Genomic DNA, 288,358 nt, shown 5'->3' with positions numbered 1-288,358 from the left:
GGTTGAGTTACAGAGAACATAGAAAGAAAGAAAACATAAATGAAAAAGTATGAAAGGGTCAGGTTGTGAAGAGCTCTAAATGCCAAAACTAAGGACTTTATATTGATTGTCAAGGTAATGGAGTACCCTTGGTTTATTGATTATGGGTATTTTCTTATATCTATATATTGCTCTGTTTTTTAAAAATTTAAAACAAATAATAATTGATAACAATTACTTAGTCATTTAAGGTTTATAATGAAATTTATAGGCATTATTTCCTTTAATCCTCACAATGACCCTGGGATAGAGACACTATAATTTTTTGCTTTTTATAGATGAGAACATAGAGGCAGACATACGTTAAGTGACTCTCCCAAGGTCACATATCTAGTAAGTGTCTGAATTTAGATTTGAAATTAGATCTTTCTTAATTCAAGTCTCTTTTTTCTATGAACCCTTTGAAGACATTGACAATTAAAAGTTTACTTTGGTGTTAAGAAAATACTCAGATTGTCAAGAACATAGAATCCTGAGATTTAAAGTTTGAAGAGACTTTAGTGATCTTTTAGCATAATACCCTATTTTTAGAGATAAGGAAATTAACTGAGGATATAGTTTTGCTTTTCTCTGGAGTGTGTCAGAGCAATGTATATATACATACATATATATATAAATATATATATTCACACATAAGAGCTAGGACTGGAATCTGAAACTTCTGACTATATTCAGTCATCCACTGAATATACCATGATGTCTCCATAATCAGGTGTTTTAAAAAAATATTTGCAGAACAACATTTCTATCTTCTTTTCTTCTCCCAGAAGCAAGAACTAGCAATGTTCTGCCTGTAGCAATAAGATTAGAAAAGTCTTGCATTATCTAAAAAGCAGGATACTTTTATATAGGTCCATAAGTCTCAAGAACATTCCGTAATAAGATATTCCACTTTTTCAAGACTATGGTTTATGGATAGTGTGATGTTAGAAAATGTTGAGGTTCTTTGTCTAATATATTTCCTATTATTTCCCTAACAATTATCTCTATTCCTTCAAAAACTATATCAACTCCTACTGACTTATGAGAGGTAATTGTTTGCTTTTTCAATGTGAGCCTCAGAAATCAGCAAATGCTTCAAAACTGGGCTTGATTTGTTACCTTGTTAATTATCTAGATTTTATAAAGTGATAGAGATGTTAATAATGCGGTTTAAATTTTAAAGTGTGTGGTGGGACATACACAAATACACATAGATGTATAAATATAGATAAAAACACACACCAGTGTACACATATATGCACATACATGTATGCATATAAGTACATAATATATCATTTTGTGTATATTATGTATATGTATATATACTTACATGCACATATTTTTTCTCAAAAATCAATTTTTATGCATCATAGGATCATACACATAGAGATAGTAGGAACCTAAGAAGCAATATTGTCCAAAATTCTCATTTTATAAATGAGGAAACTGAGACTCATGAAGGTGAAGTTATATGTCCACATTCATCAAAGATAGTGATCAACAGAAACAGGATTTGAACCTGGGTCCTTTAACTACTCATTCAGTGTGTTTTCCACCATGGAAGCCATCTAGGGCAGCTTCCATGCCAAAAAAAATTTTTTGTAGTCCATTTGTCCATATAATGGGCTATAGCATAGCGATTAAGGAGCCTCCATTTCACCAACTGAATACAGGGAACAACTTGTCTCCTGACTTTATTGGGTGTCATGAATAAGCTTTGTCTCCTGTCTTACAGAGGGAAGAGAGACTAATGAATCCTTATCATCTTTTTGCAGGATCTATAAAGGAGAAGGAAAAAAGTCATAACTGTCTGTAACAGATTTTCGGCTAGAGGACAACAAATCTATTCTATAGGATAAACATAGCAAGTTTGGTTTTAGAGGGGACAAATAAAATAAATGTGAATGTTCTAAATCATCTATTAGGTGCTCTGAGAAATATTTCTGGTGCACATCAGGAATATTTATGGATACTACCTAAGAATAATTTCTTTGTAACATCCATGTCTTTTACTCCTTTGCCAATCCAGTTTCTAGCTTTCTCTAAGGAGGCCTTCTCCCATCTCAAATTAATGAGAGCATGTGTATCCTTAAACATTACCTAATATTTGGAAATTATGATCTTAAAGTTATCATCTTTGGGATAAAAAGTCTGATTCTAAAATTCTAGATCCAAACATCCTCCCAAGTCTCCTTAGTAGTTTACTCTGAAAAGTTAAGAAATGATTAGGGAGAATCTTTAATAATAGAGTATTATTTACTCAGCATTTAAATGCAATTTTCTCCAGAGACATGGTGCTTAGGAGCAGGAAATTAATATTTTACCAGAGTACTAAAGAGAAGAAAATAATACACTATAGCTTGAACCTGAGTGACCTATGTTAATGATGGCAGTGGGGACGTACTCTGATTCCTCTGATTAAAGCTACTAGAGCTCCTAAAATCATTAGAAAATGATCAGTGGCAAAATAGATTTCCCCATATGAATGAGGAAATTAGCCTGTAAATTGTCACAAATGTCAAGTTTTAAAAATTTCTTTTTTATAAGTTAGGAAGTCTAATAATAAAAAAATATTTTCAGCACTTTTACTTGTAATAAATTTTCATAGGTCCTATTATGCACTTTTACTTTTTTAAGCATTTTAATTTCTCAAAATTATATCATTATAGACAACCTATGAGTCATGTGTTTAATAAATGCATTAAATAAGTGGAGAAGAAAAAAGAATCAGTAAAAGTAATTGATACATCAACAAAATTTCATAATCTTGATACTGCTCCCCAACTATAATCTTCTACTTCTACAAATCAAGAGAGAAGGGAATGCATTTTCTTATCTCTGCTTTAGAATCCAAATTAGCTATTGAAACTATGCAATATTCAGTTTAGTTGTGTGTGTGTGTGTGTGTGTGCAATATTTAAACTATTGCCACTATTCTGTATATGTATATGTTTTTTCCTGGTTCTGTTTGTCTCTTTTTGAATGAGGTCATGTAAATCTTTTCATGTTTCCCTGAATTCTTCATATTTATTACATATTATGGTACAGTAATAAAGGGATAATAACAGCACCAAACTCCCAACGTGGTTGTGAGTATAAATTGAGATAATATTTTTCAATTTTCAAACCTTAAAACACTCTGTAAATGAGGGCTATTGGTAATAGTGGTGGTGAAGTAGCAGCTAGAAGTAGCAGCAACAGAAATAGCAATAGCAATAATAATATGTCACTAAATTCATGTATCCCGATGCTTAATCATTCCTTTATCAATGGGTATCTACCTTGTTTCTAATTTTGTACTACCACAGAAAGGATATGAATATTTTTATTTATTTGGGATCTGTGTTTGACTTCTTTCACAAGTAGGGAAAATGTCTGTGGGAGAGAGATTATGGACATTTTTTACTGTCTTAATATAATTCCAAATTACATTACAGAATGTTTGGAACAATTCACAATTCCATCTAAAATACTAATGTCATTCTCTTTTTATATCCACTAAATCATTGATTATTTCCGTCTTTTTTATATTTGTCTATTTAATGGACCTACAGTGAAATTAAAATTGTTTTTATTTGTTTCTCTTAGTTACATTTTAAAGTATTCTTTTATTTTGATAGCTTAAAATTTCTTAATAGCTTAAAATATAAAACTGTTCATAGTTTCTGATTTCTCGACTATTGGAGCATGTCTGGTTCTTAGTCTTATGCATTTGTCATAAGTTCCTCTGACTCTTGGAAATCATAATATTATAGGAGTTATTTGAAGCAAATATTTTCTCCTCAATTGGCAAGATCCCTTCTTCTAATTTCATTGCTTTAGTTTATGAAGAAATTTTTAAATTTCATTTATTAATCTTATGTGATTAAGAGGCAGTATTACATACACAGTGGAGAGAACAGGTGGCCTCAGACTCTAGAAGATTTTGGTTCAACTGGCAGCTATGACTTCTCAGTGACCTTGGAAAATTTCTAAGGATATTAACTGCAGAGATGATACTGATCTGTACTTGTAAGAAGAATATCATATGAAAATATCTTTAAATATTCTATTCCTGAAGGGTCTTTCCTAAAAATAATAAACAGTATCTATCTAAAACCATCAGCCAACATCATCTGCAATGGGGATACTAGATGCATTCTCAATAAGATAAAACTAGGAGTGAAACAAGGATGCCCATTATCACCTTTATTATTTAACATTGTACTAGAAACCCTAGCAGTAGCAATTAGAGAAGAAAAAGAAATTGAAGGTATTAAAATAGGCAATGAGGAGACCAACCTATCACTCTTTGCAGATGGATATGATGGTCTACTTAAAGAATCCTAGATAATCAACTAAAAAGCTAGTGGAAATAATCAACAACGTTAGCAAACTTGCAGGATACAAAAAAACCCCACATAAATCATCATCATTTCTATATATCTCCAACACATCTCATCAGCAGGAATTAGAAAGAGAAATTCCATTCAAAATCACCGTAGACAGTATAAATCTATCTGCCGAGACAAACACAGGAACTATACGAACAGAACTACAAAACACTTTCCACACAACTAAAACTAGATCTGAGGAATTGGAAAAACATTAACTACTCATGGGTAGGATGAGCTAACATAATAAAAATGACCATCCTATCCAAACTTATGTATTTATTTAGTGCCATACCCATCAAACTTCCAAAAAACTTTTTCACTGAATTAGGAAAAAAAAACATAACAAAGTTCATTTGGAAGAACAAAAGATCAAGTATATCCAGGGAAATAATGAAAAAAAAAATGCAAAGGAAGGAGGATTTGCAGTCCCAGATCTCAAACTATACTCAAAATAATTTGGTACTGGCTAAGAGATAGAAAGGAGGATCAGTGCAATAGAGTTGGGGTAAGTGAACTCAGCAAGACAGTCTATGACAAGCCCAAAGATTCCAGCTTTGGGGACAAAAATCCACTATTTGATAAAAACTGCTGGAAGTTTGGAAGACAGTGTGGGAGAGATTAGGCTTGGATCAACACCTCACACCCTACACCAAGATAAACTCAGAATGGGTGAATGACTTGAACATAAAGAAGGGAACTATAAATAAATGATGTGAACACAGAATAGTATACATGTCAGACCATTGGGAAGGGAAAAATTTTTAAACCAAGTAAAATTTAGAAAGAGTCATGAAATGTAAAATCAATAATTTTGATCATATCAAATTAAAAAGTTTTTGTATGAACAAAACTAATGTAACCAAAATTAGAAGGGAAATAACAAACTGGGAAACAATATTCAGAACAAAAATCTCTGACAAAGGTCTAGTTACTTAAATTTACAAAGAGCTAAATTAATTGTACAAAAAAATCAAGCCATTCTCCAATTGATAAATGGGCAAGGGACATGAATAGGCAATTCTCAGTCAAAGAAAACAAAATCATTAATAAGCACGTGAAAAAAGTGTTCTAAATCTCTTATAATTAGAGAGATATGATTCAAAACAACTCTGAGGTATCATCTCACACCTAGCAAATTGGCTAACATGACAGAAAAGGAAAGTAATGAATGCTGGAGGGGATGTGGCAAAGTTGGGACATCAATTCATTGCTGTTAGAGTTGTGAATTGATTCAACCATTCTGGAGGGCAATTTGGAACAATGCCCAAAGACACTAAAAGACTGTCTGCCCTTTAATCCAGCCATAGCACTGCAGCGTTTGTACCCCAAAGATATAATAAGGAAAAAGACCTGTATTAGATTATTCATAGCTTTGCTCTTTGTGGTGGCAAAAAGTTGGAAAATGAGGGGATGCCCTTTGATTGGGGAATGGCCAAATGAATTGTGTTATATGTTGGTGATAGAATACTATTGTGCTCAAATGAAGTGGAGAAATTCCATGGGAATTGGAACGACCTCCAGAGCCAAAGGAGCAGAACCAGTAGAACGATGTACACAGAGATGGATACACTGTGGTACAATTGAATGTAATGGTCTTTTCCATTAGTGGCAATGCAGTGTTCCTGAACAACCCAGAGGGATCTACGAGAAAGAACACTATCCATATTCAGAGGGAAAAAATATGGGAGTAGAAACACAGAAGAAAAACAACTGCTTGACTACATGGGTCGAAGGGGATATAATTGGGGATGTAGACTCTAAATAATTATCCTAGTGCAAACACCAACAACATGGAAATGGGTTCTGATCAAGGGCACATGTAATGCCCAGTGGAATTGCTCATTGGCTATGGGAGGGTTGGGGGGGAGGGGAGGGAGGAATAGAAAATGATTTTTGTAACCAAGGAATAATGTTTGGAATTGACCAAATTAAAAAATAATGTTAAATATTCTATTCCATTTCTATCACACCCTATCTCTTATGGCTCTCTATTGCTTATGTGATTAATGACTTTCCTACTTTATATATATATGAAAGATACCTACTGTTATCTTTTTTAATTATTCAATCTTTAATGTTCAGGACATAGATGTATTTTCAACTTATTGTCATATATGGTTTAAGACACTAGTTTAAATCTAATTCCTTCAAAATTGTTCCTCTTTTCCCCAATAGTTTTGTTCAAAGTAAAGTTCTTCCCCAAATAATGTAATCTAGCAGGTTTATTCTTTCTTGCTATAGTGAATTCCTGCATATGCAAAATGCTTCCATAGATGCAAATTTCATGTTCTCTATAATTTAATGCTTCAGAGAATTGCCTAGATGTTGACTGACTCACTTAGAACCACAAAGAAAGTTTTGGTCCACAGAAGTCCTGAAGTCTATCCACTATGGTATTTTTTATCGCAATTTTTTTCTTTCTTCCAAACAGCATAGATTATTATTACTTTATAATACAATATGACATATTGAAGTGCTCTTCTACCTTTGTTTATACTTTTCAAAATATTTCCCTTGAGATTATATGCTTTTCTAATATACCACAGATTTGTGTCAAAATTGTCTTATTTTTTTTTATCAGTTTCCTCATACAGTTCTATGCATGAAGTTAGATCTCTATATTAATAATGGTAGCATAAATTTATTATATTTGTATAGCACAAACATTACCAATAATTTATTGAAGTTTTTTTAAATTTTTGATTATAAAAATTGAATTTGATAAAAGTATAAAATTATTTAAATTATAGCTTTTTGAAAGAATGCTTTTAAATAATCTGTACTTTTTTCACAGATATTTTAGTCATATCAGTATAGAAGTAAAGGAGTATATGATTGAGAGATAAAGAGATCAAAGAAAAAGAAAGGAAATGAGAGAGGAAACAGAGAGAGAGAGAGAGAGAGAGAGAGAGAGAGAGAGAGAGAGAGAGAGAGAGAGAGAGAGAGAATTAAGATTGATTTTTCCTGGAAAAATGTCTTCAACATAATAAAAACTGTTAATATGCCATGATGTTTAAAACATATCATATTTCATCAAGCAAATCTGCATATTACTTATCATTTTTGAGAGAGAAAATCAAATTAGTGCTTAGTAGATTCAATCCATACTTATTTGTAGAATGTAATTATTTGCCTTTATCCATTCACACTTGACTTTTAAATTGAAAAAGATTTTCTGTTTATTTACATTATAAAATTACAAATTAGCTTATATTTTACTGTTGCCAAAACAAAGTACTATTGGAAGGAATATCACGTAAGATAGAAATTGGATTTTGAGCTCATTTTTATTTGAGTTCAAGTCACAGAACTAAGATCCTTACTACCCATATGGCAATGGGGAAATACCCTCTCTGTTTTGGTTCCTTCATCTGGAAGATGGAAATAACAATAATATTCACCTTATACAATTATTGTGAAAAGGCAGTAAGATGATAAATATAGAGCACACTGAAAAGCTTAACTAATATAAACATGTAAATTATCATTAATGATTGAGAAAATTTTCTATCTAAAGATCACTTTGTTCACTCCATTCTAAAAGGAGACAACTGAGGGATTGTAACTTGGATGAGGTCTTTTAGCTGGTTAGTAGCAGTGCTAGGCTAGACTTACAGATGTCTAGATTTTTGTTCCAGAGGTCCTTCAACTTTACAATGCTATCTCCTCTGGGGAGACATGCCCAAGTAAAAAAGAGACTTAATGGCAGAGCCAGGAACTAAAATAATGTCCTCTGATTCCTATTCCAGTGCTCATTTAAATAAATTACACTCTCCCCACCCCCCACCCCATGAAGTGATATAGTTAATTGTGAACTCAATTGTGCTTGAAATGCTGGTTTTTATTGCCAAGATAAAACTTCTGAATTCCCTGTTAAGTCAACTTCCTAGTGAACTACCAGTCTCCCTACCTTTGGGGGTTAAGTAGGATCTTAAAAAAAATTAAAAAAAAAAGAAATGTCTTCCATTAAATTCGTTTTATTAGGTCTTATGAAAATTAATTATCTCTTGAACAGACCTGATGCTGAAGAGTTACACATTGTTTTCTATTTCCTTCAAAGCATCTTTTCAAAAAATTAATTACATCCAATAGTCTGAATTCAAAAGGGAATAACTAAAAGCAATGTGGGGGAATGAAGAGATAATGATGTCATTTTAAAATTAATTGAAGCATTTACAAATTTACTAGCCTATCTTTGACTCTAATTTGTATCAAAAATAAATATTTTGTGCACATACATGGTATGTAATGTTTAAATTAAAATAAAAAAACTTAAGAAACCATGAGCAATAATCCTATTAGCCTATTAATTTATGTGAAAGATTCTCAATTTTATATGGTAAATATGTACTTTTTGCATCTGGATAGGGCTTTAAACTAAAAAGCCTAGCACACATTTAACTATCTCTTGATTTTTCCTATTATGTCACATTTCTAAGACAAAGATATTGCTGTGAGGGAGCCAACTCAAACCTGTTTGGAGATCCAGTTGTTGAATTTTTAATGTATTTACACCTCAGAAATCAGCAAAGACCAAATTGCCAATACTTCCTAGATTATGAAAAAGGCAAAGGACATGGAGGAAAAGATCTGCTTCTGTTTTATTGACTGCACTAATGGCCTTGATTGTGTGGATCACAACAAAATGTGACAAGCCATCTGAGAGGTCTTACTTGTTTCCTTAGGAACCTGTTTGCGGGTCAAAAAGCAACATTTAAAACAAATCATGGAATAACTCTTTTAAGATTGGGAAAGAAGTATGACAATGCTGTATACTGTCATCTTACTTATTTAACTTATATACAGATTACATCTTATAAAATGCCAAGCTGGTTGAATCAAAACCTACAATTAAGGTTGTTTTGAGATATATCAACAACCTTAGATGTGTAGAAAATACCACTCTGATGACAGAAAGTGAAATAGAATTAAGAAGCCTTTTGATGAAGGTAAAAGATGATAGTGAAAAATCAGTTTGAAGTCTAACAACAATAAAAAGAGCAAAATAAAGGAAACAACTAAATCCTGGCAACTGGCACCATTATTTTCTGGAAAATAGAGGGAGACAAAATGGAAGTAGTGTCAGTTTTTATATTCTTTGTCTCAAAGATATCTGCAGATGGTGACTATAGCAATTGAATTGAGATCTTTTCTCTTTGCAAATAACTAAATAAACACAGCAAATCAGAATGGCTGAAGAAAATATTTTATGCCATTGGATGAAAAGGAAAAAAGAGAGGAGGCAGTCATGATGGTATCATAGAGGCAACAAAAGTTCAGAATTCTGAAAAACCCTTCCTCACTGATTAAAAACCAAATACTCCTAGGGGACTGAAAACCAAATCTAACAACAGGCTGCTCTGAGTGCCTTACTAAGCTCCAAGGATGAAGACTAGCAGAAAAGCCCAAACCCACAAGTCCAGAACACAATGAGAGGAGCAAGAGTGCAGGCAACTACAGGGGGAGAGGGGAAAAAATGAACAAACAACAGGAAACGAAAAAAGAAATTATACTCGACAGCTTCTATTCAGGCAATGAACAAAGAACAAATGTAACAGAGGAAGATCAAGGAACACCAAGCAAAAACACAGAAACTCCAGCGGACTGGACACAGGCTTTGGAAGAACTCAAAATACAATTCAGAACACAACTAAGAGAGGCTGAAGACAACTGGGGAAACAACTTAAAAAAGCAAGATAAGTCATCTGGAAACAGAGGCACTTGAACTAAAATGAGAAAATAGTGTCATGAAATACAAAATTAATCAGCTTGAAAATGAGTCAAAAGAGATGAAGGATAAGGCAAAGTAAATGAAAGATGAACCAAAAGAGATGAACAATGAGGCAGAGAAGATGAAAGATGATGTCCAAAGAAAATCAAACCAGATGCAGAAGGATGACCAAAAAGGTAGGGATGAAATTCAGTCTTTAAAAATGAGAATACTACAATTAGACACAAGTGACTTCACAAGGCAGCAGGAAATTATAAAACAAAACCAAATGAATGAAAAAAATTGAGGAAAATATGAAACACCTCATTCACAAAATATAAGATTTAGAAAATTGATCTAGGAGAGACAACTTAAGAATCATTGGTCTACTGGAAGACCATGAGAAAAGAAAAAGCCTAGACATCATCCTACAGGAAATAATCCAAAAAAACTGCCCCAACATTCTAGAACAAGAAGGAAAGGTGGAGATTGAAAAAATCCCAAAATCACCTCCTATACTTAATCCCTAACTGAGGACACCCAGGAATGTTATAGCCAAACTCAAGAACTACAAGACCAAGGGAAAAATATTACAAGTTGCTAAGGAGAAGTCATTCAGATACCATGGAACTACAGTTAGGATAACACAGGATCTGGATGCATCAACACTGAAGGATCAAAAGACATGGAATATGATATTCCAGAAAGCAAGGGAACTAAGTCTACAACCAAGAATCAAGTACCCAGAAAACCTGACTATATTCTTAGAAGGGAAAGTGTGGCCATTTAATAAAATAGAAGAATTCCAAGCATTTGTAAAGAAAAAACCAGACCTGAACAAAACATTTGATGCCCAAACACAGAACTCAAGAGAATCATCAAAAGGTAATTAAGAAAGGGAGGAAAACAAAACAAAAGAAAAAAAACTTTTCTTAAGGGACCCAATAAGTTAAAATGATATGTATCCTTACAAGAAAAGAGGATATTGGCAACTCTTAAAAATTGTTATTATCACCAAGGTAGCTAGAAGAATAATAATTAGAGGGAACAGTGACAAACTGTATAGGATGAAATGCCAAGACATAAATATGTATATAGATATATGTATGCATAAATATATGTGTGTGTGTGTATTTGTACATATATATGAGAGATAAAAAAGGTTAATATTAAGAGAAATGGGAAAAGAAACAAAATGGGAAAAATTTATATATCATAAAGATGTGTATGGTGGGAGGAGGGGAGAAATCAATACACTGTAATGGTAAAGAGGTTGAAGATAAGAAATAATCAATTCTTATGTGCATTAAAATGGACTCAAAGAATGAAGAACAATCAAATACATTGGGGTAGAGAATTGATTTGAGCCCCATAGGGAAATAGAAGGGTAAGGAAAGAACTGTTGGGGAGAGAAGCAATGGAAGGGAGAGAGAGGCTGGGGGGCAGTTTAAAAAGACTGCAAAGACAATAAGAGGGAAATAAGAAGGGAGGGGGTAAAAAGAATGGGAATTAGGAGGATCAATTAAAAAAGAGAACAATGGTGTGGAAGGAAATAGTGAAAGAAGAAAGGACAGGACTACGAGGGGAAATCAAAATGCTGGGAAATACACAAGTGGCAATCATAACTTTATATTTGAATGGAATGAACTCACCCATAAAACACAAGCAAGTAGCATAGAGGATTAGAAACCAAAACCCTACCATATGATGTCTATAAGAAACACACATGAGGAAGGTAGACACACATAGGGTAAAAGTAAGAGGATAGAACTAAATCTATCAGGAATCAACTGATAAAAAGAAGGCAGGAATCACAATCATGATATCTGATAAAGTTAAAGTAAAAATAGATCTAGTCAAAAGCAATAAGGAAGGTAATTACATCCTGATAAAAGCCAGTATAGAAAATGAGGAAATATCAGTACTAAACATGTATGCACCAAATGGCATAGCATCCAAATTTCTAAAGGAGAAACTAGTGGAATTCAAGGATGAAATAGATATAAATATAATACTAGTGGGAGATTTTAACCTTCCACTATCTGAACTAGATAAATCAAACCATAGAATAAATAAGAAAGAGGTAAGAGAAGTGAATGAAATCTTTGAAAAAATAGAGTAAGTAGATATGTGGAGAAAAATAAATAGGAACAAAAAAGGAATACACCTTCTTTTCAGCAGCACATGGTACATTCACAAAGAATGACCATGTACTAGGGCATAAAAACATAGTAAACAAGTGCAAAAGAGCAGAAATAATGAATGCAATCTTCTCAGACCACAATGCAATGAAAATAATACTTAGTAAGTGCACATGAAGAGGCAAATAAAAAATTAATTGGAAATTAAACAATATAATTCTCCAAAATCATTTAAAAAACAAATCATAGAAATAACTAATAATTTCATTAAATAAAATAACAATGATGAGATATCCCTTCAAAATCTATGGGATGCAGCCAAAGCAGTAATCAGGGGGAAATTTATATCCTTGAGTTCATATATTAACAAATTAGGGAGGGCAGAGGTCAATGAAATGGGCATGCAAATTAAAAAAAAAACTAGAAAGTGAACAAATTAAAAATCCCCAGAAGGAAACTTGAGGTCCTAGAAATTAAGGTAGAAATTAATAAATTGAAAGTGAAAGAACTATTGAACTAATAAATAAGACTGGAAGCTGGTATTTTTAAAAAAACAAACAAAATGGACAAAGTACTGGTCAATCTAATTAAAAAAAGGAATGCAGAAAACCAAATTGATAGTGTCCAAGAAGAAATGGGAGACCTCACCTCTAAAGAAGAAGAAATTAAAGCAATCATTAAAAACTATTATGCCTAACTATATGGCAATAAATATGGTAATCTAGGTGATATGGATGAATATTCACAAAAATATAAATTGCCTAGACTAACAGAGGAAGAAATGGAATAGCCAAACAACCTCATATCAGAAAAAGAAATTGAACAAGTCATCATAGAACTCCCTAAGAAAAAATCCCTAGGACCTGACGGATTCTCAAATAGATTTTTTTTCAAGCATTGAAAGAACAGCTAATCCCAATATTATACAAACTATCTGACATAATAAGCAAAAAGAGAGCTCTACCAAATTCATTTTACAACACAAATATGCTACTGATTCCAAAGCCTCCAAAGGTCAAAAACAGAGAAACAAAACTACAGACCATCTCCTTAATGAACATAGATACAAAAAACATAAATAGGATATTAGCAAAAAGACTCCAGCAAGTGATCACAAGGTTTATTCATTATGACCAAGTAGGATTTATACCAGGAATTCAAGGATGGTTCTATATTAGGAAAACCATCCACATAATTGACCACATTAACAAGCAAACTGACAAAAATCACATGATTATCTCAATAGATGCAGAAAAAGTCTTTGACAAAATACAATACTCATTCCTATTGAAAACATTAGAAAGCATAGGAATAGAAGGGCCTTTCCTAAAAATAATAAACAGGATATAAATATATATATATATGTATACATATATATATAAAACGATCAGCAAACATCATCTGCAATGGGAATAAAATAGATGGCTTCCCAATAAGATCAGGAGTGAAACAAGAATACCTATTATCACCTCTATTATTTGACATTGTATTAGAAACACTACCTGTAGTGATTAGAGAAGAAAAAGAAATTGAATGTATTAAAATAGGCAAGGAGGAGCCCAAGGTATCCCTCTTAGGAGATGATATGATGGCCTATTTAAAGAATGCTAGAGAATCCCCTAAAAAGCTAATGGAAAAAATCAACAACTATAGGATAGTTGCAGGATACAAAATAAACCCCATAAGTATTCAGCTTTTCTATATATTTCCAACACACCTCAGCAGCAATAATTAGACGGACAAATTCTATTTAAAATCACCCTAGACAATATGAAATACTTAGGAATCTATCTGCCAAGACAAACACAGGAACTATATGAACACATCTACAAAATACTATCCACACAATTAAAACTAGATCTAAACAATTGGAAAAACATCTATTGCACATAGGTAGGATAAGCTAACATAATAAAAATGACAATCCTAACCAAATTGATTTACTTATTTAGTGCCATACCGATCGAATTACCAAAAAAAAATGTTTTTACTGAATTAGAAAAAAAAATTACAATTAATTTGGAAGTAGAAATGATCAAGGATAACTAGGGAAATAATGAAAAAAATGCGAAAGAGGGTGGCCTTGCAATCCCAGAACTCAAACAATACTATAAAGCAGTGGTCATCAAAACAACTTTGTACTAGCTAAGAGACACAAAGGAAGATCACTGGAATAGACTTGGATTAAGTGATCTCATTAAAACAGTCTATGATAAGCCCAAAGATTGCAGCTCTGGAGACCAAAAATCCACTATTTGATTAAAAAATGCTGGGAATATTGAAAGACAGTATGTGAGAGATTAGGTTTGGATCAACATCTCATAAACTTACACCAAGATAAACTCAGAATGGGTGAATGACTTGAATATAAAGAAGGAAATTATAAGTAAATTGAGTGAACACAGAATAGTATACATGTCAGATCTTTGTGAAAGGAAAGATTTTAAGATTAAGCAAAAGTTAGAATAAATCACAAAATGTAAAATAAATAATTTTGATTACATCAGGTTAAAAAGTTTTTGTACAGATAAAGCCAATGCAACCAAAATTAGAAGGGATGCAACAAACTGGGAAACAATCTTCATAACAAAAACTATAAGCTTTATATATTTATATATATATATATATATATATTATATCCCTTTAGGATAGCTTATAAGCTAAAAATAAAGAATGAAAGAAAAAGAACAGTAGTACACATATTCCCCATAAAAATGTATCCAGAAGATAAGGATGCAATTGTACTTTAAAAATAAACTATTAGATAGAAGAAAATGATTGTCTATTTAGATCATGTCTCTATACGTTAAATGAGGGTTGTACCTAACCAAGACAATAAAGATTACTTTGCTGAAGATTAGGTTTATCAAGCCAATTGTGTTTTGTTAGATTTCATCTTAGAAAGTCAATCCAATCTTTGCATTTGCAAAACCCTGGTCTCTTGCTCCTCTCCACATACTCCATTTTTGATCAGTGAGTTTATAACTTTGAAGTCTCACAAACAAAATGACAATAACTTATTCTTTGATCTAAAGTTAGAAGGTACTTACTAATCTTATTACTCTCCTTTGTCCCTCCTTCCCACAACCATGTCTAACTGTCATAACCTCTTGTGGACTATCAGATCCATCATATAAGATTCTGAGAACACTAATCATTGTTTCTCACTTCCTTTGACAGATAACCCAGTCCTCCTCTGTAGTAGTCAGGATTCAGTGTGGGAGGATAATTAAAGAGGGTGAGGTGAACACCAACTCTTGTTACTCATCATCAACATTTTAGCTAAAAGCTTTTGGATGTCTTCCTCCATTGTAACTTTTAAAAACCATGTGTCCTAAATTTGGAGCTCATTAGGTAAAGAGAGGAGAAGAAAATTCTTATCTTACTATCACTCCTAATCCTTGTTACGTCTCATGAACTTAATAAAGAATTTGTGCCCAACTTTCAGTCTCCTAAACTGATTAGCATATGGCAAAATATATATTTGTTCCTGAAGGCAGGCTAGAGGAGCATTGGGATTTAATTTTACTATTATATCTTAATCCTCAAAAAATGTGGTGGCAAATATTAGTTGAAACATTGAAGTTCCCTGTTATTTGAACATCTTCATAGACAAGTTAAATGACTATCTTACAGTTGAAGAGAAACATATTTAGGTCTTATTTTCATTTTTTGCATCTCTGGCACCTATATGAAATATTTAATAAATGTAGTTTGACTAATCCCATTATTTAGGCACAGGCTGAATTAAATAACCTCACAGATTATAAGCATGAAATTCTGTACTAATTTGTCATTAGATGGTGCCTTTCAGTGCTTCTAACAATTTAACTTAAACTGTGATATACTCCAAGTCCTACCAAATTGTTTTTATGACACAAATATGGTACTGATACCTAAGCCAGGAAGATCAAAAACAGAGAAAGAAAAATAAATACCAATTTTGTTAATGAACATTAGTGCAAAAATCTTCAATAAAATAATAGCAAAGAAACTATAGCAATATATCACAAGAATTATTCATGACCAGCTGGGATTTATACCATGAATGAAAGGCTGGTTTAATATTAGGAAAACCATCAGAATTATTAATCATATCAACAACCAAACCAACAGAAATCACATGATTATCTCAATAGATACAGAAAAAGCCTTTGATAAAATACAATATCCATTCCTATTAAAAACACTAGAAAGAATAGAAATAAAAGGGTTTTTCCTTCAAATAATTAGTAGTATTCATTTAAAATCAATAGCAAGTATCATTTGCAAAGGGGATAATTTAGAAGTCTTCACAATAAGATCCGGAGTGAAGCCAGGATGCCCATTGTCACAACTATTATTTAATATTATACTAGAAATGCTAGCTTTAGCAATTGGTGAAGAAAAAGAAATCAAAGAAATTAAAGTAGTCAATAAGGAAACTAAACCATTTGTGGATGACATGATGGTATACTTAGAGAATCCTAAAAAAATCACTAAAACTAGTTGAAATAATTAACAATTTTTGTAAAGTTTCAGGATACAAAACAAAGCCAAATAAATCATCAGCATTTCTATATATTTTCAACAAAATTTAGCAGCAAGCGTTAGACATAGAAACTATATTTAAAATCACTCCAGACAATGTAAAATATTTGGGGATCTATTTGCCAAGACAAAAACAGGAATTAAATGAACACAATTACAAAACACTTTTCACATGAATAAAATAAGATCTAAACAATTAGAAAAAAACATTTATTGTTCATGAGTAGGCTGAGCTAATTTAATAAAAATTACAATCCCAATTACAATCAGTTCACTTATTGAGAGCCATACCAAACTACCAAAAAACATTTCATAGAACTAGAAAAAGTAATAAAATTCATTTGGAAGAAGAAAAGATCGAGAACTTCAAGGGAATTAATTAAAAGAATGTAAAGTTGATGGCCTAGCAGTACTAGATCTTAAATTTTACTACAAAGCAGTAAGCATCAAAACAATCTGGTAATGGCTAAGAAATAGAAGGGTAGAGCAATTCAATAAACTATGGCTAAATGATCTCAGCAATTTAGTGTCTGATAAATCTGAAGATCCTAGCTTTTGGGATAATCCCTCACTATTTCATAAAAACTACTGAGAAAATTGGAAAACAGTGTGACAAAAAATAGTTTTAGATCTTACACCCATCTCAAGATAAGGTCAAAAAAGGGGGTATATCATTTAAACATAAAAAGTGTTAATTATAAGTTAATTAGGGCCATATAGAATAGTTGACATGCCAGGTCTATGTAAAAGGAAAGCATTTATGAACAAACAAGGGATAAAGAATATTATAAGACTTAAAATGAATAATTTTGATTATACTAAATTAAAAGGTTTATGTACAAACAAAGCCAGTGGAACCAAGATGAGAATGGAAGCAGCATACTGGGAAAACTGTTTGATAATTTTTTTCTGATAAAAGTCTCATTTTTTAAGTATATAAAGAGTTAAGTCAAACTTAAAAGAACTCAAATCATTCCCCAATTAATAAATGGTCAAAGGATAAAAATAGACATTTTAAATGAAAAATCTAAACTATCAATAATCATATGGAAAAAATACGCTGAATCACTCTTGATTAGGGAAAGGCTAATTAAAACAACTCTGAGGTACCACCTCAGCCCTATCAGTTTGGCCAATATGACAGAAAAGGAAAATGATAAATATTGCATGGGATGTGGCAAATTTGGGAAACTAATGCATTGCTAGTGGAGTTAGTTGTAAATCATTCTGGAGGGCAATTTGGAATTAGGCCCCAAAGGCTATAAAAGAATGCATACCTTTTAATCCAGTAATACCAATACTGGGTCTTCATCCAAAAGATCTAAAAAATGAGAAAAGATCTGTGCATGTGTGTGTGTGTGTGTGTGTGTGTATCTGCTCTTTTGTGATATATGATGGTGTTGGAATATTATTGTATTATAGGGTACGATGAACAGGATGATTTCAGAAAGAGCTGGAGAGACCTTTGTGAACCAACACAAAGTGAAATAACCAGAACCAGGAGAACTTGATAGACAGTACCTGTGATATTATGTAATGATCAAAAGTGACAGACTTTGCTACTAAGATCAATATAATGATCCAATGAAATTCTGAGGACTAATGAAAAAGAAGACTATATACCTACAGAGAAAAATTGTTAGAATAGAAATGAAGGTAAAAACATAAGAGTTATGACTTGTTTATCTGCGTATACGATTTGGGGTTTTGGTTCTACTATATTATTCACTTGCAAAAATGAATATGGAAATATGTTTTGGACAATACATGTATAAAGCATATTGAATTGCTTGTCAGCTCTGGGAGGAGGGAAGGAAAGAAAGGAGGAAGACAATATGAATCACATGATTTTGAAAAACTTACATGGAAATTTGTTATTAAAATAAAAAATAAAATAATAAATGGTAAAATATGTGTTGATGTATCTTACTTGACATTCAGGTAATGTCTAAAAATATTATTATTCTCACTAGGCAAATAATTAGAAAATGCCTTTTATGCCAGTACAATTTGGTTGCACAGTTTTCCCTTTTGGAGAAAATTTTTATTTGGCTCTCATGATATTTTACTGCTAGACAAAGAGGCAGCCCAATTTGGAACCCAGAACCCAGAGAATGAGTTCTGAAAAATGTAATAGGAAGAGGATGCTTGCAAAAGGACTGGGCAATGCAAACTTTCAAGTGATTGACAGGAGCATGTGACAGTGTCACATTGAAGCTTAAGGATCAAGAGCTGGGTAAAGATTCTAGGGTCCCAACAGAAACTTCACTTCTCTCCTGAAGGACCTAGGATTGGAGGTTTTACATCAGGTTTCTGCCTTTTGGTGACACCAGCTGAAGAAAGAGGAATCCTACTTGGACTGGCTGCTGGCAAGCTGGAACAGAGGACTAAAGACTCATTTCTCCACTGGACCTGATTTGGACAGTTTTCATCTGAAGATACTGGCCCATTGACTGGAATCCTTTTGTGAGATTTTTGTGTTGGGGAAATTTAATGTTTTTAGCTTAGAAAAATTAGGGTAAAATAGGTTTATAGAAATTAGGGTTTAAGATTAATTGTAATGTTTTTCTTACACTTTTCCCTTTCCCTTTCACAAAAATAAAACTGATTTTCATATGTTTCCTTCTTGTTCTTTTTTTCCTTAACAAAATCCCAATATTATAAAACTCAGAATCTTTTGAAGGTTCCCCAAGGATTTGTCTTGTGGTCTTTTATGACTCATTAAAATACTGTTAATGTTTCTCATCTCACTATGTCTCAGAATGAATTTACCTCTAGTCTCAACATTTTAAAGTATCTTTAAAGATTAAATTATATAAACTCTTAAACTATCTTAGACTACTTCATATTATTTTGTATAACCAGTTATGGATGACTTAATTCTTTTATGAACAGAATTCCTGCCCTCTACTGTCCTGATTCTTGGTTGAGTTGTCTACTTCATCTAGACTTTGGTTAACAACACAATTAATTCCTAAGACTTCTTACTACTGATCAGGCCACAATGCATACACTTCTTGCCATGTTGAGCATTTTCAAGGAATAGATCTATAATCAAATAATCATTATTAATTCTTCTGTCTGGGATATGTCAATTTTCTTTCCTATTCCTCATTAGTTTGCCATCACTGTATGGAATCAGTTTTCACAACCAAGAATATCGAATCAAAGTCCTGGGAAATTAACAAAATAGCAAAAAGTCCATTGACTTTGTTTGTTTTTCCCAAATAAATGAAAAACTTGTCTTTATAACCAATTAATCCCACTAATGAGTATGAGTTTTTGGTAGTTATGACTTATTTTGCAAGTGACATACATTATTCCATATTTTAAATTTTTCTGAAATCACATCTCAGTAAGAGAAAAAATATTATCATCTCCTCTGTGTAAGGACTCCACAAGAAGAATACTAAGTCTTCAACAATCTGAGAGGATATAAATCAGGCAATAAGCAAAACTAGACAGAGAATCTGAGGTCTAATGCTAATAGGGTTGACTTGGGCCATCTCAATTGCAGGGGAGGGAGACATTCCCTAAGCTTACTGCATAGGGAGATAGGAAAACCCAACCAACCAACAACCAAACAAACAAAACATTAGCAACTTTCAGAGGTGCTTCTAAGACAACTGACATCTGAAGTTAGAGAAGCTTTCATTAAAATTGCAGCATCAGAAAACAGCTTTACAATGTTCAGGCAGTCCAAACTACAGCCATAGCAGGATAAAGAACCAGAATAACATGAAAGCTGCATAATCACCCAAAGCTTTTCAAGATACCTATTATCAGTAATCATTACCTCAAATGAGTGAGAACACTAAAAATTTGCATGACTGAAAAGCATAAGCAGGTGAATGACATCAGTCTTTTAAGCATTTTTCAATAAGGAAATCATAAGAAAAAAATACACATTCATATTGTATATGTGTACATATACAAACAAGGACTGATAGCAACTATTTATTTGAAGGAGTCTGAATTATTAGGAGAAAGAAAAAATAATAATAGCTGAAATTCTCAATGTTCTTTCAGAACTAGAGAAATCTAAGCAAAAATAAGAACTTAATTTTAGAAAGTAAACTATAACAGATCTCTGGAAATCAATGAAGGGAAAGGTAAGGACATATACATAATTCTCAGCTTTGTATCACATCTTTATAGCAATTGACTAGAAGCTAGGGAAGAAAAAATTCTTACAAATAAATTAGACAAGCAGAAATATTAAAATATTATTTACTGACTATAACATAAAACATAAATGAAAAACTTTTTGAAAAATTAAAAGCTAAGTGTGACAATGGACAAGTTGCATTGTCATAGTACTTCATTCGACCAAGATTTTTACATTAATGACAAGTCAAAGATCTGCAGAAATGGATGAACATCCATAAATATATAGCAGAGATTTCTTGCACTAGTAAAATCATTCATTGGGACCAAAAAAGAAAAAAAAAAGAAGTGTTAAATATTTTTTGATTTTATAAATCAGCTGAATTATCTGTTGAGATATTTTACACATCTGTATTTCTTAACTTTCTTTCATTTATCATTGTAGAACAGTTACATAGTTTCTGGTGATTAGGAAGAAAATTCATTGTTTTGTTGACTTTTTTGCCATTTAACATAACTCTGAATCACATGATATCATCATCTCAAAAGAAATGAGGATTGTAAAAAGGACCATGAAAGGAACATGGAAGTTTTGACCAATCCAAAGCATTTTATAAATTTTATAAATTAAGCAGGGGAACCAATATAAAGAAAGTTTTCAAAGAAATGTTTAACAAAAACATGGTTACATTAAAGGATATAGTAGTAGTCTCTCGGTAACTGAGGATGATGATTGTCTTTGTGTGATTTCATCTAGAGTGTATAGATAAGTGTGCACAAAGACACTTGTGTGTGCAGATTTAAGTGGAAAAGTCAATGCCCTGAGACAGTCCCACTCTCTTGGCGTTGGAAGACTGGGTCAAGTGGAATGAAAAACGTTACACCTGGAGACTTCCTCAGCTGCATTGGATAGCCGTGATGTCTTTTGTGCACCATAAGCACTCCACAGTGCTTTGCTGCATTGCCATCTCAGCCGTTGAACCTTCTTTTTGGTTTCTTTCGTCTGTTCGACCAAAGCAGTCTTCACATGCTGGGTGAGCAAAGCCTTAGTTCACCAGGGGTCTATGACCTGATGGCTACCCTCACAAGGTAGAGAAACTATAGAAGGACTTCAGCCTGTTGAGTGAACATTTTATGTTAAATTTAGGAGGGAAATGTTACATATTGGCATAAAATGGGCAGTCATACATAGTTTATGTACTGTATGATAGGAGGAAATATGCAATTGAGAAGATAAGACATACATTGAAGAATTAGATTATTAAGTTTCCAATTAATTTTATTTGCCTCTCCATGAACCCTTCTTGTTTATGATTTTTATTGCGTAATGATCCAAAAAACTTGCATTTATCACTTCTGATTTTCTATAATTGGTTGTGAAGTCTTTATGCCCTAGGACATGGTCAGTCTATGTGTATGTACCAATTGCTGCTGAAAAGAAAGTATATTCCTTTTTATCCCTCTTCAATTTTCTCTAGATATCTATTAAATCTAACTTTTCTAAAATTTCATTAATTTCCCTTCATTCTTATTTATTTTTTTGGTTACATTTATCTTCTTCTGATAGGGTAAGATTAAGTAAGGTCAACTATTAGTATAGTTTTCATATCTATTTCCACCATGACCTCCTTTAATTTATCCTTTAAAAATCAGAAGGTTTATACAATTTCATGCATCATATATTAAGTACTGATATTTCTTCATTGGCTATACTTCCTTTCTTCTTTGTCTTTTTTAATCAGATCTATTTTTGCTTTAGCTTTGTCTGAGATCATGATTGCTATTGTTTTTATTTTTTCTTGGTCCCAATTGTAGCCCAACAGATTCTACCCCAGACTCTCACCTGTACTCTATGTGTGTCTACCTGCCTCAAATCTGTTTCTGGTAAACAACATATGGTAGATTTCTGGTTTTTTAATTCACTCTGCTATCTGCTTCTATTTTATGAGTGAGTTCATCCCATTTATATTGTTATGATTACTATCTGCATATCCCCCTCCATTTTGACTTCCTCTTTTAATACTGCCCTTTGTCCTTTCACTCTTTCCCTTCACACAAGTGTTTTGCTTTTAGTCACTCCCCAATTTCCCTCTCCTTTATATTACTCCCTTACCCACCACCACTTTTCTTATTTCTCTATAGGATAAGAATTTTATACTCTAATTAATCTGGCTGTTCTTCCCTCCCTGAAAGACAATTCCAACGAGAGTAAAGTTTTTAAGTATTATATATTACTACCCTCATCTTCTCCTCCAATGTAATAGAATTTTCACCCCTGTGACTCTTTTATGTGATATAATTTACCCCATTTTACTTCTCTCTTTTCATTCTCTTAGTGTAATCCTCTATTTCATTCCTAGTTTATTTGTTTGTTTGTTTTTACCTATCATCCTAAACCATTTACTCTCATACCCTCTGTTTATGTATACTTCTCCTAACTACTATGATGATGATGGTAATTTTAGGACTTATGGATTGTAAAAAGGGAAAGGTTTTTTTTGGGATATGTATGGATGGATTATGTTGGACCCGTATCAGAAGATTATCTGTGGTTTAGTAAGGCCAACAAAACCCATCCAGGCAAAGTCTGGTCTAAGACTACATACACAGATCACTCAGTGAAATGGGAAAGTAAGTTTAATAAAAGAATAGGGTAGAAAGGTTTGGGATAATCCAAAGCTAAAATTTCTAACTAATACCCCAAAATCCTAATATCTCTTCACAGAGATTTCTTCAGAGTGATTTTTCCCTACTCCAATCCTCTCCTCATTGCCAAAATTCCCAGTTCATGATCTTGGCTAAGCTAAAACTAAACCTCTTTTAGCTTATTTTAAGGAAAGGATCTGTGTAACCCTGATAGGGCCCAGAGAAGGTCCTAGATCCAAAAGGACCCAGGACTGGTCTCACAATCAGATGCCAGATGGTTCAGTATCACTAGGAACTGCAGTAGATAACAACAGATCAGCAAGATAGCAGGACAATAGGATAGCAGAGCAGCAGGGAAGCTGGACAGCAAGACAGGATAGGGAATTCAGAGTAGTATAGGGTAGTATCAGCCATTAAGGAAAAGAAAACTATCTCTCCAGGTCAAAACCAGAGAAAGACACCTAATCCTCAGTTAACTCTTTCTCCATTACTTTCCAAGAGAAGGTTAGAGCAAGTACGCAGAGGCATGAGACTAGTCTCATGCTAAGCTAAAACTAAACCTCCCTAAGCTTATTTTAAGGAAAGGATCAGTGTAACCCTGATAGGGCCCAGAGAAGGTCCTAGATGCAAAAGGACATGCCTCTGCATACTTGCTCTAACCTTCTCTTCCTTATAACAAGATATCTTTCCTTATAGGCATATAAACAAATTGATCTTATTGGAGACCTTAAATTTTTTCTCTATTTTATTTAGCTTCTTGTGAATGAATTGTATTTTGTACTTGGATAACACATTTTCTGTTTAAGGCTGGTCTTTTCTTCAAGAATGCCCAGGAATCTTCTATTTTATTAAATGACAAAATTTTCTCCTGAAAGAATATAGTCAGTTTAGATGGATAGATGATTCTTGGTTTTGAACCAAGTTCCCTTACCTTTTGGAAAATCATATTCCATGATTTCTAATCTTTCAATGTGGAAGTGGCTAGATCCTATGTAATTTAGACTGAGGTTCCATGATATTGGAATTGTTTCCTTTTAGATGTCAGCAGTATTTTTTCTTTGGCCTAGGAAGTCTTAGAACTTATCTATAACATTCCTGGAAATTGTCATTTGGAGATTTATGGTAGAAGGTGATCTGTGGATGCTTTCAGTGTCTATTTTATCATCTTTTTCAAGAATATAAGGGCAGTTTTCTTGGAAAATTTCATTTAATATGATGTCTAGACTTTTTTCTTGGTCATGACTTTCAGATAGTCCAATAATTATTAAATTGACTCTCCTAGAACTATTTTCCAAATCAATTGTTTTTTCAAGAAGCTATTTTACATTTTTGGCAGTGGTCAATGAATTGGACATGCAAATAAAAAAATTGTAAGTAAACAAATCAAAAATCCCAGATGAAAACTAAATTAGAGATCCTAAAGATTAAAGGAGAAATTCAAGAAATCGAAAGTGAAAGAACTATTGAACTAATAAATGAGACTAGAGGCTGGTATTTTGAAAAAAACAAACAAAATAGACAAAGTACTGATCAATCTAAGTAAAAAAAAAAGAAGAAAACCAAATTAACAGTATCATAGATGAAAAGGGAGACGTCACCTCTGATGAAGATGAAATTAAGGCAATCATTATGAATGATTTTGCCCAATTATATGTCAACAAATATAGCAATCTAGGTGATATGGATGAATATTTACAAAAATATAAATTGCCTAGACTAACAGAGGAAGAAATAGAAATCTTAAATATTTCCATATCAGAAAAATAAATTGAATAAGGCATCAAAGAACTCCCTAAGAAAAATTCTCCAGGAACTGATATATTCACAAGTGAATTTGATCAAAAATTCAAAGAAAAACAAATCCCAGTACTATACAAAATATTTTAAATAATAAGCAAAGAAGGAATTCTACCAAATTTTTTTATGACAAATATGGTACTGATACCAAAGCCAAGTAGGTCAAAAACAGAGAAAGAAAACTATAACAATCTCCTTAAAGAACACAGTTGCAAAAATCTTAAATAAGATACTAGCAATAAGACTCCAGCCAGTGATCATGAGAGTTATTCATTGTGATTAGGTAGGATTTATTCCAGGAATGCAGGGTGGTTCAATATTAGGAAAACCATCCACATAATTGACTATATCAACAAGCAAAGCAACAAAAATCACATAATTATCTCAATAGACACTGAAAAAGCCTTTGACAAAACACAACACTCATTTTTACTGAAAACAATAGAAAGTATAGGAACAGAATGTCCTGTACTAAAAATATACATATAGTATATATATAAAACCATCATCCAACATCATCTGCAATGGGGATAAAATAGATGCATTCCCAATAAGATCAATATTGAAACAAGGATGCCCATTATCACCTATATTATTTAACATTGTACTAGAAACACTAGAAGTAGCAATTAGAGAAGAAAAAGAAATTTTTTTATGACAAATATGGTACTGATACCAAAGCCAAGTAGGTCAAAAACAGAGAAAGAAAACTATAACAATCTCCTTAAAGAACACAGTTGCAAAAATCTTAAATAAGATACTAGCAATAAGACTCCAGCCAGTGATCATGAGAGTTATTCATTGTGATTAGGTAGGATTTATTCCAGGAATGCAGGGTGGTTCAATATTAGGAAAACCATCCACATAATTGACTATATCAACAAGCAAAGCAACAAAAATCACATAATTATCTCAATAGACACTGAAAAAGCCTTTGACAAAACACAACACTCATTTTTACTGAAAACAATAGAAAGTATAGGAACAGAATGTCCTGTACTAAAAATATACATATAGTATATATATAAAACCATCATCCAACATCATCTGCAATGGGGATAAAATAGATGCATTCCCAATAAGATCAATATTGAAACAAGGATGCCCATTATCACCTATATTATTTAACATTGTACTAGAAACACTAGAAGTAGCAATTAGAGAAGAAAAAGAAATTGAAGGTATTAAAACAGGCAATGAGGAGACCAAGCTATCACTCTTTGTGGATGATATGATTGTCTACTTAAAGAATCCTAGAGAATCCACTACAAATCTAGTGGAAATAAAAATTTTAGCAATATTGCAGGATACAAAATAAGCCCACATAAGTCATCAGCATTTATATATATATCCAACACATCTCAGCAGTAAGAATTAGAGAAATCCCATTTAAAATCACCCTAGACAATATAAAATATTTAGGAATTAATCTGCTGAGACAAAAACAGGAATTGTATGAACACAACTACAAAACACTTTCCACACAATTAAAACTAGATCTAAAGAATTGGAAAAAACATTAACTGCTTATGGGTAGGATGAGCTAACATCATAAAAAGGACTATCCTACCCAAACTTATTTATTTATTTAGTGCCATACCCATTGAAGTTCCAAAAAACTTTTTTACTGAATTAGAAAAAAATAACAAAGTGCATTTGGAAGATCAAAAGATCAAGAATATCAAGGGAAATAATGAAAAAAAATGTGAAGGAAGGTGGCCTTGCAGTACCAGATCTCAAACTATACTATAGACCTGTGGTCATCAAAACAATATAGTACTGGCTAAGAGATAGAAAGGAGGATCAGTGGAAAAGAATGGGGTAAGTGACCTCAGAATGAAAGTCTAAGATAAGTTCAAATATCCCAGCTTTGTGGACAAAAATCCACTATTTGATAAAAACTGCTGGGAAAATTGGAAGATAGTGTGGGAGAGATTAGGCTTGGATCAACACCTCCCACCCTATGGGTGAATGACTTGAACATAAAGAAGGAAACTATAAGTAAACTATGTGAACACAAGATAGTATATCTATATCAGACCTTTGGGAAAGGAAAGATTTTAAAACCAAGCAAGGCTTAGAAAGACTCACAAAATGTATAATCAATAATTTTGATTACATTAAATTAAAAAGTTTATGTACAAACAAAACCAATGTAAACAAAATTAGAAGGGAAATAACAAACTGGGAAATAATATTCATTACAAAAACCTCTGACAAAGGTCTAATTACTCAAATTTACAAAGAGCTAAATCAATCGTACAAAAAAATCAAGCCATTCTCCAACTGATAAATGGGCAAGGGACATGAATAGGCAATTTTCTGTCAAAGAAATCAAAACTATTAATAAACATATGAAAAAGTGTTCTAAATCTCTTAAAATCAGATAGATGCAAATTAAAGAAACACTGCTCATTCTGGAGGGCAATTTTGATCTATGCCCAAAGGGTGCTAAAAGACTGTCTGCCTTTTGACCCAGCCATAGCACTGCTGGGTTTGTACCCCAAGGAAATAATAAGGAAAAAGACTTATACAAAAATATTCATAGCTGCACTCTTTGTGGTGGCAAAAAAAATTGGAAATTTAGGGGATTCCCTTCAATTGGAGAATGGCTGAACAAATTGTGGTATATGTTGGTAATGGAATACTATTGTGCTCAAAGGAATAATAAAGTGGAGGAAATCCACATGCACTGGAACAACCTTCAGGAAGTGATGCAGAGCAAAAGAAGGAGAACCAGGAGAACAACTTACAGAGACTGATACACTGTGGTACTACTGAATGTAATGATCTTCTCTATTAGTGGTAATGCAGTGTTCCTGAACAACCTAGAGGGACCTATGATAAAGAGAACAATCTACATTCAGAGGGAAAATGAGGGTGTGAAACACTAAAGAAAAACAACTGCTTGATTACATGAGTCGAGGGGGATATGATTGGGGATGTAGACTCTAAATGAACATCCTAGTGCAAACACCAACAATATGGAAACGGGTTTTGAAGAAGGAAACATGTAATACCCAGAGGCTTTGTGTGTTGGCTATGGGAGGGGCAGGAGGAGAGGAAGGAGGAATAGAAAATGATTTTTGTAACAAAGGAATAATTTTTGAAATTGACCAAATAAAAAAATAATGGTAAAAAAACAATATGTCAAAGAAAAATTGAGAAACCAAATGAAAGGAATGCAAAAAGAAAATAACAGCTTAAAAATCAAAATTAGCCAACTGAAAAAAGCGGCACAAGCATCCGAAGAAGAAAAGAGTTTCCAAACATAACAATTGACGTAATGGGAAAAAAGCAAAAATACCCAATGAAGAAGAGTGCCATGAAAAGGGGGATAGACCAAATGGAAAAGGAGAATCAAAATGTCATGGAAGAAAATTGGTATTTAAAAACTAGAATCAGGCAAATAGGAGCTAATATTTCACAAGATGTGTTTTTTGTTGGTTTGCTTGCTAATATGGTTAATTATGTGGATAATTTTCCTAATATTGCACTCTCCTTGCATTGCTGGTATGAATTCTAACTGGTCATAGTGAATAACCCTCATGATAACTTGCTGGAGTCTTTTTGCTAGTATTCTATTCAAGATTTTTGCATCTATATTCATTAAGGAAATTGGTCTATAGTTTTCTTTCTTTGTTTTTGGTCTGCCTGGCTTTGGAATCAGTACCATATGTGTGTTGTAAAAGGAATTTGGTAGAACTCCCTCATTGCTTATTCTGTCAAATAGAAATTATAATATTGGGATTAGTTGTTCTTTGAATGTTTGAGAGAGTTCACTTTTGAATCCATCAGGTGCTGGGGAATTTTTCTTAGGGAGTTCTTTTATGGCTTGTTCAATTTCTTTTTCTGATATGGGATTATTTAAGAATTCTATTTCTTCCTCTGTTAGTCTAAGCAATTTATATTTTTGTAAATATTCATCCATATCACCTAGGTTGCCATATTTATTGACATATAATTGGGCAAAATCATTTTTAATGATTGCCTTAATTTCCTCTTCATTGGAAGTGAGCTCTCCCTTTTCAACTATACCTTTTCAACTATGATAATATTAATATGTTTTTCTTCTGTTTATTATTAGATTGACCAGTACTTTTTCTATTTTGTTAGTTTTTTTCAAAATACCAGCTTCTAGTCTTAGTTATTAGTTCAATAGTTATTTCACTTCCACTTTTACTAATTTTTCCTTTAATATTTAGGATCTCTAATTTAGTTTTCATCTGGGGATTTTGATTTGTTCTCTTTCAAGTTTTTTTTTTATTTGCATGTCCAATTCATTGACCTCTGCCCTCCCTGATTCATTAATATATGAACTCAAGAATATAAATTTTCCCCTAAGTACTGCTTTGGCTGCATCCCATAGATTTTGAAAGGATGTCTCATCATTGTCATTTTTTTAATGAAATTATTTTCTAAGATTTTTTTCTCCAACTAACTAATTTTGGAGCATCATATTATTTAATTTCCAATTAATTTTTGATTTTCCTCTCCATCTACCCTTACTGATTATTATTTTTTGTATTATGATCTGAATAGGTTGCATTTATTATTTCTGCTTTTATGCATTTGTTTGCCATGTTTTTATACCCTAGTACATGGTCAATCTTTATGAATGTACCATCTGCTGCTGAAAAGGTGTATTCCTTTTTGTCTCTATTTTTTTCTCTATATATCTATTAACTCTAATTTTTCTAAGATTTCATTTGCATTTTTTATTTCTTTCTTAGTTATTTTTTTATTTTATTCATCTAAATTTGAAAATGCTAACTTCAGGTCTCCCACTAGTATAGTTTTACTATCTATTTCTTCCTTCAACTCTACAAGTTTCTCCTTTAGAAATTTGGATGCTATGCCACTTGGTGCATACATGTTGATTACTGATATTTCCTCATTGTATATACTGCCTTTTATCAGGATGTAGTTATCTTCCCCCTCCATTTTAATCAGATCTATTTTTACTTTGGCTTTGTCAGATATCATGATTGCAACTCCTGCCTTCTTTCTATCAGTTGAGACCCAATAGATTTTGCTCCAACCTTTAATTCTAACCTTGTGAGTGTCTACCTGCCTCAAGTGTGTTTCTTGCAGACAACATATGATAGGATTCAGATTTCTAATCCACTCTCCTATTTGTTTTCCTTTTATGGGTGAGTTCATCCCATTCATGTTCAAAGTTATGATCAGTAATGAACTTCATTAAAGAATAAGTCCTAAGTAGAAATTGGGATTTTAGTATAAAGTTTTGAAATTTACCTTGGCTTCTTTAACCAGCAAGAGTTGTTCAGGAGGTCAGGGTTAAGGAATTTCCAGAGAACCCATAGTATAAATAGTTGGGAATACTGATCTCACTCTCTGGGAAACTGACTCTCAGAGAGAGGTGTGTTGTTTTCCCTGTGATCCTTCTGGGAAGAGTAGAGGGACTTGACCTTGGAAACATTGAAAATTAACATCTTTGATTAGGAGAAAGTATTGATTCCTGTGAAGTTTTTCTCTGTTAGAGGGATAGAAATGGTCATCAGGTGGCACTGGTTCTTCAGACAGAAGGATTCCTCAGTTTCACCGAACCCTGTGGAGAGCCACAGACCCCCTGCTATTATCAGGAATGGAGACAAAATATCTTTATTTGGAAATCAGTTTGAGGAAGTTTATTTATTAGGATAAGGTAGACAGATAAATTTGGGTTGGGTAGATATCTGTAGAGAAATTTTAAGGAGGATCACCCTTGGTTATCATGAAGAATTCCCTTCCAGGAAAGGGAGGATGCAAGTTATGCATTCAGACATCTTAGATTTAGGGTAAATATCATTCCTCCTGATCTCTATTTTCTTTTCCTGACCCTGCTCCTTGAACAAGTTAAGTAAATTAGTTTTTTTGTAGTTTGTTTCTGGCCAAATCTATCATCTGCTATTTATAAGAGAAAGTTACCTTTAGGCAATATCAATATCAACTGAAAAGCAACTGCCAAGTAAGATCAAGATCAAAAATTTCCCATAACAATAGGCATTTAAAAATAAAATCTGCCTTCCCAAAGGTATGTAATGCCTACATAGAATGTTACAGTCTTCAAAGTATAACCTGATTGCATAAGACTCACCCTAGTTTTACTTTCAATCTTTCTCATTTCAGTTTAATGTATTCTCTCAAATGTCACATGAATTCTTTTCTTTAGATTTCTTGACCTTATCCTGGTGTTGAATACATATTCCTTTTTGTACTTTATAATTTTTTTTCCAAATACATGTAAACTCAATTTTTAAAATTAATTTTTTTAATTTTGAGTTCCATATTCTCTCCCTCCTTCCCACCCTTCTTTCTATGACAACAAAACAAGCAATCTGATATAGATTATACATGTGCAGTCACGAAAAACATATTTCCAAATTAATCATGTTGTGAAAGAAAACACAGAACAAAAAAGTATGAACAAAGTAAGTTTAAAAATAATACACTTTGATTTGCATTCACATCTCATCAGTTGTTTCTCTGGAGATTAATAGGACTTATCATAAGTAATTTGGAATTGTATCAGATATTTGTATTGCTGAGAATAGCTAAATACTTTGGATACTTTGGAGTTGCTCAACATATTATATTATTTTTACTATGTGCAGCACTCTCCTAGTTCAATTCTCTTCCCTTTCCTCAATTATGCAAGTCTTCTCAGTTTTTTCTGAAAACATTCTGTTCATCATTTCTCATGGTATAATAGCATTCTTCAACAATCATATACCACAACTTGTTTAACCTTTCTCCAATTGATGAGTATCCCTATAATTTCCAATTTTTTGCCTGTTCAAAAAGAACTGCTAGAAATGTTTTTTTTACTTACAGATTTTTTTCATTAAAAAAAATCTCAATGATATATAGACCTAGTAGTGCCATTGCTGTATCAAAGGATAAGGGAATTGCAAACCACTCTAGTATCTGCCAAGGAAACCTCAAATTGGGTCCAAAAGAATAAAACATGACTGGAAAAAGATAGAACAATTACAAATTAAGAAAAGATGTATAAAGAGATGAGCTGTTGAGTCATTTCAGTCAGGTCCAATTCTTCATAATTCCATTTGGGATTTTCTTGGCAAAGATTCTGGAGTGGACTAGAGGAACTGAATCAAACCAGGTTAAGTGACATGACCAGGGTTACATAATTAGTAAGTATCTGCGGAGAGAACTGAATTCAGGAAAATGCATTTTCCTTACTTTAGTCCTATCACTCTATTTACTGTAGCATCTAGCTGCCTCATAATAGAGGTAAACTCTATTGAACTAGTCAGTAATGAATATTATACAAGAGATAACTACTAGAAATATCATTTATATTAAGACAAGCTGCTTTAAATCAATGAATTTGTATGTTGAAGAAATTCCTCAGGTTTTTACATTCAAAACTTTATTGACAATGCTTCTAATCAAAGGCATGTAGAAAATCAATTTAGATATATGAAAATATTAAATATTTGCTGGCATCACAAAAATCTTAACTACTAACACTTACATACTTTACCTGCTATTCCTTGGCACAATGAATTATGTAGACTTACATATTAGAGATAATAAAAAAAATCCTGGGTAAACTTATTTTGAAAAGTTCAGTGATTATTAAATTGCATAAAGGACTTTAGGTTATATTTGCCTGGGTTATTAACATAAACATTAGATAGTATTCCTTTAAAACCATAGCCACCAATGAAGTTTTGAAATGATATTAAAATATAAAACCAGCCACACTCTTGATTGGCACAGAAGATTCTAAAATCTTTCCTTTCTTTTAGAGATTGATAAATCATGGACCTTTAGTGAGTATTCTGCCTTATCTCTGCATATTTTCTAAGGTGACTTGAATAGCTGTTTGATTGCCATGGGCAGAGCCTATTTGAAAACCAGCAAGGAAATGAATAGAATGCAGAAAATTGCAAACTACAACAGGGCAAAAAGAGGGGGGATCTCCTCTCTTTTCCTCTCTCTATACTGAAAGACCGAACTCCTCAGTTACAAATTAACCTCCCCTTAAATATAATATTTAACTCTAGAAAAAAATTTAAAAATGGAAAATTAACAATAAATCTGAAAAATTAAATGGTTTCTAACTTTTGAATTGCCTGCCAAATGAGTACAATATGTGGCATGTTGAAGACTACCAGCACAGTAAATGGCTCATTTGAGAAAAAGATATTTATTGTTGATTGTCCTTCATTTTCTTCTTTATAAAACCCTTCCTTACCTTCTGTCTAATAATTTATACTAAGTATCAATTCCAAAGCAGAAGAGTAAGGGCTAGGCAATTGGGGCTAAGTGACTTGCCCAGTGTTACATAGCTACAAAGTATCTGAATATTTCAACCAAGAACTTCCTGTGTCAAGGTGCAACTCTATCCACTGAGCCACTCAAGTGCTTGAATCTGTTGTCCTTCATTTTCAGAGGATCAATGACTTTACAAGATGATGTCTTGACTTGTGCATGAATTGGATTTAAATGAGACAGAGACAGAGTTTCACAAATAGTAAACCTCACCCTCTCTTCCAGTAATTGAAGTAGGGTGGAAAGATAAAATTCAGGATAGATGGTGATGGTCCAAGATGCAGTGGATAATGCTGGTGTTTTTGATGTATGACCTAGCTCTAAGAAATTCACAGCACCTACTTTAGCCACCTTAATGGATTTTGGAACAAACTGTTCTCATTCTCTCATTATACTGGAGGAAGTATATGTCTGGGATAGTTAGCACTGTGACTTACTAATAGGTTTGTGACCCATTAGTTACCCTCAACTATCCTCGGTTAGTCACTGCACATGGTACAACTTCTTGAAGCCATAGGTAAGAGTTGGATGCTAGGTGGACATCAATTGTGAGTAAACAGCCCTAAAAAGGGCTCAGCAAGCCATCATACCAGAGGTCTTCCATGAACACCCATACATTCCAGGAGACAGAAAACATACAATATACTTATTTCTGGGGTTTTATGTTGGTAATGTCTTATTGTGTTTATTAAACTTCATTATGCATATATATGTACAAGAAAATAATATTTTATATCGGGTCAGCAGATGTTTGCTTATATTTGTGTATTTAATCATCCATGGTAGGTCTTAGAATGTATCCCCCACAAATATGGGGGCTCTACTATATGTGTATACATATACACATATACATAGATTCAAATACACACACAGTGCCAGATTCAAATCTGGTCTCAGGCATTTACTAGACATTTAACCCTGAGAAAGTCACTTAAACTTGTTGACTCAGTTTCCTAATCTGTAAAATGAGCTGGAGAAGAAAATGACAAATCATCGTATTATCCTTGATGAAAAATATAGTATCACAAAAAGTTAGACACAACTGAAAATGATTAAATGACAACAAATATATACTGATGTATGTACATACACACATATACTGACAAAGTGTCTAGGGCCATCATCCATTTTAAAAGGAAGGTACATGAATAAGTCATTTTAATCCTGATGGTACTCCTCTGTGTTCCAGGAAAATCTCTGACCCAGTTTATTTTTCCTTTGTAAAACATGTTTTATTGATATTTTTGATGTTTTTGTTTACCTGTGTCATTACCATCACCATGCCTAATATATAACTCTCCCTTGCAACAAGGAGAAACAGTTAATCAAAACACACCAAAACATCAACCATATCTGATATAATCATCAGTCTTTTATACTTACAGTTTATCCAGAGCAGGAAAATACATTCTATCATCTGTTCTCTTAAATTTAAACTGCTCATGACCCTCATTTGATTTTTAATGTGTCCTACTGTACCTTACCTACACATGATTGTGATCATTCTGTAAAATATTTGCTAAGTTCTGTTTTCTGATTTGGGTTAATTCTTGTGGCTTTGATGTCCTGGTTATCAAGCAGGTAAATTTGTGCTTTGATACCAGAAATTGGCTATATTTTTTTCTTATTAACACTTCTGTTCACTTCTGATTATTTACATTTTCTTGCCCTCACATTACTGCTAACACAGGGTATATAGTTCCTAGTGTATCATCCTGGGTCCATATCTTGCTGCATTTCTTTAATAATCATTCAGCTGCAGTAGATTTTTCAGAACACATAACAGGAGAATGTAATGATGAATGTGAAAAATATAAAATAATAAATACATAAAAATAATAAAAACATTTAAAATAATAAAAATTAAAAATGGTTATTAAGAATCAAGAAAGAGATTTTCTTTGATCTTGATCAAAGTACAAACTGAATAACTCTTTTGTTATGAAAGGTCTTTAATTTGTAGATTAGGCTTATCTTTTTACTCTTCCTTTCACATTGTGTCTTAAGTTTCTAGTGGAACCTCATGGATGTTTCTCCTACATAACATTTAGATACTTAACTCTAGAGAGACTGCCCCAGCCAGTCCTGACTTGAAACATATATTTGCCTCTTTGTGTCAATATACACTGTGCTTTGCTTTAAAGCTCTTAATCCTCCTTCTGCAATCTTTCCTAGTTGGTTTCTCTGAACTCTATCAGAGGACAGTCAGTTTCCTATAGTAACAACTGACATTTGAATAGCAGTTTAAATTTTAGAAAGTAATTTTAAAATATTATCACATTTTACACTCACAAACCCTGGAAAATAGGAACAATTATTATCCTCATTTTATAGATAAAAAAAACTGTGGCACAGAGAGGTTATTTTACTTTTCAAGGTTCATACAGCTAATATTTGAGGCTAGATTTAAATTCAGGTCTTCCTGCATCCTAATAATGATTTCATTCCATGTTACTTTATGCTCATCTTATCATCACCTTATTTACTCTTTTCCTAAAAGTTTATATGGACCATGACCTATTGTCATTGTTCAATTGTTTTACCTGTGTCTAATTCTCCAGGACTCTATTTGGAGTTTTCATGGCAAAGATACTGGAGTGGTTTACCATTTAATACCCCAACTCATTTTACAGGAGGGGCAAGTAGGACAAATAGAGTTAAGTGACATGTCCAGGTTCACACAGCTATGAACTATCTATGTTCTGATTCATAATTTAGGAACATGAGTCCTAACTCCATACTTGGTGCTCTATCAATTGGCCTAAGGAAAAATATCCAACCCATTACTGAAAATCTTTCTGGTTGCTGAAGTATAGGCCATGAATTTTACTTGGTAAATTGCCATTCTCCTCCTAGGTCAGTTTGTTTTAGAATATTTACAAATCTATTAAACTTGAACTATTCTTATGTTAAAGTTTTTATGGATGATAAGATCATTTGTAGCTTATATGAATGTCAGATGCAATATTTGTTTTAAAATCCTTATTTGAAAACCAAACCAGACCCTGATTTTCCAGATTGTTACTTGACTTGTTTTCTTATTAATGTTATTTTTGAGTTTCTAACAAACTCAAGGAAATATATTAGGGATATTTTTCACATATTATTAAACCTGGAACATATCTTTCATTACTTAATCCAATATCTCTATATCTTCACTGCAATTAATATGCAGGTTATTAATTAACACAGAAATGTCTTTTCACATAAGTTTGCAGGCATTAATATATAGTAACTGAACTATTATTTAGGCTTAAATAAATTAGATTTCAGTCTATAAATCTTTTTTTTTTTACTTTTTAAAACATTATTTTATTTGGTTATTTACAAACATTATTAATTGGAAACAATGATCATTATCATTTCCTCCCCCCACCCCCTCCCACCACTTCTCCCATACCCGGCACACAATTCCACTGGGTTTCACATGTGTTCTTGGTTCGAACCCATTTCCCTGTTGTTGGTATTTGCACTAGAGTGTTCATTTAGAGTCTCTCCTCAGTCATTTCCTCTCAGCCCCTGTAGTCAAGCAGTTGCTTTTCATTGGTGTTTTTACTCCCACAGTTTATCCTCTGCTTGTGGATAGTGTTTTTTAGATCCCTGCAGATTGTTCAGAGACATTGCATTGTCCCTAGTGGAGGAGTCCATCACCTTCAATTGTACCACAGTGTATCAGTCTCTGTGTACAATGTTTTCTTACTTCTGCTCCTTTCTCTCTGCATCACTTCCTGGAGGTTGTTCCAGTCTCCATGGAATTCCTCCACTTTATTATTCCTTTTAGCACAATAGTATTCCATCACCAACATATACCACAATTTGTTCAGCCATTCCCCAATTGAAGGGCATCCCCTCATTTTCCAATTTTTGGCCACCACAAAGAGTGCAGCTATGAATATTCTTGTACAAGTCTTTTTCCTTATTATCTCTTTGGGGTACAAGCCCAGCAGTGCTATGGCTGGATCAAAGGGCAGACAGTCTTTTATTGCCCTTTGGGCATAGTTCCAAATTGCCCTCCAGAATGGTTGGATCAGTTCACAACTCCACCAGCAATGAATTAATGTCCCTACTTTATCGCATCCCCTCCAGCATTCATTACTTTCCATAGCTGTCATGTTAGCCAATCTCCTAGGTGTGAGGTGATACCTCAGAGTTGTTTTGATTTGCATCTCTCTGATTATAAGAGATGTAGAACACTTTTTCATTTGCTTATTAATAGTTTTGATTTATTTGGCTGAGAACTGCCTATTCATGTCCCTTGCCCATTTATCAATTGAGAATGACTTGATTTTTTGTACAATTGATTTAGCTCTTTGTAAATTTGAGTAATTAAAACATTGGCAGAGGTTTTTATGAAGATTGCTTCCCAATTTGTTGCTTTTCTTCTGATTTTAGTTATATTGGTTTTGTTTGTACAAAAGCTTTTTTAATTTGATGTAGTCGAAATTATTTTACATTTTGTGACTCTTTCTATGTCTTCCTTGGTTTTAAAGTCTTTCCCTTCCCAAAGGTCTGATATGTATACTATTCTGTGTCTACTTAATTTACTTATAGTTTCCCACTTTATGTTCATGTCAGTCACCCATTTTGAATTTATCTTGGTGTAGGGTGTGAGGTGTTGATCTAATCCTAATCTCTCCCACACTGTCTTCCAGTTTTCCTAGCAGTTTTTATCGAATACTGGATTTTTGACCCAAAAGCTGGGATCTTTGGGTTTATCATATATTGTCTTGCTGAGGTCACTTGCCCCATGTCTATTCCACTGAACCTCCTTTCTGTCTCTTAGCCAGTACCAAATTGTTTTGATGACTGCTGCTTTCTAATATAGTTTGAGATCTGGGACTGCAAGGCCCCCTTCCTTTGTATTTTTTTTTCATTATTTCCCTGCATATCCTTGATCCTTTGTTATTCCAAATGAACTTTGTTATGTTTTTTTCTAAATCAGTAAAGAAATTTTTTGGAAGTTCCAAGGGTATGGCAATAAATAGATAGATAAGTTTGGGTATGATAGTCATTTTTACTATATTGGCTCATCCTACCCATGAGCAGTTAATGTTTTTCCAATTGCTCAAGTCTAGTTTTAGTTGTGTGGAGAGTGTTTTGTAGTTGTGTTCATATAGTTCCTGTGTTTGTCTCAGGAGATAGATTCCTAGGTATTTTATTTTGTCTAAGGTGATTTTGAATGGGATTCTATTTCTAATTCTTGCTGCTAAGCTGTGTTGGAAATATATAGAAATGCTGATGACTTATGCGGGTTTATTTTGTATCCTGCAACTTTGCTAAAGTTGTTGATTATTTCAATTAGCTTTTTGGTTGAATCTCTAGGATTCTTTAAGTAGACCATAATGTCATCTGCAAAGAACGATAGCTTAGTCTCCTCCTTGGTTAGTTTGATGCCTTCAATTTCTTTTTCTTCTCTAATTGCTACTGCTAGTGTTTCTAGTACAATGTCAAATAGTAGATGTGATAATGAGCATCCTTGTTTCACTCCTGATCTTATTGGGAATGCATTTAGTTTATCCCCATTGCAGATGATATTAGCTGATGGTTATAGATATATATTGTTTATTATTTTTAGGAACGACCCTCCTATTCCTATGCTTTCTAGTGTTTTCAATATGAATGGATGTTGTATTTTATTAAAGGCTTTTTCTGCATCTATTGAAATAATCATGTGATTTTTGTTGGTTTGCTTTTTGATATGGTCTATTATGTGGATGGTTTTCCTAATATTGAACCAGCCCTGCATCCCTGGTATAAATCCTACTTAATCATGGTGGATGACCCTTCTGATCACTTGCTGGAATCTTTTTGCTAGTATCCTATTTAAGATTTTTGCATCTATATTCATTAGGGAGATTGGTCTATAATCTTCTTTCTCTGTTTTTGATCTGCCTGGTTTTGGAATCAGTACCATGTTTGTGTCCTAAAAGGAGTTTGGTAGAATTCCCTCTTTGCTTATTATGTCAAATAGTTTGTATAGTATTGGGATTAACTGTTCACTGAATGTTTGATAGAATTCACTTGTGAATCCATCGGGTCCTGGAGATTTTTTCTTAGGGAGTTCTTTGATGGCATATTGGATTTCATTTTCTTATATGGGATTATTTCAGAATTCTATTTCTTCTTCTGTTAGTCTAGGCAGATTTTATTTTTGTATATATTCATCCATATCGCCTAGATTGCTGCATTTATTGCCATATAATTGGGTAAAGTAATTTTTAATGATTGCCTTGATTTCCTCTTCATTGGAGGTGATGTCCCCTTTTTCATCTTTGATGCTGTTAATTTACTTTTATTATTTCCTTTTTTTAATTTGATTGACCAGTACTTTGTTTATTGTCTGTTTTTTCAAAGTACCAGCTTCTTGTCTTATTTATTAAATCAATAGTTCTATCACTTTTGAGTTTATTAATTTCTCCCTTAATTTTTAGGGTTTCTAGTTTGGTTTTCTGCTGGGAGCTTTTACTTTGATCGCTTTTGAGGTTTTTAATTTGCATTTCCAATTGATTGATTTCTGCTCTCCCTAGTTTGTTAATATATGCACTCTGGGATATGAATTTACCTCTGGTTACTGCTTTGGCTGCATCCCAAAAGGTTTGAAAGGATGTCTCGCCGTTGTCATTTTCCTCGATGAAATTGTTAGTTGTTTCTGTGATTTTTACTCTAACTAAATGATTTTGGAGTATCATATTGTTTAATTTCCAATTAATTTTTGATTTAGTTTTCCACATACCGTTATTGATCATTATTTTATTGCCTTGTGATCTGAAAAGGCTGCATTTATTATTTCTGCTTTTCTGCATTTGTATGCCATGTTTCTGTGACCTAGTATTGTAAACCTCAAAATTTCTTAGACTTGTGAATGTTGGAAATTTCACCATTGGAATGTGAACCCCACTGGCAAGGGAGGTTCCTCCTCCTCCCTTCTTAAGATTACTTTAGGACAGAAACCTTTTGCTGAACAATGGAAAGGGCTGCAGCATAGATCAAAATTTAATTATTCCAATCTCCACCCTACTCAAGGTAATAGGATTTAGGAAGGGCTGTAGCAAAGGATCAAGATTTAATTATTTGAGAATATGACCTTCAACAGACATGTGCAAAGCCACAGACCTCTGGGCGATCCTGGGTTAAGCCAGAGCCACCATTGGCACAGGGAATACATGGACAGTGATTGGTAGATCTGAGAACTGAGGGGAGGGAACTTGGATGGTTTCCTTAAAGATAGCCGGGTCTGAGGACTAGAGGTGGTTGGTTGGAGAGGTTTGGCTCTGAAAGGTGGTGCTCTGAGAAGCTTTCTCTGAAGGAAGCTAGAGGTGGAGGCCCCTGAGACTGTTTCTCCATTTTGGTCACGTGAGTGATAGGGACTGATCTCTTTTCTTTGTCTCAGCTATCTAAGGGCTTGGGCCTTTAGGCCCAGCTAAAACAGAGGGGGTATTTAAGCCCTATTCCCTTCTCTCTCTCTCTCTCTCTCTCTCTCTCTCTCTCTCTCTCTCTCTCTCTCTCTCTCTCTCTCTCTCTCTCTCTCTCTCTCTCCCCTCCCCTTCTTGTTCTAGAATCTCTGGGCAATTTTCTTTGATTATATCTTGTATTACGATGCTGAGTTTGCTGTTTGTTTCTGGATTTTCTGGTAGTCCAATTATTCTGAAATTATTTCTTCTTCCTCTATTTTCCAAGTCTGTCACCTTGTCAGTAAGATATTTTATGTTCTCTTCTAATTTCTTGATCTTTTGGCTTTGCTTTATTGATTCTTGCTCTTTTATTTGCTCATTGTCTTCCAGTTGCCTAATTCTGACCTTTAAAGCCTGGTTTTCCTTTTCAGTTTGGTCAAACCAGTTTTGTAGTTGCGTGAAATTCTTTTCCATTAATTCCCATTTTTTTCCTGCCAGAAGGCTTCCATCTTTTTGATCATTTTTGATTCAAATTCTTCAAAAGTTTGTGGAGAGTTTCCATTTCCTTTGGAAGGTTTTGGCGCATTTGCTTGTGTTTCCTCTTCTATCTCCTCTGTATTTTGTATTTTTGCTCAATAAAATGTGTTAAAAATTGCCCCCTTCTTGTTTTTCTTGTTATTTTGAGGCTTTTTTGCTTCTGTGCTGTTTGCCATCTCTATCTGAGTGAGGGGGGCTGGCTCTTCTGTTATCTGTCTGGTGTTCAGTGGCTTTAGCCCCAGGCAAATTGTTTGTCTTCCCCAGGAAGCCTGGAATTGCTGGTGTTTTGGTGTTTTGGTGTTACTACCCTCCTCAATTCCCTCCCGATGCTTCTCTGATGACATACTTCTATGCTCTGCACCTGGCTTGACACTCTCAGATGTATTTCAATGCCTGTCCTGGCCAGAGGAGCCTGCACTCTGAGGGGGAGTGGCCGTGGCTTCCTGGAGCTCTGAGAGCTGGTGATAGGATTAACCTCAGACTGAGTATGCCCTGAGGCAGGGACCTTCGGTGAGACTCAGATGGAATGATCTGGTCAGGGGGCTACAGGCTCCCCCCATCTCTCTGTGTTTCCCTGCTGTCTGGCTGCCCCCGAGACTGGCTCAGGTTGTTTTCAGGGTGCGGCCTTCAGAATAGCTGGCTCCTGAGGCCCTTTTGCCTGCCCTGAGGTTCCTGCTGCTGCCTCAGATTCAGCGCTCTGAGTTGGGGGGGATGGGTCCTGTGACCTTCCTTTTGCCTACCCCTTAGATCCGAGTGATATCAGGTTCTGACTTTTGGGGGGCCATACCTTTTTTTTCCAGGTCCAGGAGGAATGTTCCAGGGATCTATTCTGTTGTTTGTTTTGAATTTCGGTGCCCTAGGAGCATTTGGTTTGAGATCAGTAAGAAAGGGTTTCTGGAGCTCTGAACTTTAGGTTTCTCTAAGCTGCCATCTTGACCAGAACTCTCTAGGTCTATAAATCTTTGATAATGTGACAAAAATACATAAATAACTATTTGTAATATATTAGTTATGAGAATGATGGCTGCCATCACCTCTAAAATCACAGTCCCTCTATTCAGTTATTTACAGAAGGGAGTTAGATTCTTCTTTCAGAAATCCTCTTCATAATATTTCTTCAAAAGAAAGGAATTAAACTAATTTCTTTAGAAAAATTTATTTTTCAGATTTACAAAAACTGATGCAAAAAAAATAAACAGAACTAAGAGAACACTGTATGTATGTAATAATGGAAATATTGTATGATGATCAATTGTGAAAGACTTAGTCACTTTCAGCAACACAATGATCCAGAACAATCTGGAAGGATTTATGACATAGAATGCTCTCTACTGTAATGAGGAAAGGAAAGAAATGGTTTGCAAACAGGTAGCAGAGAAGAGAATTTCCAAAGAGGGAACTTACCACATGTCATGGAACAATATAGGCTCTATTCTGGAATGCAGGGAAATTAGAAAAGTGGACATGGAGAGAACTCTGGGCTTTTGGTTTCCTGTATCTATCTGGAAGAGCTTGGAGCTTCAACTTCCTGCTGCTTGCCATCTATGTGAGTCAAGTGGGAGTTTTGGTTTCTTATTCCCATGGAGCCTAAGCTACCGATCCTGGTGCCCTGTTTGAACAAATCTGTCTACTGTTTCATCTATTCAAGATTCCAGCATCTGAGAGAGTGTTTCCAGCTGCTCTAAGCTCTGTGGCTGGCCAACCAGTGAAAGAAGATCAGAAGCCTACAGCCATCTTGGGTATAAGGGGTCAGGGTTGATCCCTGAGATAAAGGGTGAGTCTAGCTAATCTAAAGAACTACATACTTTTCCAAAACGTATCTGGGAGGATTTTAGTCAGGTAGCAAGATAGCTGGGGAAAATCTTAGACAGAGTAGTGAATTAGGCAGGTGGAAGAGCAGAAGATACCCCATTGCCGGGGTTTTAGAAGGGGGTTTGGCTTAGCTAGAAAATTTAGATTTAGGGCATCCTATTCCTTAATCCTCCCATCCAGTTTACTGAGATTCAAATAAAACTGGGGCTTTGTTTTTAACTGATCTAAAAGTCAGATAAGTGCACTGGGCCTATGGGGGTTGGGCCTGCAAGGTCAATCCTCACTGTGGATTATCCTCGATATCTCACATCTACCAAACTACCATAGAGACTATTTACCATATTTCAATACCTCCAGAGAAAGAACTGTCAGAGTCAGATCCAGATTAAAGAATATAATTTTTCAAGTTGATTTATTTATGATTTTATTTCCTGAATAATGTTTACTCCTATTCTCTGAATTTCTTATTGATTATATACTCCAACCATAGTTATGAACCACAATCTACCTCTTTATTATTCTTTGTATGATATTTATTTTTAATTCATTAGAGAATGTTTATATTTCATAGATCAGTGTCATAGACTAAAAGTTCTGAATGTTTGTATAAAGAATATGGGTCATTAAAGGGGGTTGTTAAAATTCCTAGGTGCAATGAAACCTGTTCTGAACTAAATCCATTATCTATCTATATTGATTGTCCCATATTACTCACAGATGTGCAAGTTGCTTTTTTGTTAAAATTTGAGCAATAAATATTGTTCATCCATTGAGTATTCCTAGGTGCATCATCAGATGAAATTCCTTCAAGTGAAAACAGATTATTGGGGAGGCGCAATACAGTTATAGAAATTGATGGAATTGGTATGATCAAATATAAAATAGGAACAACTAGGGTCACAGAGAGTACCTTTTCAGCCCATAATCTGCACTGTATATTCTCAATTGTGTTGAATATCAATGGTGAAGATATATCTCCCTGTTTTATATCTCACCTTATGTTAATAATAAGAGGGTAGTTGTAATGGTTAATTGTTATAGTTATATCTTTTAAGAATTTTTGAATTATTCTCATATATGAAAGGAAGACACATTGTTAGGCAGCCTTTTTACTATACACAATCAAATGCTTTTGTGTGATTGACAAACAATAAGTATAATGTAATTTTCTCTTCTCATTTAATTAGTGAGCATCAAATGACAACATAAAATGCAGCATATTATGCTTTGAAAGAATGGAAAATAACTGTTGTTGATTTCAGATATATCCTTGACTTAATGGTCTTTATATAGTCAAATCATCAACTTCTGCAAGATAAAACACAGATTAGGGAACAACCAGGAAGTGAGATAGCAATAAATGAGATGTTTAAAATATCTGATATATAACAATCTATAGCTTAACCCTGAAAAAGGAGTGAATATTGAATTTTCTAGAGAAGTAATTGAAAAATTAAAAAAAATTGTAAATACAAAATAAATGCAATGATGCCAACGGTGACTGTAATAATGTCATCCAATTTAACTGATGTAAATTAATTGCTACAATAGAGACAAAACGAACCTTTAAAGTATATTAATCAGCAAGTATCTTACTCACATTAAAAATAATGAGATGTGACTGACAAAAGTAACACCCAATTGGAGCACAATGCCTTTGTTAAATCTTTTGGATGATGATGGACAATTATGAGCAGCAGCAACTCAAAAGCAGAGAGAAGTAGAAGGTAAAATCAGCTTAATTAAAATTTGACAAGATAACCAGCTAAGAAAAAGCAATCTTAGAGACATTTAAAGACAAGAATAAAAGGAGTACAATAATAAGAAAACTACAAATACTATAACTTTTTAAAATTCCCATTAAGAATGGTGAATCTAACACACTGAGATCCTAAGGCCAAAGATGCAGCCATACTTATATGTTTTCTTGTCTTTTTGAGTACTATATTTTCTTTAATCTTCTAATAACCAGTAATTTCTGGCTAAGTATCAAATCCATAGTCATTAAACTAGAAATTTTAAAAAAAAGTGTTGTTGTTTTTTTATTCAGAGAAAGATACCAATAAGATCAGACATAATATAACAAAAAGTAAGAGTCAGTATGTTATATTACACCAAAAATCATATGCAATTTGGAGTAAAATGATATGGACTTAAAACCTGATTCACCACTATTATTTTTGGAGTCTTAGTTAGGTTGCTTCATTTCTCAATCTTAGTTTCCTCGTATTTAAATGGAAGGACTTCTAAGGCCTCTTTGGGAGCTAAATCTATGATCTTAACATGATTTGTTTCCAAAGAATGATAGGATCATAGAGAAAATATTTCCTTATAAGTAGCATTATAATCATTGGGTAATCTGAAATGATTTATAGCATTTTAGGAACTAAGTAATAGAGCCCAGTATATTTTAAATATAGCTTTGGAAGTTTCTCTGATAAAATCCTGAATTGGTATCTGTTGAACCCATGTAATGTACTTCCTCAAATAGACTTGCTCTATTTAAATTTTTAATATATTTATTTTTTCTAATTCTCTCTTCCTATAGTTAACTGAATTATATTTTTAACACATAATTACAGAGATTTAATTTACTCCTTTAATTATTATTTGGGGAACACCCAGTAAAAGTGCAATCTCTCTCAAGGAAACAAAATTAGGACACTGATTACAGTGGAGCTCAGTTACACTACTTAACTATACCCACATGAAAATGAAAGACTGAAATTCTACTAAATGCTAATTAGTACATAGCTAATATTTTCACAAGTTGAGTAATTCTACTGAAGTATTTCCAAGAATGAGCATTCAACTAAATTGGGACATGCTTTATTCATTAGATACTACTAAATTAAATTCTTTCTTACCTCTATGATTCTGAACTAATCACACATGTCAGGAAGAGTCTATACCACTTCTCTAATAACAACTTCTATCTTTGTTATTTTGCTTTTTTGTTTGTTTTTAACTCGGGCAGGAACCCACATTTTCTAATGTGGAGTCTGGGCTCTTAGTAAGCATGGAAGCTCCTGAAATCTTAGAAATCAAAAAGGTAAAAGGGCATCACTTAGCTTACTTCCCTCATTTTATAGATGAAGAAAGTGGAGAACAAAGAGAGGCTTTAACATTTCCAAACATTTCTAAAGGCTTTAACATTCCAATGAATTGCAAGGAAATAGCAGATACCTTACCACTTGTGAGTGTCATTTGTTACAATAGCAATCATATTGTCATACATGATTAAAACTAGAAATCATGTGGTACAATGCTCTCACTTTGTTGTTTTTCCTTATTTTCCGAGTTCAGCAAATACCAAATAAAATGAATATTCCCATATGTATCTTAGAAAAAAAAAAAGATCATACTTAAAGCTTGGAATTGCTATTGTGTGAAGCTTACTTTTGTTTTTAAGTATATCATATTTTAAACATTTAATACTCAAAGCTATTCTGCTTGTTTATGATTCTTTTGGTTTTCCTTCTGTTTTCTTTTTTAAGGGAAGGAATCCCATTATTTATTCCTAGGTGTCCTAACTCTATGCTTAGTTAATAAAGTAATTTTAATAAACATACACAGTCAAGAAAAATAAATTCCCACATTGGCCATGACTAAAAGTACATCTATCAGCTCTCTATCTATAGGTAGGTTTGTATTTTTTTTTCATTAGTACTATATAGTCATTCCTTTCTATATCTCAATTCACTTATTGTGGCTTCAGCATATGATAAGTTTAAATATATATATATATATATAGAAATATATATAATTCTGTATCATAGAGTTTTCACTCTATCATGGGATTTGGCAAATGAATACCATACTGTACACATTAGAAGTGCAGTATGCCACTATCATTTGCAGAAGTTTCCCAGTGTGAGATTGTACACTCACACTATTGGCTGATGGAATGAAAGGTAAGCAACCACAGTCTTGTGTTCTGTATCCTGGATGCTAATTATCTTAGTGACTGTAGCATCAGTATATTTACTCTCACCCACTATGCCCATATGATCAGCATCTCTTCTTGTCCACTTCACATAAATGTCTGATCCCTACACATAGTCTTTATCTGTGGTGTTTTATTTTTGAAGTTTTTGTAACAGTCTGAATATATTTCAAGCCCTATGACACCCAAACATTCTGTACCTTCTAAGGCTTCTGGCAATGAATGCCACTACATTGTGAATTTTCACCTACCTTGGGGATCTCTGGAATGTATCTCCCATGAGAGGTGAGGGATCACTTTATTGTTTTGACTTGATATTTCATCAGAGCTTTTGTCTTTCAAAATTCTCTTTTTTTTTTTATATATATTTTATTTGATCATTTCCAAGCATTATTCGTTAAAGACATAGATCATTTTCTTTTCCTCCCCCCCACCCCCCATAGCCGACGCGTAAGTCCACTGGGCATTAGATGTTTTCTTGATTTGAACCCATTGCTTTGTTGATAGTATTTGCATTAGAGTGTTCATTTAAAGTCTATCCTCTGTCATGTCCCCTCAACCTCTGTATTCAGGCAGTTGCTTTTTCTCGGTGTTTCCACTCCCATAGTTTATCCTTTGCTTATGAATGGTGTTTTTTTTCTCCTGGATCCCTGAAGGTTGTTCAGGGACATTACACCGCCACTAATGGAGAAGTCCATTACGTTCGATTATACCACAGTGTATTAGTCTCTGTGTACAATGTTCTCCTGGTTCTGCTCCTCTCGCTCTGCATCACTTCCTGGAGGTTGTTCCAGTCTCCATGGAACTTCTCCACTTTATTATTCCTTTGAGCACAATAGTATTCCATCACCAACATATACCACAGTTTGTTCAGCCATTCCCCAATTGATGGGCATCCCCTCGTTTTCCAGTTTTGGGCCACCACAAAGAGCGCAGCTATGAATATTTTTGTACAAGTCTTTGTGTCCATTATCTCTTTGGGGTACAGACCCAGCAGTGCTATGGCTGGGTCAAGGGGTAGATATTCTTTTGTCGCCCTTTGGGCATAGTTCCAAATTGCCCTCCAAAATGGTTGGATCAGTTCACAACTCCACCAGCAATGAATTAATGTCCCTACTTTGCCACATCCCCTCCAGCATTCATTACTTTCCTTTGCTGTTATGTTAGCCAATCTGCTAGGTGTGAGGTGATACCTCAGAGTTGTTTTGATTTGCATCTCTCTGATTATAAGAGATGTAGAACACTTCTTCATGTGCTTGTTAATAGTTTTGATTTCTTTATCTGAGAACTGCCTATCCATTTCCCTTGCCCATTTATCAATTGGAGAATGGCTTGATTTTTTGTACAATTGATTTAGCTCATTATAAATATGAGTAATTAAACCTTTGTCAGAGGTTTCTATGAAGATTTTTTCCCAATTTGTTGTTTCCCTTCTGATTTTAGTTATATTGGTTTTGTTTGTACAAAAGCTTTTTAGTTTGATGTAGTCAAAATTATTTATTTTACATTTTGTGATTCTTTCTATATCTTGCTTGGTTTTAAAGCCTTTCCCCTCCCAAAGGTCTGACATGTATACTATTCTGTGTTTACCCAATTTACTTATGGTTTCCTTCTTTATGTTTAAGTCACTCACCCATTTTGAATTTATCTTGGTGTAGGGTGTGAGGTGTTGATCTATTCCTAGTCTCTCCCACACTGTCTTCCAATTTTCCCAGCAGTTTTTATCGAATAGTGGATTTTTGTCCCAAAAGCTGGGATCTTTGGGTTTATCGTATACTGTCTTGCTGAGGTCGTTTTCCCCCAGTCTATTCCACTGATCTTCCTTTCTGTTTCTTAGCCAGTACCAAATTGTTTTGATGACTGCTGCTTTGTAATATAGTTTTAGGTCAGGGACTGCAAGGCCCCCATCATATGTGTTTTTTTTCATTAATTCCCTGGATATCCTTGATCTTTTGTTCTTCCAAATGAACTTTGTTATGGTTTTTTCTAAATCAGTGAAGAAGTATTTTGGTAGTTCAATGGGTATGGCACTAAATAGATAAATAAGTTTGGGTAGGATGGTCATTTTTATTATATTGGCTCGTCCTATCCATGAGCAGTTAATGTTTTTCCAATTGTTCAAGTCTAGTTTTAGTTGTGTGGCGAGTGTTTTGTAGTTGTGTTCATATAGTTCCTGTGTTTGTCTTGGGAGATAGATTCCTAGGTATTTTATTTTGTCTAAGGTGATTTTGAATGGGATTTCTCTTTCTAGTTCTTGCTGCTGAGCTGTGTTGGAGATATATAGAAAAGCTGATGATTTATGTGGGTTTATTTTGTATCCTGCAACTTTGCTAAAGTTGTTGATTATTTCAATTAGCTTTTTGGTTGAATCTCTAGGATTCTTTAAGTAGACCATCATGTCATCCGCAAAGAGTGATAACTTGGTCTCCTCCTTGCCTATTCTGATACCTTCAATTTCTTTATCTTCTCTAATTGCTACTGCTAGTGTTTCTAGTACAATGTCAAATAGTAGAGGTGATAATGGGCATCCTTGTTTCACTCCTGATCTTATTGGGAATGCATCTAGTTTATCCCCATTGCAGATGATATTAGCTGTTGGTTTTAGATATATACTGTTTATTATTTTTAGGAATGACCCTTCTATTCCTATGCTTTCTAGTGTTTTTAATAGGAATGGGTGTTGTATTTTATCAAAGGCTTTTTCTGCATCTATTGAGATAATCATGTGGTTCTTGCTAGTTTGCTTGTTGATGTGGTCAATTATGTGGATGGTTTTCCTAATGTTGAACCAGCCCTGCATCCCTGGTATGAATCCTACTTGATCATGGTGAATGATCCTTCTGATCACTTGCTGGAGTCTTTTTGCTAGTATCCTATTTAAAATTTTTGCATCTATATTCATTAGGGAGATTGGTCTATAGTTTTCTTTCTCTGTTTTTGACCTGCCTGGTTTTGGAATCAGTACCATGTTTGTGTCGTAAAAGGAGTTTGGTAGAACTCCCTCTTTGCTTATTATGTCAAATAGTTTGTATAGTATTGGGGTCAACTGTTCTCTGCAAAATTCTCTTTTTTACAATATTATTACAATGCCAACTTTTCTCTTGATTCTGCTCATTCCACTGTACATATTCACATAAATTTCACCAGCATCCCCTAAACTGACCCCTTTTATAATTTCTTATGAAATAGTAATATTCCATTAAAAATATATGATAATTTTTCAACTACTCCCCATCTGATGTTTACCTATTTAGTTTCTAATTCTTTCATTACAAAAAATGTACATAATTTATTTTTTAACATATAGATTTTTCTTCTTGTTCTTTAATCTCTTAAGTATATAGTCTCAGTAATAATGTTCTTGGGAAAATGTATGATTTTGAGGAGACGGTTCCAAACTGTTTTACAAAATTACTGCAACAATTCCTATCAGCAATTTTAATAGTTTTTAAAAATTAGATCCCAAAGTTTTCATTTTTTGTTATCATTTTTGAGAATTTAATACATGTATAATATTTTACTAATAAATATTAGATATATTTTTCCTTTTAAAACTACCTACTTTTAACTTTTGACCATTTCATATATATTAGGGAATGGTTCTTATGATTTTATTTTAAACTGAATAAATTCCTTATATTTCCTAGATAAGAGATCTTGTTGCAAAGATTCCACCTACCCCTGGTAACTGTTTCCCTTCCTTAAACACATAGTTGTTTTGGTAGCACAAAAAATGTTTAATTTTATGCAATCAAAATAAGTCATTTTATCTTTTGTGATTCTCTTTGTCCCTTGCTAAATTATGAATTCCTCTCCTATTCATAGTGCTAAAAGGTATATCATTCTCTCCTTTGAACTATTTATGATATCACCTTCAATATCTCAGCTATGTAGTTCATTTGGAGATATTTGTATGTGGTTTTGTTGGAGAACTTTTGACACAAGTGCCATAGAGTTCTGGAGGGTCCTGCTCCCTTACCCCTCTCCAAGATCACCTAAGGACATTTCTCACATCACCCACCCCTCTGTCCAGCAGCCAATGTGAGCATTTTCTCCCTCCACTCTCAGGGGTCAGGAGTGGGACTCACAGGACGCTTGAAGGTGCAGTTTCAGAACATGATCTCTAAAAAGTTTGCTGAAGCTGGCCTACATTGACTTCCTTTAGTTTTCATTTTTGCAATTTTCCAATTATTGTAGTCATTGAGTACATACATGGGTTGTTGGCATCTATGCAACCTCTTTATTTCATGGTGAAGGCTATTGAAGAAGAAAAAACTCTGTAGTCCAAAGACAGAAAAAACAAGTTATTATCTGAGAGAGTACAAGGGTCCAAATCTCTTGTCTTCTTAAGCCCTATTCCTATGGAAATATATCAACTCACTAAATTAAACTCAGGAAATTATCACTGCCAATAGCTATGGAAAAAAAAATCTAAAACAACAGCTGGCAGTCTTTTAATTCTCAAAAACAAAAATATATGAACACAATTATCTAAATGAACATGAAAATTGAGTTTAAGTTAGAAAGAGTAGCACTAATGTATACTGACCCATCTCAAATTTGAAAACTCTAGTATCAATAAATGTCTGACTTAAGATTACTATCACTTTTTGCCTTAGTTTATAGAGCTAATGCAGAATTGCCCCCCCAAAATAAACAACCTTAAATTAAATTAGCAGAAATGTACAAACCTCAAGAGAGAATGAATAGTATTATAAAACCAAGATATCTAAAGATATAAATATTCACAGGATGAAAATATTGAGAAAAATTCCATAGCAAAACTCAACTATGAAATAAAATGTAATCTCATATATGCTATGTTATATGTTTCTCCTAAGACTTTGTTAATAGAATTTATTATGACTCTTAGTAGCAAGAGTATATAAGAAATCACAGAAAATTTAGTAAATTAAAACAAAAATTCTCAGTTACTGAAAATCTCTTTTTGAGAGAAAAAATTTATAGTCACCTTCTATTACTATGTACATAATACTCAACAGAGCACTGATACTTATTAAGTGTAATCAATTTAAAGAAAGTTAATGAATTTCTTCAAAGAAAATGAAAAAAAATTAAATGGCCAAAGAAAAGAAATAAAATTAGGTTATTTGATTTTAGGTATATTTTAATGTATATGGAAATGTAACTTTATAAGCAATTCAAAATATTTCTAATAAAGGAAATATATGTATATAAATATACATATATTTGCATATATAAACTCCGGCATTAAATTTGGAGATTTGAAAATTTTTTGATTCACCAAAGTAATGAGTTAAATTTGAAAATAAATGTGCATTTTGACATATATGGAAATGGGATGTTTATTTGCATGTAATGTTTAAATAAAGATTATCCAATCATATGCATTTCCAATTTAAAAAATAAATTAATAAAACATTCCAGAAACTATAGTTTTATTAGGTTAGTGACTCTAGTTAAAATTTTGTTATGGTAATTAAAAAATTACCATAGGCATGGAAAGATATTAAGGATAACAAATATTATTTCATTATAAACATCTAGGAGTATCTATCATTAAATTATTGTAGTTCATAGATTAATAAATAGTTTATTGTATTGATATATTTGAATAAGAAACACAAATTTGTAGGCAAATCACTCAACTCAGAGAAGATATAGGTTCTCTTCCTACATTTGACAATGTTACTAATCTAATCATTTGAGGATTAAATCAATTTATTCTGTCAAATCTTAGTCATCAAAGTGAATCTCTGAAACCTAAGAATCTGTGTAGATAATTCAATATTTCATATGACTAATATCTTTAAGATTTTGGCAAAAGTTATATACAAATTTATAAAGAAACATGCTTTCTGCTCTTTACATATTTTGATATATAAATTAGAAATTACATATTCTTTTACTTAAGATTAAAAAAAAATCAAAATGGGAAGGAACCTAAGAATCACAATGAGCAAATGAGTAATAATATGACCCAAAAAGTTGAGTAACTTGTTCGAGGTCATAGATGTAATAGGTTGGTAAAATTAAGTCTATCCTTGTCACATCATCAAAATGTTGCTTACATAGGATTTTAGAGGGGGTAAAAAGAGGCCATACATGAAAGATACAATAAGGGGAAAATATTCAGGTATGACTAGAGAAAATTTAGATTTTAACAATAGCACTTAATAATAGCATCATTTAATAAAATCAATTTCTAATGCTTAGACTGATTAAAAACAAGATTTTTTCCACGTTGCTATTTCTAGTCCATATCTTTCTTGATTTGAAGGTATTGAATCCTTGCTGAAGGACAATTCTTATAAATAGCTGGTTCACCAGTTTCTAACAGCCTGGCTGTTAAACTACATAAGGAAGAAATACCTTTCTTTGCTAAATGACATTGTATATTTATAGAATCAGGAAAAAGAGTTTCAATGAATACTCAGACACTTATTACCCTTATGACCCTGGGAAAGTCACTTAACTTCTCCTTGTCTCATTTTCCTCATCTATAAAAAGGAGATAGCATGTACAATTTTTGTGAAGACCATATGATTTAATATATAAAGTGCTTGTAAGTTTTAAATTATTATATAAATGCAAGGTGCTATTATCACTATTTCAATATATCATAACTGTAGCTGTGCAATGGTAAAATAAGATATTTATGAAATGACAATTTACAAAAATTGTATCAATTCTTTTTAGTTTTGTAAGATAACTTTTGTGGAAAAACATTACATAACAAGGAAATTTTACAAACTGCTTTCCAGTGAAAATAATGAGATAAAATTAGTAATAATATAATTGTAGAATTTTAAAGTAAGAACTAGAAGTTTTATCAAATCCCAAAACTCACTTTAAAACTCTCTTGGAATATTTCTCTAAATTTTGAGATAGCTTTAATAGTAATGAAAAATTTGGCCTAATATGATGTCATAATCTACTTCCCTAAAATGTCTTAGTTTAGTTTTAGTTGCCAGAACTAATTTTTTATTAGGAATATTTAAATGGCTATCATGACCTTCAATTGTTTCTTGTCTCTGAAAAATATGTACATAGTCCCTTCACCAAATCCTCCAATTTTAAAATTTCAATTCTTATGACCTTGATATCTTTCCATATATGCTTTCTTTTCCTGGCTACTAAAAGATCATTGCTTCATTTTTGATCCATTTCTTTTAATCAATTTCAATAGTTACTGATAAAGATAGATAATTACTTCTCTTTGTTTTGATTGTTTTAAAAACGTGGCTTGACACCCTCTTCCACCAACCTTCTTAACTGCTATAACTGGTCACTTTCAAGATATTTTCTGGTAAAAATATTTATGTTGACATAATATCTTGAAAGCATCATATCTCTGTGAGACAAGAGTAATATACTATCCCGTCATCATTAGGGTTAAGCTCAATTTTTCTTATACTATATTGAGAAATTCTTTGAGATAATGTTGTCTGCAGTGAACTAAGAAGCGGACTCCTGGAATCACTTCCTTCTGGCTGCTCTCTCCTCAAGTAATGAGGAATTAAAATTAACAATTTAAACTCTTAGTACCTTTGGAAAATAAAATCACAAGGGAGATTTCAACATATTGTAAGGGGATAATAGTTTAACATGAATAGGGAAGGGTTAGGATATCATTCTTACCACAAGGGACTTGTATTTAGCTCCGAGGCACTAATTTTTTCCTCTCATGACACTGTACCTCACAGTAGTAACCAGTTATTTCTTATTCTTGAAAATATAGTAATTTATTCTCTAACTTTTTTTGTTGGTATTTGGTGCTTACCGTATCAAATATTTTGCTTTCAGACAACCCTAATTATAAGAATCTTGGATCTAAGCTATGATATTTCTTTACAAAGAGAAGATAATAAGAATTCAAAAGTAATATACAAAGTTAAGGATTTGTCAAAAGTGAACTAGATGCACCTCAATCTGAATGTTTCCTATCTTGCTGGTCTTTTTTAAAGCTAGAAATTCATGGCTTTGGTTCCATGATTCCTATGAACCTGGAAGGTAAGTTCATTTTTTTAATGAATTTCAAAAGGAGAATGATATCTTTAGTATCTGTATACCCAGAAGCCTTCCACAGCACAGATATTTCTCCATAGCTAACAACAGCCAACAGGAACAACAGTATATACTTTCTCAGGTTTGTTTGAATAGGCTAAATTGAACTACCATCTTCTCTTCAGTTTCTTAATTATTAAAATTAAATTGCTAATAAGTAAACATTTGCATGAACAAATAACAAAAATGCATTGTACTTTTTTATACAGTGTGGTTATTGATGGCAATTACATTGACTTTTTGGATACCTGTTGGTCATTTTTATGACCTAAATAAGTTTTGATTGCATAAATGGAAAATATTACCTTTTATTTGTGAGATCTACTGAGTAATGAGTAAAGATGACTCAGTTTTCTTTTCAAATATAACACATAAATATTTGAGAAATTATATGGTATAGTACTCAGGGGCTATTCTCAAAGTAAGATACTACTTCATATAATACTGGCTGTAATACTGATCAAATTATTTAATCCCTAAGGAAACTCTTTAAGATTATAAATTGCAGAATGTTAGGATTTCATTGGTAGATGGAATTTCCTCACTAAGAGACACAAGAATGCTAGTTTGAATATAAATAACAGATGTATATATGAGGGTATATATATATATATATATGTGTGTGTGTGTGTATGTAGTTATATGAAATATACCTACATATTCTATAAATGCATTGCTATAATTTCATCTGTATATACATTTATCCCTCAGTTAGAAAGCGTCTGACAATGCAACTGATATGCAACTTAGAATCTTAAAAAAATGTCAAGGGAAATTAGAGATTAGATGACAAATTACAAAATTCATGTGTGTCAGAGGTAGGACTCAAACTTGGGTCTTCTAGATCCTACTTTGTATGTATGAAGTAATGGTGCCAACAGTCTGAATTCTTAATCATTTTAGAAAACAAAGTCTCAAGGAATCTCTCAATATAGCTTAAGGAAGAATTAACATCCTTGGAGAAGAGTTAAGATATCACTTCTAATTCCACCCCAAACTGACTCTCATGCTATGCTTTGTTATTTGATATTATATTTTGATACATGTTATATAATATTATATGAATAATGATATTAAATGAGTTAGAGGAAATTTGCTCAGCATTATTTCATACTTAAGTGGATCCATGATCTCATGAATGTGTACACTTTTTTAAATATCATAGATGAAAATACATCCATTGTTTTTAAACTTGTGCTATAATTCATTGTCCATGTCATTTTTGAAATTCTTCTTCCCAAAATCAGTGGCAGAGAATAGATGGCAGAATAGAAGCATGGTAAGTTTGAAATTCCCTGAGATTCCTATCCAACCAACCTTTGAATAAACACTAAAGTGACATAACCAACAAGGGGATGGAATGAAGTAATCTTCATGAAGAAAACAATTTGAAAGGCAGGCAGATAGGATATGCTTCACTGGGGTGAGAGGAGAACATGGCCTGGAGTAAGTCCATGCAACTGGCTACAAGGGTGCACCAAGGAACATTGGAACAAGCCAACAGACCTCACCCCCCCCCCCAGAATGACACACATCTACTGCTCAGAAACACATCTACTGCTCAAGGTTTAGAACTGGGCCCAAGTCAACTTCAAGACTGAGAGACCCTATCTAAGCCAACATCAGGGCACTCCCTCCCCCACCCCTTGAAGTTCTGAGCCCTAATGCAACCCTGTAGTGAGACCTCAAGCTCCAATGCAAGACAGTCAACAGCACACCTAGCTAGTAAAGCCCAATGGGATGGTCAGATCCCCTGCCCATTACTGCATTATTAGTGTAAGGCAGTCCTCAATGTCCCTTGTTTGTGTAAGGCCACAGTGAAGCATGAAGATGCTATGAAACCCTGAAGGGAGCTCCAGCACAAGGTATTCCCAGATCTTAAGCTCACAGTACTCTGAGCTCTACAAGTCACTAGCAGTCCCCAGGGGAGACTGAATAAACAGTGGGATGTGGCTTTTAGAGATCCCAGCCTACACACCATCCTACCACATTAGAAGAACAGAATTCTGCAGAGGCACAAAAGTAGAGCTGAGAGTAACAGCAAGGAAAAACTGACATTTAAAGATAGTGCCTCACCTACCCTGAGAATAAAGCCTAACTTTAAAATGAAAATAAACATTAAAAAAGGGCTAGAAAAAGATATAAACACTGAAAATCACGGAACCATCAAAAATCATTTTGGAGAAAAAAAAGAAACAAAGCACAGACTTAGAAGGGAATAGTGAGATCAAAGCAACTACATATAAAACTTCAAGAAAAAAAGGGAATGACACCTGGAAGAGTTCAAAAAGAATTTAAAAACCAAATAAGAGATGAAATAGGAAAATGGGGAAGAGAAATGAAAGCAATGCAAAGAATTGGCCAAATTGAAAAAAAAATGTATATACAAATCGGGTACCTCAGTGCATTGAGAGCCAGGCCTAGAGACAAGAAGTCCTAGGTTCAGATGTGACCTCAACCACTTCCTAGATGTGTGATGCTGGACAAGTGACCATTGCCAAGCCCTTACCACTCTTCTGCCTTGAACCAAAACAGAGTATTGATTCTAAGGTGGAAGGTAAGGGATAAAAAAAAAGAGTTGCTTAAAAGTAAAATTAATGAAATAGAACAAGAGATTCAAAAGCTTATGTAACAAAATAATTCCTAAAAATTACAACTGGGGAAATAGAAATTAATGACCTTATGAAACATCAAGAAACAATAAAATAAAAAATGAAAAAATAGAAGAAAACATGACATATGTTATTTTTTAAATAACTGACCTGGAAAAATAAATCTAGGAGAGACAATTTAAAAATTACTGGAATGCCTAAAAGTCATGATCAAAAAAAAAGTATATGCATTATATTATAAGAACTTATCAAAAGAAAACTGCCCAGATATACTTGAACAAGAGAATAAAATAGAAAATGAAAGAATTCACCAACCACCACCTCAAATAAAATCCAAAATTACAAATTCCAGAAATATTGTAGCCAAATTCAAGAGCCCCCAAGCAAAGGAGAAAATACTATAATCAGCCAGAAAGAAAAAAAATAAAATATCATGAAACCACAGTCAGAATTGTACAGGATTTAATAGTTTTCAGATTAAAGGATCAGAAGTTTTAAACTATGATATTCCAGGAGGCAGAGGATCTAGGCTTACAAATAATCATCACCTACACCGCATAATTGAGCTCATTCATTCTGGGGAAAATGGTCATTTTAACCATTTTAATTTAATGTAATTTAATTTAAATTTAATGTAATTTTACATTACATAAAATATAATATTTCCAACCATTACTGATTAAAAGATCAGACCTAAACAGAATAATGTGATATTCCAATGTAAAAATCAAGAGAAGTATAATAAGGTAAACAAAAAAAAATAAAATTTAAGTGATTAAAGTGATTAGGATGATTTCAGAAAAATCTGGAAAGACCTATATGAACTGATGCAGAGTGAAATAAGCAGACCCAGGAGGACATTGTACACAGTAACAGCAATAATATACAATAATCAACTGGGAAAGACATAGCTACTCTCAGCAATACAATGATTCAGGACAATTTAGAATGACTTATGACAAAGAATACTACCAATCTCCAGAGGAAGAATTGTTGGTTAAGGAATGTAGTTCAAAGCATACTGTTTTCACATTAGTTTACTTAAGTGTTTTGTTTTTTTTTTATTGTGTGGTTTTGGTTTTATGTGAATATTCTCTTACAACAATGACAAAAATGTAAGTATACTTTCTCCAATAATTCATGTATAACGCAGATAAAATTGCTTCCAATTTCTGCAACGGGGGAGTAAAGGGGGAAAGACAGTTTAAATCTTATAATTTCAGAAAACATATGTTGAAAATTGTTATTACATGTAATTGGGGAAATAAAGTGTCTCTTAAAAATTCTCCATTAATGACGAGGTTTACTGCACTAGTTTTCTTCAGTAAATATTTAAATAAATTATGATAACCAGTAACACATTCTAGCTATCTTTTTGTCATTCTATAGAACTTGTCATTATCATTTTGTAATTATGCATTTTCTAAAAATGCTTTTATATTACCACTACTTTCATATCAATTATCAGAGCTTATATTCTATAGTGTACTTATGCTTACAATATATTTTATATATTTGTGCTAATTATTGTTTCAATCACAATTATTATTCTTAGTGCAAGTGAGACTTTGCTTCATATAAACTGAACTCCTAAAATGAAGGCACTTTGTTTCTGGGAGAATACATTAAATGTTCCCCTCCCATATGGGTTGAAGTAGTCCCTTTCCATTTGCTTCATAGCAGGAGCAGGTGATCTTTATAATGACCAGTGTTTTAAAGTCTGTCTCTTTAGCCAATTCTGGAGAATCGTATTGTTTAATTTCCAATTAATTTTTGATTTGGTTCTCCATGTACCCTTACTAATTACTATATTCATTGCATTGTGATCTGAGAAGGTTGCATTTATTATTTCTGATTTTTTGCACTTGTTTGGCATGTTTTAATGCCCTAGTCCATGGTCACTCTTTGTGAATGTACCATGTGCTGCTGAAAAGAAGGTGTATTCCTTTTTGACCCTATTTTTTCCCTCAACATAGCTACTAACTCTAATTTTTCTAAGATTTCATTCACTTCTCTTACCTCTTACTTATTTATTTTTTTTGATTGATTTACCTAGTTCTGATACAGGAAGGTTCAGGTCTCCCACAAGTATAGTTTAGCTATCTGTTTCATCCTTGAACTCCACTATTTTTTCAGCAAGACAGTCAATGATAAGCCCAAAGTTCTCAGCTTTTGGGACCCAAATCCACTATTTGATAAAAACTGCTGGGAAAATTGGAAGATAATATGGGAGAGATTAGGTTTGGATCAGCATCTCACACCCTACACCAAGATAAACTCAGAATGTGTGAAAGACTTGAACATAAAGAAGGAAACTATAAGTAAATTATGTGAACACAGAATGATACACATCAGACCTTTGGGAAGTGAAAGATTTTAAAACCAAGCAAGACTTAGAAAGAGTCACAAAAAGTAAAATAAATAATTTTGATTACATGAAATTAAAAAGGTTTTGTACAAACAAAACTAATGTAACTAAAATTAGAAGGGAAGCAACCAAATGGGAAAACATCTTCATAACAAAATCCTCTGACAAAGGTCTAATTACTCAAATTTATGAAGAGCTAAATCAATTGTACAAAAAATCAAGCCATTCTCCAATTCATAAATGGGCAAGGGGCATGAACAGGCAGTTCTCAGCCAAAGAAATCAAAACTATTAATAAGCACATAAAAAAGTGCTCTACATCTCTTATAATCAGAGAGATGCAAATCAAAACAACTCTGAGGTATCACCTCACACCTAGCAGATTGGCTAACAAGACAGCTATGGAAAGTAATGAATGCTGGAGGGGATGCGGCAAAGTAGGGGCACTAATTCATTGCTGGTGGAGTTGTGAATTGATCCAACCATTCTGGAGGGCAATTTGGAACTAGGCCCAAAGGGCACTGAATGACTGCCTGCCCGCTCTTTGATCCAGCCATAGCTTTGCAGGGTTTGTACCCCAAATGGGATAATAAAGAAAAAGACTTGTACAAGAATATTCATAGCTGCACTCTTTGTGGTGGCAAAAAATTGGAAAATGAGAGGATGCCCTTCAATTGGGGAATGGCTGAACAAATTGTGATATATGTTGGTGATGGAATACTATTATGCTCAAAGGAATAATAAACTGGAGGAATTCCATGTGAACTGGAAAGACCTCCAGGAATTGATGCAGAGTGAAAGGAGCAGAACCAGGAGAACATTATACACAGAGACTGATACACTGTGGTATAATCAAATGTAACTTCTCCATTAGTGGCAATGCAGTGATCCTGAACAACTTGGAAGGATCTATGAGAAAGAACACTATCCATATTCAGAGGAAAAATTGTGAGAGTAGAAACACAGAAGAAAAACAACTGCCTGATTACATAGGTGGAGGGGACATGACTGGGGATATAGTCTAAATGAACCTCCTAATACAAATGCCAACAACATGGAAATAGGTTTTGATCAAGGACACATGTAATACCCAGTAAAATTGTGCATCAGCTGTGGGAAGGATGGGGGTAGGGGAGGGAGGGAAATAATATGATTCTTGTAACTAAGGAGTAATGTTCTAAATTGACTTAATAAATAAATAAATAATGAAGTCTGTCTCTCTCTTTCCTAATTTTTCCCACTTCAAAGAGGATGAGGGTACAGTTGACCTATATCTTGGGAACAATGGTCTGAACTAGGCGAGGTAAACAATACTTTCTTTTCTCTTTCTCTGTGTCCACAAGAAATTGAGTTGGGATTTTATTTTATTCTGTTTTACTTGTCACTTTTCAGTTCTAGGAACAGTAAGTAAAATATCTGGACCTTCAATCAAATACTGTATTGTTAGAGAGAGGACTCCCTCTACCACGATTTTTTTGTCAAACCAGCAAAAGATCCTTGAAAAGCCAAAACACTGGAGCCAAAATGTTTGAGTAATCCTCAGAATCTCTGTGCCACCATGAGAATCCTCCCCAACCAAGATTAAAATATCTCCACACAACAAATACAGGAATGAAAGAAGCAACAAAGAGACAGGGTGCAACAACTTTCAAGAAAAGAAAAACTCAGAAGGTATTAATGAACATCTGGGGCACAGGGGTGAGAAGAGAGCAGATCCAGGAAGAAGATATAGTATAAGGATGATATTAGAAATCAATTCTTGTTATATTCATTTAAAGATAAGAAGTAGAGAAGCTTGCTTGAGAAAGAATTAGAGTTGAAGCTGATCTGAGACAGAGTGTCAGTTTCAAATGTTGACAGTCTAATGTTTTTTCTGTGGCAGTTGGTCTCTGGGAGTGGCAGTTACTCTGAGAGAGTATGAGTTACACTCTCTCAGAGTGGTAGGAGCAGGGGACATCTTCTTTTCTGTCTCTCTTCACTGTCTGAGGTAGAAGAAAGGAGGGAAAAACCTGAAGTAGCTAAGCAATTTTCCTTTTGCAACTTGAGAAACACTACTGAATGTCTATTCCTGTTACATAAATTGTTTTTATATCTGAAAAGACCAAAGAAAGACCTGGTCTTTGGTTTGGACTCTGAGTCTTAGCAGAGTTCTAACTTAGTTCTTGCTGAGACTCAGCTAGCTAGCTTAGAAGTATAAGGATAATAGTATTTAATTTATTGTAGAATAGTTAAACATTTTGGTTAGTCAAATCATGAAGGATTAGTGTAGCCTGTGGGCACAGGAGAAGCAATTCTTTCAGGAACTAGGGAATTTTATTTGGGTGGAGTTAGAAATGCTTAGAGTTAGAAATCCTCTTTTATCCTTATATTTTCAATAAATAGTTTTTTTTTTGTATAACAAGAATCTCCTTAGAGTCCTTGTACATGGGCCTGAAGATAAGTTCTCTTATGAGCTTCACTTTACTGATATAAACTGAAGATACATTTTAAGCCCAGCAAGCAGAGTATCTAAATCAATGTATAATTAATAATCAATTCATTCATTATTAATTTTACATTCATTGTTCATTATTTTTATGGTATCAAGGAGGGAAGAGTAAGCCAGGAGTGAGCCACCCAATCATCCTTACCCTATATATGCTGTCCAAGATTCAGGAACCTATGTCCAAGTCAACATCCACATCCTGAGACCATGCCTGAGCAAATAGAGGTACAAGCCAACCCATGCTGCTTAAAATTAAAATCCTTTGGAGAAGTCCAAAGCCCCAGGCTAGGGAATTCTAGTTTGGAGAAGAACTTAATTCACACTTTGGGGTGGATGATAATACTAAGTCCTAAGTACTGATCTTTTTTGCCTAAAGCTCAGGATTGAGCTCCAATACAGGACAATCAAGGGTGTTCCTGATTGGATCAAGACCCCAGTGAGACCAAAAACTTAAGATTAAGCCTGAGGATAGAATCTGATCAGTCCCTGAATAATCAAGATCAGAGTAAGATCAAACACTTACATCTAAGCCCGAAGCAAGTCTTTAAGCTATCAGAATCATAAAGTCTAAAAGAATAAGCAGGTGTGTGGGGGGAGACTCTCAGAGCTCTCATTCCTCAGACCAGCACTTCATCCCTCAAAGCCTACCTACAATTAGAGAGGAAAAATGTACAAACAACAAAAAAGCACCTAACCCTGAGGAATTTTTTATACAGACAAAGATCAAGATACCGACCCAGAAGAGGACAGTGAAAGCAAAGAAAACACATACAAAGTCCAAATAAAACATGGTCTGGACTCTGGAAGAACTCAAATTCTGGATTCTGGAAGAACTCAAAAAAGGACTTAAAAACCAATTGAAGCCCTTGAACTTGGCAATTACCTTCCTGGGGGTTGTCTTTTTAGGAGTAGGTGGAGAGGGTGTTCTATGAACTCTTTCAATATCTATTTTGCCTTCTTTTTCAAGAATATCAGGGAAATTTTCTTGGATAATTTCTGGTAGTATGATGTCAAGATTTCTGGTTATTTCTGGATTTACAGGTAGACCAATGCTTCTCAAAATGTCTCTTCTAGACCAGTTTTCATGATCAGTTATCTTCTCAGTGAGATATTTCATGTTTCCTTCTATTTTGTCAGTCTTTTGACTTTGCTTTATTAATTCTTGCTGTTTTGCAAGAACATTGGTTTCCAATTGCTCAATTCTTGTCTTTAAAGACTGGTTTTCCAATATAATATTTTGGTTTTCCACTATAATCTTTTGATTTTCCTTTTTGACTTCGTCTATCCTACTTTTCATGGCTTCCAGCTGTTTAATTGTGTTCTCCAGTTTATTTATCATTTCATTTGATTTTTGGGCTTCTTTCTACAATTAGGAGTTCCTGTACTTTAGACTGTTTTGAATTATTTTTCAACTTTTCTTGCCAAAACTCCTCCATTTTTCTCAAAATCTCAGTTTTAAATTCTTCAAGAGTTTGTGGCCAATTTTTTTAAAATTTGTTTTGTTTTGTTTTTAAGGTTTGGATGCATTTAATTGTTCATTGTCCTTTTGCTATTTCTTCTGTAGTCTGGATATTTTTCTCCATAAAATTTATCCAGGGTCAAAGTTTTCTTATTGATCATCTTGGTGATTGGAAGTTGTATTTTCTGGGCATTGTTTGCCATTGCTAAGTTGTTTTTTTTTTCTTCTCTTTCTAATCAGGAGTCTGAGTGAAGAGGGCAGACTTTCTGTATATGGAGCTAAGGAGCTCGGTTTTGCCTGAGGCCATCTCTCCAGTCTCCACAGCTTCTACTCTTTGCAAAACTTTTCTGAGCTATCTCCTCACCCAAGGACTGCTCTCTTCTGCCTGTTGGCATCTCAAGTCTAGTGACTCTCAGGGGGTAGGTCTTTGGTGGCCTTAGTCAGCTGCCAAGAACATAGAAGTTCCCCTCTCTCACTCACTGATTCTATCATGTACTGGTTCTGAGTCTAGCACACTGGCTCCATTGGTGGGGTAGGGGAGGGTAGATCAGTTTGCATTTTGGTGGAAGCTATTTTACCCCCTTCTAGTGTGGAAGTATCCAAATCCCATATACCTTCAATGCTGGGCCCTACTGTGGCATCCCTTCATTTATATGAATTCAGGGGTTTTTTTTTGGCCTTTTGAAGTAATCTATATTGGTAGACAAAGAGGAGAGGTAGATTCCTGTGCCTAAACTGCAGCCATGTTTATCTGGAATTCTCTTCAAAAACCAGTTGAAAGGGGCAGAGGAAAAGTAGGAAAGAGAAAATGAAAGTGATGCAAGGAGAAAGGAAAAGGATACAAGAAGAAATGGACCAATTTAAAAAGAGGAACCAAAAACTAAGGAAAATCAGGACTTAAAAATCAGAATTAGCCATCTAGAAACTAATGATTTCATGAGAAATTGAGAAATAATAAAGCAGGGGGCAGCTGGGTGGCTCAGTGGATTGAGAGTCAGGTCTAGAGATGGGAAGTCCAGGGTTCAAATGTGGTCTCAGACATTCTTATCTGTGGGAGGTCCAGGCAAGTCATGTGATCCCCATTGCCTAGCCATGACTCTACTCTTCTACCTTAGAACCAATACACAGTACTGATTCTAAGACAGAAGGTAAGGATATATATATATAATAGAGCAGAATCAAAGGAATGAAATAATAGAGGAAAACATGAAACATGTTATTGAAGAAATCAACTGACCTAGAAAATAGATGTAGGAGAGACAATTTGAGAATTAATGGACTACCATAAAGCCATGATCAAGATAAAAACCCCTAGGTATTATCATAAAAATTATCAATGATAACTGCACAAAGATCCTCAAAGAAGAAGAAAAATGAAATTGAAAGAAATTACAGATCACCTCCATAAAGAAATTCTCAAATGACAACTTCCTTAATTTAATAGCTAAATTCAAGAGCCAACAAGCCAAGGAAAAAATATTTCATGCAGCCAGAATGAAATCATTCAAATGCCATGGACCTACAATCAGGATCACTAAGGACCTATCTGCTTCTACATTAAAAGACTGAAAAGCATTGAATACAATATTAAGGAAGACAAAATATTTTCTTTTACAACCCTGAGTTACCTTTCCAGTAAAACTGAGTATATTCTTTCCAAGGGAAAAAATGGTCATACAATAAGATAGAAGATTTCCATGTATTCCTAAGGAATAAGTCAGACCTAAACAAAAAAAAATTGATGTCCAAACCCAAGAAAACAAAAAAAGCTCAAAAAGGTAAATAAGAAAGAGAAAAATTAAGGGACTCATTGAGGTCAAAATGTTTATATGTCTACATGGAAAGAGGATTTCTATAATTCTCAGAAATTACTATTATTATCAGTGAAGATAGAAGGAATATATTCAGAAAGAGGGTAAAGAAGTAAGCTGATTATGATGATATTATGTATAAAATGATATATTGTATATATGTAAATGTGATGATATGGAACTATATGTATAATATATGATATGCATATGTGTGATTGATATGGAAAAATCAATCAAGGATTGAAAGAGTGGGTTTCACTGAGAGAAAAGGGAAAGGAAAGATTGAAAGGGGTAAATTATGTAACATAATGAGGCATGAAAATTCATTACAGAAAAGGGAGTTATAAGGGGGGTGGTTGGCAATACTTAAACTTTGCTCTTATTTTTAAAGGGCTCAGAAAGGGGAAAACAAGTATACTCAGTGGTATATAATTCTATCTTACCCCACAGAGAAGTAGAAGGGGAATAAGACAAGTGAAGATGGAAGCAATTGGAGGGAAGGGGAACTGGCAGGGGACAACAAGCAAAACACTGGTGAGGAGGAACAGACAGAAAGGAAATAGAGCAGGATTAAAAGGGGATAATATGATGGAGGGCAATACAAAGTTAGGAATCTTAATGCTGAATGTCAATGGGATGAACTAATCCATTAAATGGAAGGGGATAACAGAATGGATTAAAAATGAGAATCGTAATATATGTCATTTACAAAAAACTCATTTGAGGCAGGGTGACACACAAAGATTCAAGGTAAAAAAGCTGTAGCCAAATTTATTATGTGTCATCTAAAGTAAAAAAAGCAGGAGTAGCAATCATGATATTAAACAGAGCTAAAGTAGAAATTGATCTGATTAAAAGAGATAATGAAGGGAATAACATTCTCTTAAAGGGTATTATAAACAATGAAGTAATATAATTACTAAATATTTATGCATCTAATCGCATAGCATCTAGATTTCTAATGGAAATAATTAAAGAAAATCAAGGAGGAAACAGATAGTAACACCACATTAGTGAGGGATCTCAACCTCTCCCTTTCAGAACTAGATGAATCAAATAAATATAAATAAGAAAGAAGTAATGGAAGTGAATGAAATGCTAGAAAAATTAAAGTTTATATATATATATATATATATGGAGAAAACTGAATAAGACTTATAAGGAATATAATTTCTCTTCAGCAGTACATAGTATATATACAAGGATTGGCAATGTTCTAGAGCATAGAAATATAGAACAAAAATGCAGAAAAGCAAAAATAATAAATACAATTTTTTGTATCAAATATGATAAAAATTATACTTAACAAGGGACCATGGAAGACCATATTTAAAATTAACTTGGGACTAAATAATTTAATCCTTCACAACTCTTAGGTCACCAAAGAAATTATAGAAACAATTATGGACTTCATTAAAATAAATGCCAATGAAGAGACATCATATCAAAACCTATGAGACATAGCCAAAGCACTACTCAGGGGAAATTTTATATCTCTATATCGCTGAGTGCCTAGATCAACAAAATCTAGAGGGAGGAGATCAATGAAATGAGTTTGCAACTTAAAACATTATAAAAGAATAAATTAAAAGTCCCCAGATAAAAACTAAAATTGGAAATCCTAAAAATTAAAGGAGAAATTAATCAAATTGAAAGTAAAAGAACCTTTGAAATAATAAATACCAGCATCTGGTACTTTGAAAAAATAAGTAAAAATAGAAAAAAAAACTGGTTAATCTAAAAAAAAAGAAATTCACATTAACAGTATGAAAAATGAAAAAGATGATAAAGAGGAAATAAAGATAATTATTAATAATCATTTTGCCCAATTATATGGCAATAAATATGACAACCTTTGTGAAATGCGTGAATGTTTCAAAAAATATAAATTGCCTGGATTTATAAAAGAGGATAGAGAATACTTAAATAATCCCATGTGAGGAAAACAAATTAAGCCATCAAAGAACTCCCTAAGAAAAAATCTCTAGGGTCTGGTGGATTCATAAGTGAATTCTATCAGGCATTTAAAGAACAACTAATCCCATTACTATACAAATTATTTGACAAAATAAGCAAAGAAGGGGTCTTACCAAATTCTTTTTTATGATACAAATATGGTATTGATTCTAAAGCCAGGCATATGAAAAACAGAGAAAGAAAACTACTGAACAATCACTTTAATGAACATAAATGCAAAAATCTTAAGTAGAATACTAGCAAAAAAAACAAACAAAAACAAAACAAACCTACAGCATGTGGTTACAACTATTATCCACTATGACTGGGTGGGATTTATACCAGGAATGGTAGGATGGTTTAATATTAGGGAAACCATCCAAATAATTGAAAATATCAATAATTGAACCAACAGAGATCACTTTATTATCTCAATATCTATAGATGCAGAACAAGTCCTTGACAAAATACAGCACCCTTTTATATTGAAAACACTAAAAAGTGCCAGGGGCCATCATATCCTGACCTTTTGACAAGGTCACATTCCAAGGAAGGAAGGTCAACAAAGCAGACCCCAGAATTAAGGCCCCCTGCTGATCCCTCTTTGTGACTTTTTCCCCAAATTTTCCCCACTAGTGGACTTGTTAGGATTATTATTCTCTCCCCAACACAGGAGAAATAATGTGAGAGCAAATACTTACAGGATCAATTACTGTATACCCGACTTCATGTCCCTAGGTTATTACCCCCAAAAGATTGCAATTACAGAATAAAAGCCCAAATATTCCTGCCCATGACCCCTCCTTTTTCAAGCACAAGATATGCTCCAAGGCCCTACAATAAATATTATAATGAATCTTGTCCTACAGTTACCACACTCGAATGAGTTTGTTGGAACAGAAGCCAAGCAACATCGCTAGGCATTTCAAAATAACAGAAGAAAAACAGAACTTGTAAATTGAGGAAAACCCCAAAATCAGTCTGCCTCAAATTCTCACAACTAGATAAAAATATGTTTTGTTGTTCATCTCCCAAGCAATTATGATGGATAGTGAAAGCTGACCAAAAACACAATGATCCTCTCAGCAGGTCAAGGGGTACTAACCTACAAATGGGTTTAATTATTAATTAATTAATCATAGCTATCACCAAGTGTTGTAGAAACCTAGTAAATGATCACAGAATTCTTTGTTGTAATAACATCACAAGAGTGTTGTTTAGGTGATTTGATAATATCTAATCAAACTGTAGAATGTCAAATACATAAAGAATTGATTATGTGTGTGTACCAAAAACCTATATAATAAACGTACCATGGTACCATGGCAGAGCACTGTGTGTGATGCTTGTGTATGTGGGATGAATGCATGGTGTGTCTCATCTCATTTATCCAACTGTGATGGGCAGACAGACCCTGGTCCTCAGAGAGGGCACTGGAAGGACCTCTGGAAGAAAGTATAGGAATAGTAGGACCATTCCTCAAAATAATAAACAATATATATTTAAAACCATCAACAAGTATCATCTGCAATGGGGAAAAGTTAGAAGCCTTCCCAGTAAAACCAGGAGTGAAGCTAAGATGCCCATTATCATCTCTATTAAATATTGTACTGGAAATGCTAGCAGTAGCAATTAAAGAAGAAAAAAAATCAAAGGGATTAATGTAGAAAATGAGGAAATTTAACTATCACTTTTCTGATGATATGATGGTATATTTAAAGAATCCTAGAAAATCAACTAAAGGGCTAGTGGAAATAATTAACAACTTTAGCAAAGTTGCAGGGTACAAGATAAACCCACATAAATCATCAGTATTTCTATATATTTACAACAAAATTCAGCAATAGGAATTAAAAAGAGAAACTCCACATAAAATCACCCTAAACAATTTAAAATATTTAAGAATTTATCTACCAAGACAAATATTGTAATTATATGAACACAATGGCAAAAGACTTTCCACACAATTAAAACTAGATCTAAATAACTGGAAAAACATTAATTGCTCATGAATAGGATAATATAATATAATAAAAATGACAATACTACATAAATTAATCTACTTATTCAGTGCCATACCTATCAAACTACTAAAAACCTTCTTTTTATAGAATTAGAAAAAAAAACTATTATAAAGTTCATTTGGAAGAACAAAAGATCAAGAATATCAAGGGAAATAATGAAAAAATGTGAAGTATGGGGGCCTAGCAATACCATATCTTAAATTGTACTTTAAAGCAGTTGTCATCAAAACAATATGGTACTGGTTAAGTGACAGAAGGGTAGATCAGTGGAATAGACTAGGAGTAAATTATCTCAGTAAGCTAGTCTTTGATAAACCCAAAGATTCTAGCTTTTTGGACAAGAACTCACTATGTGACAAAAACTGCTAAGAAAATTGGAAAACAGTATGGGAAATACTAGGTTTAGATCAACATCTTACACCCTATACCAAGATAAATAGAAATGTGTAAATGACTTAAACAAAACATAATGAGTGAAATCATGAATGAATTAGGTGTACATAGAATAGTATACCTGTCAGATTTGTGGGAAAGGAAGGAATTTAAGACGTAGCAAGCAATAGAGAACATTACAAAATGTAAAATCAATAACTTTGATTACATCAAATTAAAAAAGTTTTATACAAACAAAACCAATGCAACCAAAATTAGAAGGAAAGCAACAAACTGGGAGAACATTTTTACAACAAAACTCTCATAAAGGTTTAATTCCCAAAATATAAAAGGAACTAAGTTTACAAAAGAACAAAAACAAACAAACAAAAAAAAAACACAAGCTATTCCCCAATCAACAAATGGACAAAACTGTCAGTACGTACATATAAGGGCTGGTTGCAAAAGGGAAAAAAAATGGAATATTGAAAGAAGAGATGATTTACAGAAAGACTAATGGGAGCAGAGGGTGCTGGGAGAGAAGAGGGGACTTAGCAAAGATCCTTGAAGAATTCTTGGGCTTTTGAATGGAGACTTTAGATAGGCAGAAATCATTTCCTTGCTGGGGATTTTGCCAAGAGGATTCACATGTGTAGAGTCCTGAGATTTTTCCTACAAAGTTACTACAACAATATAGTATCTCAAGGAACATCTCAACAGTGCCAAAACTCTTCAGACCTCGGAAGGTCGAGGCCTTTCTGCCAGAGAGCCTGGCTCTCTCCCTTTGCCCTTTGCACCTGCTTTGACTTTTCCTTAGCTCAATACAATACATTATGAATAGGTTTGAGAGAATTAGTAGGTATAGTTCTATTTGGCTAGATGACTGCCTGAGTGAAGGATCAATTAGAGACCCTGACTTCCTCATTCCAATTCCCAAATTTCCTTATAATTATTCCTCATAGAATCTTACATCCATTCAAATATTTTTCTTGTGGCTTATTCCTGGGAGCTAGAGGAAGGGTATCTGTTGTGGCTGTTAGTCATAGCAGAGTGCTATCCAAGACCCCTGCCCTGCTGAGTCAGAGTCTTGGGGAAGCTTGTCTGTGTAACATCCTCATGCCAGGGAAATTTGGGGTACCTCATATCATCTGATAGGGTAGACCTTCCTTCATCTTCCCATCACCCTCATACAATAGGGGAACCATAATTTCTGAAGCAGCACTCCTTGACAGCATTACCCAAAAGTGAGTGGGAGAGAGAGTAGGAGTCAACCTGCAAAAGCTCCTACCTTTCAACACCTTTTCTCCTTCACATCTAGCTCCCTTTGATGATCTTTAATCAACCTTTAAGCAACACCAAAGCCAAGTTCACATATAATCCTTACACACATGAAAAAGTGTTCTAAATCCCTCATGATTAGAGAAATACAAATTAAGACAACTCTGAGGTACCACTCAACATGTAGGAGATTGGTGAATATGGCAGCAAAGGAAAATGATAAATGTTGGAGATTATGTGGCAAAATTGGGACACTAATACACTTCTGGTGGAGTTGTAAATTGGACCAACCATTCTGAAGGGCAATGTGGAACTACGCCCCAAAGGGCTTTAAAAGAATGTCTATTTTTTGACCCAGACATACTGCTGCTGGGTTTGTATCTCAAAGAAATAATGAGGGTAAAATACATGTACAAAAATATTTAAAGCCATGTTCTTTGTGGTAGTAAAAAATTGGAAAATTAGTGGGTGTCCATCAATTGGGGAATGGTTGAACAAACTCTGGTATTTGTTGGTGATGTGAAATACTATTGAGCTGAAAGAAACAATGAACTGGAGGAATTCCATGTGAACTGGAAAGACCTCCAGGAATTGATGCAGAGTGAAGGGAGCAGAACCAGGAGAACATTGTACACAGAGACTGGTATATTATGGTAGAATTGGATATAATGGACTTCTCTATTATTAGCAATGCAATGACCAGGACTATCCAGAGGAACTTATGAGAAAGAACACTATCCACATCCAGAGAAAGAACTGTGGGAGTAGAAATGCAGAGAAGAAAAACATATGATTGATCACATGGTTGGGTGGGGATATGATTAGGATTTTGGAATTAAAAGGTAATTCTACTTCAAATATGAGTATCAAGGAAATAGGTTTTGAACAATGATACAAGTATAAGCCAGGGAAATTGCTTGTCAACTCTGCGAGTTAGGAAGGAAGGGGCTGGGGGGAAATCATGAATCATGTAAACATGGAAAAATATCTAAATAAAATTAAAAAAAAAGAAAAGAAAAGCCAAAATACCTGGGACTCATATCCAAGGATCGAGGATTAAGACTTGAAATTTAATGACCAGAGTAACTGAACTAAATTTTGAATATAATCTGTGTCTGCCTAGAGACTGAGATAGTATGTAATGGTATATTAGGACCCCCAATGTTGGCATTGACTCATATAATTCTTTGTTATTTCATATTATATTATAGTATGTAATGTACTATGCAATATTAAGTGATTATACATTAATATTAAATAAGCGAGAAAAAGAAGCAAAACATTAATATTTCATGGGTGGATGGAGATATTTGTATGCTTTTTCTTGCTATAACTCAGAAAAGGAAGTTAAAATATTGCCTCACACACTTCTTGAAAGACCCTGAGAAAGTCAATTAACTCAGACTACTTTAGTCTTCTCATATAAAAATTAGTGATAATAATAGCACCTAGGCACTTAATAAATATTAGCTTCCTCCCCATTACATCCTCTTAGCCACTACCCTAATTTATATTTGCATCTTCTCTCCTTTGGACTATTACATTAGTCTTTTTACTTAGTTTCTTTTCTTCTAGGCTTCTCCTTCACAAATCTGTGTTCTCCATAGGTATCAAATTGATATTACTAAAGCTTAATTCTAGCCATGTCATCATGTCATTGTAATGGTCATGAAGTCAAAGTAGCCCCTAATTGCTTTTTGAATAAAATACAAACTTCTATATTTGTAAAACCCCTCATAACTTAAGTGACTACAGTTTCCCTTTACTATATTATTAAAGATTAGCCTACTTCATATTTTCTACATTCAAACTAGATTTCCTAATTTCCATTCCATCTTGTAAATCTGTTTTTCTGTACTAACTGGGTTCCTCTCCCACTCTATGACCACAAATGTTGAATGCACTTCCCTTTTCATCTGAACCTCATAGAAAGTTTAGGTTCCCTTAAGACTCAGTTCAAATAACAGTGTCTTGATTAGGCCACTTTTTACTCTCATTACTATTATTCACATTCTAATGCCCAGAAATGACTTTTTTCAATTTTCTATTTATGTGCCAGTTCTCATATTCTCCCAATATCAAATAAGCTCTTTGAAGACAGATTATTTCATTCTTTGTTCTCAGAAAGACCTATGTTCAACTCTTTCTTCTTACCTATATTGTATGATCCTAGATCAGGCCCTTAAACTAAGATGGTCCCAGGAAACTTTCTAAGACTATAAAGTTCCTTACCAAGAGAGAGCTCTAACAATGAAATCATGCATTTGGTTAAAAAAAAACAACAAAGAATTAACTAATATAGTGGCAGATAAGTGGCAATTCATGAATGGACTTGAATAGCCAATGGGAATTTTTCATTCATTTTTTGTTTCTGCATTAAGCCAAACTCTTTTCAATAGTTGCTATTCAAATTGAGGCATTAATGTTGCATTTATCATTTTAAATAATTGTTATAATAATTTCCTCAATGAGCAAAATCTAGAAAACCATGATGTTTCAAGTGAATCCTAGGAAAATACAATATAAAATGTATGGCTAGAAGAATTTAGAGGTGAAGAATGTGAGGTCCAGAGAAATCAAATGAGTAATCCTTATGCTACTTGTACTCTGTAAAGAGCACTTTTTTGTATAGTGGAGAATTACTTCAATAAGCATAAGTCTGGATATATTACATTCTAATTGATGTTGATAATTAATACAATTAGATAGTTAACTTTCTGATTGAATCATGCAACTAATCTTGACATGTTAATGATACTCCTATTGTTAGAGGAGAGATTTTGAGGTTGAATTTAATTTACTTGGCCATTTTTATTTTAGAAAAATAAAATAGAGGAATCATGTTCTTTATACCCTTCAGCCAGCATTGTGACTATAATTATTTGGTTTGTTGTGTAATATTATTTAAAATCTATCTTTTCATCCTTTCTTGGAAGTAGCATACACACAAGTAAGTACACTTTAAATGTATAAAAAATATTGAAAAGCAATTACAAGAGGGAGAAGTTACTTTGCATTATCTTATATTTGATTCAAGTTTATTTATTTCTGAACAAATCGTTATCATATAAATAAAAGGAAAGCTCCATGAAGGCAGGAATAGTTCCTCTTTTTTGCATAGTTGTTGTCTAGTAGAGTAGCATCCACATAATAGCCATTTGATACATTTTATTGAATTTATTTATATTGGGGACATTTTTATACTTTACATGCTTTTGGCTTCTATCATTTCTAAATATTAACTATATTTAAATATGATTTAAGATAATTGGAATGTAAAAAGATATTATATTTAGATAGTATTATTTAATCAAATTTAGTAAGGGAAGTCTTAAGCAAGTAAAATATATTACTGAATTACTAATTTCTGTTTTTCTTAGTTACAAAATTTCTACAAAGATACTGGGGAAAAGGGGTAAAAACCCGAAGCTTTTCTTCATAATTAACAAAGACAGAACAGACTATAATTCTCAATTGCCTGTGCCCTGTTCTTAGGTTATTTGACCTAACGTAAGTCAAATGATATATCTATATAGAAAATGTCTGCATTTTCAAGTAAAGAGCTAAAAATCTATGCTAATTAAAATTTAATTCAATTCAAAGAACAAATAATAATCATCAACTATGTGCAAGATAATATGGTAGATGATGGGGATAAAAAATTAATGGCATAGTTCTGTAAAGTAGTTTGCAATCTAAAAGGGAAGGAGGGAGCATATGTAAATAAATAAAATATAATGTAGTAAATGAAAGGGGCATCAAAATGATCCAAAAAATTCTAGGAAATATTGAATGAAAATGGGGAGTTACATCCTAAAGAGAATAGTACTCACAAGATGGTATTAAATAAAGGTAGCCTAATAATTAGAATAAGAATAAAAAAAAGTAACCCCCATAAAAGTGAACCAAATATAATTGTAAAGAGATTTTTTTAAATTAAGGTTGATTTAATACATATTTTGAGCATTTTGTTTTGAAGGTGGCTTTATCCATCACCTATTTCATTTATGCCTAAAGCTAGCCACATTCAAATTAAAAACAAATTCATTTTTCCCATCCCTACTTGCCTTTCCACTGAATTTCTTAGTTATATTTATCACATCAAAATACTCCCCAACATCTATAGCTCAAAATATCAGTAAAGGACCTTACACTTTCTTTCATCCATACACTCAATTAGTTACCAAGACTGATTAATTCCATTACCACATCAAGCAGGAAGAATGAAAGGAATGGATGCTGTTTTTATTACTGTTTACTTTATTCTGCCACTTGTTTCTAGAACACATTGAATGTCAGTCGTGTACATATATTCAAATTTTTTTATACCATTCTGTTTGAAAGTTTTATTTACACTTAATATGTTTATTGGTATAGACACTATGTCCATTTGCAACTTCTCCTATATCATAAGCATAGGAGATATTTTATTCCATCTTTGTATTATCAGCAAAAGTACAAGAGGGTCTTTAACATTATACATATTTCATAGTGATTATTCAATATTAGTAACTGAATTGATATAAAAATGAGAGGAATGTACTTTAATAATGTTAGATGCAATTCTTGGCACTGAAGACTTTTGTGGGGGGGTGGAGAACACTACAGCATGAAGAACAAGGAACTAAGGATAAAAGATACAGTAGAAAGGATAATCTGAGACAAAAGAAGGTATATTTAAAATCTATAAAGAATAATAGAATGAATCCTGATGGCCACATACCTTAATCCATACCTGGCCAAATATCATAGTTTCCAAAACATTGCTGACAGGTGGTCAGTCAGCTTCTCTTTAGTCACTCGGCCTCATGAAGAGGGATTTTTTTTTTCTATTTGAAAAATTGTATTTAATTAATTTAGAATATTTTCCCATGGTTACATGATTCCTTCCCCTCCTCCCACACTCCCCTCCCTTTGAGGAGAGATTTTTTAAAATTTCTGAGCCAAGTGATGCACTTTTGGACAATTCAAATACGGGCAGATTTTCCCCCCTCAATCCAGTCTAAATCTGTATCTCTTCACATTCTATCTACTGATACTAGTTCTGCCCTTTTCTGTCCAAAACAAAACAAGTCTTTTCCATCCTCTTTATAGCATTCATTCAATTTCCAGGACAACATGATTAAGTTCTCTCTTTTTTTCAAGATTTCTCTACTATATGATAAATATATATAATATATATATATATATATTACTTAAAAGTTACTTTAAATACCCCTAGTTGCTTCACCTTATTCTCTCATGACCTAGGTAATAACAGAATATAATATTAACAAACTTAGACAGTAGTATTATCGCTTCTCTCAGATTTCTCTTCTTTTCTGCCAGCATTATGTCTATCCTGAAGAAATCTCCCTCTAAGGCTCTATTTTCCTGATGGGTGATTTTCTCCATAGGACCATTATTCCAAAAAGGACCTCAGAGTTTCTTTATCTCACTTATGCTAGCATCCAATCTCTGGACTTGTCCTCTTTGTCACATCATCTCAGTTTTGCATAGACATCCTACTTCATGTCAGTTTCCTGTCAAACTTTTATGTTGTCTTATTTTATTAGAATGTGAAGGTAGGAATTGTATTGCTTATTTACATTTATATTAGCAGGGAATAGCACAGTTTCTGGTACATATAACGTGCTTAACTCATTCTGTCTCTGTGTGCATCCACTGACTGTCTCACTATCCAAATATTCTTCCCTTCATAAAAAAGCACATAATTACCTTAACACAACAGAAGACTTACAGTCTATATATAATAGGTATTTTAGAATAAGGTACCTTAGGGATCATCTCGTCCAAGAAACTAATTTCACAGATAAGGAAACTAGAGCTTAGAGAAATGAAATGACTTGTCCAAAATTCCATAGTTATCATGCTTTATTAATTATTATTTATTTATTAATTATTAATTATGGAGTTTATTGAGATGATGATGGTGATGATGATATTATAGATGAAGGAATATGACATATTTGGGATAAATTTATATTGCCATTGGGTACATCAAATAATAAAAATAAATCACCAATGTCAAATTATTTTCTTTTAATTTCTATTATTTTAAAAATAGCAGGAAAAAAGAAAAGATAAATTGAGATACTTAAAGGTTTTGGTTAAATGAGTTCTAGTTAATCAAGTTTTTACTACATTAAAAAGCACTTTGTAGCTTCTTATAGACTGCTTATGCTAGTGAAAATTCATGATTAAATATCCATTCATTCCCCAACATTTAAACTTCTCAGTTCAAATGGACAAGAAATTGAAAATAAAAAGAATTAGAGGAAAAGATATAACAAATGCTACAGTTCAGACCATTGCACCAGCTTTATTTTAAATAAGTACTGTTGACAAAGCAAAATAAAGCAAAGACAGACTGGCAATGGAGACCACATTTAGAGGATTAAATATGCACTAATATGAAACTCCCTGCCAGAGGATTTGAATGTGTAGGAGGTAAAGTTCTAAAGGAAGCTTGTATACTTTTCTGGTGAAGAGGGCTAAAATAATTTGTGTAAAATAAGGCAAAATTATAAATAGAATAGGAAATGAAAAGACGATGGGGAGTAAATGCAGTCCTCCTCCTTCTGACTTCTTTACATATCTTCCTTTTACCTCAAAATTTGAAAATAAACTTCCAAGTAGTAAAACAAAAATACTGACTACTGATGTGGAAAAAATAGTAAACTATTCCTAACAAAATAGCTAAAAAAAGAATTTTGCTCACCTGTCCATAGAATGATTGGAGGAAAGATAACTTTCATTCATATTACATGTGATATTAAGTCACTGTACTAGATGAATAGTGTAACTTTTCTCAACACAACTTAATATAAATATCAATTTGCGTCCTTCATTTAAAAACCTGTCACTGATTAGTTTAAGTTCTTGGATCTTGAAAGAGTTGCCCCAAAGAACTCCAAACCCATAAACCAGAGCATAATTTGTTGAAGTTATTTATATCAATTAAGATTTCTCCTTCCAGGAGACATGAAATAAATTCAAGTACAAAAGAATCATTAAAAAGATGGCGTCAAGTTCTCAGGATGTTTGAGGAGAAAGAAGAAAGCAGTGTCTTTAATAATAATAATAACTATCATTCTTATAGTACTTTCATCTATACAATATGCATTACAGATATGATCTCATTTGGTGGTGATAGTCACCTAATGAGGTTGGACTATTAAAATATCTTTGTGGTCCCACAGCTAGTATCTACCAGAGCCAAGTTTTGAAGATAAATCTTTCTAGCATTCTTTTTACTTCACCATAAACCATCAATGGTTACAATATTTATTTGGTAAGTGGCTGAGATATGCCTTTGTACTGTTAACTAAAGTAAAAAAAAATAACATTTCTACTGACCTTTCTTGGCAATATTTAATTAACTTGGAATGGATAATTACATTTATTTGAAATTAACAAATTCATATCTTTAAATTTCTTTCTATAATTTATACTCTTCAACAACTCAAAGATTTATATGTCACAGGGTTCTTAGAGTATGGGGTAAAATAGACCCTCTCATTTTTCAAATAAAGAAAATGAGTTACAAAGTGGCTAGTCTACTTTTGAATTCATTTGAATAAATAATATTAAGCTTATGAGATTTTACTTCATAACTAAAGAAATCCTGTTAGCATTCTATGGTGTTTAGATCATAAATAGAAAATGACAATTACTCTTTTTAAAATTTTTATTTTTTTCCCAAGTTATATGGTAATATATTTTTTAATATTTGTTTTCTGATATTCTGAAATCCAGGTTCTCTTCTTCCCTCCCACCCATTCCCCACTCCAAGAAGACAATATGATACAGATTGTATATATACATATATATATATTATCATATAATACATAGTTCCATGTTTGTCATGTTGTGAAACAATAGATATTTACTCTTGAACATTAGTTGCCCTACATTATATTGAGTACAGCTTTTATTTAATGAAGCAGTTCTTTTGACAAGAAGTAGTTATACCTGCAGATTTCTGGAAGAGTAGACACACTAATTGCTTTTCAATAACAAAAAAGAACTATTATATAACTAGGAATTCCTCAGTTTCCTGGGTAAAGAAGAATTTTCCCGGCTAGGTTGATGGATATGAGACAGTACTCCTCCTAGATTTCACACATGTGTAAAGAGTTATTTTTAATATATTTTTTAAAGAACAGAGCACAATATTTCCCTGATAATGGAAGCAGAAAAAGGAAAAAAAATTAAAAAGATTTGTTAATTCATATTGAAACGATTTTGTGATTTTTCAGGCTTCATTATTTTCTTTCTTTTTTTAAAAGAAAACCCTTACCTTCCATCATCAGGTCAATACTGTGTATTGGCTCCAAGGCAGAAGAGTGGTAAAGGGCTAAGCAATGGGGGCTAAATGACTTGCCCAGGGTCACACATCTGGGAAGTGTCTAAGGCCAGATTTGAACCTAGGACCTCCCACCTCTAGGCCTGACTCTCAATCCACTGAGTCACCCAGTTGCCCCCTCATTATTTTCTTAATGAAAGTTAAAATTGAGGTGGGCAATATGAGAACACAATTTGTTTTCCAAGACCTTTTCCTATAATGTAAATTTAATCTTTGTGCATTGATTCTATGAGTTTGAATGTGAAAGTATGTATGTATATATATATATATATATATATATATATATATATATTTATGCATTTAAAAAAGTAATATCAAAAAGTGACTATTGTTTATCAAGAAAACACTTTCCCAATCCTTAGTTCCATTGTGGGAAGAGAGGGGAGGAGTCACAAAATAAGTAATTTTAAATTAATCTCAAGTTTAGAGAAAATAACTACATCAAATGGCAGCAGAGATGAGTTACTATCCACATTATTGGATGAAGAATACAAAGTGATATGATCCCATTTTAGTATTTGCAGCTTTTAAAGATTATATTATAAATAATTCTATATTCTATTTATGTAGTTTGTTATCTAATATTTGTGTGGAAGGAACTAAGAAGACAGAGTAACGGGAAAAATACAGTTGGGCTTATCCTCAGCTCATTCTCAAATATCTTGAAAATACACCATACCAAATCCTGATCAGGAAATATGAGAAAAAAGACATAGTGAATTATCTTTCTAGCCTGTAAAGGCATAAGGACATAGCCAGAGAAGTATGAAAACACTTTGGGACTATCCAGAAATAGCAGCACAGGGCATTCTAATCTTAGGGTTGAAGGAGGACTGAGGATGTGGCCCATAAACAAAAGAACATCTATCTAATACCAACAAATGAGTCTGACCTTACTTACTATGCAAGGAAAGGTGGCAAATGACAACTCTGTACCTTATTATACAGTTCTGACCCATTGATTCAGAATGGAAAGAGAAGATCTGTGCATAGAAGTACCAGTTCAACACAAAGAATGATCATGGACCATAAGTTATGAAATGAATGAGAAGTGAGTTCAGAAGTGAACAATAACTATTTGACTCAGAACCTGGTTATTTCCAGTTCCATTTTATTCAGTGCAACAGTACACTCAGTTCCTTCCATGAAGTCTACAGTAAAATAAGCATGGCAGTAATATCAGATAAAAGAAGACCTTGTAATGTAGTCACTCTGAATCTATAGAGCTTTCCAAATAAATAACTAATAGTAGCTGAGGACGGCATGTTTTCTGAAACTCCAATCAAAGGAATTCTACAAGAATGCAGCTCAAATCTTAACATATGTCAGAAACTTGAAGAACTGAGGCCAAAACTAGATGAGAAAACTGAATTAGCATCTTGACATAAAGTATCATGTCTTATCCAAGTAATGTGTGCCCTGGAGATTAAATGATATGAAATAGATGTTAATGACTCCTGAGAGAACAAGAAATATTCAATCAGAAAAATGGAAAAAAAAAAAGAAGAAATTATAATTTACCTCATCACCAAAACAATTGAGCTAGAAAAGAGACTGGAGAGAGATAATGTAAGGAATACTGGTTTATCTATAAGGCATGACAAAAAGTGCTTAGATATCATATGCCAAGAAATTATAAAACATAATTGCCCGAGATCTCATAACACCAAGGGAAAACTGAAAATAGGGAAAAATCCACTTGTCATCATCTAAAAGAGACCTCCAAATTAATTCTCCCAGGAACATTATAGGCTGTTTATAGTTTTGTAAATATTCATCCATATCACCTAGATTGCTGCATTTATTGCCATATAATTGGGAAAAATAGTTCTTAAAGTTACCTTAATATCCTCTTCATTAGGAGTGATGTTGCCCTTTTCATCTTTGATACTGCCAATTTGGTTTGGTTTTTTTCTTCTTCCATTTTTTATTAGAATAAACTGTATTTTATCTATTTTATTTGTTTTTTCAAAGAACCAGCTTCTAGTCTTATTTATTAATTCAATAGTTCTTTCTCTTTCAATTTTATTAAGTTCTCCTTTAATTTTTAGGATTTATAATTTAGTTTTTATATGGGGATTTTTAATTTGTTCTCCTAGTTTTTTTTTTATTTGCATGTCCAATTCATTGACCTCTTCCTTCTCTGATTTGTTAATATATGAACTCAAGGATATAAATTTTACCCTGAGTACTGCTTTGACTGCATCCCATAGATTTTGACATGATGTCTCCTTGTCATTCTCCTCAATGAAATTATTGTTTCTATGATTTATTCTTTAGTCAATCAATTTGGGGAGTCATATTATTTAATTTCAAATTAATTTTTATTTATCTTTCCATGTGCCTCTACTAATTATTGTTTTTATTGCATTATTATCTGAACAGGTCGCATTTATTATTTCTGCCTTTTTGCATTTGTTTGAAATGTTTTTGCTCTAGTATGTGGTCAATCTTTGTGAATATACCATGTGCTGCTGAAAAGAAGTTTTATTCCTTTTAATCACTATTTATTTTTCTCCACATGTCTACTAACTCTAATTTTACTAAGATTTCATTCACATCTCTTACCTCTTTCTTATTTATTTTTTTATTTGATTTATGTAGATCTGACAGAGGAAGGTTCAGGTCACCCACTAGTATAGTTTTACTATCTATTTCCTCCTTAAGCTATGATAGTTTCTCCTTTAAATTTCTGAATGTTATAGAATTTGTTGCATACATGTTGAGTACTGATATTTCCTCATTTTCTATACTGCTTTTTCTCAGGATGTAATTACCTTCCCTGTCTCCTTTAATCAGATCTATTTTCATTTTGGCTTTGTCAGATATCATGATTGCAACTCCTGCCTTCTTTTTCTCAATTGATGCCCAATAGATTTTGGTCCATCCTCTTAACTTCATCCTATGTGTGCCTATCTGTCTCATCTGTGTTTCTTGTAGACAACATATGGTAGGATTTTCATTTCTAATCCACTCTGCTATTTGCTTCCATTTTATGAGTGAGTTCATCCTACTCACATTCAGAGTTATAATTACCACCTGTGTATACTCTATCATTTTGATTTCCTCTCCTCATCCTGTCCTTTCTTCTTTCACTATGCCCTTCTAGACTTGGGTTTTGCTCTTAATCACTCCCCCTAATCTCCACCCTTATTTTACTTTAGTTCCCACTGCTCCCTCCCTTCTTATTCCAATTATCATTTTCTATAAGGTCCTTTGAATTTCCTTCCCCCTATCTTTCCCTCACATTTGGTACTCCCTGCCCCACTCTTCTTCTCTTTCCTTCTCGACTTCCCTGTAGGCTAAAATAGAATTTGATACCCCAATGGATCTAGATGCTCTTCCCTCTCAGAATTGATTACACTGAGAATAAGGTTTAATTATTACCTAAAAGTATTTTCTTGCTCTCTTTTTTATAATAGTATTCTTCCCCTCCCCCTCCAATATGCCTCTTTATGTGGTTTAAATTATCCTATTTTTCTTTTTCCTTTAAGTTTCTCTTGGTGCCATCTTCTATTTCCCAAACTCCTTTTGATTTTTTACATATCATATTAAATGTAAATTTAGTACACCAAACTCAACATATGAATAATTCTTGTAACTACTGATAGTGAATGCGGTTTTTGAAAGTTACAAATACCATTTTTCTGTAGAGGAATATAAAAAATTTGACCTTACTGAAGCCCTCAAATTTTTTTCCTCTTCTTTCTTGTTCACCTTTTCATGTTTTTCTTGAATTATATATTTGGGCATAAAATTTTCCATTTGGTTCTGGTCATTTTTTTACAAATACTTGGAAATCTTCTATTTTTTTAAATGCCCATACTTTCTCCTGGATATATATATATATATATATATATATAATATATATATATATTCATTTTTATGGGTAATTGATCAGAGGTTGTAGACCCAATTCTCTTATATTTCTTATTATCATATTCTAAGCCTTGTGGTCCTTTAGTATGGAAGCTGCCAGTTCCTGTGAAATACTTATTGAGGCTCCTTGATATCTGAATTGTCTCATTCTGGCTTTTTGAAATATTTTCTCCTTATCTTAGAAGCTCTTGAATTTATCAATTACATTCTTAGGAGTAATGTTTTGGGGGTTTAATGTAGAGGGTGATCTATGGACTCTTTCAATGTCTATTTTGCCCTCTTGTTCAAGAATATCAAGGAAGTTTTCTTGGATAATTTCTTGTAATATAATGTCAAGGTTTCTGTTTATTTCTAGGTTTTAAGGTTGACATATGATTCTCAAGTTGTCTCTCCTGGACCCATTTTCCAGGTGGTAGTCTTCTCAATTAGATATTTCATACTTACTTGTATTTTGTCATTCTTTTGACATTGATTTATTAATTCTTGCTGTCATATGAGATTATAAGCTTCTACTTGCCCAATACTAGTCTTTAAAGACTGGTTTTCAGCTATGTTCTTTTGATTTTCCTTTTTGGTTTAGTCTATCCTGCTTTTCATGGCTTCTATCAGGTCAGTTCTGGTCTTCAGTTTGCTTATCATTTCATGTGATTTCTGGACTTCTTTATCCAAGTGGGAGATTCTGTATTTTAAATTGTTATTTTCTTTTTGAACTATTCCCCACTTTTTTGCCAAGTTTCTTCTACCTTTTTACTTGGTTCTTGAACAAATTTTAATTCCTCAAGACCTTGTGACTATTTTCCATTTTTAAAAAAGTTTGTATGTGTTTCCTTGTTCATCACCATCTGCTATCTCCTCTGTAGTCTGCTTTTCTCCATAGAAGTTATCCAGGGTCAAATGCTTTCTTCCTTTCTTTCTTCCTTTCTTCCTTCCTTCCTTCCTTTCTTTCTCTTTCTTTCTTTCTTTCTTTCTTTCTTTCTTTCTTTCTTTCTTTCTTTCTTTCTTTCTTTCTTTCTTTCTTTCTTTCTTTCTTTCTTTCTTTCTTTCTTTCTTTCTTTCTTTCTTTCTTTCTTTCTTTCTTTCTTTCTTTCTTTCTTTCTTTCTTTCTTTCTTTCTTTCTTTCTTTCTTGTTGTAGATGGTAGTTCTTGGGTTTTGGTGGCCTTTGCTATGTTAGATTTTTCTTCATTTCCCAGCTAGAAATCTGAGTGAGGAGGGTAGACAGTTCTCTCTGTATCAAGCTACAGAATTGTTTTTGCCCTGAGGTTATTTTTCAGTCTCTTCTATGTCTGCTGTGGGTAGCTCTATCTCTGCCCTATCTCTGTGCCTAAGTTCCATGTTCCTCAGCCTCTTGGGGTCTCAAATCTCCATGCGCTCAAGCGAAAGTCTCTGGTATTCTCAGTCAGCCTCCTAAGAACCTAGAGGTTGCCCTGCACCTGTTCTGACTCTAGTGCTGTGGGGGGATTGGGGGAAAGGGTAATCCAACCAAGCTTTGTTAGGAGTAAATTTACTTCCCTATAGTGTGGAAATGACCAACCCCTGCCTACATTCAAGACTATGCTCTATAATAGAACCCCTTCACTCATCTGAATTTGATTTTTATCCTTTTGAGGTGCATTTTATCAGTCAGTGATGAAGAGAAGAAGACCCTTACTCTATGGCCATCTTAGCCCAGAAGTCAAGAGATTACTTGTCATTCTGGGGAATTATTGAAGAAATAATAAAGTATTTCTCATAGACCTTTAAATATGCCTAAGAATTGAACAGATGGGGATGGGGATGGTTTGGGATGGGTAATTGAAGAAGTCGAGAGTTCTGAACAGAGGGGACAACATAAAATATAAAATTTTGAGTTGTATTTAATTCAGGGTTTTTTACCTTTTTGTAAGTTTTATATTAATTTACCAATCTAGAAACGACTATGGATTCTTTATTATAATAATATGTTTAATTGCCTGCAATAAAATTCATGGGATTAGAAAATAAATCAATCACATTTAGGTAGCACAATATATAGAATACCATTTCTGGAGTCAGGAAGACCTTGACTCAAATCAGGCCTCAGATATTTCCTACCTGTATGACTTTGGGCAAGTCAATTAACCTCAGTTGCCTAATCATTACTACTCTTCTTCCTTAGAATCAATAGTATTTTTTAAAATGGGTTTGAAAAAAGAAAGGAAGCCAATTATATTGAAATGCAGTTTGCAAAACATAAGAAAAAAGTGTAAAATGTTAGAGAAAATCAAGGTAATAGCCTATGTTTAAGTTTTATTAAGCAGGGAATAGTCATTAAGGTTTATTTTTGGTTTGTTTTGTCTTTTAGATATGGAGTTATGCTTCCAGAATTGTCTATAAGATGACTAATTTAAAAATTCCTCTTGGTGGAACATTTGATGGGGTCCAGCAAGATGTGGTTTAGAGGAAGCTATACAGAACTTGTGAGAAGCAAGAAAAGGAGTCACTAGTTCTTGGGAGAAGATAATTCTACCTCTGAGTGTTGTGACTAAAGTAGTGAGCAGTAGCACAACACTCATTGCTAATGGCAATTTAGAGGGGAGAGGTGTTGAGAGATTATAAAATGGAATTGCTTCTTTAATTATCTAAGGTTGTTGTTCAGGAGAGGACAGAATGAAAGGTAATGCTCAGGAAAAGCAATACGGGGAATCACATCAGGTAGTTACCATGGAGAGTTAGATTGTGTAAGCAGGTCAAAGTTGAGAGAAAGTGATATATTGGGACTTAGTTGATACAAATCAACACAAGAAGATCAAAGTCAAATTTTGACTTTGCTTCATCTAGTTAATTGCATCCATCATGTAACTGATCCTACTTTTGTCATTAAGGTACTACAACTAATTTCATACATTTTGTGTTTACTTCAACATTTATAATGATTGTAAAAACAATGAAGTGATAGAATTTAGATCACTGTAGGAATGAGATTGTGTATTTCTCACTCCATTATCACTAGTTGAAGAATTCTTTTAATCGTTTTTTAGTTGCTGATATTTTTGTAAGCAAAATCACTATTCTACCATCATAACCAAAGCAGTTAAAATAAATATTTATTCACCTATAACACAGTCTAATTTTTAAGGAATTCAGACACAAAGAGAAAACAATAATAAAAGAAAACTAAAAAGTTCACAGACAAACAGCACACATTTATAGGCCTTTAGTCATGAAGAAAGAGGTAGCTTGGTGGCAGGATGTGTAGAGGGATGAATTGGGAGTCAGAAGGCTTTAATTCTATTTCTGCCTTAGTCACTACTTCCTATCTTTGTGATCTTGGAAAAACTCTATCAGGTTGTTTCCTCATCTATAAAATGGGGATAATTATAAATTTCACAGAGGATTTGTGAGCATCAAATAAGTTAATACATGTAAAGTATTTATAAACTTTAAAGAAATATGTCATATTATGATAGCTTTGTTGGGCTAAGGTTTTCCCTGGTAAATAAAATAAATTAAGGATCACTTTACCTCATATGGCCTTTATAAAATTCCCTTCAGAAATGAGAGAACTTTATCACAGTTCTAAAGCATTAGCTCTCTTCCAGAAAAAAAAAAAGAGTGAAAGGCCTTGAAAAATCAATTAAGATTCAATGGGAATTTTTGAGCTGATGAGGCTTAACAGAAGAGTATAAAATCCATAGATTTGAGGACAATTATTAATTCAACTATGATTAGATTCTTACCTTACAGGAAAAGGTATGGATACAAAGTCTCATATAATTTTCTTGCATCAAATATTCCCCTTTGTTTCCCACTTTTAAAAGGAAACAATTTACCATTTTTTCTTCATGCATAATTTGTTAATCTTTAATAAAACTTAGTTCCTGGAAGTAGAATAGAAAATATAATATTTGATCATTTGTCATTACCAAATTAATAGCAGCTGTAAACTCCCTCTCTTTTCAGTGAATTTTCTCCTTTGTTCTATCAAGCCTAACATGGCTATATGAAAACATTCTAGGAATTTCCCATTTCCATCTTTCAGATGTTTCTATTTCCCCTCATACCTTCTACAAATGGTGTACATATTATCTGACCTAGACATCAGGATACATTGCCTAGCTAAATATATTGCTTTTTGGAAAGTCTCATTAGAAGAACATTTCAGTTTTCTGAAGTTACACCTATAACTTAAATCCAGAACAACATGGCTGTCATACTGATAACAACTTTCATCTTCTTTGTATAAAACAATCAACGATCATTTTAATACTTTCAAAATCTTAGTAAAATTTTTCCTCCATCTTTCCCTCATGTTAAAAATTAAACATCTGCCTAAGGAAGTATATGCAAGGAAATTTCCTGTGGGGATTATATTTTGGGGAAAAAAAGAAAGAAAATGATAATGGGTACAATTCCAGCATCATATTATAATCTATTCAGTGGAACTTAGTGCTTTAAAGAAAATGAGTTTGCAAATGAAGGGAAAGTATGTAATAATGTAGTTGGGGCCATTAAAAAGTTACATTCAAATAAGGAAAACAATAAGTTTTGAATAATATACTCATAAAATTCTAGAGTGGAAAGGATATTAGGGATAATCTAGTCCAGGAAATGAATTAGAAATTGTTGGCCTAAAGAAAAGGGGAAAATATGCTTAATGATTTCTTTAAACTGAACAGCTATTTGAGATGTTATCAAGGCAGCAATAAAACTGAAATTCGCCTTGGCATTTCAATGACAGATCATTTAAATCAATGTCTTCACTTAAAAGTAAATTCAAATCCTTTGTAAAAGAATTAGGGAATAGAGGAATAGATGATCAAATTGTGGTAGATGAATGGAATGGGACACTACAATAAGAAATGAACATGAGAAATTCACAGAAATATAGGGCAATTCATATGAACTAGTGAAGAATGAAATTGCCCACAGGAGGAAAAATATATACCATATTTATAGCAATATGAATAAAATAATATTAAAATAAAGCCAAACCCTCTATAACTATAAAGACCAGTGTTGACCATAGAGAAGAAATAAGAAAATATACCTTCCATCTTGCCTTAAGGAGTTGGAGCATTATGAGGGCAGAATGTTGCATATGCTCTGAATCATGATCATTGTATCAATAAGTTTTACATAGATATTTTTCTTTGTGCAAGGTGAAGTTTAATAAATATTTTTAGAAGGAGAAACCATCTGAAATTATTATAATATATAAAAAGGGAATTAAGAAACTTTTAATTGAAAATAAAATAGGTGACCTGCTATTTTCTTTCTGCAATTTTGAAAAAAAAGTTACAACCATTCTTGCTTTTAGATTCATCACTGAAAAAAAAAATGAGTGATATATTGGAAGCTAAGACGGTAAAGTAAAAGATGCTCAGCTACTCCAAACTCCCCATACATGCAAAAATAGGAAATAAAGCACATTAAGATTTCTACATGAACTGGAAAGACCACCAGGAACTGATTCAGAGCAAAAGGAGCAGAAACAGGCTAATATTGTACATAGAGTTAGTTAATAAATTGTGGCAAAATTGATTGTAATAGACTTTTCTACTAGTAGCAATGCAATGATCCATGACAATCCAGAGGAACTTATGAGAAAGAACATGATCTACATCCAGTGAAAGAACTGTGGGAACAGGAATTCAGAAGAAAAACATATGATCAATCATGTGGTTCGATGAAGATATGATTAGCATTTTGATGTTAAAAGATCACTCTACTGCAAATATGAATAACATGGAAATAGATTTTGAACAATGATACATGTATAACCCAGTGGAATTGCTTATCAGCACCAGGGGTGGGAAGAAAGAGGGGTAGGAAAAATCATGAATCATGTAACCATGAAAAAATATTCCAAATTAAAAAAAATTTTAAAGAAATAAAGCACCTCAAAACAAAGGAAAGCAGAAGGCACATATTTCACAGGGGATAGATGAGGTAGTATCTCAGGGGATACTATACATACTGCATTGAGGGGAAAGGAGGAGTTTGCAGAACGCACACCAGCACAGGGCACTTCCATGTGCCCTGATATGACAAGATGACAAGACAGCTGGTAGAGGAGCAGTCCTACTTGATGCAAAGTGGCCTGAGGCAATGAAATAGCAGGGAGAAGTCTAAGACCAACTATACAGAGCCCTGAAGTAAAGAAACTTCAGAGCAGAGCTGAGAGCAGCCCTGTGTACATGGTATTAGGCAATGGGAGTGGGGTAGCAGCTCAATGCAAGGTCTACCCACTACCAGGTGGCATGAGGTAATAAAAAGATAGAATAGGGAATAGCCCTAGGAGCTTCCAACAAGCCTGAGGCAATGAAATAACAGATATTATGGAAGCAACACTATAACTACAAAACTGCCTGAGGCAATGAGACTGCAGAGCAGAGAAGTAGCCCAAACCTAGTACTAGTCACTTTCATGTAGCCTGAAGTAACAAAAGGGAAGAACCAGCAATAGTATAGCACAGGTGACAACAGGGAAATTGAAGGGGACGTTGGGGAGGGGGGCATAGTGAAATCCAGCTGGAAAAAACTGCTTGTAAGCCTCCCTAAGAGAAACCAGCTGGACTAATGGTCCCAAAGACAGCTAGGATAAGGAAGTGAATGGCATCTTGATAAAAGGCCTCATACACAATGAAATAATATCAATATTAAATATATATGTAGCAAATGGATAGCATCTGAATTACTAAAGGAGATGTTACATGAATTAAAGGCAGAAATAGACAATAAAACTCTACTTCTGGGGGAATCAAACTTCTTCTCTCATAAGTAGATAAATCCAAACAAAAATTAAATAAGAAAGATTTTAAGGAGATAAACAAAACATTATAAAAGTTTCATAGGCTGGATGTCAAAAGAAAACTAGAAAAATAGATAAAATATAACTTTTTCTCAGCAGTACATGTCACCTTTACAAAAAATGACCATATAATAGGGCACAGAAACCTCACAACCAAATGTAGAGAAGCAGAAATATTAAATGCAACTTTTTCAGACCATAATGCAATAAAAATTACATTAAACACAAGGCAGCTGTAAGGTTATAATCTTTATAAAGTTTATAATCTTACCCTAAAGAATTAATGGGTCAAAGAACTAGAAATAATCAACAATTTCATTAAATGACAATGAGGAAATAATATATCAACATTTTTTTTTAATACAACCCAAGCTGTACCTAGAGGGAAATTTATATCTCTAAATGCTTGGGCATGAAACTTAAAAAAAAAAAAACTAGAAAAAATAACAAATTAAAACTTCCCAAAGAAATACCAAATTGGGAATCCTAAAAATCCAAGGACAGATTAATAATATTGAAATTAAGAATTCCATCAAACTACTAAATAAGACAAGGAGGTGTTTTAAAGAAAAAATAAAATATATAGACCATTAGTTAATTTGATTTTTAAAAAGAAAAGAAGAAAATCGAATTATCAGTATTAAAAATGAAAAAGGTGAAATCTGTATTCGGAGTAATTTTTTCTAAACCATATATCAACAAATCAGACAATATAAGTGAAATTGATGAATATTTATGAATGTATAAACTCCCCAGATTAACAAAAGAGGAAATAGAATATATCACAGAAAAAGAAATTGGACAAACCATTAAATAATTCTCCAAGAAAAGGTTCCCAGGTCTAGATGGATTCCCAAGTGAATTCTTTCAAACAGTCAAAGAACAATTAACTCCAGTGTTACAAAAACTATTTGTATGATTGAAAATCTGTTACCCTAAAAAAGAATTACTTATCCCAGAAGTCCACTGACTTCCTGTCCTTAAATACTTCCTGTAGACAGAGGATAAAGGACATGGGCTTTGGAGGCTCCTCCTCTCTGATGTAGAATCAACAGTGATGGTGGTGAGTGGGGATGGCTAAAAATGGCTAACCAGCCATGTGCACATGGTCTTTATTTTGTATTTTCTTTATTCCTTGATTTCTAATGATCATTAATAAATCTTTTAAAATATAATATTATTATTGAGGTTTAATTTTAACTTTTACATATTTGAAAAAAATATGGGAAAAATTTTTCCCAATTCCTTTTATGACACAAATAAAAGGGAAACAACACATTGGAGGGGGGCAGGTAATGATAGTAAATGTCTGATATTTTTCAAATATATAGAGAATTGAGCCATATTTGTGAGAATACAAAGCCTGCCTCTATTAATAAATGGTCAAAGGATACAAACATGCAGTTCTCAGATAAATAAATTAAAACTACCTATAATAGTCATAAGAAAAATGCTCCAAATCAATATTGGTTGCAGAAATGCAAGTTAAAATAACTGAGATACCACATCTTACCCATCAGAGTGCTTTATATGACCAAAAAGAAAAAAAATATATATATATATAAATGTTGGATGGGATGTGGGAAAAGTGGGACATTAATGTACTGTTGGTGGCACTTTGAACTAATATAACTATTCTAGAGAGCAATATAGAACCACACATAAATGGTCACAAAACTATCCATACCCTTTGACCAGGCAATACTCCATTGGGTCTGCATTTCAAGAGTTAAATTAATGTCCAATACTTCAAGTATTAGTTTTTATAAAGTTTATTACCTGACAAAACAAAACCATGTGACTAAGTTTTCTATCTGCTTGAAAATCCCCACTCCACCAAAGCCAGGACAGGAAGGAAATAAAATTTTCAATTTATATCCGATCTACATTAACACATGACAGGAAGTGAGTAGGGTGCTGGGAATCATAGCTTTTGCTGGGGATTTTACTTTTGCTGGGAATTGTAATTTTTAGGGTAACAGATTCTAATTACACAGTATCCCAGTGAGATCAGAGATTATGAAAAGGATGTTTCTCCAAAATATTTTAGCAGATCTCTTGGTAGTAAGAATGAATTGGAAACTAAAGGGATATCCATCAACTGGGGAATGACTAAACAATCTGTGGCATATGCTTGTAATGTAAAACTATTGTATCATAAGAAATGATGAACAGAATTAGTTCAGAAAAATCTGGAAAGATTCATATGGACTGATGCAAAGTGAAGTGATCAGAACCATGAGAACACTGTATACAGTAACAGAAATATTGTACAATGATCAAATGTGAAGAACTATACTATTATCAGCAAAACAACAGTCCAACATAATCTAAAGTATTTCTTACTTAAAAAAATAGCTATCCATAGGCAAAGAAGGAACTATTGAAATCCAATTACAAATCAAAGCACTTGATCCTTTTCACTTTGTTTTCTACATGAGTTTTTTTATTGGCTATGCAATATTTGTCTTCAGTCACAATATGGAGAATTTTTACATGCGAAAATATGTACTGCATGAAAGCACTAATAAAATCTATATTAGACTATTTTTTCCCTCAGGGAGGTGGGAAGAAAAGAATCTGAATTTCAAAATGTTAGAAAACAATTATCAACTTTTCTATATTATTGAAAACAATATAAGTGGGGGGAAAATCCCAGAGAATAGAGTGTATCTAAGAGAAAAGAGCAAGTAGTCAACAGTGTCAAATACTGTAGCCTAAACATGACTACTTCTTCATAAACAACATTCTGTCTCTCACTTATGTTCCCATAAAAACACTTAACTGCTAGTTACCTTCCCATTCCTAAACTGTGTTCCCTTATCATCTTTTCTTAGAATCTATAGCTACCTTCAAGGCTCAAGACCTGTGCCTCTTACTAGAAAAATCTTTTCTGATTCCATTGAATTTATTTCATATGTATTTTTGTACTTGACTATTTATGTAATTATTATAAATTTCTTGGGCCACATAGAATGTAAACTCTTAGAATTTATAGGTTGTCTCATCATTAATATGTCAGATTTGGCATCAATTATTATTCATTTACTTTCACCAGAATATATTATATTTGTATCTCATACATGCTATTAAATTGCCATGTACTTTAGGAAAGGAATATAGGAAAGGAGTAAATATAATCTGAACAGTCAGAAAGTTTAATATTTCTCTTAATGAGATACATATATGTACAAAAAATTTACTAACTAAATATAGGAGGCAGCATGGTGCAGTGGAGAGAGCAGAAGAAGTCAAGAAGATCTGAGTTTGCGTATTGCTTTTTAAGTATAGGGTATGTCACTTACCTCATTTTAGCCTCAGTTTCTTCAATTACAAAATGAGAGTTTTGGATTCAGTGTCCACAACAAAATTCTTTCCAGTTCTCAAACTTTGATTCTATGACAATCACAATAAATGACTTCCTTTTCTTGATTTGTGCCTAAACTTCCTTGTCTTTATTCCTGGAAGGGGAAAGTCACTCTCAATTCATTATGACTGCACACTAGGCAAAGGAATATTCTGGAAATCTAATAGCTGATAGTGTTTATGAGGCATGTTGCTCAACATTCCATCTTTCTGCTTCTTTCTCAAAAATGTTTTCAAAAAGAGTTCTGTAGTTTATTGGCCCAAAACCTATTGAATTAGATCCAGGAGGAAGAATTCCTATAGAAATCATAATTAGACATACTGCAAATTATAAACTAGATATGAGTACTATTATAATTTTATAATGTGTCAAAATGGAGCACAAGGGAGGTTAAGATGCTTACAAGGTTGCATTGCTAAGTAGTGTTAGAGATGGGATTGAAACCCACTTATTTCCTTTAGACCATATTGACTTTCATTTAACTTTTTTAATTGAAAATTTTTATTCAATTAATTCAGAACATTTTTCCCTGCTTACATAATTCATGTTCTTTCCCTCTTTTCCCACCCCACTCCATAGCCAATGAGCAATTCCACTGGGTTTTACTTGAGTCACTGATCAAGACCTATTTCCATATTATTAATGTTTGCATTAGAGTGATTGTTTTGAGTCTACATTCCCAATCATATCCCCATCAACCTTTGTGATCAAGCAGTTGTTTCTCTTCTGTGTTTTTTTCCACAGTTCTTTCTCTGGATATGAATAGCCTTCTTTCTCATATTGACTTTCAATTAAAATAAAGAAATAGGGCAGAATATTCGAAGAAACACAGAGATCTGTGAAATTCTTGTATCTGACTTACATATATCATAAATCCCAGGGAAAGAATCCCAATTCAAATATAAAGAACATTTTGTGTACTTACATGAATTATTAAAAAAAAGATAGTCCATTAAATATGGTCTTTCGAAAAAAATTAATAAAATAAAAATAAAGGGATGTGAGCAATCCAAAAAAATCATCCCAAATGAAATGTTAGAAAGAGATTAGAAATGGAACCAGGCTTTTATATGATTAAAGGGTTAAATTAATACTCCAAAACTCCAAAATTTCAATGAGGAACAATTCAAATAATGGTATTCATAATTTCATTCTTTCTACATTTATGCATTTGAAAAAGATGATTCTCCAAAATCTGCAAATCTTTTTACATAACAAGTTTAATATTAATTTCCCAAATTGTGTATGTTATGCATCTAAATAGTGTTATTTAAACTTATTTTCATGAATTTTCTATGAAATTGGCAAATATATTCTCAATATTTAATCTTGAAAATATATAGATAGCTGTGGAATAAAATTCATAGGTGATTGATGGAGAGAGCTTTTTATGTTATTGCTCTGATGATGGATCATAGAGAGGAATGACAAGAATGACAAGAAATGACACTGTTTTAAGTATTATCTTCCTTTGAAGGCATCCAAGAATATTGGGTGTTGTTGTCTTTGTATTCATAAAAAGAAGATAGTGAAACAGTGACAGCCACCAACAAGCCTTGTTGTTCTTTGCAAAGTAATGAAATTAGCAGGAAAATTTGTGGGTGTTCCCGGGAACTCACCAGTCTCCCGTTCATTTTCAATAGGAGACTCACAAGTTCCTGCAAATGCACACAAACTTGTTTAAAGCTGGTACCCATGTTTGGCAGGCAGGAACAGTTATTTTCTTCCATCTCAGTTCTGACAGCATGCCTCAGACTTGTTTTGTAACCCCAAGAAGAGTCTGAAGAATGAGCTTCTTTTTTCCAGACATTATCCTTGACAAATGGTGCAGCAAACATTCTAGTCACTTGTGACTATCAGTCAGTTCACTAAAACTTCAGAACAGGTCACTTTACCCATATTTGATTTAAATTATCAGTCTTGATCACAGAAAATGATATTAAGGATGAAGGCAATAAAGTGGTTTAGTGGAGGAAGCATAGGAATTAGATTCAGGAAGAATTGAGTTCAAATTATGACTCAAACTTATTTGTTGTGTAACTCTGGGACAATCACTTCACCATTGTGAGCACAGTTTTCTTTTCCTTTAGATAGGGATCATAATAGAATTTACATTGTTTTGTTGCAAGGATAAAAAATGAGATTTAAATGTAAATACAGCACCATATAAATGTTACCTATTATTATTGTTGTTTATCTAGTCCACCTTTAATCATTATTTTAAAATTCTTAAGTGTAGATTTCTGTTTTTTTCTTTGGGATGATGGGTGGGTAAAAGTAGTACAATGCATAGAACACTGCATAGGAAGCCTGGAGACTTGCTTCTTGTTTCGGTTCTGTCACTGACTGTCAATAATAGCTTGATATATTATTTACCCCCTTTGGGGCTCATGGTATCTATAGTTTATTCAAGGGTTAAAATTATTTGATTCTGTAAGATAAGAACTGGAAGCATCTGATGAAAATTCCCATGCACAAAATTAAATTGACCTTGAGATTAAACTTATATTAGGTTTTCTATAGAAAATTCTAGAAAATCAGGAATCAATCAAATTTTATATTTTGGGGGTTTTTAGTTATTTTTTTATTGTATACCAATACACTATTTTGGAATCCAATTGCTTTTTTTTAAAGTACTGGTCTTTTAAAACTGCCATTATATCTGAGCATTTGTTTTTTCACATTTGAAATAAGTAGTTTGTATATGAATACTTCTAAAGGCCCTTCATGTTCTAATATTCTATTCCCTTATAGAATTTTTATAGCAATATAAAATGGTTACATCCTTCTCCCCCAGCAATGTCCAAAGTTGGACCATTTGCTCCTCTTTATTTCTATGGGATAAAACATCCTTTCCAAGAGTAGGATTAAAAATATAGAGAATAATTATGGAAGGAAAGAAGAAAGAAAGAAAGAAAGAAGAAAGAAAGAAAGAAAGAAAGAAAGAAAGAAAGAAAGAAAGAAAGAAAGAAAGAAAGAAAGAAAGAAAGAAAGAAAGAAAGAAAGAAAGAAAGAAAGAAAGAAAGAAAGAAAGAGAGAGAGAGAGAGAGAGAGAGAGAGAGAAAGAAAGAAAGAAAGAAAGAAAGAAAGAAAGAAAGAAAGAAAGAAAGAAAGAAAGAAAGAAAGAAAGAAAGAAAGAAAGAAAGAAAGAAAGAAAGAAAGAGAGAAAGAGAGAAAGAGAAAGAAAGAAAGAGAGAAAGAAAGAGAGAGAGAAAGAAAGAGAGAAAGAGAGAGAAAGAGAGAAAGAAAGAGAAAGAGAGAGAAAGAGAGAAAGAGAGAGAAAGAAAGAGAAAGAAAGAGAGAGAGAAAGAAAGAGAGAAAGAAAGAAAGAAAGAAAGAAAGAAGAAGAAAGAAAGAAAGAAAGAAAGAAAGAAGAAAGAAAGAAAGAAAGAAAGAAAGAAAGAAAGAAAGAAAGAAAGAAAGAAAGAGAGAGAGAGAAAAGGAGTAGGGAGGAATGGAAAGAAAGCATTTATTAAGCATCTTCTATATTCTAGGTATTAGGATAAATACTTTTAAAATAGCATTTTACTTTATCCTTACTACAATCCAGGGAGATAAGCACTATTATTTTCTTAAATTTATAGAAGAAGAAATAGGCAAATCCCCAGGTTGTTGTATTTAATTAGGAAATATATATATATATATATATATATATATAAAGTACTCTGCAGAATATAAATGTTAGGTGTGATGATGATGATGATAATAATAATAATTAATTTCAGGTTTTCTGACTCCAGAGTCAGTGCTCATTCCACTATATCATGTTTCACTTCCTTGTAGTTACATTTGATAATTGTCTTTTATTCAGTGAGTTTGGTGGAAACATTGCCATTTGAAGCTTGACATATGTACCTCAAGAAATGATCCAATCCATTTCTTTATGTCATCTTAGGCAGTTTTAAACTGTGTTTTCAACCATTTTTTGTAGCAATGATATATCCATGAAATTATCTCCTGTTTGTGTGGTCACATGATTATGTCCACCTTTGTAGAATGGTGGTCACTGGGAGCTCCACTGTAGCAAAACTTGCACCTTGTCTGGAAGTGTTCTACAACTCCATCTTTTATGATCTTGTTTTTCCATTCAATGTTATATCTGCTGATAGAATTATTTGAAAAGTCCAATAAGTTCACTTCATTTCACTTGAGTCTCATATTACCCAGAAGGAAAGATAAAACAATCACACAAGATATCACCATACAGACTATGTCTTGATGTCATATTGGTACCCTTCTTTGTTTATCAGTTTTTCATAGAATATTCTAATTTCCTTGATTTAGCATTCAGGTTTTTTTAATCTATCTTTGAACAATGAGAATGAGCACACTGTAGCCTATGTTGAACTAAACACTTCTAAAATCCACTTAAGTATCCCTGAAAGTCGGATCTAGAGTGTAACACAGAGTAAGACACTGGACAGACTAGAAGAAACAGACATGAGGAAATTTATATAGAATTAAGAACAGTTTGGCCCATAAACTATGGGAATATATATTCTAAGACTTACCATACACAACTGAAACCTTGGATGTAAACAAATACCTACTGATCCTATATATAATGTGATTTTCTTATACATACATATATATAATAAAGTTTAATCAATAAATTAAATATACAATAAGACATTACCAATATTAAATTTAATAATTATAAAATGCAATATAAATTATTGTATAGTAATAGCCCCCCCTCTTGTCCATAGGTGATACATTTCAAAACTCCCATTGGATGCTTGAAATAATGGCATGTACAATTAACTTTAATTTTAAATATCTATTTTAACTCTACATTATAGTACTATACTCTTTTTTTTCTTACTCCTGTCCTTTGACTCTGTACTCCACAGCCTTCTACTCCCCCACACAATAAAACAAAACAATACAAAATAAAAAACAACCTCCAATTTAAATCAGAAGAACTGATATAGAGAGATCATCTTAGCAGGTAGACCTCCAAAACAGAGAAAAGAGAAATTTGCCTCACTTAGACTTGCTTCCTGGAGACCTCACATCTGCATGTTAGTCTTCCTTCTGTCTTTGCTTGAGTCCCATCCACTACCATGTCCTTGAACAATGTGCTGCCCTCCCCCCCAACCCCCATCCAAAGGCAGCTCTCTTCCCATCACCCTCTCTCCCCTGGAATTCACAGCTGACCATAAATAACTGAAACATTGGAATGTGAAACTGCAGATAAGGGGGGACTACTATAACAAATCCATGTTGGCCTCTATTTCCTTTATGTTCTTAGAAAATTAGATATATTCTATGTAGGCAGTGAGGTGATATGGTGAATAGAATGATATGTATGGAGTCAGGAAAATGTGAATGTGCATCTTTCCTCAAATAAAATTCATGTGAACTTGTATAAGTTATTTAAATTCATTTACCTTCAGTTTTCTTATCTGTAAAATGGGGATAATGGTAAGACCTAGCTCAGAATTGTTGGGAAGACTGAATGAGAAAACACTTGTAAAATTCTTTTGCAAATGTAAATATACAATAACAATAATAAATAATAGCTATTATTAACTACTATTATCCAAGTTCTATGCAAAAGCAAAACATAAGTTTGGCAAAGAAAATGGTACACTAGTGATCTGAAACGGAATTAAACTGTTCACCAACATTCTAAATACTTATCAGTTTTTTTTTTCCTTCAACCTTGAGGGAAGAAATTGCCTAGGAGACAACTAAGTTGATTTGTGAGGTCGGATAAACTGTTGAAAATGATAACGATTTTGAAATATAACATCCTTTTAGTGTAATTCAACCTCATCTTTTGGCAGAGTTTTCCCGTTTGCTTTTTCCTCTATTGTGTCTCCTAAATAAATGATATGTGGTGCCCTGAGGCTTTGACGCCAAGACCCTGCTCTTTAGGTGTGTTTTCTATTATTCATACTATGTTGTCAAAGGGGTCTTTTCTTCGGCCATTATTTTTTTGAATCAGTTTTCATCCTAATTGGATATTCTCTATACCACTTTGTCTCTATGAAAATAAATTTCAAGTACTATCAAAAAAAAGAGCTCAAAATATTAATTTGTAAAGGAATTCTAAGGCTCCTACTTAAATCAGGAAAATGTATCAAGACAATTTTGAATTGAAATCATCATATTCTATATAGCACAATGAAATTTTTAAAAATGAAAAAAAATTTACTTCATCTGGAAAGTCCTTGCTTCTAGTCCTGGCTCTGACACTTTTTGGTTCTGTGACTTTCTGGAAATGGCTTAAATTGTGAGAGTCTGAGTCTCTTCCTTCACACAAAGGAAATCACAACATTAGTACTATTCAGCTTAGCTTGTATATATAAGCTGGCCTAATGCCTACAAATCACTTTTTAAAATATAACATAAGTAAATATTTTCATCTAAACTACTGGACAAGACTGATAGTGGCATATTTTTATTAAATTTCATTATTAAATTAATACTTATATATGTTCATTTACGTGCCCATTAATATCATATCATATTACAGTAATAGTAGTAGTAGTAGTCTCTCGGTAACTGAGGATGACGATTGTCTTTGTGCGTTTTTGTGCACAAAAACAATATCATCATATTTAAAAGCAATGTAACATCTGTCACTGGAATAGAATGGCAGAAATAAATTTACCATTTCCCCTCCCCCTCCACCCAACCTGTGGAAGATTCCCAAGATTTTGATATGAGAGGATGTAATCTGTATTAAAAACAAAAACAGAAACAAAACTGTGAAAACCATAGATTACAGACACATATGGGAATACATATGAACCTGAAGAGAAGACTACACAGAAAGATGCTGTCCAGCTGGCATCAAATGGTGATGTAAACTCTCAGTGGAACCACAGACTATTTCAGGGTAATAAAAAGCAGCCTCTCAAAGAATCATATGAATGAGTGACATGGGCACTGTACCCCAGAAACCCAGGCCAACTATTATCAGGGAAACTCCTTTGCCTTGCATCCTGGTGACTCTTAACCTAGAAACACCCAATGACCCCACCCAGGGTCCTGAGATGTTTACCCTCTTTTGTCCTCTAGATTTAAGATGGACAAAGAGATGAATCTTTATGCCTCCAGACAGACCCCAGTCAGATGACCACCTCACCCCACCAAATGCCTGAGGGACTAAAACTCACTCTGGTCTCCTCCACACCAGGACATAGCACCTAAAAAGTATAAAATCCCCAGAACTGATGTCTTGGGGGGGAGGGGAAACAGCCTTTCCATCCATGCTGTCCCCATGGAGGAACAGCCTTTCCTTTCATGTTATCTTACCAAGGAACTGCTCCCCATCTTGCTGTTCCACCTTGCTATCCTCCTGGCCACTCTCAACATTACTTTCTAAATTAATAAATCTCTTTTTGTTTTTAAGCTAAGTTTTGGAGTCTTGCATGCTTGCAAAAGGTATCCTTCCAGAACCCCAAAGGTATCCTTCCTACCCATAATATGAGGACCAGAGGATGACCTGGAACCAATAATTCAACAACAAAACCAGAACTTTTATTTTGCTGATTTTCTAGATTTTGTCGACATTAATTATATTTCTATGTTGAGGCAAGTGAGAAGTTCAGTTCTCTACCAAGTCTAAGAAACAGAGTAAGTACTCAAAGCAGGAATGACTTTGTTCCTAGAGTAAATACAAAAGTTTTATTTTTCTTTGACTTTCTATTTGACTTGGAATGAGTCATTTACATATTCTTTTCAGTAAAGAAATTCTCTGTGATATTGAATGTCCATGTTAAGTGGAGAGCTTAAAAAGAGCTGAATTGAGGTGATTAATTACAAATATTTGGATAATGAAGTAGAATAAGAATGACTATACTTTTATATGTGGGAGTTAAAAAAATCCTTCCAGTTATTTGTAATAAATTCTTCTAGAAGACATGATCATAAACACATTTTTGCAAGAAAACCATTGAGAGTCAAAACAAAATAGATAGCTACCCTGTGTTGGATTCTCCTTTTATTAAATAATAAAGCTTTGGTTCTGGGGTTTTGTTCCTATGAACTTGTTTCTGGAAGGCATTGAGGTTCACTTATTAAAATATGAATGATTAGTAATATTGTTCTTATATATGATTCACTAACATAGTAAATTACAAGACTAAGTACTTCCCATATGGCATCTCTGTGGCAACATTGATTTTCTGGATGCTTTCCAGGTACTCTAATAAAGAATGTTTCTTGAAGACCTGTTATGAATATTATCACATGTATCATTATTTCTGAGCCAAGACATATGTCATTGTTTATGAGCAAAATGTCAGCTAGAATGTGAGCAAGTAATATCATAATGAGAATATTTACACACAGCTAAGTAACAAGATGCTTACAAATCTGCATTCTATTTGTGATCATGGTTAACTAGGGTCTCTACATATTAAGCCCTTAAGGAATAAAAAATAATGAAATGTGCAAAGAAAAAAACTATTTGCTAATATCTAATATTTATAGAAATTGGACTTGCAATCAGAAGAAATTTGGGTTCACATCTGGCTTATGGTACTTTATATCAGTTACTAACTTCTCTCATACTCATTTCCCTCACTAGTAAAATTGGGATAGTAATGCTTGTAGTACTCAGTTTGCAGGGCTGATATGAGGTTCAGATAAAATTAAACATTTATTAAGTAGTTACTATGTCAATGGACCTATTGAGGCACTTTGGAAAAAAACAAACTAACAAACAAAAACAGAAACATCCCTTCCCTCTGGGAGCTTTCATTCTGCTAGGGGAACACAATAAGCAAACACACAATAGATTACTTGAAAAGGAAGAAAGCCCTAACAAGTGGGAGAATCAGGAAAGGACTCTTCCCTAATAACATCTGAGCAAAGTGTGGAAAGATAGTAAAGATTCAGATAATGCATTTCAAGTGCTTTGTATACTTCCAATACATATCAGCCATTATTATTTTTCATTAAACCACTTTGGGTGACCATTTACTTTTTAAATGCATGCTGCTATCCTGCAACATCAGATATCTCACTTAAATTACTGAAACTGATATTGATTTGGTCATTCATTCAGGAAACATCATAAACTAAAATAAATATAAGGGCATAGAATTTGAGAATTAAAAAAGATATTAATGATCACCTGGTTCAACCTATAGGCAAAATGTTTATTTAAAACAAATCAAACAAGTAATTGTCCATCCTCTGCTTGAAGAACTCCAAGAAGGAAGAACTCATCACTTTTGAGGAAGCCCATTCACTTTATGGACAGCTTTAAAGGTTTGGGGAGAGGGGTGGTTTAGGAGTAGCTAGATGCCTCAGTGGATAGAACAGTAGGTGTAGAGTCAGGAAGATCTGAATTCAAATCTGCCTTCAAACTATACTAGCTGTGTGACCTCAGGCAAGTCATTTAAATTCTTTTGGCCTAGGAGGCAGTTAAATGGCTTAGCAGATAGGGCTTGGAGTCAGAAAGACCTTAGTTTAAAATCTGACTTAATATTCTTACTTGCTGTGTGACTCTGAGCAAGCCACTTAACTCTGTTTGCCTCATTTCCCTCATCTATAGAATGAGCTGGAGAAGGAAAAGGCAAACCCAGTATCTTTGCCAAGAAAATCCCATAGATGATATGGTACACAGGGTCATAAATAACAACTATAACAATGATTACTGAATCTTTTCCTGACATCAAGCCTAAAGTTACTTCTTTTAAACTTCCATGCATGGCTCCTGGATCTGATCTCTGGCACCAAAAAGAACAAACCCAAACCCTCCTTCATAAGACAACTTCAAATATTCAGAAACAACTGTCGTATTCCTCCACAATCTTCTCTCTAGGCTAAAGATGCCTACTTCATATAACTTTTCCTCATATGACATAACCCAAGGTCCTTCAAAATCATGTTTCCCTTCTTATGCATCTTCTCTAGTTCATCATTGTCTTTAAACTGCAGCACCTAAAAATTATACTCTGGAATGATAAACTCTGACTAGGGCAGAATGTAGTGATATTATTACCTTTCTATTCTTGGAAGTTTTGACCCTTTTAATGAAGTTCAAGATAGAAACAAGTGTGTGCGTGTGTGTATGTGTGTGTGTGTGTGTATGTGTGACTATTGAATTATATTGATGGCTCCTATTGAATTTGCAATTCATTAAAAACACTGATGCTTTTTAGAAAACTGCTTTCTGACTCCATCATGTGAAGTTGATTTTTGTGCCTAAGTATACTGTACACTTACTTACCTTATCTATCCATTTTGCATTTATCCACATTTCATTCAAATTATAATTCTGTATGAATTATTTGAAACAAGCAATAATTTTTAGATGTTTTCAATTTGTCAGAAATGGTTGCATTTTTACTAATACAACGACTCTTTGAACATTTTACTTTTTCTAGGTAAAATCAGATTGAGCTGATTTCCCTTCCTTAAATTAATTTTCTGTTAGTTAAAAGCTACATGGTTAGAAATAAAATATTTCCTTTCTCTCTTTTTATATTTTAAGTTCTATCATTTAAAAATATTACTTCAAGGAATTGGATAACAGTTGTAGAAAGAGTAAAATTCATTGACTGTTAGAGATATAGAAGCTGTTAGTTTGGGGAAGTAAAGCATTTCAAATCTCATTCAAGCTTACAGTGAAACAGTTTCAATCCCATCAAAGCACAAAGGAAACTTACTGAACTTTATAAAAAGTGCTAACTGATGGTTTTAACTGATAAATCACCCAATCTACCTTCAGTAAAATAAACAAATAAAAATAAGTAGACCTTCAGAAGGATTAAGAACCTGGAGCAATTGTTACTGATTCCTCCACTTTGAAACTTGAATGTCTTGAATAAGTCTGAAGGAACAGTGAGAAAAAGAGAAAAACAAATACACAAATAAAAAAAAAAACCCAAGACCCAAGAACCCTGGCTATTTGCCAGGACAGAAAGAGACTTGTCATGAATAAGACAATACACATTCTTTTTTACTTATTCAAGTATATATCAAAGCCATTGTTAGAATATACTTCAGGTGAGACTATAAATTCTAATCTTTATCACATTGTTCAAATGTGATAATTTTTCTTTCAAGGACAAATATATTTTTCCCATTTAGAGAATGATGAACTTAGATAAATACATTGTTTTGAATAAGTGAATTTGTTCTAAAATTATAGAAATCTAAAATGGAAATTCACTAAAGAAATTATGACTTTGCATTATAGTACTGATCATAAAAGGTTAACAAGTTTATCAAAAAATGGAGATAAACATGCTTAAATATCTTGGGAACTTTTAAATACAATTAGGACTAATTACATGGGATTATATAGTCTATTATCAAGAATAGAAATGGAAAATTGAACTGTTTACCAAAAATGCATTTAGTAATTTTTTGATATGACATTATAATGAAGAATTTAAGAAAGTGATAAAATATTAACACAATGCTAATACCTGTAAAATAAACTATTATTTCAAAAATGTAATATATCAAAATTTTAAAACATTTAAACACCAAAAAGGTATAAGATCTTTATAACAATTTAATTAATTTATGTTATCCCACATAATGTAAACTCCATTATTATATATTCAGTCAAATGTTGTCCTGATCCTTTTAGATCCTTATTGTATCATCTCTTATGTTAGTCATCCCTCTCAGGCTTGTGCCACCTGCAAATGTTATAAGTATATTATACCAAGTCATTGGGAGATATTCTTTTATGCATAGAATGACTAGATTACTGGTATAATATCCCAATGTTTCCCATTGATTATTGTTCAAGCATTGAACTTTGCAGCAAACTGACCTACTTGTATTTCCCCAAATTGGGCACCACCTTCATCTCCATTCCTCTTCAAAGAAGATTTCCTATGCCTGGAATGATATCATCTCAATTTTTTGAAGCCCTGATTGATTTGAAAACTCAGCTCAAAGGTTTATGCCTTATAAGAGAATGTCCTTGAGAATCCCAATTGTTAGATTCCTACTCAAAATTAATTTGTATTTATTTTGTACTTTTACAGTGCTGGGCAAATTAACTAGGACAAAATTAATTAAATTAGTTGATTTATACAATAACACTTACAATTTTAAAAATTAAAATTTTTAATATGCCATGTCTACTTTCCCTGAGATAACATGTTTTATACAATTTGACACTGAATTCACCAGATTTTAAGATATTCTTTAGTTATTCATCTTGAAACTATGATTATAGCATATTTAATATTAAACATACCTTTGATGATATATTTTCTAAGTCTGATTTTAGCCAATAGATAATCAAAGTTTAAATAAGATGAATTTCCAGAACATAAAAACATATTTAGCTACATAATTTGGACAAATTTCTTTATTCCTAAATTTTAAGTAACAAAGGATAGTCATTGGGCAATATTTCCTCTCCATCTAGAAATTTCAATCATTCTCTAGAACAAGGGGCAGAAAACTATAATCTGTAAGGCAAATATGCCCCACTATCTAATGTATAAATGGAAATTTTAAAACTTAGACTTCATTCCCCAGAAGTCCTTGGTATTTCCCATAATTCCCTATAATCTTTCCTGCATCTCCATATTAGCAGGATCATGTTATTGGTATTTAACTGGCAGTTACAAGCCCATGTCCTCTCTTCCTTTGCAATGATGCATCAAGTATGGCAGTAAGCTAAGTGCAGGGATTTTAAATGGGCTAATCAGTCATGACTGTGTGGTTGGGTTTTTATTTTGTATCCTCTTTTTCCCTTGATTTCTAATGATCCTTAATACATCTCATAAAATATAATATTTTAGTTATTGAGATTTAATTTTTATTATTGAGATTTAATTTTAATTTTTACAATATTTCCAAGTAACCTGTGACCTTAAAATGGATTTTACATTCTTAAATAAAATCATTTAAATGAGGCAAAACAACACACTTTAAAATATAATTATATAAAAAGGTTAAAAAAAATCTTAGATTGCAAACTGAATTTTTTTTTAAATATAGATTCAAAATTTTTGTATACAGATTACTTACTGGCTAGAAGAGAAGTCCAGATCTTAAAGAGTTACCTGAAATTCTTTGAGAAAATCTTGTAAATATTGGTTTTAATGAAAAAATATTTTATGAGTAAAAATTATCTTTTTTGATATTTGATAGTCTCTAAATTGTGTCACTCATAGCAAGTACTTTTCTTCATTCCAAAGGTTTGTAGATATTTTAATGCTCTTTTTGCTGTACTCCTAATGTCAAGAAACCTATGATATACAACAGATAAACTACTAACAAATTCTTCAGGTACATTTGAGAAAAATTGCTGAGAAACCTGGGAAACAATATGGCAGAAAGTAGGCATAAATTAACACCCTACATCATATAGTAAAATAAAGTCAAAATGGATACATGATTTAGAAATAAAGAGAGATACAATTAATAAATTATGGAAGCACAAAAGTCTCCCTGTCACAGCTTTGGATAAAGGAAAGATTTATGACCAAATGAACATGTTAAGATAGAAAATGGAGAACTTTGACAAGATTATATTTTTAAAAGATTTTGCACAAACAAAACCAATGCAACCACGATTTAAAGGGAAACAACAAAATGGGGGAAATTTTTATATCAAGTGTATCTAACAAAGGTCTCCTTTTTCAATATATAGAGAACTGAGTCAAATTTGTAAGAATAGAAGACATTCCTAGTTGACAACTGTTGAAAGGATATGAACAGGCAATTCTCAGACAAAATATTAAAATATATTTAGTCACATGAAAAAGAAACAGAAGAGGCAAAATATAAAAGTACAAAAATTGACTTAAAGAACTCCTTTAGAAGCAAAATTGGCTAAATGGAAAAAGAGGTACTTCACTTATGAAGAAAATTCTCACTGAAGAAAATAATTCCTTTAAAATGGGAATTGGGCAAGTTGAAGCTATGAAACATCAAGAAACCAAAACAAGTTTAAATAAGGAAAAGTAGATGAAAATGTGAAACATTTCATTGGGAAAACAATCAGAAAAAGGGAAAAAGCGAGGGAGAGATAATTTAAGAATTGTTCAACTAACTGAACATCATAATAAAAAAGCATAGATGTCATATTTCAAGAAATTATCAAGGAAAAATTGAACTGATATCTTCTATCCAGAGAGTAAAAAGAAAAGGAAAGAATACAGCAATCACTGTCTGAAAGACACCACAAAATGAAATCTCCTAAAAAGAATATAGCCAAATTCTAGAGCTTCAGGGTCAAGGAACAAACACTGTGGGCCTGCAGAAAGAAGCAATTCAATACTGTGGGGTCAAAGACAGGCTCATACAAGACTTAGTAGATACCCAAATTAAAAACAAAACAAAACATGAAAGGCCTAGAGTATACCATTCTAGAAGGCAAAGGAGTTATTATTGCAACAAATAATAAACTACCCAGCAAAACTAAAGATAATCTGTAAAAATGGAGATTTGAACCCCAGTTTTCAATCCCCAGAAGTCCTTACTAGCTCCCAGAATCTCTCTAATCTCCCTGAGTGCGAGATCACAAATTATTATTTAAAGGAGCTCTCCACCTACTGGAGTTCTCTCCCTGCTTCCACTTCAAGGACATGCGTCTCCCAAGATGTAGTGAGTAAAATTTAATGGGCCTTTTGGCCCTCCTAGCCACGTGCTTTCTATATTTGTATTTTCTTTATTTCTTAATCTTTAATAAACCTCTACAAAAATAATAATTTTATTACTAGAAACTAATTTTAATTTTAACAGTTGGCGACCTAATGGGACAAAAGACTCTCAATTAAAAAAAAAAAAGATAGACTAGATAGTGATTTTTTTTTAAGCCAAGTTCCTCCAAGAATTTTCAGAAAAGTCTCTTGATCTTGTTTGATTCAAATCACTCCTGCTCTGGCTCCCGGCTCCCCGTCCTGTTTGCCTGTGTTCCTGTCCCAGTCCTGCCCACCCAGGTGGTCTCTCTCTCACTCATCTGGTGCCAGGCCCACCCGCCCACCCGGCTGCTGCCTGCAATCCTGCCTGGCCCAGCAATTCTGACTCATCGTCCCAGGCCCAGGACTCACTTCCACCAGTTGGTAAAAACGGGGTGATTCCTTAGGCTACAATTAGCCTCCATGTGGACTGGGGGCAGGGGAATCACAGGGAGGGAAAAAAGAAAGAAAAGAAGGAAGAGGCTTTTCCAAACAGGAACTTAAAACATGGCTACTTTAAGAGGATATCTTTTGACTATATTGATTCTTTTATTTATATCACCTGTGTGCCAGAAAAAAACCTATGAAATATAAGTGAATATCAGAAATCACAAGAAACTGGAATATAAAAATATGTTGTTTGAGAGACACACTTAAAACAGAAAAATATAAAGAGTTAAAATAAAGGGCTTTAATCTATTATGCTTCATCATAAGTTAAAATACAGGACTAGCAACTATGATTTTAGACAAAACAAAAGCAATAATAGACCTATTTAGAGATAATGAAAGAAACAACATTATACTAAGAGGTATCGTAGATAAATAAATAATAACAAAACTTTTACAGCAAGTTTCTCTGATAAAGGCCTAATTTCTCAAATATATAGGGAACTGAGTCAACTTTATAAAAATAAGAGCCATTCCCTAAATGATAGTCAAAGAATACAAACAGGCAGCTTTCAAAATAAGAAATCAAAGCTATCTATATATGAAAAAAATCTTCTAAATCACCATTGATTAAATCGATGCAAATTAAAACCATTTCACACTTATAAGAAATGACAAATACTGGAGAGGCCAAGGGAAAATAGGAATACCTGTCAACTGTTGGTGGAATTTTAAACTGGTACAACCATTCTAGAAAACTATTTAGGACTATGACCAAAGGATTATAAAACTTTGTATAGCCTTTGAAACAGCAAAACAACTACTAGGACTATACCCCAATGAGATCAAAGACAAAGAAAGAGGACTGATATTTCAATATATAGTAGTTCTTTTTGTGAAGGTAGTTACTTGGAAATTAAGTGGATGCTCTTTAATTGGCTAAATAAGTTGTAATATTTTATTGCGCTAGAGTAATATAGTGCAATAAGAAATGATGAGAAGATTGGTTTCATTTTAAAAAATGGGAAGACGTATTTAAATTGATGCAAAATGAAGGAAGATGAATCTAAAAAAATCCTGCACAGTGATAACAAATTTTTAATGATGATCATCTCTGAAAGATGTAGCTTTTCTTATCAATACAGTGATATGAACTAATTCCAATGGACTCAAGATTTTAAAGAATACTATTGACTTCTAGAAAGGGAACTAAAGAGCCCTGAGTACTAATTGAAGTATAATTTTCTAATTTTTTGTGCTATAGCTAATATGGAAATGTATTACATGTTTCCTCATTTATAAATATTATTTTCCTTTCTTCTTAGTGGGTAAGTGGAGATAATAAGTAAAAGAGAATTTGAAACTAAATTGAAAATAAAAGAACATTTAAAATAAATAATACATTTGAAAAGTTTATTCATGCTTTTTATTTAAAAACAACTACTCTTAGAAACACAGAAGAAAAACAACTGCTTGATCACATGGTTTGATGGGTAAATGACTGGGAATGCAGACTCTAAATGATTACTCTATTACAAATAATAATAATATGGAAATAGGTTTTGATTAATGATACATTTAAAACCCAGTGGAATTTTGTTGAATATTGGAGAAGGTTGGGAGAAGAAGGATAGAACATGAGTCATGTAGCCATGGAAAAATATTCAAAATTAATTAATTAATTAATTAAACAATAAAAAAGTAAAAAAAAAATAAAAATAAAATAACTACTCGTATTAATCCTTCATTTCCACTGAAAACACATCACTTAACACATAAGCTTATCCTTTTTATATCTCTCCTCAGACTTTATCACTTCATCATCCCCTATACTCCCTAATGCTTTCTTTAAGTTTTTGGAACACTGCTCTTCTGGTTCTCATCTATTTGACTATTTCTTGACTTGTCTGTAGTATCTTCATCCACATCAAAATAGTGATGAGCCTCCAAGGCTACTTCTTGAGCTCTCTTCTCTTCTCTCTATATATTATTTCACTTGTTGATATTAATTTTCACAGTTTTAATTATGAACTATTTTTCTGCTTGTTTTTTTTTTTGCTGTCATGGAACTCAAAGTGTAGAGGCAAAGGCAACATAGAACCAATTATGTGAAACAGGATAAATTAGGAATAATATGAAAATGCTATTAATATTAAGAATGATGAGCAAAGTTTCTTGTAGAAGGTAGGATTTTCGCTCCTGCTTGAAGAAAGTCAGGGAAGCTAGGAGGCAAAGTTGAAGAGCAAGAGCATTTTCTCATAGAGGATGGCCAGTGTTGATGCTCAGTCAGTAATATATAGAAAAAAATAACATCTAAGAACAGTAGAAATATAGGAAGGGGTCAAGACTTTCAAAGCCAAACAGGATAATATATTTGATTCTGGAAGTAGCTAGGAGCCCATGAATTCATTGACCTAGGGGGTATATGCTTAGAACTGCTTATTAGGAAACTAAGTTCGACAACTGAATGGCAGATGAATTGGATTGGGGAAAGAATTGAAGTAGAGAGACCAAAAAGTGCCCTATTGCAATAGAATACACACACACACACACACACACACACACACACACACACACACACACTCCTATCCTGCTATGTATCAGGCATTGTGATAAGAATTGAACATTCAAAGAAAGAATATCTATCTATCTATCTGTAGCAGTCCACCCATAGCTATGGGCAAGGGGAACAGTATGTACAGAGTGGCTTAGAAGAGAGCATGCTCAGTCTTGCGCATGGCTGGGAAAGCCTCTGACCCTTGACCCCAGCTTTCCCCAGGTTAGGCGGGAAAACAGGTTTCTTTGTGCTCACCTGGCTAAGAGAAAACACACCTATACCTTGTCATTGACCAATGATAATCATCCCTATGTATTGTGTATATTTGCATATCAAAGAGATTAAATACCGGGCCACAGCAAGCTCTGCCCCTCTTCTCTCTCTTCCTCACTTGGATCTCAGCTCTCACTGATGCCTGTCCTTGCTGGAGCTTGGCCTCTGGCCAAGCTCCATCTTTGATTCCTTTCCTGATCTACCTCTCCCACCTGGGACCTGGCTTTTGGCCAGGCACTTTCTTTTCTCTATCATGTTTCCAACCTGTGTGGTATTAAAATTTGGATCACTGGATGGGCATAAGCCTTCTGAGTAGTCCACTGATCGGACTTTCTGCTGTGGCTCATTGATAATTAATAAGGCCTGGATTTCTGACTCATTCCTGCCACCTCATATCTCTAACTTGACTCTGCCACCCCCCTCGTGGCATCCAGAACTTCTATCCTTCGTCTATCTTCCTATCTTGAGGCTTCTCGCTGGATCGGGAAGCTTCACTATCTATCTATCTATCTATCTATCTATCTATCTATCTATCTATCTATCTATCTATCTATCTATCTATTTCCTCTGCCTCCTAGGCTCTCTAGCTTTCTTCAAGTCTTAGCTAAAGTCTCACATTCTTTCCAAGAAACTTTGTAGAGGGAAAGGTGTGCAGACCCAAGATGGTGGAGAAGGAATGAAGATCCACCTGCTCTCTACAAAATTATCCACTATTATGACATAATACCACAAAGAAAATTATGAAATAGCATATCTCTTTCCCAAATATGTAGTGAAATATTTCTTCAATTTAAAACAACTGAGAAGTCGCCCAAGATCTATTTCACCAGGGTGGAAGCAAAGTGCAAAGCATAACACCAAGGCAGGACTCACAACGGAAATCAGCTGTGTGTGTGTGTGTGGGGGGGTGAACCTGAGACCACAAAGGCTTCTGGATCTCTCAACCACAAATGATAAGGGTATCATATAATTGCTCAAAAGAAGATTACAGGGGTTTATTTGGTGGCCCTGGGTGCAGGGCTCTTGTTGCACTGCCCATATTCAGAGTTAGGTTACAATCCTGAGTCATGGCCCCAGTGTGAGGAACAACACTAGTACCCACAAAGGCTTCCAGCTTCAGGAAAACAAGACACTGATCACAGTTTCAAGGTGGGAAAGAGTGCTTGGCATTACTCACAAACTGTAAAGATTAAAATTTAGGGGAGATGGGGAGACTGAGGCAGGTAGAAATTAGTTTCTCTCTGCAAGGAGTATTATATTTTTTAGAGGTTTATTAAAGGTTAAAGATTAAAGAATATACAAGTAAGAAACATGTACCTAGGCCAGAGGCCTAAACAAAATAACCTCACATCATGCAAGAGACGCGCCTGCTCCAAAATGGAAGTCCAAAAAGAGCCAAGAGAGAGAGAGAGAGCCTCAAAAGCCTTTGAATCAGCTTAAATACCTTCTCGATCTCGGCCCAGGTGAGATTACAAGGCATTCTGGGGAAGTGGAGCAAAGGCTCATGGGGATTGTAGTCCTGTATTCGAGTCTATTTTTTACACCCCCATTTGATCATTTTTGGAAAAACTAATTTTTCCCCAAAAGGATCATAAAAACATAATAAACTTAAAAGATTACAATAGTGTGAGGATAAGAGAAAAAAGAATAAAACCAATAATTGCTGAACACATTGACAAAAAGCCGTTAGGGGGCAGTCCCCTTTGGCATAAAAGTATACATACAAATAAATGTTCAATCAACCACACCCAAAGTTCAATTTTGTGCAACTTGTGGTCTGGAGGCTTCTTCATGGTGGCTTCTCCAACAGTTCAGTTCTGGATTCATAGAGGTAGCATCTTCTTTACCTAAAATTCTTCTCAAAAGGAATTTAAACTTTGCAATTTAAATAATGATTTATTAAAGAAAGAGGAATGCATTGGGAGAAGGGAGAAACAGAATAAGGTAAGTTATGAGACATAAAAGAAGCATTAAAATGTTTTTATAGTGAAAGGAAAAAAGATGAAGTATGTTGTGTAAAAATAGACTTGAATCCAGGATTCCAATCCCCAGAATCCTTTGCTTCACTTCCCCAGAATGCTTTATAATCACACTGAATTCTCGCCTGGGCGAGAACACAAATGATTAAAGGAGTTCTCCGCCTACTGAGGGATCTTTTGGAATTCCGTTTTGGAGCAGAGGTGGCTCTTTTCATAATGTAGGTGAGGTTGTGTCTAGGCCTCTCTGTGGCCTAGACACGTGTTTTCTTATCCTGTATTTTCTTTAATCCTTAATCTTTAATAAACCTCATAAAATATACTACTCCTTGCAGAGATAGACTAATTTCTACCTGCCTCAGTCTCCCCTAAATTTTAAATTTAACTATTACAGTTGGGAGGGGAGCATATGAACCTTATTCTCTTGGAAATTGTTTCAAATAGAGAAGAACATACCCAATTAACTGAGTATAGAAATCTATTTTGCTCTACAGAAAAGTAGGAGAGGAAAGGTATAAAAGAAGGAGGTGGGGCTGATAGAAAAGAGGGAAAATTGAGGAATGTGATGATCAGAAACTAAACAATGGGAAATAGGATAGAGAGTAATCGTAATAATGATGGTGAAAAAAAACTTTATAAGTTTCTCTAATAAAAGTCTTAAATGCAGAGAAATGAGTCCAATATATAAGAAAACAAGATATTTGCCACTTGATAAATGGTCAAGGGATACGAACAGGCAAGTTCTCTGATAAAGTAATTAAAGCTCTCTCTAGTCATGCAAAATATGCTCTAAATCACTATTAATTAGAGAAATGTAAGTTAATACAACTCTGGGGTATCATCCCATATCTATCAGATTGGCTATTATGACAGATAAAAAAAGACAAAATTTGGAGAGGCTGTGGGGAAATTGAGACACTAATGCACTGTTAGGTGAGGTGTGAATTGAGTCCATCATTCTGAAGAGACATTTGGACTTAAACTCATAGGACGATAAAACAGTACATATGCTTTTACCCAGTAATATCATCACTAGATTTATATTCCAAAGAGATCAAGAACAAAAAGGATAAAGAGCTATATGTGCCAAAAATTTAAAGCAGCACATTTTGTGGGAGCAAAGAATTGGAAAGTGAGGAGATACCCACCAATGTTAACGGCTGAGTAAATTATAACATGAATATAATGGAATCCTACTGTGCTATATAAGAAATGATGAACAGGAGGAGCTCAGAAAACCCCAAAAGAATTTATATGAATTAAAGTGGACTGAAATAAGCAAAATCAGGAGAACACTACACAGTGACAGGAATACTTTAGGATGAAAACAGCTATTCTCCACTATACATTGACCAATCCCAAAACATTCATGCTAAAAATTGTCACAAATTTCCAGAGAAATAATTGATAAGTATGAATCCTGACCAAAGTAAACTTTTTTCCTTTCCTATTTTTTTCTTTGAGATTCCTTCCACATATCAATTAATATGGAAAATGTTTTAAATGATTACACACATAAAATCTATGTCAGATTTCTTATCATCTCAGTGAGGGGTCAGGAGACAGAGATAATATAAAACTCAATGTTTTTTTAATGTTGGAAATTGTTTTTGCAGGTAATTCAGGAAAATAATAAAAACCATTTACACACACACACACACACATATATAGAGAGAGAATATATCTATATACAGACATTAACTGTATGACTTTTTCAAATAGTAACACTTTTTTAATCTCTTATTCTAGTGGGACATTAATGCCAGAGACACCGTCTCTATATTATTCTTCTGTCTTAGGTAGTCTATGCACTTTCCAGATTGACTTGTTGCTATTCTAACTCACTGAAAGACACTACCATATGCAGAGTCAGGATTCTGTCTTATGCCTGTCTTAGCAATTCTATGAAATACATTTTAAAGCCCCTTTTTAAAACTGCTAATGGTCTGATAATTGTTTTATGGCTTCTCAATGAAGTGTAAATTGCACTTATAACTGTCAACAAAATGTCAAGATAGTGGCTTGACAGCGCTTTTTCCCTCGGTGCTCTTCATTTGAACTCATACTAACTACTAGCATGTATAGATTTGAATAAAATCTACCCTCTACAGTGCCTTGAACATAGAAGATACTCAGAAAGTATTTATTAAAATGAAATGAAAACCTGAGGTGGACAACTCAGAAAGGAGTAATTCAGAGGTTCCCACCCTCCCCCGCTTTAATTTATAAAAAATATTTACAAGGAAGGAGTTCTGTACACTTTCTTCTTGGTTATTTTAAATGAAAGACTTTATAAGCCTAAAGTATTATATAAATGTGATTTATTATTCAGTGTTAGCAATCAGCTAACACCCATTGAGCATTTACCTAAGTACTATTCAATAGAGCCATCATGAATCCTTTTATTTATCAAATCTCAATATACCTATGCTCTATTTTTTTCTGTGCAGAACTTTCTTATTCAACACAAACCATAGCCCCTTCATGACTTAGTGGACAATTTTCAAGAGTTTCTTTGTGAGTGACTAGAGACTGTACCCTTTATTCCTTTTGAAAACCAATTTTGTTTGGTATCAGGCCCGCCCTTGGACACCTCTGCTAGGGGATAGTCCTCATGGTTCCCTGGGGTCCCAGAAGAGATTGGTGCTTTGGCTCTCATGATTCCAGGTGTCCCAAAGACAATGGTCTTTTCTGGACTGAGGTCAAGCCTGTCTACCCAGAGAGACTCAAGGGCAGTGATTTCACTGGGGGGTATAAAGAGAGGTTTGGAGGAAGCAGCTTTCTCTCTTGGGTTGGAAACACTTCTTGGCATGGACGCTTTTAGCTAGCAAACAGAGAAGAATGGCAACTCAGATTAGTTGGGCTAGCTAGGTGATTATGTGAATATCTTTCTCTTGTTCTACCTTTTATTAATAAATAATTATGAATTAATACATAGTTTCCAGAGAATTTTAATCATATCATTTGGCAATAAAATTCTTTACCCTCTAGTCAATCTAGTCATAAACCATCTAAAGTTTAACTTGATTGTTCTTCAGAGAACTGAAAGTCATCTATCTTTAATTCCATGTGCACTTTTCAATTTGTTAGAATTTATCATTTTTGTATAGGAACTTTTAAAAAAAGACTTTAGCTTCAACTTAGCTAATAAGTAGGGAACTGAAGACTAGCCAAGTCATATACCCAGAGACTTTACTGAGGCATTTTAAGGAGACAGGCAGTATTTTTGCCCTCATAGCATGTTATGAGCCAGGAGGCCTGAAGGCAAAAGTGATAGAAAATGTAACAAGTGACTATTTTTCAAGATAAAGCTCTTCTTAACTTATAATCCACAACCTTTGAATCTCTATGTTGGCAAGAATTCATAAACTTGTAAATCTTAGAGTTGGAAGGAACCTGAAAGATCATTTTTATAAGCTCCTGTCTGTCCAATGAATTTTTCCTACAATTATATCATACCGAGTACATTTTAGAGTCAGTTTCATTTATTGGAAAATCTTTCTCATATTTCTTTTACTTCTCTGCAACTTATATCCAATGGTCATAATGCTATCTTAAGTACCTATGCAGAAAAATCTAATTTTTTTACATATTAATAATTTAATAATTTTAAATCTTAAAAAATTACATAAAATATTTGAAGACAGTTATTGTGTCATCACTTACCCACTAAATCTTCACCAATCTCAAAATCTTGAGTTATTATAATCACTTCTCAATTTTATCTGGACATAATAAGTTTGTTCAATATTCTACCTAATGCATCCCAGGCAGAAGGGAACACTGACTTGACAATGATAGAGAGAAGTGTGACAATTTTACATAAAAGCCATCATTGACTTCCTTACCCTGGGTATATTCATCTGAATGATATCAATGAGTAATCAAGAGACCACAGTGATTTTTAAATATGAAAAGCAATAATTTGTATAATATTGAAGGAGGGTTTGGAGTCACAAAATTCCTAATGTCAGAATTAGGACACTGATTTAATGAATTTAAGTATGTTAAGTAAACATTCTCTTCTCTACCATATCCCTGACAACTTGTCATCAATCTTTAATTTAACAACTTGAGAACCCACAATTTCTCCTGACAACCCATTCTGGTCAGTCTGTCAACGAGCTTTTATATTACTATGCATCAAGAACTGTGCTAATCACTAGGGACTCATATTCAGAATATTTTAATTTTTAAGATATTTTCCTTTATATTAACCCAAATATGCCCCTTTGTAAAATATTATAATGACTTCTATAGATCTATTAGCTGTGCTGAGGCAAAATTTGCTGAAAACTCCACATAAATACTAATTGAACCTTCCCCTACATTAAGCAAAGATAGATCTTGGTTCCATGAAACTAAGAGCCAAACTAATAGTAGGGTGGCTTATTGTATAGTCCCATAAAATATCAGTATTTGTATTTTTTCCACTTTTGAACAGAGTAAGATATATGGAATGTGGGGGATAGGTCAATATGTTAGAAAAGATCAAAGGTAGAAAATGATATCAACAAAGAAACAGAGAAAATATCAGTGTAATTCCAGGCCCAGTCCTCTTCACATCCTACCTTCCACTGCTTCAGGCTTTCTTAAAACTACTTAATTTTTGTGGTAGGTTATAGGAGGGTTGAATTCAAGAGGATAATTTTATATTTTGAGTCATTTTCTCACTTGTAGAGATTCTAGAATAATTCTCTAATGTACTACTGGTAGAACAAATGTTATATTATTTGCCACTATAGCAGCAAATGCAAATCAAACTCTTTTCACCTTATAGAAAATACAAAAGAATTCATGATTCAACTAGCCATGAGGCAAATATATAAAACAAAAGCAAAAGCAGAAGTCACCAAACTTCAGGTATATAATACATATTAAGAAAAAACAATACTATGGTAATGTTCTTGCCTAGAGTCTTTGTTCTCACTTGAATATAATACATAATTTACCCTCAAACAGAAAAAAAAAATTAAAGGAAAGATCTTGACTCACTGAAAGAGTTTAATTTTTGGTCACAAAATTTAATATGAAATTGCTTTTTCATTTAATCCAGTTAAGAGAGGGATATTTGTTCACTTTTGAACAGATTAAAATCCTTAGAGGCTTTAGATAAGAGAAGTATAGGTGATTTCAGGAAAATATTTTCTCTGAGAGTGAGCTATGTGTAAGAGAAGAAAACCCAGAGACTTTTTGGTAATGGAAAGAGCCTGGAGTGGCTGCAAAGATTCCAGTAGCAGCAGCAGGGGATGGGCGGAGAAGGTTTGGAATCCTGAGGAAAGGAACCCAGAGAGAGGCAGTTGGAGCTCTGTCCACTCTGAGACTGTCACACCTTCTCTGGTCTCATTTACCTCTTTTGATCATCTATATACACTATCTTCTATGCTGCCTGCCTTATTATCTAATCACTATTCATTAATTTTGAAACACCAGCCCATGATTGTTCCAACTATGTTGTTTCTAGAACCTCATTGATGTACTACTGAACAGTGCTATAGGAAACCATATATTTGTATTGACTATGTTATGCTATCTAATATCAACTCAACCTTCATTGCTCCAAGTCAACCCTTTTACTTTGCTTTAGTTGATGATATTTCACCCCCTAAAATGGTTATTTTCAAATGCTTCTCCTATTATTCAATGTACTATATCATCTTTTCCTGCTTTCCACTTACTAGAATAGTTCACAAGATATGTTAGAAAATAGAAAACATTTGCCATAAGTAGGTTTTCTCTTTATGGAGTTTATTCCTTCTATTTATGCTCTTGGTTCCCTTTCTTCCATTGTAAACTTCTATTTTTGTCTCTGAATCTCTGGGTATGTGTTTCTGTATTTCTCTGTGTCTGTCTTCCTATTTCTCTATGTATGTGTTTGTGTGTCTCTGCCTCTGTTTCTGTTTTTGTGTCTCTCTGTCTCTTCCTGTTTCTTTCTCTGTCTCTCTAATTGTGTGTGGAGAAAGAAAGGTGGCAATCTATATTCATGCTTAATCTCATTCTAGAAATAAATGTCATTGGCAACATATTTCTTTTGCATTAAGATATTTTTTTCAAGATCACTTTTTATTCTCTGAGAATTTATTAATTTGGAGGTTTATATTAATTCTTACAATCTTCTTCTACTGCCGATTACATAGTTTTTAGCCCTTCCCGCTTTCGTGGTAAATATGCCTCAGAGAGGCAAGGCAGTTCCCTGTGTTAGCGATTCTAGCATACTCTTGACTGAATCTAATGCCCTTAGTACACTGGCACTCTTCATAGGGTTCAGAGGGCACACCTGACTTCAGTTGGATTGCAGTTCCTTTCCCTTCAGTTTGACCAAGCTGCAAATGCAGATACCTTGCCCCATTTCCTCCCTTGGCTCTATTCCTTCCTTTCTTAAGCATCCTACTTAGCAAAGTCAGTAAATTGCTCAGACAGTATAGGTCTGATGGGAAAAGGCTTGCTTGTTCAGCAACCCTCAAAATATGTTTACTTCTTAGAAAAGAATACAATTCCTAGGGAAGAGGGACTTGTGGGATTATTAAAAAAGTAGTCTTGATAACAACACCAAGTTTAGTTTCCTACTTGGGGGAGATGATGAATGATCCTAGTGATTAGAGGGGATTTATTAATAGATAAGGATTTCTATTTGGAGAGAGATCAAAGTTAACAAAGGTTTTCCAACTAACCATAATGATCCATGCCTCCAAGCAATTTCTCCTTATGTTTTATAGTCATCATTAAACAGGAGATACATTTTCACAGGAATTTTTAAAATATAATTTGTTTATATTGTTTATGATCTACATAATCAAAATAATAATAACATGAATGCTAGCTATAAGAGAGGAGTGTATTTGATGATATAAGAGAGAGAAAAAGAGAGAGAGAGAGAAAGAGAGAGTGAGACTGAGACAGAGACAGAGAGAGAGACAGAGAGAGAGAGAGAGAGAGAGAGAGAGAGAGAGAGAGAGAGAGAGAGAGAGAGAGAGAGAGAGAGAATGGAGTTCTCTCCCCCTCAAGGCAAGACAAAGGAGCAATATCATATATGAAAGTTTGGTCAGGAAAGAGAAAGAGGGTGAGTCTGTGATTCCCTTCCTTCAGCCTTTAGCCTGTGATGGTCCCTCACTAAACCTGCCTTGTTACAACTAGGTTGTAACAGCTAAGCTGTTTATACCCAGCAAAGTTCTTTTCTTTAGGGGAAGAAAGATATACCCTCACTCCTTCCCCCAGTTATAACTGTCCTTTATTCAATCTTTAGCTAGTTGTAGGGAATAACAGAATTTATTTTAAGGTAACTGGAATGTAGGAGGAAGATAGGAAAGGCTGGTAAGTTGAGGTAAAGAGGAAAAGGAAAGAGGAGTCCCTAACCCTTCCCCTAGAGTTGAAGTTATTTGAGCTTGGAAGAATTGGAAGTCATGAAAAGGATGAACCAAAATCTTTTAAAATTAAGGAAAATGAGAAATGACATAAGACCAGATTATGGACAGGAAAAAACGGATATCAGAATGCTTGCTAATGGAAAATGAATACTTAAGGGCGATAGTGAGAGTATAGTTGAATATAAGTGAAGTTAGGGAATAATATATGAAAGGTCAATGGATTGGGAGGCCATGGTGTTTGAGGAGGCATTCCTGTGCCCATTGAGGCCACCAAGTATATGATCAGTATTTAGGTGAAAAAGGATTACTGAACCAAATAGTAAATGTTATGAGGAAGGAGTTTATGTAACCTGGGCTCCAATGTCTGGATAAGGAGATAAATCTAGATGGAGCAAATTTTACAGGAAGAGAGAAATGGAGATGAGTGATGGTCTGGAAGTTTCACTGAAAAGTAATTTGGCAATTCCTTCTCATCAATATGTATGTAAGAATGAATGAAAGTAAATCTGATATGGGATAGGATGATCAAGGTTACAGGATCTTAGGGAGTTTAGAAGGATCAAGTTTTCAGTGATTTCTAGAAGAAAAAAGGAACATAAAAGGGCTTAGTACCAATAGAAATGAATTCGCAATAGTATATGTTGCCTAAGGGTTTACTGGAAGTGGGTAGAGATGTATGGACACTTAGGAAAATGATAGGCTTAAGGTAGATGACAATGAGAGAACATTTAGCAATAATAGGGAAATGTTTTTTTTTTTTATTTTATTTTATAGGCAACAATGTGTTCTGTATCACTAACATTTTAAATGGTCAACTTGGAAGTTTATTACCCATTACATAGGGGCATAGTTCATTTTGTCAAGAATAATTCTCCTTCCTCAAACAAAACAAAATATCCTTTGCTTTTTCCATAGTTGCTAGCTATAATTTCATACTCTCCTCCTCTGTTCATCTTTGAACAAATCTTTCAAACAGCATCCTTGAAAAAAATCTTTTCTACTTGATGCTTCCACTTTTACTTTCTTTTATCTGGATGCTGATTTCATCATTCTATTGAAGCTGTTATCCAAAGATTTCAAAATCTCTCAAAAGTCTAATATAATGCCATTTCCTCAATTTTCATCTTTCTTGACATCTCTTGGCTTACCTCCTACCTTTCTCACTGTTTATTATTCTTTGCTAGATCTTCTTCCACTTATTTCACCTCTACTAACTGTGAATGCCTCTAATCATTCATAGTCTTCAACACTTTGTTCTCCATTTTTTAAAACTTTTATACATTCAATTATCATGTCTATTCAGTTGATTTCCTAATATAACTTTTAGACCTAATTTCTCTCCTCATTTCCCAAATCCCGCCAAAATCTCCCCATTTCTATACAGAACACCACAATCCTTCCCATAACCTAGGTTTGCAACTTTGATGATATCCTTCATTTCTCATTTCCTCTCACTATTTCCTTTTTCAGTAAATGGACAAACCTCTTCAATATTTTTTTCCACATCTATTGCATATGTACTTTCCCTTTATTCATATAGTTACTACTTTAGTTCAGGCACTTATTTTCCTCAACTAATATAATAGATTTCTAATTGTTCTTCCTGCCTCAATTCTCTCTCTACCCCAATTGATTTTATATATAGTTGCCAAAGTGATTTTTCTAATGCAGTATCACAGTTCCACTAGAAAGGCTTGGACTACTATCTTATGAAAGGGTTTAATTCAATAAAGACCATAGAATTGTATTTCTTACCAACTAAAGAAGAGAGAAAGCTAAAGTGAAATCAGACAAGACAGAATGGAGTTTCTTGCTTTGACTGAATTTTTTTTTTTAAATATATTTTATTTGATCATTTCCAAGCATTATTCGTTAAAGACATAGATCATTTTCTTTTCCTCCCCCCCACCCCCCATAGCCGATGCGTAAGTCCACTGGGCATTAGATGTTTTCTTGATTTGAACCCATTGCTTTGTTGATAGTATTTGCATTAGAGTGTTCATTTAAAGTCTATCCTCTGTCATGTCCCCTCAACCTCTGTATTCAGGCAGTTGCTTTTTCTCGGTGTTTCCACTCCCATAGTTTATCCTTTGCTTATGAATGGTGTTTTTTTTTCTCCTGGATCCCTGAAAGTTGTTCAGGGACATTACACCGCCCCTAATGGAGAAGTCCATTACGTTCGATTATACCACAGTGTATTAGTCTCTGTGTACAATGTTCTCCTGGTTCTGCTCCTCTCGCTCTGCATCACTTCCTGGAGGTTGTTCCAGTCTCCATGGAACTTCTCCACTTTATTATTCCTTTGAGCACAATAGTATTCCATCACCAACATATACCACAGTTTGTTCAGCCATTCCCCAATTGATGGGCATCCCCTCGTTTTCCAGTTTTGGGCCACCACAAAGAGCGCAGCTATGAATATTTTTGTACAAGTCTTTGTGTCCATTATCTCTTTGGGGTACAGACCCAGCAGTGCTATGGCTGGGTCAAAGGGTAGATATTCTTTTGTCGCCCTTTGGGCATAGTTCCAAATTGCCCTCCAGAATGGTTGGATCAGTTCACAACTCCACCAGCAATGAATTAATGTCCCTACTTTGCCACATCCCCTCCAGCATTCATTACTTTCCTTTGCTGTTATGTTAGCCAATCTGCTAGGTGTGAGGTGATACCTCAGAGTTGTTTTGATTTGCATCTCTCTGATTAAAAGAGATGTAGAACACTTCTTCATGTGCTTGTTAATAGTTTTGATTTCTTTATCTGAGAACTGCCTATCCATTTCCCTTGCCCATTTATCAATTGGAGAATGGCTTGATTTTTTGTACAATTGATTTAGCTCATTATAAATATGAGTAATTAAACCTTTGTCAGAGGTTTCTATGAAGATTTTTTCCCAATTTGTTGTTTCCCTTCTGATTTTAGTTATATTGGTTTTGTTTGTACAAAAGCTTTTTAGTTTGATGTAGTCAAAATTATTTATTTTACATTTTGTGATTCTTTCTATATCTTGCTTGGTTTTAAAGCCTTTCCCCTCCCAAAGGTCTGACATGTATACTATTCTGTGTTTACCCAATTTACTTATGGTTTCCTTCTTTATGTTTAAGTCACTCACCCATTTTGAATTTATCTTGGTGTAGGGTGTGAGGTGTTGATCTATTCCTAGTCTCTCCCACACTGTCTTCCAATTTTCCCAGCAGTTTTTATCGAATAGTGGATTTTTGTCCCAAAAGCTGGGATCTTTGGGTTTATCGTATACTGTCTTGCTGAGGTCGTTTTCCCCCAGTCTATTCCACTGATCTTCCTTTCTGTTTCTTAGCCAGTACCAAATTGTTTTGATGACTGCTGCTTTGTAATATAGTTTGAGGTCTGGGACTGCAAGGCCCCCATCATATGTGTTTTTTTTCATTATTTCCCTGGATATCCTTGATCTTTTGTTCTTCCAAATGAACTTTGTTATGGTTTTTTCTAAATCAGTGAAGAAGTATTTTGGTAGTTCAATGGGTATGGCACTAAATAGATAAATAAGTTTGGGTAGGATGGTCATTTTTATTATATTGGCTCGTCCTATCCATGAGCAGTTAATGTTTTTCCAATTGTTCAAGTCTAGTTTTAGTTGTGTGGCGAGTGTTTTGTAGTTGTGTTCATATAGTTCCTGTGTTTGTCTTGGGAGATAGATTCCTAGGTATTTTATTTTGTCTAAGGTGATTTTGAATGGGATTTCTCTTTCTAGTTCTTGCTGCTGAGCTGTGTTGGAGATATATAGAAAAGCTGATGATTTATGTGGGTTTATTTTGTATCCTGCAACTTTGCTAAAGTTGTTGATTATTTCAATTAGCTTTTTGGTTGAATCTCTAGGATTCTTTAAGTAGACCATCATGTCATCCGCAAAGAGTGATAACTTGGTCTCCTCCTTGCCTATTTTGATGCCTTCAATTTCTTTATCTTCTCTAATTGCTACTGCTAGTGTTTCTAGTACAATGTCAAATAGTAGAGGTGATAATGGGCATCCTTGTTTCACTCCTGATCTTATTGGGAATGCATCTAGTTTATCCCCATTGCAGATGATATTAGCTGTTGGTTTTAGATATATACTGTTTATTATTTTTAGGAATGACCCTTCTATTCCTATGCTTTCTAGTGTTTTTAATAGGAACGGGTGTTGTATTTTATCAAAGGCTTTTTCTGCATCTATTGAGATAATCATGTGGTTCTTGCTAGTTTGCTTGTTGATGTGGTCAATTATGTGGATGGTTTTCCTAATGTTGAACCAGCCCTGCATCCCTGGTATGAATCCTACTTGATCATGGTGAATGATCCTTCTGATCACTTGCTGGAGTCTTTTTGCTAGTATCCTATTTAAGATTTTTGCATCTATATTCATTAGGGAGATTGGCCTATAGTTTTCTTTCTCTGTTTTTGACCTGCCTGGTTTTGGAATCAGTACCATGTTTGTGTCGTAAAAGGAGTTTGGTAGAACTCCCTCTTTGCTTATTATGTCAAATAGTTTGTATAGTATTGGGGTTAACTGTTCTCTGAATGTTTGATAGAATTCACAGGTGAATCCATCAGGCCCTGGGGATTTTTTCTTAGGAAGTTCTTTGATGGCTTGATGGATTTCAATTTCTGATATGGGATTATTTAAGAATTCTATTTCCTCTTCTGTTAGTCTAGGCAGTTTGTATTTTTGTATATATTCATCCATTTCTCCTAAATTGGTGTATTTATTGCCATATAATTGGGCAAAGTAATTTCTAATGATTGCCTTAATTTCCTCCTCATTGGAGGTGCTGTCCCCCTTTTCATCTTTAATGCTGTGAATTTGCTTTTCTTCCTTCCTTTTTTTAATTAGATTGACCAGTACTTTGTCTATTTTGTTTGTTTTTTCAAAGTACCAGCTTCTTGTCTTATTTATTAAATCAATAGTTCTATCACTTTCGATTTTATTAATTTCTCCCTTAATTTTTAGGATTTCTAATTTGGTTTTCTGCTGGGGGTTTTTAATTTGATCGCTTTCGAGTTTTTTCAATTGCATTTCCAATTGATTGATCTCTGCTCTCCCTTGTTTGTTAATATGAGCTTTCAGGGATATGAATTTGCCTCTGATTACCGCTTTGGCTGCATCCCAAAAGGTTTGAAAGGATGTTTCGCCATTGTCATTTTCCTTGATGAAATTATTAATTGTTTCTATGATTTCTTCTTTAGCTAAACGGTTTTGGAGTATCATATTGTTTAATTTCCAATTGGTTTTAGATTTGGTTTTCCATGTACCATTACTAATCATTATTTTTATTGCCTTGTGATCTGAGAAGGCTGCATTCATTATTTCTGCTTTTTTGCATTTGTGTGCTATGTTTCTGTGACCTAATGTATGGTCAATTTTTGTGAATGTGCCATGTGGTGCTGAGAAGAAGGTATATTCCTTTTTATCCCTATTTATTTTTCTCCATATGTCTATTAATTCTAATTTTTCTAAGATTTCATTCACTTCTTTTACCTCTTTCTTATTTATTTTTTGATTTGATTTATCTAAATTTGATAATGGTTGGTTTAGGTCTCCCACTAGTATGGTTTTATTGTCTATTTCTTCCTTCAATTCTCCTAGTTTCTCCATTAGAAATTTGGGTGCTATATTATTTGGTGCATACATGTTGATTAATGATATTTCTTTATTGTCTAGGGTCCCTTTTAACAAAATATAATTACCTTCCCTATCCATTTTGATCAGGTCTATTTTTGCATTGGCTTTATCAGATATCATGATTACCACTCCTGCCTTCTTTCTATCAGTTGAGGCCCAGAAGGTCTTACTCCATCCTTTAATTCTGACCTTGTGGGTGTCAACCCGCCTCATGTGTGTTTCTTGAAGACAACATATGGTAGGGTTTTGGATTCTAATCCATTCAGCTATTCGTCTACGTTTTATGGGTGAGTTCATCCCATTCACGTTCAAAGTTATGATTGTCATTTGTGGACTCCCTGGCATTTTGATTGCCTTCCCTAATTCTAACCTTTTCTTCTTCGGCTCTACCTTTTAGTCCAGTGATTTACTTTGAATCAGTCCCCCTTGTCCCCTCCCTTGATGTTTCCCTTTTTAGTCCCTCCCTTTTTGTTCCCTCCCCCTCCCCCCTCTCTTTCCCTCCCTTTTTGTTCTCCCTCTCCCCCTCCCCCCCTTGGTTTTCCCTTCTCCTTACCCTTGTTGGGTAAGATAGAATTCAAGATCCCAATGGATCTGGATGTTTTTCCCTCTCAGAGTTGATTTCCCTGATATTGAGGTTTAAGTAACCCCCCCCCCCTCTTCCTCTCCTTCTTATAGGAGTTTTCTTCCCCTCCCCTTCCCCTGTGAATCTTTGTGTGAGAACCATTATTCTATTTGGTCTTTCTTTACCCCCTATTTATACATTACATTTTCCCTACATATTAGTATACATAGGTTGATATAAATGTAGTCCTTATAGAAGAGAGTTTGAGTAAAAGAAGATAACATTTTTCCCCTTTCCTTAATATTTACCTTTTCAGGTATTCCTTGCTCTTTGATTTTCGGTATCAAACTTTCCACAGAGCTCTGGTCTTTTCTTTGCAAAAAGTTGGAAGTCTTCTATTTTGTTGAATGCCCATACTTTCCCTTGGAAGTATATAGTCAGTTTTGCTGGGTAGCTGATTCTTGGTTGGAGACCCAGCTCTCTTGCCTTTCTGAAGATCATGTTCCATGCCTTACGATCATTCAGCGTAGAACTTGCAAGGTCTTGTGTGACCCTGATTGGCATTCCTTTATATCTAAATTGTCTTTTTCTGGCTTCCTATAGAATTTTTTCTTTTGTTTGATAGCTTTGGAATTTGGCAATTACATTCCTGGGAGTTGTCTTTTGGGGGTTTAGTGTAGAAGGTGTTCTGTGAGCTCTGTCAGTGGCTGTATTGCCCCCTTGTTCTAGAATCTCTGGGCAATTTTCTTTGATTATATCTTGTATCACCATGTCCAGTTTGGTGTTTATTTCTGGCTTTTCTGGGAGTCCAATTATTCTTAAATTTTCTCTTCTCCCCCTGTTTTCCAGATCTATCACCTTGTCGGTGAGATATTTTATGTTCTCTTCTAATTTCTTGGTGTTTTGGCTTTGCTTTATTAGTTCTTGCTTTAAAGCCTGGTTTTCTTTTACAGTTTGGTCAAACTGGTTTTGTAGATGCGTGAATTTCTTTTGCATCATTTCCCACTTTTCCTCCCAGAGGGCTTCCATCTTTTTGGTCCTTTCTGATTCAAATTCTTCATGTGTTTGTGGAGAGTTTCTATTTCCTTTGGAAGATTTTGGAGAATTTTCTTGTATATCTTCTTCTATCTGCTCTGTATTTTGTATTTTGGCTCCATAGAATGTGTCCAGAGTCGCCCCTTTCTTCTTATTTTTCTTGGTATTTTGGGGCTTCTGTGCTTCTGTGGAGTTTGTCATCTCTGAACGTGGAGGATTGGCTTTTCTTGTCTTTGTCTGGTGATCAGAGGCTTTAGTCCTGGGCTGATGTTGGTTCTATGAGCGTTCCCTGGGTTAAACTGAATATGCCTCACTGGAACTTGAATGGAAGGGTCGGACCACGAGGCCACACTCTCCCCCTGGCTCGATTTCCGGAAGTTGCCTTCAGAATCCCTGGCCGTGAGGCTGTTTCGTCGGCCTGCGGGGGGATGGGCTGCCGCTTCCCCAAGCTCCGAGAGCACAGACTTTCACTGAGACTTGGATAGCAGGATCCAGCCCGTGAGGCTGTCTTGCCCGCCCTGAGGGTTGCTGTTGTTTTGACCAGCTCTCTGCAGCGGAGGCCCCAGGCAGTAACTTTCACCCGGACTGGGACTTGGGTAGAAGACCCTGAGGGTTGTTGTTCCTCAGACCCTGCTCTCTGAGCCCGGCTCGGCTGCCGCTTCCGGGAGCCTTGGACTCTGCGCTCCTACCCCTGAGGTCCGAGTGATCTCGGGTTCTGGCTTTTAAGGGGAGCCGTACCTTTTGAACCGGGTCCAGGTCCAGGAGGAGGGTTCCCAGGGTCTGTGCTGTTGATCGTTTTGAATTTCGGCGCCTTAGGAGCTTCTGGTTTGAGATCGGTCGGGAAGGGTTTTCCGGAGATCTGAGCTTCAGCTTTCTCTAAGCCGCCATCTTAACCGGAAGTCCTTTGACTGAATTTTTGAAAAGCTCTCAGGAGAAAGAGGGGGAGAGTATATAAAGAGGAATGAGGTGGTGAGTATTCATCAGTCCCACTATCCTGTCACATAAAGCATCACAGTATCAGTGAAGACATTAGCAATTCCTCTCCTCAAATTTATACCTTTATGTATTTTGGAGAAATAAAAAGCTAATGTGCTAATCACCAAGATATAAGACATTTTTGCTGATACTGCTTTTGTTTAGCTTTATTTTCTTTTTTAGATGTATATTCCGGAGGAGAAAACACAGAAAAATATCTGGAGGGAGTAGAAGTTATCACCTTCCCCTGACTTACTTCAGTTGGATGAAACTCATTTCTAAGTACATACTTTCTATTAATGCTTGAGTTGGACTGATCTACACTTTTAAAAAATTCACAAATACCTAAATTTTACCCTATGCTATGTAAATGTTCTTTTCCATATATTCCAGGGACTATTACCTCTGAATTAAATATAGAATTTATGACATTTAAAGATTCTTCTCAACCTGATCTCATCCTGTATTGTTAATCTTCTCATCCTTTTCAGCCCTCCATAAAACTCTTTAGTCTAATCATATTATCTTACTACATTCACCATTCCTTTGCAGTTACTGTCTCATATACTATGAATGCTTTCCCTACTCAACTCTGCCTCTTAGAACCCATGGATTACTTCAAGCCTCAGCTTAACCTCTATCTTAGGTAGGAGACCTTTTCTGGTTTCCCACAATTTCTGGTACCTTTCCCTCCAAGGTTAAATTCCATATCCTTGGTATTCATCTTGCATATACCTATTTATACACATCTCATCTCTATCATCATGATGAAAGTTCCTTGAAGTCAGGATGGTTTTAACAATTTTTTTATGTTGCAAATCCTTGGCATTGTCAGTGACATCATAAATACTTAATAAATGATGTTTGGTTGATTAGGGGTACTGGTATCCTCAAGAATGTCTGTGAGGGCTGGTTCTATTTTCTTTATCTTCATAAACTACTGTATATGGCAACTGCCTTCTTTAATCTCCTTCAGAGGATGATGTTCACTGATTCTACTTCAGTTCTTTATTTTTGATCTTCAGTTACATGATTCTAGTTGTCCTTACTGGAGCTGAGTTGGATGAGTCAAAACAATTTTTTTATCTGACAACATTTATATTCCTGGAAACCTCTACACTGTTCCCCATATATGTATATACATATATAGCACCCACATTAGTGTTAGTCTCTCCGTGACTGAGAATGACAACTGTCTTTGTGCATTATCGTCTATTGATGTACCCTCATGTGGCTTTGAAGTCCAAAAGCTGAGGCACAGAGTTTGTGGCACATGGTGCATGGGACGCATGGGAAAGAGGGTGGACGGGGTTAGGATAGATGAGTGTGCACAAAGATACTTGTGCGTGAAGGAGATTTAAGTGGAAAAGTCTATGCACAGAGACAGTCCCACTCTCTCGGCATTGGAAGCCTGAGTTCATTGGCACGAAAAGTCGTTACACCTGGAGGCTTCCTCAGCTGCACTGAATGGCCATGTTGTCCTTTGTGCTCCAAGATGCCCTAAGCACTCCACAGTGTTTTGCTGTGTCGCCCTCTCAGCCATTGAACTTTCTTATTGGTTTCTTCTGTCTGTTCCTCCGAAGCAGTCTTCACATACTGGGTGAGCAAAGCCCTGGTTCACCAGGGGTCGATGACCCAATGGCTACCCTCACAAGGTTTGGCCGGCCTGTCGAAGCCATTGCCCGGGGTGTGGCCGCTGCTGCATGCTAGCAGCTACTGGGAGCCACAAGTGAGAGCTGGGTGTCAGGTGGGGGTCAGAGGCTGGAGAGCTGCCCTAGGAGGGCACAACAAGCCCTCCATACCAGAGATACTACCCCTCCCTGAGCACCCCATACATATAGCACATAGCCAAGTGATATCCATTGGGTTTAATATGAATCTAAAACATATGAAGCACTAGTAGAATTTTTGTTTCTTGAAATATCAATATAACATATAGCATAAATAGCACACACATATATATATATATGTATATGTATATGCTATTTTCCAAACAAACCCATTCTCTTTAGTTGTTCCCTGAATGGCAAGGTCTGTAGTCTTTGTACTATTCTCTTCAGACTCCTTTCAATACTACACTTACATTTTATATTAATGAAATATTCTGAAAAACAAGTGATACATAATGCCATTATTTTCATTAAATGTGGATAAAGGATGAAAAGGTCACTTTCAGGTTCAAATTTCTGGCTCTAAACGAGAGCCTTTGCATGTTTGTACCACTGCAAAGATATTTTTAAAAAAACTACTTTTTGTGGGAATACAATTATCTTGTAATGATTGAGAAACTACTTTGAATAACTCTTAAATAATTCATCAAACTTGAGTGATGAGACAATAGACCAAATCATCCATGTACCAGGAAGATAGCTTGTGAAACTTCCTGTAACAGTTATCATCAAAAATAATTGAGAACACAGTGTAGTTATCTGATAAGATATGCAATAATAAGTACAAGCCAAGCTGACTTAAAACTCTCTAAAACTGCTTTGGGTATTATAATGACTAAGGTTTATAATTTTGCTAATTAATTTTTTCAGTTTTTGGAAATTACTTTTAATTTAAAGAAAGGATTGTATAGTATGATATAGTTAGTGATTTACATTAAGGGTAGCTTCCAAAAGCAAATTTAAAGCTCCAGTCCAATGATTTGAGATTATAATTATTATACAGTTTTAAGGAATGACCTCTTTTAATCTGTGTTACTGCCATTGTAGGTATGCCAAGTGATATCCACTGGGATTAATATTAATCTAAAACATATGAAGCACTAGTAGAATTTTTGTTTCTTGAAATATCAATATCATAAGAAAACAAGTATTTTCTGCTTACAAATACTACATTTGAAAGGTTTTTTTGTTTCTTTGGTTTTTTTTAATGGTTACATTAGAAAGATTCTATTACTAAAACATTATTTCAAGCAAAGTAATTTGGAAGTATTATCTTGGACAGCTATGTAGCAAAGTAGATAGAGCACTAGACCTGGAATCAGGAAGTCCTGAATTCAAATACAATATCAGACACTTACTATCTTTGAGCAAGTCACCTAATCTCATTTACCACTTTTTCCTTATCTGTAAAATGAGGATGACCATAGCATATATATCTCAGTGTTGTTGTAAGGATAAAGAAAGACAGTATTTTAAGAGGTTTTGTAAATATTAAAATAATATTGATCATTATTAAATAATGGTGATTATTATTATTATTATTACTATTTATCTCTATTATTATTACTATTTATCATAATTATAATTATTATTCTTTCAATGTGTGGTCAATTCATAGTACATCCAAGTTCTATGCAATATAGTATTACAGCATCAGATTTAGAATAATGGAGATGAAAGAGATTATAATCATTTTCTAATTCAAACATTCAGCTAACAAATGAAAACAAATAGAGTAGATGCAGCTACATAATCAGATTGAGTATGACAAATATTGAAACATTTAGAAAAGTTGTTATGGTAGCCTTAAATTCAAAGTGTACAATTATTGAGAATTAGTAAATTGCCTTGGAAGCTCCCATACATAAAATGATGATGATGATGACGATGATGATCCAAATCACTGAATACTCAGGCAAATTTTACTCTTTTAGAGATATCATGGCATAATGGACTTCAGGTCTTGCAATTAGGAACACCTAGTTTCAAATTTGTTATATGACACTTACTAGCTACATTATCTTAGGCATATGACTTCCTGTCTTAGCTACACATTTTTCTTCTGTAGCTGGGTATAATAATATTTGTAGTGGCTAACTCACAGGGTTGTTGTAAGGCTCAAAGAAAACAATGTTTATAAATCATTTTGAAAACTTTAAAGTTTGATACAAATATCCATTGTTATTATTCAGGGAAAGGTAAAATTGTTTTTTACAAATAGAAATCATTTCTAAATACTAGAGTTCTTTAGAGAAGAAAATAAGCATGTGGGTGAATAATTCAATATAATTTACTTGGACTTTCAAAAAACTATTTATGTAGGCACTCAAAAAGGATTCATAGAGAGGATTTTTATCTGGGCTTTGGAGAATGGCTAGAGTTTAGAAAAACAGAGGAAAGGTATTTTTGGCTTGTAGAACAGTATTCATAGGAAAAAGACAAAATTGAGTGCAGTGATTTTGAAGATCATAGTAAGATTGACTGAGACAGAATAGTGATATTGCAGTTAGATGATAAAGTTGGAGAGGGTTGTATAGGTCAAGATGAGTTGCTTAAACTTACCTTTATAGTATAGTCACTAGAGACTATTAAGAAATGAAAAGAAGGAAAAAGGTAGAGGTTAGGAAGAATAATCTGTTCATATTTCATTAAAAGGAAGTAGAAAAGACTGGGAAAAGGAAATACAGTAGACCACTTTTAATCAGGTAGTGATGTAACATGTTCCAAATACATGACTCAGGAAATTTTGAGTATAGGTGATTAAAGGTATGAATGAGACATTTGGTGGAAATAGTCAAAATTGCTCAAGAAGGAAAACCATTTTGGTTGAGAAGAGAATTCAGTGGAAAGATAAATATATTTAGTGTGAAAGGATTCTAAGATTCTGCATATGTCATACTTTTTGGAAACTTTATAAAATTTGTAATGAAAGATCATCAAACCCTTCAACAAACATAACCTGTGGGGAAAAGACAACAATTTTTATGAGAATTATAGATCTATGGAAGGAGCCTTAGTGATTTAGAAGAATAGGCTCTGGATTTAAAGTAAGATATAGTTGTGAAACCTGACTCTAGAGCTTCCAAATGGCATATGTGAGACTTTGGGCCAGTATTTGACTTCTTTGGACTGCTCTTTCCTCATTTATAATATTAGGGAATTGAATCTCATTGCTTCAATTGTACAAGGGTAAAGTGCCAGCCTATAAATTACAAACTATATAGTGTCAGGTAACTTTACTTCACTTTTCTCTGGGAATCCATATTTATGTAACATCCAAGTACATTTTTGTGTTGGGGAAGAGAAAGGTGAAACTTTAAATCAATAAAAGTTTCATTGTTAGGTTTCAAAGGCAACAGAGACCTAATGAAGTTCTTTTTATCATCTCTTAACTCTGGTCCCCTGAGGAGTAGAATAGAGATTGTATCAAAGGTTAGATATTGAACTCTCAATTTTTTTGTCCATTTTCATGAAACAAAGTTACCCCCAGACTTACTCGTATGGATTCCATCTCTCACACATCATTGGGATATAGCCATTTGGAATTTATTCTTAATTCCTCAGTTTCTTATAAACCTTTCACACTCATATTCTTAATACCATTCAACTTTCACACAAAATCCCATAAATTATTAAATCCTTCTGATTTAGTTGGGAGGTAATGAAGGCCTAGACTAGGGTAGTAGCAGTAAAGATAAGTAGCACTGATGGTACTTAGGAAGAGATTGAATACCAGAAGTAGGGAAGAGGGAAGTGTTAAAGATTAAAGTAAGATTTTAGAATGTCACTTAGTTGCCAGGAAATCAGAAACCAAGAACCAGCTTTGCCTGAATGGTTAAAAATCAGAATCAGAAAGGCCAAAGTTAAAGTCCATCCTCAGATTTGAGATCCTATGCAAGTCATTTAGCCAAGTCATTTTTTTAGGAAGTTCCTCATTACAAATTCTCCATAATGATAAGATAATATCCTTGTCAATGGAAAAAGTCAGTTGTAATCCATTATATGTGCCATCAGCTCTGATAAACACATGGTAAATCATTACACTTTGCTGAAACATCTTGCTACTGAATACATCAGATCAGGTTTTGCTATTCTCTTGATGGTATTTCCTGAGGACCTCTGGATAGCTTGCAGGTGCACCCTTCTTATTAGTATTATTCCCCTATTAGTATGTAAGCTCCTTGAGGGCAGCAACTAATTTTTGTATTCATTATCTCTAGAATTTCAGAGTGCTTGGAACATAAGAGCTTCAGAAATGTTCATTTGTTCATTTTTTTCATTCATCAATACCTCAAGGGGAAAAAAGGAGAGATGGATAGAAAAAGCTTTACTTAATTGAACTCTCTTCTGTCTGATCTCTCAAAGCAAGAATATATTAGTGATTACTAATAATCAAAATGACAAGAAATTACTTCTAACTGAGAGAAGTCACAGAATATTGCAGATCCTCCAAAGAATTAGGTTAGGGTTTTGTTTAGAATATGAGTGAAACCAAATGTGACAAAACATTATGTATATGCAATTAACATATAATTGAGTCTGTTTAGTTTATATGCATCTATCTGCATAATTCTCCCTCTAAGATGTTATGTCCAGGTGTGTTTTTATTTTTTTTAATATAACTGATCAAAGAAAATAAAGCTGATTATACTATTCTATTCCACCTGATAGAATATTACACATAGTAATCTTTTCACAGCAAGGGATGCAAATATGATGCTTATTTTAATGAAGACAAATGATGCTTGCATATACCAATGTTTATATGGCAGCACACCAAAGCAACATCTTATTTTATATAGCAAGGCCTATTTGAGCTTAAATAAACATATTGTTTACCAGACTAGTGTTTGTTTTGTTACTGTAATAAAATAATATAAAATAATTTTCTAATCTCTCCCAATTCCTGTTTATTACATCCTTAATATGTGTTCAGTTATAAGATGCAGTGATTACTGAATGTTAACTGTGATTGCCAGCAGTTTTAATCATCAGAGAATGTGTGGAGTTTCTAAATTAAAATGCATCACTGACTCCTGATTTTACAACTAAATTGAGGCAACAATAAGGTGTCAATGTTTGTTGTTGCTAAATTGTTTCAGTCCTATCTGATTTTTCAGGACTTCATTTGTGGTTTTCTTGTCAAAAATATTGGAGTAATTTTTAATTTCATTTTATGGATGAAGAGACTGAGGCAAATAGGATTAAATGACTAGTCCAAGGTCACACAGCTAGTAAGTGTCAGAGGCCAGATTCAAACTCAGGAAGTTGAGTCTTCCTGACTCCAGATTTGGCACTCTATGCACTGTATCATCTAATTGCCCTGAATCAGTGATGGCCATTTTTAATGATATCATTTAGAAAAGGAATTGATATTTACTAGAGGCATTCTCATAAATCATTCTACATTTCCTGTCAACCAGGTCTCTCTTAGTCTCAGTGACTATGCAACATTTTTTTTTAAAGGAGAAGAAAAATTGCACTCCCGAAGGAAAGGAGTTGAAAACTGCTTTTGAAAAAGACTCATAGAGTTTGACTAGATTTGCTGTTCTGAGATCAAAAAATGAGGATATTAATTAAATGTCCAAGAGTTTCCAGTTGGGGAAGGGGAAGTTAGTATCAAAAAGATGATGGGAAAAGGAAGGTTACATAGTTGTTGGGGTTTTTTTTCATAAATAGTACAGCAGTAATTTAAATGTGAATTTATATATCTCTAGGAAAAATGCCACAAACCCTGCAAAATTTCTTCAAGAAGCAGAAATGCCCTCGTAAGTAATGGAGGCTGGAACAACAAACTGTAGGGTAAGACTCTGGGCTATCATTTCTGGATGTAAAGAAGCTTAATGTGGTTAGGGGAGGAGTTTCCCCACACCAATCCACTGTCTGGTTGTTTCTTTTTAATACTTAAAAATATTTTATTAATATCTTTTGATTGTACATTAACTAAATGTCCCCTTATATCGTTATTCTCTGCCATCCCAGAGAGCCATCCTTTAAACTAAAAATAAATCAGTAAATTTGATTATATATTGAAGAAAAGCTGACATTTCGCATTATGTACCATACTCATGGATATCCATATTCACTTATGGAAAAAAAACTAATCAGTATTTTAATATGTTTTCTCTAAAGCTAATGTTATTTTTTGCAAGTTTATAATATTTATATTTTAAAAATAAAATTTATCTAACTTCCATTTTTTACATACCCTAATTTCTTGACTCAGTTTTCCCATCTCCCTCTCTTAGAGAGCTTTTTAATATAATAAAGAAACTTTTAAAAGAAAAATAAGGAAGAACAGGAAAAATTAGCAAAACCAATCAGTATATTTAAAATGTTTGAAATTATAGGCAATGTTTCACACCTGTGGACTTGTCAACACTACAAATGACAGAGGGAAGATTTCTTTTTACCACTTGCCTTTGGGGCCATGCTTATGCTATGTAATTTCTGCAATGTTCTCTTTCAAGTTTTATTTTTGTTGTTTTTGTCCTCATAATTTACATTTCAGGGCCTGGATATAGTTTTTGTCTATATGATCATGACTTTCATCAATTCATACAAATTTTCAATTTTCTTTGTCAATTACTGCAGCACAATCATAGGTCACTGTATTCACAAATAGCAGTTTTAGTCATTTCCCTACCTATGGGCTTCTACTTTTGTTCCAGTTCTTTGAGTGACTTCGAATTTTTTTTCTAACTCATTATTCTTGTTACCTAGGTGTTAAGTTTAGACATTTCTACCTGATAAAGAAGTAGCAGTGTTTAAGGATTCTTTAATTTGCAAATCCAAAATAACACTTTTATAGCCCCCTTCTCTCATCATGTCTCTGATAAAATACAGAAATGGTAATATGTAAAATGGAATAACAAATATTTTATTTTGGTTTATGATCAGGTAGAGAAACTAGTTTGTCCCATTATAACAATAAAGAAAATTTTTTCTCTGCAAAAAAGGTCTGATATGTTTTGACTCTCCTTTCCTTTTTGCCCAACAGAATGCCCAATACTGTCCACATTTGGGATAATTTTATCAGTCCCATTGGTCAAGCTAGACAATATGTGCCAGTTCCATGTGAGGTTTTTAAATAAGAGGGAGCTAAGGAAAGAGTGTTAAGGAGAGGAACAAGTATAGCATCAGATATCTGGTATCATGGAGACAATCCACATTGATTCAAAAGCTCTCCCTTGGAAAATTATTCCACAATGATGCAAGTTCCTTAAAGAAAGGAACAATTTTTTTTTTTACTTTTAAAAACTCTTGCAACATAATAAATATTTAAAATATATTTATTCAAATGAATTATATTTTTATTCTTATGCTTCCTTTTTTCCTTCTAGGAAGAAAACCAGATAGGACTTTGAATAAATTAATAATATTTTTGCCAATTAGAAAGACAAATCTATTCATTGTAGATACTAGCTTTCTATCAGTTCTCCATCTTTTCTCAAAGCATTTATCATCTGGTGTTATTAGTATTCCTTAGTTTCTGGAACAGCATAAATCTTAATAAATGAATCTATTACTTGCTATTTTCACTTTATTACTACCTTCATGTATACTTCATGTTTTTATGTTCTATCCAATTACTCATGAATCCTTTTCCCCTAAATGTCCTATTTTTAATTTTTTTTTAAATAGTCAAGTCCATAGATTATAGGCCATTGAGCTAAACTTCAATTCTGGTAGAAGGCTTGATCATATTATTAAAGAAATTATTAGCAAACATATAGAAAAGGAATCATAATCACAAAGATCCCAAAATGGTTACATCAAGATAGATCATATCAAACTAAACTTTGTGTATGGGTGTGTGTATGAAAAATTACTAGATTCTTCAGAGTAATTTTAAAGATACAGTTTACCTAGATTTTAGCAAAACATTTGACACTGCTATTCACATAGATAAAATTATATCTACACTTTACTTAGTGGTTTTTGACATTTTCAATCAATTACTTAAATAAATAGATGGTATAGTTATCAAATTTGAAGAAAACATGAAACTAAGAGGAATAAACAAAATATTAGATAACATCAGATTCCCAAAAAATAACAAGGTAAAATGTTTGGATGAATCTACTAAAGCGAAATGTAATAGGAAAGAATATAATTTCTTACACTTCAATTAAAAAGGCAACTTCGCAGTACTACAAAGTGAAGTATTACTAGAGAAAAATTCAGATTTAAAAGATCTGGAGATTTAATAAAATGATAGATATGATAAGAATCAACAGAGTACTAAGGAAGTCAAAAGAGGAAATGTAATCATAGACTACACTGGAGAAGGTGCAATGTCAATGATTAGGAAGGTGAGAGTCCCTTTTACTTTGCCCTGGTCAGATATATCTGGACTATTATGTTCACCTATGGGCACCACATTTTCTCAGTGCCATTCATCAACTGGAGAGTAAATGGAAAGAGACCAGGAAGATGAAAGATCTTGAAATTAATGCATAGGGAAAATTGGGAGAGATATGGATGTTTCATCAAGAGAAGAGAATATTTGCATTATAATTGTTTTCAATTAAGCATCTGAAGGTAGAATAGAGATTTGAATTTCTCTGGTTTTCCATAGAGGTCAAAACTAGGGGCAATGAATGACCATGACTGTTTGTGCCTTGATCAAATTAAGAAAGAAAAAAAATACTGAAAAAAAATTGCTGTCTGAGCATGTAGTAAATGCCAATAAACTTTATTAACCAATTTAATGAGGATATGACAGGCAGGATTTTTTTGGAGAGTTATTCATATTAAGCAACCCCTGAAATCCTTTCAAATACTGAGATTTTGATACTCTGATCTTTCAATGGCCATCTGCTTCAAAGAAATATATTCCTTAATCATGCCAATAAGACAACTGTAATTTTTAACAGCATATTTGATTATTTATGCCTGTTCACTGTATCTACATAGCTGTATTTGCATACAAATAAAATTGCATACTATTAAATATTAAGTTGCTTAGGAATAACCTTTTGAAATTTTAAGAGACATGTATGATTACTAGTAAAAATACATATGTATGTATTTATCCATGGATGGTTGGATGGATAGACATATATTTATATACATGCAAATTTATATGAAAAAAACTTTTATGTTTCAATAGTTTCCTTGCTATGAAGAAAAGTCAAATCTGTTTGTATTCTTTTTCTTTTAATTTTTTAATAGATGCATACACTAGAAATAAATTAATATGTATTCATATAATTTCACAGTGTTACACGGAATACAACTTCTGAGACATGAAAAATATTCTATATCTTTGATCAATATTAATAGGTTATTCTCCCTTCTGTAATATGAAATGTGAATAAAAAGGCTTCAATAAATATTATACAGATTTTGCTGCCCTGACCTAAGTACAAAATTGAATTTCTATTGCAAAATTGCCTTTGATCTGTTATTTCCCATTTCTAACATCAAAAACTGTAAAGATAAAAACTTCATAGACTTACTAAATTTAATTTATTGAGAAGTAGTAACAAGAGACCCAGGGCAGTGTATTCAAACTCCAAAGAGTATTCTTCATCTTAACAGGCAATTGTCTTATTAATATTCATTCATTGGCCACAAAGACAGTCATACATAAAATTAAAGACTTCAGTATAGAAGCATAGAATCAAAAGAGAAATATAAATATATGAAATATCCCACTGAGCCAGAACAATGATATACGAAAACCCAGTTTTATAACACTTTCAGAGATACCAACATATACTTAATGAGAGAACCTGGATAGCTGTGATTCATGATCATGACTCAGAATGTGTGTGTTGTCCATTATGTACATCAAGCATTCATGAATAACTCTTAATATATTATTGTGATTGGATCAAACTAAAATTTATCTAAATTATTCTATAATTTATATAAATTTGAGTTCTATAGTAGATTATTTTCATTAATATACAACAAAGACTTTTCATCAGGAACTTTTAGTGACTATCCTTACCATCCTCATCCAAGCAAGATATATCATTCCTTCTCATTTCCACATGCATTTTTTTTGCATTCTATAAGATTCCTCCATTTTCATTTCCCTTTCAAAGCCCTTCCCAGCCAACTCCATTTGGTTTTAATTACTTTTGTAACTCTGAGACTAAACAACTCCTTATATCCTTCTGTGTGAAACAACAACAAGATAATTGGCTTTGGAATCAGTGTCTGAATTTAGCACATAGAAAGTTAGACTAGATGGTCACTGAGATCTTTTCAGATCTACATGTATAATTCTATGATTCCTCCATGTATTGAATGTTGTTTTGCGAGTTTTTAAAAATATTTTTCTTAATCTTTATCTATGTATATACTTCTTGTAATAGAATGCCTTATACAAGAAGGTCTAAAACTAATTACATCTTAAACTTCTTCTCATCCATCCTGGATTTTATATAATTCACTTAATCTCTCGAAATTCATTTTTCACATTAAATTGGGTGATAGTTCAATGTGTAGGGAAGAAAGGAGTGAAGGATAATGGAAATAGTTTGAAATCCATATGTACTATACAAATTTACAAAGGACCACAAGGAACTTTGTTTCTTTTTAAACTTTCTTACTTTCATACATTTTTAAATGAAGTTCAATTTGATGTTTAAATTAATGTTGATCAAACAAACAGGAGAAATAGTAGAATTTAAGCTTTTTTGAAGGCAGGAGCTTTTTTTTTTATTTGTTCTTTATAATACCAAGTCCTAGAATAGTCCAAGGATATAGTTGTTGCCTAATAAAGGTTGTTGAGATAATGTCCCTAAGAGAATAAGTTAACAACATAAATATTTGTAACATAGGCATAATGCAAACCATTGCATTCTTAAACTGATCCATCATTGGCTGCAGATCTAATAAATATCAGAAATGTTGAACCTATGTTTCTTTTTCTCCATCTTTATAAAAACTCAAATAATTAATGGATTGAAAGTCAGCAATTGGCCAAAAATTGTATGGATATGATTCTCATTTATAAAGCTCAGGAAGAACTGCTAATCACTTTAGTTTTTCTGCAACTATCAATCTACTGGATGCTTCATTCATATGCTTTAAAATGTCACCTGGGTTACTGAATCATTAAGCTATAAATTAATATTCAAATGTACTCATAAAAAAGGATATAATTTCTATTTTTAAAAATAACCTAATTTCATAGATTAAATTTTACTTATATTTTAAATTTAAATTTATTTTTTAACTTGATACTTCAGTGAACAAAAATCATACTTTTTCTATTTAGTATAGTCAGTGGTCCAGGGAATTCTCTTTGCTGACACAGGCTCTATACTGATCCAGACCAGGTGAATTCTTAGCAAGTGATCCCCATTAGTCTCAATTCTTCTTTTGCCTTGTTTATCCCAACGAGAGTTAACCTAAGAAAACCTCAAGTAGGAAAATGTTATAATTCATAGATAATTTTCTCCTACTATCCATCCACCATTCATTTTACTACAGGTAGGACAGTCTTTATTTCAACCCATAGAAAGTGGTTATATAACAAAGGATTCACTGGAGTCCATAAACAGATGCATCAATATATAAAACACTCGCATAGCTTATTGGCTCTATGTCAAGGAAGTTCATGCCCTTCCCCTCTTGAGTAACTTGACCTGTCCATCAAACATTCCTGATATAACACAGTTGTGCCAGGTTTGCATCCCTCTATCTATCAATAAAAGTCAAGGCTTTAGGGTTTGAGAGAGGGAGAATCGAGAAGAGAAGGAGGAAGAAGGAAAAAGTTGGGAACAGAGCAGGCAGGTGAGAGGGAAAGAGGAAGAGACTGGCAAGATAATAATAATTGCCTACCCTTTCTAATAAACTTTATAAAATATATATCTGGGTAGAAATATTATTTCAATTCTTACAGCTCTCACTAGAATAAATATAACCTTGGGATTGCTGTAGGCCAACTTTTGATTTAAGAATGTCACTTTTCTTCCCTATGGAACCCTAACTATTCCTCTTTAGTACTCATTGTACATACTATATCTTGGACTTCCTTCAGAATATACATATTTGGGGGACAGGTCTTGGTAAAAAAATGCAATAACACAGACATTGCATAATAAAAATACTAACTCCACCTTCAAAATATTTGGTCATATTAGCATATAACAAGTCTTTTCTTTGGACTACTGGTCTGTTTTTCCAAGCACAAAAGAGTAAAAAAAATAGTGCAATGTAATGGCTTACTTTTTATAGACAATAGAGGAATATATATCCCCATATACTGATGACACTGTAACCTCTATACTGATCTAGACCAGGTGAATTCCTAGGAAATGATCTCTATCAATGTCAGTTTCTCCTTTTGCCTCGTTGATCCCAACTAGACCTTTATTAAAAAAAAAAAAAGCCTGTTCTTTAGCTAGCCAACCATCTTAGATGAAATTCAGTTGGTATGATCCCAATGCAAGTACTTATATCTCAGAGGAAGTTCCCTACTCCCAGAAGCCTTGAAACAAAGCCCCACAGTCTAATCTCATCAAATTGACTAGAGAATTCATCAGTCTCACAAAGAGCTCTTCTCATCTATCTTTTTTCTGTTATAAAGCTAGGAGATTTCTTTTATTTGAATTGCTGATGCTGTAAAAATTTAAACTCAAGGGAAAGGCACGAGATACAGAATCACATTAAATACTCATTGGCTTAACTAAGTAAAAATTCCTTTTCCCTTAGGTTTCCAACATATGAAATTAATGATGTACTTTAGAAGCACTTCTCAAGTGTCTAACTATGAAGTATTATCTTAGGTACTGGGGATACAAAGGACAAAAATGCCTGCAGACAAACAACATCAACAGTCTCTGACCTAGAAAGGTCAAATAAAACTACGTTGTGCCAAAATCATTCATTTTATATCAGCAATCAATCATATGTTCAAAGTGTCATTGGTATCATAATTATGATGACATCAAGGGATGTAAGAGAAAGCACACAGTAACTGATAATTTCTCTAAGTAGAATCTTTGACTGTCTTATTCTGAGACTTCCAATAAGCAATTAATAAAAGCAAGGAGAGAAATAATTTCTAAACTAGGATCACTAATCTGAATTTAAACACTAAGCAAAAATTGGCTGTGTTAGGAGAAGGGAAATTAGTAAAATTATATCGTCACAAATGTGAGAGAATGTTTTGTATGATTTCATCTGTATAATGTGTGTTGTATTTTTTGCTTTCTCACTGGAAGGGGGTGTAATATAGGACCAGAATGAGGTCATCTAAACTCTCACTGGGGGATTAGTGAGAGAAGAGTGTTAAAGAGCTAAAGAAATGGAGACAGGGGAGATTTGATCCTCCCCTTTCTTTCCCTTGGGGAAGGTAGCACTAATTGTCTTCCAGAGGGACAGAATATGTCTCCTCAGAGACAGGGTTGAATATGGATGTTAAGTACTGGAGGAGAAAGTCTTAGAGAATTGAGAGAAAGGAATATTTGGTCTTCTTTGCCCTTCCCCTGCTTGGGCTATTCCTTTGCATTGCTGGATCTGATTTTTTCTATAAACAGGGAGTATAAGGAGGGAGAGAACTTGGAATTTAAAATATTTTAGCAGTTATTTTATTTTTTACATGTAGATACATTTAAAAATATTTGTTTTCTGTCATTTTTCAATTCATATTCTCTCCTTCCTTCCCTCTCCTCCCACCTCACTGAGATGGCTGGAAATAGGAAAAAAGGTATACCAATAAAAAAAATATATGTATATATATATAAGTAGAATGTGACAAAAATATATGTTGGTCCTCTACAAAGTCATGTAGGATGGATCTAGATAGTCTGATTATTTATGTGTTTGTATTCTCCTGTGTTCCCTAGAGAAAGTCAGTTTAGTGGGTTCTAGTTGAAAGCTTCTTGGGATATAACATGGTACAGTTTAATGAGAGCTGAATTTTGAATCATAGGTCCCTGACTTTGCATATTATTTCTGTTATTTAATACCTTGGAGAAGTTACATAAATCACCTAATTTCTCTTGCCCCAAGTTGCATCATCTATATAAGGATTTTGGATTAGATAGTCTGTGAGGTTTGTTCTTTTTCTTGATAATTTATGGTATGTTTACTTAACTTTACTCTTGCCTTTACTTCATCTTCTTTCACTCACTTCTTAAACTTTTTCTCAGTATTGTTCCTGGGCAATTAGATAAACACAGTGTATAATAACATGTTGATCCTGGAGTTGGGAAGATCTGAATTTGAATGTGATATCATTTTCCAGCTGCATGACCCTGGCAAAAGTTACTTGGCCTCTAATTCAGTTTCCTCAGTTGTCTAATGCAGATAATATTGACACTTACTTATTTATAAAGCTAGTAGCAACATTTCTGGCACATAGTAAGCAAGAAGGGAAAAAATGATTAAAAAGCATTTATTGGTGGCAGTTGGGTAGCTCAGTGGATTGAGAGTCAGGCCTAGAGATGGGAGGTTCTGGGTTTAAATCTGACCTCAGACACTTCCCAGCTGTGTGACCCTGGGCAAGTCACTTGACCCCCATTGCTTAGCCCTTACCACTCTTCTGCTTTGGAACCAACACACAGTATTGATTCCTAGACAGAGGGCAAGAGTTTTTTTTTTTTTAAAGCACTTGTTGAATGCTGACTATTTCATATACTGTGCTAAATGCTTTGTAAATACTCAGTCATTTGATCCTCACAATATCCCTAGGAGGTGGACACTACTAATATTCCCACTTTACATTTGAGAAAGCAGAAACATACAGAAGTAACTGGCCTAAGGTCAATCAATGAAACAAGGATGCCCATTATCACCTCTACTATTTGACATTGTACTAGAAACACTAGCAGTAGCAATTAGAGAAGAAAAAGAAATTGAAGGCATCAAAATAGGAAAGGAGGAGACCAAGTTATCACTCTTTGCAGATGACGTGATGGTCTACTTAAAGAATCCTAGAGATTCAACCAAAAAGCTAATTGAAATAATCAACAACTTTAGCAAAGTTGCAGGATACAAAATAAACCCACATAAATCATCAGCTTTTCTATATATCTCCAACACAGCTCAGCAGCAAGAACTAGAAAGAGAAATCCCATTCAAAATCACCTTAGACAAAATAAAATACCTAGGAATCTATCTCCCAAGACAAACACAGGAACTATATGAACACAACTACAAAACACTCGCCACACAACTAAAACTAGACCTGAACAAATGGAAAAACATTAACTGCTCATGGATAGGACGAGCCAATATAATAAAAATGACCATCCTACTCAAACTTATTTATCTATTTAGTGCCATATCCATTGATCTACCAAAATACTTCTTCACTGATTTAGAAAAACCATAACAAAGTTCATTTGGAAGAACAAAAGATCAAGGATATCCAGGGAAATAATGAAAAAAAAAACACATATGATGGGGGCCTTGCAGTCCCTGACCTTAAACTATCTTACAAAGCAGCAGTCATCAAAACAATTTGGTACTGGCTAAGAAACAGAAAGGAAGATCAGTGGAATAGACTGGGGAAAAGCGACCTCAGCAAGACAGTATACGATAAACCCAAAGATCCCAGCTTTTGGGACAAAAATCCACTATTCGATAAAAACTGCTGGGAAAATTGGAAGACAGTGTGGGAGAGACTAGGAATAGATCAACACCTCACACCCTACACCAAGATAAATTCAAAATGGGTGAGTCACTTAAACATAAAGAAGGAAACCATAAGTAAATTGGGTAAACACAGAATAGTATACATGTCAGACCTTTGGGAGGGGAAAGGCTTTAAAACCAAGCAAGACATAGAAAGAATCACAAAATGTAAAATAAATAATTTTGACTACATCAAATTAAAAAGCTTTTGCACAAACAAAACCAATGTAACTAAAATCAGAAGGTAAACAACAAACTGAGAAAAAATCTTCATAGAAACCTCTGACAAAGGTTTAATTACTCAAATTTATAAAGAGCTAAATCAATTGTACAAAAAATCAAGCCATTCTCCAATTGATAAATGGGCAAGGGACATGGATAGGCAGTTCTCAGATAAAGAAATCAAAACTATTAATAAGCACATGAAGAAGTGTTTTAAATCTCTTATAACCAGAGAGATGCAAATAAAAACAACTCTGAGGTATCACCTCACACCTAGCAGATTGGCTAACATAACAGCAAAGGAAAGTAATGAATGCTGGAGGGGATGTGGCAAAGTAGGGACATTAATTCATTGCTGGTGGAGTTGTGAACTGATCCAACCATTCTGGAGGGCAATTTGGAACTATGCCCAAAGGGCGACAAAAGAATATCTACCCTTTGATCCAGCCATAGCACTGCTGGGTCTGTACCCCAAAGAGATAATGGACAAAAAGACTTGTACAAAAATATTCATAGCTGCGCTCTTTGTGGTGGCCCAAAACTGGAAAACGAGGGGATGCCCATCAATTGGGGAATGGCTGAGCAAATTGTGGTATATGTTGGTGATGGAATACTATTGTGCTAAAAGGAATAATAAAGTGGAGGAGTTCCATGGAGACTGGAACAACCTCCAGGAAGTGATGCAGAGCGAGAGGAGCAGAACCAGGAGAACATTGTACAGAGACTGAGACACTGTGGTATAATCGAACGTAATGGACTTCTCCATTAGAGGTGGTGTAATGTCCCTGAACAATTTGCAGGGATCTAGGAGAAAAAAAAACACTATTCATAAGCAAAGGATAAACTATGGGAGTAGAAACACCGAGGAAAAGCAACTGCCTGAATACAGCAGTTGAGGGGACATGACAGAGGAGAGAATCTAAATGAACACTCTAATGCAAATATTATCAACATAGCAATGGGTTCAAATCAAGAAAACATGTAATGCCCAGTGGATGTACGTGTCGGCTATGTGGGGTGGGGGGAGGGGGAGGAAAAGAAAATGATCTATGTCTTTAATGAATAATGCTTGGAAATGATCAAATAAAATATAAAAAAAGAAAAAAGTTTATTATAAAAAAACAAAAAAACAATATCCTTCTAAATTGGCAAGGTAAATCTTTTATTAACTGTTGAATAACCTAAGAGTATTTCCTTTCATTATCATATCATATAAAACTACTAAGCTTAAATCCAAACCAAGAATAGCATATTCTTGGTTTGGATTTAAGCAAGTACTAAATTTTTCCAAGCATTGCTTTTTGCCTATGGGATTGAGGGCAAATGAGCATTGTTCAATGAGATACACAGTGAGGTGGATGAAGCAAATTTGGGACTGAATTGTACAAGAAATTATGCTAACTACACCCTTTAAATGAATTAATTTTTATAATCTAGGTTATAATGCCTTTGCCCATAAGAAGGAATTAAGAAGAATGAAAAACTAGCATTTGTAAAGGTCATTTTGTCTTCTCATAATTCATAAAAATCCATCAGTTTCTTCAGGGTTTTTGGGGGGGTATATGCTTGTGTTTATGTGTATGTGTGTGTGTGTTTACACACACATATATATACACTCAGAAAAAGAATAATAGAGTATAGTTTACTGCCTGAATTTCTCATTATCATGAAGAGATGATAACATGCATGTGAAAACAATGCTTTGGAACTTTCGTCAATTATATTTGAAGAGTCAACAATAAATCTGAATAATGATAGTGGTAATGGTGATGATCCTATTATCATAGGAGACTTGTTACTTTCAATTTTTCTCCCTAGAGGTCTGGAGTCCTATAGGAAAATATATATCATATATTTTCATACATGTCACATATAGACATATATAAATACATATACAGACATGTATAAATCACATATGTGTATAAGTCATGTATAAGTCATATATAGACATGTATACATACATGTATGTGTGTACATATATGTATTTATCTATCTCCTCCATCTACAATATCCCAATATATAATATATAATATGACAAAAATTAGATGAAAATACTTTATGTGAGGTTCAAAATTGATTATGGATTATTAAGTCCATGTTCATGAGACTGGGGTCAGTCAGAGAAGAAAGAACAATCTATCAACTTGCACATTAAAAAAACAAAAAACCAACACACACAACTCAGTCATAAATCTTTTTAGGCATCATAAAGCCCATGTTTGTCTGAACATTTTGCAAAATCAGCGGCATTCTTACTAAGAGCTAAAGAATTAGAAATCTTTCTCACCAAAGAATTAATATATGATCATTCTTGCTATAATTCTCATCAACTTTAGAATTCTGAGATGTAGACTTACTATTATCAGTATATGAAAGGAAAATATATCCCCACGTTGTGGAATAATAGAGTATATACATGCTATACAATTCATTTAAGTTATAGATTGATAAATTACATTTCAAAATCAGAGAGAACATTTGAATATCTTTAGATGCCTTCAAATGGAATGGGTTGCCTTATCAGTTAAAGAACTCTCTATCATCACAGGTGTTAAAGCAGTGGCTTGATATCAGGCTGTTAGTGATGCTGTAAAGAAAATTATTTTATATAATAGGGTTTTATCTAGATCTGATAAGTCAAACAAACCTGGTCCATGAGTGCTGCCAGAAATAGATTAAAATGTAGTTCAGGAATATTTAACAAAATAAATAAAAATACAACACAATAAATGCAGATATTATTAGTTTGTGGTTTTCTAAAAAAAATATGCACCTACAGGGCCTTGATACCACTAGTCTTCATGTAATCTTAGTTATCTTCCAAACTATATTAGTGCATCATAAGCATGATAATATCTTTCATTCCTTCCTTCCTTTTTTTTTCCTTCACCTGACCAATATTAATATTCCTGTCTCCAAAAAATATGGGAGCAGGTCAATTAAAATGATATTTATGGGGTACATATATTTCAGTTTTTCAATTTTTCAGTGACCTCAAGACTGTCTATAGGCCATTAAAACCCACCACCACTCCCTTGCTATCCTCTCATGGTGACACTCTCATAAAAGATAAAAAAGGCATCAGCAACAGGTGGAAAGAACACTTCAGTCAGCTCCTTAACCGACCTTCTTCAGTTGACCAAAGCGCCCTTGACCGATCCCCCAAAACCGCACCATTGAACACTTGACGTCCCTCCTTCAATAGAGGAAGTCCAAAAAGCCATTAAACAAATGAGTACAGGCAAGGCACCCGGTAAAGACTGGATCCCAACCGAGGTGTACAAGGCCTTAAATGGAAAGGAGCTCCAGGCATTCCACATAGTGCTGACCAGCATATGGGAAAAGGAAGACATGCCCCCAGAACTCAGAGATGCCTCCATCGTAGTCCTACACAAGAACAAAGGCTCACGAGCAGCTTGTGACAACTACAGAGGCATCTCACTACTCTCCATTGCCGGAAAGATCCTCGCCCGTGTTATACTCAACAGACTCCTGTCATCTGTCTCAGAGCAGAACCTGCCTGAATCACAATGTGGCTTCCGACCAGATCGCAGCACCATCAACATGGTCTTCACGGTGAGGGAAATGCAGTAAAAATGCCTTGAGCAGAACCTGAGACTCTACATTGTCTTCATAGACCTGATTAAAGTGTTCAAAACAGTGAACAGGGACTCACTGTGGGTGATCCTTAGTAAGCTCGGTTGCCCAGCAAAATTCACCAAACTGATCCAGCTCTTTCATGTCGACATGACAGGGGAAGTCCTTTCTGGTGGAGGGACTTCTGATTGCTTCAACATCTCCAATGGTGTGAAACAAGGCTGTGTCCTCGCTCCGGTACTATTCAACCTATTTTTCACCCAAGTATTATGACATGCTGTGATGGATCTAGACCTGGGCGTCTACATCAAATACCAACTGGAGGGCTCACTATTCGATCTTCGCCGCCTGACTGCAAAAACAAAGACAACAGAGAGACTCATCCTGGAAGCTCTCTTTGCAGATGACTGTGCTCTCATGGCCCACCAAGAAAATCATCTTCAAACCATTGTGGACAGGTTCTCCACCGCAACAAAACTGGCCTGACTATCAGCCTCAGCACAACAGAGGTGCTGTTCCAACCTGCACCAGGGACGACAACTAACCAGCCGTGCATTACAATCAACGGCACGCAGCTTTCTAACGTCAACACTTTCAAGTACCTGGGAAGCACCATCGCCAACGACGGGTCCTTAGACCATGAGATCAATGCCAGGATCCAAAAGGCCAGCCAGGCACTTGGGCGGCTGTGCTGCAAAGTCCTCCAACAACAGAGGTAAGCATTGCAACGAAGCTCAAAGTGTACAACGCAGTGGTCCTCAGCTCGCTCCTGTACGGTTGTGAGACATGGACACTGTACCGGAAGCACATGAAACAGCTGGAGCAATTCCACCAACACTCTCTCTGGTCAATCATGAGGATCCGATGGCAGGACCGAATCACCAACCAGGAAGTCCTCGACAGAGCCAACTCCACCAGCATCGAAGTTCCGGTTCTCAAAACCCGGCTATGATGGTCTGGACACATCATCCGCACGGACCCACAGCGAATACCAAGACAGGTATTCTATGGTGAACTGTCAGCTGGACTCAGGAAACAAGGTCGGCCAAAGAAAAGATTCAAGGATCAGCTAAAGTCCAACTTGAAGTGGGCTGGCATTACACCAAAGCAACTAGAACTCGCTGCCTCTGTCAGAAGCAGCTGGCAAACCCACATTAACCAGCCGCCACCACCTTTGAAGATGAGCGACGGCGACGTCTTGCCACTGTGCGTGAACGTCGACACCAGGCCACAACCGCACATCCCATAACAACTGGTGTTCCATGCCCCATGTGCCACAAACTCTGCGCCTCAGTCTTTGGACTTCAAAGCCATATGAGGGTACACCGTAGATGAAAACGCACAAAGACAATTGTCATTCTCTGATTCCGAGAGACTACTAGTATATTTCAGTTTTTGACAACTCCTACTATGCAAATTATAAGGAAGATTTTTTTTAAGCCAGTATAGGAGGATATTAGAAAACTGATAAAAACCAGTAACAATTCCTTTAAAAGCAGTTGGCAAGGGAGTTTCTGGGGATCACAAGAACTCTTCCCTTAATTTCCTAAAACTTTCTTGTAAACTCCTTAACATAGGGCCAATACCTGATGTTAATATTTTATCTCGTTCAGTTTCTCTCATCACCTTCTTTTCTAGTCTGTAGAGTAAGTTAATAAGTAGCCAATAAAGAATAGCAATAGCAGGAAGTCATATTGCAAAGAAGAGTCTAGAAATAATGTATGAACCATCCCAAAGACCAAAGGAGCAGAATTTAGAAATAATTTAATTTTAATATAAAGTAAGCAAAAATCCCATCTTGGCAAAATGTTCTAAATCAAGGTATGCCACCTAGACTTTGCTTTCAGAGACTTCTGGTGCTGCAATATTTAAATCTCAGATGCTTTCCAGAAGATCAGCAGAACACTAATTCATTTTGCCAATAATTTTGAGATGATATGGACCTGCAAACTTTAAAGTTTCATTAGCAACTTTGAGATAATTTGATATGTTAATGAACTAACTCTAAGTTGATACAGATAAGAGTCTGTTACCCCTAAAACCATATAAAAGGGCATTTTGAATTCCTGCTCCCAGAACTCTCTTCCATTTTATTGGGTTCATTCTGCTGGGTGCTTCCATAGTTATGTGAATTTTTATCCCATGCCTTTCCTCCTCCCTCTCTTCTCTGTCACTGTCTACCTACCTTCACCACTCCATTCATTTTCATAATTTACCTCTGTACCCTTTTTGCCATATTCCTCTGTAAATTCTGTCCTCCTATATCATGCTACCTCATTTTCTACTACCATTATGATCTTTCCCAGTGAACACTCAAAAAACTAGGCATACCTGCTTCATTTCATAATTGTATGAATTAAGTATCAATTCAATTTCCATGTAAGATTGACACTGGGGTCAAGGTTAACCCAAACTATTTCAGGTAAATTCCAGTGTCTCATCCTTAGCACAATGCCTGACACAGAGTAGGCTCTTAATAAATAAATAAATAAACAAACAAATAAATAAATACTTGTTGTTTGGATGTAATTTGGCTCACCATAACCCCAGTTGTGAAGATGTAGGGCTAACTTAAACCCCTACCCTCCAGCCATGGATTAAAGTTCACTTAAGGTAAATAAAAACATTGAGCCATATGTAACTGGGAGGGTACTTGAAATTTATATATGTGAATCTCTTGCCTCTCTGGCTCCAACTCAGTCTGAGTCCAACTCAGAAGTGATATCTCCTTGATACTTGGATTGGCCAGTTTTGAATGCCAGTCTTTGAAGTACAAATAAAACAAGCCTGTCACCATACTAGAAAGGAACAGGGTTCATGTGAGACATCTGTATTTGAAAAGGATAGGAAAAAATGCTTCCCATTCAAGAGCCATGAACTAAAATTTACTAATAAGTTGCCTGAGAGAAGACTGAATCCATTGCTGGAACCTATAATTGCTAAAGGAAGGCAAAAGGAGGCTATAAATATTTCAAATTTTGAAATGATTATTGATTAACAGATGTCTAGAATGTATTTTACAAACTGCTCATGTTTAAGTAGAAAGCAAAGTCGGTAGCAAGGCAGTCAAAAACTCTATGATGGGGACTTCCATAAGAAATACTAAATTCAATATATCCAAGTGGCAAGCAAGGGCAGACCAAAATGGCAAAGAAGCCTACCAACCACTCTCCAAATGTCCACAAAAGAATAAAAATGCCTTAAAATGAGTACAGGAGCAAAAGAAACAACAGGAGAGGTGAAGTAGTGCTCTGGCCCAGAACTACATCAAGAAAAATAAATCATCTCACTGGAGTACAAGGAAGCAGTGATGAACAAGATATGGTGGGACTCAGCAAAATATAGTGCAAGAAGCAGGAGAAAGGGAAAAGCTGGCTCACTCCAGCCTTAGCAGGGTAAGAGTGGAAACCAATGCAATACAGTACAAGCAGCAGTGCGATGACAGTGGCCCTGCATGTCAGCCTGAACAGAAGACTACATAACACAGCATGAGCAGCAGTGGAAAAAAACTAAGCCTAACAAGGTCCAGCCTCAGTGGGATTGGGCAGAACCAAGCTCTGACCAGTTAAACTGAATAGCTGCAAACTTTCACACAGAAGGTTAATTTAGGCTGCCTCTTCAGAGTGCTCATTCTGAGACAGATAGCTTAGCTGATTCCAGGCACAGTACAGGCACAGCGCAATATACTTCCTCCACCCCAGGAACAAAGCTAAGCCTCAGCATGTAGCTAAAATCAAAGGAAAATACAGCTATCAAATGAGCAAAACAAAGAGAAAATGTCTGATGTTAAAAAAAAAAATCTCAACAAGAACAATGGCCAAAATACAAACTCGGAAGAGGGCTGCAATACAAAAATGAAAATGCACGGTCTCAAAAGAAAATGTAAAAGGATATCAAGCTCAGAATTAACCCCTGGAAGAGCTCCAAAAATATAGAAAAATAATAAATTCAGAAGAAAAATTAGAAAAGAAAAAATCAATAGCTTAGAACAAAAACTTACTGAAGAAGAAAGTTCCCTTAGAAAAGGAAATAGAATACCCAAGGAGGAAAATAACTCCCTAAGAAAGGAAGTACAAAGCTTTAAAAAAGATAATGGCTTCCTCAAAATTAGAATTAGACAAATAGAAGGTAACTATTATACAAGACAATAGGAAATAATAAAACAAATTCAAAAGAATGAAAAATAAAAGTTGAAATCTCCCACTAGAAAAACAACCAACATGGAAAATAGATTCAAGAGATATATTCTAAGAATTATTGGATTGTCTGAAAACCATGACCACAAAAAGAACCTGGACATAATATTTAAATAAATTATTAGGGGAAACTGCATGATGTTTTTGAACAACAGAAGAAAAAAGAAATTTAAAGAATCAGTCAAGTACCTCCTGAAAGAAATCCCAGGACTATCATAGCCAAATTCCAGAAATCTCCAGTCAACAGGAAAATACTACTACAAGCATCCAAAAAATTCTCAAAATATTATAGAACCACCATCAGGATTACACAGCATTTAGCTACTTCTACATTAAAGGCTTAGAAGGCATAGAATATGATATTGTGCAGGACAAAGGATCCTTGGTCTACAATCAAAAATCGCCTACCCAGTGAAACTGAGCATAATACTCCAAGGGAAGTAATGGATATTTAATGAAAAAGGAATTCCAAACATTCCTGACAAAATGGCTAGACCTAAAAATAAACTGATTACATTACTAGTAAGAAGGTGATAACTAAGATGCTTAAGATATCTATGATTCTTGAAGTAACTAAGATACCTAAAGTACTTAGATTGTATAAGGTACTGAAGATACTTAAGAATTGTCACAATTAGGACAATGAATAGGAGCATATATAGACAGAGAGCAGAGAGTAAGTGGGATATATGGGATGGTATTTTTTAAAAATCAAGGGATAAAGAAAGTAATATATTGGCAAAATAGAAAGGGAGTGAAAGTAGAGGTTAATTATTTTATATAAGAAGATATAAAGTAAACAATACAGTAGAAAGAAAGATGAAGGTGTAGCAGGCAATGCTTAAACATTACTATCATTGAAAATTGCACAAAATGGGAATAACATCCACATTTACTTTGTTAAAGAAATGTATTGCACCCAATTAGGAAATAATAAATGTAGGGGGGACAGACAAAAAAGTAAGGAGAACTCAGGGAGTCAGGAGAGAAGCAAAAAAAAAAAGTTGTGGCCAGGGAAAAGCTAAAAGGAGAAAAAAAAATAAACAGGGGGGGATAGATGAAGAGATCAGAGATAGGTAAAAGGTCCTACTTGTAAAAAATATTTTAGCAGGTATTTTTATGGTAACAAAGAACTGGAAACTGAGAGGGTACCCATCAGTTGGGGAATGAATGAACAAGCTGTGACATATAGTTGTAATGGAAAATTATTACATCATAAGACATGATTAACAGAATGATGAGTTCAGAAAAATCTGTAGACTTATATATGAACTGATACAAAGTGAAGTAATCAAAACCAGGAAATAGTATATAAAGTAGTAAAATATATTGTAAGATGATCAATTGTGAAAGACTAAACTATTATCAGCAAAACAAGGTCCAAGATAAACCTAAAGTACTCATGATTTTAAAAAACAGTTCAATCCACAGTCAAATAAGGAACTGATGGAAGCTGATTGCAGATCAAAACATTCCATCTTTCGTTTTATTTCATTCACTTTTTATTGTACATGTGATATGTGTAACCACTTATGACATGGGTATTATGGGAAATGTGTTGCATGAAAGCACTGATATGATCTATATCTGACTATTTACCACCTTGGGGAGTAGAGAAATTAGAGGAGGGAGAGAATCTGAATTACAAAATGTCAGAAAACAATTCTCAAAAAATTGTTTCTAGATATAATTTGTAAAAATCAATAAAAATTCAACAGAAATGAATAATATAAAAATAAAAAACTCAATGATTATGCATCATAACTAATTAAAGTGAATAGCTATGAATTATATTTTTAAAAACAAGATGGAAATATATATTAAGAGCTATAAAGGGGGCAGCTGAGTAGCTCAGTAGATTGAGAGCCAGGCCTAGAGATGGGAGGTCCTGGGTTCAAATCTGACTGCAGATACTTCCCAGCTGTGTGACCCTGGGCAAGTCACTTAACCCTCATTGCCTAGTCCTTGCCATTCTTCTGCATTGGAGCCAATACATAGTACTGATTCTAAGGTAGAAGGAAGGGTTAATAAAAAATAAGATTAAAAAAGAGCCATAAACTTGTCATGCTCATTGACTTAAAGATCCCATTGTTGTGTGAGTGTGTGAACATATCTGAGGAAGCTTTGCTTGTTATGACAAAATAATTTGAAATAATAAAAATCAATGAATGGGATAAATGGCTGAATAGATTGTGATATCTGAATGTAATTGATTGAATTGTGCTATTAGAAATGACAAATATTGGAAACAAAGAAAATAATAGAAATATATGAGGAGATGAAAAGGGAATGAAAATAATAAATACCATGATTACACTAAAAATAATAATCACAAAATCAAGAGAAAACAGTACCTAAGTAAAATAAATCCAAAGGGAAATCAACAGCATAAGGTGTTTATATTATATACATAATATATAATATATGTATGTTATAATGTACATATTTTAAACATTGTAAAGAATGTGGAATTTGTGGTTTTGCATATAATTTTTCAGGTATTTGTTTACTTACTTTTTTTTTAGTGGTGGGCTTACTAAGTAAATAATTAAAAAATAAATTTTAAGAATCATAGAGGTTGATTTTTAAAAGGAGCAAAAACTATAGTCTAGTATGTAAATAGACATTTAATTTCCCCCAAGTCTTTGCAGCTAACATGAGGTCATGAAGAGTGAATTTAACATAATTGCCAAAGGTGAAAAGTTTAATTTGTTCCTAATAAACTGTTCTTTCTTTCTCTGTATACTAACCCATTAAGGGACCATAGAAAGGTTAGATCAAACAAGTTAAGAGTTTCTGTCAACTGACTCAAACCTGTGTGAGCTACAGAAAGTAGTAATTGGTAGACAGGGATTAAGATAAAATAATAGAGAGGTTACACTGTGGCAACCATGACCCACAGAGGGTAAATAGACTGAGGAACAAATCTTAAATGGATAATTAAATTAAGTATTTACCCTGGGGAGTGACTGTATGACACACAAGACGTATTATCTGTGGTTTTATCAACAGCAATACATTGTTAGGCTTGGACAGCTTTCCTATCCAAACCTCTGTTCTTCCTCTCTAGTTCATATTAACTTCCTTAGGTGGAAGACAAATTTTCATCATGGGCATAGAATTAGGCTAGCATCAGATGTTACAACCACCACCATTTGCCCCCTTATATATAGTCAGTAGAAATGCTTTGGGTTTATTTTTCTCAAATAATGTATTGACATTTTGATAAAGTGGGAGTTCCGTCATCCTGTGGAGACTATAAGGACACCTTTGAGAATACAAGATTGTTAAAATGTTTTCTTATAATTATAATGATGTTTTTTAATATAAATTGTTTTGAGCACCAACATGGTGTAGGGGATAAGAGAGTCAATCTTGAAACTCCAGGGAGATCTGAGTTGGAGTCCATCTCTAACTGCTATTGATTGACTTTGAGCAAATTGCTTAACTTCCCAATATTATAGGTAACTCTCTAAGACAAATTAAGAGTCATACATCCATTAAAACTAATGCCTAAGACTAGTTAAAACTCATTGTAATTAATGAATTTCAAATAAGGTGCAAAATTGCATTAGCAGAGGGAGTTTCCTCACCTGGGAATTCCCTACCTGAATGAAATCATGGGTCCATCCCTATTTTTTGTTTAGATTAAATATGTTCTAAAAACATAGAATTAAGATCATAGATCTAGAGCAAAGGTGTCAAACTCAAGTCCTGAACCAGATTAAAATGTAATTGGGAGATGATTTATAAGATAAATAAAATTATAATACAATACAGATGTTAATTTGTGATTTTCAAAGTCAATATAGGTCCTGTGGAAACAGTTTCTGCTTGAGTTTGACAACACTGATCTAAATGGGCCCAATAAAGTTAGGTGGCTTGTGCAAGGTCTTACATAAAGTAAGTCATAGAATTAGGCTACAAACTCAGGTCTTCACATGATACTAAGTTCATTGCTTGTTATGTATTTATATGTGTCTGAGTGCTATTTAATAATATCCCCCCCTCAAAATACAAAAAACCCCTATAATTCATTAGATTTTTGTTAATTCAGATTACTCAAGAAGTAAACTATCATTACCTTTTCTCCAGACATAATCTCAATGGCATAAACACTAGATACTTTGTGATTTTTCAAGTCACAAGTGCATATATAACCATATCTTTCCAAATAAAATGACACTTCTGAGCACATGAATACCCTAAAGAGTATTTATAGTAGTTAGAGATACTAACATAAACAGTGAATAAATATAACATGCTTAATTTGTACTTCCTTTTCTCCATAGATAACTTAGTGTCTTTTTGACATTTAGTTACTTGCTTTATGATACCGTCATGGGCATTTCTCCCTTGATTCAGTCAAGTACACTCTATTTTATCTGGAATTGTAAGTTATTATCACTCAAAGTTGTCTCTCAGGGAAATGCCATTTAGGCCTCCTGGCTACTTTCCTGGTTGATATGATATATGCTTGTTTAGCTGCTGCCTTTTGTAGTAACAAATTCACCTCTATATTAAACCTGGTAAATAGGAAGTTGGTTTTATTTGCCAAAGTTTATGCATGTGAAATAAGGAATAATGAAATATCTCATCAAGATCAGAATCTGTTGTCCTAGCACTAAGCTGCTGAAAAATAGAGTGGGATTACATAATGTCAGTGAGAGTGTCAGATAGCTGATTAAGAAGGATAAATAGAAAAACAACATTGTAGAAATGCACAGTAAGCCAGACAAAGTCTGAAAGTTGTTTAGTCATTTGTCATGTTTCAAAATGTGTGACCCAACTTGAAGTTTTCTTAGCAAACATACTAGAGTGCTTTGCCATTTACTTCTACAGTTCATTTTGTAGATAAAAGAACTGAGTAAAACAGAGTTTATTGACTTTTATAGGGTCACACAGGTAGAAAAATGTTTGAAGCCAGATTTGAACTCAGTAAGGGGAGTCTCCTTTTCCAGGTCCAGCACTTTATCTACTGGCTTCCTCAAGGCAGACAGAACTGGATTCAGATCTCACCCTTGATATCTCACTTCCCTATGACACCCTGGAAAAGTTATTTAAATTCCTCTCAGGGATTTGGGAATTTTTAAAAACTATATGTTACAAAAATTTATAATCAGCACTAATAGAAGGAGTTTCCTCATGAGGGATGAGGAAAGAGGGAAAGAGAATGAGGAAAGAAAAGGAAAGACAAAGAGAGATACAGATAGACAGAAATACAGAGATAGACAGTTAACTTTTTGTTATGCACCTTCCAGGTGCATGGTGCTATTCTAAATACTAGAGATATAAGAAAGAAATTTTTAAAAGAAAAAAAAAAGATAGTTTTTTGTCTTTAAGGAGTTGAAAGCATATAAATAAGTACAAAAAAGCTACATAGAGGAAAAATTCAAAATAATCATGAAAAGAATTAGCAAAGACAATGGAGAAGGTCTGATTTTAATTGGAATTTGAAAGGAACCAGAGGCAGCATTCCAGGCATTGGAGACAGCCAGTAAAAATACCTGGAGTCAGATATGGAGTTCTTATTAAAGGCAACAAGGAGACCTTTTGCACCAGATTACAGACTACATGATGGGGTATCAGGGATAAGAATGGAAAAATGAGAGGAGTAGTAGGTTATGAAGGTTTTCAATGACATACAAATGATTTTATATTTGGTCCTGAAAGTGATCGGAAGAAAGAAGGGGCACGTACAAGATATGTTTTGAAACTATAATTGACAGACCTTGGAAACAGATTGAAAGGGGAAGGAAAGAATGAGGAGTAGAAGGTAACACTTAGAGTGTGATCCTGGGTGAGTGGGAGGATAATTACATGCACAATAATAAGAAGGAAGTTTAGAAGCCTGAGAGACTTTAGGGGGAAAGGTACTAAGCGTAGTTATGAACATGTTGAGTTTAAAATATCTAGTTTAAAAGGTATAATGGGAATTTGGGGATGTGACAGTGGAAGTCAACATAAAGGTTATCCAATTAAGACTAACTGCATCAGTAGATTTGAGAATCATCAGGAGGTAAATAATTATTGAATCCCTGAAAATTGATGAGGTCATGAAGTGTAGCAGTGAATGACTCAAATTCATTTCGGGTGAAAGCAGAAATGAGGAACACATAACTCAGTGTTATAAAAACTGAAGGAAAAATATGACTCCATTGTCATGGAGCAAAAATGGACAGAGAGCAAGAATCAACATGATTCTACATACTCTGCTTTCCCTTTCAATTCCACTCCAGCTAGGCATATTGCCTCCTGTAGCCAACTGGGGAACCTTTTCATTGAAGAAGCTTCCTGATTGAAAAAAGAATATAAAAGCTTTCAGATAAGAGACAGAAAATTGCCTCAGCTATTAAGGTATATTGATCCAGTTGTCATAATCTACTTCTGTTTTTATTCCCATCCTCCTTCTATAGCCTGATTTACCATCATCCTGGATCCTGAATTATAATAGATGCCAATTCTCCATTCTGTACTCACATGCTTCCAAGTCCATCCACTAGGCTGTGATTCACTGCTAAAACTGGTCTTGCTATTGGAGCTACAGTTTTATATATTTATATTTGGGTAGTTTAGCAATGTTATCTATAAGAAATATATTATATTCTCAATGGAATGGATGAGTGGGTTGGGGAGGGGTGATGGTTTGTTTAGACTTTGTTTACCTTCTAAATTTTGGTTACCCATTTTTATGCCCATAGCTAACAACTGACAGCAACAGAGCCTGATACTATCCACCTACATTCAAATTCCTTCTGAGCTCCCCAAAACTATATCAGAGTACATGAAACCATGCTCATTATCAAGAAACACAAGTAGAATGGCACAAATAATGATTTTTTTCCACTGCCATATCAAGAAAGAGTTGACGATTTATTTCAAAAGAATAATATGGTCTAATATAGCTGCTTAGAGTTTTTTCAGGTATTAGGAAGATTAGTAAACATAATAATAATAGCTAAAATTTATATAGTGTTTTAAGATCTATGTAGATTATCATATTTTTTTCCTCACAACAATCCTGCAAAGTAAGTGCTAGTAGTACTCATTTTACAGATGGAGAAATTGAAGATAAAAAGTTGTGACTTGGCCAGGGTCACACAACTAATATTTAAATTAATACTCAAAATCAGGTTTTCCTAAATTAAATCCAGGTTCTATGTACTGAGCCACCAGTAGAAATTTATTAGTGCTTAAGGGAGAATAAAGAAATGGAGGGAGGATTAAAGGAAAGGAAGGGGGAAAAGAAAAGAATTTTCAGTTGCTACCTTTTACCTGAATGTTTGACTTTAGGAAAACAAAATCTTTTGTGGTGTTGTAATAATAGGAAATGAAAAATATAGATTTCATCCTAAGAACCTCTCAATTAAAGACAAACAAATCTTTTCCTTTTTCCTCACTCTCAAGAGGGTTCACCAGAAATATGGTTTCTTTTTTTAAAAAATGATTAATATCATCCAATTCACTATGTCTGTCAAGTCAAATTACACTTATAATTATAAAAAATACACTTATAAAAATAAAAAAATGAGTAAGGCAGGAATCCTTACATTCTATTAGACACATGAAACAATTTCAGAGTGATCACTGCTTAAAATAAAAATATTAAAGCCCATTCTTTATTAAAACCAAGTGAGGAGTGCTTGAAAAGGCTAAGAAATTAAGTAAATTAATCTTATATATCTGGTACTTAAACATAAGCTTTCATAAATTCTAAAATCCCTCACTGATTCATTCATAGCAATATAAGTAGTGATAAACTATATTTATACCAGCCAATGATAAAAAATACTTTCAATTTATTCCAAACATGGTTGAAATTTCTTGTCATAGCTATTTGTGAAGCTTCATCCAAAAATTCTTCAATTTCAAACATGTTTGTTTAAAGGTTAATTGAATTACAGATTGATTCAGATTGTCTTAACAACATATATCTTCTACTGTCTAGTGAATAAATCCATTACTATTAATATTTTGCATTTTAAATGAAAGGGTCTCAATTTCTTTCTCAGTGATCTGAAGTAATATTGGTTCTGAAATTCCAAGAGTTATTTTGATCTTATCTTACTGGTACAATCTGATGCCACCATAACAAAAAAATTACATATTGGTCAAATAAAGGAGAAGAGTTTGAAATTGCTAGAATTGTACAGACATCAGAATGGAAGGATATTCCTTTTAGTTCCCCAGATTTTGGAACTTTATGTCATCCTGAACTCCTCACTCTCCCTCAGTACATATATAGAATCAGTTGTTTACTTTCACAATTCTCATAGCTGTCCTCTTTCAAACAACCACTACTCAAGTTCATGTCTTTATCACCTCTGGATTCTTATAAAATGCTCTAAATTAATTTTCTGTCTCATTTCTCCTCTTTCCAATCCATCTTCCACTAATCTCTAAAAGTGCTTTTCTTAAAAGCACTAGTCGGACCACATGACTGCCTATATAATAAGCTCCAAAGATTCTCTTTAATCTAAGATGAATGTGCCTGATTGCTTCTTAAACCAGAAGAATGCTACAACTACCATGAAAATGGAATAAGGCTTTATTGAATTTTTAGTTCAGTATTTATTAATAATAATATTTTCTGGCATCTGCTATATACCAGGTACAATGCTTGTTGATTAATAGCTACACTGTGGGGACTTCCGGTCAAGATGGCAGCTTAGAGAAAGCTAAAGTTCAGATCTCTGGAAACTCTTCCCTACAGAACTCAAACTATATGCTCCTAGGGCACAGAAATTCAAAACGATTAACAGCATAGACCCTGGTAATCCTCCTCCTGGACTTGGCCCAAAAGGTACGCCCCCCCCCAAATCCAGAACCCGAGAACACTCAGACCTAAGGGGTAGGCAGAAGGAAGGTCCCAGGACCCATCCCCCCAATCCAGAGCACCGAGTCCAAGGCAGCAGAGGGAAACTCAGAGCCTCAGGGCCTGCTACTCTGAAGGCCGCTTCCTGAAAACAACCTGACTCAGACGAGGGGGCACCCAACACAGACAGCAGGGAAACAGAGAGATAGAGGGGGAGCTTGTAACACCCTGGCTGGATCCCTCGATCTGAGTCTCAAAGAAGGTCCCTGCCTCAAGGCATACTCAGTTCAACCCAGAGAAAGCTAATCTTATCAGGAGCTCCGGGGAAGCTGTGACCCCTCCCCCCTCAGAATGCTGGCTCTTTTGGCTGCCTAAGGCACTGAAAAACCTCACTGAGAGTGCTCAGCCAGGCTCAGAGCATGGAAGTAAGGCAATGGAGAGGCATCGGGAGAGAACTGAGGAGGGTAGTAACAAGGAAACACCAGCAATTCCTGGCTTCCCCAGGAAGACAGAACAACAACTGCATAGAATGGACAATCTGCCTAGGGCTAAAACCTCCAACACCAGACAGAGATAAGAAAAGCTAGTCCTCCCCACTCAGAGATGGCAAACTCCACAGAAGCACAAAAGCCCCCAAATTCCAAGAAAAACAAGAAGAAGGGGGTGACCTTGGACACATTTTATGGAGCAAAAATACAAAATACAGAGGAGATACAAGAGGAAACACAAGCAAATGCTCAGAAACCTTCCAAAAGAAATGGAAACTCTCCACAAACCCATGAAAAATTTGAATCAGAAAGGATCAAAAAGATGGAAGCCCTCTGGGAGGAAAAGTGGAAAATAATGCAAAAGAAATTCATGCATCTACAAAACCAGTTTGACCAAAGTGAAAAGGAAAACCGGGCTTTATAAGTCAGAATCAGGCAACTCGAAGACAATGAGCAAGAATTAATAAAGCAAAGCCAAAAGACCAAGAAATTAGAAGAGAACATAAAATACCTCACTGACAAGGTGACAGATCTGGAAAATAGAGGAAGAAGAGATAATTTAAGAATAATTGGACTTCCAGAAAAGGCAGAAATAAACAGCAAACTCGACATTGTAATACAAGATATAATCAAAGAAAATTGCACAGACATTCTAGAACAAGGGGGCAATACAGCCACTGACAAAGCTCACAGAACACCCTTTACACTAAATCCGCAAAAGACAACTCCCAGGAATGTAATTGCCAAATTCCAAAGCTTTCAAACAAAAGAAAAAATCCTACAAGAAGACAGAAAAAGATAATTTAGATATAAAGGAAAGCCAATCAGGGTCACATAAGACCTTACAAGTGCCACTCTGAATGATCTTAAGGCATGGAACACGATTTTCAGAAAGGCAAGAGAGCTGGGCCTTCAACCAAGAATCAGCTATCCAGCAAAACTGACTATATACTTCCAAAGGAAAGTATGGGCATTCAACAAAATAGAAGATTTCCAAGTTTTTGCAAATAAAAGACCAGAGCTCTGCGGAAAATTCGATATTGAAATACAAAGAGTATGGAATACCTGAAAAGGTAAATATGAAGGAAAGGGGAAAGGAGAAAAACGTCATCTTTTTCTTTTACTCCAACTCTCTTATATAAAGACTACATTTATATCAATCTATGTATACTAACATGTGGGGAAAATGTAATGTGTAAATAGGGGGAAAAGAAAGACCAAATAGAATAATCTTTCTCACACAAAGATTCACATGGGAAGGGGAGGGGAAGAAAACTCCTATAAGAAGGAGAGGAAGAGAGTTTTTACTTAAACCTTACTCTCAGGGAAATCAACTCTGAGAGGGAAGAACAACCAGATCCATTGGGATCTTGAATTCTATCTTACCCAACAAGGGAAGGGAGAAGGGAAAACCAAGGGGGGTAGGGTGGGAGGGAACACAAAAAGGGAGGGAAGGAGAGGGAGGAGGGGAAAGGGACAAAAAGGGAGGGGCTAGAAAGGGAAATATATCAAGGGAAAGGATTAGGGGGACTGATTTAAAGTAAATCACTGGCTTAAAGGGTTATAGCTAAAGAAGAAAGGTCAGAATTAGGGGAGGATATCAAAATGCCAGTAAATCCACAAGTGACAATCATAACTTTGAATGTGAATGGGATGAACTCACCCACAAAACATAGACAAATAGCAGAATTGATTAGAGTCCAAAACCCTACCATATGTTGTCTTCAAGAAACACACATGAGGCAGGTAGACACTAACAAGGTCAGAATTAAAGGATGGAGTAAGACCTTCTGGGCCTCAACTGACAGAAAGAAGGCAGGAGTGGTAATCATGATATCTGATAAAGCCAAAGCAAAAATAGACCTGATCAAAAGGGATAGGGAAAGTAATTATATTTTGTTAAAAGGGAATTTAGATAATGAGGAAATATCACTAATCAACATGTATGCACCAAATAATATAGCACCCAAATTTCTAATAGAGAAACGAGGAGAATTGAAGGAAGAAATAGACAGTAAAACCAAATTAGTGGGAGACTTAAACCAACCATTATCAAATTTAGATAAATCAAATCAAAAAATAAATAAGAAAGAGGTAAAAGAAGTGAAGGAAATCTTAGAAAAATTAGAATTAATAGACATATGGAGAAAAATAAATAGGGATAAAAAAGAATACACCTTCTTCTCAGCATCACATGGCACATTCACAAAGATTGACCATACATTAGGTCACAGAAATATGGCACACAAATACAGAAAAGCAGAAATAATAAATGCAACCTTTTCAGATCACAAGGAAATAAAAATAATGATCAGTAATGGTACATGGAAAACCAAATCAAAAACTAATTGGAAATTAAACAATATACTCAAAAATCGTTTAGAGAAGAAATCATAGAAACAATTAATAATTTCATCAAAGAAATTGACAATGGTGAGACATCCTTTCAAACCTTTTGGGATACAGCCAAAGCTGTAATCAGAGGTAAATTCATATCCCTGAGTGCATATATTACCAAACTAGGGGGAAAAGAGGTCAATCAATTGGAAATGCAATTAAAAAAAACTCGAAAGTGATCAAATTAAAAAATCCCAGCAGAAAACCAAACTAGAAATCCTAAAAATTGAGGGAGAAATTAATAAAATCGAAAGTGATAGAACTATTGATTTAATAAATAAGACAAGAAGCTGGTACTTTGAAAAAACAAACAAAATACACAAGGTATTGGTCAATCTAATTAAAAAAAGAAGGAAGAAAAGCAAATTAACAGCATCAAAGATGAAAAGGGGGACTTCACCTCCGATGAAGAGGAAATTAAGGCAATCATTAAAAATTACTTTGCCAATTATATGGCAATAAATACACCAATTTAGGTGATATGGATGAATATATACAAAAATACAAACTGCCTAGACTAACAGAAGAAATAGAATTCTGAAATAATCCCATATCAGAAAATGAAATCCAACAAGCCATCAAAGAACTTCCTAAGAAAAAATCCCTAGGGCCTGATGGATTCAGCAGTGAATTCTATCAAACATTCAGAAAACAGTGAATCTCAATACAATAAAACTATTTGACATAATAAGCAAAGAGGGAGTTCTACCAAACTCCTTTTATGACACAAACATGGTACTGATTCCAAAACCAGGCAGGTCAAAAACAGAGAAAGAAAACTATAGACCAATCTCTCTAATGAATATAGATGCAAAAATCTTAAATAGGATGCTAGCAAAAAGACTCCAGCAAATGATCAGAAGGGTCATCCATCATGATCAAGTAGGACTTATATCAGGGATGCAGGGCTGGTTCAATATTAGGAAAACCATTCACATAATTGACCACATCAACAAGCAAACCAACAAGAACCACATGATTATCTCAACAGATGCAGAAAAAGCCTTTGATAAAATACAACACACATTCCTATTAAAAACTCTAGAAAGCATAGGAATAGAAGGGTCATTCCTAAAAATAATAAACAGTATATATCTAAAACCATCAGCTAATATCATCTGCAATGGGGATAAACTAGATGCATTCCCAATAAGATCAGGAGTGAAACAAGGATGCCCATTATCACCTCTACTATTTGACATTGTACTAGAAACACTAGCAGTAGCAATTAGAGAAGAAAAAGAAATTGAAGGCATCAAAATAAGCAAGGAGGAGACCAAGTTATCACTTTTTCCAGATGACATGATGGTCTACTTAAAGAATCCTAGAGATTCAACCAAAAAGCTAATTGAAATAATCAACAACTTTAGCAAAGTTGCAGGATACAAAATAAACCACATAAGTCATCAGCATTTCTATATATCTCCAACACAGCTCAGCAGCAAAAACTAGAAAAAGAAATCCCATTCAAAATCACCTTAGACAAAATAAAATACCTAGGAATCTACCTCCTGAGACAAACACAGGAACTATATGAACACAACTACAAAACACTCTCCACACAACTAAAACTAGACTTGAGGAATTAGAAAAAACATTAACTGCTCATGGATAGGATGAGCCAATATAATAAAAATGACCATCCTACCCAAACTTATTTATCTATTTAGTGCCATACCCATTGAACTCCCAAAAAATTTCTTTTCTGATTTAGAAAAAAACATAACAAAGTTCATTTGGAATAACAAAAGATCAAGGATATCCAGGGAAATAATGAAAAAAAAAACCACATATGATGGGGGCCTTGCAGTCCCAGACCTTAAACTATCTTACAAAGCAGCAGTCATCAAAACAATTTGGTACTGGCTAAGAGACAGAAAGGAGGATCAGTGGAATAGACTGGGGGCAAGCGACCTCAGCAAGACAGTATACGATAAACCCAAAGATCCCAGCTTTTGGGACAAAAATCAAGTATTCGATCAAATCTGCTGGGAAAATTGGAAGACAGTGTGGGAGAGATTAGGAATAGATCAACACCTCACACCCAACACCAAGATAAATTCAAAATGGGTGAATGACTTAAACATATCAAATTAAAAAGCTTTTGTACAAATAAAACCAATGTAACTAAAATCAGAAGGGAAACAACAAATTGGGAAAAAATCTTCATAGAAACCTCTGACGAAGGTTTAATTACTCAAATTTATAAAGAGCTAAATCAACTCTACAAAAAATCAAGCCTTTCTCCAATTGATAAATGGGCAAGGGACATGGATAGGCAGTTCTCAGATAAAGAAATCAAAACTATTAATAAGTGCATGAAGAAGTGTTCTAAATCTCTTATAATCAGAGAGATGCAAATCAAAACAACTTTGAGGTATCACCTCACACCTAGCAGATTGGCTAACATGACAGCTATGGAAAGTAATGAATGCTGGAGGGGATGTGGCAAAGTAGGGACACTAATTCTTTGCTGGTGGAGTTGTGAATTGATCCAACCGTTCTGGAAGGCAACTTGGAAATATGCCCAAAGGGCAATAAAAGACTGTCTTCCCTTTGATCCAGCCATAGCACTGATAGGTCTGTACCCCAAAGAGATAATGGAGAAAAAGACTTGTACAAGAATATTCATAGCTGCGCGTTGTGGTGGCCAAAAATTGGAAAACAAGGGGATGCCCATCAATTGGGGAATGGCTGAACAAATTGTGGTATATGTTGGTGATGGAATATTATTGTTCAAAAAGGAATAATAAAGTGGAGGAATTCCATGGAGACTGGAACTACCTCCAGGAAGTGATGCAGAGCGAGAGGAGCAGAACCAGGAGAACATTGTACACAGAGACTAATACACTGTGGAATAATCGAAAGTAATAGACTTCTCCATTAGTGGCGGTGTAATGTTCCTGAACAAGCTGCAGGGATCTAGGAGAAAAAACACTATTCATAAGCAGAGGATAAACTGTGGGAGTAGAAACACCGAGGAAAAGCAACTACCTGACTACAGAGGTTGAGGGGACATGACAGAGGAGAGACTCTAAACGAACACTCTAATGCAAATATTAACAACATGGCAATGGGTTCGAATCAAGAACACATGTGATACCCAGTGGAATCACGCGTCGGCTATGGGGGGTGGGGGGAGGAAAAGAAAATGATCTTTGTCTTTAATGAATAATGCTTGGAAATGATCAAATAAAATATTATAAAATTTAAAAATAGCTACACTGTGTAAAATAAAATATTTTTAAAATGAAGGATATCTGAACTCAGTAGTCAATGCTAATTAGGTAATGACCATTTTTGCAAAGTAAATGCTTCTTGGTAGTTGATGTATTTATTCAGATAATAACTAGATATTACATTAAGTTTTCCTCACATCTCAACCGAGATTCCTAATGGATAGACATTCTAGAAGCATAAATACGTTAAATGTAATAGACTAATTTTCTTGTTGGATAGAATTTAAAACTTTGATGGATCTATCCTATTGTTGAATTTAACTCTCATTACTTTAAAATGTAAGTTCCTGGCAGAATTTTAGTCACTGAACTATGATGTGAAAACAATTGAATAAGGATTGTTGTCATATTCTTCACTAAAGAGACTTGTGAGTTCAGGAAACAAAAGCATCCATATTTTCTTGGAGAAAGTATAAAATAAAGTATTAGTCCTATTAGATAATAAATAAAATTGAAAGCTAGCATTGAAGCTGTCAAAGGGAGGAGACTCTATAGTTGTAGTTGAACTGATGTCAAAGGAGAGAGAAATTAGTATGAATGAAAACAATTTCTGTGCATAGCCTCCTCTCCCCTACCAGAAATGGCTAGGGTGATAAAAAGAGGCCAGATCACTAAGCTAAAAGAAATTTATGGGGCAGCTGAATCTGTGTAGGCCACATCATTCTACATTCTAGGCAACATTAACTAATTATGCCTAGTCACTTTAGTTTTCACTTATCTCTAACGTGTCTTTTAAAATGAATATCTTAAAAACCAATTTTCTCTTCCACTACACCTGTTCCCCCATATCCACTTCGAGTTGTACTATAATTCCTTTCTAGGACTGATTGACTAATATCCAATCCTCTACTACTGTTTTCTTCTCTTATTTTAAACTCTTACCTTCCACCTTAGCATCAATATTCTATATTGGTTCCAAGGTAGAAGAGTGGTAAAGGCTAGGCAATAGGGGTTAAGTGACTTGCCCAGGGTCACACAGCTGGGAAATGTCTGAGGACAGATTTGAACCTAGGATGTCCCATCTCTAGGCCTGGCTCTCAATCCACTGAGCTACCCCACTGCCCCCATTCTTTCCATTCTTTTTCTTTCTCTTGCTTTTTTTTTTATACCTCCTCAATTTAAGTGAAATCTGACTACCCTGCCAATTCTTTCCAGTGGTGGCCTTTCTTTTCAAAAGGTGGTATTTCCTCCTCTAACTTCCTATGTTTTATCATATTTTTATTTATTTTGTTAAATATTTCCCAATTACATTCTGATCTTTTCTGGCCTTGGTTATAGCTAAATAGATAGAAGTCAGAATTTAGATACTATTTTTATTTTAACTGGATCCTAGAGGTTAGAAACAGAAGACAGAAAATGCTTCTGTTTCAATGGTGGGATGACTTATTTAGCTATATAGTACCAGAAATGGTTTGATAAATATGAAAGATGGGTCTCCTGCTTTGGGAGAAAGTTTAGCATGAACAAACCATAAGTTCCTCTCTAAGACTTAGTCCTCTGTCATGACATACATTAATTATGATAACTAATTATACTAAAGCACATCTCAGGAACCTAAAATCTATGTGTCTGTCTACACAATAAAATTTGAGGGCTAAGTTGTATTGCCAAGCACAAGTTTATCAAGGAACATTATCAAATATTTTGTAAAACATCAGATTAAGATAACAAATTGACATAAATCAGATTTAGAGAAGAACAGGAGTTTAAAGACCATGGAATCTAATCTCCTTTATTTTTTTTTAAGCAAATGAGAAAACTGAAGCACAGGGAAAACAAGGAAAGTTCCCCTGGGCCATACACATGAGGCAAGATTTGAACTCATTTCTTCCTGACTCCAAGAACATATAAGATTATATGATATGATTATAGATTATATAAATACACATATAAATACTTGTGCATAAAGTATATATGTTCATAAATACACAATTTTTGTTTTTGTTGTTCAGTTATTCAGTCATGCTCAACTCTTTACAAACCCATCGACCATAGCTATCCATGGAGTTTCCTTGGCAAGGATACTGGAGTGGTTTGCCATTTCCTTCTTCAGTGGGTCCAGTAGATTGAATTGTCAGGCAATCAGAAATTAAGTGACTTATCCTGGGTTCCACAGCTAGGAAATATCTGAGGCTGCATTTGAACTCAGATCTTCCTGACTCCAGATTCTGTCCACTGAGCCATCTAGCTGTTTCTTAGACATATACAAGTTAAGTGACTTGCCCATGATTACACAGCAAGGAAATGCCTGAGACTAGATTTGAACTCAGGTTTTCCTGATTCCTAGTGCAGTACTCTTAATCACTGATCCAGTTACCCTTTAGGACAATATATATTTATTTATATGTTAATAAATTAAGAAAAAAACAAAAACCTAACCTGGAAGAGAGATGAACAAAAGTTATATAATGAAGGAAAAGGGAAAGTAGGGCAGATTATCAAATGTTGGGATTTTCTTCTATCCATTTACCTGACATTTCTTAGGAGTTTCTGAAGTATATTTCTAAAAGGAGAGAGATATTCAAACATTGTCTTTTATTTTTCTACCAAAAATCCAAAGATCCAGAGGAAACTAGATATTCTGTTGCTATTTCTTTAAATACAATTAATTTAATATATATGTATACATTTACCTTCCATCATTCTACTTTTTTCCAGGACCACTTTGAGCATCTTATTCTTGGAATCCAGGCTGGTAAGGTCATAAATATAATTTCTAATAAAACTCTTTCTATATGAAATTTTAAAGAACTACTGTCCTTGAATGTTCTGCTTAAAGTTACTTGATATAATTACATTTTGACCTTTTATGATAAAGCTTTCAAGGATGACAAGTTGATTAGCAATAGTTGATGAGTTAGGTTAACACAATGGAGATTTATGGATAGTAAGCAGTTACATCTCAAAAATAGAAGACTGAAACATATCAATAAGATTGGGAATACACAAAGGAGTTCTGTTGCCAAAGAAGAGGTCTTTTACAAGCCTTATTAAGGCCAGTTCTTTCATTTTGTTATTTCTAATTTATCTTTGTGTATGTGTGTGTGAGTTTGGTTTTTTGTGTATGTGAAGTACAAGAATGGGGAGAGTTCTTTCTTAAATTTTCAGTGCGAGTAATTACATATTGGAAATCAGAGTTTGACTTACTGTTTTGTTGGTTGTTTAAACTTAAGAATGTGATGAATAAAGTGGAAATTATGAAGATATATCCATACCTGTGAGTGAAGAAAAGCAAATAGGCTAGAATATATCCTTTTTAAAGTTAGTTGAGGGGATTAAGTGGAAAGAAACTTGAAAGACAGGTAAAGGACAGGGTGTGAAGAGTTTTAAATGCCATTTGGATACTGTAGGAAATTGTGCTTTCCCTCCATCATATGTCAGAACCCAAGTTTACTGACAGGAAGAATCCAGGGCTCTCTGTGCCTTTAGTTTACTAAACAATAAATAGAAATAAAACCGTTAATGACTGCTACTATAACACTTCAAAGGAAGCCAAACATAGATAGAAGCAATGAATCATTTAACAATCAATTTTTAGGTGCTGAGGCTATTATATGCAAAGTACCAGGGATTCAAAGACAAAAATGAAACTGCCTGCCTTCCAGAAGGTTACGGTCTGTCCAACAGAGATTAAATAGGTTTTTGTGCTCCAATAATGACAAGGCCTATGATTTCATTAATGTGTAAACTCAAAATTGAAAAGCTTTCTAGGGATCCAAATAAAAATTCTCTTCTTAGAGAGTTTTCTTACAGCACTGAGGGTCATATTAGCACATATGTACAAAAAAAAAGGACATCTAGGTCAATTTCTTCATTTTTTAAAAGAAGCAACTGAGCCTCCAGGAAAATATGTGACTTTTTGAAAGTCAAACAAGCAGAAATCATCTGGGATGGGCACTGAACCCAGGTTCTCTATCTCTAGTATCAGTACTTTTCTCACTGTACCACATTACTCAGACCTGGGTGTTGAAAACAAAGTCTTCTAGACTGGAAAAAATGGTCCTTTACTTGCTATGAAAGCCTTCCTCTCTTGTTCTAATTTAAAAGCCACAATGAACTTCCAAATTTATTTTGCAGTTGTATATATGGTAAGTAAAAATAAAGGGCTGAATCATATAATTCATAATTCATCAATCTAAATCAGTAATGCCATTGTTTTGTGTCTGTGGGTACCAGCCAAAAGAAACTTACAGACATCATCTCAGAATAATAATGTTAAAGAATGGGAAAAATATTAAATTTCCATTAGAAGCTAATGAAAATAAAAATATACATTTTTCTCCATTTAATTTCAAAAGTTCCTTAAAATCTACCCAAAAAGGTTTGGGAGTGAAGAGGTTCAAGTCAAGAACACAAGAACTAAATCAAGATTCATCTTTATGTTCTTCTTTCTTCCCTCTTCTTCTATGTGATTCCTCTCCTAATGAAACAAAAACAAGTGTATATATCTCCCAATGAATAATAATAATTATTATTAATAATAGCATGTATATAATAGTTTATACTTAGCCAAATGCTTTTCAAAGGAACTCATTTTAATGTCCCATCAGTTCTAGGAGGTTGATGCTATCATTATCTTCATTTTCCAAATGACAAAAATGAAACAAAGGAGGTTAAAAGAGTTTCATAGAGTTATATAGCTGTGCTAAAATATGCATTTGGTTTCAGCTCTCCCTGACTTTATTTTGTATATCAAGTAGCCTCAATCATATTTTCCCCTTTAGTTAACAAACATTTTATTAATTCATTTATGTACTTATTTGTTTCTTTATCATGTTCTTATATCTTAGGGATTTATATCTCCTTCCTCTGCCTCATCTCAATTTAAAAATTAAATTAAAAAAGGAAAAAAGAAATAAACAGACTTTATGTTTCTAAGATGAAGAATGAGTAATCTATTTTTGTTTTCCCATAGTGAATTTATTTTTATTTTAAAGTTGTTTTTTATTTAACAAAGAAGTTCTATCTTTTAATGCACATTCCATTGAAAAAGAAAGAAAAAACTAAAGTTCACCTACAAACAATTGAGAATTGAGAATGAGAAACAATGAGAATTGAGCAAAACTAATTCTCATCTTGACAATGTCCATGAAAATTTAAAGTTATATATGTTTGGGGACATAACAGATGCAGGATTTTGTTTTGTTTGACTAATATGTTTCATAAACCATATAGTCCTACTATAATTTGGCCTTGTATTAGGATACTTAAATAAGCTGAACTGACTGTTGACACCATAATATCAATCTACATATTCTAAAAAGAAAAGGTGTAATAGAAAGGAAAATTCGGAGACTGAAGCAAGTAGATAATTGTGAAGGACTCCTAAAACACATTCTGTTTCTTTAGATTGCCCATATTTAAGTGTCAATTGATGTTGAGTCTTGGCCCCTGCAGTTTGCAAAGCTTTCTTTGAATATACTATGCCAATTACAGCATCAGAACGCTTCAGATTTTGACAGATATCTAGTGAGTACTGCAATTAATATTATTTATGTACTTTGTACTTTAAGAGCCCTTGAAACTAGAAAAAATTTTGACTAAAATATATTTTTAAAAAATATCCATTTCTCTACCTTCCCTCCCTAAAATCTTATTAAAATAAAACAAACTGATTTGGTAATAGAGTTCAATCTAAGATGTGAAGAGGCAAAAAAAAAATCCTCTTCAAACTTTTCAAGGTAATCATGAGGAATGCTAAGTCAAAAACTAGAGAGATTTGCTACCAACATCGGGAGAAGTTGAGAGGCTGGATGGTTTTTGAATCTTGAAGAAAATCATTATTAACATCTGAATCTACAGGCTACATTATGCTATAATCAAAGTTTCCCTCACTACTTTCAAAGTTCTGAAAAAAGAAGTAAGTTCATTTCTACCTCAGTGATAGTGAAAGAAGGCTAAGAAGCAAGGTTTAATGACAATTTCAAATTTCACAATCATAACTCTCCTCCTATGTACATATATTCAGGAATATCTGTAATTAAATTATAGGATAACAATGTCAAGTAAATATGTCAAGCTCAAAGATTCTCACCTTGTAGACATCAATTCAAGGGGGAAAAAAAGGTATAAATCACCTTTATCCTAATAAAAGGTCTTGTGTTCCAGTTCTCAAGTTAATAGAAAAAATCTTGTCATTTTACTTTCTGTATTAGGTTATCAGTCAGCTAGCATAAAAGTGAAATGACTTAGAGTATATTTGTTCTAGTTGTTTAACTACAACCTTGAGAGAATTCCCTACACTTTCAATTATTTTTTTTCCTCTAAGTACCTGAGGCAGCTTTTAAGTATCCCTGCCTTTTTTCCATTTCCAGTATCATTGGACATAATTGAAACAAATCAGATAACAGTTTTATAAAGAGGTCTTAGAAAGATGTTTTTGTTTTTTTTTAAGGCCAAACTATTCAAAGAGGCTTGCTTAAATCACAGGGATATTGCCTATTTCTTCTCAGAATACTTTTAATGCATCTATAATTCTGCTATTATCTTTAATGGGTATATTTGCTTTATAAATGCCTTTAATAATATTTTATGTTAACTATAAAATACTAATAGTACTTTATAGTGATAGAATATAATTCAGGTTAGCAAACTTGAATAAAACCAGATATATTTTAGAAGTTATCCTCTAATGTATTCTTGTTTTGGGACTCTGCTTTTGGTTCCCTCTACCCTGATTAGTAAACATGTTCCTCCATGCTGCTTTCCAACAATTTTCAAACTATTCATGGATATTCCCTTTCTTTCCTTCCTTATCATTTGTTACAGTGTTCTTACTATATTTTTTACTATTATTTCTATTCCCAACCCTTAGCACAGTTATGGGCACATAGTGAAGACTTAATAAAATGGCTTACAATTCATCTTTCATGGAGAGAGCTTTCACTGAATAATAATATTTGATCTCATATTCCACTTGCCAGGAACTGAGTACAAGCACCTAAATTTTCTGATACTGACCCCTGATAACAACAGATTTTTTTTTTTTTTGCAGATTTTGCTCTAAATTTGTTTCCTTTCTTCTGTCTACTTCCCTATGCTCCTCTCCATTATTGATTTGTTTCTGGCCTTATGCTTCACTACTCTACTACTGTTTGTAGAAATGTGATTTTATTTCTAAAGATGAAGAAAATCTTTTTTCAATTAAAAATCACCTCTTGCTCTGTATTTTGACTAATTTGTCAAACTTGTGGCTAGAAGGCCCCCTGGAAGGCCAGAAAAGATTATAATGTAAGCAGGAAATATTTTTTTGAAAATTTTATTTAGTCAATTTAGAATATTTTCCCATGGTTACAAGATTCATGTTCTTTCCCTGCTGCCCCAACCCCCTCTTTTAGCTGATGTGCAATTCCACTGGATTTTACATGTTCCATTGATCAAGACCTATTCCCATATTATTGATATTTGCACTAGGATGATCATTTATTTATATCCACAGTCATATCCCCATCGACCTATGTGATCAAACAGTTGTTTTTCTTCCATGTTTCTGTTCCCATATTTCTTCCTTTAGAGGTGGATAATGTTCTTTCTCATAGATCCCTCCAAATCATTCTGGATCATTGCATTGCTACTACTAGAGAAGTCCATTACATTCAATTGTGCCACAGTGTATCAGTCTCTGTGTACAATGTTCTCCTGGTTCTGTTCCTTTCACTCTGCATCAATTCCTGGAGGTCATTACAGTTCACATGGAATTGTTCCAGTTCATTATTCCTTTGAGCACAATAGTATTCCATCAGCAACATATACCACAATTTCTTCAGCCATTCTCCAATCTTGGTTTGATTTCTTCATTTGAAAATTGCCTATTTATGTCCCATGCCCATTTATCAATTGGGTTATTGGTTTGATTTTTTTTGTATAATTGATTTAGCTATTCATAAATTTGAGTAATTTGAAGTTTGTCAGAGGTTTTTGTTATGAAGATTTTGTCACAATTTGTTTCTTCCCTTCTAATTTTGGTTGCATTGGTACTGTTTGTACGAAACCTTTTTTAATTTAAAGAAATCAAAATTATTTATTTTGTAATTTTTTCTAACTCTTGCTTGATCTTAAAATCTTTCCTTTCCCAAAGATTAGACAACTATACTATTCTGTGTTCATATAATTTACTTAAAGTTACCTTCTTTATATTCAAGTCATTCATCCATTCTGAATTTATCTTGGTGTAGGGTGTGAGATGCTGATCCAAGCCCAATTTCTCCCATACTGTCTTCCAATTTTCCCAGCAATTTTTATCAAATAGTGGGTTTTGGTCCCAAAAGTTGAGAAGTTCAGGTTACTTACCTCAAGTCTATTCCATTGATCCTTTTTTTTTGTCTCTTAGCCAATACCAAATTGTTTTGATGACCACTGCTTTATAGTATAGTTTGAGATCTGGGACTGTAAGGCCTCCTACCTTCACACTTTTTTCAAGATTTCCCTGGATATCCTTGATCTTTTGTTCTTCCAAATGAACTTTGTTATGTTTTTTTTTTTTCTAATTCAGTAAAAAAGTTTCTTGGTAGGTCAATGGGTATGGAACTAAATAAGCAAATAATTTTGGGTAGGATTGTCATTTTTATTATGTTAGCTCATCCTACCCATGAGCAATTAATGTTTTTCCAACTACTTAGATCTAGTTTTAATTGTGTGGAAAGTGTTTTATAGTTGTGTTCATATAGTTCCTGTGTTTGTCTCGGCAGATAGATTTCTAAGTATTTTAAATTCCCTGGGGTGATTCTAAAAGCAATTTCTCTTTCTAATTCTTGCTGCTGAGATGTGTTGAAAATATATAGAAATACTGATGTCTTATGTGGGTTTATTTTATATCCTGCAACTTTGCTAAAGTTGTTGATTATTTTCACTAGCTTTTTAATAGATTCTCTAGGATTCTTTAAGTAGACCATCATATCATCTGCAAAGAGTGATATCTTGGTCTTCTCACTGCCTATTTTAATACTTTCAATTTCTTTCCTACTACTAGCTACTGCTAGAATTTTGAATACAATGTTAAATAATAGAGGTGATAATGGGCATCCTTGCTTTGTTCCTGATCTTATTGGGAATATTTCTAATTTATCTTCATTGCAGATGATGTTTTCTGATGGTTTTAGATATATGCTTTAGGAAAGTTCCTTCTATTCCTATATGTTCTAGTGTTTTCAATAGGAATGAGTGTTGTATTTTGTCAAAGGCCTTTTCTGCATCTGGTGAGATAATCATATGATTTTTGTTGGTTTGCTTGTTGATGTGGTCCATTATGTGGATGGTTTTCCTAATATTCAACCATCCTTGCATTCCTGGTATAAATTTCACCTGATCATAGTGAAGAATCCTCCTGATCACTTGCTGGAGTCTTTTTGCAGGTATCCTATTTAAGGTTTTTGCATCTATATTTATTAAGGAGATTGGTCTATAGTTTCCTTTCTCTGTTTTTGACCTGCCTGGTGTTGGAATCAGTATCATATTTGTGTCATAAAAGGAATTTGGTAGAACTCCTTCTTTGCTAATTATATCAAATAGTTTGCATAATAATTGGATTTGTTGTTCTTTGAATGGTTGATCGAATTCACTTGTGAATCAATCAGGGCCTGGAGATTTTTTCTTAGGGAGTTCTTTTATGGTTCATTATAATTCTTTTTCTTTTTCAATTAGAACATTATTTTATTTGGTCATTTTCAAACATTATTCCTTGGAAACAAAGATCATTTTCTTTTCCTCCCTCCCTTCCACCACCCCTCCCACAGCCGATGCACGATTCCACTGGGTATCACATCTGTCCTTGATTCAAACCCATTTCCATGTTGTTGGCATTTGTATTAGGGTGTTCATTTAGAGTCTCTCCTCAATCATGTCCCCTCAACCCCTGTCTTCTACCTCTACAAGATCTCAAGAATATATCTCTTATGCACTCACAAAGCCACCACTGTTCAGGCCCTCAACAACTCAGTAATAGTAACATGAAATAATCTTCCCATTGAGAAGGCTTTCCTCCAATCCATTTCAACATACAGTTGCCAATGTGATCTTGGTACTACAGTCCTTCAGTGTTCCCTCTTTTCTCAAGAAAAAAAATACAAACAAAACTTATCTGGTTCCAGCACATTTTTCCAGGTTTATTAAAGGTTGATTTGGCCCCAAAAGGGCTAATTGCTACCCCTCTATAAACACTGGTGACAAAGTAGATAAAGTGTGGCACTTGGAGTCAGGAAGACTTCTTCAGTGTTTTTATTCCCACAATCTGTCCTTTGCTGTGGATAGTTTTTTTTTTTTCTCTTAGATGCCTGCAGGATGATCAGGGACATTGTACTGACACTAATGGAGAAGTCCATTACTTTTGATTATACCACAATGTTTCAGTCTATGTGTACAATGTTTTCCTGGTTGTGCTTCTTTCGCTCTGCATCACTTCCTGGAGGTTGTTCCAGTCTCCATGGAATTCTTCCATTTTATTATTCCTTTTAGCACAATAGTATTCCATCACCAACATATACCACAATTTGTTCAGCCATTCCCCAATTGAAGGGCATCCCCTCATTTTCCAATTTTTGGCCACCACAAAGAGCGAAGCTATGAATATTCTTGTACATGTCTTTTTCCTTATAATCTCTTTGGGGTACAAGCCCAGCAGTGCTCTATCAAAAGGCAGATAGTCTTTTATCGCCCTTTGGGCATAGTCCCAAATTGCCCTCCAGAATGGCTGGATCAATTCACAACTCCACCAGCAATGAATTAATGTCCCGACTTTGCCACATCCCCTCCAGCATTCATTACTTTCCATAGCTGTCATGTTAGCCAATCTGCTAGGTGTGAGGTGATACCTCAGAATTGTTTTGATTTGCATCTCTCTGATTATCAGAGATTTAGAGCACTTTTTCATCTGCTTATCAATAGTTTTGATTCTTTGCCTTAAAACTGTGTGTTCATGTCCCTTGCCCATTTATCAATTGGAGAATGGCTTGATTTTAAGATACAATTGATTTAGCTCTTTATAAATTTGAGTAATTAGACCTCTGTCAGAGGATTTTGTTATGAAGATTGTTTCCCAATTGGTTGCTTCCCTTCTCATTTTGGTTACATTGGTTTTGTTTGTCACAGAAACTTTTGAACTTGATGTAATCAAAATTGTTTATTTTACATTTTGTAACTCTTTCTATGTAATGCTTGGTTTTAAAGTCTTTCCCTTCCCAGAGGTCTGACATATATATTAATCTGTGTTCACCTAATTTACTTATACTTTCCTTCTTTATGTTCAAGTCGTTCACCCATTCTGAGTTTATCTTGGTGTAGGGTATAAGGTGTTGATCCAAACTATAATTCTTTTTCTGATGTGGGTTTATTTAAGTATTTCTTTTTCTGTTAATGTAGGCAATCTATTTTTTGTAAATATTCATCCATATCTCCTAGATTACCATACTTGTTGCCATATAATTGGGCAAAATAGTTTTTAATGATTGTCTTAATTTCCTCTACACTAGAGGTGAGGTCTCCCTTTTCATCTTTGATACTGTTAATTTTGTTTTCTTCTTTCCTTTTTTATTAGATTAACCAGTACTTTATATTTTTTTTCAAAATACCAGTTTCTAGCATTATTTGTTAATTCAATAGCTATTTTACTTTCAATTTTATTAATTTCTCCTTTAATTTTTAGGATCTCTAATTTAATTTTATTCTGTGGTTTTTTAAATTTGTTCATTTTCAAGTTTTTTGGTTTGTACATCCAATTCATTGACCTTTGCCATCCCTATTTTGTTAAAAATATGAACTCAAGGATATAAATTTCTCCCTCATAGCTGCTTTGGCTGCATCCAATAGATTTGGAAATGATATCCCATCATTGTCATTTTCTTCAATGAAATTATTAATTGTTTCTATGATTTTTTCTTTAACCAATTTTGGAAAACATTATTTAATTTCCAATTAATTTTTGATTTGTTAGTCATATGTCCTTATAAATTATTATTTTTATTGCATAACAATCTGAAAAGGTTGCATATATTATTTCTGCTTTTTTTTTTAAACCCTTACCTTCTGTCTTGGAGTCAATACTGTGTATTGGCTCCAAGGCAGAAGAGTGGTAAGGGCTAGGCAATGGGGGTCAAGTGACTTGCCTAGGGTCACACAGCTGGGAAGTGGCTGAAGCCAGATTTGAACCTAGGACCTCCCATCTCTAGGACTGGTTCTCAATCCACTGAGCTACCCAGCTGCCCCCTATTTCTGCTTTTTTTTTTGCACTTATTTGTCAGGTTTTTATGTCCCACTACATTGTCAATCTTTGTGAATGTACCATGTGCTGCTAAAAAGAAAGTTTATTCCTTTTTGTCCCTATTTATTTTTCTCCATATATCTATTAAATCCAATTTATCTAGATTTAATGGAGGAAAGTTCAGGTATTCCACAAGTATATTTTTAGTATCTATTTGGTCTTTGAGGTTCACTATTTACTCCTTAGAAATTTAGATCCTATACCATTCGGGGCATACATGTTGAGTACTGATATTTCCTCATTGTCTATACTTCCTTTTATCAGTATGTAATTACCTTCCCTATCTCTTTTAATCAGATCTCTTTTTACTTTGGCCTTGTCAGATATCATGATTCCAACTCCTGACTTCCTTCTCTCAGTTGAGGCCCAATAGATTTTGCTCCAACATTTAATTCTAACCTTGTGAGTCTACCTGCCTCGTGTATTTCTTGTAGACAACATATGGTATGATTTTGTTTTCTAATCCACTCTGCTATTTGTGTTCATTTTATGGGTGTGTTCATCTAATTCAAGTTCAACATCTTGATATCCTCTCCTCATTATGTCCTTTCTTCTTTTGATATATCCTTTTTAACTGGTGGTTTGTTTTTTATCAGTTCCCCTAATACCCACCCTTATTATGCTTCCCTTTCCACGTCTTCCCTTTTTCTTCCTCTCTTATTATTTTTCATGGTCTGTTAAGTTCTCTCCCCCCTCTCTTTCCCTCCTTTCTTGTACTCCCTGCCCCACTTCCCACCCCCCTTGGTTTTCACTTCTCACTTTCCCAGTATGGCAATATAGAATTTGATACCCCAATGGATCTAGATGCTTTTCCCTCTCAGAATTGATTCCACTGAGAGTAAGGTTTGAGTATTATCCTTTAACACTTGTATTCTCCTTCTTATAATAGTATTCTTGCCCTCCCATTCTTATGTGCCTCTTCGTGTGATATAGATTATCCTATTTATCTTCATCATTCAAATTTCTTTTGGTGCCATCCTTGATTCCCCTCTCTTTTTATTTGCATATCATCTTATACCACTTATTACCCCACTTTCTATCTGTGAATAATTCTTCTAATTACTATAATAGTAAATATAATTTTTGAGTTACAAATAACATTTTCCATATGTTAATATAAATAATTTGATTTTATTGAAGCCCTTAAGGAAGAAAACTTAAATAAAAAAAAATTCCCCTTTTCCCCCTATTTCTTCTTTAAATATTTCTCTTGATCTTTGTGTTTGGATATCAAACTTTCTACTAGTTCTGGTCTTTTCTTTACAAACACTTGGAAATCTATTTTATTGTATGCTCATACTTTCCCCTGGAAGTATATAGTCAGTTTTTTTAGGGTCAGTGATCCTTGGTTGAAGACCCAATTCTTTTGCCTCTCTGAATATTATATTCCAAATCTTGTGGCCCTTTAGTGTGGACCCTGCCTAATCTTTTGTAATCCTGATTGATGCTCCTGGATATCTGAATTATCACTTTTTGGCTTCTTGTAACATTTTCTCCTTAGCTTAGAAGCTCTTGAATTTGGCAATTATACATCTCAAGATTGTCTTTTGAGACTGATAGTGTGCTATGAACACTTTCAAAGTTTATTTTGCCACCTTGTTCAAGATCATCAGGGCAGTTTTCTTGAATAATTTCTTGACGTATGATGTCAAGATTTGTGTTTTTTTTTTATTTCCTGGTAGACCAATGATTCTCAAATTGACTTTTTGAGTTCAATTTTCCTGATCTATCATCTTGTCAGTGAAATATTTTATGTTTTCTTCTACTTTGTCAATCTTCTGACTTTGCTTTTTTAAGTCTTGTTGTTTTGCAAGATCATTGGCTTCCAATTGTCTAATTCTGGTCTTTAAGGACTGGTTTTCTGCTATAATCTTTTGATTTTACTTTCTGGTTTGGTCTATCCTGCTTTTCCTAGCTTACAGCTGTTTCTCCAGTTGGGTGTTCCTGTTATTTTCTTTTTGAAATATTTCCCACTTTTCTTGCCAAAATCCTTCCATCTTTTTGGTAAGCTCTGATATAAATTCTTCAAGAGCTTGTGGCCAATTTCAATTTTTTTGAAAGGTTTGTATGCATTTATTAGTATGTCCTTTTATGCTATTTCCTCTGTAGTCTCAATTTTTCCTTCAAAAAAATTATCCAGGGTCAATGCCTTCTTCTTGTTTTCCTTGGTGTTGGGAAGTTGTTTTTCCTAGGAGTTTTTTGCCATCACTATGTTTTCCCCCTTCCCTTTCCAGTTAGAAGTCTGAGTGAGGAGGGCAGACTCTCTATGTATGGAGCTGAGGAGCACGGCTTTTGCCTGCTGCCACCTCTCACGTCTCTGCAGCTTTTACTCTTTACTGCCCTTCTCTGCGCTATCTCTGTGTGGGTACCCAAGGTCTGTGTTCTTCAGCCTACTGGGGTCTTAGGTCTAGCCACTCTCAGTAATACATCCTTAATGGTCTTAGTCAGTTGCAAAGGACCTAGAGGTGCCCCTTGCTAGCTCTAGAGGTGCCCCCTGCTCACTCACTGTTTCTAGCACACTGGCTCTGACTCTAGCTCCGTAGGTGAGATGGGGGAGTTTTGATTACCTCATGTTTTGGTGGAAGGTATTTCACCCCCTTATAGTGTGGAAATGCCTAAATCCCATGTACCTTCAATGCTGAGCCCTACGGTAGAGTCCCTTAGTTCATATGAATTTGTTTTTTTGGCTTTTTGAGGTAGTCTAGATCAGTAAGTGGTGAAGTGAGGAGAGAAAGAGTCCTGGGTCTATACTGCTTCCATGTTTACCCAGAAGTTTCAGGAAATATTTTTAAAAATAAATTACAATAAAATATAGATAATATATTTTAAAGCCAAATCAATATGTGGTATACAATGATCCTTATGTATGAAATAGTAATCATCATTTCTATTTTAATTTGAAAACACTAATCTAGGGCCTGAGAATTTAAAGGATTTATGTAGGTTCATCATGATTATGAATCAGAAGTTAAGCTAGAATTCACTTTTTTCTAACTTCCTAACTATATACTACTCCATACTACTTTGTACGAACCTCTCTTTTTGTGAATTAAAATACTGCATATAGTAAAAAGACAACTGCCATAACTGGTCTGTTAGATTCTTCTGTTAATCCACTTCTGAGTCTTATAACTTCTGGTAATGATTCTAATGGTGACTAATAATGACTGTTAATAATAAGTTATATTATTATTATATATCTTATATAATAATAATGTTATATATATACATATATATATGTAAAATAAGTGTTTTAAATCCCTCCTAATTAGAGAAATGCAAAGTAAAACCATTTTGCGGTACCACCTCATACCTCACACATTGACCAATATGACAGTTAAATAAATAAACTAATAAATGTTGGAGGGGACATAGCAAAATTGGAACACTAATGCATTGCTGGTGGAGTTGTGAATTGAGCCAACCATTCTAGAGGGCAATTTGGAATTATGCTCAAGGGCTTTAAAACAATGCATAGCCTTTGATCTAGCAATACTACTACTAGGTTTTTTATCCCAAAAAGATAAAAATAAATGGGAAAGTATCTGTCCATGAAGAAATATTTATAGCTGTACTTTCTGTAGTAAAAAAAAAATTTGGAAAATGAGGAGATATCCCTCACTTTGGGGATGGCTGAACAAATTGTGTTATATGATGGTGATGGAATAATATTGTGCTATAAGTAATGGAAAACTGATTTATTTCTCTAAAAACTGGAAGGACCTACATGAACTGATGTGGAGTGAAATAAGTATAATCAGAAGAACATCATACAAAGTAACTGAAACATTGTGGGAATATCAGATGTAACAGACTTTCCTACTAATAGTAATGCAATAATCCAGGACAATTGCAAAGGAATTATGAGAAAGAACACTATCTATAACCAGAGAAAGAACTATGGGAGTAGAAATGCAGAAGAAAAATAAATGATTTGTCACTTGTTTATATGGATATATGGATATGGGATTTGAGGTTTGGGTTTTAAAAGATTATTGCAAATATTAATGATATGGAACTATGTTTTGAGTGAAATACATGTATAATTCAGTGGTATTGCTTGTCAATCCTGTGAGGGGGAAGGAAAGAGAGGAGGGGGAGTACATGAATCATGTAACCATCAAAAATATTTTTAAAATAAAATTTAAAAAAGAGGGGAATGGTTGAACAAGTTGTGGTATGTGATTGCAATGTTCCATTTTATTGTGCCATAATAAATGACAAACAAGATGATCACAAAAAAATCTGAAAAGCCTTACATGAAGTGTAATCACATGAAGTGCATCACATGAAGTGATGCAAAGTGAAGGGAGCAGAATTAGGAGAATATTTTAGATAGTACTAACATTAGTTGAAGATCAGGTGTGAATGACTTAAATATTATCAACAATGTAAGAATCCAAAACAACTCCAAGGGACTGGGAATGAAAAAGGTTTTCTACTTCCATACAATGAACTGACAGAATGTGAATGCAGATTGAATCATACCATTCTTCACTTTATTTCCTTTATGAATTTTTCCCTTATGAATTGCATAATATGTATCTTGATTCAGAATATATCACACATGAAAATATATTTTATATAATAACACATGTATGAACCATATCATCTTAACTACCTTTTGTGGGAGTGGGGAAAAGATAAATGGAGAGAGACAATATGGATTGCAAAACATCAGCAAACAATTATTTAAAACTATATCAGTATGGAATCTACAAAATAAAAAGAAATAATAAATTTGAAAACAAAAAGATGACAGATGAATGAGAGGAAGGAAGTTTGTCAGGGAGTAGAAATTAAAAGAATGGGAATTAGAAGAAACAGAATTAACCTTCATCAATTAAGGAGTAGGACCAGAACAGTAAATAAAAAAAAAAAAAACATATCAAAACTTGTTTGCTTTGACAAGTATACACTAAAGTCACTCATCTAATAAATATCCATTAAGCAACTATTTGATATAAACACTGAGCCAGAAGGAAGAGTACTTCTCTTAGCTGCTAATGTCTATAAAAAGCAAAAATATTTTAATAGAAAATTTGAAAAAAATGTAGAAAAAGGAACAGGAAGGAGAAATAAAAATAATAAAAAGATCAACAAATGGCAAAGGAAAGTAAAGAACAAATATAACAATGGAGATTAAAAGAAATAAAAGAAGCATTGTTGAGACAGCAATGGTGAAGAATAGGGCAAGCATCAGACATACAAATATCGGTGATGAAAGAGCTTAAAATATATAGAAGAATCAGTAGTAATGATCAAGAATATACACACAATTAAATCTTCATAATTCATAAGAATATAAATTTTAATATATATATACATAAACATTCAGATATTATTAATCTTAATGAAAGAATAACCATTTAATTTTCTATTAAATTAAGGGCATTTAGGGAGTGTTGTACTAATGTCAGTATAGTGGATAGTATAGTCATATCTTGAAACATTCAATTTAGAACAGTGATAAACTAGAATATAAAATAATGGAATAAAATCCAGAATAATGAAAGATAATAATAACTAGATTTTAAATCAGAACATCTGGCTCAAATACTCAATTTGTTACTAATTATCTATGTGGTCTTGCAATAGCATTACCCTTTAGGCTCATAAGCGTAATATTTATACAATTGAATTCACAGAGTGGTTATAAATCATTAAGGTATATGCAATGTATCCCTCTAACAACTCACATATTGTAAACCTTAAAATTTCTTAGACTTGTGAATGTTGGAAATTTCACCATTGGAATGTGAACCCCATTGGCAAGGGAGGTTCCTCCTCCTCCCTTCTTAAGATTACTTTAGGACAGAAACCTTTTGCTGAACAATGGAAAGGGCTTTGACCTATGCTTAAACATAGAATAGGAAGTTCTTTGAGTAATGATTGATTTTAGAATTGATACAATTTCCACCCCACTCAGTCCTAACAGGATTTAGGAAGGGCTGCAGCAAAGGATCAAGATTTAGTTTTTATCTGCACAGGAACAGCAGATTTAAGTAAGCCTACATCAGAAGAAGATGTGGCCCAAAGAGACTCCGGTATATTTTTAGGTATTTCAAAAGTGGAAGGCTCTTTTGCCTCCTGGTTTTGTTGACATGAGCAATTATTTTATTTTTTTCACGTTCACTTAAAAAAGCCTGTAGTAAGTTCTCAACGTCCTTGTAAGACGGATTATACTGAAAAAATATGTCTCTGGCAACCACGAAGGGATCCACAGGTACAAAATTCAACTAGAGGCCTGTTTCCTCTAAGAGAAGTACCTGAAATAGGACGGAATGGGGATGTGGTGACTTTAAGACATAGTATACCGTTTACTCCCCAAGAAATAAATGAATTTACACGAAATATCCCCACATATGAACAAGATCCTTTTCTAGTAACAAAAAAGATGGGAGACATATTTTTTCAATGAAATTGTGCATTGGCTACGGCAATGGTGTGTGGAGGGGAGGGAGGGAAATAGTTTGATTATTGTAACAAAGGAATAATGTTCTAAATTTACTAAATAAATTAATTAAAGAAGGAAGTTAAAATTAATAAAAATATAAAATATGGTTAAAAGGTTGAATTTTTGCGACTGTACCTATTTGTTACAAGAAAGGGTTCTATTTTCTATTGGGGGACAGGAAGAAGTAATGGGAAAGTATTAGGGAAGTTATAAAAAATAATATCAACAAAGCACATGAAAAGAAAGAATATAAATAGAGTAACCTCATGAAACAGTAAAAGGAAGTGAAGCATAAAATTAGCCTGTTGAAAATTTTGTCAAAGACTCAACTAAGCATGACAATTCCAAAAGTAAAATGGAAAGAGGAGAACAAATTGCTAGAAAATAGAACTGATTTGGTAGCATTTTTAAAGCAATCTAATTTCATCATCAATGATCATAAAACTTCAGTACTTTATACAGTATATAAAGGAGAAAGGATATTTGATATAATATGTGAATAAAATGAAATGAGATGAAAAAAGTATTTAATAAGCACCTATGTACTAAACATTGTGATATGTTCAGGGTTTGTTCAGGGACTATAGTCATTGCTGTCAATGTATTAGCACACTAAAAGGGAAGGTAACACCTAAAAAGGGTAGCTCCAGTATAGATGTTAAAATCCAGAAGTTCTGAGGCATGTGGTAAAAATTAGAAGTCGTTAAATTGAGTTAGTAGATGAAATGATAGTATAGGACAATTGTTAGTGGTTAATGGGAATCTGCACAAAATAGAAAAGACATATGGTAATGCCTTAAGGACTTTAGGAGCCAAAGGCACAATTAAATTAATATTGCTTTGGTGTAATGATGGTTCACAATTTACATACAGCTAAGATTTTATAGAGTTCTTTCAGAATAATCCTGTGAACAGGTAATTACAATATTATTATTTTCCATTTATTGAGGAAGAAGATTAGGGTCAAATAAGTTAACTTGTCTGTGTGTGTGCAAAATAATGGCTGAAATTTATATAGCACTTTAAAGTTTGGAAAATGGTGTTCATATATCATATTATTTGACCCTCATATCAGCCCTGTGAGATATACACTTAAGCTATTATTATCTTCATTTTAAAAATGAGGAAACTGAGGTTCATTTGGGTTAAATGAATTTTCCATCTTTGAATAGCTATTAAATTTCAGAAATAGGAATTTAAACTCTCTTTAAGTAAGTCTTCCTTACTCCAGAGATAAAACTCTACCCACTGTGACACACAAAACCAATAATTAGGAGCTGTCAGAACCTGGAGCCAGATCTTCTGACCTAGAATGTACATCACCTTTTAAATCAAAGTAATTGAAGGAGAAAGGTCAACTGACAGTTTTCATGTTAAGCAGGGCAATCTAGGGAATCTTATTGAAAAATATGAGGAGAAATCTCTCTGGGTTACTGGACTTTTAAATCTAAGCTTCTTTTCTTCAAAATCAAATTTCAGCAAGTAAAATAGGTTAAAAATCAGCACTCTGTCTCTCCTGGAAAAACTATGGTATTATAAATAGGACAGAGTATATAACTGGCATAGCCATTGACACTATCTAGTCAATGAAAGGAAGGACAAAGGGACAAATTCTGAGATGTTATTTGAGCACTCAGATACATTGGACATGCTTTTAGTTGTTGATAATAGGTGACCTTTTATGAAAGCTGGACAATCAATAGCAGGTTAATACAAAGTCATTGGTAACCACATAGCAACTTAGCAATTGAGGGCAAAATGGCCATGGGCTTGATAGTGTGTCAATTCCCCAAGGCTTCATAAAATGATGCTGATGCACATCCCCTTTTCACTCCACATGCATATATCCTCATTCTTTCTTCCCATACATAGGAAGGTATGGGGGGACGAAAAAGGAAAATACAGCTAGTCCTAATAAGAGTTGTACAGATCCTTGGCTCAGGATGGCATCTAATATGATTTCAGTAAGTCTAGAGGGAATCAGTGAATCTTTTATAAATCATCTGGAGTCCTTGTACCAGCATCCAAAAGTAGAATTATTTTATATATTTAAAGAGTAGGAATTATGATTAATGGGTGGTGGTAAAGTTAACTGCAGTAGAAGAGTTTCATATGCTTAGATTTTTCACAGAATGAAAATATGATGAAGTTCATCTCTAGACATGGGAAAGAATGAATAGCATTTTTTAGACTTCCAAAGGAGAAGCTTTCTTGACATAGAATTGGCTCTGTATTTCATTCCCAAATCAATGGCTATAGAAAAAGGAAAACAGATGGAGGAGTATATGTATGTCTATGTTTTCCTTCATTGGGTATTTAGTGTCTTCTGGTAAGACTAGGCACCATTCCAATATAGCAAGATTTCAGTGTTCCAGTATGGGGAGATTATTTGATGAAAAGTATTTTGAGGTATAGCTGTGGCCCTATTTTCATGCAGTATTCATTCTAAGACCCTATCTTATTATCCCTACGGTTTTGGAAACCCAGGAATAACATATCTATCAGAGAATTATAAAATTTGAGAATTGGAAGATAGTGAAACCCATTCATAAAAAGTAACCCTTCCTCTAACACAACTGACAAGTGGTCATCCAGTATCTACTTGAAGATCTCTAAAAAAGGAATAAGCCTACTGCACCACCTCTGGGAGGCAGATCATCTCACATTTGGGCAGTTCTATTAGGGAGATTTTTTCATTCATCACACCTAAGTTTATTTCTTTGCCTCTTCTACCCATCCATTGCTCTTGATTCTAACTCCACACCAAGGGCTAAATAGAAGTTTAATACTTTCTTCTTATGATAATCCTACACATTTTATATCCCCCTGAGTTTCCACTTCTCTAAGCTAAATATCCCAACTCCTTCCAACTGATCAACATATACAATGAATTCAAGACCCTATATCCTCCTCTGGAATCTACAGCTTAAAAACATTCTTCTCAGACTCTGCTACTTGAATTGAAAACAATAAGTCAGATGAAGTTTGACTGAAGCAGAATATACTGTTCATTTAACGTAGTCCAAGTTTTCAGGCTCCTTTGGCAATCAGATACTGATATTTACTGACATTGAACCTCAAGTCTTTGTACCAAAAAATAACATTTTACATTTATCCTTAACTGAAATTCATCTTATTGGATTCAGCTCTAACCTGCGAAGAACTTTTGCATTCGATTCTATAGTCCAATGAGTTAACTATTACTTCTAGCTTTGTGTAATTGCAAATGTAATAAGTATGTTATCCATAAATTTTTACAACTTATTTATTAAAAATAATAACAGTATATAGCTAAACACAGAACCCTGGAGTATTCCACTGGGGACTTCCTGAAATGCTGAGGTTGAAACAATAACTATCCTTTGACGCCATTTATCCAACCAGATAAGTATCCATCTATATGTATTAACATTAAATGCAAATCTCTCCATGTCCTCCATAAAAATAGTATGAAAGCTTTACTCAAAAATCATCAATTATCCACAGCATTCTTCTAATTCTCCAGTTCAGTAAATAGTTCAAAAGAGAAAAGGAATTTATTCTGGCATGACCAGTATTTTGATGGCTCTATATAATTATCATTTCCTCTCTAGATGTTCACCAACTAAATCTTCAACATCTATATTATAATTTTCCCAGAAATAAAAGTGAAACTCAATGGATTTAAATGATAATAATTGCTAAATTAATTAATAGATTTTGTTCTATATCAATTTACTGAGGCTACATTTCATCAAAGTAAACAATATCATATTAAAGTTCATTTTGAATTAAGGGGGAATAAAACAATTATCAAATAATGTTATGAAAGAATAATCATCAAATCTATTGAATCCTAGTTAAAAAACAGAAATGTAGAATAGTGCAACTGATGAAAAGAAACAACTAAAGCAATGGCAGAAATAAACCTTTATATAGCACCTAATTATGAGTCAGATAACTTTTTAAAGACTTTAAAAATATAATCTCATTTGATATTCAAAACCCTTGGGAAGTAAGTACTATTTATGGGTGAGGAAACTGACATGAATAGGGGTTGTGACTTCCCTAGAGAAATTCAGCTAAAAATGTCTTTTTAGATTTGAACTCAAATCTTTCTGACTTCATGGGCAGCAATCTATGCACTATATCAAATAACACACACACACACATGAACATAAATTACTGAAGGAAGAACTACTGAGAAAATTTGAAAGCAGTTTTGCTGAAATTAGATTTAGAAAAACACCTTATCCTTTAATATAAAATAAGCTTAATACTCACAACATATGAATAGAAAAGTCAATAGCAAAAGAAGACAAAGGAGATGAAGATGAAAAATGAATGAGAGGAGGGAGAGGAGAAATGGAATGGGAAATAAGAGGAAGAAAGGGAAGAATAAAACAAGAATAGGAAGGGGAAAGGTAAGATGAGGAAGAGAAAGAAGAGGGAGAAGAAAGGAAGAAAAAGAATAAAAAGATAAAAAAGAGGAAGAAAATGAAGACAAAAAGAAGGGAAGGTAAAGAAGAAAAGGAGTAAATTGAAGAAGGGAAAGAAGAGGCAGAAGAAGAGGGAAAAGAAAGAAGAATGAAAAATAAAGAGAAAGGGGAGTGGGAGAAAAAAGGGAAGAATAAATAGCTTTTGGGCAATGACTAGGTGTTAATTTATTAATTTTAGTAAGGACAGGAAAAATTTTAAGTGACAAAATATATAATTTTATAGCCTTTACAAGAATAAGATCAATGTAGAAATAATTAGATAGTAAATGGAAACTCTTATTTCCCTTCCCATTCCATTCTCCCTCCTATTTGAATTTGAATTGAATGTATATACATCTGATTTCCAATATATGTGTAGAATTTCATGTGTGCATATTATATATATGCATATATGTGCACATGTGTATTACATACACTTTTATTTATATTTAATGACCTCAAAGACTTAGTGTAGTTTTTCCCTTAATAATTTTAAATTGCAATGACTTTTGAAAAGTTTTGTATATTACAAAAAACTATGCATGTTCAAAAATACTTCATTTCAAAGTAATTATATTTTCTAAATTGCCATACAAACAAATGGTCCAAATTACTGCAGTAAGAAAAAAATAAATTGTAAGATTTTACCTTACAAAATCTAACTGGTAAAGATGATGAAAGATTGGAATCCTAGGAGAAGCTATATGACAACAGGAATGCTAATGGGCTACTGATAAAGTTGAATATTGGTCCAATCAACCTCAATATCAGTTTGGAGTTATGAAAGCAAAGTGATTAAAATATTGATACTCTTTGACCCAATATTATCATCATCATCATCATCATCATTCCAAGGAGAAATAACAATAATGACATAAACTACATATATATTCATTTGTATGTGTGTATGCACACATGTGTATACACATGTGTATAACCTTATATACATATATAAAATATACATAAATGCAAGTTTATGGATATGTATATAATATATACATATAGTAACAAGTGTAGTAGAGAATGAACATTTGACTTTTTGGTAAAGTAGTAGAATGATATGTTCTGGAGAATTTAGTTTTACATAGTAACAAGTTTCAAAAATAATAATAAATAAAATAACCATCTTTTTAGAAACATTCTGAAATGATTATTTTTATACCAAAGTATCTTAAAAATAGCATATTGTAGACATATTGTTCACATTGAACTTATTTATATTCTACTAGGAGGAGGAAAATATAGTTTATAAAGTGATGAATATATACTTACACAAAACACATATGATTATTTAAGGAAGGAGAGAATACTAAAATTTGGTAGATGATTAGAGTTTTCTAATGTACATGTGATAGTACAGAGGCCATGGAAAGAACTAGGGATTCCAAAGGGAAAGAGCCTATGCAAAAGCATGCAGATGAGACAACAGAATCCAGAGTTCAGGCAGGATTAGTCAGTTTCTTCCCATTGGTCAGTCCTCTTACTCCCTTTTCAATCACTACAAAACTAAGAGAAAGTATCAGATGGGTTTTCTATTGTTTAGTTAATATGTCAATGAGAAATCCATCTGAGAAATATATGACTGATGAAGGCACAGGTCTCAGTAGTAGTCATAAGAAAACCGAAACAAACAACAAAAATATTTAACATATTTCTTTCCTAATCAATCAATTAAAAATATTGAAGCTCAAGTTGTATTCATCATTATTGATACCACTTTCATCAATTTCATTAAGGTTTAAAAGGAAGCCATATGCACTAAGAAAAAAATAACAGGTTTTAGGAGAGATGAGAATCTCTGTCGCTAAGAAGCATATAACTTCAATATATATATATATATATAACTTATAATCTATAATATAACTTATAAAAGTATAACTGTCATAAAATCTGGAAATTCAGGGAAAATAGGGGGTTTGTTTTAGTTTTCAAGTAAGTTGGTATAGAATAAGCAAATGAAAGAAGCCTACATTCAAAAGTAATAAAATGTAGGAGGAACCTGGAAGATTTTGCAGGTGTTCACACAATGAAAACTAATTGAAAATAGCTTAAGTAAAGAATGACCTAGATTTTTTCCTCATGGTACTCTATTGGGAGTACTTCTAGATTGACATCAGAGGAGACTTTAGCCTACCATCTTCAATGCATTCATCAATTTTATAAAGATTTTTACTTCCCCATATAATGTGAGTACAAATACTGGAACATGGTGATTACAGGTTTCTCCTCACTCCTGCATGTTTAAAGTTATATTTCTTTTCAGTTTTAAAATATAGAACATTAAAAATTTAAGCTTTGGCTGCAGGTGGTACCTATTGCTACAGAAATGTAGCTGACAAAAGGTTACCAGTCATTGCAAGCAAATACCCTCTTGGCGACTGCTTCATAATACCCCAAGTGAGTCATATGGAATATATAAATTTACCTACAGAGGAAAGACTGATTATGGATTATGGATAGATTTATGAACCACCAATTTTTTACTGTTACATCATTTTTATTTAAATAGTGGCAGTATGAATCCCAAATATTCAGTCAAAAAGCATTTATTAAGGTCCTTTTATGGGACAGGAAAAGTGTCAATTTCTAGGAATAAAAAGAGAAGCAAAAAAAGGTGAACACTGACTTCAAGTACTTCACACACACTATATAGTTATTTGAATGTTGTCTCTTCCACTTATATTGTATAGACATAAATATACTGTATATACAGGATACACATATAAACTGTACACAAATAAAATACCAAGATATAAATCTATATATCTTTATATAATATAAATAGAAGATAATCTCAGAGAAAGTAGTAGAAGGGTAAGAGACAGCAAAGAACTAGGAAAGTCCCTTTTATAATTTGAAGAGAATCTTAAAGGAAGGCAGAGCATGAAAAAAAAAACAGGTGGAGGGAAAGGCATTCTAGAAATGGAGGATCATCACTGAAAAGTAAGGAATTCTCTGTCCAGCAATTTTGAAGGCTAACTCCTTAAATAAAATGGAACTTTCTGAAGTTTTAGGACATTAATCTGAAATATTCTATAATTTGTTACCTAATATAATTAAGACAAATGTCCATGAAAATACATGAATGACAATGACTCATAAACATTCTAACTTCATGCCTTCATCTATGGAAAAAACAATAATAATACAGGCAGGCCCCAGTTGACAAGCATCCAGCTTGATTTCTTCCTTTTTCCTTTCTCCTTTCCTTCCCTTCCCTTCCCTTCCCTTCCCTTTCATATCTCCCATCCTTCCTTTCTTCTTCTTTCTCTTTTATTATAAATAAATATACATATAGCCATATAATTCCTGTATGCATTATGTTAAAACATATATGTAAATGAATATCATGTTCACGTGTGCATACACATGCATATATACATATCATTCATGTCCTACATAAGTACATGTACTATAGCTAAAACACAGATATATAATTGCCTTATAATGCCACAATTTTTAAATCTTAGTAAAGTAGCTGTTATTCCTTCAATTAAAATGTATTTTAGTACAACACATTTTTCTTTAAAACTGTGAAGGTTAAAGAACAATAAATATAGTCATTATAAAGTAAAGTAAAGTAATGCAATTAAATAGTTTTCTTCCTATAGACTTTACATATAGAAAATAATTTGAAGTAAGGATTAGGGAGGTAACCAGTGGTGTGTTAGTAAATGCTAACAACCCACTTTCCAGAATTTCTAAAAGGAAAAAGGAAACAATTTTAACTTTAATCCAAATTTATATTTTTTCCATTTATTTTTTTATTTCTATTATTATTTTCATGCAGTCTAGACAAAATGATATATTGAGCCCTGATTATAATAAATTTAAATGATTTTCCTCACAGAAAATTAATGACATTTTGGAAAGGTTAATTTTTTTTGCATTCTTATTTTGAAATCCCAAATTTGAAAGGCTGTTATAATCCTATGCACATTTATGTCATAATTTCCATGAGAAAAAAGCTTAATAAAAAAGCTACAACATAAACATAACTGAGGTATTTCATTTCTTCCGGCATGGAAAAGTGAAATAAACATTAGGAATCATTTGTCTTACCATAGCATAAGTTGACCAAATTCAGTGACAGACCCACGTAATGCCTATGATCCACGTAAGGCAATTCTAAATCTTGAAACAATCTCTAAATGAAGTCCTAAAGAAAACATAATAAACAAACATGAAGAAAAAGAAACAAAAACTTAGCCCTTTGTAGTCATCTCAATTTACTATGTCATGTCCCATCTACTCTATTTTCTCCCTGTTTATTATAATATGCAAATAAATCTTGATTAGTCATTTAAAATAACCAACATGAATTTTGGGAAAAGTATTGATTCTCAATATCTGGGTGTAAGTATAAGGTCTAACGTTTACTAGCCCTATAACCTTGGGAAAAATCACCAGAAAGTTGGAAGGATGAAAGATTCCATTCAAGGACAGACCTCTGGGTCCACCCAAGAACAATGGAAAATTTTACTAGAGGAAAGACAATCAGGAAAGATAAGCTAAGAAGAAAAAAAAGTCAAGTAATGAGAGAGAAACAAACAGACATACATACACAGACAAAGGCAGAAATAAAAAGAAAGAGACACACAGGAAGACAAGAGACACACTGAAAGAACAGAAACAAGGGAAACATAATTCAAGTGTTATTAAACGGAGGTTCATGGAGAGATTAGGGGGTCTATGAATTTGGATGGAAAAATAAATCTTTAATTTTATTTTCACTAATTTTTTGCTTTGTATTTCATGCATTTACAAACATTTTTGAGAGGTATATAGATTTTGTCATACTGCCAAAAAAGTTCATAATGGATAAAATTTAAGACCTCTTTTATAATAAAAATTTTAAAAAGGGAGGCTTTTTCTCTCTGTCTTTCTTCTCCTCATTCTCTTTTCTCCATTCCTCCATTCCTCCAACCCTCCCTCCTCCCCATCCCCTTCACACACTTGCAATGTAAATAGACGATGTTTTAATTATTGAACTGGAGGGAACTCATGTTCTCTTGCAGAGTTGTGAGGGACAATAGGATTTTCCTGAACACCATTTCTTCTTCAGTATTATACTCTTCAGCTCCTCCAACCTGACCAGGGAATATTTTTCTCTCAGTCTTCTGCATGCTCATTATTCTGATGAAAACATTTAGTATCTAATTATGTGGAATAGCCCAAGTTCAAGGAGCCATACAATGGTGATCAATTATCACTTTCCTCTCCCTCATGTGACTTCCTAGTTTTTCAAGTCTCAAAAAGCATAGTTATAATTTATCATAGTAATCTACATAGACATCAACAATAAATTACTCCCTTTTTTCCACATCCCTTTTGTCCTCCTACACACACACACACACACACACACACACACACACACACACACACACACAGCTCAGTGTTTATCACAAAGAGAAATTAACATCATGGAGTCAGCTAAATAGTATGATTCCAGGTACAGTAGCTACCTGAACAGTTATGCTAATCCAATTTACATCACTATGCAAAGTACTTAAAGATTTAATAATTTGACTGAGGTAAGCTATAGGAGATTTTTCACTCCTCCTTCCTAACTATCTTTCCCTTTCCTACTCACCCCAAAATATTTTTGGTTCCCAAGGAATTTTCTGAGTTACTTTGTAGTAAGCATGTATTTGTTTCTCAAAACTCTTCCTAAGAACTGTTCCACAGAAGCTAAGAATATCTAGCAATGAAATCTCTAAAGGCTGCTCTCTGAAAACAGAGTGGGAAGCATGAATAGTCTACAGAAATGACAATATTAGGCAGGAGAGCATAGATATGGGATGGAAGAATGGTGGCAGTGAGCAGAAGAGCCAGAAACCTGTCTGAATCTTAAAGAAAGGACAAAGAATCTATATTTTTGTTTTTGTTTTTTTTTTCAGGTAGTCTGAGGATTCTTAGATTATCCCCCTATGACTTGATTTTTGGATCAGTTATTTTTTTTAAATGAGCACCTTACATTTCCCCCTGCCCCTCAATCTGTTAATATTGTTCTATAAATTGTCTCATTTTTTCCTATCTGATCCATTCTAATTTTCATGGAGTTTATGTCTTGGGTATGGTTTGTCACACTCTATTCTAAGCTATTAATCTTCATTCACATTATTTCTCTTTCATAGCATATATACAAGTACATACATACATAAATAATATCACTTGCTTTATTTAACCCTGGTAGTCAAGTAGATCTTTAGGCTAAGTCAATATTTTCGGAGCCCTACTTGAACCCCTTTGGATTCATTCTCTTTAGCTGGATTCACACTTTGGGATTTTCTTAGTTCACAATAGTTTTCATTTTTGTTTTCAGTGTTTTCTCCTTCTTATATTTCCACCTTGATTTTATATATCAAAACTCTATACTTGAAGGAGACTCTGCTCCCTCCCATGCTCATGAATGGAATGATCAGATCATGCTTGTTTATGGGTCAGGCTAGGCCCTAATCTCTGCAGGAATTTCTAGTTTTCAACTGCCAACTTGTGGCTTGATTAGATTTTGTCCTCAACTTCTTTTGGGTTTCTTTCTTTTTGAACTGTCCTAAACTAAAAGAAATAAGCTCCTTTGCCAAGAGGCTCGAAACAGGTGTTATAGATTACATTAGGAGTTATCCCTCAGGAGCTTTGTTTTATACATATTTCACTAGCCCTTTCTCATCTGGTAGTTTCTGTTTGGGGCACAGTTTGTTCCCTACAGTACTTCCTGGCCTCTGTCGAGCCTTGTTTTCCCATTTAGATGAAGAGAAAGAGAAAGGGTTGGCTGTCTGGGTAGTTTATCTCTTGAATTCTTTCTTGCTGTGGCACCAGTGTGGGAATCCTATTTATCCCTGTTGGTTGCTACTCTAGCATTTTCTTCTACACTAGTTCTGGCTGTTAATGCACTGGGCCTCATTCTACCTTGAATTGTCTCAGCTCAAGCTTCACAAGCTTCTGGCAACCATTTTGTGTAGTTCTGGAATGCTGAGAGGATTTTATAGTTCTTTCTAGCAGTCTGGTAGGTTTCTCTGCCTTGTCTCTCCACTCCAAGTCCATCCTCCACTCAATTTTCAAATTGATCTGTAGGTTTAACCACACTACTTTCTTATTCAATAAATTCCAGTCCCTTCCTATCATCTCTAGGATAATATATAATATCCTTCGTTGAACTTGTAAACTTTCATAACCAGGCAAGTTCTTATATGTCTAGTCTCCCTATATCTCACTTCCCTCCAAATGCTCTGTCATCCCTTGATACTGGCTTTCTTGTTGTTTTTCCCACCTCCTGTTACATACATTTTCATTAGATATACTAATGTATTTTTCTCTCTTATGTCTTCTACCTGACTTGCTTGTTCTTACTGAAGTCTGTGATAAAGTCCCATCTTCTGCAAGAAGTCTTTCCTGATCTCCCTAAATAGAACATTTGTTTATTTGCTCTGGTACATCTAAAGAAAGAAAATTTCAATAATCCCAACGGAAATAATGAAATCTAATGAGAAGGAGGAGGACTTATCAGTTACCAGATTTAAAACTATACTACAAAGCAACAATAATCAAAACCACTTTCTACCATTGAAATGTTAATCAATGGAATAAATTGGGCATAACGCATACAGAAGAAACTGAACATAACACCAGATGACTTGATTAAGCTAATAACCCTAACTATTTGCTATATGATAGAAATGTTAGAGAAACTAAGATTCAATCTTTCAGAAATTAGGTTTAAAGAAACATTTCAGCATATAACAAAATAATCTAAAAACCGATAAATGATTTTGAGTGTAAAGGTCACATAATAAACAGATTAGTAAAGCAAAGAAGGTAAATCTTTCTTATTCATTGCACAAATATGAACAATGCAAGTTTATGAATATCAATCATTTGAGAGTGCCAAAGACTTTGGTGGAATAAACTTTTTTTTCCTTCCTTTTCAAAAAAAAATAGCACTTGCAGGATCAATTGTCAACTTGTATGTTCACAGGGATGGCTTCCTAGGATGATGACTGGAGGGCATTACAGGTGTCAACATGGAATTTAGGAATCCCAAACTTGTGGCCTAGTGGGATCTGATGAACCCCAATTTTAGATTTAGCTTGTAGATTGGAGACCCCAAAAGCTCGTCCTTGTTCCCTGTTCCCATGAGAAATCTACCCTGAAGGAAAATGATGACCCTGGGTGAGATAAGCATATGCTAAGGACATTCTTTGTTTTAGGTAGAGTCCCCTATTGTATTAGAACCTTTCTCAGAAAGGTCAGACATGGGCATGAACCATCCTTTAGTAACTTTGTAAGCAGCTCCCTTCTCTTGCACCTAGCTTCTAGTTATGATTCTTTTCCCTAGCTTGATTGTATCTTGTCCATGTAGTTTGAACACTCCCATTTTCCTTGTAGCCATAGTGATGTCAATCATCTTTCCCTGCCCCTGGATTTCCCAAAGGGTATATAAGTTCCCCAAATTCTTTTGTTCCTCGGTGTTGTCATCTAGCATTGTGGCTCTCCCTAGGGATAATATCCCCAGAGTCCAGGGTTTGCACCCTGAAAAGGTTGTGGCGCCAACTCTGAGTAAAGGGCCAAATTGTACTTATCCCTATCCTGATTAAAGACTTGGTTTTTTCTGACTATTTAATAGTGCTGTGTTATTTCCAAGTTAACAAAGGGATAGGGCCGTTATACTTCACATTTCTCATTCCTTACAGAAAAATGTTACTGTATGGTTATTACATTGCATTACCCATCTGCATCACAATTTGTTCAGCCAAATGCTAAATATTATGCTTCTACTTACCTTCTAATTTGTTACTCTCTCTCTATATATAAAACCCTTCTATAAATATTTTGGCATATGTAGGAATTTTTCTTTTTATCAATTAACTCCTTAGGACTTAATAGTAGTCATAGTATCTCTTGATCAAAAGACATGGAGAGTATAGTCATATTATTTCCGTAATTCCAAATTGCTCTTTAAAAAATGTCTTTAGTGATTCAGTTCCAGAAACAACATCCTAGTCTGCCTATCTTTTTCACAATCCTCCAAGAGATTTAATTTTACCAAAAAAAAAAAAAAACTAACCATCACTAATATTTCAGCATTATCCTGACAATGGTTAACATTTTTAAAAGGTCATATTTTAAACTGACTCTGTATTAGTGGCTTTCCAGAGTGAAATTAAAAAAGCCACCAGATTGCTAATTACTTATGATCTACACCAGGACCAACTCCAAAAGCCACTGGAATTAAAATTTTAATGTGGGCCCAGGGTTCTCAACATCTTTATAATCAATTAATCAATAAAATTTTATTAAACCGAGACTTCCAGTTAAGATGGCGGCTTAGAGAAAGCTAAAGCTCAGATCTCCGGAAAACCCTTCCCGACCGATCTCAAACTATAAGCTCCTAAGGCGCCGAAATTCAAAACGATCAACAGCACAGACCCTGGGAACCCTCCTCCTGGACCTGGACCCAGTTCAAAAGGTACGGCTCCCTTCAAAAGCCAGAACCCGAGATCACTCGGAAGTCAGGGGTAGGAGCGCAGAGTCCAAGGCTCCCGGAAGCCGCAGCCCTGCCAAGCTCAGAGAGCAGAACCCTCAGGGCCTTCTACCCTACAGTCCCAGTGAAAGTTACTGCCTGGGGCTTCCGCTGCAGAGAGCTGGTCTAAACAACAGCAACCCTCAGGGCGGGCAAGACAGCCTCACGCCAAGTCTCAGTGAAAGTCCTTGCCCTCGAGCTTGGGAAAGCTGCAGCCCATCCCCCACAGGCCGAGGAAACAGCCTCACGGCCAGCGATTCTGAAGGCAACTTCCGGAAAGCGAGCGGGGGGGGGGGGGGGGGGGGGGGGAGAGTGTGGCCTCATGGTCCGACCCTTCCATACCAGTTCCAGTGAGGCATATTCAGTTTAACCCAGGGAAAGCTCATAGAACCATCTGCCCAGGACTAAAGCCTCTGATCACCAGACAGAAATAAGAAAAGCTAATCCTCCACATTCAGAGATGACAAACTCCACAGAAGCACAGAAGCCCCAAAATACCAAGAAAAATAAGAAGAAAGGGGCGACTTTGGACACATTCTATGGAGCCAAAATACAAAATACAGAGCAGATGGAAGATATACAAGAAAATTCTCCAAAATCTTCCAAAGGAAATAGAAACTCTCCACAAACCCATGAAGAATTTGAATCAGAAATGACCAAAAAGATGGAAGCCCTGTGGGAGGAAAAGTGGGAAATAATGCAAAAGAAATTCATGCATCTACAAAACCAGTTTGACCAAACTGTAAAAGAAAACCAGGCTTTAAAGCAAGAACTAATAAAGCAAAGCCAAAACACCAAGAAATTAGAAGAGAACATAAAATATCTCACCGACAAGGTGATAGATCTGGAAAATAGAGGGAGAAGAGAAAATTTAAGAATAATTGGACTCCCAGAAAAGCCAGAAATAAACACCAAACTGGACATGGTGATACAAGATATAATCAAAGAAAATTGCCCAGAGATTCTAGAACAAGGGGGCAATACAGCCACTGACAGAGCTCACAGAACACCTTCTACACTAAACCCCCAAAAGACAACTCCCAGGAATGTAATTGCCAAATTCCAAAGCTATCAAACAAAAGAAAAAATCCTACAGGAAGCCAGAAAAAGACAATTTAGATATAAAGGAATACCAATCAGGGTCACACAAGACCTTGCAAGTTCTACTCTGAATGATCGTAAGGCATGGAACATGATCTTCAGAAAGGCAAGAGAGCTGGGTCTCCAACCAAGAATCAGCTACCCAGCAAAACTGACTATATACTTCCAAGGGAAAGTATGGGCATTCAACAAAATAGAAGACTTCCAACTTTTTGCAAAGAAAAGACCAGAGCTCTGTGGAAAGTTTGATACCGAAAATCAAAGAGCAAGGAATACCTGAAAAGGTAAATATTAAGGAAAGGGGAAAAATGTTATCTTCTTCTTTTACTCAAACTCTCTTCTATAAGGACTACATTTATATCAACCTATGTATACTAACATATGGGGAAAATGTAATGTATAAATAGGGGGTAAAGAAAGACCAAATAGAATAATGGTTCTCACACAAAGATTCACATGGGAAGGGGAGGGGAAGAAAACTCCTATAAGAAGGAGAGGAAGAGGGGGGGGGTTTACTTAAACCTCAATCTCAGGGAAATCAACTCTGAGAGGGAAAAACATCCAGATCCATTGGGATCTTGAATTCTATCTTACCCAACAAGGGTAAGGAGAAGGGAAAACCAAGGGGGGGAAGGGGAGAGGGAGAACAAAAAGGGAGGGAAAGAGAGGGGGGAGGGGGAGGGAAGAAAAAGGGAGGGACTAAAAAGGGAAACATCAAGGGAGGGGACAAGGGGCACTGATTCAAAGTAAATCACTGGACTAAAAGGTAGAGCCGAAGAAGAAAAGGTTAGAATTAGGGAAGGCAATGAAAATGCCAGGGAGTCCACAAATGACAATCATAACTTTGAACGTGAATGGGATGAACTCACCCATAAAACGTAGACGAATAGCAGAATGGATTAGAATCCAAAACCCTACCATATGTTGTCTTCAAGAAACACACATGAGGCAGGTTGACACCCACAAGGTCAGAATTAAAGGATGGAGTAAGACCTTCTGGGCCTCAACTGATAGAAAGAAGGCAGGAGTGGTAATCATGATATCTGATAAAGCCAATGCAAAAATAGACCTGATCAAAAGGGATAGGGAAGGTAATTATATTTTGTTAAAAGGGACTCTAGACAACGAGGAAATATCATTAATCAACATGTATGCACCAAATAATATAGCACCCAAATTTCTAATGGAGAAACTAGGTGAATTGAAGGAAGAAATAGACAATAAAACCATACTAGTGGGAGACTTAAACCAACCATTATCAAATTTAGATAAATCAAATCAAAAAATAAATAAGAAAGAGGTAAAAGAAGTGAATGAAATCTTAGAAAAATTAGAATTAATAGACATATGGAGAAAAATAAATAGGGATAAAAAGGAATACACCTTCTTCTCAGCACCACATGGCACATTCACAAAAATTGACCATACATTAGGTCACAGAAACATAGCACACAAATGCAAAAAAGCAGAAATAATGAATGCAGCCTTCTCAGATCACAAGGCAATAAAAATAATGATTAGTAATGGTACATGGAAAACCAAATCTAAAACCAATTGGAAATTAAACAATATGATACTCCAAAACCGTTTAGTTAAAGAAGAAATCATAGAAACAATTAATAATTTCATCAAGGAAAATGACAATGGCGAAACATCCTTTCAAACCTTTTGGGATGCAGCCAAAGCGGTAATCAGAGGCAAATTCATATCCCTGAAAGCTTATATTAACAAACAAGGGAGAGCAGAGATCAATCAATTGGAAATGCAATTGAAAAAACTCGAAAGCGATCAAATTAAAAACCCCCAGCAGAAAACCAAATTAGAAATCCTAAAAATTAAGGGAGAAATTAATAAAATCGAAAGTGATAGAACTATTGATTTAATAAATAAGACAAGAAGCTGGTACTTTGAAAAAACAAACAAAATAGACAAAGTACTGGTCAATCTAATTAAAAAAAGGAAGGAAGAAAAGCAAATTCACAGCATTAAAGATGAAAAGGGGGACAGCACCTCCAATGAGGAGGAAATTAAGGCAATCATTAGAAATTACTTTGCCCAATTATATGGCAACAAATACACCAATTTAGGAGAAATGGATGAATATATACAAAAATACAAACTGCCTAGACTAACAGAAGAGGAAATAGAATTCTTAAATAATCCCATATCAGAAATTGAAATCCATCAAGCCATCAAAGAACTTCCTAAGAAAAAATCCCCAGGGCCTGATGGATTCACCTGTGAATTCTATCAAACATTCAGAGAACAGTTAACCCCAATACTATACAAACTATTTGACATAATAAGCAAAGAGGGAGTTCTACCAAACTCCTTTTACGACACAAACATGGTACTGATTCCAAAACCAGGCAGGTCAAAAACAGAGAAAGAAAACTATAGGCCAATCTCCCTAATGAATATAGATGCAAAAATCTTAAATAGGATACTAGCAAAAAGACTCCAGCAAGTGATCAGAAGGATCATTCACCATGATCAAGTAGGATTCATACCAGGGATGCAGGGCTGGTTCAACATTAGGAAAACCATCCACATAATTGACCACATCAACAAGCAAACTAGCAAGAACCACATGATTATCTCAATAGATGCAGAAAAAGCCTTTGATAAAATACAACACCCATTCCTATTAAAAACACTGGAAAGCATAGGAATAGAAGGGTCATTCCTAAAAATAATAAACAGTATATATCTAAAACCAACAGCTAATATCATCTGCAATGGGGATAAACTAGATGCATTCCCAATAAGATCAGGAGTGAAACAAGGATGCCCATTATCACCCCTACTATTTGACATTGTACTAGAAACACTAGCAGTAGCAATTAGAGAAGATAAAGAAATTGAAGGCATCAAAATAGGCAAGGAGGAGACCAAGTTATCACTCTTTGCGGATGACATGATGGTCTACTTAAAGAATCCTAGAGATTCAACCAAAAAGCTAATTGAAATAATCAACAACTTTAGCAAAGTTGCAGGATACAAAATAAACCCACATAAATCATCAGCTTTTCTATATATCTCCAACACAGCTCAGCAGCAAGAACTAGAAAGAGAAATCCCATTCAAAATCACCTTAGACAAAATAAAATACCTAGGAATCTATCTCCCAAGACAAACACAGGAACTATATGAACACAACTACAAAACACTCGCCACACAACTAAAACTAGACCTGAACAAATGGAAAAACATTAACTGCTCATGGATAGGACAAGCCAATATAATAAAAATGACCATCCTACCCAAACTTATTTATCTATTTAGTGCCATACCCATTGAACTACCAAAATACTTCTTCACTGATTTAGAAAAAACCATAACAAAGTTCATTTGGAAGAACAAAAGATCAAGGATATCCAGGGAAATAATGAAAAAAAACACATACGATGGGGGCCTTGCAGTCCCTGACCTAAAACTATATTACAAAGCAGCAGTCATCAAAACAATTTGGTACTGGCTAAGAAACAGAAAGGAAGATCAGTGGAATAGACTGGGGGAAAGCGACCTCAGCAAGACAGTATACAATAAAACCAAAGATCCCAGCTTTTGGGACAAAAATCCACTATTCGATAAAAACTGCTGGGAAAATTGGAAGACAGTGTGGGAGAGACTAGGAATAGATCAACACCTCACACCCTACACCAAGATAAATTCAAAATGGGTGAGTGACTTAAACATAAAGAAGGAAACCATAAGTAAATTGGGTAAACACAGAATAGTATACATGTCAGACCTTTGGGAGGGGAAAGGCTTTAAAACTAAGCAAGATATAGAAAGAATCACAAAATGTAAAATAAATAATTTTGACTACATCAAACTAAAAAGCTTTTGTACAAACAAAACCAATATAACTAAAATCAGAAGGGAAACAACAAATTGGGAAAAAATCTTCATAGAAACCTCTGACAAAGGTTTAATTACTCATATTTATAATGAGCTAAATCAATTGTACAAAAAATCAAGCCATTCTCCAATTGATAAATGGGCAAGGGACATGGATAGGCAGTTCTCAGATAAAGAAATCAAAACTATTAACAAGCACATGAAGAAGTGCTCTACAACTCTTATAATCAGAGAGATGCAAATCAAAACAACTCTGAGGTATCACCTCACACCTAGCAGATTGGCTAACATTACAGCAAAGGAAAGTAATGAATGCTGGAGGGGATGTGGCAAAGTGGGGACACTAATTCATTGCTGGTGGAGTTGTGAATTGATCCAACCATTCTGGAGGGCAATTTGGAACTATGCCCAAAGGGCGACAAAAGAATATCTACCCTTTGACCCAGCCATAGCACTGCTGGGTCTGTACCCCAAAGAGATAATGGACAAAAAGACTTGTACAAAAATATTCATAGCTGCGCTCTTTGTGGTGGCCCAAAACTGGAAAACGAGGGGATGCCCATCAATTGGGGAATGGCTGAACAAACTGTGGTATATGTTGGTGATGGAATACTATTGTGCTAAAAGGAATAATAAAGTGGAGAAGTTCCATGGAGACTGGAACAACCTCCAGGAAGTGATGCAGAGCGAGAGGAGCAGAACCAGGAGAACATTGTACACAGAGACTAATACACTGTGGTATAATCGAACATAATGGACTTCTCCATTAGTGGCGGTGTAATGTCCCTGAACAACTTGCAGGGATCCAGGAGAAAAAAACACCATTCATAAGCAAAGGATAAACTATGGGAGTGGAAACACCGAGGAAAAGCAACTGCCTGAATACAGAGGTTGAGGGGACATGACAGAGGACAGACTCTAAATGAACACTCTAGTGCAAATACTATCAACAAAGCAATGGGTTCAAATCAAGAAAACATCTAATGCCCAGTGGACTTACGCGTCGGCTATGGGGGGTGGGGGGGAGGAAAAGAAAATGATCTTTAACGAATAATGCTTGGAAATGATCAAATAAAATATATTTAAAAAAAATTTTATTAAACCACTACTAAATACCATATACTGTGCTAAACATCAGAGATATGAGAATAATCAATATTAGATAAGACAATCCCTACCATCAAAGTGTTTATAACCTAATGAATCTATTGTCCCTGTACCAGAATACCTATCAGTACTAGGAAGAAGCAATCCATGATCTAGAAACAAAAATGAACAGAGTACAATACAGAAACAAAAATGAAAAGTAATTACCAAGTAAAACAGTGCAATAAAAATTCCTTAACCAATGTCCAAATGCTTTATCAGAATTAAGCAAAGCGATTGAAACTTCCTATGGAGGAAGGAGGTACATATGTGTGTGTTGGGGAGAAACCACGCTAAGAACCATAGTTATCCTTATTGATAATGTTCCCAGGAATATGAAACCCCATTTGCCTCACTACTGGATAATGATACCATAGGAGATAGTCTAATGAGAAGTTTTTAAGAATAAGGCTACTTTACAATGGAGGGGAATCAAAAGAAGAACGTTTTGACATAAATACAAATATATCATTTTATGGATATGATCCTTACTTTAGTTTAGGGTATCCCTTGATTCTCTTAAACTTTATGATTCTAATTTACTTATGTTCTCATTGTTACATATAAGAATTCAAAAATTCAAATGGCAGTAATACAAGGTATGTTTATATAGCTCTGTCCCTATGTCAATATTTATAGACTATGGCATAAAATTCACATAATTTCAAAATATGGTGGGTTCCAAACTTTGGAGGATTTGCAATCTCTCCCGAAAAATAAATCCTTGAACCATGAAGGGGCAATAAAACCAACATAAAATATTTGCCTTTTATAATTTTTTTCAACTCTTCTTACCTCTGGCTATAAAAATCCTTATCAGGAGAAAGCTGTCAATAAATGACAACATAAATAAGATTGGTTAAACTAAAAAGAATGGTTGAGGGATGGTAAGGGAAAGTAATAGCTGTTTTCAATTATATTGAGGAATCTCGTGTGGAAGAGGAATTCTACATTTGTTTCATCTTAACTCAAGAGGATAGATCTGAGATGAATAAATATAAATTAGAAGGGTCTGGGATTCAGGTAAACATGAATAAAACCTTACTAATAGTTAAGAACTGTGTAAACATTTAAAGGGATTTTAAATAAGGGAATTAATCCTTTAAAATTATTATTATTATTATTATTATTATTATTATTATTATTATTATTCTACTTCAAATAAAACAAACAGTTCCACATATGAAGAAAAAGAAGATATTACACAAATGAAATCACAGATTTGCTATATGTTTAACTTACTTTTCTTCATATATTCCTAATAGATCCCAATCACCAGTGTCCCAATCCTTCCCTGAATCAGATAGGATAGTGCCATTGAGGCCAATATGTTCATATAAATTAACTCTTTCATGTTTTATCTTTCTGTTCATTTTATGGAGGTAATATTCTTTATTCCTCTAGTATTAGTTCTATGGCTGTGTAATAGTTGTATATAATCTACTGGTTCTATTCTTTTCCTTCAATATCTTGTATAATTCTTTCCATGTTTTATCTATTTGTTCATCATTTCTTCTGGCACAGTAGTATTCCATAACAATCATGTATCACAATTTTAGTCATTCCCAAGTTACTAGGCATCCCCTCATTTTTCAATTCTTTGCCACCACAAATAGAGCTGCCATAAATATTTTGGAACATACCAGTTCTTTTCCTCTTTCCCTTGGGAAATAGATCAAGGCTGGATCTAAGGCAGCTTTATAACTCTCTTTGTGTAATTTCAAATTGTTCTCCAAAATGGTTGGATCAGGTAATAGTTCCACCAATAGTAAATTAGTGTCCTTGTTTTTCTAAATACACTTCAAAATTTGTCACTTTGCCCTTTAGCCCTTTCTGCCAATTGGTGGGTATGAGATTATATCTCTGAATTGTTTCCATTTGCATTTCTCTAATAAATTGTGATTTAGAGCTGTTTTCATATATCTATATATGGCTTTGATTTCTTCATCTGAAAATTTTCTGTTTATATTTTTTTTATCCCTTTATCAATTGGGGAATGGCTCTTATTCTTTAAATCTGACAACATTCTCTATATATTTTAGATATGAGGCCTCTATTTGAAGGGGATGCCTATAAAATCCCCCCCCCAATTGCCAGCTTTTTTCTAATCTTGGGAATGTTTATTTTATTTGTATAAAAACTGCTCAATTTAATGCACTCAAAATTATCCATTTTATGTTTTACAATGTTCTCCATCACTTGTTGACTCATAAATTCCTCTCCTCTCCTCTCCTTAAATTTTAAAGTATATTCCCTATTCTAACTTGTTTATGGTATGCACTTTTATGTCTAGATCACATATCCATTTTAATCTTATCTTAGTTAATGTTGTAAAATATGTCTATACCTACTTTCTGCCAAACAGTAATAAATCTTTTATCACTAGAGATGCTGAACCAAAGGTATTAGATTTTAGGGCACATTCTAGATAGGATTCACTGATCTTTGTAAAGGTTGTTTGCAAGAGCTATAAGATGACCGAACAAAACTGTCTAGAATAGTCCTACACATTATTGTTGTGTTTATGATTGTTCTGGTGTCTTCTGGATTGCCGAATTCAACCCATCAGTCTGTTACTTGAATTGCAATGACTATATCTACCTGGGTTCCAAGACAACCAATTAAATGGTCTCATATTCCCTCATTAATTAATGGAAATCCACATTTTCACATCTACCACAATTTATAAAATAAAACAGAGAAATTTATTTTTCACATCCCATAAACTTTCTCTCTTCAAACCATTTCATCTCAGTGGTTTAAAGAAACTTTAATGTTACTGGCTATCTAATTTAGTAGGAATGGAACAAACAACAACAATATACATTTAAATATTCTATCAACATGTTATGGTGAAACACATCATAGTCAATATAACTTCTAATCATTAATTGGAATTGCTAACTTCTACTCAACTCTGTTAATGCAGTTTGCACAATTCAGCTCTCTCAGGATAATAGTTATTTCTCAAGAATTTTGAAAAGGACAACATTCACAAGCTGAGTTCAACTCATTTCTCTAATGTAGTGTTGTTAAATTAAAATATAAATAAATCTCTGAAACTGAATATTGACCTAGGAAAAAATGAACATTTTCTATATTGTATTAGATTTTAATATTTACTTTTAAATCTATTTTGGGCTACATTTGCTGCATAGAAATGTTTACACTTCTGATCATAAACATGGTCTTCAGTTTTATTTATTTTTCTTTTTGTTTTACTGAAATGGGAAAGTATAATCCTCTCATCTCTCACAAGAAAGTAATTTATATAACAGTCTTTTTATGCTATTAAGGTTAATAATTTCTAGGCTGCTATTTTTCTCTTAAAGACAAATTGATTATTTCTATCATCAATGGCCTATTACATATAATATAGGTATATATGAGAAGGATTATATACAATATGATCCCTGAACACTATATAATATGCAAAACTTCACCATATATGGCATTTTTAGAGAATTTGTATTAGGCCGTTCATAAGATTTCATTATTCTTCCTTTATAAGAATTAACCTTCCCAATTCCAATAGTACTAAAGTAAAGTCCCTGATACTTCATTTCAATTTACTTAATACTTTTTAAATAATTCCTATATCCCAGGTACCTTTTGTGAACCTCTGAACCTGTATCTGCCCCTGATGACATGCAATATTGACAAGTCAGGTATTCATAAGTCAAAATTCACCTATAACAAGTAAACAATAAAATGGCATGATGTAATTTGATCACATATGGGTTATATTTTACACTCTGTATTAAAAAGAATTACAAGTCTACAGAATCACTGAGAATAAAAAGGAGTATACATATACTAGGATTCTAAGGCTAAAGCTAAAACAGAACATGCACTTAAACTAGAATTTATAACCTTAGAACTCCCTTGCGCTACAGTGGAGAGATTTATCAGCACAATGCTAAATGTAAACAAGAAAGAAGAAATGAACCATCTCTAATGAAAAGTTGGAAATTCAGACCTCTAAACAATCACACCAGGAAAGAATTCTATGTTGAAATTATACAAATTCATAGCATGGTACACAGAAAGAAATCAATGACAGCAAAAGAAACTATGCATTCTATGCCTTATAAAACTGTTTCTTTTCTTTGGCTTTTTTTCTTATGCAATGCATCTTCTCACTGATTAACACCTCTCTCAGGGAAATTGTAATACTCTAACATTTAGAGTATTGAGATGCAAAAGGATCAAAGGACACTCCACAGAAAAACTTAATGATTAAAAATTTCCACCCAAGATTTCTATACTATAATTTTTAGGACACATTTTAGTCTCTTTACCCTAGCTTTTCTATGTGCTTGCCTTGGTTAAGAAGAAAATTTGCTATTGTTGTGGTTGTTGTTTCTTGTTGTCTTTTTAAAAAAAATACGTCTAGATATAATACATGATTATGCAGAGTTCATGGAGAACAAAAAGTTTTTTTGAAAGAACACAAACGTATTAGTAAAGTTCTATACTAATTACATTGTGAATTTAGCAACAATCTGTCTACATCTGTAGAGTGTAAGCAACTTGAGCACAAAAAGTCTTTAACTGTTTACTTTGTTTACTTAGGACCTAACAGTGCCTGGCACATGACAGACACTTAATAAATGCTTATTGATTTATTGCTTTATGAATCCTTTCAAATTACAGAATAATATTTATATCTATGTACAGTTTTTATGTTCAAAGTACATTCCTCACAATAGATGTGAGGTTAACTGCATTGTGAATATAAACAATATTTCCCTCTCTTTTCTTTATAAATATTTTATTTTTCCCACTCATATGTAAAAGCAATTTGGGACATTTTATTTTCTATGAAAATTAGCTCCCCATTCTTTTCCTTCCCTCAGCCATCCCAACATGGTAAACAATTTTCTTATTGTTAGACATGTACCATTAAAAAAATGTTTCCGTAGTCATCATGTTGTGGAAGGAGACTTAAAAAATGAAGAACATAAACTGAAGAATGGTCTTCTTTAACTTGTATTCAGTCTCCATCATTTCTTTCTATGGGGGTAGATACTTTATTCCATTATAGATCCTTTGGGATTGTCTTGAATCATTGTATTTCTGTGGGTAGCTAAGTCTTTCATAGCTTTGTATCATACAATAGTGTTGCTACTTTGTACAATACTCTCCTGATTCTGCTCATTTCACTCTACATTACTTCATGAATGTCTTCCCAGGTTTCTCTGAAATGATCCTGTTCATGATTTCTAACCAAAATACTATTTCCATTACAGTCATATACTACAACTTGCTCAGTCTTTTCCCAATTTATGACCATTCCCTCAGTTTCCAATTCTTTACCACCACAAAAATATATAAGATGTTTTTGTTCAAATAGGTCCTTTTCTCTTTTTTTATCTCTATGCAAACAGTAGTGATATTGCTGAATAAAAGGGTAGCACAATTTTAAATCCATTGCATTGTGGAAAGGAAAACTAAAACAAGTTCTGGATTTTCTGCCACTGAGTTGGAACCAACAGCAGGTGGAGTGTTAGGGAGAAGATATTGACAAGACTGACAGATGGTGGGGAAAGGGGAAGCTGGGCGTGGCAGTTGGTCTTGTGACTAGCACTTCCTTCCTGGAGCCTTGCTCCCTGTCTATGGATAGAAGTGGCTCTATTCCTGAAATTTCCTGTGGTGTGCTCTACCTGGATTCCTGTGATCGTGTTCAACAGACAAAAGGATTTAAGGGAAACAGTTTGAACTGTAAAGCTGGTCTTTAGGTCTCACTATCTACTGCCAAGACTTTTGAAATTAAGAAAACTAGCATATATTAGCATAGAAAGGAATAACAGAAACCCTCCACCAGCTTGTGAGGCCTGGCCTCAGCTCAAAAGCTGAGTCTCAAACCTCATCTAGGGACATTCCTATTCCCTCTTCTCTCAGGGAGGGGTAGTATCTCTGGTATGGAGGGTGTGTCGTGCCCTTCTAGGGCAGCTCTCCAGCCTCTGACCCCCACCTGACACCCAGCTCTCACTTGTGGCTCCTAGTAGCTGCTAGCATGCAGCAGCGGCCACACCCCAGGCAATGGCTTTGACAGGCCAGCTAAACCTTGTGAGAGTAGCCATCAGGTCGTAGACCCCTGGTGAACCAGAGCCTTGCTCACCCAGCATGTGAAGACTGCTTCGGCTGAACAGATGGAAGAAACCAATAAGAAGTTTCAACGGCTGAGATGGCGATGCAGCAAAGCACTGTGGAGTGCTCAGGGCATGTTGGAGCACAAAAGACAACACAGCCATCCAATGCAGCTGAAGAAGTCTCCAGGTGTAACAACTTTTCGTGCCACTGGACCCAGGCTTCCAACGCTGAGAGAGTAGGACTGTCTGTGCATCGACTTTTCCACTTAAATCTCCACACACAAGTGTCTTTGTGCACACTCATCTATCATAGATGAAAACGCACAAAGACAATCGTCATCCTAGGTTACCGAGAGACTACTACTACTTCCCTGATACCTCCACAATCCAAACTTGTTGTTAAAATTTATCTTTATTTGAATATCACAGTCACCTAAGAGGACTAAAATTTCAGGGGACATAGAGGGAGCTGAACCTCATGACAGCCATCCAACTATAAACAGTCCTTATTGGACCCCTGCTAGACATCCTTGGTCTGGGGGGGAGGCTTGTCCCTCAGGACGGTCCATGCTTACCTGCTTGGGGGTAATTCAGGTTATCATAAGTGGCCCATTTCTCAGGAACCCCATTTTTCAAAAATAGCCTCTCAGCAGAGGCCATCTCTCTCCTTTTACCTCACCAGCAGTCATTTTCCCTCTCTCCCTTCAACTCCTCCATTCCCTGCTACAAAACTTTCAGTATCCCCTGTTCTTCAATCCCACACATTTTCCCAATAAATATTATAGCATATAGTTCCAAAATGTTCTCCAGATTGGTTAGATCAGTTCACAACTCCACCAACAATGCATTACTGCCCCATTTTTCCCACATCCCCTCCAAAATTCATCATTTTCCTTTTCTGTCATGTTAGCCGATCTGCTAGGTGTGAGAATGTACCAAAGTTGTTTTAATTTGCATTTATCTATTCAATATTGATTTGAAATATCTTTATTTTGTGAAAATATAAATTACTTGAGAGGAAAATTCAATTTTTGTCATTTTATACTCAGCAACTATCCTACCACATAGTTATCACACAATAAATACTTGCATATGATTATTTTATGAATCCATTCAACAACTAGGTTAATATTTTACATATATAAGTATTATGTATATATGTTGATATAGATATAGTGTTTTCATGTTACAAAACAGTTTCTTAAAAACAATCCTAGGAAGGAGGTAGTGCAGTTGTTAAAATAGCCATTTTAGAGATGACAGAGTTGAAACTTTGATAAATCAAGGGACTCAATCATTGTCACAAAACTGGTAATAATAAAAGTCATTAATTAATCCCTGGTATTCTGACTGTAACATAATACTGACTGTGAACCAGCATTTCACAAAGTATATCAATAATGCCTTTTTGTATGAAATATATTACTATTCTGGGAAGGATAAATGGGCAAATGAAAATATCAATTGCATAGGATGGCATGATCTAAGTGGATTGTAATCTGCACTGATGATAAGAAAAGAATGAGTTCAAGTATCTATTGAGCAATGAATTAGCATTGTGCATCTGGTGAAAGAGAATAGTGTTAAGATCCATTAACACAGAGCTTCCCATTCTGAGTGTTCATCCTACATATTTATTTTTATGCTTTCAAATAAATATGAATCAATTTTGGGGTTCATTATTTTAACCAAAAAAGTATCAAAAAGTGGCAATTTTAGGTATTATGATAGGCTAGAAATAGGGCTAAATATAGAATTTTAGCTACTTCTAGATAAAATGAAAAGATCATTGGATTGAAAGTCAATGGGGGCGGGGGAGGGTATTTAGTGTCTTTAGATAACTCATTCTACCTTTTCTGGGCTTTGGTTTCCTCATCTCTAAAATGTAGAATAATCGAATGAGATAATTGTGAAGACTCTTTCCTTCAACAATTCACTTTAATACCTAACTTTCAATCAATCAATAAGCATTTATTAAACTTCTACTTTGTGCCAAGCATTTTCCAGATGTTGGAGAACAAATATTAACAATGAAATAATTACAGAAAATAAAGACATAAGTAAGTATATGAAGACCAACCATTTAGGTGACCTAATGGATAGAGTGCTGTATCAAGTGTCAGGGAGAACTGATTTGAAATGTGGCCTCAGATACTTTCTAGTTGTGTGACTCTGGGCAAGTCACTTAACATTAATTGCCTCATTTTCTTCATCTGAAAAATTATTTAAAAAAGGAAATGGCAAACCACTCCAATATCATTGCCAAGAAAACCCCAAATGGGGTCATCAAGAACTGAAAAACCACTGACTCCCAACTATCTAAAAATGCTATGTGGAAAGAGTCAATAGAAAGAAATATGAGATGGTGTGGGAGAGGAAGTTTTTTTGGAAAATCTGGAAGACCTTCCTATAGAAGGTGGTCTTTGAATCCTTCCTTGAAAGAAATGAAGGACTCTATGAAATGTAGGTGAGAAAAAAAGGTTATTGGAAGGATGGTGCAGAGGCACAAAGACAGATGAAAGAAGCAGTGAAATGTGTGAGGGAAAATATTGGTTATTTTAGCTAGATTACATAGGATAGGAAGGGGAGTAATGTTGAATAAGGCTGAAAGGATGAGCAGAAGTTGGTTTCTGACAGGGTAATCAACTAATCAAAGGAGTTTATATTTCATCCTGTGAAGAGTTAAATTATGGGGGGTAGGAGTTTGAACACAAATCGGGAGAAGAGCTTCTTAAACACCAAACACTTAGTTTATTATTAGGAAAATATGAATAGGAAATAGGATGGAGTAAAATGAGAGTAATCTTATAATAGATTATAACTATACCTAAGATCCCAATCCTGACTAAAATTTGTTCTAAAAAACCCTAAATCTATCTCCCTTCTAGGGCAGTGTCTTCTGCTAGTCTGAAGCCCTCACCTACTTTCCTATGCTATCTAATAATATAATGACTATCTACCTACCTATCTACCCAAGATACCAATAATCAATAAGGCTGTTAAGGCCTTAAATCCATTTCTCTGTACCCAACCAGAGAGAGCTAGCTAACACATCCTCTTCCCAGGAGACCCAGAGACAAAAGCCTTTTGCAACTCTCTGCAACTAATTAACTTCCTCTCCCTCTCTAACTTAGGGATAGAGTAATTTCAGGAAGAAGAAATAAATTTGGATACAAGCCCTGGGAGGGCATTCTGAGGAGAGGATTTTGAGAGTCTTACTCGCAATTAACTGTCATTGGTACTCTCTCCCTGGATTTTCACCAATCTGGAAGAAAGTTTTGCTCTGATAGATTTTACCTAGATAGACATAATTTCTTGGAGAAATGATTGACTTCTTGGTTGATAATCTATTTTGGAGAGAACCATTTTTCCCTGAGTACAGGGATCATCTGTCAATGATTCATCTTCCAGAGATCCTCTTGAGCTAAAGTAATCCAAAGATTTTCATCTGGGATTTTGAGTTACTTAGCGCAGCCAACCCCAGGTTTCCTTCCTTCCTTCGTTCCTTCCTTCCTTCCTTCCTTCCTTCCTTCCTTCCTTCCTTCCTTCCTTCCTTCCTTCCTTCCTTCCTTCCTTCTTTCTTTCTTTCTTTCTTTCTTTCTTTCTTTCTTTCTTTCTTTCTTTCTTTCTTTCTTTCTTTCTTTCTTTCTTTCTTTCTTTCTTTCTTTCTTTCTTTCTTTCTTTCTTTCTTTCTTTCTTTCTTTCTTTCTTTCTTCTTCTTTCTTTCTTTCTTTCTTTCTCTCTCCTTCCTTTCTTCCTTCCTTCCTTCCTTCCTTCCTTCCTTCCTTCCTTCTTTCTTTCTTTCTTTCTTTCTTTTTTTTTTGTTAATCACAGATTAGCAGATCAGGTTAGATTCAGATAGGGTTTGGGATTTTTTAGATAACAGCAAGAAGCTGTAGGCAAAGCCCAGAGAAGAGAACAAAGACTCTCCTTTTGTAGGAGAAGTAGAAGTTGGGTGGAGCTTAGTTTTTAAGAGAGTTAGGGTCTTACCTACCAGTTTTCCTTAGTCCCTCTATAAAATAAATTTTGTCTTTTGCAAGCCAAGGGGTTTGTGCTTTACTGGTCTTAGGGAGTTTTTGGGTGGGTATATCATCTCACATTACTCTAGGACAGTTCCCTATTACAGTTTGGTGGTTCAGTATATAGAATATTGAGCCTGGAGTCAGTGTTTAAGTTCACCACTTGCATTTAAATCTGGTTTAAGACAATTAGCAGCTATGTGACCTTGGGAAAGTAACAGGATCACTCTTTGCCTTAATTCCCTGGAAAACAAGAAATAACAAATCATTCCAAAATCTTTGCCAAGAAAATCCCATGGACAGTACAGTCCACAGAGTCATGAAAAATCAGAGAGTGCTGAATGACTTAACAATAACACTATGCAAGGCACTAAGCTGAGCAATGAAGATAAAGAGGCAAAAGAGAATTCCTACCATCAGGGAGCTTGTAATATAATAGCAATAGCTGGTAAAAGTCTGAAATAACATAGTATTAATAAAAGTAGAGAGATATGATTAAATGCTATAAAGGGGAAAAAGACTAGATTTTACAACTGTTTGTATATGTAGGGTAAGGGAAAGTGAGGGATTATTATAATGCTGAGATTATAAACTTGGGAGATTGCAAGAGGATAGTGGTGTCTTAAACAAAAATAGTGGTTTGGAATAGGCAGGGTATAATAATAAATCCATTTTATCTTCTCATTAAAACACATATCACTGACTACCCATCATTGTATCTTTCTTGAGCCTTTTACCTATTTTACAGAGGATCTGAGAAAGAAAGAAGGCATTTCTCTTTTACATTCATTTGCTCCCTATACTTAATCTTTTTTGTCTCCATAAATGGCATTCTTTTTACTTAGAGGTAGTAAGAGAAAGAAGTTAGAAATGTTGATTATATTCTGTTTTGATGTTTGATCCAATGTACCTATGATTTGGAAAAGAGGCCATTTCTAGTTCACATTCACTCATTCCTTATATTGATGACCTATTTTTTCTCATAAATATTTTGAGAGGCAATGTGATAAAGAAGTTAGAAGGTTTGATTTGTAATCTAAAAGAACTGGGTTCAAATCCTACTTTTGATACTTTACCTTGGTTTCCTCAACTGAAAAATGGGGTAATAATAACTATATTACCTACCTCAAATTGTAAATCTTGAAATATCTCAGACTTGTGAATGTTAAAAAATTTCTCCCTCAGGGAATTCTTAATTGGAACAAATTCCCTACTGAGAAACATTCCCCATTTTGATGTGAGAACTCGCCAGGATCAGAAATGGAAGGACCTCTACTCCAACTGTACTTAAGACTGCTTTAGGGAAAAAAAAAATCCTTGCTAAACAATGAAAATACTTGGACCCATGCTTATAATAAGGCAGGCCTGTTTTTAGAATTGATACAATGAGATGCTAGGTACCTAAAAGGGTCGGGCAAGTTTTGTCTTAATGAGATTAGTTGACTCAGCTGTGTTTTCACTGGTTCAGACTTACTGAGGAGATTTGTCCACTTAGCAGGAATTCAGATGGGCAGTCCTTTGGAAAGCATCTACAGTGATTGGTAGATGTAGGAACTTAGGGGAGGTGACATGGGAGAAAAACCCCTATATAAGAAAAAGCAGAATCTCTTGAAGATATCCTTTTGGAGAAATCCTTTTGGAGGATCTCTGATGAGGATCGCTTGGGAAGAATCTCTTGAGAGAGGCTCTTGAGAAAAAGGCCCTTTGGAACAGTCTCTGGCTGGAAGGCTCTCTGGTAAAGTCAGCTGAGATGGAGCTGGCCTGGTGTCACTAGAATCCTTGTTTAGTCAGACCTTGTGGTGAGTGTTAAAAAACTGATTGATTTCTCTCTTAAGACTCAGGTCTAGGCCATATTGGCTTGAGGCCCTTCATATTTATTCCTTTCTTACTCTCTCTCTCTTTCTTTGATTACTCATTGTATTGTTAATTAAAATATCTATAAAACCCAATTGACTTGGATATTTGAATAATTGGGAATATTTCCCTGGTGACCACCTTATATTTGATTTAAAAACCAAGACATTGTAGTGAAACATATTTCTGCGGTCAAATTTACTCACCCTCTCTTATATCTATCATAATTTATATCTTCCACCATTTTAACTCACTACAGTTTATGGGCTTCACTATTTTAAATCTCACAAAATGAAGAATTAAATTTCTTTGACAATATCACCCACTTAACTTGTACTATTGACAACATACCCTCATACATCCTCACTTTCAATTATCCATTCTTTTTTCCTAATTTTTAACCTCTTTCCTATTGCTTAAAACATGACTGAATCATGAATCATCCCCATTCTTAAAGAAAAAAAAAACTTGATCTCACAATCTGCTAAATTACCATGCTGTTTCTTACACCCTAAGAATAAAACCCAATGCCACCAATTGAATGTAACTGAATGAACAGATTAATTAATGAATGAGAAGGCATTTTAAAATTCTTACTCTGAGCCAAGAACTGAAAAAAGGCTGAGATACACAAATACAAAAAGACAAACAACAACAAAACTATAAGACATTCCTTGCCCTCAGTGAGCTTATATTCTAATAGAGAGAAACAATACCCAGAAATAAAAGCTGGGATTTTTTTTTCTTGGTAGGAGACAAAGTTCAAACTTTACACCCAGATAGTGAGGAAAGAATTTAAAGGTTTATGTCTTCCATGACATGTTCTCTGGTTTGTACATCAAGGTGCTTTTTGAGAAGATGAAAAGAAAATAAAGCCTGGCTAGAACTGGACTAGATATAAAGGATCATATGAAGGACTCATCCCCAAGGCATACTTCTACTTTCTAATCTCCCATTTATTATTTTTAAACCCTTATCTTCCATCTTAGAATCAATATTATATATTGGTTCTAAGGCAGAAGAGTGTTATGCACCATGCAATGGGGATTAAGTGATTTGGCCAGGGATAAACAGCTATGAAACATCTGAGGTCACATTTGAACCCAGGTCCTCCCATCTCTAGATATGGGTCTCAATCCACTCAATCAACTGGCTGCCCTCTCCTACTTATTCTAATTGGTTTTGTTGTTATAGTCATGTCGGACCCTTCATGATCCCATTTGGAATATTCTTGACAAAAGATTCTGGGTTCATTTGCTGTTTCCTTCTTCAGTTCATTTCACAGATAAGGAAACTGAGGCAAACAGGGTTATGAGACTTACCCAGGGTCACAAAGCTAGTATGTGTTTGAGGCTAGATTTTAATTCAGGAAGATGAGTCTTCAGGTTCCACACTCTCTCCATTGTGCCCACTAGCTGCCCTCATTTATTCTTAACACCTTGCAGTTGGCTTCTAATGTCAAATTTCTTCACTTCATTCAAATTGCTTCCTCCAAGGACAACAAAAGATTATGACTAAACACTGTGCTTTTCTGGTAGTGCCCATATTTCATGACCTCAATTGAATTTGACTATTGACCACCTCCTATTATTGGAGAACATTTCTCTCTTCTAAAGTTTCCTTGACCCTGCTTTATTAAGAAAAGTTCTCTTCCCAAATGGCTGACTAATCCTTTTTATTATGTCTACAGAATCATCAACCATATGCCAACCCTTTGTATGGGTGTCCCACAGAGTTCTGTCCTAAAGCTTTTTTTTTTCTTAATTCTATACTTGTTCCCCCTGGGAAAATGACACTATCAATTATCAAGTAATTGTGACTTAAATCTGAATCCTATTCATATATCCCTTGAGACCTAGTATTATAACCCCAGCTACCTGCTGGACATGCCTACCTGAATGTCTCATATGCATTTCAAACTCAACATGGCTAGCTAAGATTTTCTTCTTTACTTCATTTCTATTGAGGCTACTACCATTCTTCTGGAATCCCAGGTTTGCAATTTACATGTTATTTTTTTCTCTGATATTTCCTTCCCCTGCATACCCCATATCCAACCAATCCCAGTTCTATCAATTTTTTATCCTCAATGCATGCCCCCATTTTTGTTTACTCATAATAACCCTTTACCCCTAATCCCTCATTGCCTTCCTAATTAGTTTCCCTAAACCCAGACTATCTTTTCTCTAATGCAGCCTCTAGAGCAACCACATTGATATTCCTAAACTCAGGCCTCAATATGTGATTCTGCAATTGGAGAAGTTTCAGTGGATCACCAATGCATTCAAGAAAAAAAAAATGAACTTCTTTGGAAAACATCTAAATTCCTTCACAATCTGGCTGCAAACTATCTCTGTAGACTGATTGCACATTAAAAGTCCTTATATGACTAATTAGAAAATTCCATGTTTTAGCCAAGGTAGCCTACTTGTCATTTTCCTTATACAGCATTCCATCTGCTGTCTCGTGACTTCATAAAGTCTATCTACTATGTCTGTATTACTCTCCATCACCTTTGCCTCTTGAGAAAAAAAAAAAAAAGCTCTGCAAGGTTTTACTAGTGTCACTTCCTTCAAGAAACCTTTCCTCTCGCTGGTTAGTGTCTTACCCTCAAAAACTACTACACATTAACTTTCTATGTACTGAAAAAAAGCCATCAGAAATGGAAAATGGAAAATATCTAGCATAAATGGTATTGACACTTGCTACAATGATTTTATGAAAAGTTTAATGGCTATAAATCTATTGCCACCTGAAACAAAGAATCTAGAAACACTTTGCTGATTTAGCATTTGACACATTGTTTTCTAGTATAAACAATTTATATAGAGAAACATTCATTTATGTTCAGTTTCTTATTCTGGTGCTTGAGGTTAAATAATCCACCTTGAAATTTGACTATTTTTCCTTAGACACATTATTTTTGCCTACATTGTTGAAGAATGGCAATTTTATTATGTTTACTTTTTGTATTGTGATTCCAATATATTTTTGAATGTAATAAAATGTATACAATTGTGTATCTTCAGTTTTCTGGAAATATTAAGCTTTCTGAAACTACTTTATAAATCTTGAGAATGAATAATTTCTATTGAAAATTTCATATAATCAATTACAATAGAATATTTGGGATTCTTGCCACTAAAACTAACACCTATGATTATGATATCATCCATTGTTTGTCAAGTGTTGATTACAATCTCATTTGGAAGTTTTAGCTGGGGAAATTGATACTACTTATATTCTCATAGTTTCTCCAATTCCAGATTTAAGGAATATTAAGAGACCTTTTGGCCAAAGATAGGGGGAAAGGACCAACTTATACAAAATTATTTACAATGGCTCTTTTTGTAATGGCAAAAACTTGATAAAACCAAAGAGACGTCCATCAACTGGGAAATGGCTAAACAAGTTGTATATGATTGTAATAGAATCCTATAATGCCATAAAAATGGCAAATTGCACAATCATTAAAGAATCTTGAAGAGATTTATGCGAAGCAATGGAAAATGAAGTGAGTAGGACAAGGTGAATGTTACACACAGTAATAGTAATAATGTATGGTGATCATCTGTGAATTGTTTAATTGTCATTTAACTCTAAGAGACTCAAAATGAAAAAAGCTACTAATATTGGGGAAAAAACTGATGCAGTTGGAATAGAAATCAAAACATACCATTTTTCACTTTATCTTCATGAGTTTTTTTCATGTATAAGAGATGTGTCTTCTTTTGCAGCATTTTTATTATAATAAAATTTTTATTTTTTCCAGACTACATGTCAATACAATTTTTTTAATATTCATTTTCTGATATTTTGCAATCCATGTTCTCTCTTTCTCTCCCACTTCTCTTACATCACCAGGAAGGCAGATAATATAATATAGGCTGCACACATATTATCATATAATACATATTTCAATGTATTAACTTTTTCTCCTTTTAAATTTTGTTATTTTTCCTTTTTTATATCAGGCTGATCTGTCCATCAGACTTTAGGATTTTATCAGTGTCTCTCCTCAATCCTTACAATACAGACTATTGATTCTAAGATGGGAGGTAAGAATTTAAAACAAAAATAACCTAGACTTATCTGTAGAAATCTTCATCAACAGTATCTTCCAATATGAGTGATTGATTTTGCTACTCAGTTCTCTAACACAATGACAAATGTTACTGTTTTAAAATTCCTCCTCTTCCAGTAAACACATGAGGTAATTCTTCAGGTACCCAGAACAGAATGAGGAGGTTCAATGGAAACTGCATTGAGTCTCACAAAGAAATATTATCAATATTATTATCACTAGATATTTCAAGTGTAGACACCCACCAAAGCCCCATTAACTTTTCTCTAAAAATGGTAGGAACAAATGGGCAGGTGAACTCAGAAGCTCAGTTAGAATAATGCTTTAAACACACACATACTTGGACATATATAATAAAGTTCGTGTGATATTATATCAAGGCAGGGCAATGACTTGAGTTATCCATACTTTCATGCCTATTCTTTTATTTCCTCCCACTTGAATTTTTCTTGTGATCCTCCCATGGAGACCCCACTTTGCCTTACCTGAGATTCTATTTTGTCATAGCAAGCATTTTCAAGACTACAATAGAGTATTAGAGTTGTGTATAGTGAGAGGACTTCTATCTATTAAAACTTCTTCAGGCTATACTAGAAAGTGACGCAAAAGGATATCAGAGACACTAGATCATCCAATGAAGCATTATCACACAGAATCTAAGTGATTGAATATACTCAGTATACAGACATTTTTTTCAATCTTTGTTCACGAGTTAAATGGCCATGTCAAATGTCAGCTGTAAATATATCACTAGACTGGGTACAACTAGAGTAACTGTGAACACAGGAGTTAGAATGAACCATAGAGAAGCATAATAACTACCCAATTCATGTATGAATCCTTTTGTTAGGTGCCCTGATGGATAAATCAGCAAACTAGTTGACCAGTGGGGTCAAACTCAAATAGTTATCCCACCATTAAACTATATATAAGCATCCATGTGTGTATATGCTGAATTAGAAAATCACATAACATTATTAAGGTTTTATTTTATTTTGTTTTCTGTTACCCTACTATTTAATCAGGTTTGGGTCACACTTCAGAATGTTGCTGACCATAATCCTTCCCAGCATTATTTGCTTGACCTCTGTAGTCTAAACTGTCACTTAAATAACAAATATCACTGGAGGAGAGGGTTTGCCAGGAATGAGAAGATCAAGAACTAGTTATTTAGCTAGCAAGTTTTATGTACAAATATATACACAATATATGTATATATATATATATATATATATGTAATCTATGCCTACATATCATCTCTATCTATGTATACATTTATCCCTGACTTCCACTTCAGCATCAAGAACACAAAAAGATAAAAATGCAGTCAAGAAAGAAAGAATAACATTTTCATTGGTATTGTTTGTTGGTTGTCTCTCGAACCGAGGATGACGATTGTCTTTGTGCGTTTTTGTGCACAAAGACACCTGTGCATGAAGATTTAAGTGGAAAAGTCGATGCACAGAGACAGTACCATTCTCTCGGCTTTGGAAGCCTGGGTCCAGTGGCACGAAAAGTCATTACACCTGGAGACTTCCTCAACTGCATTGGATGTCCATGTTGTCTTTTGTGCTCCATCACGGCCTAAGCACTCCACAGTGCCTTGCTGCATCGCCATCTCAGCCGTTGAACCTTCTTGTTGGTTTCTTCAGCATGTTCCGCCAAAGCAGTCTTCACATGCTGGGTGAGCAAAGCCCTAGTTCACCAGGGGTCGACGTCAACCGGATGGCTACCCTCACAAGGTTTAGCTGGCCTGTCGAAGCCATTGCCCGGGGTGTGGCCGCTGCCGCATGCTAGCAGCTACTAGGAGCCACAAGTGAGAGCTGGGTGTCAGGTGAGGGTCAGTGGCTAGAGAGCTGCTCTAGAAGAGCACGACAAGCCCTCCATACCAGAGATATTACCCCTCCGTGAGCACCCCATACACCCATATTTCAACAAAAATTGGCACCTTCTTTACATCTTATTTACTTAGAAAGCTGGTTAAAGCACTGAGAAGTTATTTGATTTGTTCAGGGTGACTCAGCCATTGTGCAGGAGGTTTAAACTAATTGCAAGTAAATTGTTAGCTCCAAAGCCTCTCCATTCATTATGCCACACTACTTTACAGCATAAGAACATGGTTTTCCTAGCACTAAAACCATTGTCAGGCACATAGAAGTTACTTAAATAATATTGATTCATAGATTCTTAATTGTTTAAATGAATTACACTGAGAGATAACTATAACATAGTATAACATTGGCATACCTTTTCAAGATTGTGTGCCCAAACATTTCTATATTTTTAAAAAGTTATTTGCATCTTTGCTAACAGCAAATATTTTTAGCAATTTACAAGGCACATCCACATTAGATTTTATTTAAATTAACACTGTCTTTTGGGTAGGGTTGGTGGTAGGGAAATATTTAAAAGCTATTTCAACATAAAATTTGGAAAAGTTAACCTGAAATTTCTTGTCTGAACAGACTACAAAGAAAAAAAAAGTTAAAAGAGTTGGAAGAATTTTTTTTAAAGTAGATTGTTTCTTGATTACATACCTCGTCCTCTACCCTTCTGAATTCTTTGTCACTTACCACAATACAAACTCAATAATAATTTACCTTCTTCAGATTTCTGCTCTTTAATGAATTATCCTGAGGTTTCTGAATATTGACATTGTACTCCTGTTCTACTTGATGGGGGACAGGTTGAAGAAATCTAGTTGAAGGATGAGTAGCAATGTATGGAGGAAAAACATCAGAGGAGAATTCAAAGGTATTGTACCACATGACCAGGTATCCTGTCCATAGAGGCTTTTGATAGAGTATGAAAACTGAGCCAGAAGGCCTCATATTTCATTTCTTGAAGTACATGTGAGAAGAATAAAATCAAATGTGACCTGACAGATTCCTCTTTAACATTTGAGTTTCCTTCAACTACATACAAAGAAATAAAAAGCAAAAAATGTAGAACACATTATCATTCTAATTTCAGTGGAAGGGGTAGATAGGGTTGATTGTGACTTTGGGGTTAGAGGGTTGAATGAAATAGGAATAAACGATGAAGTGGTGGGAGATAGTGAGTAAGGTTTGGATTTTGATCTACAGTGGTTCAGAATCACTGAGATATATAAGGTACAATCAGTTGTGAAGAAGTTCATCATTGAGTTAAAGGAACCAGTCCTCTTGCTGGAGGAGTCTGGAGATTAGGCAGAAGGCACAAAAGGAGATGGAGTTCTTCAGTCCCAATTACTTTTTTTTTCCTTCTTTTCTCCAGGGAGTGGAATACCTGAGGTCAAAAGAAAGGTCACTCCTCTTCACATTAAAAGTTCTCTACATTTTAGAAAGCTGATGAGGTCAATTAGCAGGAAAGCAGAAGTTGCCTTGCTTGGCACAGATGAATATCCAAACTAAGAGGCTTTAGAATCTTCCCTTTTAGGACATGGCAGTAGGAGACAGAAGACTCATAGTTAAAAGGAGGTGTCATTTTTTTCACCTTAGGCTAGAAATCAGGCTAGTATAACAGAGGGTAGAAATAATATACAAAGGGAAGTTGTGCTGGCACAGAATATTATATTTTATATACTCATAATAATATTTATTACTTATTAGGGATCTAATATTATCTCTATTCTAGGAAAAGATACAGATATCTCTATATCTAACTATACATATATGATGTAAATAGAGTACAGATTTATGTCCTCAAAGAGGTTGTAATATTCTATTAGGAGTTATTATATGAGCTAACTGTGAAGGCCAAGAAAAATTTCACCTCTTAGTCAACCTTCTGGTACTGAGTATTTCTGTATTTACTTAAAATGGACTTTTGGTACCATTTTACATAGACTATATTATCAAATTATCAAATACTTTTTAATTTCATGGTACCCACCCATCAGAGTTTATGCTACATTGGCATAGCTTGGGGAACCTGGGGGAACCTATATATAGTTGTTCATTTGTTATTAAATATTTATCAAAAGCCTACTACATGAAAGGCACTGAGATTGATACAAGAGACAAGGATAAAACCAAAATGACTTTTTAAAGGAATTGACATTATACTTATAGAAGCAAACATGTATATGGCAAGCCAATACATGATATATAAAAAAACAAATGTTATTTTATTTTATGCCTGGAGGTTCAGTTATAACTAGTGTGGGAGTAGATATTTTAACTAAACTATAAAGGAAATGCCTATAATGAGACTTGTCTGGAAACATTCATAATGATAAGTTTAAGGAAAAAGGAATTTATTATTTCTTTTGTAAACTTAAATAATTACTATGCTCATTTGTTTAATATCTGAAACCCATAGTTTCAAATACTTCCCCAAAGAAGCATTTGATTGATAATTTTTGTCTGTCACAAATATTGAAACTCTAAAAATAATTACATGCAAATGAGCTAATTGACTATAATACTCTGTACCCATCCTTTACACACTTATTTTTTTACCTCAAATATGTATTCTTTAGTACTTCATTTGAGTGTTAAAATGAATCTGCTTCCCAGACCTATCCATATATCTTGCCATATTACCTGAGAAACCATTTTTTCACAGGTTGATATTAATAAATTCCTTTCACAAATGTTCTTTTTCTGACCCATTTTATAACCAAACTACTTGTGTATAAAAGGGGTTGTCTTACTCATATGGTCATAATTTTTATCCATATTAAATGCCTTTGAGAACTCTCTTCATTCTCTGATATATTTCCTTGAAAGCTTTGTAAAATACATTTTCCTGTGGTTTCTCAAACTAGAATCTCTCATTTATTTCAAAAGAAATGTTTTGCACCTTTTTTAATACCTCAGATTTAAATTTGCTCTTCATATTGGCTTAAATTCTTACCCTATGATTTCAATTGCTTCATAAAGTTGCAATAAAAGAGTCTAGGCAAGTAGATTTTAATTAAACTTTTAAATATTTATAAGTAAGTTTATAACAACTTTTTGTCACCTATAAAAATTAAAAGCAATACGTGGTTTATATTTTCCTAAAATACAGTTGGATCACTTTAGTGATTTTACATATTTAATGTGTACAAAAAAAGATGATTTTATGTGATCAATGTAATCGTTTTGGCCTGAATTAATTTTTCAACAGTTTTGAATTACCAGCTTTAAACTATCATCAGTGAAGAAGGCAAACCCTATTGTTTCCAATGATCATAAGAAGCTCATTGTCTAAGACTCGCTCAATTGCTAAATTCACTTGAGAGAGAATGGACAGACAATACTAATAGTAGCTGCATTTAATTATCTTGAAAAAGGTCACAACTTTTTCCAATGAAGTACATGCCCCAGATCTAGTCTGGAAACTCTCAGAATATCTGAATAGAATTTCTTCAGATGTATACATAACACTATTATATTTTTGACAGCCTATATCACCACCCTGGCTTTACTCTTCATTATTGTGTGACTAATGAAGGCATTATTCCTAAATCATATCAGAAGCAATATGGCTTTTATTTCAGATTAAGAACCCATGCTACAGAGCTAAGTATGTGTGTGAGATAGATAAGGGAAGCTATAAGACTCATGAAAGAGATTCAAGTTCATGTCAGAAGAAGATATATGGGTCATATTTGATTAATGTAAAATTCCAAAGAAACCAACCCTAAGCAAGGCAACCTTGTTCAACTGAGTCACTGAACAGCCTGAAAATTACTAAACTCAAGAGCAGCAGAGCAGAAAAATACCAGCAAAAAGTAGTATAAATAACCAAATCTAAGAGCAGTCAGTCAGTGCTTCCTCTGCTCACTGAATTTTGGGCCACGTAGCAACACAAGGAGAGGAAATACATTTTCTAGGGGATTTGCACAAGCAAACATCAAGGACAGTCACATCTTGTCCTCTTCAGGATCAGCTGACCAAGAGATAGGAAACTTTTTGAGTATTACAGAATAAAAGTGAAACCAAGGATGTATAAATGTTATTATCTCCATGGTCTGAGGGCCACCATATTTCATTACAGAACATTTCTTGAAGGTGGAAGGGATGAATTACCTTTCTCAATTTCCTGGAAGCAGACACTGAATCACTTCTCAGGTGATGAGAATTAAAATTAATAATTCCAAAAGACATAATCAAAAGTGATGTGATAGTAAAATTGAGATTTTGATTTTTAATGAATTGAAGGAGTAGTTATTGATTATTGGGGAGTATTGGCATATCCACAATTTGTCATTGGCTCTAATACAGGCCATGACTATTATTTATCAAGAGTGCTTTTGATGGTTAGAATCATTAATGGCAGTTGCTCAAAATAAACCTATATAATAATGAGCATAATATCTGGCTAGTGAAGTTGCTGTCCCATAATTACTATCCCAATAGCTATATATGTAAGAAGGGCTTTAAAAGATAATAAGACACGTTCCCTTCATTAAAATTTGTATTTTTCTGGGACACTGGAATGTTTGAGAAGCATTTTGGTGAAAATATTATCAAAAGGTATCTAGCAAAGTGAGACTTTTGAGAAACTTTGCCTTATATTTTCTAATGGTTGTTCCTACTTCAACCCCTTCTGAATACGTCCTGCTGATTACAAAGTAATGCTTGTCTCATTTATTCCTAAGGTTAATAAGGCTCTTTGGACATGGCATTGGGAAGAATTATAAGTGGATCTGGAGTCAGATAGAATCTAGTAATTAAGGGAGCTCTATGCATTATCTGCTGTGTCACTGTTTGGGTGACCTTAGGATAATTAAAATACCATTTTTAAAAAGCTCATAATTCCTTTGCATGTGTGTCATGGATCCTTTTGGGTGTTGGTTCAAGCCTACAGACTCCACAGGAAAAATGTTTTCAAATGTACAAAATAAAATAACAGGGAAATAAAAGGTTAGTGAAGACAAAATTGTAATTTTATTTTCCATCCATATTCACAGATCCTTTGATCAATGGGTGTCATGGAGGTCTATGAACTTCAAGTTAAAAAGCTATTCATTAAGGAGAAAAATTCAATTAAGATGGAAGACAATAAACAAATATTCATAGAATAAAAGAGATAGAAGGGACCAAAGAGAATATTTGGGCTTCAGAAATATAAATGCTTTTAAAATGTAACTAATTCTCTTCTTGAAGCTCTTCCAAAAAAGAAAGAGAAAAAAAAAACTTTTTTAACCATTTCCATAGTCTATCCTTGCTTTTACCCTAACAGACATGTTTCTACATTCAATTTAGTGTTATTTCATTTGCCTGTTCTTCCTCAGTTAGAAAGCAATAATTTGCATTATCTCAAAATAACAAAAACAAAACCCTATCAATTGCCCCTCACTCCCTGAAAAGAATCATTAAACTTTTCTTCACTACTATTTTAGGTTAATTACTAATAATTCTCTAGAATATTCAGTGCCATTCAAATATTTTGAATGTAGCTGTATTTGGACATTACCCAGTCCTGAAATTCATTTCTCTTCCTCTTCCTCATATTGCTGTCATGAACGAATGGCTTTTTTTTTTCTTTCCATGAGGATTAGTTATCTTTGCAATGAAAAGTCACTAAGAATCTAGGTCAAATATTACATTAGATAATTATGTCTCTACACCTAAATCTAATGATATTTGTATAGTAAATTAAGGGTCAGGGAGTAGGAAGAGGGAAACCATGAAGAAAAAATGGAAATAACTTTTCTTTGTGAAAGTTTTGTGGGTTGCAGAAATGGAAATAAAATAAGATCCTATTTTCATAATGCTATGCAAACCTTGTAACACTATATAAATGCTAGCTGTTATTATTAAATCTATGTTGATGTTTTCCCACTGTAAATTAAGGTAACACAAGAACTTCTAGAAGATGCTGCAGATGAAGACAATGATTATGATGATGCTGATAATGACTGATTGATAACAAAGTTGCTATAAAGATAAATACTTCTTCACCAGGAAGGAGAAAGAGAAGTGGTAGAAATATTCAAAACTTATAATAAGCAGATGAATACCATACAAAAATTTTTTTGGGGAAAATCAAACATCACTTCATAAAGCAATAGTCAAGATTAAATAAGTATACACCATTGGCTGCTTATTTAAAGTAATCAAAAGCAGTTTCCCCAAGATATGAAAATGGGATCAAAAAGCCCTTCATAGATGCCTTCTTCATGAACTTAGCCAACAATATTTTGATACAGAAATATCTAATAAATATTTGGCATGAATCATACAAATTTGTGTGGACTCTCACAATAAATTTCAGATTCATCTTTAAGGAGATTATGTTTTCTGATTTCAAAGGAAACAGTAAAAGTGGTACCACATATTGCCCTTTATGTTCTAAAAAATGAGCACATCCCAGATAATTATAATGGCATAATCAAGTGGTTAAAATTATACCACAGAATATAGCTATTGCTTATTACCAACAAATGATATATTCTTGAACTACAAAAACTATCTTCAAGATGTATATGAAAACTTAGCAAATAAATTCTATCAGAACCAGTCCATTATCATGTAAAGAACTGTTACCCACAATTCCCTGAACATTGAATATTATATATTATATATTTTTAAATATCTGTCAACCTCCAAAACATTCATAATCTCTAAACTACATGGATTAAAAGATTTTCAAAATGTGAAAAAAATCATATGGCATACAAATCATTCCTATGTATTATTAGAAAAAACTGGTAGAAACTATGGAATACATCACTTTAGGAAAAAAAGATTATCTCTTGTGTAATTTCTGTGTGTGTGTGTGTTTTGTCTGTCCATTTAATTAATAGATTTTCTCTTTTTTTGCAATTTTATTTCATTTATTTTTAATTGATTTTATTTAATTAATTAATTTAGAATATTTTCCCATTGTTACATGATTCATCTTCTTTCCCTCCTCTTCTATCCCCCTCCCATAGGTGACACACAATTCCACTGGGTTTTACATGTATCATTGATCAAGACCTGTTTCCATAAATTAATATATTTTCTGAATGGCTTTATATCACTTCTCAATAAATTTCCAAATCTTGAATTGTGAGATACACTCAATTACTCTTTAGAAGCATTTTGAAGTTTGATTAAAGTCAATTTCTGAGTTCTTTCTTTACAAAACCTGTGGCACATTCTTGTATACACAGTCCTTGTGTAATATCAAGTGATATATGACATGATAGTAAGAATTAGAAGGTTGAGTGCTTTCATGGACTATCTATCAGATATCCAGGACTTAAAATATCCTTGAGAATTAAACAAATAAACTATATTGGAATAATATATTTATCATAGATGGAACTGTTGCACAAAATTACCTCCAAATAACATTGATCCTTGTAATTTCAATAACAATGTTTTAATGATCAAATAATGATAATTAACAATTAATGATAATTACTATATTATATATACTATATTATAGGGAAGTTAAACTTTCAAAATTCAGAGATCTAATAGGAGACATCAAAACCACTTGAGAATAGGACAAAGTATATATATATATATATAAAAGTATATGATGTCCTTTCTTCTATTGTAACTATCTTAAAGATACATTCAATGATGCTATAGAAGATGAGTTTATATCCCAACATGTTAATTCAGTTATAACAATCAGTTATTCCATATTTAAATAATATTCATAAAGATAAACATAAGAACATTTCAAGATAGTGTTTCTATTCAATTCTTCCACCTCTCTGTTCTTTCCTAGGCCATCACTCCTATCCTGGGAACACTTTCCTCCTTTCCTTATCTCAATCCCTTGGTAAACAACTTCAATTCTACATTTTTTTCAAAATTCTGAGGTATATTTCTACCCCATTGCCAATTATGACCTTTCAAACCCCAGATTTAGATTACCCTGCAATGGAATAATGCCTTTTTATTCCATTCACATATTTTAATAGAACTAAATAGTGAAATTTATTTTGTATATATTCACTATAATTTCTTATTATCTAATCTCATCTGATACCTCAACACACAGTAAGTCAAACATCCTATCCTTCCATAATTAATTTGCTCTTCTAGTCTCTACGGCAACTGTTCCAAATATTTTCTTCACTTCCCAAACCTCCTGGTTCCCTGGCTCAACTGTCTCCCCAACACAAACTAATTTCCACTCAGGTGCCAAAGTGATTTTTCTCATGTGTATAACTATATCACAATAATGTTCAGTGAGCTCCAAGAGACTCCTATTGCCTCAAGTATCAAATATAAACACCTCTGTTTGTAATACATCATAATTTCGACCATTTTTACCTTTCTAGTCTTCTTACCTCATACTCCAAAAAACTCACTATGGTCTAACTACACTGTCCTATTTACATATAATACTCCATTTCCAACCCCATTTTCTTTCCTTTGCCTTGGATGTTACCTGTCCATTGAATGCTATGTCCCATTGAAGACTTCTCTTAATTTCCTTCCATTTCTTCAAAATACTCTTCTTTTCCCAGCTTCATCATGACTTCTTTCCCAGTATTCCCAGGTACAAAAGCCTTCCCTTTTATCCAGTCAATATTTTCTGTCTCTATGACATATCTCCTGAATTTACCACAGTAAATATTTGATAAATGCATGTTCACTGGTTAAATTGCACTGAGAAAGATTAAAATGGGATTATGATTTAATAATTTTATTTCTATCATCTATAATGAATCTCCCATTTTAACAAAGTAAAATTGATAAAAACCAGACAAAAAAGGATGGTTTTGATAATTTCAGAAATATTTCATCCCCAGAGATTCCTTCCTCCTCAAAGAAAGGAGGGAAATTTCTAGTTAATTTTAGTGTTTTGAATCATATGTAGTCTAATACAAATATTTTATTAAAATATTTTATTTCTTAAGAATACTTCATGTTACACAATATCAACCACTTTATAATACAAGGCATGGATTAAATGCTTATTTTTTATTCAAATGTATTCCTAAGCATTATAATTTTTATGTATCAATTTCTTGGAAAGGATCTCATCTAGATTTTAGTTTTAAATAATGCATAACTAGTTTGTACTAACAATCCATTTATAAAGGAACACAAGGATTAAAAAAAGTACATGGCCTTTATAAACACTTTTAGAATGTTTTAATTTGTATAAATTCATAAGAATTTTGCCACTCAGGACACATTATCCATTATGAATTCCAAGATAATGCATATAATGATGATCTCATTAAAATAGCATCATGTTGAATATACTGTACTTCTTTCACTAAAATTCTTTTCTGGTAACAAATGTAATATAGGTGAAAGGGTGTTTTCAGAGAAAATACCAAAGAAGTAAAACATTTTATGAAGCAAGAAAGGATTTAATATGGATGCAGCAATAAATTCCATGACCATCATTTGAAGAGTTATAGCTGGTCAGTTTTTATTAGTGGTAGTGATGTTTTGTTTTTACCATGGGGGATGAAATCATATATATTTTTATTTGAATATCAAATAAGACTATCTTAAAGAAGTCAAGGAAATATGTAATATATTTTAAAATATCCATCAAAATAGATACATTTTATTTTTTAAAAGAATATTAGCAGCTAAAAAGATAATTTATCTTGAAAATTTAAACAAATGGGACTGCTTATTTCTAAACAACATTAGATTAATAAGATCTTACTTGCATGAATACTTACTTATCTTGACATTTTCCTCCTTTTTTACAATCCATCCCTTCTCTGAGAGGCAATATCAGTAGCCTGCACATTTTTTTATATGTTGACATTAACATTAATCTTCTTCACTAACCCTAAACTTTGAACTAACATAATAAATTCCACTAAGAAGGAGGTAAAATTGTAATGATAGATGATACTTTATTCACATCCTCTGCGCTTTTCTTTTTTACCTTCCTAGGCTTTACTGACTAAAAAGTAAAGAATTGATTTGCCCATGTGTATCTTCCCTTTTCCTCCCCATGCATCTAATTTTTTTTTCCTATCCTCTTAATTTTTACTTTTAAAAAGTTGTGAATTCAAAGCAGAACAATGATGGTGACTTGTCACTGAGATTGGAAATGTTTTGGGATTTCATAAATGCTTGTTACTTTGTAATCTCTAAATAAGCAAAATATAGGAATAAGCAAAGAAAGTGGAAGCAACTATAAATTTCTGGGTACAAACACCTGTTTTAAGATGCATTAGGAAAAAATATATCCCCATGTTGTCCTATGCCAATAGAATCTGACATCCATGATTTCTTTCCCTTCTGAATACAAAATGCTCACATCATTTAATTGCATTGATCCTTCCAAGTCTCTTTGGTTTATGATACCTGACATTTTTCAAAAGCAATATTCTCAATAATTATTATAATTTAAGTGGCACAGGGACTAAATTCAATCATAAGGAGGGAATATAATAAATTGGTATATTTGGATTCATTTCAAAATATTAAATATGGAAATAATAGAACCATCTTTTTGTGAACAACTTTAATGTTTTTATCTTCAGTTTTGAGAAATACTGTAATTCAGTGGTTAGAGAATCTAAAAAAAAGGCCTGTGTTTAGGTCTCTAACACATCTCAACTATGCAACTATTGCAAAGTCATTTAATATTTTAGTACTCTAGACAATTCCATAAGACTATATTGGAGAGAGAAAACACAGATCGGCAGAATGAATTTTGCCACTCAGGATTTCTTTATACCAGTGAATGAATGGGCCAGGATCTAATCCTATCCTTTTTCCCATGTAAAAAGCAATCAAGATATATAAAGGCAGAAAAAATTTTCTGTTTCTTATTTGTAGAAGTATAAAGTATAACATATATCAAAGCATCATTCATTTGCTATACTTAGCTACTCGAGGATAACTTAAAATAAATGGAACTACAATAACACTGGAGAGAAATTATAAACTGGCTGAAAATTTTATAACCAAGAAATATATATAAAACAATATATGTAAAGTAGACACATTCAGCCCACCCTCTTATGCCCACCTATAGTCACTGATAGCAACAACAAAAGATTCTGGCAAACATAGAAATTACAGTTTAGCCCTTCATTCCACTGGTGAAATTAATATAAATATATAAAAATATGATTAATGTTATTTTGATAACTGCAATTCATTTGACACATTTCAAATAGGTCCACATAATAAAAAGACCTGAAGAAATATTACAGAAATATTCTGAATAAAATATATATGTAGCCTGAAAAGTCTTGACTAAGTTAAATTGCTAGATGTCTTAGCAAACCTCTTTTTAGAAAAAAAAATGAACTACAACTGCCCTTCAATATAGGGGCTGGGAGACAAAAATTCTAATTACTCTCACTTTGCCACTAGCCATCTGTGAAGACTTGAAAAAGGCACTTTTTTTGTTCTTTGTCTCAACTTTCTCATCTGAAAAATAAGGGAGGTGGTCCTAATAAAGTGGTGTCAAATTCAAGTAGAAACAGAGCAACTAAACCAAACACAAAAAATCCCTGGAGACTGCAAAATCACCTATAAAATCCTTTAAAAACATTACCATTGTTCCACTGTGTTTTATATATTTTGCTAAATATTTTACAGTTGTATTTTAAATTGGTTCTGGTAGCACTTGAGAGAATTGCTAGTCACAATGCAGATGGCAGGGTTGGTGTTTGATATCTTTAGACTAGCTTATTCTAACTGTGTACCTTTCAGATCTGGCATGCTATATGACTGTATGGTATCTAAGGATACATCCAGTTCTAAGGTTTGGGGCTCTCCTGGGAACTGATCAAGTGCTTCATGAAAAACCATCTCTGTTTCGGAATAATATTAAAGAGTTAGCTGAGGAAAATATTCTTGATCATAAAAATGTACTTGAAATAAAGGAAGGAGGCTATGTATCTATCCATTCATCTAATCAATTCTGAAGAATACCATATTCAATTCTGAATTACCATTGTGTATGTACACACACACACACACACACACATGTGTGTATGGTAATTATTTCTTCAGAAAATTAGTCATATAAACAAAAGAGCAACTCAGCTGTATGATTTTTTTTTAAATTTCAGATGGTTAGAGGATACATTTATATAGCTAAATGGATTTTAAAAAGCATTCATAGTTCAATTTATTTCCATCATGAAACCACATTTCCCTTGCTAGGTGATACTTTCTAAACCTAGTTATTAATGCAGAATTATTCTATAATTTATACCTTAGCTAATTCAGAATGATTAGAATTCTCTTCCCTCAATTAGTATAAAGAAATAAAATAATATTTTATATTACATTCATCCTCAAAACAAATGCATATACCAATAAATATATCTAATTTTTGATGATAAGAGATAATATAGAAAAAGAAAAAAATTAAATGTTTATGAATTGTTTTCCTTTCCCATTACCACCTTATTTAACCATTGTTAAGAGAGTTTTTCTTAATTTCTCCCTTTTTCTATTTAAGAGGCAAAGGAGCAGAAAGATTTCTGAGTAGGAGTCCCCCTGGTGTGCAAGCTGTCAGCTCTCCTGACTTTGTACAAACTCCTACCCCCAAAATTTAACCCTTCACACTATTAAATACCTTCCTCCCATGAAGGCCAATTTACATTCAGGCCAAAGTTTAGATATATGCATTTATCCTTTCCTCACATTTTAATTGTGTGTCAATAATGCTATTCTCAGTCAACAAATATTTATTATGTGCTTGCTATGGGTCAAGCATTGTAGAAATCTCTGGGGAGAAAAACAGGAAGAAAAGAGCTTTTTGGGGAAGTAACATGCAAATACTTCTGTACATACAAGGTATATATAATGGAAATCGAAAGTAATCGGAGAGGGAAGGTGCTATTAGTAAAGTTCAGCTCTTGTACAAGGGAGAATCTGAGCTGAGGTTTCAGGAATCTAGCAGGCAGAAATAATGTATAATTAGAATCTGTTCCCTAGGACTCAAAATCCCAGGCTTCTCATGTTCTTTTTCACATTATGTCCTTAAATTTTTGAGATAAAGTTTGTGTGTGACCCCACCTCACTCTTTTTTCTGCTAATGCAGCTAGGAAAACTTCTCTTTACTCAGGGTTTTACTTTTGTCCTTTTATTTCTTTTACTTCAAGTTATTAATAAATCTTATAAAATATGATAATTGAAATTATTGGATATTAATTTTAATCTTACAAGAGGAAAAATAGTCCAGGTGCAGAAAATAGCAAATGAACTACCTGGAAGGAAATAAAGTATAAAAAGAATGGAAAAGTAGAAAGGGACAAGCCTGTGAAGTACATTCAATGTCAAACAAAGATTTATTTTTGACTCAGGAAGTAATAGAGAATCATTAGAGTTAAAGTAAAGAAATAACATGGTCAAATATATGCTTTAGGGAAATCATTTTGGCAGCAGACTAGAAGATGGACTGATGTGGAGAGAGATTTGAGGTAGGGAACTATGTAATAGGTTATTGTAATAATACAGGAAAGGAGTGATTGTAGCCTATACTAGGAGTAGTGGCTACATGACTGTGAAGAAATAGTCACAAGAAATAATAACAAAAAAATAGCAGTGACAAGACAGCAAGAAATGAATATGCAGATTGAGTGTGAGAGAGCTATCAAGGATGGCAATAGGATTGTGAGCCTGGTATTTATAATAGTAATAGTGAAATTCAAAAAAGGGAAGTTTTTAGGAGAGTTCTGTTTTGAACATGTTAATTTTGAGATGCAAATGGGACTTTCATTGAGGATATCCAAGATACATTTGGCCTTGGAAGACTAGAACTCAGGAACCAATTTAAGACTAGATATATGGACCTGGGATTATCTGCCTAGAGATGATAATTGCACCCACTGGAGCTAATGAGATTAATAGGGGAGATAGGAAGGAAGGAGAAAAGAAAAGGGCCCTGAACAGAGCCTTAGGGTAAATGCCTAATTTGGGGTATGACCTAGATAAAGAACCAGGAAAGAAGATTGAGAAGGGGCTGTCAAACAAGTAAAAGGAGAACCAGGAAAGTATAGAGTTGTTAAAATTTGGAAGTTGATTAAGAGTGCCATAAATTAGAGAGGTCAAGAAGGATGAGGACTGAGAAAAGGCCATTAAATATGTCTTCCTGAAAAAATAACCGGTAAAGAGTATTATAGAAGTTCACATTGTTTCATTAAACAAAGTACTATAACCATTACTTGTCCAACCAGAATTGAACATTCTCTGTGGTATTATTTGACCAACAAATGGAGAACATAGTGTAGAAGAAAGAATATGAACTTAAAATCCAAAATCCAGGAATCAATTCCTGACACTGAAAAAAAAACAATTAAAAATCACTTAAGTTCCCTGAGCCTCTATTTCCTCATTAATATTTGTACTGCCAATTGAAAAATGAAAAATTTCAATAGGCCATCAAGTTTTATGTAAATGTAAACTATCAAGGATGATGGGAAAAAGTGAGTACCAGACAAATGAATGCACATTTGAAATGTGGTTTAAAGGGGGAGTGGATGCCAGATAGTTAGATAAGGGGGTATAGGATGACAGATGATATTGCACTGAACTATAGACTGGAATATTTATTATTGCCTGAAATTCAATTTTCCACATCTTATAAAAGGAATATGACTTTTCCAGTAATTAGTTTGTGACAGGAGAACAATAGATTTATGAACTTCTGAGTTCACATTTAATCTATTCATCTAGCCTAAATAAAGCTTCTGTGTGCTGTCTTCTCCTGAAAACAAAGTGAAAAACACATGAAAGTATCCTTTTATAAAATGAATGAATTTCATAAGGTGAGATTTCCAGCTGAAATATGTTAATTAGTCTTTGAATTATTTCAGCTATTGTGAGAATAATCAATGCTAAGTAAGTGTTACTTCTTAAGCATTTCTATAGCAATGAATTCTCATCATTACTGATATAGGAATCAGAATATAAATTTGAATGAGGGACCCTGAACAAATTCACTCAGAATAAATACATAATGGAAGTCATATAATCCAAAAGTCCTGGAGCAATGAGATTTCAAAATATTTCCAATCTAGAAAAATTCCGAAAGAATGAAAAAAAAATTCAGAAGGTTTTATCCCTTCCTTCCCCAAAAAAGTATGATGATGGTGTGCCATCAATTACTCATCCATTTACCTATTTCCTCTCTCTACAAACCTTTACTAGATTGTACACATTGAAAAAAACCTTAATTAAAGGGAACAAAGAAAAATTTGGAGGAGCAGTTATCATTAAGAAAATTTTAATAAAAACAAAACCAATGGAACCAAAATCAGAAGGGAAATAAACTGGGAAACAATCTTCATTACAAAAACCTCTGACAAAGGTCTAATTACTCAAATTTACAAAGAGCTAAGTCAACTGTACAAAAAAATCAAGCCATTCTCCAATTGATAAATGGGCAAGGGACATTTAATAGGCAATTTTCAGTCAAAGAAATCAAAACTATTGATAAGCACATGAAAAAGTGTTCTAAATCTCTTATAATCAGAGAGATGCAAATCAAAACAACTCTGAGGTATCACCTCACACCTAGCAGATTGGCTAACGTGACACCAAAGGAAAGTAAAGAATACTGGAGGGGATGTGGCAAAGTTGGGACATTAATGCATTGGAGTTGTGAAATGATCCAACCATTCTGGAAGGCAATTTGGAACTATGCCCAAAGGGCTATAAAAGACTGCCTTCCCTTTGATTCAGTCATAGCACTGCAGGGTTTGTACCCCCAAAGAGATAATAAGGAAAAAGACTTGTACAAGAATATTCATAGCTGCATTCTTTGTGGTGGCAAAAAACTGGAAAATGAGGGGATGCCTTTCAATTGGAGAATGGTGGAACAAATTATGGTGTATGTTGATGATGACATAATATTGTGCTCAAAGGAATAATAAAGTGGAGGAATTCCATGGAGACTGGAACAATCTCCAGGAAGTGATGCAGAGCAAAAGGAACAGAACCAGGAGAGTATTGTACACAGAGATTGATACACAGTGGTACAATCTAATATAATGGACTCCTCCATTAGTGGCAATGCAGTGATCCTGAACAATCTGGAGGGATGTATGAGAAAGAGCATTATCCACGTTCAGAGGAAAAATTGTGGGAGGTAAAACACCAAAGGAAAAAAAAAACTACTTGATTGTGTGGATCAAGGGGGATTTGACTGGGGATGTAAACTCTGAATGAACATCCTAGTGCAAATACCAACAATATGGAAATGAATTCTGATCAAAGACACATGTAATACCCAGTGGAATCGCACCTAAGCTATTGGAGGGGAGGGGTTTGGGCAGGAATGGAAAATGATTTTTGTAACCAGGGAATAATGTTCAAAATCGACCAAATTAACAAAAAAAAAAAAGAAAGAAAGAAAGAAAAAGAAAAAAAAGAAAAGAAAAAAGAAAAATTTAAGGGCTTCCCATGTATGAAGTGTTATGTTGAATAAATGGGTCAATCAGTAAATATTTACTAAGTGTGTTTACTGTGTTCCAGGCAGTATTGAGGATACTTAAAGAGACAAAAGACAGCCCAAGCCCTCAAGAACCTTTTAATCTAATAAGGGAATCAATATTCCAACATATATAGAAATATAAATAACAGACATATATATATATATATGTATATGTGTGTGTGAGCATGAATAATACTACAACAATATTCTGGACAAAAAAGGAATAATTAAAAAGGGAGAGAATGAGAATTAATTGGGATTGGGAAAGACTTCCTGTAAAAGATATTAATTAAGAATAAAAGGAAGCTAAAAAAAGTTAGAATGTAGAACTGAGAAGGGAAAGTAGTTTAGGCAAAGAGGACAACCAGAGAAATTTCAGATCCATGAGAGGGAGTATCTTATTTTTGGAAAGCAAGATGGCATCTAAGTGGCTAGTGGATGGAGAGCCAGGCTTAGAGAGATATGAGGTCCTAGGTTCAAATCATGTCTCAAACACTTCTTATATTTGTGACCCTAGGCAAGTCATTTAATACCAAATGCCTAGCCCTTACAGTTGTTTTTTCCCCTTGGAACCAAAACATATTATTGATTCCTAGATGGTTGATAAGGGTTTAAAAAAAGAAAAGCAAGAAATCCAATAGTACTAGGTCAGAGTATTTCTTTAGGAGCAAAGAGTAAGAAGACTGATAATGCAGGATAGAGTTAGGCTACTGTGAACCAGGAATTTGCCAAAACAAGGGAAACCTGTAAATTTGAAGAAAATGTTTTTAGAGGGGTAAATGGAACATTAAGGACATGCAGGGGATGGGAGAGTTCCATGAAGAATCAAAAGGAAAACTGTTGACCAGAGAGAGATTTTTCTGGTCAGTCTTCTTATCTAAGACTCTGGAAAAGAGCTGGATGAGAGAGATACTCTTCTCAAATCCTTTTTGCCTGGCTGAGCTGAATGAAAATTTCTTACCCTAAACTGAAGACAACCTTGGATTACAATTTCCCTCAGGGAAACTCAAAGCTATATTCCTTGAAGATAGTTTTTGATCCCACCATCAAAACTGGTCATAGGAAATAATTAGGCAGGGATCTCCCTATTTTCCCTCTACCCTCTCTCACTTCCTTTCAAGAAAATAAATTACATAATTTTAAATTACAACAGAACTGTCTCAAAATCAGTGAAATAGGGGAAGGGATTTTTAATTCATCAAAATAAGAAGGCTGTCAGGGGTAGATTTACCCTCTGGTCTGGACTGACTGACTCCATTCTATCTGCCCAGCTTAGTGTAGGAAAAGGAAGGTGTTACACAGAATTTAGTCCTGAAACCAGCTACTATCCAGTCCCTTCATTTTTCAAGTCCCCCTCTCTCACTATTACACTATGAAGGATCTTGAATTCCACCAAAAAAATTTATATTTGATACTGGAGGCAATAGGGAATGGCTAGAGTATTTTGAATAGGAGCTTACAGGATTGAATCTGAACTCTAGGAAAATCATCCCAGTGGATGAAGGGAGTACGGATTGGATTAGGGAAGAACTTTAGTCAAGCCGACCTTCTAGCTGGCTCTTGTAATAATTCAGGCAAAATAAATAGGGTCTGCCCTAGAGCTGTGGCAGTGTTAGAAGGAAAAATTCTGCTAAATTGAAATTGACAGGCCTTAGTAATAGACTGGATCAGGGGAAAGGTGAAAATGAGGAGCTGAGGGTGGTTTCCAGCTTGTAAGCCTGAGGTTCTGGGAGAATGGTTTGGAATAGAAAAGGCACCTAGGAGATGGTTCAGGGGAAAGATAACAAGTTCCTGGTTTGGGAATCTAGTTCAAAATTTCTGAAAAGCAATTAAAGATGATTGCCTGGGGGTCAGTAGAGGATTCAGTAGGTCCTTTTAAAATTATTTGTCATAGAGATGGTAATTAAATCCATGGTACCTGATAAGGTCTAGGGAAGTAGTATTGAGGGATAAGAGAAGAGATATTATGTTAATGACACAAACAATTAAAAAAGAAATATTACCTGCTGTCAAAGAATGTATAGTTAACAGAGGACAAAGTAGGTGCATATTCATCTTCACATATATTTAGATATACATATACACATGTAACATATGAAAAATCAAGAGGAAATAAAGTTACAAACAATGTGGTTAGTAATACAGGGAATTAATGGTGAAGGATAGGGACAACAGCAAATTCTAGTAAAACAAAGTAAAATGAAATCGATAAAGAATGCATATTTCCCAAATGTTGGCATTTCAGTTGGTTGGCTAGAGTCCATTTATTTAATACATATTCAATTGATTCTTCAGATGAATAGTGTAATAAAAAGGATAGAGAAAAAATACACTACAACTTGTTCAAGAACTCTTACAAAGTATTTCATGTGTCCAAGTTTCTTCTTGACATCAAAGTCCCTTATTGGTTTCACAAGATTCTCCTCATGACTATGTGTTTGGCAAATCATGACAAAACATTACCTTGGAAGAACCACCGTGTGTATATTTGTATGTCAAGTTTCTGTGTATATATGATTTATAGGGCATTAAAGCGATATATGTATATTGAAATATTTTACCATTTTGTCAAGCATATCAAAGTCTGAAAAAAGAAATGAACTATTCCTATAGCCAGAGTGATGTCAAACAGATGGAATCTGATGCATTAACCCAGTATCTCAGAAGAGATTCTTTAAAAAGGCCTCATGGAATCCTTTTAGCACATTGAGCAGAATTTGTGAGAGGTATCTTAGCACATTGGTGAGAAACTGAGAATTTGTGTAAGGCATGCAAAGCAGTAGCACAGGAGGGAAAGGCATATAGTAGTTGTAATCTGAAGTGGAAGAGGAAATGTTTCTGGCAATAAGATCACATAGACTTTAAGGCAAAGAATTACAGAAGAATATATTTTTCCAAGTAAAATAAAATAGCATTCTTTCATCATGCATAATACAATATTTTGTTAGAATATATTTTAACTGACCTTTGTTTTCACAATACCAATAACTAAAATATTAGTGACCAATATTTCATAAAAGGAATTTATATATGTATAATATAATGTTGAAGATAAAAGGAAACTAAGTAAAAAAAAAAAGATCCAAGACAAGCCCTTGATTTTATAAATAATGAAACTAAAATACAGATAAATGAAATGGTTTTCCTGAAGCCATATGGTATAGCCAGAAAAATCGTACTTTGGGGATTAGAGCCACAATAGCAACAATTTAACTACAAAACCATTGATTGGATCAACACATTTTTTCTTTTTTCTAGCCTAAGTATATATATACATATATATATATATATATATATAAATGGAAATAAAAATAAAAGTTATAGAGAGAGTTAAATAATGAAGTGATGGAGGGAACTAGTCAATGTTTTATCCAAATAAATAAATAACATTCTGACGATAGATGTGGACATTATAGTTCTAAGTCTACTATATTTTTTATGTATTCTTTTAAAAGCAGAGAGCATAATGTTCTTAGTAGTATCAGACCAAGACACATTATAAAAGTGAGCACGTTTTTTCTTTGGCACATTCCTGTCTCCTTTTTTGAAATCTTCATCTGATATTTCCTATTCTAATAAACCCTAGGAGAAAAGTATTTTCATGTTTTCCCTTCACCGTGTTTTAGAAGGATGGTTTGAGTGTAATGGAGAAAGAGTAGTTGATCCCAGAAAGTAGGAGGGTGAGATGATTTCCCCTTTCAATCTTCTTCAAATATGTCTCTCCACTAACCCTGCCTTTACTCCCCTTTAATAACTGATTAATGGGTTAACTTTTTCCCTTGGGGAAAGAGAGAGAAATTAGCTCTCTCCCCTGTCAATATGACAAGGAAGTCAATTTAAGATAAATGACACTTTATTATAACAACTGGTGGTTAGGGGTAAGATAAACAAGATGTCTGCAGGTTGAAGTTTATAGGAAAGAGGATAAAGAAAGTCCATCTAAAATATCTTTCTCCCTCCCTCCAAAGTTGAGAGACCCTGGCCTCTAAGAGGATCAGGGTTTGGTGAGTCCTGGTCTTAGCCCAGCAGAGCCCATGTCCAGACTAAGGGTATCACAGGAGCTGTGTGAGATCTTCTGATGCTCTTATTCTTCTTCTCAAGTTTTGTCACAACTCTTGGTGTCTTTGGCAGGGGTGGGGGAATGGTGATTAGGATCAATGAGAGATTTTGTATGGCTCAGGAGAGAAATCTCTGATCAGCCTGTCACCCTTGGCTGCTCAAGCAAGAGAGATCAACTGTCTTTCCCCGAAATCTCCTCTTTCCTCAAGATTCCAAACCTCCTTCATCATCCCCTGCTGTGGATTCAAATGTCACCAAGTCCTCCAGGCTCTGTCCCTCAAAGTCTCTGGATCATTCCTCTATCAGAACTCCTCCATTTTTCTTTAGCATGGAATCAAACTGGTATCACGCTACATACTTACCTTAAATTATTCCTAATGTAATCTATCTTTTCTATTTACTACTCCCCCTGTCCCAAAATAACAAATCCTATCCTTATCTATCTATTCACTAACCAATGGTCCTATCTTATGCTAAAGACTGATTTATGGGAAGGAGGGTTAGGATCATATGTCAACAACGTTTTTTACAATACGATAATTCTAAATACAAAGGTCATTCCTATTGCAATCAAAATAAAATTTCATCTCTTAAGTATAATTGAACTAGCCTATGCCTTATGTAATGCTAATTCCAATGTAACAATTCATAACACTTATATTATATGTGTATACTGATACAAGTTAATGTAAATACTAACTTGTATCAATTGACATCTGGTTTATTCTGTCCCTATGTTACCTCACTAGTTACAACATTCCCTTTTCTACCCTAAACTAATCTGTCCCTGTCTGTTAATGGTTAATATGTTAACTCTTTCCTTTCTATCTATATTAGTTGATTAGATCATTAGCATCTTACATATATACATGTCTGAGTTTTCTACATATTTACATATGTTACATGTTATATATATATATATATATATATATATATATACATACATACATACACATCCTCTGGTGTGAAGTCATACACATATGAAGATCATTTCCTTCTCATCTGTATGAGTCCTACTAGAGAATTATTTACAGATATACAATTTATGGGCTGTCTTTATTTACAGCACAGTCCCTAATATCAGTGTGAAATTTGTTTGTGTTCTAGTGGTGGATGATGTCGTGGTGGATGCATACTTACTCCTCTTCAGGAAATCCACTTCTCATGTTGCCTGAAGATCTATACTTCATCCTTCCTGTGTTTATTCTAATGTGCATGTGGATGCAATTCCCTATATGTGAAAGTAATGTGATCAGCGATTAATCTTACTTGACCCATTTTCCTGAAGTTCATTCTACATAATGTCTTTGATTTAAAGTTCTTTCTAGTTGTCAGTGTGTGTTCCATCCTTTGGTGTTGCTTGTCCCAGGTCTATACTGGATACATACTTGACTGTTGTCTCCCCTTGAAAGCTAATCTCAGGTATCCGGAACTATAGGATCATGCTGTGCGTAAGATTAACGTGTGTATGTGTGTAAGAGTGAATATGTTGATGCATGTGAGTGAAACTTTATACAGAATGTTAGTGCCATCTTCATGTGTGCAAGTGAGTTATTTATTGTTTTCCTATGAAGTCTGTTTCAGATGTTAATGAGATTTTTGTATACATCTCAGATGGAGAGGTTTTTTTTTTACATATGTTTACTATTTGTGTTGTACATTATTCGGTTTCGGTTTCACTGTCATTCGGGCTGTCTCTGTTCGGTATCTCTATTTCTTCCTGTGTATTTTTATTGGATCCATGGGCTCTCTGTTTGTTTATCAATGGCTGTTCTTGGGGGCATCTATCTCTGCATGGATTCTTGGGCTTCAATCAATTTTTCTTCTGGTGTGTTTTCATAGGCATAGTGATGTTTAATGTGAGATGCATGAAATGATGAGTCTTTTCCTATTACTTTGATTGATGTAGGTGTGGTGAGAGCTGTATTGTACTACTGGTCAATCCACCTGGGATCTGTAGGGTTTTCTTTGGTAAAATTTTTCATATATACTTTGTCCCCTGGCCTGATGTTGTATAAAGAGAAATCTAGTGGAACCCTTTGTACTAGTAGTCCTAGTCTTCTTAGTTCTTCCATCCTATCCTGTATCTGTGTCAGATAGGTGTGTACCTGGCATTCCCCTCCCACCTCCCAGCATGGAAACATAAGATGGTTTAGTGGTCCTTCCTATCCATACTGGTGTCCGTACAGTATCTCATATGGGGAAATATGTAAGTCTCCTCTAGGTCTCATCTTCAGATAGAACAGTGCAAATGGAAGAACCTCTGTCCATTTAAAATGAGTTTGGGCACAGAATTTAGCTATCATGGTTTTTAACTCCTTATTCATTCTTTCCACCTATCCTTAACTTTCTGGTCGGTATGCATTATGGAAATTACCCTTTATTCCCAGAGACTAATAGACTTGTTGTAAAATGCTAGATGCAAAGTGACTTCCCCTGTCTGAGTCTATGGCATCTGGAATGCCGTATCTAAGAACTATTTCTTTAAGCAATGTTCTCACCACCATTCCAGTGTTGTTTATCTTTGATGGATATGCTTCTGTTCATCTAGTGAGTCTGTTCAATATGACTAAAACATATTTATGCCCTCAGTCCCCAGGCACATTAATAAAACCAATCTGCAGACACTGAAAAGGCATTTAAGCTAGTGGTTGCCCTCCCAATGTCTTGCATTTGAAATGACCTTGGTTAAACTTTCTACAGATGTCACATGCCTGACACAGTCTTATAGCATTTGTTGATATCGCTAGAGATTCCCAAAACTGGCAGACCTCATCCACAATGGATTGCACTCCATAATGACTTCTGGAGTGAATAAAATTGCATAGATATTGGTACAGCCTTTTGGGCAAGATGGGCTTTCCTCCTTGTGCTAACCAGATTCCTTTAACTAATCTGGCCCCTAGATATTCTTGCCATGACTGAATCTCATCTCAACATTATAATTATTTGAGATCATGCTTATCCACCAGAGAGAAATTCAGAACATGGGTAGGACCAAAGCAGTGAATCTTGCTGTTACATCTGCCCTGTGAATTCCTAGGGATATCTCGTCCATGCCAGAGGAGCCTTGCAATGGATCACTGACACTTCCTTTGGCAAATTCACTGCTTCTAAGAGTTGGTTTATGAGGTTCTCATATGCTATCCTCTTTCCAGATGTTGTGACAAATCCCCTATTCTTCCAGGTCTGTCCCGTGGCAAATAAAATTGCAAAGGAATAAGCTAAATCTGTATATATGTTTACCCTTTTGCCTTTTGACTACACAAGTGCTTCTATGAGGACTCTGAGCTTGGATCCCTGAGCACTGACATGACTTGCTAACAGTGCATGCCAGAGGGTCTTGTCCCCCATCAAAACTGCAGCTCCCATGATCCTCCTCCCTTTATGCACATAAGATGACCCATCAGAATATATTTTTAAGTTAGGATCAATGACTGGTGTGTCCCTCAGATCTTCTCTAGTCCTATGCACTGTTTCTACCATGTGGGTGCAATCATGTAGGGGCTTTTCTCCCAATGAAAGGTCAGGGATTAGTGTAGCTGGATTCAATGGTGCACATCTATGTAAAGTTAGATTGCCATTAGCCAGCAAAATGATTTCATACTGGGATAGCGTTGAAGATGTAAATAAATGCCTACTCTATGATTTTAGCAGTTTTTTTCTAGCTGGTGTTCAAAGTAAACATGGAGCTTGCATCCCAGCACTAATTCATTAGCTTTTTTAACCATGAGGGAAGCAGTGGCAATGCTGCATAGACAATGTACCAAGCCTTTTGCCAAGGGGTCTAAAATTGCACTGTAATATGCAATAGGTCTGAAGCTCAATCCTAGATATTGGGTTAACACTCCAAAAGCTATACCATTAGCCTCATGGACATATAGATATAAATCTTTGTGATAATTTGAAATGCCAAGGGCCAGAGCTGTTAGGATAGCTTATTTTAAAGTGGACAAAATGTGTAGAAGTTCTTTTGTGAGCTACAATGGCTCTTCAACCTCATTTTTGGTCACATCTGTAAGACAATTGGAAATAAGTGAATATCCTGAGATGTAATGATATAAGAACCCAGTAGTGCCCCAAAATGCCCTAAGTTGTTTCTTTGTACGTGGAATACCTAGTTTCTGTACATCCACTATTATTTTACTGGATATTTTCCTGGTGCCCTTTTCCAGGATAAAGCCTAGGTACTCGACTTTGAGAACCCATTGCAATTTTCTTTTTGAGACCTTATTTCCTCTTTTGTACAATTCAATCAGCAGCCTCTTTGAGTCTTCTAGGCATGTTTTTGCATCAGGGGATGCCAGAAGCAGATTATCTACATAATTCACTAGCTTTCTGTGTTTGAAATTTATATTTTCTAGGTCTCTTTTTAGCAGTTGGCAGAAAATCAACACACTCTTGCAACAGCCATGAACTAAACGCGTCCAGCAGAGCTATTTTTCTTCCATGATAATGCAAATATATTTTGGCTATCAGGATGGAAAGGAATTGTAAAATATGTGTTGCTTAAATTAATTACAGTATACCAGCATGCATTGCTAGAAATCTCAGAAATAATGTCATTGGGAGGTGGTGTGATGGTATGGGTTTTCCTGATTTCATTATTGATTATTCTGAGATCATCCACAAATGATCAATTTATTGCATCATCAGAATTTGGCTTGCTCTTTTTAATAGCTAGTACTGGGCTATTATATTTTGACACTGTGTGCCTCAATATGCCCTGCTCCAGTAAGCTGTTGATAATAGCTGTTATGCCTTCCACAGCTTCTTTGCTGAGCTTATACTGAGGAATCTTAGGAGGTATACAATCTTTGACCTCTATCTTTAATGGCTGTATAAATTTCATCATCCCCACATCACTCTTATGTGTTGCTCATAAACCCTGTGGAATTTCTGTAGGGATGTCATAAAGTGATATCATAGCCTGCTGTTGATCAGTGGTCTCATCAAGCTGTCCCAAAAATAATAGAGGATAATGTTTCAGGGATTGTTTTGGTAAATGGAGGTGTATGTTCCCTGATAGCTCACAATTTTACAAAGAAAGTCGTGTCCCAAAAGTTTGTCCAGACCCCCTGGTATTAGAAGGAATGTATGGTCAGTGGATAGTGGAACTAACATTACCATCTTAGGTTTCAATTATAGGACTTGTTCCATCTGTCCCTTAGCACCTGACACTGAAACCATACCCTCTATTGTGGTGTCCCCTAGGAATGACTTTAATATGGACCTGATTGCCCCTGTATCAATGAGAGTCTTGTAACTTTGCTCTCCCAATTTGATCAATACACATGGTTCCTGAAATTCTGCCTCATATTGCAAACTAGCTATTATGTTGTTTCCATGCACAGGTTTCCCATTATCCTCTGCACCATCTTTCCCCATGGTGTGTGGTGAATTTATGTCTGTTGTTGATGTCTTAAGTTTATCAGGTCTTAAAGTGTGGTTCTGTATTCCCTTATCATTCTTTCCATCTCTATTCAATCCACAACTGTTACTTATCTCCATAGTACCTTGGACAGCTCCCAGTTCAGAGTTGACAGGCAGATCAGAGGTCCTGCACTTAGAATTCTCTCTCTCTCTCGTAAAACTGCTTGAATGATGTCTCTCAGTTAAGGTCATTTCTTGCTCTCTTATACTCCTCTCCTTAGATTGTTTTACAGCATCTTTTTCAGGAGATAGCATATCTTCAGTGATTTGGTATTGACATGTGCTAAACCTTCTCCAGTTCTGTTATCTTTAAGTGATATAAGGTTTTTTATGTGACCTCTTGGGTAAAATTCTTCTGCATTTGTGTTTAAGCCAGCTTTATTCTCATTGCTCTTCCTTCTCTCTGCTTTAAGTTTAAATGTATCAACTTTAAAATCCTGTGAAACAATGTCTCTTTTGGTTGCCTTGTCAGAATTGGAGAATCCAATTGCTATTTTAAAGATTTTATAGCCATATTTGGTTTCCTAAATCCTAGACCCATTATGCAAGGTAAAAAAATTATTCAAAAGGTTTTAATCTGTTCCTTACTTTACTTCATTCAGTATTGTGTGCCCATGTATTGTGAACCAAAAATGTCATGTTTTATGTCTGCTATTATGTATGTAATTTCTCTCTCCATCTCAATTATAGATTTCTACTTTGTTACTTAAGTGGCTTCCCTTGGCATCCTGCCCAATTTTCTGTTTCTCCACTACTAAAATTTTAACATTTTCTATCTCCTTTCTACCATCTCCCATTTTGCACTTCATGCTTATGCCCTCATGTTTCCTCCCTGATTTCTCCCAATGATCATGATTCCTCCCAATTTCATCTAATGTTAATGTAGCTGGGCCCTCACTTCATGAAGAATAATGATTGTTCCTTGCTACAACTTCTGAATAACAGGGTTTTGCTTTAGAAGCTATTGCTGCTTCAAGGAATTTCAGATCTGGGGTCTCCCTATTCTCTCAGTCTGCAGTGAGAACAACACTGCTTAGTATTTTATTCCTGTCTCCCATAATTCTTATTAGTGTATACCCTTCCCTGATAATATGAATTTTGGAATTTCCCATCTCTCTTATTTTGGCCTTGTTCATAATGATGTTTCATCAGGTAGTGTCTCATTATGTGTCCTTGCTTTGAGCATAAAAAACAAGTCCTGCTGTCTCTTTGTGTCCTCTGTTGATTTTCATGTGCCTGCTTTTCTGTCAAATGTCTTAATTGTAGCCAGATTCTTAACTTCCTCTGGTTCTTTCTGTTTGAGCATTTCTGTAGTGTCCTGTAATTTCTTTTTTAACTCATCTTTTTTACCTTCCTGTTCCAATTGGTTCTCATACTGATATGAGGCTGTGTCTCTTAATTCATTAAGGGAAATAGTATCAAATTTCAGAAAGCAATTTTAAAGAAATCCTTCAACCATTTATCACAACCCCATAGAAATTGTCTCCTAATGTTTCCCAAAGATTCCTGGGAATTAGGGTTAAAGCACAACAGCCTCTCTATATTTTCAATAAGGAGATCCATAAAATCAGAAGGATGCTCTTTTTCCTGGCATAACCAGTTAACTTTCCCCCATGCATTAGATCTTTCAGATAATTGTTTCATCTCCTGCAACAGATCTCCATGGCATTTCTTAAGGTAAGTTGTTGACATTGAATTGGAAAAATCAAAATCTTCCAAAATTTCTGGCCAGCTAGTAAGTGAGGAATCTTTCCTGGTTTGTTCAATAAATTTTTTATGTTCTTAAGGCATAAAAAGTTCAGATTAAAGGATTTTAACATCTTCAAAATCCAGTTCATAGAGGTGAAATGCTCTTATCAGCTCTTTGGTCATACAATGAGGCTCTATTAGGAATTTAGGCATTCATTTGTGCAAGGAATTCAAGTCATGGGTGTTGAGTGACTTATGGACCTCTGACAGGCATAATCTTGTATGCTCCTGAGGTGCTATCAGATGTATTATTGCACTGAGTTTCATTTATGCCTGTTGTGGTATTGACTCCTAGAGTACCTAATGTTATTTCAATATTTGGGTTAGTATACCCCAAGTCCTTGTTAGTCTGTCCCATCACGTCCACAATCACCACGTTAGATCCCTTCCCCTTTTCTCTATTTTCTTGTTTTTTAATCATATGCCCCTGACAAAATTTTCAGTTAGAATGGTTATCTGTTCAAATAATGCCTCCAATCTATTGTCAAGGACCATTGTTTTAATAGTTTTTTTCTTCATGATGATACTAGCTCCAACCTTGATGTAATTTAATGTTTGAACCATTGCCATAAACACTACATATACTTAAGGGGGAGATAAAGGATATATCCAAAGGTATCTGGGTCCAAGAGGTTGTTATGTTTACCACAGTACCTATAGCATTGCCAAATTATTCCTGATATTGTGTTATATATTACACAATATCCATAGTACACAATCGAAACCCCCATTAAAATTGCCCAGAATAACAACTGCAACATCTTTTCCATTTAATCTCTTCTGTTGTTTATACTTGATTTGCTTCACTTAGTTATCAATATTTCAGATACTAAGTGTTTATTTCTTTATAGATGTTTCTTGACAATGGCTACTCTATCCTGGGGCTCTGTAATAGCTGAAAATGTCTACTATCAGATTTCTGGGTTTTTTCTTTTTATTAATAAAAATGTCTGATCCTGGGTGTTCTTGTCCTGCTCCTTAAGATGGCTATCTTCACCTTTGAGTTCCAACTGTCATTTGAAAATGGTGAATCTTTTCCTGGAGGCCAAATTGTATTAGAGGGCTTATTTGGGTATAATGGAGAACAGCATTTTCATGTTGACTGCCACAATTTCTCCATTCACATTTGTCCTACCACAACCTTTGTCATGGTCTCCAGAACATTCCATGACTCCTAATTATACATGCTTACCTATTGCCTCATCTCCTAATTAGTGAAAACATACACACACACACACACACACACACACACAAACACACACACACACACACACCTCACAAAACCCTCTAAATCAGGACAGTTAGTTTCAATCCAATATATGGAAGGATGAATTATAATAAAATGAAATCCCGCTGAAGTAAAACTAATTAAAGGCATGGCCATCTAAGAACACCTACACTTTCTAGAAAGGGCTGTTTATTGTCCTACTTTAATCTCTCACATGTGGAACATTAGGTAATATGAGAAACTGAAGTGAAAATGTAAAAATAATTTGTGCTAGATTTGACATGGAAGCAGAGTGGTTTTCTTTATTAAGTTCTTCTCATGGGTTATCATCTTATTCTGGTTTATATTAAGTTCAATTCACCTCATGAATAATCCTCTATCCAACAGATAGGGTTGTAATGCATATGTACCTCCAGAATATGTGTGATTCTCCAACTCTAACTCTCCCCACACAACAACAAATCATCAAATTTTATCCTACATTAATCATTTTCCTGAAAAAAAAATACTAAAAGCCAAATAAGCATGTACTGTGATTTCATATTTTCCTATCACTTATTATCCTCCTAAAATGAATTAGTATATTTCATTATTCACTATTTTGTATTAAGTATTATCACTGCTCCTAAGAAACCCCATATCTGATTCTCTTTTTTTATTTTATTTTTTTAAAACCCTCACCTTCCATCTTGGAATCAATACTGTGTATTTGTTCCAAGGCAGAAAAGTGGTAAGGGCTAGGCAATGAGGGTCAAGTGACTTGCCCTGGGTCACACAGCTGGGAAGTGTCTGAGGCCAGATTGGAACCCAGGGCCTCCCATCTCTAGGCCTGACTCTCAATCCACTGATCTACCCAGCTGCCCCCTGATTCTTTTTTAAAAGAAAATATTTCACTTATACCTTTTTCATGATGTTTTTTACTTTGAGATTTCAAGTAAGTATAAACTCCCTTTTTCCTACTTCTTTCTCCTTTTTTTCTTCTCTTCCTTCTCTCCTCTCTCCTTCTTACCTCTTTCATTTATTCAGGAATAACTTTAAGCCACAGTCTATGTAATATATTGAGGAAGATAACAATGTTGCTCATTCTCCATAATTAAAAATCTAATAGAGGACAAAAAGCATTTACAAGATCACCCAATGGTATATTCTAGTGTGGTATCAAGTTAGATACCATGGTTCAGTTTTCAATTTGATATATAGCAGTGTGTATGGTTTGTTTGTTTTTTATTTGTGGTTAAATACATTATATATTATATTTTTAAAATTTTCCAAATGACCAGTTTGCTCAGTTAGCTATTATGGCATGTTAAATATTTGAACCACACAGTGTTTTTAAAAAAGAAACAAATAAAAGGATCAGATCCTACATTTCATTGCAATAATACATGCATCCTAAAATGTAAGTAATTTATTTTATTTAAAATAAGAGTAAAGATTAAACCAAGTTTTTAAATAGAATAAGACTAGTAAATTTATGGCCAGGTTTCTTGGCCAAGATTGCTCAACCAAATTCATATGGTGAAAATTCAAATATATTTGTTACCACCACTATACATCTATTGCATTTCCCCAAAATACACTACATTCTTTGTTTCAATATACTGACAACAAGTAAGTTCATTAAAATCTGTACTATAATAATGAGAGTAATCCCCAGTCTTGGAGGTGGAGTCAAGAAGGCGGCATAGAGACAGTGAAAATTCAGACCTCTGAAAACCCTTACTTGCCGATTACAAACTAAATGTTCCTAGGGGACTGAAAATCAAAACTAACAACAAGATAGAGCCAAGGAATCCTCCTGCAGGACTCAACATAAAAGCTATGCCCCCAAAAGCCAAAATTTGAGAACACTACAGTTTAAGGGGAAGGAAGAAGGAAGGTCCCAGGACCCCTCCCCCACCTAGAGCGCTAAGCCTCCAGGGCAGCTGGAACATCTGGGCAGACAAAGGTTCTGTACTGGAGGGAGTACCTTGCATACAAAGCTGTGCCAGGCTCAGAACATCGAATACAGGCACTGGGGAAGCAGTTAGAGAAGAAACTCAGAGGTCAGAGTGGGCAGCCTAGTTGCAACAGTGGAAACACTCCATATCCCCTCCACCCCGTGTGATGTTTTGGCCTCAGGGCACATCCAACTCAACCAAGCTGAACTTAATCCCATAAAAGCCTTCAGAGGGCAGGGAAGCACAACCTGCAACAACCCTCCCCTACAGACTGCTAAGAGATTTTCTGACAAACCTCCAAGGGTAAATGCTGAAAGAAAAGCCCAAAACCACAAAAAAATGAGAGGAGCTCAGACAACTGAAGGGAGTAAAGAAGGGATAAATATAAGCAAACAACAGAAAAAGAAAAAAAAATTACAATCGACAGCTTTTATACAGGCAATGAACAAAGAGCAAACACAACAGAGAAGGATGAGGGAACACCAAGCAAATTAAACAGAAACCCCAGAGAATTGAATACAGGCTTTGGAATAAATCAAAATACAATTCAAAAGACAATCAAGAGAGGCTGAAGACAACTTAAAAGGTAAGATAAGTCATCTGGAAACAGAGGCTCTTAAAATAAACAAGAAAATAGTGTCTTGAAAGTCAAAATTAACCAGCTTGAAAATGAGGCAAAAGAGATAAAAAATGAGGCAAAGAAGATGAAAGATGTGGCAAAGAAGATGAAAGATAACCTCCAAAGGAAATCAGACCAGAAGGAGAAGGATGACCAAAAAGTCAGGGATGAAATCCAGTCTTTAAAATCCAAAATGCAATAATTGGAAGCAAGCGACTTCCCAAAGAAGCAGGACAGTATAAAACAAAACCAAAAGAATGAAAAAATTGAGGAAAATATGAAGCACCTCATGCACAAAACAGAATATTTAGAAAATCATTCCAGGAAAGACAACTTAAGAATCATTGGCCTACTGGAAGACCATGACAAAAGGAAAAGCCTGGACATTATAATACAGGAAACTATCCAAGAAAACTCCCCTGATATTCTAGAACAAGAAGGAAAAGTGGAGATTGAAAGAAGCCACAAATCACCACCTGTACTTAACCCCCAACTGACAATACTCAGGAATGTTATAGCCAAATTCAATAACTATCAGACCAAGGAAAAAATATTACAAGCTGCCTAGAAGAAGTTATTCAGATACCATGGAACCATAGTGAGGATAACAAAGGATCTGCCTGCATCAACACTGAAGGACTGAAAGGCATATAATAGGATATTCAGAAATCATGGGAACTAGGTCTACAACAAAGAATCAACTACCCAGAAAAGCTATATTCTTACAGGGAAAGTATGATCATTTAACAAAATATAAGAATTCCAAGAATTTGTAAAGAAAAGACCAGACCTGAACAGAAAATTTGATGCCCAAGCACAGAATTCAAGAGAATCATCAAAAGCTAATTAAGGAAGAGGGAAAAAAAAAACAAACAAAAAAGCAAAAATCACTTTTTTTAAAGAGTCTCAATAATTTAAAATGATATGTATCCCTATAAGAAAAGAGGTCATTGGTAACTCTTAAAAATTGTTATTATCACCAGCTAGAACAATTACACTTACAGGGAACAGTGATAAACTGTATAGGATGAAAGGACAGGACATAGATAGATAGATAGATAGATAGATAGATAGATAGATAGATAGAAGAACAATCAAATCCATTGGGGCAGAGAATTTATTTGAGGCCTATAGGGAAGGAGGGGTATAACAAATGGATTGGTGGTGAGGAAAGCAGTACAAGGGAGGGAGAGAGTGGGGGTAGTTTAAAAAGACTGTAAAGACAATAATGGGGGAATAAGAAGGGAGGGCACAGAAAGAAAAGTCAAATAAGGGTGGAAATTAGGGGGACAGATTAAAAACAAAACATTGGTGTAGAAGGAAATAGTGAAAGAAGAAAAGGCAGGACTAGGAGTAGAAATCAAAATGCAGGGAAATACACAACACCACCTCGTAATCATGACTGAATGGGAATGGAATGAACTCATCCATAAAACGCAAGTGAATAGCAGAGTGGATTAGAATCCAAAACCCTACTATAAGCTGTCTACAAGAAACACACATGAGGAAGGTAGACATAAATAGGGTAAATGAGGATGGAGCCATAACTATTTGGCTTCAACTGAGAAAAAGAAGGCAGGAGTCTAAATCATGATATCTGACAAAACCAAAGTAAAAACAGATCTATTTAAGAGACATGGAAGGTAATTACATTCTGATAAAGGGCACTGTAGACAATGAGGAAATATCAGTACTCAAACTGCATACACCAAAGGACACAGCATCCAAATTTCTAAAGGAGAAAATAGTGGATTGGAAGGATGAAATACATAGAAAAACTATACAAGTGGGAAACCTGAATCTTCCTCTATCAGAACTAGATGAATCAAACCAAAAAAAAATAAGAAAGAGGTAAGAGATGTGAATGAAATCTTAGAAAAATTAGAGTTAGTAGATATATGGAGAAAAATAAATAGAGACAAAAAGGAATACACCTTCTTTTCAGCAGCTCATGGTACATTCACAAAGATTGACCATGTACTAAGGCATAAAAACATTGCAAACAAGAACAAAAGAGCAGAAATAATAAATGTAACCTTCTCAGATCACAATACAATGAAAATAATGATTAGCAATGGTACATGCAGAGGTAAATAAAAATTAATTAGAAATTAAACAATATGATTCTCCAATACTGGTTAGTTAAAGAACAAATCACAGAAACAATCACTGAAGAAAATGACAATGATGAGACATCCTTTCAAAACCTATGGGATGTAGCCAAAGCTGCATATATATAAATATAAAGCCAAAGCTGCATATACATATATATGTATATATAAATATAAATACTTGAATTCATATGTTAACAAACAATAGAGGCCAGTGGTCAATGAATTGGGCATGCAATTTAAAAAACTAGAAAGTGAACATATTAAAAATCCTCAGATGAAGACTAAATTAGAGGTCCTAAAAATCAAAGGAGAAATTAATAAAATTGAAAGTCAAAGAACTATTGATTTAATAAATAAGACTAGAACCAGGTACTTTGATAAAACAAATAAAATATACAAAGTACTGGTCAATCTAATTAAAAAAAGGAAAGAAAACCAAATTGACAGTATCCAAGAAGAAAAGGGAGATGTCACCTCTAATGAAGAGGAAATTAAAGCAATCATCAAAAACTCTTTTGCCCAAATATATGGCAACAAGTATGGGAACTTGGGTGATATGGATGAATATTGACAAAAAGATAAATTGCCTAGACTAACAGGGAAGAAATAGACTACCTAAACAACCCTATATCAGAAAAAGAACTTAAGCCTTCAAAGAAATCCCTAAGAAAACATCCCCAGGGCCAAACGGATTCACAAGTGAATTCTATCAAACATTCAAAGAAAAACTAATCCCAATATTATACAAACTATTTGACAGAATAAGTAAAGAAGAAGTTTTACCAAATTTCTTTTACAACACAAATATGGTACTGATTCCAATGCTAGGCAGGTCAAATACAGAGAAAGAAAACTATAGACCAATCTCTTTAATGAATAAAGATGCAAAAAATCTTAAATGGGATACTAGCAAAAAGACTCCAGCAAATTATCACAAGGGTTTTTCAATATGACCAGGTAGGATTCATACTAGGAATGCAAGTATAGTAAATATTAGAAAAACCATCGGAACTTCCGGTTAAGATGGCGGCTTAGAGAAAGCTAAAGCTCAGATCTCCGGAAAACCCTTCCCTACCGATCTCAAACTATAAGCTCCTAAGGCGCCGAAATTCAAAACGATCAACAGCACAGACCCTGGGAACCCTCCTCCTGGACCTGGACCCGGTTCAAAAGGTACGGCTCCCCTCAAAAGCCAGAACCCGAGATCACTCGGACATCAGGGGTAGGAGCGCAGAGTCCAAGGCTCCCGGAAGCCGCAGCCCCGCCGGACTCAGAGAGCAGAACCCTCAGGGCCTTCTACCGAGTCCCAGTGAAAGTTACTGCCTGGGGCTTCCACTGCAGAGAGCTGGTCTAAACAACAGCAACCCTCAGGGCAGGCAAGACAGCCTCAGGGGCTGGATCCTGCTATCCAAGTCTCAGTGAAAGTCCTTGCCCTTGGAGCTTGGGAAAGCTGCAGCCCATCCCCCCTGAAGGCCGACGAAACAGCCTCACGGCCAGCGATTCTGAAGGCAACTTCCGGAAAGCGAGCCGGGGGGAGAGTGTGGCCTCGTGGTCCGACCCTTCCATTCCAGTTCCAGTGAGGCACATTCAGTTTAACCCAGGGAAAGCTCATAGAACCATCTGCCCAGGACTAAAGCCTCTGATCACCAGACAGAGATAAGAAAAGCTAATCCTCCATATTCAGAGATGACAAACTCCACAGAAGCACAGAAGCCCCAAAATACCAAGAAAAATAAGAAGAAAGGGGCGACTTTGGACACATTCTATGGAGCCAAAATACAAAATACAGAGCAGATAGAAGAAGATATACAAGAAAATTCTCCAAAATCTTCCAAAGGAAATAGAAACTCTCCACAAACCCATGAAGAATTTGAATCAGAAATGACCAAAAAGATGGAAGCCCTCTGGGAGGAAAAGTGGGAAATAATGCAAAAGAAATTCATGCATCTACAAAACCAGTTTGACCAAACTATAAAAGAAAACCAGGCTTTAAAGCAAGAACTAATAAAGCAAAGCCAAAACACCAAGAAATTAGAAGAGAACATAAAATATCTCACCGACAAGGTGATAGATCTGGAAAATAGAGGGAGAAGAGAAAATTTAAGAATAATTGGACTCCCAGAAAAGCCAGAAATAAACACCAAACTGGACATGGTGATACAAGATATAATCAAAGAAAATTGCCCAGAGATTCTAGAACAAGGGGGCAATACAGCCACTGACAGAGCTCACAGAACACCTTCTACACTAAACCCCCAAAAGACAACTCCCAGGAATGTAATTGCCAAATTCCAAATCTATCAAACTAAAGAAAAAATCCTACAGGAAGCCAGAAAAAGACAATTTAGATATAAAGGAATACCAATCAGGGTCACACAAGACCTTGCAAGTTCTACTCTGAATGATCGTAAGGCATGGAACATGATCTTCAGAAAGGCAAGAGAGCTGGGTCTCCAACCAAGAATCAGCTACCCAGCAAAACTGACTATATACTTCCAAGGGAAAGTATGGGCATTCAACAAAATAGAAGACTTCCAACTTTTTGCAAAGAAAAGACCAGAGCTCTGTGGAAAGTTTGATACCGAAAATCAAAGAGCAAGGAATACCTGAAAAGGTAAATATTAAGGAAAGGGGAAAAATGTTATCTTCTTCTTTTACTCAAACTCTCTTCTATAAGGACTACATTTATATCAACCTATGTATACTAACATATGGGGAAAATGTAATGTATAAATAGGGGGTAAAGAAAGACCAAATAGAATAATGGTTCTCACACAAAGATTCACATGGGAAGGGGAGGGGAAGAAAACTCCTATAAGAAGGAGAGGAAGAGAGGGGGGGGGTTTACTTAAACCTCAATCTCAGGGAAATCAACTCTGAGAGGGAAAAACATCCAGATCCATTGGGATCTTGAATTCTATCTTACCCAACAAGTGTAAGGAGAAGGGAAAACCAAGGGGGGGAAGGGGAGAGGGAGAACAAAAAGGGAGGGAAAGAGAGGGGGGAGGGGGAGGGAAGAAAAAGGGAGGGACTAAAAAGGGAAACATCAAGGGAGGGGACAAGGGGCACTGATTCAAAGTAAATCACTGGACTAAAAGGTAGAGCCGAAGAAGAAAAGGTTAGAATTAGGGAAGGCAATCAAAATGCCAGGGAGTCCACAAATGACAATCATAACTTTGAACGTGAATGGGATGAACTTACCCATAAAACGTAGACGAATAGCAGAATGGATTAGAATCCAAAACCCTACCATATGTTGTCTTCAAGAAACACACATGAGGCGGGTTGACACCCACAAGGTCAGAATTAAAGGATGGAGTAAGACCTTCTGGGCCTCAACTGATAGAAAGAAGGCAGGAGTGGTAATCATGATATCTGATAAAGCCAATGCAAAAATAGACCTGATCAAAAGGGATAGGGAAGGTAATTATATTTTGTTAAAAGGGACTCTAGACAACGAGGAAATATCATTAATCAACATGTATGCACCAAATAATATAGCACCCAAATTTCTAATGGAGAAACTAGGCGAATTGAAGGAAGAAATAGACAATAAAACCATACTAGTGGGAGACTTAAACCAACCATTATCAAATTTAGATAAATCAAATCAAAAAATAAATAAGAAAGAGGTAAAAGAAGTGAATGAAATCTTAGAAAAATTAGAATTAATAGACATATGGAGAAAAATAAATAGGGATAAAAAGGAATACACCTTCTTCTCAGCACCACATGGCACATTCACAAAAATTGACCATACATTAGGTCACAGAAACATAGCACACAAATGCAAAAAAGCAGAAATAATGAATGCAGCCTTCTCAGATCACAAGGCAATAAAAATAATGATTAGTAATGGTACATGGAAAACCAAATCTAAAACCAATTGGAAATTAAACAATATGATACTCCAAAACCGTTTAGCTAAAGAAGAAATCATAGAAACAATTAATAATTTCATCAAGGAAAATGACAATGGCGACACATCCTTTCAAACCTTTTGGGATGCAGCCAAAGCGGTAATCAGAGGCAAATTCATATCCCTGAAAGCTTATATTAACAAACAAGGGAGAGCAGAGATCAATCAATTGGAAATGCAATTGAAAAAACTCGAAAGCGATCAAATTAAAAACCCCCAGCAGAAAACCAAATTAGAAATCCTAAAAATTAAGGGAGAAATTAATAAAATCGAAAGTGATGGAACTATTGATTTAATAAATAAGACAAGAAGCTGGTACTTTGAAAAAACAAACAAAATAGACAAAGTACTGGTCAATCTAATTAAAAAAAGGAAGGAAGAAAAGCAAATTCACAGCATTAAAGATGAAAAGGGGGACAGCACCTCCAATGAGGAGGAAATTAAGGCAATCATTAGAAATTACTTTGCCCAATTATATGGCAACAAATACACCAATTTAGGAGAAATGGATGAATATATACAAAAATACAAACTGCCTAGACTAACAGAAGAGGAAATAGAATTCTTAAATAATCCCATATCAGAAATTGAAATCCATCAAGCCATCAAAGAACTTCCTAAGAAAAAATCCCCAGGGCCTGATGGATTCACCTGTGAATTCTATCAAACATTCAGAGAACAGTTAACCCCAATACTATACAAACTATTTGACATAATAAGCAAAGAGGGAGTTCTACCAAACTCCTTTTACGACACAAACATGGTACTGATTCCAAAACCAGGCAGGTCAAAAACAGAGAAAGAAAACTATAGGCCAATCTCCCTAATGAATATAGATGCAAAAATCTTAAATAGGATACTAGCAAAAAGACTCCAGCAAGTGATCAGAAGGATCATTCACCATGATCAAGTAGGATTCATACCAGGGATGCAGGGCTGGTTCAACATTAGGAAAACCATCCACATAATTGACCACATCAACAAGCAAACTAGCAAGAACCACATGATTATCTCAATAGATGCAGAAAAAGCCTTTGATAAAATACAACACCCATTCCTATTAAAAACACTAGAAAGCATAGGAATAGAAGGGTCATTCCTAAAAATAATAAACAGTATATATCTAAAACCAACAGTTAATATCATCTGCAATGGGGATAAATTAGACGCATTCCCAATAAGATCAGGAGTGAAACAAGGATGCCATTATCACCTCTATTATTTGACATTGTACTAGAAACACTAGCAGTAGCAATTAGAGAAGATAAAGAAATTGAAGGCATCAAAATAGGCAAGGAGGAGACCAAGTTATCACTCTTTGCGGATGACATGATGGTCTACTTAAAGAATCCTAGAGATTCAACCAAAAAGCTAATTGAAATAATCAACAACTTTAGCAAAGTTGCAGGATACAAAATAAACCCACAAACATCATCAGCTTTTCTATATATCTCCAACACAGCTCAGCAGCAAGAACTAGAAAGAGAAATCCCATTCAAAATCACCTTAGACAAAATAAAATACCTAGGAATCTATCTCCCAAGACAAACACAGGAACTATATGAACACAACTACAAAACACTCGCCACACAACTAAAACTAGACCTGAACAAATGGAAAAACATTAACTGCTCATGGATAGGATGAGCCAATATAATAAAAATAACCATCCTACCCAAACTTATTTATCTATTTAGTGCCATACCCATTGAACTACCAAAATACTTCTTCACTGATTTAGAAAAAACCATAACAAAGTTCATTTGGAAGAACAAATGATCAAGGATATCCAGGGAAATAATGAAAAAAAAACACATACGATGGGGGCCTTGCAGTCCCTGACCTAAAACTATATTACAAAGCAGCAGTCATCAAAACAATTTGGTACTGGCTAAGAAACAGAAAGGAAGATCAGTGGAATAGACTGGGGGAAAGCGACCTCAGCAAGACAGTATACGATAAAACCAAAGATCCCAGCTTTTGGGACAAAAATCCACTATTCGATAAAAACTGCTGGGAAAATTGGAAGACAGTGTGGGAAAGACTAGGAATAGATCAACACCTCACACCCTACACCAAGATAAATTCAAAATGGGTGAGTGACTTAAACATAAAGAAGGAAACCATAAGTAAATTGGGTAAACACAGAATAGTATACATGTCAGACCTTTGGGAGGGGAAAGGCTTTAAAACCAAGCAAGATATAGAAAGAATCACAAAATGTAAAATAAATAATTTTGACTACATCAAACTAAAAAGCTTTTGTACAAACAAAACCAATATAACTAAAATCAGAAGGGAAACGACAAATTGGGAAAAAATCTTCATAGAAACCTCTGACAAAGGTTTAATTACTCATATTTATAATGAGCTAATTCAATTGTACAAAAAATCAAGCCATTCTCCAATTGATAAATGGGCAAGGGACATGGATAGGCAGTTCTCAGATAAAGAAATCAAAACTATTAACAAGCACATGAAGAAGTGCTCTACATCTCTTATAATCAGAGAGATGCAAATCAAAACAACTCTGAGGTATCACCTCACACCTAGCAGATTGGCTAACATTACAGCAAAGGAAAGTAATGAATGCTGGAGGGGATGTGGCAAAGTAGGGACATTAATTCATTGCTGGTGGAGTTGTGAACTGATCCAACCATTCTGGAGGGCAATTTGGAACTATGCCCAAAGGGCGACAAAAGAATATCTACCCTTTGACCCAGCCATAGCACTGCTGGGTCTGTACCCCAAAGAGATAATGGACAAAAAGACTTGTACAAAAATATTCATAGCTGCGCTCTTTGTGGTGGCCCAAAACTGGAAAACGAGGGGATGCCCATCAATTGGGGAATGGCTGAACAAACTGTGGTATATGTTGGTGATGGAGTACTATTGTGCTAAAAGGAATAATAAAGTGGAGAAGTTCCATGGAGACTGGAACAACCTCCAGGAAGTGATGCAGAGCGAGAGGAGCAGAACCAGGAGAACATTGTACACAGAGACTAATACACTGTGGTATAATCGAACGTAATGGACTTCTCCATTAGTGGCGGTGTAATGTCCCTGAACAACTTACAGGGATCCAGGAGAAAAAAACACCATTCATAAGCAAAGGATAAACTATGGGAGTGGAAACACCGAGGAAAAGCAACTGCCTGAATACAGAGGTTGAGGGGACATGACAGAGGACAGACTCTAAATGAACACTCTAGTGCAAATACTATCAACAAAGCAATGGGTTCAAATCAAGAAAACATCTAATGCCCAGTGGACTTACGCGTCGGCTATGGGGGGTGGGGGGGAGGAAAAGAAAATGATCTTTAACGAATAATGCTTGGAAATGATCAAATAAAATATATTTAAAAAAAAAGAAATACCATCGACATAATTGATTGTATTAATAAGCAAACTGACAAAAATCACATGATTATCTCAAGAGATGCAGAAAAAGCCATTGACAAGATACAACACTTATTTCTATTGAAAACATTAGAAGGCATAGGAATAGAAGGGCCATTCATAAATTAATAAACTGTATGTATCTATAACCATCAGCAAACATCACCTACAATAGGGATAAACTAGAAGCCTTACAATAAGTTCAGGAGTGAAACAAGGATGCCCATTATCACCTCTATTCTTCAACATTGTACTAGAAACACTAGGTGTAGCAATTAGAGAAGAAATAGAAATGGAAGGCATTACAATAAGCACAAAACTTTCCACACAACTAAAACTAGATCTGAGGAATTGGAAAAAAATTAACTGCCATTGGTAGGACAAGCTAACATAATAAAAATGACCATTCTACACAAACTTATGTATTTATTTAGTGCCATACCCATCAATCTCCTGAAAAACTTTTTTTATTGAATTAGAAAAAAAAACATAATAAAGTTCATTTGGAACAACAAAAGATCAAGGATTTCCAGGGAAATAATGAAAAAAAATATAAAGGAAGATGGCCTTGCAGTACCAGATCTCAAACTATACTATAAAGCAGTGGTCATCAAAATAGTTTGGTACTGGCTAAGAGACAGAAAGGAGGATGAGTGGAATAGACGTGCGGTAAGTGACCTTAAAAAGAAAGTCTATGATAAGTCCAAATATCCTAGCTTTCGGGACAAAAATCCACTATTTGATAAAAACTGCTGTGAAAATTAGAAGACAGTGTGGGAGAGATTAGGCTTGGATCAACACCTTACACCCTACATCAGGATAAACTCAGAATGGGTGAATGACTTAAACATAAAGAAGGAAACTATATGTAATTAGGTCAACACAGAATAGTATACATGTTAGGTCTTTGGGAAAGGAAAGACTTTAAAACCAAGCAAAAGCTAGAAAAAAATCACAAAATATGAAATCAATAATTTTGATTACAGCAAATTTGATTACATCAAATTAAAAAGATTTTGTACAAACAAAATGAGGGGGAAGATTGGGAAACAATGTTCATAACAAAAACCTCTGACAAAGGTGTAATTACTCAAATTTATAAAGAGCTAAACCAATTGTACAAAAAAATCAAACCATTCTCCAATTGATAAATGGGCAAGGGTCATGAATAGGCAATTTTCAGTTAAAGCAATCAAAATTACTAATAAGCACATGAAAAAGTGTTCTAAATCTCTTTTAATCAGAGATGCAAATCAAAACAACTCTGAGGTATCACCTCACACCTAGCAGATTGTCTAACATGACAGTAACAGAAAGTAATAAATGCTGGAGGGGATGTGGCAAAGTAGGGACACTAATTCATTGCTGGTGTAGTTATGAATTGATCCAACCATTCTGGAAGGCAACTTGGAACTATGCCCAAAGGGCAATAAAAGACTGTCTTCCCTTTGACTCAGACATAGCACTGCGGGATTGTACCCCAAAGAGATAATAAGGAAAAAGACTTGTACAAGAATATCCATAGCTGTGCTCTTTGTTGTGGCAAAATATTGGAAAAGGAGGGGAAGCCCTCCTATTGGGGAATGGCTGAACAAATTCTGGTATATGTTGGTGATGGAATACTATTGCCCTCAAAGGAATAATAAACTAGAGGAATTGTATGTGAGCTGGAATGACTTCCAGGAATTGATGCACAGCAAAAAGGAGTAAAACCAGGAGAACATTGTTCACAGAGACTGATACACTGTGGTACAATTGAATGTAATCAACTTCTCCATTATTGGCAATGCAATGATCCTGAACAAGTTTGAGGGATCTACAAGAAAAATCACTATCCACATTCAGAGGAAAAACTGTGGAAGTAGAAATACAGAAGAAAAACAACTGCTTGAATACATGTGTTGAGGGGATAAGGTTGGGGATGTAGACTCTAAATGAACATTTTAATGCAAATACCAACAACACGGACATAGGTTTTTATCAAGGACACATGTAATACCCAGTGAAATTATGTGTCATCTAAAGGAAGGGTTGGGGAGGGAAGGGAGGGAAATAATATGGTTCTTGTAACCAAGGAATAATGTTCTAAATTGACTAAATAAATTACTTTAAATTAAAAATAACAAAAAATAATGAGAGTAATAAGAAGTCTTTTTATTCCCCATGGTTTTCTCTTTTGTCTGAGAGACAGGAATCAGTCATCATATTTTAAGGAACTTAACTCTTTTTTGCCTGGGACTTAATTCTATGTTGCTTTATTTTTCTGTTTAGAGATTCCTATGGCATACAACACCAAAGCAAACTCTAGTTAGACTTCACTTCCCTTGCAGAATATCTTCTCATTTTTAACAATGACTTCCAATTCTGGATAGAGATAGAGATTTAGAAATTTTATTTTATTGATTTTTAGATGGCCTACATGAGAAAACCCCGACTGCCTATGCAGATCTCACCTTTTTTTTTAACAACTCTTATAGGGGTGTCTATCAGACTTCTATTCTAAGTTAAATACCTATGATAAGGGAGTCAATATGTTACAGAAGGACTTGGATTCAGTTTTTTTTTTTTTGGTAGTAAGATGGGCTCTCTATCAAGACAAATTTTCTTCCATTAATTGGACTAATTCTAGTATTATAACCAAGACAGTAGTAACAATGTTCCTGGAAATATTATGTTAATCTACTCCTATATGGTTCCATTCATTAACCATGTGATTTTCCAAAGTACAGTACATCAGCACATAACACTTGGTCAACACTCTCATCTCCAGCTGTTAGAATTGAGCTAAGGCAGGCACTATAAACTTTCTTATTTTTATACTTTGTTCAGTACATTTTTTGTCAAACATACATAGGTGGCACAGTGGATACAATGCTGGTTGTGGAATCAAGAAGATGAGTCTTCCTGAGTTCAAATCTGGACTCAAATACTTATTTTCTATATGAACTTGGACAAGTCACTTAACCCTACCCACTTCAGTTTCCTCATTTGTAAAATGAGTTAGAGTAGGTAATGGTGAAGCAATTTAATATCTTTACCAAGAAAACATGAAGAGTGAGATTGAACAAAAATAAAAACAATTAATACTTTAATTTATTACATTTATAAATGTGTAAAATATAGCATTTCAACATTATTATTATTTTAACTCTGTCCCCTCATGCCATACCTCAGAGTGACTTATTAAATCGTTTTTCACTAGAATTGGACAACAAACATTCCCTCCTTCACAAGAGATCCTCTATTTTGGATAATTTGTTTTACTATTATTGCACTTTACTGAAAATAAACATTTAATGAAGAGTATATATGGCAAAAGGCAGCTCTTAACTTTAAAGCTTTATGATGTCTACTATGAATATACATTTTCAACATGGTTTCTCAAAAATGACAGTCATGAATATTTAAGCATGTACTCAGCAATAATAAATTGGGTAGATATAGAATTAGGCATATTTTAAATAGGACATATGAATAGCTCACAAATAAACCTTGGCCAATGTTAAGAAATATATCATAAGAAAATACAGAGTTCTGGATGGCATAAATTAGATATGGTGATATTTTTGGTTGCTTTATCAGTGTAATTGAGGAGTCAGTGGTCAGAGGAGAATCAAGTAAATTTAGGGGCACAATTCACATTTATGCATTAAACTTGTATGATTTTATAAATAAGGGAGATTCAAAATAAAATTAAACCATGGCATTATGCTGAAATAAGAGATGGAAGGAAAATGGGGGGGGAGTCAGAAAATGATGAATATAAATGACAAATTCTACATTTTTCAGCTTCCTGGGTCCCACAGTCTCAGTCTGCCATCCTCAAGATAATAAGGATGGGTTCAGAAGGCACTGCCAAGAATATAATTGTTCCTGATGTGATATATTAATAAATCATTCTCTTTTCAAGAACAAAAACAACTCAAAACCCATCACCCAAATAAATTATACTTCTTTGTTGTTGTTCAATCATTTTCCATTCCTTTCTGACTTTACATGACTCAATTAAGTCTTTCTTGGCAAAGTTACTTGAGGAAACTGAGGCAACAGAGTTAAGTGATTGGAACATGGTCAAGAAGTTAATAAGTGTCCAATTCCAGATTTGAACTCAGGAAGATGAGTCTTCCTGACTATAGGCCTTACATTCTATCCACTGAATCACCTAACTTCGTCAGGGACACAAAAGAGAAAAGGGAACACAAACACTGATGTTCAAGTCACTAAATAATCCAGTCACACTGCTTTGTCTTGAGAAATTCTCAGCTGGCTTCCTCTCTCTCTCTCTCTCTCTCTCTCTCTCTCTCTCTCTCTCTCTCTCTCTCTCTCTCTCTCTCTGTCTCTCTCTCTCTCTCTCTCTCTCTCTCTTTCTCTCTCTCTCTCTCTCTCTCTCTCTCTCTCTCTCTCTCTCACACACACACACACACACACTCACTCTCTCACTCTCTCAAAAACAATTTGTTCTGAAATAAGAGTAAAATGGACATGCCTATGAATACCAACTAAGAAGCCATGTTCTTCTCAGGTTTTCTGACTTGGATTTAGGCATAACAGATTATGAAGAAGAATGGAATCTTTAAATTAGGAATTATTTCAATTTTGCCTTTGTTTTCCCTGTTTCTAATATAGTGAATGTATATGCGGTGTCTGACTAATAAATAATAAATGATTGATTGTCAGTTATCCTCTTTGAGTCTGAGTTGAAGTGGTTAGATTTACATTAAGAAAAATTGCTAGACTTCAGGGTTAAGATGGCTACAGTGTATAAGCAGGATTATTCCTCTCCTCACCACCAACCAATTGTTATAGGGATATTTAGGAAAAGGGGGGACGGATTATTCAAAAGGGAGAAAATCACATTTAAGTAAATGAGTTAATTAACACAGAAGGGAGTGATGGGAAAAGAATAAGGGAAAGGTTTTCATCTCACTATTTACCCCAAGATATTCCACCCACAATAATTATTTTCTAAGCTTAGTCCTTTTCTAAACAAAAGTACACTAAAGATAACTAAGGATTACTAAGGATAAGTTCTAACAGAGAGCCCAGATTCTCACTTAGAGTCCTTTCTTGGGTCAGGTAGCAGGAATCCAAGTTGTGGTGTCCTCAGATGATCCAGGCAAGGTAGAGATTCTCTTGCCTGGTCAATCTATCCACTAGGATGACTGGAGATTTCCTCTTAATTTTTTCTAGTTGATCTACACAGGCAGTCTGCTTGATAGATGGTTTGTTCAGGGGAGTCTCAGATCCACAGCTTCAGTCTTCATCTCCAGCTCCAGACTGACTGTTGGAAACCTCCTCCTTCAACAGTTAGCACATTTATTCAGCTAGCTCTTGGAGAAGTTTAGGCTGTCACTATAACTCTTGGTACACAATATAGACTACCTCAAAAGGTAAAAAAACAAAAACAAAAACAAACAAGTTCAGATGAACAAAGGGACTCCACAAAGGGTGCAGCATTGAGGTATGTGGGATTTGGGCATTTCCATTCTATAACAGAGTAAAATAGCTCCCATGAAAATGTGAGCTAATCAGCCCTTCCCCATCCCACCTATGGTGCCATAGACAGAGACAGTGCACCAGAATCAGAGGGAGTGAGGGGTAGTCTCCAGGGCTTTCGCAACTGACCAAGAACACAAGGGAATTACACCTGAAATCAGCTAGACTTGAGATCTCAGGAGGCTGAATAGTATTGGGCACAGAGATAGAGCAGAGAGGGATGGCACACAGTAGAAAATGCAGACATGGAAAGTAGCCTCAGGCAAAACCCATGCTCTGTAGCTCCACACACAGAGATCCTGACCTCCTCACTCAGATTTTTGACAGGGAAGGGAAAGAAAAACCAGCATATTAATGGCCAGCAATGCCTAAAAGTACAACCTTCAACCATCAAAAAGATCCAGAGAAAGGAGCTGACCCTAGATAATTTCTATGGAGAAAAAACATCCAGACTACAGAGGAAACAGCAGAGGACAACAAACAAGTAATTACATCCAAAACTTCCCCCCCCAAAATGGAAATTGGTCACAAGCCCTTGAAGAGTTTAAATTTGAGATTATGAGAAAGATGGAAGAGATTTGGCAAGAAAAGTAGGAAATAGTTCAAAGAGAAAATAACAGTTTAAAAGACAGAAAATCTCAATCAGAAAGAAGTCCAGATGTCAAATGAAATGATAAGCAAATTGGTGACCAAAATTAAACAGCTGGAAGCCATGAAAAGCAGGACAGACCAAAACAAAAAGGAAAATCAAAAGATTATAGAAAAAAACCAGTCTTCTAAGACCAGAATTGGGCAATTAGAAGCCAATGATCTCAAAAAACAGCAAGAATCAATAAATCAAAGACAAAAGATAAACAAAATAGAAGGAACCATGAAATATCCCACTGACAGAATGACTGATCATGAAAACTGGTCTACAGGAGAGAATTTAAGATTCAATGGTCTACCTGAAAAGACAAAATAAACAGAAACATTGACAACATGCTACAAGAAATTACCTCAAAAAACTACCCTGATTCTATTGAACAAGAGGGCAAAATAAACATTAAAAGATCCCATAGATCACACTCTACATTAAATCCTCAGAAGATAACCCCAAGGAATGTAATTTTTTAATTCAATAGCTTCCAACATAAGGATAAAATTTTAATAGAAGCCAGAAAGAGACAATTCAGATATCCAGGAGCACCAATCAGGATTACACAAGATCTGGCAGCTTCCACACTAAAGGACTGTAAGGCTTGGAATATGATATTCAGAAAGGCAAGATAATTCTTTCTATAACCAAGGATCAACTACCCATCAAAACTGACTATATGCTTCCAGGGAAAAGTATGAGCATTAGACAAAATAGAAAATTTCCAGGTCCCTGAAAAGAAAAGAACATAAATAAGTGGGAAGTTTGATATCCAAATCAAGAGAAACATGAAAAGGTAAATAAGAAACAGAGGGGAAAGAATAATTTATTTTTAATTTTCTCCTTTAAGGGCTTCAATAAGATCAAATTGTTTATAATCCAATATAGAAAAATGTCATTTGTAAGTCTCAAAAATTCTATTCACTATTATGGTAATTAGAAGAATTATTCATAGGTAAAGGTTGGGGTATTAAGTTGTCTACGATGACATGCAAAAAAAGAAAAGGGGGGAATAAAAGATGACACCAAGATAAATTTGAAGAGATAAGAAAAACAGGATAATTTATACCATACAAAGAGGTGCATGGAAAGGGACAGGAAATAATAGTAATATAAGAAGATGGGCAAGAAAGTGTTAATAGGTAACACTGAAACCTTAATCTCAGTGGAATCAGTCCTGATAGGTAAGAGCATAGAGATCCACTGCAGTATCAAGTTCTTTGTTACCTTAGAGGGAAATTGAGAAAGGAAAAACCAAGGGGTGGGGGGAGAGTGGGGTGGGGAGTACAAAAAGGAAGGGAAAGAGAAGAGGGAGGGGATTTTATAGATCATAAAATAATAAGAAAGGAACAAAAAGGGAGGGTACAGAAAGGGAAATTTAAAAAAAGGGTTGAGATAAGGAGGGCTGATTAAAAGCAAAACACTGGTGCAGAAGGAAAAAGCTAAAGAAGAAAGGACAGAAACAGGAGAGGATCAAAATGTTAGGGAATACACAGGTGGTAATCATAACTTTGAATGTGAATGGGATAAATTTACCCATAAAACAGAATCAAATAGCAGAATGGAATAGAAAGCAAAAATCTACCAAATATTGTCCACAAGAAACAAACATGAGGCAGGTAGACACACACAGGATGAGGGACAAAGGCTGGATCAAAATCTATTGGGCTTCAAATTAGAAAAAGAAGAGAAGAGTTGCAATCATGGTATCTGAAAAAGTCAAAGTAAAAATAGATCTGATTAAAAGACATAGAGAAGGTAATTACATCCTGATAAAAGGCAGTATAGACAATGAGGAAATATCCATACACAACATATATGAACCAAATGGTATAGCATCCTGATTTCTAAAGGAGTAACTGGTGGAGCTCAAAGACAAAACAGATAGTAAAACTATACTAGTAGGAGACCTGAACCTTCCTCTATCAGATTGAGACAAAGCAAACCAAAAATTAAATAAGAAAGAGGTAAGAGATGTGAATGAAATCTTAGAAAAATTAGAATTAATAAATATGTGGAGAAAAATGAATAGGGACAAAAAGGAATGCACCTTCTTCTCAGCAGCAGATGGTACATTCACAAAGACTGAACATGTACTAGAGCAAACAAGTGAAAAAGAGCAGAAAAAATAAATGTAACCTTTTCAGATCATAATGCAATAAAAATAATGATTAGTATGGGTATAAAGAGAGGCAAATCAAAAATGAATTGGAAATTAAATAGTATGAATCTCCAAAATCAGTTAGTTAAAAAACAAATCATAGAAACAATTAATAATTTCATTGAAGAGAATGATAATAATGAGGCACCCCTTCAAAATCTATGGGATGCAGCCAATGTAGTACTCAGGGGGAAATTTATATCCTTGAGTTGATATATTAAAAAAATTAGGGAAGGCAGAGGTTAAAGAATTGGGCACTCAAAAATAAAAAAAAAACTAGAAAGTGGACAAATTAAAAATTCTTAGGTGAAGATTAAATTAGAGGTCCTAAAAATCAAAGGAGAAATTAATAAAATTGAAAGTCAAAGAACTATTAAATTAACAAATAAGACTAGAAGCTGATGCTTTGATAAAACAATTAAAATATACAAAGTACTGGTCAATCTAATAAAAAATGGAAATAAGAAAACCCAATTAACAGTATCAAAAAAGAAAAAAGAGACTTCACCTCCAATGAAGAGGAAATTAAGGCAATCATTAAAAACTATTTTGCTCAATTATATAGCAATAAATATGCCATTCTAGGTGATATGGATGAATATTTAAAATAATATAAATTACCTAGATTAACATAAGAAGAAATAGAATTCTTAAATAATTCCATGTCAGAAAAAGAAATTAAACAAGTCATCAAAGAAATCTCTAAGAAAAAAATCTCCAGTGCCTGATAGATTTCCAAGTGAATTTTATCAAACATTCAAAGAACAACTAATCCCAATACTATACAAACTATTTGACATAATGAGCAAAGAATGAGTTCTACCAAATTCCTTTTATGGCACAAATATGGTACTTATTCCAAGGCCAGGCAGGTCAAAAACAGATAAAGAATACTATAGACCAATCTCCTTAATGAACATAGATGCAAAAATCTTAAATATGATGCTAGCAGAAATACTCCAGCAAGTGATCAAGAGGGTTATTCAATATGATCAGGTGAGATTTATACCAAGAATACAAGGATGGTTCAATATTAGGAAAACCATCCACATAATTAACCATATCAACAAGAAAACCCACAAAAATCACATGATTATCTCAATAGATGCAGAAAAGGCCTTTGACAAAATACAACACTCATTCCTATAAAAACAATAAAAAGTATAGGAATAGAAGGGTCATTCCTAAAAATTATAAATAGTATATATCTAAAACCATAAGCAAGCATCATCTGCAATGAGGATAAATGAGAGTCCTTCCCAATAAATCAGTAGTGAAACAAGGATGCCCATTATTACCTCTATTATTTAACATTTCACTAGAAACACTAGCAGTAGCAATTAAAGAAGAAAAAGAAATGGAAGGTATTAAAATTGGCAATGAGGAGACCAAGCTATCACTCTTTGAGGATAATATGATGATCTACTTATAGAATCCTATAGCATCCACTAAAAAGCTAGTGGCAATAATCAACAACTTTAGCAAAGTTGCAGGATACAAAATAAACCCACATAAATCATCAGCATTTCTATATATTTCCAACACATCCAGGCAGCAGGAGTTAGAAAGAGAAATTGCTTTTAAAATCACCCTAGACAATACAAAATACTTAGGAATCTATCTGCTGAGACAAACACAAGCACTCTATGAACATAACTACAAAACACTTTCTACACAATTAAAACTTGATCTAAACAATTGCATAAACATTAACTGCTCATTGGTAGGATGATAGAACATAATAAAATTGACCATCCTTCCCAAACTTACTTATTTAGTGCCATATCTATTGAACAATTAAAATTTTTTTTACTGAATTAGATAAAAAAAACATAAAGCTCATTTGGAAGAACAAAAGATCAAGGATATCCAGGGGAAATAATGGATAAAAATGCAAAGGAAGGTGGCCTTGCAGTACCAGATCTCAAACTATACTATAAAGAAGTGGTCATCAAAACAATATGGTACTGGCTAAGAGACAGAAAGGAGGATCAGGGGTAAAACCCAGTGGAATCATACGGTTTGGCAATGGGGAGGGCAGGGAGAGGGTAGGGAGGAATAGAATATGATTTTTGTAAACAAGGAATAATGTTTGAAATTGACCAAATAAAATTTTTAAAATTAAAAAAAGGAAAAATAAAGAAAGGAGGATGAGTGGAATATTGGGGTAAATTACCTCAGCAAGACAGTCTATGACAAGCCCAAAGTTCCCAGCTTTTGGGTAAAATATCCACTATTTGATAAAAACTTCTGGGTAAATTGGGAGACAGTGTGGGAGTGATTAAGTTTGGATCAACACCTCACACCCTACACCAAGATAAACTTAGAACAGGTGAATGACATGAACATAAAGAAGGAAATTATAATTAAGTTATGTGAGCACAGAATAGTATACATTTCAGACCTTTGGGAGAGGAAAGATTTTAAAACCAAGCAAGACTTAGAAAAAAATCACAAAATGTAAAATCAATAATTTTGAGTACATAAAATTATTATTGCTATGCCATAAATAAAATATTCCATCTTCCACCTATTTGCCTTTGTATAAACTTTCTCCAATATTCAGAATGTCTCTTTTCTCTCTTAAAGCCTATACCTCTCTTCAAGTATCATTTCACCTTCTTCTAGAACCATTTCCATACTCCTCTTGTTATTAGTTTTTTCACTCCAAATCATTGTATGTTTTTTATATGTTCTGTATTTAAATATTACTACTAGGTGGCAGAGTTGATATACTACCAGATCTTGAGTAATGAAGACTCATCACCCTGAAGTTCAATTCCAGCCTCGACACTTACTAGCTGTGTGACTGTGGGCAAGGTATTTAAGCATGTTTGCCTCAGTATCCTCATTTGTAAAATGAGTTGGAGAAGGAAATAGCAAACAACTCCAGTAAATGCATCAAGAAAACTCAAATGGGAACACAAAGAATTGAATACAACTGAAATGACTGAACAGAACATGTATTCCCCTAGAAGCATATAAACATTTTGGAAACAGGAATCATTTCATTTTTATATTTGTATCTCCAACTAACACAGAAGGTAGAATACAGTATATGACCAAAAATGGTATGTTGACTGAGCAATAAATTACAAACTCCATGAAGGCAGTTGTAATGACATTTTTCTTTGTGGCTTTCAAATCTATAAAAGACCATGCATGTTGGTGACTTGGTATAAGTCTGTTTCATAAGTAAATAATTGTATGATTGAATAAATAGGTGGTTACTTAGCCTATACCCTCAGTAAATAATGAGTATCCTATAGTAAGCCCTTTTTTGGACACGCTGCCTTACACCAATCTCTCCTCAGCTGCAATAAAAGTTCACATAGACCACTGCAAATTCTGGCTCCTAATTTGAGCCTTTCGATAGCAAAGGAGTTCCTGTCCTGCAAAAGTTCTGGATATGGCTGCTTATCTCTGTCAATTTTATTAAAATAGGCAAATGCTTATATTTATAATATGCTTTATTCAAATTCTATCAGAGGATGGAAATCCCCAGAAACCACTAAATATCTCATGAAACTTAAAAAAAATAACCCATGGAACTTATAGTTGGGAAGAACTGCATTTATGTTTTCCCCAAATGCTAAAATGAAAGCAAATATGCTTCAAACTCATTAAACAAATGCTAATCCATTAATAGTTTCTAAATTAGAGGACAAATAAATAGTAATTGACCAATATTTCTTATTTTTTCTTTGTGTACAATAATGATGAATCTTTCTGTGTGTATGTTTATACCCATAAGTGTGTATATATATACATACATAACTGTCTATTTTTGATGCTTATTTCAATCTGAATTGTTTTTCTGTCCTTTATGCAAATATAATCAGTTGGCCATAATATTTTGTTCACCCCGTTCACTAGGGCTTGTTAATACAGCTGTGCTATATGCATTGCTTTTACAGTATTATGAACATGCCCAGTAAATTCGGCTGACTTAATCTTCTAGTCTAATGTTTAACTTGCCAAAGTCATATGAACTCAGTTACAGCTTTAAATGTTAAAAACACTGTACTTCACAAAATAGTTTTCTGTATAATTGGTAGCCTCCTTCATTAGCTAAGGCCTTGTCTTTATATATTAGCTAAGAAATAAAAAATTTTATTTTAGTCTTTTAATATAAAATGATATAGTTCATAAAAATATTGTGAGCCTAATACAAAAAAAGAAAAGAGTACTTTCTTCTTGTTCATGTAGCAATGATTTGAAAAAGACAGATTACGGTCTTTGAAAAAGACAGATTACTGTTGCTCACATACTATATTTTAATCATTATGACTATGGTCAATAAAATGATAAAATCTTCTTGATAGAATAAAAGAAACATGCAAAAATGCATACTTTTTGTTTTACTTTGCTTTTTCATATAAGTCCTATTTGCAGTACTCCATTGATCTGAACAGTGTCATCAGATATCTGAGGCATGAAGAAATTAAATTAATTGCCCAGTATCATACAGTTTATAGTTATCAGAGTAAGGATTTGGACCCAGGTCTTTCTGATTAAAAATTTAGCATTTCTTCAAATGTAACTTGCTATCATCACTAAAAAAATATTACATATTAATTTTAAAAAATAAAATTATTTTGTCTGATATAATTTCTATATAATTTTAAAGGTTTTCAAGTTAGTTCTGTCAGCTAGGAAGTACTTTGTGTAACCAATCATATCTAGTTTATAAATTGTGCAAATTGTCTTCAAACTGAAACTATCTCTTAAAAGATCTTTTATTGCTGACTTTTCTAAAAATTGTATGTCAATCCATAATTTTGTTAGACAGTGTTTGGGGTGTGTCAATGAGCCACCTAATGATAATAAGTCTGATCCATTTAAAAACTCTAATTTATTTTAATGTTTGGGGAGAATATCAATATCATATATCTTTGCTTAATAACCTTAAATCTTCAAAGGTCATCCAAACATTCAGTTCCCCTATTTCCATTAAAATCTTCATTTCAAGCATCCTAAATATGTATGATTAGGACAAATTTTGGTATCAAGAACTCAGAAAATGAGTTATAAATTCATTTCCCATGCTTTCTTCCTCTAGTTAAGAGAGCAACAACAAAAAATGTGTATTTACTTTAAAGGCTAAGCTAATTCAAGGAGAAGAAAAGTCATTTATTCAGACAGATTGTCCTTAGGCAAATTATCCCCTGGAGGGAACTAGGTACTTTGAGAAATGTATTCACTTTTTCATATCACTAGGGAAAACATGTAGTCAACTACTACTCCAGTGTGCTAAATAGTTCCCTAGTGAGCCTTGAAAATGCATGTACAAAGTGCCCAGCTCACTTTTAAGATGAAATTCACACTTGGGTTCAGGGAAAGGAAAGGAAATCTAAATGAATATTTCATTACAATTTTCCTTTCATATCTTACTTGATAGTTCTTTAGGTTTTTATAGCTGTAAAATGATTTAGAAAAGTCTTAGCTATGTCAAGATAATAATGAAAAAAATAAAACATTTTTTCTACAATAGCAAAAGTTTCTTTAGTCTATGGAATATGAAACTACGTCCATCTCTCTATCTCTGAGTTTTTGAATGCCTTTCAATCGAAAAGAATTTTGCTTTTCTTCCAGAAAAAGAAGAAAACCATCATGTTTGTATTATCAAATGTTCCATAAATTACATTCAATCATTTATTAACTACTTACTACAGGCACAGAACTGCACTACTTGCCTTTAGTGCAATTTGTAAAGATTAAAAATTGGGGGAAACTGAGGCAGGTATAAATTAGTTTCTCTCTAGAAGTATATATTTTTAGAGGTTTATTAAAGGTGAAAATACAGAATAAGAGGGCACGTGTCTAGGCCCAGAGATGCCTAAACAACCTCACCTACATCACAAAAGATACGTGTCTGCTCTGAAGTGGAAGTAGGAAAGAGACTGCAGTTGCCTTTACAACCAGGTTAAATACCCCATCTCACTCTCAGACCAGGTGAGGTTTCAGTGAGATTATAAGGCATACTAGGAAGTGAGCAAGGACTTCTGGGGATTGGAGTCCTGGATTCAAGTCTCCATTTTTACATTCGCCATATGATCATTTTGGAAAAAATAAATATTTTCCCCGAAAGGATCATGAAAAAATAATCAACTTAAAGATTACAATAATGTGAGGATAAGAGAAAAAAAGAACAAAACCAATAATTTCTGGACACATTGACAAAAAGCCAATTAGGGTGAAGTCCCCTTTGGCATGAAAGTATACATACAAATAAATGTTCAATCAACTACACCCAAAGTTCATTTTTGTGCAGCTTGTGGTCTGGAGGCTTCTTCATGGTGTCTTCTCCAACAGTTCAGTTTCTGGATTTGGAGAGGTAGCATCTTTCTTTGCCTAAAATACTTCTCAAAAGGAATTTAAACTTTGCAATTTAAATAATGATATTTTTTTACATTTCCCCATGTTGTGGGTGACTGAAAAATATAGGATCACTTAGGGATGCATGGCTGAGGTATGAGCTAAATGAATCAATTGGCAAGAGAAATTAAAAAGATATCAGAAAAATCCAAATAAAAAGGAAAATTTCTGGATGAAAATATAGACTATCAAAGTCTTATGTGTAAAAATTCTAAGTAAAGGAAAAACAAATCTATAACAGGTCCTTGAATCAGGGCCCAATTAAATGATCTAAGCAATGATGCATTTACCCAGTCAATAGCCAGGACTATAGAAAGGTATCACACTATGAAAGACAGAAAAGGGACCAGATTATAGGAGCCAAGGTTGAGATACTTGGTAGAATGTGGAACAAGGAAGACCTGCCTTTAACACATGTTAAACAGCCTCAACCTCAAACCCCAAACACATTCAAGTTCTCTTTGTCTAGGCTCAAAATTACATCAATCCCACCAGGATTGGTTGGTCTCTTTGACCTTGTGCTCGATTGGCACTATGCAGTTTAGCTTTGTGCTTCTATGGCACTGTGCAATGGCTCTTTTGTGTATATCTTGTCCTGGAATCAAACAGAATCATTAAGCAAAGTCCCATAATTTATTTTAAACAATTAGTGGCATCATTTTTATAGTCCCAAGCTTTTGGGGCATGCATTAACAAAGGTATTTTAAACTTAAAGTACTGCAAAATCAAAAAGTTAAAGAAAATCTTAATGCTGGTGACATGTGTTTGAAATATAAAAAAGGAGAGAAAAAAATTAAAAAAAAATCCAGATTACAGGCAATAGTAGCCGGCCGGAAGGGCTGTGACCAGGTGATTGATATTGAATCAAGAAAGTCAGAAGCAGATGGCTGTCAGCAGAAGCTGATCAAGATGGTTTTCTAAAAAAGCATCTTGGAGAAACATAGTTTAAAAAAATTTCTAGGCAGTAGCTATTAAAGGTTGAACTAAAGATCAGTAAAGAAAAGAATCAGAAGATTGAGATATTCCATTTTCCCAAAATGGTTACGCCAAACTGTAAAGATTAAAAATTGGGGGAAACTTAGTCAGGTAGAAATTAGTTTCTCTCTAGAAGTATATATTTTAGAGGTTTATTAAAGGTGAAAATACATAATAAGAGGGCACATGTCTAGGCCCAGAAAGGCCTAGACAACTTCACCTACATCACAAAAGAGCATCTGCGTCTGCTCCAAAGCAGAAGTAAGAAAGAGACCGCAGTTGCTTTTACAACCAGGTTAAATACCCCACCTCTCTCTCAGCTCAGGTGAGGTTTCAGTGAGATTACAAGGCATTCTGGGAAGTGAGGAAGGACTTCTTGGGATTGGAGTCCTGGATTCAAGTCTCCATTTTTACAAATTCATAAAATTCTTCTTGAGATGCAAAGAATTCACAGAATCTTTGTGATACTGATGATTTTTTCTCTTGCATTATATTTTCTATTCTTGTTCTGACATTTAATATGAATAAGAATTTAAATACATATAACATTACATATAATCTACTATGAACACTTATATTTATGTATTTATTACTAATATATTGAATGTTACTTAGGAAATATACAATTCTTTTCTGGTGTCTGTCAGGGGAAGAGGAGGAAAACTTGGTATTAGATGTTTAAAATACAAAGGAAATGTATCTAACTGCCAAAATCATTTGTTGTTTAAATTTTTTTTTTCCTCAGCAGATACTTTGATTCATGTACCAGCATTTATTTGTTCTTGTATCATTTCTCTTACTCCTTTCTCTAATATACCAACTTTCATAACTGAAGTTCTATATAAATCATTGTATAGAGTAGGGGAATTTCAATGGTTAAATTTCTTTAACTACCTATTATTAGAGAATGGATCAAACTAGATTTAGAATTCAATCCTACTACAGATATGAATAGGTTGATTGATGGGAGAGTAATTTCCAGTGAGTCTTGATAGTTAAAGGTCAATTTGTAATGGTCAGTAAGATTGAAATAGTTATGTTTATATTCTACTCTAGAAGCAACAGAAAAACACTGGAGTTGATTGAAAAGGGCATTACATAGTTAGATCTGGTCTTAAAGAAAATTACTTTGGGAGTAGTGTGTTTTATGGACTGAAATAGAGAGATACTTAGGTCAGGGAGACAAAATGGGTGATCATCTAGGTGAGATCATCTAGGACATGAAGTGGTGACTGTGTTTAATGGAAAAAAATGGGCAAGTTAAAGAAAGACATGTTGTAAAAGATCAAATAACAAGATATAGCAACTATTGTATAAATTAAATGAACTAGAATGATGTCAAGGATAATACAGAGGTAATAATCCTGGGAAGACTGGGAAGATAGTGATAGCTTTGATAGCAATAGTGAAGTTCAGAAAAGGGATGGGTTTGAAGGAAATGGTAACTGGTTATTAGGTTTGAGATATCTCTTACACTTTTAATTTAAATATGCACATATATCATATAATCTTTTATACATATATGTGTATATCTGACTTACCACAATGATTTGAAATTATGCAAGAAAATGGCTAAATATTCTATACCCATTAAGCGAGTGTTGCAACTGCTAAGAGGCGTATTGCAAAGACAAAAGAAAATCCAGAATAGGTTGAGATGTTCACAGTTGAGGGTTAAAAAAGTCATAGTTGACATAAATTATTAGGGAAATCTAAATAAACTATTCAAGGAATATGATGAACTTTAATAATTCCAGAAGAAAAACTGAACATTAGGAATTTGTGTAAACATGGAAAAATTATGTGAACTAATAGAGTGAAATATACAAATCCAACCAAGAACAATGACTTTAAAATATAAATGAAAAGGTCCATTTAAATGATTCCAGATTTAAAAAATAATTAAACATAAATGTCATCCCTTGACAGAGAATGGGGGGACAGGTAGAAGAAAAGAATGCTACACATAATATCTGACAATCATATTAATTGCATTTTTAAAACAATTATCTTTTACGTAAAGGGGAAATTTACCATTTCTTCCTTATTTCAGATGACATAATCACAGGACTGAATCATATATAATGTTAGTGGTTTTATAAGGAATTAAGCAGTGATATTTTATAAAGTCTTAAAAACACTTTTCTTTGATAAAATTAAATGTTCCTTGGTCACTGAACAAACAAAAATTGCTAAATGGTCAGCTAGGTGACACACTGACCTTGGAATCAGAAAGACAAATCTTCACTAGTTCAGGCTCTTACAAGCTGTATGACCCTGGGGAATCTTGTTTACCTCAGTTTCTTCATGAGTAAAATGAAAAATGAACTGAAGTAAGAAATGTTTTAGAAGACTGAAATGGCTGAAAGTTTTAAATGGCTTCATCTTATACTTTTTGGTAGATTATTTTAGTTCCCTCTGTTCTCACGAGATTAACACCCCTCGAAGAATATTAAATGATGAAAACGTACATTTGCTTTTAAATTAATGATGGTTCAATTAAAAAGGAATAAATATATAGCTAAACCCTAGACAGAGATGAATGATAAAAACATTCAGATTATAGAAGTCTAAGGCACAGATGCTAAAAAATTGGTGCTTTTACATATATGCAGATTTCATAGCGGATTCTGAAGCACATTTGTTTAGTCATTTTTAGTCATGTGTGACTATGACTCCATTTACAGTTTTGAGTTTTACTTGGCAAAGATACTGGAGTGGTTTACCATTTCCTTCTTTCCAGGAAATATATTTGCTTTGGGGTTGTTAAAGTCCTTAGCAGAGTTCCTAGCACATGGTAGGTACTTAATAAATGTTTATTGATTGACTTGCAACAAAATTTATACTTAATGTTAAAGAATCTTGATTTGTAGATTATGCTTCAATTACAAAATAAATACAATGCTCATCTTCTATTTTGCATCCCTAATCATTCCAGAAGGACAGTTTGATTTGGCCTCCAGAGGTCAGGAACAAACAATAAGTATAAATTGCAAAAAAAGCAAATTTAGTCTTATTGTCAAGGGAAAAAAAAACTTCCTAAAAATAGAGCTGATCATATGTGAGATGAGCTATCTTAGGATGCAGTGTGCTCTCCCTTATGAAGTTGGATGGATAATCACTACTCATATATGTTATAGTGAGGGATTCTTTTTGTTATAGATTGGAGTAGATATTCATAGAGGATCCTTTCAGCTTTGAAATTCTGTGATTTGATTCTAAGGCTGAAAAAGTAAACAAACTATCTTATTTATTTATTTGTTTATTTAATCTATTTATTTTTTTTAAATCATAGTTAATTGTTTAGCTCTTTCCATTATAATCTCCATCAACATAGGTTATTTTGGTGTGAAGTAATCAGTGCTGTGACTATGAGAAATTCCATTTGAAAGATAATGTTTTCTATTTTTTTCCCAAAGATAAGACTACATGATCATAAATTCAAAGTTATGAGGTACTTTAGATATCTAGTCTAATAGTTTCATTTTATTCAAAAATTAGATGAAGTCCTGGTAGGTAAAATTCTCTTCTCAAGGTCACATTGTTAATAAGAGGCAGAGTATGAATTTTAATACAAGTTTTATGACTGAAAAATCTAGTGCTACTTCTACAACTCCACTTTTATGGAGTCACTTAAATATTAAAAAAATTCTGATCAGTTATAATAATTATCTAATTTTTCCACAATGTTCCTAAACTTATCTCTTATCACACTTATCAGTGAAGCTATTGAATGAGAAACAGGAATGTTCACTGGAGATATCAGTGAATTGGCTAGAAGAATAAAATCCTAGGGAAATAATTATAATTTCAGCTTTATGTATTAGGAAATGAATGATCTAAAGTGAGTAATAGAGTATGATGAGATAGGTCATGTGCTTAATTGCTATATGTTTTTGGAGTATGCCTATTCACTATTTAATGGGAAATGCAATTTAAGATTGCATCTACCTCCACTGTTGTGATTAAGGTAAAACTGAGATGACTAACATGCTAATGATCATAGAGATTCTCAGTTTCTGGTTCATATACATCATTATAGGGAAGATTAGAACTTCTAAGGTCAGGCTTTAGGAAATGAAATAGTACGTTAAAATCCAAAACAAATATACATATGTATGCAGATATATTTTTATATTACATATGTAACTTGCTTTTAGATATTTCCTGTTTTGAGGTTGTTTTCCTAAATATATATAAAATGTTTCCATTGCCTTAAGACAATCAACAGAGCTTCTAAGAAGGTGGCCTTCTAGACTCTGAAAAGCCTGTTTGAAACTGAGGAAAGAAGCATTACTCTTGTTTTAAGTGGAAGGGAAAGAATCCTAAAGTTAGAAATAGGTCAGTATAAATCAATATTTCTTGGAAGAGATCCAAAGGGATAGAATGTTTTATATGTCAAAAACAGAAAGAACTTTTTCCAAGGTAGCATCAACTAGAAGTAAGGAAGCTGTCTATCTGAATTCACAACCAAAGAATCTTCAAATAGTTATGTGACCTTGTGCAAATGATTTCATCTCTCTGTGTCTTGGTTTCCTAATTTATAAAATGATGGATTTGGCCCCTTTTTAGCATCATCAGTTCATGCTTTTTCCCAAATGCATTTAAAAGATCATAGGATTTAGGGTTCACAGGAAACTTGAAGGCTTATTTTTCATATTAAGAATATGAGCCTTGTGAGATTATATAACTTATCTAAAGTCCCACAGTAAATATGTAGTAGTAAAAAATGTCTCTGAATTTGAACCCAGATTTTTTTAACCTAAATTCTAAGCTCTGTAGTAGAAAGAAAGAGATGGTTACTTTGTATTAAACATTTGCACATAGAGCTCAAAATTTGGGAAAAGGATTCATTTGGATAAGCCTAATTCCATATAAAATGAAGAAAGTAAAAACTAAAGAAGAAATCACTTCTTTAAGTTTATTGAAATTGGGTTTACTATATTCCTAAGAATTCCAAAGTACTAGATTTCTGAACTTGGCCATTTGGCTACTACTCTTTTGTAGATTTTCTGAGATCTATGCATAAGAAAAACAGTAAATCTGCTTAGATGAAAAGCTTGTTTCCTTCCAGCAGATTGTGATTCAAACTCAGCTGTAAATCTCATTTCTACCCCACTTTGATGTTGCCTTCAGCAGTATTAAAACTGTCTGCTGGCAAAATGGAAGACCTTTTTTCCTTATTGAAATCAGAAAATAACTCATTGTTTACCAAAGAACAGAGTAACTTTTATTAAAAGTATAACTACAATGCCTGGATGGCCCATTCATATTATCATCCTTGAAAGATATGTAGATTTTCACTTCCCAGACTAAAACAGGTTCTTAAAAGTTTGTTCCAGGCTCACTTTAATAAAATGAACCAGC

General features: G+C 34.1%; 1 non-coding gene across 1 annotated transcript; it reads right to left on the bottom strand.

The window, feature by feature from the left end:
- Positions 1 to 95,718: 95,718 nt before the first annotated feature.
- Positions 95,719 to 95,777, bottom strand: MIR873 (microRNA mir-873). Its single transcript, NR_127545.1, has one exon. It is a non-coding gene; the product is annotated as a microRNA mir-873 (primary transcript).
- Between the last annotated feature and the right edge of the window lie 192,581 nt (positions 95,778 to 288,358).

Source organism: Monodelphis domestica, chromosome 7 (assembly GCF_027887165.1).
Source record: "Monodelphis domestica isolate mMonDom1 chromosome 7, mMonDom1.pri, whole genome shotgun sequence".
Taxonomy (NCBI): Eukaryota; Metazoa; Chordata; class Mammalia; order Didelphimorphia; family Didelphidae; genus Monodelphis; species Monodelphis domestica.
This window is presented reverse-complemented; position numbering and strand designations above follow the sequence as displayed.